This window comes from Idiotropiscis lumnitzeri, chromosome 6 (assembly GCF_059441095.1).
Source record: "Idiotropiscis lumnitzeri isolate Australia: NSW breed Sydney's pygmy pipehorse chromosome 6, RoL_Ilum_1.0, whole genome shotgun sequence".
In the NCBI taxonomy this organism is placed as follows: domain Eukaryota; kingdom Metazoa; phylum Chordata; class Actinopteri; order Syngnathiformes; family Syngnathidae; genus Idiotropiscis; species Idiotropiscis lumnitzeri.
Window position 1 is genome coordinate 5,791,819 of NC_142396.1, and position 205,479 is coordinate 5,997,297.

General features: G+C 41.4%; 9 protein-coding genes across 32 annotated transcripts; 8 read left to right on the plus strand and 1 right to left on the minus strand.

Moving 5' to 3' along the window:
* Window positions 1-7,958: 7,958 nt before the first annotated feature.
* LOC148334810 (snaclec 1-like) lies at window positions 7,959-9,734 on the plus strand. Its single transcript, XM_088298422.1, has 7 exons — window positions 7,959-8,022; window positions 8,136-8,198; window positions 8,313-8,340; window positions 8,464-8,549; window positions 8,689-8,826; window positions 9,281-9,371; window positions 9,449-9,734. Exons 2-7 carry the CDS (start codon window positions 8,136-8,138, stop codon window positions 9,523-9,525), a joined length of 483 nt encoding a protein of 160 aa, XP_088154548.1. The 5' UTR covers window positions 7,959-8,022; the 3' UTR covers window positions 9,526-9,734.
* Window positions 9,735-16,297: 6,563 nt separating this feature from the next.
* On the plus strand, window positions 16,298-22,608 carry LOC148334811 (snaclec 6-like). Its single transcript, XM_088298060.1, has 7 exons — window positions 16,298-16,360; window positions 16,475-16,502; window positions 16,627-16,712; window positions 16,854-16,985; window positions 17,268-17,363; window positions 18,978-19,049; window positions 22,495-22,608. The coding sequence occupies exons 1-7, from the start codon at window positions 16,298-16,300 to the stop codon at window positions 22,606-22,608; spliced, it is 591 nt and encodes a 196-aa protein (XP_088154186.1).
* Window positions 18,934-29,409, plus strand: LOC148334812 (galactose-specific lectin nattectin-like). 9 transcript variants are annotated; one of them, XM_088297523.1, is made up of 11 exons: window positions 18,934-19,194; window positions 21,918-21,980; window positions 22,096-22,123; window positions 22,264-22,329; window positions 22,495-22,604; window positions 27,863-27,925; window positions 28,061-28,088; window positions 28,183-28,268; window positions 28,428-28,559; window positions 28,868-28,979; window positions 29,050-29,409. In XM_088297523.1, the coding sequence occupies exons 6-11, from the start codon at window positions 27,863-27,865 to the stop codon at window positions 29,127-29,129; spliced, it is 501 nt and encodes a 166-aa protein (XP_088153649.1). In that variant the 5' UTR covers window positions 18,934-19,194; window positions 21,918-21,980; window positions 22,096-22,123; window positions 22,264-22,329; window positions 22,495-22,604; the 3' UTR covers window positions 29,130-29,409. The 9 variants fall into 9 exon arrangements, with proteins under 9 accessions (XP_088153649.1, XP_088153647.1, XP_088153646.1 ...); XM_088297521.1 differs by having other exon boundaries at window positions 18,934-21,980; XM_088297520.1 differs by lacking the exon at window positions 21,918-21,980.
* Window positions 29,410-31,752: 2,343 nt separating this feature from the next.
* On the plus strand, window positions 31,753-34,495 carry LOC148334813 (ADP-ribosylation factor 4-like). The gene is made up of 6 exons (XM_088297516.1): window positions 31,753-31,950; window positions 32,486-32,566; window positions 32,650-32,759; window positions 33,173-33,244; window positions 33,381-33,506; window positions 33,591-34,495. The coding sequence occupies exons 1-6, from the start codon at window positions 31,884-31,886 to the stop codon at window positions 33,672-33,674; spliced, it is 540 nt and encodes a 179-aa protein (XP_088153642.1). The 5' UTR covers window positions 31,753-31,883; the 3' UTR covers window positions 33,675-34,495.
* A 650-nt stretch (window positions 34,496-35,145) lies between these two features.
* LOC148334814 (protein tyrosine phosphatase domain-containing protein 1) lies at window positions 35,146-40,147 on the plus strand. Its single transcript, XM_088299266.1, has 13 exons — window positions 35,146-35,295; window positions 35,374-35,568; window positions 35,642-35,722; window positions 35,804-35,922; window positions 36,662-36,799; window positions 36,877-37,148; window positions 37,220-37,513; window positions 37,968-38,171; window positions 38,242-38,358; window positions 38,425-38,526; window positions 38,620-38,700; window positions 39,376-39,486; window positions 39,570-40,147. Exons 2-13 carry the CDS (start codon window positions 35,390-35,392, stop codon window positions 39,690-39,692), a joined length of 1,821 nt encoding a protein of 606 aa, XP_088155392.1. The 5' UTR covers window positions 35,146-35,295; window positions 35,374-35,389; the 3' UTR covers window positions 39,693-40,147.
* A 1,168-nt stretch (window positions 40,148-41,315) lies between these two features.
* On the plus strand, window positions 41,316-45,617 carry cimap1b (ciliary microtubule associated protein 1B). Of its 3 annotated transcripts, none has more exons than XM_088299267.1 (7): window positions 41,316-41,431; window positions 42,579-42,693; window positions 42,771-42,974; window positions 43,051-43,158; window positions 43,965-44,086; window positions 44,320-44,460; window positions 44,861-45,617. In XM_088299267.1, the coding sequence occupies exons 2-7, from the start codon at window positions 42,582-42,584 to the stop codon at window positions 44,975-44,977; spliced, it is 804 nt and encodes a 267-aa protein (XP_088155393.1). In that variant the 5' UTR covers window positions 41,316-41,431; window positions 42,579-42,581; the 3' UTR covers window positions 44,978-45,617. The 3 variants fall into 3 exon arrangements, with proteins under 3 accessions (XP_088155393.1, XP_088155394.1, XP_088155395.1); XM_088299268.1 differs by lacking the exon at window positions 41,316-41,431 and adding an exon at window positions 41,698-41,814; XM_088299269.1 differs by lacking the exon at window positions 41,316-41,431 and adding an exon at window positions 41,987-42,007.
* Window positions 45,618-47,741: 2,124 nt separating this feature from the next.
* LOC148334816 (ciliary microtubule associated protein 1A-like) lies at window positions 47,742-51,470 on the plus strand. Its single transcript, XM_088299270.1, has 7 exons — window positions 47,742-47,912; window positions 48,413-48,491; window positions 49,316-49,519; window positions 49,609-49,716; window positions 50,069-50,190; window positions 50,258-50,398; window positions 50,625-51,470. Exons 2-7 carry the CDS (start codon window positions 48,416-48,418, stop codon window positions 50,739-50,741), a joined length of 768 nt encoding a protein of 255 aa, XP_088155396.1. The 5' UTR covers window positions 47,742-47,912; window positions 48,413-48,415; the 3' UTR covers window positions 50,742-51,470.
* Window positions 51,471-51,800: 330 nt separating this feature from the next.
* Window positions 51,801-58,319, plus strand: rabl2 (RAB, member of RAS oncogene family-like 2). Its single transcript, XM_088299271.1, has 8 exons — window positions 51,801-52,391; window positions 52,469-52,498; window positions 52,885-52,964; window positions 53,534-53,613; window positions 53,766-53,877; window positions 53,963-54,060; window positions 55,102-55,185; window positions 56,175-58,319. The coding sequence occupies exons 1-8, from the start codon at window positions 52,279-52,281 to the stop codon at window positions 56,256-56,258; spliced, it is 681 nt and encodes a 226-aa protein (XP_088155397.1). The 5' UTR covers window positions 51,801-52,278; the 3' UTR covers window positions 56,259-58,319.
* A 5,552-nt stretch (window positions 58,320-63,871) lies between these two features.
* On the minus strand, window positions 63,872-188,937 carry shank3a (SH3 and multiple ankyrin repeat domains 3a). 14 transcript variants are annotated; one of them, XR_015844135.1, is made up of 31 exons: window positions 188,816-188,937; window positions 184,768-184,893; window positions 173,803-174,273; window positions 155,147-155,350; window positions 152,662-152,733; window positions 133,601-133,709; window positions 132,167-132,318; window positions 130,368-130,535; window positions 129,110-129,226; window positions 124,144-124,221; window positions 123,261-123,327; window positions 122,058-122,293; window positions 121,232-121,395; window positions 115,134-115,315; window positions 114,201-114,224; window positions 111,339-111,365; window positions 110,500-110,526; window positions 96,550-96,663; window positions 84,006-84,081; window positions 81,758-81,840; window positions 80,186-80,310; window positions 79,892-80,027; window positions 77,568-77,648; window positions 77,184-77,207; window positions 76,402-76,529; window positions 76,203-76,308; window positions 75,253-75,779; window positions 72,831-74,932; window positions 72,621-72,667; window positions 67,905-67,939; window positions 64,967-65,072 (listed from the first exon to the last, which is right to left on the minus strand). XR_015844135.1 is itself a non-coding variant. In XM_088299263.1 (31 exons), the coding sequence occupies exons 3-29, from the start codon at window positions 174,124-174,126 to the stop codon at window positions 72,637-72,639; spliced, it is 5,484 nt and encodes a 1,827-aa protein (XP_088155389.1). In that variant the 5' UTR covers window positions 174,127-174,273; window positions 184,768-184,893; window positions 188,816-188,937; the 3' UTR covers window positions 65,002-65,072; window positions 67,905-67,939; window position 72,636. The 14 variants fall into 14 exon arrangements, 11 of the variants coding, with proteins under 11 accessions (XP_088155385.1, XP_088155380.1, XP_088155382.1 ...); XR_015844134.1 differs by lacking the exon at window positions 72,621-72,667 and adding an exon at window positions 67,726-67,823 and having other exon boundaries at window positions 64,993-65,072; XM_088299263.1 differs by having other exon boundaries at window positions 65,002-65,072; window positions 72,636-72,667.
* Between the last annotated feature and the right edge of the window lie 16,542 nt (window positions 188,938-205,479).

Genomic DNA, 205,479 nt, shown 5'->3' on the forward strand with positions numbered 1-205,479 from the left:
GCCCCGTGCCAACGGTTCTTTGGATGGGTGTTTATTGCGTGGAAACAGTGTTGCCACGGTTACCTGACTGGTTACTTGATTTTAAAAAGTAACTCAGTCACCTTACTACTTACAAAAACGACATCCAGTTACAACACCACACCGAATTAGAAGTGCATTTTTAAAGGGGATGTTTTAGACCAAAGTTGCTTTTTTATTTAAAACAAAAATGCAACTGAAACAATTTTTTTCATGCACATTACGTATTTGAATTTAAAAAAGTATTTTAACGGATTTCAAGCAACATAATTGGGCTTCTTGTTTCGTATAAATCCGGGGTAGGGAACTCCTGGTCCTGGAGAGCCATATCCTGCCTGTTTTAGACCTCTCCCACCTCTAAACACCTGATTCAAACAATCAGAATCATTTCAGGATTCTACAGAGCTTGTTGATGCGCTGATCGTTTGAATCAGGTGTTTTTCGAGTACGGAGAGATCTAACAGCATTGTGATGTGTTTTTATATACACTATTCAGTACTAAATTCCATTGCACTCTCTTATTTATTTATCTAATTTATATATTTGTCTGTATTATTGTTGTATTGCACTGGAGAGGGGAGCCCTCTAATCTCGTTGCACACTTGAGTGCAATGACAATAAAGGGATTTCTAATTCTAATTCTAATTCTAAAATGAGCTTCATATGGCTCTCCTGGAACCGGGGTTCCCTTCCCCTGGTATATATCAATGAATACAGACAGAGAGAACATCAAAACTTGACTTAACATTCTGTCATAAAATATCAAATATGTTCTTTTACATTTCGAGACCTCCTGCAATCACAATCTGGTGGAACTTTATTGACGTCCAATGTAGGCCCCACTCCGTCAACAATTACATTTTGCCAAATTTGGCAAAACCAATCATACCAGGAAGGGAATCAGAAAAACAAAGACGAGTTCATGTTTCTAATGATGCTCAGGGACTTTTTTTTTAAAATCATAATTGATAACACACCCATCATCACAATGTTCCATTGAGTCAGAAAGAGAAAAGGAAGCAACACAACCTCCTTCAGTAAAGATAATTATGCTTCTTTGTTGGTTTCCAACTTATCTGGTTGAATTATCTTTTCTTGTAACATGTCAGTATCTTGTCAACCTGCATGCATTGTTCACAGTGCTCATTTTCACAGTTTTCAGTCTTCTATTTTGTATTTCAAAGCGCATGCGCACTGCATGTCCAAACAACATCAACATCCTTCCCAGTTTGGTCGCTTATAAAGGACAAGATCGCAAATAATTATCGACAACTCAAGTAGAAAATGTGATTTAAGAACACAAATAGAGACTGGGGACCATAGTATCATTTTAATCATGTCTCTGAGTTTGAGCTCTATTAATCCAGAGTGTTCAAACTGCGATACAAGATAGCTTCATTTGTCTACCGATGAATGCAATAGCAAATGACTCCGTTGTGACATGGGATGGGAAGAAATGTGATATTATGAAATATAGGCCATGACTAAAGATATGGGAGGTTTTTTTGTTCAAAACTTTTAAACAAAAGAACCGTGGTTCTGAAGAGTACAGTACTTCAATTACCTAAACATCGTAATGTTCCCTAAATCACAAATCGTGCACTATCTAATACAAATTTTTCATTTTTTGGTCATGGGAGTGAGTTTGTGATGTCTGGCATCTGGCTTTTGGGAAAGAAACCAGCCACAGTTGGGCGAAAGTTCAGCCAAGTCAATGTTCCTGGACAAATGGGGCTTGGTTTGTAGCTTGATCAGAGGTTCATTGGCTACAATAGTTGTAGCAAAAACATGGCTAGTAGCTGAGCTTGTGTCTTGAAGAGCTAGACTTATCCAATCACAGTTTTTCAATTCACATTTTAGTCCGTTCTTCCATCCTTATAATCTCATGAACCGTCATTAGTCGTGGCGCAAGTCCTGTTCCAATTGAAAGTATATATAAACCAAGAACGCACAAAACACCCAAATGTTGTTCTTGTCTGCTAGCTTAAACCATGGATTCATCGTTCGGTGACTTGTGAGGACTTGGCAGGGAATATATACCAAGATGCATTTTGTGCTACAATCAAAATGGCTAATACGTTAGCGGAGAACAGGACTCAAGTTACTAAGTTGAATCCTAGCCAAGTGATATGACTTTGATATTTCACGGAAATACGTCAAAGCCAGCGGGAAGTTCACAAGTACATCTATTCCAATTATAAAACGTTTTGCGCTCTTAGGAAGTCCGTTCTTAAGAAGACTGTACTATCAGAGTTCACGAGACCATACGCTACGTTCTTGAAAGAAAAAAAATCTAATTGTACTCATCCATTCAGTCAAATTCAGCTTTTGGTAAATTTTTAACATTTTTATGATTAAATTTACCTGAGGAAACTTTAGTTGTCTCTGGCTTCCAGCAAACAGCATCTTAAGCAGTACCACAAACTAGCTTAATTAAATATAGCTCACAGAATCGCCAATATTATATAATCTATAATGTTTGAGACGTTCAACTACAAAACATGCTGAGGTTATGTATCGTAATCACCAGATTCATTTGAGCTGAGATTGAAATGGTGTTTTCCCTCACAAGTTAAGGTTTGTAGAGTGCTTTTCATACATTACTATGCAACTCAAAGTGCTTCACATTGTTGAGTCTCGTTTTGAAAACAAGAACATTCTCTGTGGCCTTGTGGTTCTCCGGCAGGTTGTTCCATAAACTGGGGTCGTAAAACTGAAACGATGCTTTACCGTATGTGCGTGTCCTGACTTTCCTTTTCTAACTAAAAGGACGGAACCAAAGGATCTCGGAGCTCGCAAGGGTTTGTAAGGTAAAATGAGTTTTAAAAAAAGGCCCAAGACTATGAGCAACTGCCTTTTGGACTTTGTCAGGACATGCGCTGCTGAGTTCTGTAACAATTGTAAGATTTAAATTATTTTTCTCGGAAGACCAGAATGCAGCGCATTTAAGTAATCAATCCGATTAGCGATAAAAACATGCATTAGGGTCTCTGTATCGCCAGAGAGAAAAAGCGGTAGACTCTGGCTATAATTTACAAGTGATAAAAAAAATATTTTTGTTAAATTTGTAATGTGATGTCCCCGGTCTGCCAGCATTAGTTCAACCTCAATTTCAATCCTCATGTCAATCAATGTATTTAATGTTTGCTACTAAATACTAGCGATAAAGAATTGGGGCCTTTTTTTTTTTTTTTGCAAGTCATTGTAGCTTGAGTTTCGGTAAAAGATTTGCTATTCTCGGCAAAGTGGTCGGAAGAAGAGTACGCAATGAAAGTAATAACTTTGCTCTCACCGTCTTTGACTGACGTTTTAATGAAATGCCATACCAGGCCATTTTATGAGTTCCTCATTGTTGGGTAATTATAGAGCGTAGGCAAGTGAGCTGTTCTTGTTGTCTTTCTGAATGTCAAAAACAAGAAAACAGATCAGGCTGATTTGAACAGCTACAATGAACATGTTTCATTTCAGATTGTATCTAAATTATTTAGAACTGTGTTAAAGACAGTTACTTTCCAAACTACGTCAGTGCCTTTTTGAGTACTAAAAAATGAGAAAATCTCTTTTCATATATTTTTAAAAACCATATGGTTTTTGTGGACCTACTTGGCTGAAAAAAATATTTCACCGGGGGTACGTCACTGATAAAAGTTGAGAACCACTGCATTCGAGAGTTTACTCTGACTTTTTTCACCAACTCACACAAACCAACAAAGCTTTTCGAAGATTATCGCTGGCGGAGCGACAGCGGTGTACGCCGGAGGAGAATTGGGGCGGCAGGCCGACGTGGGAGTCAGGCTGGGACGGCGGGGATTTCGAACAGCCCTCCTGTCAATTTATCTTCCTAACCTACGTTCTCTGCCAATCAAGATGGATGAGGTTGTTCTCCTCACAAGGACCAAACAATGTGCTGTGCTTCACCGAAATGTTGTTTAACGAATGCATCCTGGACTTTTTTTTTTATAGATTTCACTCAACATAAATGAGCTACTCATACAGACAGAGAGAACATCAAAACTTCACTTAACATTTTGTAATGAAAAGGAAAAGCTCAAGAAATTGGTTCCTTGGATCTGCTGTTGCTGTTCCGAATTTGGCACGATAAAGCATACCAGGAAGGGAATCAGAAAAACAGAGACTAATTAATGTTTGTCATGATACTCGCGGACTTTTTCAGTCATAATTGATAACACACTCATCATCACAATCTACCATTGAGTCGGAGAGAGAAAAGGAAGGAACACAACCTCTTTCAGGGAAGATAATTATGCTTCTTTGTTAGTATGCAACTAATCTGGTTGAATTATCTTTTCTTGTAACATGTCAGTATCAGCATTGTTCACAGTGTGTATTTTCACAGTTATAGTCTTCTATTTGTATGTCCAAACTACATCAACATCCTTCCCAGTTATTGGGCTTCTTGTTTCGTATAAATCCGGGGTAGGGAACTCCTGGTCCTGGAGAGCCATATCCTGCCTGTTTTAGACCTCTCCCACCTCTAAACACCTGATTCAAACAATCAGAATCATTTCAGGATTCTACAGGGCTTGTTGATGCTCTGATCGTTTGAATCAGGTGTTTTTCGAGTACGGAGAGATCTAAAATGAGCTTCATATGGCTCTCCTGGAACCGGAGTTCCCTACCCCTGGTATATATCAATGAATACAGACAGAGAGAAGATCAAAACTTGACTTAACATTCTGTAATAAAATATCAAATGTGTTCTTTTACATTTCGAGACCTCCTGCAATCACAATCTGGTGGAACTTTATTGACGTCCAATGTAGGCCCCACTCCGTCAACAATTACATTTTGCCAAATTTGGCAAAACCAATCATACCAGGAAGGGAATCAGAAAAACAAAGACGAGTTCGTGTTTCTAATGATGCTCAGGGACTTTTTTTTTTAATCATAATTGATAACACACCCATCATCACAATGTTCCATTGAGTCAGAAAGAGAAAAGGAAAGAACACAACCTCTTTCAGTGAAGATAATTATGCTTCTTTGTTAGTATGCAACTAATCTGGTTGAATTATCTTTTCTTGTAACATGTCAGTATCTTGTCAACCTGCATGCATTGTTCACAGTGTGTATTTTCACAGTTATAGTCTTCTATTTGTATGTCCAAACTACATCAACATCCTTCCCAGTTTAGTGCCTTATAAAGGACTAGATCGCAAATAATCATCGACAACTCAAGTAGAAAATGTGATTCAAGAACTCAAATAGAGAGACTGGGGACAATAGTAACATTTTAGACATGACTCTGACTTTGAGCTCTATTAATCCAGTGTTCATACAGCGATACAAGATAGCTTCATTTGTCTACAGATGAATGCAATAGCAAATGACTCCGTTGTGACATGGGATGGGAAGAAATGTGATATTATGAAATATAGGCCATGACTAAAGATATGGGAGATTTTTTGCTCAAAACATTTATACAAAAGAACCGTGGTTTTGAAGAGTGCAGTACTTCATTATCATTATTATTACTATCATAATGATCATGAAGCTACAAATCTAATACATCTATCCATCGGTCCATTATCTGGACCGGTTCTCTTCACAAGGGTCGCGGGTTGGTGCTGGAGCCTATCCCAGCTATCTTCGGATAGTCGGCGGAGTTTGGGTACAAAAGATGCAGCAAAAACATGGCTAGTAGCTAAGCTTGTGTCTTGAAGATCTAGACTAGTCCAATCGCCGTTTTACAATTCATATTCATATCCGTTCTTTCGTCCTTGTGATCTCATGAACCGTCGTCAGTCGCGGCCCAAGTCCTGTTCCAATTGAAATTATGAATAAGCCAAGAATGCACAAAATACCCAAATGTTGTTCTTGTCTGCTAGCTTAAACCAAGGATTCACCGGTCGGTGACTTGTGAGGACTTGGCTGGATATGTGTGTATACATTTTTATTTATTTTTTTAATGCCCATTGATCTAAACTGCGCTGTGAAAACAAAAGTTATGAAATGTTAGATGTATTTTTTCATCTTTATTGAGAAAGAAAAGAAAGACAGAAAGAGACTTACTGTTGTCTGGCCCAAGGTTTGTCACAATTAATACCAGGAAATGTGTCTGAAGATCAGACTTATTTGATAATGCTCGCAGACATTTACCTCATCTTTGATGATACACCCTTCATCAGAATTCTTCCTGTGTCTCTGAGACAAAGGACGGAATGCTCCCTCTTGCAGTGAAGAAAGTGGTGTTGGTTTGGTATGCAACTGGTCCAGTCGAACTATCTCGAAGTTATTAAAGTACTTGTTACCCTGTGTGCCCTATTTTAATTTCTTACATTTTTAACTTAATTTTAGTCTTCTACAGTCGATTTAGTCAACTAAAATCCAAGGTGCAAAGTGTGTAAACACAGCTAGACATTAAACTGATTGGCCAATTAACTGAACTTGCAAAAGGTGATACACCGACTCGGAAAAACTGTTGTATCCCCAAGTCATGTCGAGTTTCATCGTAGTGTTTTTTTTTTTGTTATTTTGAATCTTGGTATAGGGGATTGTTGTTCATTTAGTATTTTTTTTTTTATATTTCAAGGGTCTTGTTTGCCAATTTTGTTTTTGCAACTAGTTTTTTCAGAGCACTCCTAGCTTGCCTCCCTGCTTTCCTGCATTCACTTAACTCCACCACACAAACACCCTACCCTACGCTGATGATAAAATCTCTAATCAACTGTTCTCAACGTGCAAGTACAATTATTTTAAGATACTTTAAGACTTCTGTGGAAGTAATATTCTACAAGTTGAATTTAATTTGTATGGAAGTTATTTTCTGCTCAGATACTTTTACTGAAGTAAAATACTTCATACAAGCCTGGCAGGGTAAAAAAATAAAATGGTGTTTTTTTAGAATCTGACGACTTTGCTCTTTTAGTGGAGTTGTTGTAAGGTGAGTGGAAAATCACCTTTGTTAACGATGTCAGTCAACAATGAGGAACGACTCACAAAGCCTGGCACGGCACTTAATTACAAAGTCTAAGGCAAACAAGGTGGGAGACAAGTACATAGTTTTATTGCATGCAATGCATTGCTAGACAAGGCACCAAACCTTCATCACCATTGGTGACATGAGTTCCTTGAAAAAGATTGGATACAGTGGTACGAAGATTGAAATAAAGTCTAAAGTGTTCCCAAGGTTTCTCGAGGTTGAAGTGGAGGTTAGGACAAGCGAGGTAGCGAGTAAGAGATTCGTGTCCGAAGTGTTGCCAATTTAAAGACGTTTCCGCTCTGCTAGGCTACTTTTCCGACTCTTGTAGCAACTACACCATACATTTCATAGAGTATTTTACTCTGAAAAGACTATTTGGTCCCAGTCAACAAAGTAAAATTTGAAAGTAAAATACTGAGTTCAATTTACTCTGAGAATTTTATGCTGAATATTTTACTCTCATCACTGTATCATTTTATTATATATTTTGGAGTCCCGGTTAGCAAAAGCTAATACAAGTTGGCGGTCGGTGCATAGAATTATGCTAGAGTTTTGAACGTGTGAAAGAATTTAATGGCCATTTATGTTTTAAATGTGTATTTAGTAATCATAACAATACATACAGAGTCTCCACACATAGCAATTTAATAAAAGCAGAAATACGCTTTTTCTCAATACAATAAAAATAAAGTAGACGAAGCTGAGTTGAGCAAGTTGGCTTGGCCCTTGGCAAGTGTTCCAGTTTCTTACGTGTCTTCTTCGCAAAGTTATTTGCCCAACCTTAATTTTGAGTCTTCATCACAGAGGATGCATGTGATAGTGCCAACGAGTTGGCATGCCAGCAGTCAACAGTAATTACTAAACTATTCCTCATTAGTCAAGGAGATAGGTTCCCAGTGACTCACTGCGTTCCAAAACGTGTTTGTCAAAGACATTAGGTGATAAATATGCAAATTGTCTAACTTGTTTTAATGTCTCAGATGACGATTCGATGGCTGGCACCAAACATATATAAGCAATTGTCATTGTCGTTCTCATTATCAAACATCGCAACTGTAAAGGTAAATTGCATCGTCCTTTTCAAACTCCATTTCATGTGATTATTTCAACGCTGACTGCATTCTTGAGTCACAAGGTCAGATGAAATTGAAATACTGATTTCAATGTTATACAGATGGCATTTGCTCTTCACTTGATGCTCTTCCTTTGTGGGATCAGTGGACTGCTGACTGGAGTCGTAAGTCTAAATCTCACCCGTTAACTTAAATATTTGCAACGTGTCTGAAGTTATTGTTGTCTTCAGTTGTTTCAGTGTTTAGTCTTATTTTAACCGCATGCGTTTTTTCTTCAGCGCTCTTTCCCTTCAAAATTTTCTAAAGGTTGGTATTTGTGACTCTGTCACACTTTTCCCAATGAACAATTTAATTGTTCTCTCATTATTGATGCCACATTTGATTGACACGTCTCCTTTTCTTCTGCAAAAAATCTAAATTTTGCTGCAGACATTTTCTGTCCTAAAGACTGGACTCAGTTGGACTGTAACTGCTACATTTACCAAGATGAAATAAGGACCTTTGCAGATGCAGAGGTATGGAAGACAAAAGTCAACTGCTTATATCATCAGTGAACCATTTGTCTTGTAACATTTTGACCCTGAGTCAAAATATCTTGCCTGGCATATCTGATTGAGTGAAATTAATTTCTCGTTTAATCCCCTGTCACATCAGGCCGTCTGCCAGATTCTTGGTGGGAATCTGGTCTCCATCCACAATGACCTGGAAAATGCAGTTGTCCAACAACTGATACTCGCGGCTGGAAATACTGTTGATGATCTGACCTGGATTGGACTCCATGATGCCATTGAGGTGAAACAATGACCATCTGAAATATTTTGGATCGATTCCTGTCACTTGCATTTCAGAAAACGTATTTTTGCGACAGAAAAGGAATGTGTACTCAATCTTATCACCAGTTTAAGCAACATTGGCACAGTGTTGAGGGTCTTCGCCATAACAGGGTTTGGATTTCATGAGGAAAAAAACACATTGGAACATCATCTCGCTTGACTCAGAATATGGCGTGTGTTAAATATCGGGGAACCTTAGACCTTACGTGAACAAAAATTGTACATTTAACACCCCAATCATCTGACCTTGTGCTCCACATCTTGAACTCCAGTTTGACTCAGTTTCATATTGACCCTGTATGATTCTGATTATGTTCAAACACAATCTATATAGAAGTGACAAACAGCAGATCCAAATGCAAGAACTTGTTATCGTCAAGTCTAACTTCGTGAAATGTCACTTTGTCTTCCAGAATGGTGACTTCATATGGACTGATGGCACAGTGGAGGATTTCGAATTATTGCAAGATAATACTAATGACTGCGTAGTGTTGGATGACTCGGGTAAGTGAAATCAGTGGTTGAAGTGGGATAAGAATGTAATGCTGTGATTCATTATTTGAAATATTTGTTTATTCCAGATGGAATGTGGGATACTGAGGATTGTACAAGTGAACAAGAATATGTTTGCATCAAGGAAGCGCACCGTTTCCACTAATCACTGGTCTTACCATCCCACCTTCTGTGACAATGGATTCCCATAATCACGATGACTCAATGAGACAAAATCAGACTTTGGTAGTGTCTTTGTATTTTGGGGTTTACTATCGACGTTCCTTCTCTTCTCTAATCTTCAGTTATTGACAACAAATTTGTAACGGTCAAGAGCATCTCTCTGATAAATGAAGTGATCTGTCTGCATCAAAATATGCGTTTGTCTATTTTATACACACTCCGTTTCAAACTTACTTATGCTCAAAACTTAAATTTTCAAAATCATGAAATAAAAATACAACAACAATCCAAAAGCAAAACACTATAAATAACATGGAAGGCATAGTATGTAGAATTTAGTGCCAGCTTGTGATGAACGAATAGAATGCAACAACCTGACTGCAAAGAGTGTGCGTGAAAATATGTTGTCTTTTTTTTTTATACACCTTCCTTTTCAAACTTATTGAACCTATAGCTTTAAACTTAATAATTACAAATCATTACAACGAACATTTAACAACAATAAGGGATGTATAAATGCATCTAAAATCAATATAGATTTAAACTGCATAAATTTGCATCATAAAAAAAAATAAAAGAATCAAATAACAATGCAATGTTAACCATAGCCGCTCTTCATGTCTCTGTTGTAAACAACCTGCATGCGCACTTTGCCTCCCCGCAACGTCCATGCACATTAGCGGTAATCCGGGTCATCCGGGATGTAAAACGGAAGCATTTTTCAGCAAGTGGGAGAAAAAACATCTACCCGGACTTCACAGAGTTGTTTCACTCTGACGTCATGCAACAATGGCGATCCCCATGAAGACATAGCATGAGAATAAAGTGCTTCAAAAACTTCAGATTGCCCAGAATGCACTGCCGGCGGCCATATTGGTAGGCAACCTTTGCTAACAAAGTGCAATTTGTTACTGTGCAGCAAAGCAGGACGGAGGTTTATTGTAATGCTAATGTGTGCATCACAATTTATTATTACAATAATTTAATTATCCTCCATAACTCCATGTAACAACATGATTTGTACTGAGTGAGTGAAGATACGATTAACACCCTGCATGGTGTGCTAGTTATTAACAGAATTCTTACAAGAGCTGGATGGAGGTCAAAATGTTTTTTGAGGAATAAAAGAAAATCAGTTATCGCCATCACCCATCTATGTTCTCATTCACCTGGAAGACTTTGGAGTAACAAGTGGTACAATAGTGAGTTAACTACGATTCCCTACTTTTATGGAATGTAACAGAAGTATGAGACAACGTTAGGGGAGAGAGCCAACAGCTATGAACACAAATGTTGTATTTCATTCGATTTGTATCCAGACAAAAAAATAAGATGGCAGCTACATTAGCATTTTAGCAGGCGCGCTAAAACCGGAACACAGAAATAACTAATATATAATATAAAATGGAGACGGACGGCAGACACATACACCTTGGTAGAGGGGTAAAAGGACTCAATACCCTCGGCACAACTGCTCTCTAGGGGTAGTATCAAGAACATTACATATCAATATGCTGATAAAATGACACAAATAATAAAATACAATACAATTTTATCTTTATAGCGCATTTCACAACAGATGGAGCTGTAACAAAGTGTTTTCCATTTGGTGTAATATAAATTAGCAGGTAATATGAACAAATTCAAACACATAAACAGAAGAACAGCAGAGCAGTGACAGTCTCATGTTGAGTCGAAAACTAAAGAATATAATCACTGAAGAAAAAAAAAAACAGATGAAACTTCCCTACGTCTGAAAATTGACAAATTAATAATGCTTCCCTTTATTGCATTTAGTAAACACTATTTTTTCATTAATTAACTCATTTATTCATTTAGTACACGCTGCACGCCAACGAGACTCCATCGGGTCATCTGGCTGCAGCAGCTGCTGAGTACTAGCGTCCCCTTGTGTTCTAAATGTGTAGCTGCGGAGCCAAAAAGAAGTCTTCAGATAATCGTTTGCAAATCGCCACACACATTTGTGACTTGTCCACGGCAGGATTGTAGCTAAAGTCACATGTAAGAACGTAGCCAATTGCGAGGCCATGTGTTTCCAGATCGCGCGCTTACTCGTACTGTCTCCGTACGCGCGGAACTCTCTCTCCTCTGTTCCTTCTCTCACACCCATCCTGTCCCTCGAGTCGCGTGATGCATTCAGAAAACTCGGAAACAACACAACTCAGCAAAACACAAATGTCACCACAAGAACACCATATTTGTCACAGCATATTAAATATTGATAATCTCATCAATAATATTCAATATTTTGCACCAAGGTCTCAAAATTATATATTTGAATCAATTTAGCTTTGCAAAGTGACAATGATTTTGTACAAATACAAAATTATACTTGACAGCAAGTAGGTCTTGTCTGGCTTGGACTATTTTTAACAACTTGAAAAAGGACTGCCTCCCTCACAAAACACCTTTCCTGTCCTTGATTTTTTTTTACTATAATAGCTTTTATTATTTTTAATGGTGTAAATTTCATTTTTTGTCATTTTTGTAAATGTCACTGACATGGAAGAAAGAAAGAAAAAAGAAAATCGCAAAGAAAATCGAAATTGCAATTTTTTTCTTCTAAAATCGTTCACCTCGAGTAGTCAGAAGCATCTGAAAATGTAAACATGAAAGAAAAGCAGGTTGGCCCCTCTTGTTGGGGAATTCAGATAGAATACTGAAGGCCTACGTGTGAAATACAATACAATACAACACAATACAACGCAATACAACATTATCTGTACCGCTTGTCCTCACAAGGGTCGCGGGCGGTGCTGGAGCCGATCCCAGCTATCTTCGGGCAGTAGGCGGGGGACACCCTTTACTGGTGATACTTTGTTTCTTATTGTTTTGTACATTAACATTTTGTTGATCCAAGTACTTTGTTTGACTTTTTACCTGAAATTAAATCAAGTGCACCCCGCAATTTGGGTCCTCCTCCAAGCCAAACCGCGACAACAGCCATCTTTCTTAACCGGCAGGGAGTATTTTGTGAGTGGATTGAATTGTTTACAACTGTTGAAGTGTCAAAGAAGATACCATTTAACACCAGACACAACCATCGTCGGTCACGGAGGACGAGTGCTCCTCCACTTTGCCGCAAATTGAAGTCACTCCCTCCTGAATACCTGTGGTGTCCTGTGCTTTTAACATGTTTTGTGGAGTCAATGATTCTCCTTTTGGGGCTTGGGCGGCTTCTTCATTCCACTCTTAGTCACGCCCCTGCAATTTTTGGCGCCGGCCACTGCACACCTTCAGCTCATCAGCACCATCAACAACAGCATAAAAGCTCAGTGCAGCCAGGAGTCAGGTGCAGGAATGACCCGTTCCACCTGTGGGACTTTGGCTCCTAGGTACAAAAAGTGAATTTGCACTGCGTTACCTCTGTCCTTACTTTTAGCGCTAATCACCGTGTTCTCGTGTGCTTCTTCAAGCCTTCTGCCTGTCCACCCAAGCCCCGTGTCACTACACTCGCCGGGCCGGCCGAACTCCGGACCCGCTGCCGTCACTTGTTTCTCCGCAAATAAACCCCTTATTATATCCTGATTGCTCTTGGGTCCTTTTCTCACCCTTATGGTTCCTCCCACTGTTACAATACGAACACAAAGTTTATGGAGGGACTTGTGCAATAATGAAGATGGGAGGTGACAAGGATATGGGCCAGGATAGAAGCGAATGAGGGGGTAAAGAGAGGGGCGGAGTCAACTGATGTTGCGCAGATGAAAGTAAGATGACCGGAGATGTTGTGAGGAACAAGGCTGAGCAGGAGGAAGTGGTGGTTTTCTGATGAGGCTGGGAACTGGAGCCTGTGGAGAGAGAGAGGCGAGAGAGAGGGGGAAAGGGGGTTGTAAAATATTTGCTTGTAGGACTGATTTTCAGGAGTTTATAACCGCTGCAGTATGTCCAGTTAGAACACAATATTGTCCAGATGAGGAATAATCAAACCAGTTTGGTCCATGTAATCTTTAATTTGTTTCGATATGGATGTGTTTGTGTGTGTGGTTTCTGTAGAACAAATAAAAAGAAAACATGAGCGGATACAATGGAAAACCTCATCAACACAATACTAATTTGCCGTAGTCATAACCATAACAAATCAACAAAACAGCACAAGCAACATTAACTGAAATGCCCACAAACAAATCACGTTCCCACAAAAAAGGATATTTTATGTTGGGTCACTTACATGCTAATGCACGCACACCTTGTGGTTGGATGGCTTCGGAGAGAATGACTGTACATCCCTTGTCTGTTACCTTTCGTGGGTCCTAAAATAGGTGGCTAAAAACATGCCCATCTAAAATTCAATTGTATGAACAGGCCAGCCACCAGAGGGTGCTACAACGGCATACTACAAAACAACCTGACCTTTTTAACAGCCGCCCCCAAATCTGAGAAGCAGATTTGTATCCCTTGAAGCCAGTTAATTGTCTTCTTCTGGTGGAAAGGCGGGCAACTTTATGAGGCGAGACATCAGTCTTACGAAAATTTTGTCATTCACGCGAACCTCTGCCGGTCGGATCCTATTGTCTCTTCCCTGTATAGTAGTCTTAACTATTCCGACAAGCCAAAGGGCTCTCGGAGACTGTGGGTCCACCAACATCATCACAGCTCCGACCCTGAGGTCATCCTTGTCCTCTGTCCATTTGTTACGAGTTTGTAAGGCGGGCAGGTGATTTTGTGTGAAGCATTTCCAAAACTGGTCACCGAGAATTTGACTATGTCTCCAACGCTTCCTGCTCAGAAGATCGGATTCGAGGTACACCACCTGTGGCAGAGATGAATCATGCCGCCCCGTCAAGAGTGTATTTGGTGTAATGGGATCGGGATCTGCGATGTCAGATGGGTCATGATGGGTTTGAGTGACCCAAAGTTTTGTACTTTCCGATGCGCACTCAACGGGAAGGTGTTCAAGCGTTTCTGGGTGACTGGTTGCCCACTGCCTGAGTTCAAATCCACCTTCTGCCAGCAAATCTCGTAGTTTGTTGGCTAGTGACTTAGCTTTCTCGACTGATGGTAAACTTTTCAGCCAATTGTCTACGTAGAAACGACGCTCAATTGCCGCACGCACATCTTCATTAGGTTGACTGTTATTTGTCACATGAGTTTGCAAAGCAAACGTAGCACAGCAAGGGCTTGAGCGTTCGCAGTGGCAGGAGGGGTTGGTGGGGGCTGCAGCAGGGGAGCCTGAGCGGGATCAGGCATTTGATCAAACCTATTGAAAAATAGGTTCAACTCATTTGCCCACTGAAGCCCCCCACCTTCCTGGGTCTTACCTGGTTGTCCGTGGCCTGAGATGGTCTTCAGGCCCCTCCAGACATCCCTGGCATTGTTCCGCTGCAGTTGTTCCTCCATCCGCATCCTGTAGGGCTTTTTCCCCTCTCGGATCCTCCTTCTAAGCTGACGTTGCACTCTCTTCAGCTCGTCCTTGTCGCCTGACACAAAAGCCCTCTTTTTCTCCTTTAGGAGAGCTTTAATGTCCGGTGTGATCCAGGGTTTGTTGTTGGAGAAACATCTTACAATCCTGGTGGGAATGGTGTTCTCCATGCAGAAGTTAATATAGTCTGTAATTGTGTCTGTTAGACCATTAATGTCCTCACCGTGAGCTTCGCTGAATACCTCCCACACAGTTGTGTTGAAACAGTTCTTTAAGGCCTCCTCGGCTTCTCCGGACCATCGCTTAACGGTGCGTGTCACAGCTGGCTGCCTGCGGTCCAGAGGTTTGTACACAGGCAGGAGAGCAACCAAGTTGTGGTCAGCTTTGCCCAGCGGGGGGAGGGGCAGTGATGTGTACGCCTCCTTGGTGTTGGCATAGAAAAGGTCCAATATTTTATTGTCTCTGGTGTGGCAGGTTACATATTGTGTGAATGAAGGCAGAGAGGAGGAAAAAGAGAGGAGGAAAAAGACCCAAAAAAAGACCAAAAAATTGACAACACAGATTGTAAAAGTTAGCAACATTCTTATTTCCCGCATTGTGTAGGGACGAGCGCCAAGAGGATTTGACTTGATAACACTACAGACAAATCTACAGTTTGTGTACGTATTGGGTTTATTATAAGTCAACAATACGTACTATGTCGACACACAGCAATTTATTGAAGCAAGACAATCTGCTTTTTCTCAATCCATTAAAAATAATATGGACAAAGCTGAGGTTTGCAAGTTGGCTTTGCCCTCGACACGTTTTCCAGTTACTCACGTGGCCTCGTTAAAAAAGTTTTAATTTAATTTTAAGTCTTCATCACCTTGGATGCATGTTTTTGGAGTGTTGGAGGAAACCAGAGAAAACTCACACAAGCACAGGGACAAGATACAAACAACACCCAATAAAACCTTTGAAATGTGAGGCAGATGTGCCAACTAGTTGGCATGCCGCCATTAAACGGTAATTACTGAACTATTCCTCATTAGTAAAGGAAGACTACTCCCAGTAATTCACTGTGTTCCAAAACTTGTTCCTCAAAGACAAAGCAATGAGAATTCATTGCTAACTAAGTGTGAATTGTGTAACTTGATTTAGTTCATCACATGACAGAACGATCATTTGTTGACTGGCAACAAACATATAAAAGGAATCGTCATTGTCGTCCTCAGCATCAAACATCGGGACTTCAAAGGTAAATGACATAGTCCTTTTCAAACTCTATTTTATGTGATGCTTTCAACGTTGACTGCATTCACTATTTCAGATGAAAATTAAGTCCCGATTTTCTTTTTGTGAGAATTATTAAGTATATTTCAATGTTATACAGATGGCATTTGCTCTTCACTTGCTGCTCTTCCTTTGTGGGATCAGTGGACTGCTGACTGGAGTCGTAAGTCTAAATCTCACCCGTGAACTTAAATATTTGCAAGGTGTCTGAAGTTATTGTTGTCTTCAGTTGTTTCAGTGTTCAGTCTTTTTTTAACCGCATGCGTTTTTTCTTCAGCGCTCTTTCCCTTCAAAAGTTTCTAAAGGTTGGTATTTGTGACTCTGTCACACTTTTCCCAATGAACAATTTAATTGTTCTCTCATTATTGATGCCACATTTGATTGACACGTCTCCTTTTCTTCTGCAAAAAAATCTAAATTTTGCTGCAGACATTTTCTGTCCTAAAGACTGGACTCAGTTGGACTGTAACTGCTACATTTACCAAGATGAAATAAGGACCTTTGCAGATGCAGAGGTATGGAAGACAAAAGTCAACTGCTTATATCATCAGTGAACCATTTGTCTTGTAACATTTTGACCCTGAGTCAAAATATCTTGCCTGGCATATCTGATCGAGTGAAATTAAATTAACTCGTTTACTCCCCTGTCCCATCAGTCCGTCTGTAACATTCTTGGTGGGAATCTGGCCTCCATCCACAATGCCCTGGAAAATGCGATTGTACAACAATTGATTATCGTGGGTAATCCTACTTCTACGCCCTGGATTGGTCTCCATGATACAATTGAGGTGAAACAATGAGCAGCTGAAATATTTTTGATCGATTCCTGTCACTTGCATTTCAGTACGAAAAGGAATGTGTACTCAATCTTGTCACCGGTTTAAAAGATGTTGGCACATACTTGAGGGCCTTCAGTGATTGATTGATTGATTGAACATATAAACAGCACAAGATAAATATCAAACATTGGAAGAAATAAAAACATCAGCAGATGTATATACATACATACACACACGTGATGGTGGTCATCGATTTGAGTCAAGTGTAACTTCGTGAAATGTCACTTCTAGAATGGTGACTTCATTTGGACTGATGGCACAGTTGAGGATTTCCGTAATTTTATTTCATCGACCCCCGTGCCTTTAGACTGTCTAGTGATGGAACCAGTCGGTAAGTGAAATCAGTGGTTGAAGTGTGATAAGAATAAAATGCTGTAAGACTTAAATAATTGTTTATTACAGGTGGAACGTGGGTGCCTTTTCCTTGTGCACTTACGACACATTATGTTTGCATCAAGCAAGCGCACCGTTTCCACTAATCTTACCATCCTACCTTCAGTAACGCCGGATTCCCATCATCACGATGACTTGATGAGATAATATCAAACTTTGGTGGTGTCTTAGTATTTTTGGGTTGACTATCAACGATCCATTTCTTCTCTAATCCTCAACTGTTATTGACAACAAATTTGTAACGTCCAAGAGCATCTCTCTCATAAATGAAGTGGTCTGTCTGCATCAAAATTTGCGTTTTTATATTTTTTACACACTCATTTTCAAATTTACTGAGTATTGCTTCAGACTTAAAACTTAAAAATCATTCAAATGAAAATATAACAATATATTATCGTATATAACCAAAATAATAATTAAAAAATAATCATCTGTGGATCGATGGGCATTTGTGTGTGGTGCAAGGCAGAGCATTTGTGCCTAAAGTCGTGTGAAAATTTCCCGTAGTTGTAGAAGAAAAAAGTCCCGTTTTCCTGGTGTTTGTTGAGATACTTTGTTTCATACTGTTTTATAATTTAGTATTTAGTACTTTATTTGATTTATTTTATTATTATTATTTTATTTTTATTTTTTTCTGGACAAAAACCCACTTTCGTCCTCGCATACTCCGGCCTTTAAAAAAAAAAAAAAAATTCTTGTCATCCAGCCCCAAAATCCCTGGGACGGAATGCCCATCTCAAAGAGGAGTCACAGAAATAAGTTTGAATAAAAGCGTAGCTCGTCAGTCTTGCTGCTTGAGGCAAAACATGTTAAACACAGGGTCTTAAAGTACTTTAAAGATACAAACATGATATGGAATTGTAATTCCTGGATAATTAATGTTACCTGTTTCAAACTATATGATCCAGAAATCTCAAGTGCAAACCAAGTTATGAGACTAAAATATTTTTTCATCAAATACCATTGAATAAAAAAAAAAAAACAGTGACTCACGACTTACAGAGGTAAGGTGACACTTTGCAGCAAGATTAATCCTGATTGTCCAGCATTGATGACTGTTTCGCCATAGCAGCCCAGGACAGATCTGGCCCTCCTCACCAGTTTGTCCAGCCTCTTTTTTGACCCCGACTCTACCCTTGAGAATCAAAACTTGAATCAACTTTTTTCTAAATGCTTTCTTCAAATGCACAAGCACAAATACTTCCAGACGTCTGCTGAAGTAATATTCTACTGCTTGAGTTTAGCTCCTATAGAAGTTATTTTTTTTATATATTCTTATACTATTACTTTTACTGAAGTAAAATTCTTTAGACAAGCCTGGCAGGGTAAAAAAAATGAAAGTACTGTAAGATGATTTATTTTCACTAGGATGTCTATATTTGTATCGATCTATTTTATTTCTTATTTAGGGGAACTATTGTTGTGTTGTATTGGCGGAGGGATATGGAGTGCAAAGAGGAACTAGCGTGAGTGTGCGACGGGAGGGGCGCGTGGGAAGAGCGAGCCGACTGGCGAATAAAAGTCTTATGTGTACCTATTCCCTCTCAGTGTGCTGGTCTTTCACCCACGAACTCCGATTTCGGAATAACACTCATCACCCACAGGGAGTACAGCGTTACAGTACTTTTTTAGAAACGGACTGCCTCATTCTTTTGGTGGAGTTGTTGTAAGGTGAGCGGAAAAGCACCTTAGTTCAAGATGTCAGTGAACAATGAGGAACTACTTCCAAAGCCTGGCATGGTACTTAATTGCAAAGTCAAACAAGGTGAGAGATGAGTACATCGTTTCATCATATACAGACACCAAACCTTCCTCACCATTGGTGACACTAGTTCCTTGGCAAAGATTGAATACAGTGGTAGGAAGATTGAAATAATGTCTAAAGTGTTCCCAAGGTTTCTGGAGGTTGAAGTGGAGGTTAGGACAAGCGAGGTAGCGAGTAAGAGATTCGTGTCTGAAGTGTTGCCAACTCAAAGACGTTTCCGCTCTTTTCTGTCCAAGTCATAAAGTTAAAATAGAGTAAAATTTGGAAGTAAAATATTCAGTTTAATTTACTGTAAGAATTGTATACTGAATGTTTTACTCAAACTTTACTCTGGTGACTGGGACCAAATCTAGTCAAATAAAATGTACTCTACAAAATTTAAGGTATTTTTTCCCCCCTCAAAAAAACACAGATTCTTATTTCCTGCACAATGCAGCGATGAGCTCCAAGTGGATTTGACCTGATAAGGTTAGCAAGTTGGCTTGGCCCTCAGCAAGTGTTTTAGTTTGCCGTTATTTGCCTATCCCTAATTTTAGGACCTCACCTTGGATGCATGTTTTTTGGAGTGTGGGAGGAAACTGGAGTAAGCAGAAAACTTACACAAGCACGAGGAGAAGATACCAACTCCACCCAAGAAAACCTTTGAAATGTGCGGCAGATGTGCCAACTTGTCGGCATGCCGCCAATTAAATGCTAATTACTGAACTATTCCTCATAAGTTAAAGAGGACTGTTCCCAGTAATTCACAGTGTTCCAGAACTTGTTTCTCAAAGACAGAAGAGTAGCAATGAAGGTTACTTGTTTTTTTAATAGCTAATTAAGTGAGAATTGTGTAACCCGAGTCAACCCATTTCAACCCGCCGGTTACAATTGTGATCAACAAGAGTAATTGAATTTATAGGGCTCTAAATAAATTACTGAGTAATCTTTCAAATTATTTTGAGTAAATATTGACAGAATACAGTGTTGGGATGATATGTATGAAGTGGTGCATGTTTGGAATAAATTGTCACATGACCAAAGTTTACCTCCTGATTGCCCTTTGAGAAGAGGATGGCGGCCTCAAATCCTCCTAAAAAAAGGTTCGAAAAGTATGTTTAAACATTCATAGAACAATGATTTTCGGGACACATTATCTTGAGGTTGTTTGGTTATTACATATGAATTTGCAATTGTTCAAATGTGATTGGTGTGTTTGCAAAATGAGCAAACAGGCACGGTCACAATAGTGACCCCTGTAGCATAGTGTACAGTAGCTAGGTGCACACATAGGTCTATGCATACAAATTTCTTGCTGTATCTAAGTAATCTTTTTTTAATCTCCTGGAGAGTCACTTTGAATCAGAATCAGAAATCCCTTTATTGTCATTGTACTCAAGTGTGCAACGAGATAAGAGAGCTCCCCTCTCCAGTGCAATACAACAATAATTCAGATAAATATATAAATTAGATAAATAAGAGAATAGTTAGTGCAATGGAAAATAATACTGAATAGGGTATATAAAAACACATCACATTGCTGTTCTGCAAGGTACGGGTGGTCGTGTGTGTGTGTGAGTTTAGAATGGAGATGGCTCTTGGGAAGAAACTGTTTCTCAGTCTATTGGTCCTTGATTTGATGCACCTGTAGCGCCTGCCAGAGGGCATCAGGTCGAACAGGTGTGAGTTTGGGTGGGTATTGTCTTTGACGATGTTGAGAGCCCTTCTGAGGCACCGGGTGGTGTAGATGTCCGACAGTGAGGGGAGAGGGCAGCCAATAATCCTTTGCGCTGTTTTGACTGTCCTCTGGAGCCTCACTCTGTCCGCCTCAGTGCAGCCGCCGTACCAGGTGGAGACACAGTACGTCAGCAGGCTCTCGATGGACGAGTGGTAGAAGGCCAGCAGCAGCTTCCTGTCCAGGTTGAATTTCCTGAGGACTCTCAGGAAGTGCAGACGCTGGTGGACCTTCTTTACCACTGCTGTGGTGTTGTGTGTCCAAGAAAGGTCATCGGAGAGCTGTACTCCCAGGAACTTGAACGTGTGGACCCTCTCCACACACATGCCTTCGATGCAAAGGGGGGGCGGCACCGTCTTGTTCCTCCTGAAGTCGATGACGATCTCCTTTGTTTTTGCAATGTTGAGTTGCAGTCTGTTGTCCTCGCACCAAGCCGTCAGTCTCTGGACCTCCTATCGTCACCTTCCGAGATCAGACCGACCCCTGTCGTGTCGTCAGCAAACTTGACGATGGTGTTGTTGCCGTGGGCCGGGCTGCAGTGGGTGTAGGTGATGGTCCTGAGAAGGCATGCACCATTGCAGTTATCCCTCAAAGTGAAAAAGATGTAATATTCAGTGATTGTAACAGTGATGGATCTGATTTGGGGGAGGTAGGCCATTTGCCAGCACGGCTGTTGAAAGCAAATTCTGAACTTTTCGGTGCAGATGATGTCAGGGACAATATTGATTACAACCTCCCCGTTTCACAAACCATAAGCACTACTATAGCAACTTTTGAAAACGGAGGGGTGGCACGGTGGACGACTGGTTAGCACGATGGCCTCACAGTGAAAGACAACAGCAGTCGTGGGTTCGATCACAGCACCGGCCTTCCAGTGTGGAGTTTGCATGTTCTCCCAATGCCTGCGTGGGTTTCCTCCGGGTACTCTGGTTTCCTTCCACATTCCAAAAACATGCATGGCAGGTAGATTGAACACTTGAATTCTGAAGTATATTTCAATATTATGCAGATGTCATTTGCTCCTCACTTGGTGCTCTTCCTTTGTGGGATCAGTGGACTGGTGATTGGAGTTGTAAGTTAAAATCTCACCCGCTGACTTTAGCAAATATTTGCAATGTGTCAGATGTTATTGTTGTCTTCAGTTGTTTCAGTGTTCATGATTTTAACCTCATGCTTTTCTTCTTCAGCGGTCTTTCCCTTCAAAAATTTTGACCGGTTGGTAGCTTTGACTCAGTCACACTTTTCCAATGAACCACTAAATTGTTTTCTCGTTATTAACAACACATTTGATTGCCATGTCTCCTTTTCTGCCGAACTTATAAAAAATTTTGCTACAAACATTTTCTGTCCTCAAGACTGGACTCGGTTGAACTGTAACTGTTACATTACAAGATGAAGAAAGGAGCTTTGCAGATGCTGAGGTATGGAAGACAATATTGTCCTCGATTAATCAACTGCTTATACAAACAGTGAACCATTTGTCTGGTGTTCCAACATTTTGACCAGAAGTCAAAATATCTTGCACACTGCCTGGCGTATCTGATTGAGTGAAATTCACTTCTTGTTTTCTCCCCTGTCCCATCAAGGCCGTCTGCAACATTCGTGGTGGGAATCTGGTCTCCATCCACAGTGACCTGGAAATTGCAGTTCTTCAACAACTGAATCTAACGGGTGATCCCACTAATCCGTGCTTCAGGTGAAACAATGACCAGCTAAAATATTTTTGATCGATTCCTGTCACTTGCATTTCAGTACGAAAAGGAATGTGTACTCAATCTTGTCACCAGTTTAAAGATGTTGGCACATATTTGAGGGCTTTCAGTGATTGGTTGATTTATTGAACATATAAACACCACAGGATAAAGAGCAAACATTGGAAGAAAGAAAAACATCAGCAGATGTATATACATACATACAAACACGTGATGGTGGTCATCGATTTGAGTCAAGTGTAACTTCGTGAAATGTCACTTCTAGAATGGTGACTTCACATGGACTGATGGCAAAATTGAGGATTTCCATAACTTTGCAGCTGTAAATCCCAACGTTGGGGACTGTGTCTTGATAGAACAATCGAGTAAGTGAAATCAGTGGTTGAAGTGTGATTATGTAATGCTGTAAAACTGAAATATTTTTTTATTTGAGCTGGAGAGTGGCTCAGTCTTGACTGTGCAACTCCCTCACATTATATTTGCATCAAGCAAGACAAACTTGAGTAAATACAAAACTTTATTGAAACAAGGGAGCACATGAAAGTGAGCAATGAATACATGCAAAGCAACCAAAACAATAACTACATCAGCATCAGGCTGATGCAAATACAGAAGTAACGCAAGTAGATGGGCAGAGAAACTTGGAAGTTAAATGCTGGAAGAAGTGACCAAAAAAAAAATTCATGTAACGAAGCGCAGTGAACAACTAACTAAGATAAGCTGGTGACTATAACAAACAAAAATAAGTCCCAACGACATAAGAAAAGACAAACAAATATAACAAAGGGACGAAATACTAAAATCAGAATTACTTACGGTAGACGAAGTTACATGGGGGACAAGAGAAGCACACGATCGACTGAGGAACCAAGCAATAATCCGGCGACTTGCTTCCACTTCTCCGGCACCTTTATACCCAGCTAATGGAAATGTCAAGCAAGTGTGCACTGGAGGCTCCGCTCATCCACCAGGTCCAGGGACTGAAAAACACAAGTCAATCTCTGAACATGACATTGTTCATATCTGTCCCAAAACAAGGAATAGCTAAAAACCTTACAAATTAAAGCAATGGCCAATTAATTATTCTACAAATGATAACCCCATTCCCAAATACTGGTCTGTCCCCCAAAACTTAATAAACATGTCAAAACGACCGGAATTTTCAAGATCACAGGAAATAAAAAAAAAAGGGAAAATGGCAGAAAGAGTGGTTCATTAGTTGCCCCATTTGGTTCGTCCAATTAGGTGTCACTCGCGTAATCTGTCATGAAATGAAATTTTTTTTCTTTTTTTTTCCAAATTGTGTGACATTGTCTTATCATTTCAGGGCTATGTTAAAAACAATACCATTAGACTTCTTTGTGAAACGTAGCGGCGGTACATGTAAATTGTCAATGGAGGGAAGCATCGTATGAAATGTGGCCCCACATTGATTGGGGGGGCCGTAGATTCCTTCCCACCACCAATCGTTCGGCCAGTGGGACGATTTAACAGCTCTACAAATAAAAAAAAAATAATAATAATAATCTTATCAAGATAATAATAATAATGCATTAAATTGATTTCTACAATGATTCAGAGCACTGGGGGAGCGATGATTTATTTCCCCCCCACCCCCAAAAAAATTACAATGCCAAAATATTCATCATAAAACGCGGATAAACATTCAATGTGTTCCCTTAGAGAGACGGGGGTAAATGTGGAAAGGAATTCCTGGAGAAAATCGGAATTACGCAAAAGTCAGTCATCTGGCCTGGCACCTGGGTGCGGGGTCCAAGCATTTTTCAGAAATGAACTTCATTTATAGAGCACTTTAGTAACAACCTCAGCTGTAAAATGTTATTTACAATGTTCATAATTTATAAGATGTTTTTCGCTACTCACCATGAATAAAAGAGTACAGGTGCGCATTGCCATACCGACACCTGTTGCTGTATTGGACCATCCTCAAAGGATCACGGAGACATTTGTTAGCGAAGGAGGAAGAAAATTCCGGCAAGTCCTGAATAGCATGCACACAACAGTTATGTATCACTTGCTTGACTGGTTCCAACCCACGCAAATCCGTGCCAGTAAATAGCATTATTTAATTTTGACTTTGGCACGCTAATTACAACCCTTCAACAGCACCTCAACAACAGCAAATTGCAATACACTGAAAGTGATTTTTAGGATCCGTCATAAATAACTTGGATTATTTTTGCCATATGTAGCAATATGATTGGGCTGGCTCAGATGATAGAGTTGCCACCCTGAAAGTTGTGCGGGTGTTCTTCAACCCTTGAGTCAGTTTTATTTTATTTTTTTAAATAAAGTAATGGGGGTGGCATGATGGCCTCACAGTTCAGAGGTGCAGGTTTCGATTCTGGCTCCGGCCTTCTTGTGTGGAGTTTCCATGTTCTCCCCATGCCTGCGTGGGTTTTCTCCGGGTACTCCAGTTTCCTCCCACATTGCAAAAACATGCATGAAAGCTTGATTGAACACTAAATTGTCCCTTAGTGTGATTGTGAGTGCAAATAGTTGTTTGGCGCCCCTGCCGCCGCGCCCCGGTACGGTCCGGTTGGGGACCACTGCTTTTGCACCATTTGCAGCCGGTCCGATGGAGGAACTGTATCCTGACAAAATATCATTAATCTTCTCCTGTCGTGTTTTGTAGTCGTCTTAGGGACTTGGTGTCACGGAAATGGTGTACAAACGTGTTTGCATGGTCAGCAGAATCTCCCACTCTTATGAGTGAAAACAAGCCCCCTTTAAAGCACTGCACACTTGAGAGAAAGGTAATCCATACTCAGCAAAGTGGAATGACTACATATTTTTGAATACCACAGCTAGGGGCCTAACGAGTCCCAACACTCTAAATCAGAAGAGGAGTTGCTCCCAGAATGTATTGGGTAAATATTTCAAATACACATACATCATCATCATCCATCCGTCATAACAAAAGTCTCCCATAAGGGCTGCAAGTGACAGGCATCGGCTGTTTTCGTTCTATAGTGCGATGGTGAGAATAGGGGAGGTATTAACCAGGACAGGTAGATGTGAATCGGGATTTCACAGCTGTTCCACAGTGTATTAGCACCCCCTAGTGGGGACGTTTAGAACTACAGTCAGTTGACACTGGACCAGTTACACGTATGCATGTGCGGAGTAAGCTAGATAAAAAAGGATTGCTGTGTCTGTCTGATCGCTGATGTTATTTCAAGCAATAAACATACACTATCTATCTATCTAGAAAAAAATGTAAAAATAGACATAATATTTTGTTTGTTTGAATTTGGGGGTGGGAGGTGGCGTAATCCAAAGTAATTCAAAGTATTCAAGTTGCATTATGTTAATATTATTGTACTTGGACGACGTTTCGAAACACATTTTATAACAGGAAACGGATGACTGTATTGGAATACATTTTTCAAGTTATCTTCCAAACCATAAAAATTAACCCGGGCTGTTGAGCAAATGAAGCTGTACAGCAAGCAAGAATGGGGAATAATTGCATCTACAAAGCTTCAAAAATGTGTTTGTTCAGTTGTCGTCTAAAGTGCAACAAATCAGATCAACACAAATTCTGAAATATTTCAGTGTATGAATATTATTGGAGAAGACAATAAACTAAGTTAAATTAAAAAGATCTGATAAAAACAACCCTGGGAACAGTGCACAGCTGAAAAGCGCTTGCTGAGAACTGACTGGGAAACTGGATTTTTAGCAGCCAAATCAACAGCACATCATTCTCTTTATTGTATCATTATGCTGCTATGAATTCCTGAATGTCATCAACAAACTGCAATTAGTTGGCATTTGTTACTGCTCTTACTTATTGTAGTTAATACTTTCTTTGTGTGGTTTGCTGCAGGCAAAGCGTGAAAGGTGAAGACGCGTAACCAAACACAGTAGCAATTCAAGTCAATGGAGAACCCCATTCCGTTCACTACTGTATCATTATGAATATTTTTCTCTTTATTTCATTCATTTCTAAAAGAAAAAAAACAATATGCATAAAAAAGAGAGGAAAAATAATGAATACACAAAGTTACTTTGATTTGCAGTTATTTTCGCGTGTCATCACCCTCAAATTTTACTTATGTGATGACGCACTTACCCCATACTGTTGACACACCCAAAACCTCCACATAGTAAGACACAAAAGAATGGGACGACGCTAACTTTTGCAATAAGTACAATTATGCTCAAGTGATTGGTATGCGACTGATCCAGTTGAAAAAGCTTCCTTCTGTCGGTACATTGAGTCAACAAAAATCCAAACTGTAAAGATTAAATGAAAAAGAAAATTATGTATATATGCACATATATATATATATATGCACCACACATTTAACTTAATGTCATTTCAATCATGATTTAAGCTACCTAACAGGACATTTATGTAGCAATAATATTCCCACCAAACATTACAATACACCTGCAACCATCAATGTATTGACTGTCAAGTTTACGTTTCAATTATTTGGCCGGAAAGCATTAAAAAAAAAAAATCTCAGCGCTCTGTTTAAAGGGGAAGTCAACCCCCGAAATGTCTATGTTCTATGCTGGCCCACTTGTCGAAACATGAAATTCTGATTCATGCTGCGTTTGCTGAATATGAGCTAATCATCTAAAAGGGCACCACAGATAGTGACTAATCATGGCGCAGCTTCAGAAAACAGATGAACCATGATTGGTCATTACCTGAGTCGTTGATCATCGGCAATGACTTGCCCGTGAAATAACGTGTACTTAACTTAGCATAAATGACAACAGTAAACAGAAACTTTTAGCATCCAAATTTTCACTGCCGAAGTGCTGTCAGTATCACCTTTGCATCTCACACTTGTATTTGCTTCCATTCATTTGAGAAAATGTTTCCCCTTGCTCCATTACCATGATGCTTTGAACTCATTCGCTGCCATTGACGGATATAGAAGCCCAAATAATCCATGAATCTTACCTGAGATGGCAGTGAACAAGTTAAATGGCAATGCTTGTGGAATTTTTGGTCCCGGAAGTCATTGATTCACATGGAAAAATTGTTCTACTTAATTATTGGGTATGTTCTTGCTTTGGGTTATTTTCTTTTTGCGTGTGATGTGACTTTGACACAATCTGCACCTTCAACATTCCAAGACTGTCGACAGAACATATATAAAGCGGCTTGTCGTCATTCTTAGCATCAAAGCTGCAAAGGTAAATTAACACATTTTTTCATCCTCATTTGGAAATATTTCATGTGTTTCTTTCATTGCAGATGACATTTGCACATCGCTCGTTGTTCCTTCTTTTCGGGATCAGTGGAATGCTCACTGGATACGTAAGTCCGAATCTCACCCACTGACTTGAACATACTTTTATGTTTTTTTGGGTGCTTTATATTTTAGTGTATTCATGTTTCAGTTCTGCAGTCATGTTATAATAATGTGTTTTCGTTTTTTTTTTTAATTCACAGTGGTCATATCCTGCAACCTTTTTGAAAGGTTGGTAGCTTAGACCCATTACTTTTATACAAATGCACGATTTTTCACATTTTCATTCAACTTGTCATGTATTCTTCCTGAAAATGTGTTGCAGGCGCGAACTGTCCTAAAGACTGGACTCAGTTGGACTGCAAATGTTACATCTTTCAAGATGACTCAAGGTCCTTTGCAGATTCAGAGGTATGGAAAGAAATACATGTGATGTCGTTCCCAACCAGACCAGTTTACGGCTATTCCAATCTGCTTGCTGAATGAAGACTTAGATTCGTAGTCAAAATATCTTGCCAACTGTCTGGCGTATTTAAATCAGTGAAATCCACTTTACTTTTTTTCCAATAGGCCGTCTGCAACATTCTTGGTGGGAATCTGGTCTCCATCCACAATGACCTGGAAAATGCATTTGTTCTTGAATTGATTCGGGCCGGTGGTGACGACGCTGAAGCATGGATTGGACTTCATGATGCAATTACGGTGAAATATGTTTGATTCAATACTGTCGCTGGTATTTCAGGAAACAAATGTTTGCCGCTTAGAAAATAAATGTGTCCTCCAGTCTCCATCTTTTCCCCAGATTAAAGCAATGAGGTCAAATAAATCACTCGGAGGACTTCAGGTCCATTTTTGTTCTTTAGGGATAAATTGTAAAACCTTGAACAGTCCATTCACCTGACCTTGCCCTACAAATTCCTACCAAATTTTACAGGACATCAAACATCGGTTTGATGAATTGTGACAAACGTTATTTTCATGCGACTGACTCAAATGAGACTTTCTTCCAGGATAACGACTACATTTGGACGGATGGGTCAGACGAGGATTTCACCAACTTTGATGTAGCAAATTCAGAGCCTGTGAGTGCGACCGGTAATTGCGTGGTGATTGATGAGAGCGGTAAGTAAAATCAGAAATCAAAGTTTGCTCAGAACATAATGCTGTTATACTTACAGTTTTTTTCTTTCAGATGGATTATGGGAATCTGCGAGTTGCACAGACCTCGACGTATATGTTTGCATCAAGGATGCGCACTTTACCTTCCACTAATCGCTCATCTGACTGTGCTGTCTTCTGTCACAACAGAGTTTGCTAATCATGATGACTCAGTGACAAAGTATCAAACTTTAGTGGTGTCTATATATTTTGGGGGTTGACTATAAAATTCTCACTTTTTCACAAAATGCTCGATTATTATTGACTGCGCATCTGTAATGTCACAGAGAATCCTCTCGGGTCAATAAAGGAATCTGTCTGCATCAAAACATGCTTGTCTATTTTTCCCTACACACTCCATGAGAAACTTGGTGAGTCTATTGAGTGAAATGAAGATGGAAAAATTTGTGACCGCACCGTATATATATATATATATATATATATATATATTTTTTTTTTTATTTGTTTAAGTTTAAAACCTTTTTTCTTTTAAATTTCTCATGGAAGTAGTACTCTGTTCCGATATAGTTCCTATTTCTGTGATTCTGCTGTTCTTCTGGTATTTATTGCATATGTTTTCATTTGTGTTCTAATTTCCCGCTAATTTATATTACACCATGTGGAAAGCGCTTTGTGACAGCTCAAGCTATTGTGAAATGCGATATATAAATAAAGTTGAATTGTATTGTATCGTGAGCAGGGAGCGCCTGGGTGAGTCTTTCAGTTTGTTCCTCATTAGGGGCATTTTCGGAAATTATTCGTTGTATCCATTACCTCAATTTTGCTGCAACTGTTCTATAAGATGACAAAGCTTTGTGTTTACGTCAACTCCTTATGTACAACACATTGTTGCAGTTGTGGTTCTTTTTGTGGTTTATAAACCATGTTAAGTTCAGAGTTGAGCGTCTCAAAGAAGCGTGCAAGTCTACTTTCACACGGACCGGCGTGTACTGTGAAACTGTCTCGGAGTCTACACTATTGAGAAGTGCATTGTTGATGTGATGTAACCCTAGCCTTAAGTCTTTAACCGACTCAAAAAGAACAGGAACCGTTTCTTACTTTAATACCAGGACTAGCCAATATTGTAAAACTACTTGGATCTCCCACAGCCATCACTGACTTTTTTTTTGTCACACTTAATTTAAATGTGGGTTCATTAGACTATCATAAGATGCTCATAATCATGATATGAACATGAATGAATTCTTATGACAGATGTCATTAAGTGCCATTCGGTAAATGATGCCACCTTTGATTCAAAGTTGACATTAAGATGACAAAGACAACCCGGTGGCTTTACTAGTTGTGCAATTACATGCATGTACAACTTTGTTTACATAGTCACTCCAATTTGACATCTCTTGATCCAAGATTTGCAGCATTGCCAACAAAGGTGCAATTAATTCTTTCATCTAGATTCCTTTGCGGATGATAGGGCACTGGCTTTGAGTTTGCTGTACCAGTGTATTTTTTGTAGTCTAAGTAAATAGTTTGCAAACGTTTTGCCTTGATCATGATGTATTTTAGAAGGAAAACCAAATTTGATTGGATACGCCCTTTGCCAATTATCACCAAAGATTAATCATATCCTCCCCTGCTTTTTTCAAGACCATTTAAAAAGGAGCTGATTCATGTATGTGACACATCGGGGCTCTGCTTTGCGAATGAGGTTTCTTCTGGATGTTGCATTTGCAAACTGGGGTTATGATAAACTTAAAAACTTTTTGCATACCTGGCCAATAAAATAACGACGCCTCGCAAGGTGAAGTATTTGCTCCACACCTTGGTGTCCTATTTCACAATTCTGGGAGGACAACTTGAGTGCAGCTGTCATTTTGCATTCCAACAAACTGTCTTGGGTAACTTTGTCTACTCTATTAATGTAGTTTGTTTTTGTTTTTCTTATTTAGTAGGCTGCGTGTCACATAGAAATTATGTTCTCAACGCTTGACTGGCTGTCGCTGACAAGAGGCGGACTGGGCCCACGAGGGTCGGCCTAAAATACTATGGACTTTTCAAAGCTGTATGAATATGTGTCAAATTACTTGTTTTGAACTGTAATCCATATGAACACTGATTGTAAAAGTATTGGCATTGAAATTGCCTTGACGTTCTTTCTGTAAAAAATGTGTTTTTGTTCTTCACTGTACTTTCTATGGATTTATTTCACGCAAACACTTTAATCTCACGTCGAGAGTATATTACTTTGTGTGACTAAAAGTTAAAAAAATAAAAATAAAAGTACACGTCTCGCTACGGATGCTGTAACAGGACGTCTTCGTCTATCTGCTCCTCTTCTTCTTCTTCTTTTTCTTATTCTTCTTTCGATTATTGGCGGATTGCAAGCAATTTTCAAGTGCATACCGCCATCTACTGTAAAGGAGTGTGTATCACTCATTTCCCCACCTTCACAATCTGTACACTAGTCCAACGTCCCTCAAATAGAATGAAACAGCGCTTCACATAACGTCAGTAATAAGATGAGGAGGGGCTCATGTACAGTGGCAGTGGCAGCGGAGACGCACTTATTTTTTGGTGCAGAGCAGAGTAAAGTCATATTCTATATCCTGCACGTTCGCTCATTGTTACAGCTCCAGTTGTTGTGAAATGCGCAACAAAAATAAAGGTGTTTTGTTTTGTATTGTAGTGTATTGTAAACTCCAGTCCGGCTGGTGGCGGTAATGCACTATTAAGCTAGTTTGCCAGTCACAAAAAACGTTTAGAAGAAGACGATGACGTCACGGGTTCCACGTTGGTCCGGACGTGGCAGTTGTTCCGGAGTCTTGCTTAGTATCCATCCGAACAATTCCGACACTTTTGTCACCTTTGAAAGGCATTCATCAAGGAATCAAATATCACCCAGCAGTCATGGGGCTGACCATCTCTTCAATCTTTGGTCGACTTTTTGGAAAAAGACCAATGAGAATTTTAATGGGTGAGTTTTAAGAAAAAGTGTTTCGTTGAGTTTAGCCGCTCGCTAAACTGGTTTTCAGAGGAGTTCGACTAGCAGTTTACAAATGGTTACGGACACGTATAGGTGACAGGTGGCCGAAATAAAAATATAGACTGTGAGTTTGCTGTACTATAGCAAAGTGTAGAAATGACAGTATAGTTGTTTTTAGGGGTTTGTAAATTGACAGGGTTGTTTTCAAAGGCAGTCTTTGCGGCTGTCTCGAGGAAGTAGAATAATTTGACGCAATCTTGATAAATCATCGTATTATTCAGGTTGTCGCCAACTTAAAAAAATAAATATATATACATATATATATATATATATACATATATTATCTGTCCAACTTAAGCTGTTTTCACTTTTCCCCCAGTCATTCGTCGTTCACTTCCTTCCAGATCGCTTCATTTAAGCTAACCGGCACGTTCTGCTAACTGGGCTTGTTCTATTATGTAACAACTGACATGTTGTCGTCATCCACCTGTCGTAACTTGTCATTTCATAACGTTTTCCCTTATAGTTGGTCTGGATGCTGCTGGAAAAACTACCATCCTGTATAAACTGAAACTTGGCGAAATCGTAACTACCATCCCAACTATAGGTAAACAGACCTCTTTTAATAGGTTTTTATAACTGTTGGTCATTTCGTGCTAAGGTCCGTGGTTATTTTCTCTCCTCGGTCAGGTTTTAATGTTGAGACGGTGGAATACAGGAACATTAGTTTCACCGTGTGGGATGTGGGCGGCCAGGACAAGATCAGACCCCTATGGCGACATTACTTCCAGAACACACAGGTATGAGGGTTTGGAGTATTGAAAGTACCAAAATCAAATAAATAAATACACCATGTGTTTAAATAAAATTGTAAAATAATTGTTTCATCCATCCATTGGCTTGTAAGTCACATTTATTCTTGTTTCTATTCGTCAACAATATGGCATTATGGATTTAGTTATCACATGACCAGCATTTTCATTGCATCTCATCTTCATTTGATTAAAGTCTCGTTGACAAAGATAGTTTGTCCTAATTTTCTGTTGAGGATAGCAACACTAAATGTTACAGACATTTTGAATTTCCATCCAATTTCGATAGCGCTTATCCTCAAGGTTGATGGGTGAGCTGGAATTTACCCTAGCTGGATTGGTCATTGTGTTGCTGCAGAGTTTTTTACAAAGTGGTTATCAATTCTGCTTTTGTCTTGTAGGGCCTCATCTTCGTCGTGGACAGCAATGACAGAGAAAGAGTGACTGAGGCTGCAGATGAGCTCTTTAAGATGGTGGGTGTTATTGGTGCTTAAAAACATACCTGAATGGTAATAATATATACGTGCGGATTGTCTTTCTTTATTTGAGGGTGGGAAAAAAATACATTGACAATATTTGGACACAAGTCTTTGGTGTATGTGCTTCCAGTTGGGCGAGCAGGAGTTGAAAGATGCTGCACTGCTGGTGTTTGCCAACAAACAAGACCTCCCCGATGCCCTGAAAATTAGCGAGCTCACAGAAGGTCTGGGTCTCAACAGGCTGCGAAACAAAGAGGTAAGTCACCTAGGAACGCCAACATTCTTGTAAGAAAAGCGCGACAGGTTGCCCTCTTGTCATTGCCTCGCTTGTTGTTTACAGTGGCACATTCAGGCGACCTGCGCCACCCAGGGCACCGGCTTGTACGAAGGACTCGACTGGCTTTCCGCAGAGCTGTCCAAGTAGACGCGGATCAACCGGGCAGATGAAAGCGAGAACTTTCACACGGACATTCAACGTTTGGTCCTGCAGCTGCGGAACACATGGCTGGTGGCCAGTATGTTTTGTTTTTTGTTTTGGTTTTATTTTTTGTCGTTTTTCGACAGATAAAGTGTGGGTTGGGGCGGGGTTGTTATATACTACTTCCATTCCATTGTATGAACAACCATCTATGAGAGTTTTATGAAACCGATGCAGATTGACCACTTGAGTAATTCCTTTCTGGTAGTGTTAAGTTGGGTTTTGTGAAGAGATATGGACCAGGATTGCAGTGATTTGTCTTTGAAGTGTTCTACCACTGCATTGCCTCCCGCTGAATGGATCCAAAAAAGAAACATTGTGCCTGTCAGACTCTCTTATAATTTCTTGCTTCGTGCTCTTACTCTCCTAAGATGCTCTTGTGACTTTAATTAGACAAAATACTTTTATTTGTACTGTTTTTCTGTGTGTGCAGCTAGGCAAAACAATCAAAAGTTTGCAATAGCATTTGTCAAGACTAACCGAATTGTCAGATCTAACAATTGTTGAACAGCAAAGGAGTCATTATGTTTTTGTTACTAAAATTGTTTCCAGGACATACAGGAGTTTTTGTTTTGCTTGAAATGTTTGCTAGCAAATACTTAATATTTAGTACCGTACTATACGCATGTATACTGTTTGTGCCATCTCGGGGGGTGGGTGGGGGACAAATTGGCGGCGTGTGCACTCCAGCATCAGCTTGGAGACCTTCAAATGTTACTTTAAAGTCTTGTACACATAGGTTCACAATAAAGATTTTTAAAAATGTATATTTTATTTATCTTGTTAAATTATTTTCCAAGAAAATAATTTATCTTCACACTTTGATAAAACCCAAAACACAATGCTAATTTTTGATGGACAGTATGATGAATGGGTTAGGTTGTTTTTGTATAACCAATGCATCTCACTGCGTTTTTTTTAAATACTGTTATCAAAATATTAGAACCACTTGTCATTCACAAAGTAGAACCACAACAATCATTCTGCGTGCCAGTCATGTTCCAGTGCCTTGCGAGGATAAGCATATCAAGTGGAGTATATAAAATATATCTTTTTTTTCTTTTAAAAACTAAAGCGTAGGATGTGCCCCTAACCATAACCTATTGTAAATTTTATGTTAAAAAAAGTGGAAACTATTGTCATTTCATTTCGCAATTGAGTCCCACTTGGTGTTGATTCTTAAAAGGAAAAAAAAAATCCCAAGTTTACATGTTGGTTTGAAACTTGAAATGTGCTCGAAGTTCAGGGTGGACTAATATTTTGAAAGCCACTAAAGCACAATAAACAAAAGAATACATGCAGCTTTTTTTGGCCAATTAGAACATGGATACACGGTGTTTGCATGTGGACATAAGCAGTATTTAATTCGTGTAATGCATTTATGACAGCTAATCTGGTTTAGCAACGTTGCGTCACCTCTGTGTGTCTGTTAGTAAGCCGCCGAGCGGGTCATCATAAAACACATGTATCCTGCTTTACGTTTACTTTTGCACATTTTCGCACGCTGGGTTCGGACTAAATCCGTTAAATGGGAATTATTGTGCCTCCGTCGAACATATTTCTAAAGGTAAGTGTCGGGTGAACCTGCTTAATGGGACCCTAAAACATTTGTGTCGCAGTCTGATGTTGGGTGGGCGGGTGTTAGATCTCCCTGGTGTAGAATGCAGACCCATGTTCCAGTTCCGCGACCCGCTTACTCCCAAGCCCGGGAGACCCTAGTTAAAGCCATCCCGCCCAAGTTGCTGTGTCTGCTGGCCTGTGGGGGAGTGGACTGCCGTTATGAAGGACCGGAGTGTTGGAAAACAAATCAGCAGGTCATCAGAGGCATTTTCTCATCATGGTAGGATGATATGATTGTCTTCTTCATCAGAAACGTGAGCCATTTGGTTATTTACTGTGAACTGAAATCCCAGGGTGACTGATGACATCATCGCCATGGCACGACCATCCCAAAGCTTGATTGACAAGTATAACATCATTGAGCAATTCAAGCGGTATTGTCTTGAGTTTATGTCTGACGTGCACGACAGATGTGGGCGGTGGCATTCTGTTTTCATGTGTGACTTCTTCCCTAGATTAAACATCAGATCCATCATAAACATGCAAATGCCAGGCGAGCACGCTCACTGTGGGCCCCACCTGGACCCTAAAAGCGGCTTCACGTACTCGCCGCAGACGTTCATGGAGAATGACAGTGAGATATTTTATAGCGGGGGTCTCAAACTCGCGGCTCGGGGGTGATTCGCAGCCTGCTACTTGACAAAGTTTACTATTTGTGTGTGTGTGTGCACGTGTGGATGTTTTTTTTTTTTTTTAATCACTTCTTGGCTACTAAGGTAGCTCAGGCTCATGACTGCTTTTAGCATAATGTAATTCTTAGGGGACACCAAGTGAAAGGAAATGATATCCTGTTACAAAGTCATATCTTTTTAAAAACCAGTGGCGAAGAGAGGTTGGCGATGAGAACAGCCAATTTCTAGGAAAACAGGAAACTTTTTTTTTTTCTTCAATGTGCAAAAAAAAAAAAGAGGTTGCAGTGCTCAAGAAATCAGACGCCATTACTCAACTAGGCATGCTGAGGAGTACTATGCAAATTACCATGGAGATAAGAGAGGACCACATGACCAATCTTGTTCACATTCTAACGAACCGCTAATGTTCTGAACTTTTATGATAAAGATTGCGAAGATTAGATTACTTGTACTTTTTGTGATACTTGACACACCCTTAGTATCTCGAGGAGATCCCCCCCAAGCAAATTGAGTTTAAGACCACTGCTGTTTAGCAGAGCTGGGCACTTGACCCTTTTTGCCGGTCAGGCCCCCGCCCTCTGGCTGCGACCTAGCGACCCTTCCGCCTTCGACCCTGCGGGCTTATTTGTAATAATTGTCAGCCCCCGACCGCAATTTTACGTGCATGTGTTCATTTTGCAGTTTACTTTTACAACTTTGGGATGCCAGACTTCTACGTGTCTTCCCTGGTCAACATAATAGATGGGGTAAAGGTGCTGGCCTTCGCAGTGGGGGAAGGCAGGGTTGCTGTGCACTGCCACGCGGGCCTCGGCCGAACAGGTTTGGGTTCCATCAGTCGTATCCCGGCTACCGCGACATCACATAATACACAACTTTTTATCGTGACTGCTCCACAGGTGTCCTGATAGCCTGCTACTTAATCTACACTTTGCGCATCAGTCCCAGTGAGGCCGTCCTTTACGTGCGCATCAAGAGACCGCGCTCCATCCAAACTCGAGCGCAGATCAGCCAGGTGTTCGACTTCGCTCGGCTGCTCGGCACGCAGCTGGTTCAGTACCCAGACCTCAGCCTGCGACACGGATCCCCCGTGACCCTGCAGCACTACCTCAACCGCCAGGCGCTCCTGCTGCACGGCCAAGAGGCTCGCACGCTCAGATACATACCCAAGGTCCGGGCTTGTTCGTCACCTGCGTCGCTATCTGTACAGCGTCGCTGATCCCTCACTTGTCATCTCATAAGGTGGTGTACCTCTTGTGTCTGCATCTCTCCTGCTTGTCAATGGGAGTACCCGCAGCTCCGGAAATAAACGCTGAATTGGAGAAGAGGTCAGCACTGAGGATCCTGACCAGAGTAGTGAGAGAGACCCTGGAGTCCAAACAGTTCCTGCCCTTGTTAAGGGAACAACACAACATTGAACGGGTCAACTCGGGCTCTGTGTCTTCCTGGGATGAGCAGTTGGTATTCATGGAGAGGAAGAGGGACTTGCTTTTGGACAAGCGCAGCTACAGTGACTCTGACCTCTGCAAGATGGCGGTATGAGGCTGAATTTCACATATTCGAAATCCAGAGTTCAAATCACCATCTTGTCAAGAGAGATGTTCAAAGTTAAAATCAAGTGGCTTTGTTTTGGCTTTTTTTTTTTTTAATTTTATTCACCACAGCTGACAAATAGGACAATGTTCAGAAAGTAGAAATAGTTCAGCAAACGGAACTACCGGTAATCAGAGGTGGGCATTCCGTCAGATCGACTGAGCAGTCCGGAACTTTCGAAATAGTACGAACTAAGTGCTTTTTGCGCTGCATTTCCATCCAGCAGAGTAATCGTCAGAAACCAAGTCGAGTTCCGACGAACCTCACAGGACAACCAGACACTCAAAGCGCTCACAATGCATACATTATTTCCGCAATCAATTTCTCATGGGAAGAATGAATCGTAAATCTGAATAAGAAGCCAACTGTTGTCATTCCATTGTGTCTTGTCCAACAGGATCTGGACTTGAGTCCCTGGCATGGATGGGATATGGTAGAGCCTGAGCTGAAACCGCTGAGCTCCAAGACTACCCCACTTTCACCCTACCTGATCACCAAAAACCGCTCCCGTGCACACGATATGCAGCCAAGCAACAACTCTGCTAGGAAGTCAAAGTGTACGGTCAAAAAGGCTCGATCCGAGTACCGCTCCAACATCGAGGTGAAAGGGACTGACTATTTTATTACAAAATATGTGATGAATGCTCTGACTCAGGAATATTCCTCAGTAGTTGTGCAGGAGCCCACATCATGTCCGCCCAACCTCAGTGGCTCGCGCCATTGCTAAGGCAATGATGGACCAAGGTCCGGCGGAAGAAACTATTCTGCAGCGATCGTCTCTTCTACAGGTGCAAATCCCACATAGGCACATTTTCATACAATAGTCCAAAGTCAGACACTCAAACTCCTAACAGGAGGAACTGAACAGCAGTGAATGTGGCTGGGCTCTTTTGGTGACAGAGACGAATGCTCAGGTTCTCGCATGTCTGCTGTGGACCTGGCTTGAGAAGCTCAAAGTCAGTGGTTGGTCTTCATCAAAACACAATCCGGTCAATAGTTGGAATTCTTTCAATCCAAAACTCCAACATATTTGATCCATCTTTACACAGGAACCTGTTCTTGGTGCCGAGGATATAGTCAGGTTAAGTTGTGTTGGATGCAACAAGAAGCCTCTTAGTGTGCTCAAGAAGGTAAGGTACCCAAATATCTTGATTATCCTGTATTTGTGTTCATGCTAAGCCAAGTGTCTTAATCACAGATATGGGCCAACTAGCTACTCAACAACTCATTCGTTTGTCTCTTGAAAAGCTGTATCTTAAAAGAGTCCAGTTCTGAACTATTGCAATTCTTCACACAAAACAGAAATTAATGTGGTATACTAAGGATTCGATCATTTCAACCCGTTGCTTCTCGCAGCATTTAAGGGGGATACGCCAAAAAAGGGGGATAATGAATATTCTAGGGGCCCAGAAGGGCTCCAAATGAAATTATAATCCTGACAAAATAATAAGACACTCAGTAATGAAAGTACAATTAGCCATATATTTAATTTACAATGCAGTGGTGCAACAGTAAGTGTATTTGTTTAGGAAAATTTCCTAATGTCTCCCCCTCTCCATTTACATAAAATGGTTCAGTCCACCTGTTCCAGCTAGCTGAGACTAATATCTTGATGTCCTAATATTAGGAATCAGTGTAACTTCAGGTAGTTCGTAATGTCACACAGATGAAAAATAAAACACACACATCAAATTCGGTTCTGCAATGAAGATAACACCAGGAAATTATCTGTCTGATCCAATTGGATTTTTAAATCCATCAATTTCTGGTGCAAAGAATTGCTAGCATTTGTAATGTCCTTTCAGGCACAGAGGCACACCATCTATTGTCTGTTAAGATGTGTCAACTCAGTGACCAGCCTGTGTCCACACAGAGAAGATGCCGTGCTGCAGCGACTGATACGAGCGCTGACAAAGGTAAGCGAATAAACAGCGTGCACGTGTTGTTCTTCCTGAGTGGGTACAGCACAACATAAATGTTTGCCTTTTTGACTCAACAGCGGCCTCAAGAGGACATGGGGAGCCTTGCAAGTTTAATAAATCTCATGAGGGCCCACTTGCGGGAAACCTTTCACAACAATAGTTATATCCGGAGGGCCTGCAGCTGGGACGCTACACTTTGAATTCAAGCAGTTGGTTTCAATCATTCCGACATGTTTTTTTGTAATTTATTTGAATGGGGCAATGAACTAGTGTGCTTGATAGTGATCACAAAAGTGAATGTTCAATTATTGAAATACTTGCCGACCTTCAGCTGATTAGAATTTATCTGTGGCCTGGAAATGTTTTTCATACAAATATTTACCTTAACTATGATTTAACTACTGCGTTAGCATAGATTAGTTATTTTGACATGTTCCAATTTATGTACAAATTGTGATTTAGACGCCACTGGCGGGACGAAGCTCTGCTGTAAGCCAAGGACTCCGTTAAATTATTTTGTTTTTAAAATTGATTCTTGCAAAATAGCAATGTAGCAGCAAAAGCTTAGACAACCCATGTCAATCAGAAATGTATGAACTCTGTTTTGATGGTTGAATTTCTATGCATGATGAATCAATGTCACATTTTTTTAGCTATGAAAGAAGACTTTTCGCAATTTACATGAAACCATGTCTGTGTTATGAATCATTCACATATTACCTTCTCGTTGACAACTATAACGAGATTATATATACTGTAAATTGTCACCATGACATCACAGGTACACATGTACAGCCGTGTGGCTAGAATTCTTTGCTCATTTGCACATTTGACCAAGGCAAAACATTTGAGAAAACAGGATAATTAGTTGTAAATTAATTTTAGCCTTCTACTCAACCTAAACTGAATGTAGATGTGTGAAGTTACAAGCCGTACAAGATGCTAATATGTGTGCTTAGTTGCTTCCAAGGGGATCCAAAAACCCGCAGTAGTTTACCTTTCAACAGGTAAGTTAATTTAGAAATAGAAGTCCTAAAAAACAAAATCAAACATAGTTAATATGATCTTGAGGAACTGGCTAAATAATAGACTTTTCTGTTGCTCTAATTAATTTTGACTGTGAAATTGGATGGCGTCCTGTTGAACTGATGTTAGCGAGCACAAAATTACGGCACCCCAAGACTACACAGCCAAACAATTTATGCATAATGTACCTGAGAGAAAATGCGGTCCAAAAACCAAATGATGGTGATCTTCTCTGGTCAACTATTTACAACGTCCACTTGATTTATCCTCCTCACCTAGAGGTCCATCCATACATCCATTATCCAAGCGGCTCCTCCTCATAAGGGTCACCGGGGTGCTGGAGGCTATCCCAGCTGTCATGGGTCACATAGCGGGGGTACACCTGAACTGGTCGCCAGCCAATCGCAGGGCACACGTAGACGAACAACCATGTACACTCAATCACACCTAAGGACAATTTAGAGTGTTCAATTAACCTACCATGTATGAGTATGAAATGTGTGAGGAAACCGGAGTACCCGGAGAAAACCATCGCAGGCACGGGGAGAACTTGCAAACTCCATACAAGAAGGCCGGAGCCGGGGTAGATGAGGTGCGAAGTGAGACTTCTAAAAGAGTCGTTTGAGCGATTTAAACCCGTGACGTCACCGACGGATTGTGATCAGCGTCGAACGAGCGCGCGCACTGTTAAACCGACAAAACCGTTTTGTGTAGAAGGACTTGTGTGCTGTGTTTCTCGAACACGCCACTCGAGTACAAATGGGCCGCCCGGTGACACGTCATCACATTCAGGCTGTAATTATGTCATCTCCCAGTCGGGACGCAGGGGCGGCGTCAGAATGCTAAAATGCTGGATAGCACTTTTTGTCCAAGGCGAGAAACTTTGGCAAGAAAATCAACGGTCGTCTGACAGGTCAGTCGTGTGGTAAAAAAATATTTTTCAATAAACAACAACTAATAACTTATCAAAACAGCACGATAATAGAAACATGAATAATGCCATGAATAGCTGCACGCTCAACTCGAGTGAACTGTCGTAATTGTGTGATGCGTTCACTAAACTCGGATTTGCAACAATCGAACGTTGCAAACGCTCTCCCAACATGCTGAATCTTACAACTTCCTTAACTTTCACGTGAGTTTTGAACACAACACGGTCAGCATGTCCAGCCATCTCCCTGGCAACATTGTCATAGTGAAGTGGGCCGGCTCGAAACAATTTGTGTTGTAGTTCAATGAACGCGATGATTTCCGCATCACATGAAGACTAGAGGAGAGGATTAGAATTTGCAAAAGGTAAACTATTTCAACCAACATTTTTAATAAACACCCACACTTTTAGAAATAACCGAATCAATAATGAACCTAAAAATAAACATTTCCTCCTGGGAGACATTTTTGTTATTGAGTAACAGGCGCAACTAGGAGTTGCTTTAGTATAATACTTACAGGTGATTGACATACTGCCAGTGAGCACGGTGATCTTGAGGTGAGCATCTGCGCCTCATAGTTCTGAGATTTTCTTTGATAAAATATTCCCGTATGGCGTTTGCTTGTTCTCCCCATGCTTGCGGGAAGTTTTCTGCCGCTCTGCGGGCACTCCAACTTCCTCTCACGTTCCTAAAACGTACATGATAATCATGTCAAACATTTTTGTGGGCCACCACAGTGCGTACTTCATCTTTTTTCGTTAAATAGAGCTGTTCTTTGCATTTGGGGCGAACAACCATTGACTTTTTGGGTATTGTAAAATAAACGAAAAAAAAAAGTTTCCAAATCCCTTGACATAGTTTCAATAGCAGTATTTATAATTGGGTGTCACTACTTCATGACTACCGATTTCAAATTTAAATTGCGAGTAGAATTATGAAATCCAGGGGCAATTCTCTATTCCTATTGATGTGGCCTGCAAAAGCAAAACAAACATGACATGTGCTATGATGCTTGCTACCAAACTTTCAAATTACTCAATTACTAATTAGAAAAAGTGGACCTCACTTTTTCTGGTTGTTTTCACACATCCCATTGAGTGGAAAACACAATGTGAGTATTTATTACAGATAATGCCTCATGAAGAGCCTTGGGTTGGATCATGGAGGCCCCACAGACCGCGAGGGCCCATTGCTGCCCTCTATAGTAGCCCAGGGCCAAAATATGCCTTGCCTTCACTGACAGGTCAACTCATTTTTTTTTATAATATTTGTGGTATCATAAGATAATAAGAATTCTGCTCCCCCCCTCTCTTCATCCAGGTTCTACATTACATGATCCGACAAAATGCAAAGCTCCTAGTTACAGCTTTCGTGCCCAGTATGACATAAGTACGCAAGAAACCTCACCTGGACCTAAACACCTCATCCCCTCAAACATCACCAAAAATGGCCGTGATGGAACGCCAGCATTTTCGTTCGGCAGTCGCCCCAAGGATCCAGCACGCGCCCAAGTCCCTGCACCCAGTGAGCATAAGTTTTTTTTTTAGCAGCATATCTAAACAACCTTGGGAATGATGACATTTTCTTTTGCTGTTTTTAGACCATTATCACCTTGAAAGTTCAGACAAGGTCACTTATCACTCTTCTCCTTCTTATACGCTATCCGGAAGGTGGAAACAAGTCATGCAGAGCAACCAGACTACCCCTGGTAACTTCTTCTTAACATTTCTGAAGGTTTTTTTTTGGAGTTGAACAAAATAACGTTTACAGTCAGCAGGGTACATGCATTACCATCTGATCTGATTTTTAAAACCAGGATGTGTTCTGTTCCCGCTCTAATAGTGTGTGGTGTAAATACAGCAGACGACACAAATAATGGCATTTCTACAGACATCTGCTTGGCTCTTCCCCCAAACTAGATGTCTGTTGTAGTACTGAGACTGACACGTGAGTGGCAGCATGGTGCAACTGCCGGAAATACAAAGATCTAGTAGTTTTCAATTTCACATATTTAAATGACAAAATAGTTTTGCCTTAGTTCCGTTCAGCAAAATGCCACAGGCTGGCTAAAGGATAGCCTATGTGGTGGTGTTACAATGCTTTAAGCCACGGATATTGGAACACAAAGGTGCAGCAATACACGCAGACGGACAATGTTACAAGACTCAACAGCATGCAAGTATTTATTCTTATAGCGTGCCATTCTTTATTAAATAAACACTATGATTTTTTTTTTGTTTTTTGGGAAGGTGAAACAGATTAATTGTATTTTCATTTATTTCAGCTGGGAAAGAGTTTGGAATCATCATTAATATTTAGCAGGTTTAACATTCATGATTATCGACTTTGACCACTTTCTGAGCAGAGCACGGAGGGAAAAAAAAAAACACACTCCTCACGGAATAATCGCTTTGGATAATCTTTCAGGGATATCAGGCCTTTTATTGACTTTGATTGAAGGGGCCCGATTATTGGTACGTCTGCACCCTTTTAACGTTTTTTTTCCCCCCACAGGTCCAGCGTCCAACAGTCTACCTCCAGTGTTGGGACCTAAAACTGTCAATATTCGAGCAGCACCCGCACACTCGCTCTACGGTCGCAGTAAAAATGGCAACTTCATGGAAGACTCCACAAAGGTAGGAATGTGGTCTAAAATTCTGAAGGCACACCAAAGCGGCACGACTGATCACAAACAATTCACTCAGACTCACACCCGCACACCTGCTGCCTTACCAACTTAATGCAATGGGAAAACTGCAATCCTTGTTGTTCTGATCGGGACTCAATGTTTTGAGGCTCCACGTAGCCATATTCTCAAACATTGCAAATACCTTTTACTTTGTCACATGACTTGAACTTTCACTTTCAGTCTCCAGGCCCTGCAGCCTATCAAGCTGTGGATCCCCAAATTTACCTAAACAAATCCCCTCAGTACAGCATGCCAGGGCGGAAGTTCATGCCTCAAAGCGCTACGAGGACGCCAGCACCTGGAGTCTACTGTCCCGAGAAGGTGGGGGAGGTTTTGCTTCTTAACTCATTCACAACCATTGACGGCTAAAGACGCATGATGCATTTTTTTTTTTACATTGAAAAACCAAAAGCAAAAACTATTTGTTGTAAAGACACTGTTCTTCTTGATATGTTTCCCTAAAAGTAAAATTTCTTGTTTTTGGTCAGAAACTAGTGTTTTTGATTAAACCAGACAGTGTTTGACTAATTAAAGAAGAAAGAAGAGTGTTTACTCTTGACACAGAACACAATATTCCGTGGGTCTCGAAAAAACTTGACAACTTTTACGACCACTCTTGCTGTGATGTAGGAAGGCACCCCACAGATTATTAGTAAACAAGCAATCAAAAAGTCAATTTTGGGGGGAGAAAGCTAAGTGTTCTGATTTTTTTTTTCTCCAGGTCTCCACCACACATTCCAAAGCGCCAGCCTTCACCTTTGGACTGCGTCACTCGCAATACACCATATGCCCCATCATGGATGCGGATAAATACCAACAGTCATTCTCGTTTCTTTGAGCTGGAACCTTCAACACAGTGGCATCAGATGAAGCAAAGCGGTCAAAGTCAGCAGATGAGATTTGTTGATGAGATCTCACAGTTCAGCGTTTGCAAAACTTTGTCTCATGTTTGAATGCGGTTCATAATTGCAGACAGTCAGGAAATGTATTTCCTTTCCATCACATCCTACTGCGGCTCCTCAATTAAGGCTTACTTAATGTCCCTTAGTTGCACCCTGCAGGTGGCACTTGTGACCACATTGGTGTCCGGTAAAATTAACTATGTTGTGTTCCACAATATTTTTTTTAATAAAAAAAAAAATAATGAAAGTAATTAATTTTATTTTCGTTTGTAGTAAATTGCAGTTACGATAAGGTCAAATTTTATTCACTGGCTAAAGTTATTTTTATTGATCTATTCTGGAAATTACACAGGAAAGTTGTGCAATAATTTTCCATTTTTTTATTACTCACAGTACTGGCAGAAGCGATGTTGAAAAAGCACTTTGCAAGGTTTCTTCCAATTTTGCACATCATAATGCAGAATAGCCTAATCAGAATATGAGTGAAAACGGAAAAAAGTCTTTCGTCTTGTCATTTCATGTTCAAATACATCCACTCCACTATTACAAAGTCACTTAAATTCTAAACATGGCTAGGCTCTGAATCATTGTATTTAATTTTATATGTCAGTGGATTTAACCTAAATTATGTCCCTTTTGTATATTGGATTGTACAAATAAAAATGTAAACTATTTTGTATATACCACATAAAGACATTGAAAATCTTTTAGTGAATCATTTGGAGGATGGAAAATAAATGACATGGAAAAAAAACGACATTATTCCAAATGTGTCCACGGAGCTGACGTCATTTTAGGATATTCTGAGAGGCACAGCACCCCGTACTACTTTCCTTTTTTAGTGCATTAATTTGTAGTCATTTTATCGTATTTGCCTGATTTGATAATAATTTACAGCAAAAAATACTAACCGTAATAATCGTGAAACAATCATGTAATTAAATTGTTGGTATTAAAATGAACCCATGCAGCGCATGTTTTATTAGACAGCGGCTCTAAGAGGACATGTATAACAACTAAGTAGTGTATGTCATTTTTTGTGTTATCTGGAAATTATCCATCCATCAATCCATCCATCCATTATCTGTACCGCTTCTCACATGTGATAAGGGTCGCGGGGAGTGCTGGAACCTATCTCAGCTGTCTTCGGGCAGTAGGCGGGGTACACCCTGGACAGGTTGCCAGCCAATCGCAGGGCACACATATACGAACAATCGTCCGCGTTCACTCTCAACGGGTGTTCTGTTGAACCATGCTCGTCTATTTTAGTTATATGTATTTTTTTTCTGTTCATTTTATGAGAAATCACTACGACGTCATTGCTGAAGGAAATGGTCGCCCATCTACGACCCAACAGCGGCCTCAAGAGGACAAAGGAAGCAGTGCAAGTTTAGTGCATTGCTGGAACGAAAGCAGTACAGTATTTACATCTACAAAATGCCAATTTTTGTGTTATCTTAACCACAAGATATTTTTTAATTATTTGTTTCCGGTGACGGTCATGATATAGAATCATTTAGATATTGCATTGGCTCTCCACTTTATTATGAAAGTAGTGTGGACTGATTCAATTTGTCTCCCTTATGGCCTGGTAGATGTTGAATCTTCAAAGTGAAGATTCTCCAAGGCCTAACTGGATAGCAGACATTTCAATGAGTGCTGTACAGATCATTCTTTGGTTCGCAGAGGAAGTTTACCGTTTTTCGAGCAGAGTGGGTGATCCCACCGTCCCCGATCGGGGCTTTTGGGAGAGATCAAAAGAAAAGACTGAAGTGATTTATGTGTATGCAACGCATATGTAATGAGTACATTTGAATATTCGCTGTAAGAAGACAGGCACAAGAGAGTGGGCAGCATTTGGAGAGACTTTTTCGACATCGGCATGTGACCGAAATAAACTTCAAAGTCAGATAGTCAATTCCATCAACAATCCAACCTCACTCAGCTATCAAATGAGCCGTCCATCACTCTTCAAAATAGTGTCGGCCGCCCGAGAGAGTTGAAAATTCTAATTGACTTTTAGCTAGCAACGCAGTGTGTGTGTGTGATAGAAGTAGACTATGATACTAAACAAAAGCAAAGTAATGCTTAATGAGATGGAATTACTGAATAGATTATCCTTAGCAAAATGTTGCTTTTTATTTAGTCTTGCCCCTACTTGTATTATGAGCGTGTTGGGGAAGGTTCTGTATGAAAATTTTATTTCATGAAGCCCTTATTGTGAATGATAGGACAAAAAAAATAACATTGGTTACAGAGTGTTACAAGAATGCAAATTATTTGTGAGATATTTAGCGTCCCTGGCCACCCCATTGAAAAATGTATGGCTACGCCCCTGACTTTGTGACTGTGGATTTTTCAAGTACTTCACTTGAGTATTAATTTTTCTGGCAAGATTTACTTTCGACTGTTACTTGCAAAATTTCCAAATAACAATTTGTATTTTCTATTACTACTATTACCACAAGTCCAATTGAAATCAAAATAGTGGCGGCGATAGAACGCAAAAACACCAAAAGTCATGCATTTAAAAATGAAAATTAGTCAATACTATTGGTTGTTTTTGTTGTCACCACAGCGCTATCTGCTGAATATTTTCTGTTTTCTGAGTAAAACTCGTCCCCGTCCCCAGTGGAGCAGCAGCCTGCCCGTCATGACGTCATCGTTATTCACAGCACGTTTATGGGCTCTGTGTTTTGCGCATACGCCACCCTAATCCAAAATACATCATCACATTTGGCCTCTAATGATGTCGAATGCAAGGGGCGGCGTCAGGGTGCATTACCTGCACGATAGCATTTGGTTTGGTTAGCATGTGGTAGCATTCGGCGTGTTCCAATTTCACCGGAAGTCGAAGAGAGCCCGTTACAGGTTCGTTGCATGCTCAAAAGTGATTCATGTTGTTTATTTGCCACATTAAAAGTTGATTCAAATGACTTCACTCGTTGTTTACAATTGTATTACATCATCCCAGTTATGAGCCAATTAGCTATAAAGTGTTCATTAATACTAATCATTTAAACTACATTATCATAGCTATTAATAATTACCACTCATTTGTATTAAAATTCAGTGAGTTTAACTCCCATTAGAGAGGGAACCAATATTTTTTAATTAAAAATCAAAGTGAATTCAAATTCATTCATAAAATATGTACAGTACATGTTGTAAAGTTTACAAAAAATGATATGATAAACCATAAAATAAGACCCCAAACTATTGCTCACATTAAATCCATCATCCGTCCATCCAATGACATGACAGGATGGTAGAAGATCGCTGTGCTGATTTTAACCTAATTATTAAATGTTTTCACGCTCTTCAGGGAAAAAAGGTTTCCTCTCAATTAATGTCTACTCTTCTTCATTTAGCTCATGCCTGGCGAAAAGCCTAAAGTTGTTGGGGTGGTGGGGCCCAAAAGATCACTGTATGCACTTCCTTCACTCACAGGTAAAACTCAAATAGTGTATTTCCACACATAGTGGCCTATGTCTTTATTCTTTACTCAAACCAATCCGTTGGACCTGTTTTGAAAACATGCAAAGTACAAAATTGATCAAATATGAAAATGGTTTTACAGCACCAAACAGAAACTTGAATAAGATGTGACTTCAACAGGTTGTTTGCGCTTGTTTGTGATTAATAGTTTTGTTAAGCCACGCTCCAAAATGCAGCTTGCCCAGTCTCAGTACCGATCAGACTGAACATGCCTTGTTCTAGCTCCTGCTGAATTTAATTAATTAATTAATAGCCTTGTGAACAAAATTGTCAGGCCAAGTTACTACGCATGGAGCTTGCAAGTTGAGCTAAGATAACCAAGCTTACTAATGTTTGCACTGTATAATCTGTGGATCAATCAGACATTAGTTGGTTGAGCAGGGTAAACCCATCCCAATTTTTAACATTGACTGTTTTCTGAGCAGATTGGGGTGTGGGTGTGGATTGAAATCACACTAAACACCCACCACACCATCAGTTGTTCAGGATAATCTTTCAGGGACGTTTGTTAATCGACCCTTTGCTGACTTTGCTCAGAAGGGGAAAAAAATACTCGGCTGGGTTATCAGTTTGTGGGTACCTTTTTTTTACATAAGCAAAGCTTCACTCTCAAATAAATGTCTCCTTAAAATAAACTCATGCTACTCAATGCAACTGTGTAAAAATATATAAAAAATATTTTAATGTAAAATATAATATATTCATATAAAATAATTTAAGGCAAAATAATTTTGCTATGATTATTGCTCACATCTGTGCCTTCCCCTTTCATCTAGGTGCTAATAACCACGATCCAACAAAAAACAAAGCACCAAGTTACACTTTTGGCAAAACCTGTCACACAAGCAAACAACACATCTCACCTGGACCCGCTCACTTTATCCCCTCCAACATCACCAAAACTGGCCGCGATGGAACGCCGGCATTTTCATTTGGCAGACGTCGAAAGGATCGGGCACGTGAAGAAATTCCTGCACCCAGTGAGCAAAACACATGACTATTGAACTGTGGAGATTGTGTGGCGTGAAGAAGTAGTTGTATCTTTTTCTGTGTGTGTGTGTTTTTTTAGACTGCTACCACATTGTAAATGCAGAAAAGGTCACGTTTCGTTCTTCTCCTGCTTATACGTTGTCTACAAGGTGGAAACAAGCAGTGCCAAGCTACCAGTCTACTCCCGGTAACACATTCTACCGATTGATAGATAATCCTTATCAGTGCCATATATATATATATATATATATATATATATATATATATATATATATATATATACATATAGAATATATTTTTTTAAATAATATAAATATATATTTAAAAAAATAATATGAACATATATATATATATATATATATACATATTAAAAAAAATAAATTATATATATATATATATATATATATATATATATAAATATATATTTATATACATTCATGCATACACACACGACCTAGTACCCTCTATTGAGCATCCACCGCTGATCTTTAATATTGACACTGTGGATGTGATACTTCATATTCTGCCTGTCACTGCAGGTCCAGCATCCAACATGCTGCCTCCAGTTCTGGGATCCAAAACCGTGAACATACCTGCAGTGCCTTCACACACAATCTGTGGTCGCAGCACAGTTGGCAACTTTTTTAATGATTTGGCACAGGTAGACATATATAACACCTCATTTGATTGTAAATACATCCTGGTTTAATCGATACGTCGTCCTGCAGACTCCGGGCCCTGCAGCCTATCAAGCTGTGGACCCTAAAACCTACTTAAGGAGATCTCCGCAGTACAGCATGCCAGCCCGTAACTTCCTACCTACAAGCTTTACAAAGACGCCAGCACCTGGTGTCTACTGCCCTGAGAAGGTTTGGAGGCTTTACTCCTTTACTTTCTCACTGCACGCTTACATTTTGGTGACAGACTCCGCATTTTGCTGTACATGTACTTATGAACTTATGAGTAATAGTTAAATATGGCTGTAATTATATTGGGCTACTATGCCAGTAGGCGGCCAATACCGCGTTTCATTGAATTGATTGATACACTGATATCAATATTGGATTATTTGACGAAAGGCCTTTTTTGTTCTAGGTCACCTCCTCACACGCGAAAGCCCCATCCTTCAGCTTTGGAAGACATCACTCAGAAAACACCCTAATACCCCTTACGGACGTGGATCGTTGTCAACGCTCATTAACGCTGATTTAACTTCGCACTGATTAAAGTGATAAAAGACAGCTGGTGGGAATGAAAACGAGGAAACAAATTGAAAGTCGACGAATGCACCTTCAACTTTAGACTCTAGAGCAGCCTTTACCAAATGCTTTACGCCACCCACGCCGTCTCAACATCCTCGTAAGGATGTCACACCCTCAGAAAAAAAAAATCCACGTGTAGCCATGTAATATAATCAAACAAGATAAATCAATTTTGTCATTGGACCTATTTCCATTAATTTTCTTTAGCGTTTGTCATCATTAGGGTTAGAGTGAGCTGGAGCCATACCTCAATTGATGTTGGGAGTGAGGCCGGGTATATCATGGATTAGTTGCCAGCAGGGCATGTATTGGCCCAAAAAAAAAGTCGCTCTCACACCCATAGTATGGACAATTTTGATTTGTCAGTGAACCCAACATGCATGTTTCTGGAATGTTGGGGAAAGCGCGAATGCCTGCAGATAATGTATGCAAACACGATTGGGAAAATGCAAATTCCACACAGTAGTCCAGATTCCCGTCAAGAGCTCCAGAACTGTGAGGTTGACTACAAGGTCACCATATATGATATATTTTTAAATTCAAATTGTTTATTTTTGTGTTATAAAAATACTTCTATTTTGAGATAGAAAATAACGCACTGCCATTTTAATCTTGTGTTTTGTGAATCTCTGCTCTAGAATATTTTGAAATAAAAAACAAAAACTTTTGTGAGTTTTTAAAAAAACAGACTGAAACAGATGCAAGGAATGTACGAATGTACTTTAACAATAAAATGAAAACTGTAATAACAATGTCTTAAAATTATAAGAATTTGCTGACTGTCAAACTGGTGACAAATGCACTTTAACAACATGCGAATTTCTTAAAACTATATAATTGAAAAGGCTTGGATACTGGATGGCTGGGTGGATTTATTATAAAATTACTTAATTAGAAGATTTATTACTCGAGCCTCAGAAAAAAAATGTTGTCAAGGTTACGTCCCTTGTCAAAAGAATTTCTGACAGGCACTAAAAGGGACACCCAAGTGTGAGACGGAAGAGGTCCTTTGGGCGTCCCCGTTGCATAGAAACACAAATCGTCTACACAGATTTGTATATTAACGAAGGGAAAGATAGCAAACGTTACAATCTCAAAGCGATAAAGACAACTATACAGGATGTAAATTTATACAGCTTTAGCCGATAAATAGTCGCGACATGGTTGTAAAATGTAACTCAATATCAATCGTTACTCAGTGAATTCGGTTTCTCAGCGCAAACCAGTTAGCAACTCAGTGTACTTTTACGAACAGAATCCACTTTTATTTCTACAACATTTCTTCAGATGCAGTCGTCCTTTTGGTTTCGCTAGATCTGAAGACTAACAAATCAAATTTTCTGAGGCGAAACATTAAGTCTCTGCTAACCCGCCGGCGGACGCGGTGATCTCGTTAGCTAGCGAAGCTATTTCGCAATGTCGAAATCGTCTTAAATCGAAGTGGAGGCGAATCAAAACACACACGAGGGGAAGGAGGAGGTGAGGAAATGGCCACCGACGATGATGACAACAACATCCCCGAGCTGGACCAAAAGAAGTACGACGCGGACGAACAAGTGAAGATCATCTGTCTTGGAGACAGTGCCGTCGGAAAATCCAAGTAAGTTGTCAAAAAAAAAAAAAAACCATGTCATTATGAACTTGTTTCTTTGAAACGTTTCTTCTCTTCTTCTTCAGGCTGATGGAGCGGTTTCTCCTGGACGAATAGTATCCTTTGTGGAGATATTACCACGGCATGAACAAAAAACCAACACGTTATATTGCCTTGTGACATCCCCCAGTCAATTCCAGTTGCCTCGATTCATTGCGTTTTTGCAGATTACCATGACCCGGATGACTGAGCAACAATTAAGAAAAAACATCTTAGTAAGCACAAGTATAGATACCAAAGTACATTGTAGTTATAGTACTAGTTGTACAATTAACTCACGGTCTATTGTTTCTGCAGTGTTGTACTCCAGTCTGTACTTGGCTGCAGCAGCCAGCCATCAGTTGAAAGTTTCAGGGCCATATGAGCTACTAAAATGAGGAAAGATGAGCCTCTATTCAATTGGGAAAAGCGGCATTTTAAAATTCCTTAATTCTACCTTCAGTCGCCCACAGCAGTTGTCAACATACGCTTTGACACTCTACAAACACACAGCCACTCTGGCCAACAGGACTGTGGCAGTGGGTATGGATCACACATACACACGCACGCACACAAATACTAATGTTCTAGACGCTAACCAATTTAGGCACCCACTTGACTCAACGGTACTTCATAAAAAATTGGGATGTTGCACCAGTTCGACCAACCTTTAGGGATGGTGGAGGAACTCTATGTGACTGTGAAACCTTCATTTTGATCAAGCATTAAAAAAAAAAAACACAACTATATTATTTATCATAGTTCTTAGGGAAATATGTAATTCTAAAAACTGTTATTGCGACAGGCCTAGATGAGTGCCCTGCGGCCATCAGATAGAGAGTTTAAATAGCTGCAGATTATAAGATAAGGGCAATTGATAACTTCTTGAATGTTAAATTAATGCCTGATTATTTCAAAAGTCATAACCAACAATTATGATGATGAACAGATTGTTAGTTAATCATTTACCAGTCAATATTGCTTAAAAAGACTGGCAGCATTATTGATGAAAGAGAAAAAACAATTTTAGACTCTGAAGCTCTGCTCACACACACTTCCTGTCGCCCTTCTTGGTGTCAGCAGGTTGTAGTTAATGTTGCCCTGATTAACAGATTTCTGGGACACGGCTGGTCAGGAGAGGTTTCAGAGCATGCACCCCTCCTACTACCACAAAGCACACGCTTGCATCATGGTAAGACACATGCATGGTGAGCCTCATTTAACATGTGTTGTTCAAATGTTACTTAAAACACTGCCTGTACACCTTGGCTAGATTTACGCTGCCGGTCAAAGGCCAATTCCAGTACATTTCTAAAATCTCTTTTATCTTGCTTTGCACAAAAGGTTTTTGACATCCAGAGGAAGATCACCTACAAGAATTTGACCAACTGGTACCAGGAGCTGAGAGAGTACAGACCAAAGATCCCCTGTTGTGTGGTGGCCAACAAGATCGACGGTGGGCCTTGGTTGTTTTCCGACTCCATGTAACAAACAATGACCGTGACAGCTCCACGAGCTCACCGGTTGATTCCCATCTGCAGCTGACATGAAGGTGACGCAGCGAAGTTTCAACTTTGCCAAGAAGAACGGACTTCCTTTTTACTTTGTATCTGCAGCTGATGGCACGAACGTCGTTAAGGTATGTGAGCTTATTTTCTTTATTTTTTTTTTTTTACGCCAGTGGTCCTATTTGGTGACACAATTTTTCCAATTGGCCACAGACGTGGGTGGACTAGAGCCTACCCCAGCTGATGGGGAAACCCTGGACCATCTCAGATCACATATATAAACATGTAGTCATGTTAGCATAACTTTTTCATCACGTGCCAAAAATGACATGCTACCGGTTTGATGTCTTTTTTGGAAATGTACAATCAATTCAAGCATAAGAGTCGATCAAATTACCCGAATACCCAATGGGAATGGTCACACTGGCGCCGTCCATGCCTCAAGCAACGCTTTTAAATCCCAGGACATGAAGCGTAAAGCTTTCCATTTCCTTCTCTTTAAATTCCGTTACTAACCAGAGCTAATTAATTGTCCGAGAAGCTCTTATACTCTCTTTTGCGCCTTGTGTCTCTACAGTCTCTGATTGGCTAGCGTAATCGCAGCCGTGACAAGTGAAGAAATAACGATGAAAAATTATTTTAGAGGGCAGAGGAAGATGGGGCCCCAGAGAGGGATTATTCCCTCCAGAAACATTTGAATAATATTCAGGCCATACAGACAGTTTTAACACATATCACAAAAAGTGTTTTTCCCCTCTCTCTACTTTTCTGTATGACCACAAACTCCACCTTTAAAAGACAATATGCAAATTATTCTCAAAAGAGATTTGAACCGCAAAAATGTAAGTCAGACTTGTTAACCACGAGGCCCACGTGATGCCGCAACCACAATTATTTTCCAAAATCGCCTTAGAAAACACACTTAGGTACTTGCCTTACATACTGTACATAATAATATGTTTCAGAGCCATTTATTAAGGTAGTGGGAAAAACAAAGCAAAAATCTGTAGGCAGAGTTTATCAAATATAAAAATGGCCACACTTCACGTTATGTATTATAATTTCCTTTCTGTTGCTTTTCATCCTCAACATGCAAAAAAAAAAAAGGTCGCGGCTGCTCAACTCATCAGGCACAAGTGTTGGCTGCTTTGATTTGTACCGTGTCCCGACAGATGTTTCGAGAGATGATTAAGCGAGCCGTGGAGTACAAGCAAAACCCCAGGGACTTCATGGATGAAGTCATGCAAGAACTGGAGGCAAGTGGATACCTTCTCCCGCCGGTTATTTAGTTCATCTTGAAGCAAAGGCATCTCACGGGATATCACCTCAAACAGTTTTATTCAATAATCTGATTTCGTACACAGGTTTGGAATTAAGACAATTGCGTGGTAGGTTGCCATGACAACTCATTGTGTAGATTGAGTACACACAGCATGACATATTTTATGGTTTTATTTTATTTTACATTTGACTGTTCATGCTGAAATATATTATTCTATAACGATCAAAAATATTTTTGACATGAAAATTTCGATTTGTTCTTTCCCTCCACCTTGTTTTTAATGATTCTGTATAATGTGACTTTCACTTTTTGGATTGAACTACTGAAATTATTTTTTTTCCATGATACTAATAATTTACCAAACCAGGACACCTTTCTGTTGTGTTTTTAGTACTTACATGTCCGCAAAGACCATTTGACAACATTTCCTTTTATTTTCCAGATTTATCTTTGGGAAAAAAAATTTCCAGTACTGTACAGGGGTTGATTCTCTATTTAAGACGGATCCAACACCTCAGGTAGTGTCACTAGGTGGCGCTGTAATCCCATTTACAAAAAGTGACCCTGTCATGTGGGTCCTCTGTTTCGGCTGTTCTGAGGTAACAAATATGACAGCATACTCATAGACAGTTACTGTCACTTAAATATTGTTTTATGGCCTGGAATGTTTGATGGATGATTTATGTCATTAAATATGACTTTACTACTGCGTTAGAGTAATATAGTGATAGAAAACAGCACGTTTATGACTTATGTACAAATTTAGGTTATCTCGCCGCCGTTTCCGCCGAGGACAACATGTGGATTATAAACAAAATTTATTTTTAATGGATTTGGCGAACATCAGAATTTTCAGAATTCCCACTGTCGGTTTGTATTTATTTGAGAAAAAAAACAAGTGACGTAAAGGATTATTTATTTATTCGTATTTCATCATATTGATGATATTTTGTCTTTTTGTAGAAGTTTGAACTTGAGAAGGAAGAAACTCAGTTGGACGCGGAAGTCGGTGATGTCAAGAGGGAGGAGAGCCCAGAGCTGCCCTGACCAAAGTCGTCAAGTATCCGGCCTCCCCAGTTCTGAAGATGATACGTTTAATAATCTCTGCTGCATGACATCTCAAATTTGGACTTGTGCTTTTCGACGTTGGTAGTCTCCTATTGACTGGGGTTATCGTGTTTACGTTGTAACCCAAATTTATTCGCGAGTCGTAATGTGCCGTTGTCAGTCACTAGTCCACACTAATGCAGCAAATATGGCGATTGCAATCTCATGTCGCGTGACCACATATTTGTACACCGCTGCACAAACCAGTTAATCGTGTGCCATTCGTACTCTAGAAACAGCACATGTTGGGACATTAGTAATCCCTTTTTATTTGTACCCTGGTTACCCGTTGGAAGAATTAAGATGCATTTTTTTTACTTGCTTATTTGAAGAATAGATCGAAAGTGTGTTTAAGAGCTCTGAAGCAGTCACTATCATTACTCAGTTTATCATACTATGTTCCTCGGGTCACAAAATATCAGGAATTTTCAGTTGGAGATGTTCCTTGGGAATTGAGGATTTATGGGATTAAGCCACAAATTCATAAAATGAAAGGTTGACTCTGTGGAACTTGAATTTACCTGCAGTGATTTTCTCAGAGGCGTGCTGTACTCTATACGGGCCAACAGCCAATCTCAGGGCACCTATGCATGCACATGAGCATTATCCTGACAAAAAACAAACAGAGCATGTAAGTAGAGTCTCCAACCTCAGAGTTTTTCAAGTTAGAAGCCTGCACATAGATCATTTTATGCTTTGTGGGTGTTTGAGGTATGAGTCGGCTTCAGAAATGTCACAAAAGGAAACAATTAAAGTTCTGTTATGAAACACAATTGACTTTTCCAAAATATACCATCTGTCCGGGATATTTTGCGCAGAAACTTCTCGATGTATATGTTCTGACTTATGTAAAGCTTAGATCATAATCATAGACAGTTAACTGAAAGATAAAATAGGCAAGAAACAATTCTTCTGCACACCTTGTCTCGACGAGGGGAACAGGCTGAAGCCACACAGCAAACCATTTAGCTTCCCTCCCCAAAACACTTTTAAAAGTGACCTGCAGGCCGAGACAATAAAAACAACAAAATGAAGGTGTCCATAAATCATGTAACCTCGTGAGGTTGCTGTGTTTGAATATGATACCTTTCCACTTCGTAACCAACAATGCTCAGTTAATTGCCATGCAAGATAGAGACTAGCATGAATTGAAATTCATTCAATGTGTGATTGGAGCTCAAAAATCTCAAGTCAACTTTTCCATATGAAAAAAATTTAACATAATTTTTAAACGTTTTTTTTTAAATGCGCCCAAACGGTAATGGTGTTATTTAAAAACATCAACAATATAATTTTCTGTCCACATAACCCGCAAACATGGAAAACGTCAGTATTAAACACAGCTGTACCTAATTTACTGCCATTCCTTGTTCTTTTGGCGGTTGGCAAACCATCTTAATGGCCCGTTGCTGCCACCAAGTGATATTGTCCTGCCATTGCAAGGAAACCGACGTGAATTGATGGTGGTCGGATGTTGTTTAGAGTGCTGCCTCCATTTAGCGGTGGGGGTTTGAAGCACACTCGTGTTTCATAATTTTGCTCGTAACTCAAGACAACTGACCAAGGGACGACTCCTCCAAAAATGTATAAATTAGCGCACTCTTATCTCAAAGCACCACCATAGCTGGGAACACTATTTTCCAAATCCCCCAATTTAAATTCCCATGGATATTTTCCATCCCTTAGTAAAGCGTAGATAAGTATGTGGACCACTTCCTCATTGATGTTTTTTTTGTGTTGTTTTGTCCCGTGCAAGGAGGCCTGAGTTGCTGCATTAGTTTCAGGTTGCACAGCTTGTTTGGCAGCAGCAGCAGCCTTTAGATGAAAACCCAATGTAGTGTGTAATAAAAAAAAAAAAAAGCGGTGATGTCTTGAGCAGCAGTTTACACGAGTCATCAACATTGTCATTTTCATACTGGAAGACAAAAAGAATGTAACCCTTTTTATTTCAACAGTGTCAATAAGCTGTGAAAGTCTTGTCAATTGTGAATAAATGTACCGAGGCACTGACTTCGCAGTTCATGTTTTAATTATAAATGTATTACATAATATAACAAAAGTAGCTCTTGCGGCGCCGTTATCCCCTGCAGCGTCTTAGAACCGTTGCGGCCTCCCTTGACCGTGCCTTCGCTTGTCTTATTGTCGCACGGGGGATGATGTTGTTGTGTTGTCAAACAGTGCCATGCGACAATGAGACGTTGTCGGGGATAACGTCCGCCATTGGAAAAACTTCACAGTGCAAACAAGGAAAGGAAGAAGAAAAGAAAAAAACTCAACAGTAAAAATAAAATGAAAACCCTTCCGTGATAAGATCAGTGGGTGACCCGACCTCCGACGGGCTTTTTTAAAAAGGTCACAGCGCACCTTCTCTATGTCGATTGTGCTTTGTTGATTAGAAAAGAAGACGATAACCCTCTCACTTCGACGGATTAGCCCCAAATGATGTGTTACAAGTGTGTTCTCAAAACAATTCCACGTTCATAAACTGCAAATAATACTTCTTTGTCTATAAAGTCAAAATGGAAAAAAAGCAAGGGTCAAAAAAGGTAGATAAAACACAGGCCCGGACTTATGTATATACACACACACAGACATTATAAAGCCTGCTTCTGTACTTATTGTGACAGACAACAGTCTAGTCATGAGCACGTATCCTGTGTGGTGGGCAAGAAGTGAGCGAGCTATCAAATGTCAAATGCAGTTCTCAAGATTTTCAGGAGATGGCACCATATTATTGAGTCGGAACAGCTCCAAAAAATTGCTGCAACTAAGACTGTCCTAAAGACAAATATACACTTGAAAGTTACTCTTTATTATTATTTTTCTTTTTGGCACATTTTTCATTTTTGTGTTCGTGCCATATCGGATCAACTCAAAGCGGAGGTGTCATAAAGGGCACACGGGGGAAGTGGAACCGGTGAACAAAGCGGTGAAAGTTATCAGCTAACGGGTGATTTATGTTCATGATGCAGAACTGATTCTGACAATGATTGTTCTCGATACACACACGCACACTATTTGGACAAAAGTTTTGGAATATTTGGGGATTTGCTTGTGTTCCAGAACTCAAAGCAAGGTTGAGAACTGAATGTTCAATTGAGTTTTTTTGTTTTTAAACATCTTTGGGATGTACTACAGTTTTGATTTTGGTTGCCTAGACAACCTTGTTACCGGGGAGGACGCCTGTTTGCCGTGTTGAAATTTGCTCCTTTTATAGGGTTCATCTGCTTTTTCTTCACCGTTCTGGATAGGCTATGTTTGTTCCCGGCCCGTTTGCACGTGTTGGAATTTTGGCAACGTTTTCGGACCTAATACGGCACGGGTGTCAAACTCAAGGCCCGGGGGGGCCAGATCCAGCCCGCAAAAGCAAAATCATCTCATACTACCCAAAAAACGTTTACTGTGAAATAAATAAAAATGACATTTAGATTGTATTTTTTTTCTTACTATTTCTACCGTAACTTGAACAAGAATTTAACATTCTTCTTGTTGACTTCTTCGTTGTGCATTTGTAGTAATAAAATGAGACGATTAAACATTTATTTGGATTCACCGTCATAACGGCCCAATGAGGGAAGCCGTAGCTAAAAAGTGGCCAGCGGCAAAAATGACTTTGACACTTTCGGTCCGTGACGGGCTGTGGGAGTCGAGTGCTGCTGTGTCATGGCTCGTCAAAGGTAAAACCCACAATTGGACCAGTGCTCCACCACGGATGTCAGTACTCGAATTTCAGACCTGTCACGTTTCTCACATTCTGTCAAGCCATTCTACGGATGAAACGTAACCGCGGGCAACTTTGGAGCATGTGTGTGGCCTCAGCATATACGAATGAAGCTCCCCTTCCAGAGTCAGCGTCAGCGCAGGTGTTGTACTGCAACAGCCTATAAGGTTTCTCATCCACTCCATGACTGCTGTGGCCATTTTTTTGGACAGGTTAAAAAAAAATCCTGTTAGGCATCCACGGCAATCACAGACGGTCACATTTGCCCATTTGTACAACTTCCGTTACCATGACGACAATGTGCCGCGCTACATTTTCTCTGCAGAGTAAGTAAAATAACAAATATGTCAGTCGTGGCATTCTTAAGCGAGAACTGCGAAAAGCACCTTTTTTTTTTTAAACTAATACATTTGATAAACTCACACTTAAGCCTTTTAAGGATCCACGTGTGTTTGTCCCAGTACTTTTGTCCATATAGTGCACTCATTTGTCTTTTTGATCAAATCTCTCCCAATAATTAAGCCATATTGTGTGAATCTCTGATGGTAATACAGTAAGGCTCTAGTGGACTCGTTGTAAAGATGGATGTAAACCAGCAAACAAACATTTACACTCGCACACACACACACACACACACACACACAAAGGGCATGGAGGTCGGGGGGGGGGGGGGAGTCCAGATGCACGCATGCGCTTGGACGATGGGTGGCTTCTATGTTAGCACCTTGTCGACTTTTATGTTTTGTGCAAATTATCCCTAAAGTTCATCGTTGAAAAGATCATAGAAAGAATAAAATCTGCTCACCTTTTCCACAGGTGGTTAACTATGCATATACAGTATGCCAAACATTCATATATATTTATATATATAGATCTATATATATATTTTTTTTATCTTCCAAAAATTCATATGAAATCTATCCTATATACATTGCTTCTGATTTAAAATAACATGTTTTTTTTCAGTTTCAATATATTTCTTTCACAATGTTTAGAATGGACTTTTTTCCCATTATATTATGTATCACACATTACAAAAATCTAGCCACAGTGTCAAGAGATAAAATAACAAGAAGTTCAAACTGAGTATGAGTGAGGTCACAGTGAGCGCTAGCTACTCTTAAAACCCACCAACGCTTTTTAAACGGAAAAAAATGCTTTTTGAGTGGGCACAAACAAAAAACAACAACAAAAAAAAAAAAACAGGCTCACTGTTCCTCGGCGAGATTGTAACCTTGTCTCTGTGGACAACCTGGCTCTCATCGCTCTTCACAGTTTACCACGGTGTTCTGCTTACAAAGTGAATAGCAGCGATACAGACAGACGAGTTGCGATGCTTCAAGCCCGCCAGGTTGTTGATGAAGACCTCGCAAAGACGACCCCAGCCCCCCCGCAGCTCCTTGCGTTTGGCTCATTGAGTTTAAATTGGGAAAATGTGCCTGGTGTGAGGCGCAGCATTGATCTCAGGGATGGAAATGTCACCGGAGCGTGTCAAGAACGCTGTCTAGAGTCACTGGTAGAAAAATTATTTGGGCGCAGGGCGGATTGCCAACATCGCAGCCTCACATTATATTTGGTATCCGATGCAAATCAGTCGAGTTCTTTGAGGAATATAATACTGTACCCAAGGTTGTGCAAAACACAATTGTCAAGAAATGTTCTGATATGAAGTCGTACAAGTCCGGTAATAATGTCGCTGAGTTGTATCAGCTATCGGAGAGGTTTTCATGCTTGGTTATTGAAAAATTATTATTTAACTGGCAGTCTAATTTTTGGCTCGGATGTGCAACATCTAAGAGGCTTCTTGCATTGGTCTAATGTCGTGGACTCGTCATCATCACAGTTCTTGCTTTGCCTTTGAAAAAATGGTCCATATCATTTAGAACAGGCGTGGGCAAACTGCAGCCCGGGGGCCACATGCGGACCGTTAAACTTAAAAAATTAAATGAATAAACCTTGTAAAGGTTTTATTTTCTAAATACTGTAGTTTTTAAAAGACAAATTGTTGTAATATTTTTAAAATTAAATTAAGCATTTTAATTTTTCTCCAATGAGGTGAGGTTACCAAAACACTCCATCCCTCTACTCCTGGTCCGCACCCTCTGTCAAATTTTAGAACCCATTGTGGCCCGCTAATCAAAAAGTTTGCCCACCCCTGATTTTGAAGATAGCTCAAACCTGTTGGGTTATCCAGTAGACTCCGACAAACACAATTGAGCCTCTTAAAATGGGGGGGTACTCTGCTTAAAATGGCTGCCACGGCTCAATTGTAAACAATGCAATTTTCTCAAGCCTCTTCAACGCCATCGCTTCAATCATGTTTCATTTCAAATCAATTATAGACCACGTTTGTAATCACGATCCCATTGTGACCCAAGCTAATTATTTCACCTAGTGCTCCAAAGTTCCATCGCGGAGAGGTAGAAGAGCCTCTTGGATTGATTTGTTATCTCGTTTGGCAGGGCTGATGCAGCTGGGATGGGTTGGGGGATTCTCTGCCTCACATTTTGGGATGCCCTTTAATATGAAGGAAGACCGGAAGAAAGCAATAATAATAATAATAAGACAAAAAGACATGATGCGACTCGTCATGCTACAGTTTTGAGGAAAAATGTGAACGTAAGGAGATGGCTCCACCAAAAAAAAAAAAAAAAATCATGTCCATGTTTATATTCCATTTTTTCCTTTTCAAATATATAAGTGTATAATTAGGAGAAAAGAATAAACTATTGGTGGAAAACATTTCTCTTGGTTTTCTATAGTAAAAAGCAAAAACAGGTGCAGATTCATTTTCCCCTTTCCACAAATGTCTTTTGAAAGCTATAATTAGATATACTCATATTGTTATATAATACGTATTTATATATGCGGTGGATATTAAAGTCAACACGGGCCTGATCAAATGCCAGTTTTTTTCAGATAGGAAACAATTGGGTGAAAATATATCCTTTCAAAACTTTTTCGACCATTAATGTGACTTCTATCCTGTACAACGCAGTTGGGAGGGTGTAAAAAAATTAATAAAATAAATAAAAAACCTCTGTGACTGTGATAATGTGGTTGCACAAGTGTGCACACCCTCTAGAACTGCAGATTTGCTTGGTTGAGAATTAATCAACACGTTTCAACTCATGTTAAATGGGAATCAGCACATATTTTTAAGTGCCTTGGATTAACCCCAAATAAAGTTCAGCTGTTCGAGTAGGCTTTCCTGATATAATGGTGGAAAAAGTTACTAATTATTTTTCTTGCTCCATTTTTTCCACATCATATAAACTTGCATTTGAACATGGGTGTGTACACTTTTTATATCCACTGAATATATATAAATATACAATATTCCCTTTGGAAAACCAAAATAATTGATTGAGAAAAAAGCCACAAGTGTTGGTTAAACATTCTCCAAAAGGAATGGATAGCACAGTCTAGGTATAGCAAGGCTTCTCCTGTGTTCTGTGGAGCTGCACCTATTGGGGCTTTCTTTAAAAACAACAGCAGATATAGAACAGACACGTTGTGGTCGTCCATCGTGTTCACCGCCGTTATCGTCGATTTCTGTAGAAATATTGTCGAAAGGCAACTGAGCTTTTTTTTTCTTGATTGGAGCGAGAACTCGTTCCTCCTTTACTCAAAAACTGCAAAAAGGCTTGGCCCGGTGGATGGTGGGGTTAGAGGTAGAGAGGGGAGGAGGGCAATCCGTGTATCATTCCATCTATCCGTTTCAAACTGGCATCCCAAGAGAAAGCCCAAAGAGGAATAAGTGATGCAGTATTTTTTTGTCGTTTTTTAACCTGACACAAAAAACAAAAAAGTGAATTTTCATAATTAAGGAAGTTGGGTAAAATTGACCCAATAGAAGATCGGCCCCCTGTTGAACAAATTTGGTATTTTTTTACCCAACTATTTAAATCTTAAATGTTGCAGGATTTATTTTTTTGGGGGTTCCATATGCAGATAATTTTGCTCAAATAAACTTATGCATTCCCATTTCAATTTACTTGTTGAAGGAACGTGTTGACGGTCTGGAATGATTGTTGTGGGGGGGGGGCTAACAAGCTAATGTATTTTAACTAATGTGCATTAACTCATTCACTATCAGCCGAGTAAAAAAAATGGATCTTTGACGTATTTATCCGTCAATGGCAGTGAGTGAGTTAACAAGCTTGTCATGAAAAACGTACTGATCAAATTCTAAAATGTTAATTTATTTTTCCCTTTATTATGTTCGATTAAAAAACAAAATCAGTCACTTTTTTCAGTTTGGGATTTTCGATTGCCAGTTGAAAGCGGAAAGGGTGAACGGCTCACGGCTTAACGTCGCGTAGTGGAGCCCAACGTGGAGGCGTCATCTGGAGGACAAAAGTGCTGGCTCCTCCTCTTCAGAGCACGACGCCAAACATCGGCGCAGCCCGAGTAAAAGAGGAGCTGTTGCTTTTCCATCCACTCGGCCGTGGTTGTGGGTGTGGTTTCAGGGCGGGGGTCAGCTCTCCAGCAGCTGCTTGAGTGCCCGCTCGATGTTCATGCGGTGGCCCACCCGAGTCACGCCCAGCTCGGCGAAGTCATCCTTGGTCAACGCCGGCAGGTGGGAGCCCTCGATCTCGTGCTCCTGGAAGCCGGCGCGGTGTTCGCCCAGGTTGATGCTCTCCAGCCAGTCGCCCACATCGTACTTGTTCCACAGGTGCAGGGGCTTCTGGTGGAAAGGTCTGAGCGCCAACAGCGGCGAGCCCAGACCGGGCGAGTGCGAGGGCGAGGGGGATGGTGAGCGAGAGCGGGAGCGGGCGCTGGAGCTTCGCATCACGAAGCGGACCTCCTTGGGCTCCTGCGGTAGGCTGAGGCTGGACGATTTGAGGATGGTCGGCGGGGGCGTGGTCGGCGAGTAGCCCGAGTAGCGTCCGAGTGGGTCGCCCCGGTCGGGGGATCCCGGGCTGGGGGTGCGTCGCATGACAGGGTAGCGGCTGCCGGGGCGGATGGTGTACGTGGTGCCGTAGCTTCTCTGAGAAATGGTGTGGAGTTCACCTAGGCTGCTGAAAAGTCTGAAGGAGACGAGCGGAAGCAGACATAAAAGCAGAGGGGCATGAGGGCAGGTCGCAATGGAAACAGGCTTCATTTTTTTCTTTGTTTTCACCAAGCGGCATAATTTGCTTCATTTTTTTTTTTCCTCCCCAAAAATATCTGACTCTATCCTGTCGTTGTTCAAAACTCCTTCAACGGACTACATTGGTAAATTTCGCTTGTGCAGGGTGCAAACGTTTGTGCTCGAGGACCACCTTAGATTTTTAAAAATAAACAAGTATAATGAAATCTAAAAAAAATTGCGCGTGAAAAATACAGTTCATTTGCGAATCACTACTTGCAAATTTCCCTGTCCTCCGTTATCAGAAATAAGAAATCAGAGCAAATCGGACCACTTGGTGCAAACTTGATCTCGGCGTCAGAAGTTGAGGTTAGTGCAAAGGCAGAGGGGGACCGAAGATCACAGCAATCCTACAAAGTGATCGACTTCAGTTTGGAGCTTTAGCCTGACTAAAAAAAAATCCCATCTGATTTAACAAAAGTGCTTGAACTGCACTTGGTTCAAAGCTTGTTTTTAAAGAGGATTCATTCCCAAAGACACGAAATATGATTCATGCTGCATTCCAGGACTGTTTTAAAGTCGAGGAAATCCCACTTGGAGTTCACTGGGTCAAAATGTATCACTTTACAGTAAAAGAAACAGATTTGAACACATTACTATAGTGGAGAACTTGTGGAATGCAATATTTAGTACACAAAGTTCTCAGTTTACGACGATCCTAATAAAGGATTCAACGTCAAGAACGCTGCGGAAGAATACACATTTTTTTGGACTACAGCGCGCACCAGATTATAATGTAATATATCTGATCAAATTTTGTAATCAGGATGAAAATCCTGACTCATGCCTTCCCTTGGCGCGCCTCGCATAATTCATAATAATTTACAACAAGGAACAACGGCTTTGAAACAAAACAAAAAAATTTACATTTGCGCTTTCTTTTACTTGAGTGACTTTATATCATAAAAATTATTAAGACGTTACAAAAAGGAGAAACACAGAAGCACAAACATACGGTCAGAAAAGTTGTTGACCCGTGCCCTGCTTGCATTCCTTTATGTTGACTTCAATACCATAGCTACCAGCTAGCTTGCCTTTGCGACAGCCTACAAGTAGGGCAAGGTGCTTGAATGAATACTACTAAGAAACGTGTTTGAAGTAAAATCATAATAAAATAAAATACGAAATATAGGCCAAACACTCCCCAACATTTTTTTACTGTTCATACAAGTCCAGAATTGTGGAAAACCGGTAACCAGTGTTGGGAGTAGGGGGGGTAACTGGTACTTGTTGCTAATGCTAACAGCTAGCTGTTAGTCAGTAGTAGCCACTAACGCCGGAGACTTGTGTCGTGTCATACAATGACGGCGTAATTAACTAGTAGTTTGTTAGCGTCCTAAATCAGCGACGTGTGTTGACGGTGGCAACTGCGTAACGTCAATAGCCGAGCGGTCCAAAAAGGAAGTCAAGGTAGCAGTTGCGCCACCAGAAGGGCCGACATCAAAGTAAAAGTCTACTAAGACGATTGCATCGGCAACGTTAACATTGACTCCATTTATTTTGAAGTTAGCAATTGCGGAAGCTTATCTGGAAAAGAGGTAGAAAAAAATATTTTATCATTAATTTGAGGACTGGTTTCACCTTAAATAGGCAAAATGTTCCCACACATGCGATTTACGTGACCCAAGTGTGGTTCCAACTTATTCTGGTGCTATTATAGTGATTGCGGACTAATCATCTTGCTTTAATTTGATCGCACATTTTTTTCCCCACCAGCCATTCTGCGGATCGTGTCCGGCCCAAAACGTGGTGCTTGATCCGTACGGATCACGCGTCAGATGATCCGTTGCACCACTGACAACGAGTCCATCATAGATGGCTGTTACCAGTCACTTTTCAAAATAAGATATTATTTTGTCTCAATTAATAAAGAAGCCAGAAATACCGTGGTAAAGTGGTACCCGTTTGCGGCCCGGTGGTTAGGGGACCACTGTGTTATTGGATAACTAAAATTATTCAAATGACACACAAATAAAAGAACGGTTTGTGCTCGTAAGACCACATTTCCCATGCTTCTTAGGAGATAAAAGCTAAAAATGGTAAGGCGGCGGATTGTAGTTGAATAATGAGCATGGTCGTGTGAATGCTTTTTGTCTCGCTTGCTGCAGGCGGGGAGGAGCAGAGAGGAGATGTGGTGTACGTGTGCTGATGTTTTTCTTGCATGCATGCTGTTTGCGTAGCTTCACTCACCAATGGAAATCATGCATCGCTTCTTTGGAACGTACACAAAAGTTGGCTACGATTAATTGGGGGATACATCTTTTTCGACAGTATGTGTGAGACGTGCACTACAAGGCAGTGATTCCCAACCACTATGCCATTTGTTTTTATTATCAGCTGTGACGTCGGACCTTTCATTTATTTGCTACATATAATCTGTCTTTGTTCACCTATCCGTACCAACGATGTGTAATGACAAACAGGACAACTAAATGCTCTCGTGTTTATCCACCTGTTGGCGTTCACACAATAGAATAATAGTTTTGTTTTCAACAAAACTGGCCCAGATTTCACACTAAGACACCAGCAGATCATTATTTCAGTGTATATACTTTTCGGGACATTTTCCCCGGTGGCGTCCTGTGACAGTTGCCATATAAAATATAATCATGGCTCAATCAGGCTGGGAAACACTGCTACAAGGGATGCACTGTAATCAAGAAAAAAAAAAGGAAAAGATCAGACTACAAAGGGGGCCGACGGACATGAGATGAGCTCCATGCGCACTTACACAGTGGTCCTGCCCTCCTGGGCGCACAGTCAGTTCTAGACCAATCAGATCAGAGCAGCAGGGGCGGAACATGCAAGGCGAGCAAAGAGAGAGCAATGGGAGAGAATGTTAGCATCGCTCGCATGGGACGCGGCCCGCTAGGCAGACGCGGCCATGGCCTCGAACCCCTTGTCCGCTGTCTTTGACATGCTACGCGTGTGAATGTGTATGTGTGCGTGTGTGCGCGCGTGTTTGTGACAGGGGGTGTGGCCAAGTAACACAATGGTGCATTCGTGTACTACGTCTGTGTTCTTTAATGCGGCCCACCGAGCGTTTACATTAATAAGAGTCCTGTTGTATTTATTACATTCATTGAGATGTTTCTACTCATGCCATTGAATAACTGGTGAGATTACATGAATGATCAATAATAAAATTAACGCTTACAGTGAATTACTCGCTACTTATTTAACACAGGTTCAATCATTTTTCATTATTTTTTTTTATTTGTGCACCTTATTACGGAATTGGTTTATTGATTGCTTCTACTAGTAAAACCTATTCGTAAAAAAACTTTACATTTAGAGAAATTTTAGTCATCTAGTAGCTAAATTGCTTTCAATAAGTACATTTAAATAATTAAATGCTAATTTTAATTTTATTAATTTAATATTTATCTTTAAAAAATACTTACTTTAGATGTATTTAGTGTTTTTTAACTATATAATTTAAAAATATTTAGTCATCAAAACACGCTATTGTATAAATTCACATAAATGTTTAATTGATTTCTTGAAAAAAATATATGGTAAAATACATTTGTAAAAAAACACTTTTTACGTATACAGTACATTTAGCAATTTAAATAACTGATTGGTTCATTCAAACTAAATTCATTCTAAATAATCAAACACAAAAATGATAAATATTATGTCACACATTACATACATACATATTTAAATTCATCATTAGGCCCATCTTTTGGTTTTCCAAATCTATTATTTTATTATTGAAACAACCTATTGTTATTTTTGGAATTCAAGTATACAATTAAATAACTGATTATTGTTACAATACAAGAAAAAACATCAGTAATACTTGTAAAACATGCATTTAGCTTTTTATCTTAATAAGTCATTGGTTGATGAATTAATTATATAACATACAAACTGAGTGAAATCTTATTTCATTTTTAACTTATGCTGTACATTTAAAAGAAAAAAATCACATAAACTTCATTTTCCAATGAGCTGGCCCATCTGTCGATTAAAAAATATGTAACGGTGTCCTTGAGCACAAACGTTTGTCAAAAGTACGGTTGTATACAGTAAGTATGCACGTATGTGTACAACTGGTAAACTTGTATGTAGCATGTTGCGGAAACATGACAATGACAGCAGAGTAGGTTTGAGCACCAGTTGGTCTGACTCATGGGCCACATGAGAGAGAAATGAGCACACGGTTCACAATCTCAAACAATTGCACAAAGAAAAACACAGATACACACACGGGGGGAAAAGGGACACGCGTCCCTTGAATTTTATGGATGCTTTTGCTGTTGCTCTTCTTGCATTCAAACTGAAATGGATAAAAGAAAATAAGGGATAGTCCCGAGACTTTTGTCCATGTATAATACTTGTACACTTAATAATTTCGATCAGGGCAACAAGCATGTGCGTCTTGGCTTGAGTGCGGTTTTAGAGCGCGTCACCGTGGACAGTCAGGGACAGACGAACTGACTTGAAACATGACAAGCACCCAAAAGCATGGAGAACAAGGTGGAGGCGTGGCACGGTACGGTACGGGACATGGAAAAGGGCAGACATGTGGTGAGTGAGGACTGAAGAGGAAGTAATGGTGTGCATGACAAGCTGATCTTCTCCACTGCTGCTTCCAGTCACAACAGCTCAATATTTGCTACACGACTCACAAAAAATTGAAAAAAGCTAAAATGCACAATGGGCTTTTTTTTTCTCATTTCTTTTTAATCAGTGATGGAAGTAAACATTTCTAAATGATTTGATTGTGCTCGGACGAAAGGTGAATTTTTTTTTTTGCTTGCTCCACAGCAGTGCCACAATAATACACCACTCCCAAAAAGCTTCATTACTTTGCTTTCTGTGAAATTTTAGGTTCAACCTAAGGTCCGACACCTACCGAGTGACTCGGCTGAATGCAACTGAACTTAAGGGTAGCGCCGTATGCGGGTTGTGCGGCTAGTTTTGATGAGTGGCCGACGGTCTGCAACTATATTGTTGTAGCTCTAAGTTTGAATCTGTGACAACGGCCAATTGAAAATTTCATTAAAAAAAAAAAAGTGTTTTCCGGGTACGCCGCCAATAATGATGTCATAATGAGTGCATCCTTGCTTAAATGAGATCATGATGAGGTGACATCTGAACAACTTTGAGATGACCCCAGCAACATTTTAAAGGACTTTCGCCCTTGATATTATATGTTGGAGGTGAAATCTTATCAACACCAATTTTAGTCCTGAGCTATTTAAATAGAGGCTCTACTGTACGCCATTTTGACAAGATCAAAATTGGATCTTGTATGCCAGGGGTGTCAAACTCCAGTCCTCGAGGGCCGGTGTCCTGCATGTTTTCCATCTCTCCCAGGTGCAACCCACCTGATTCAAATGAGCAGGATACTTATCAGGCTTCTTCAGAGCTTGCTGATGAGCTGATCATTTGAATCAGGTGGGTTGCAGCCGGGAGAGATTGAAAGCATGCAGGAAAGCGGCCCTCCAGGACTGGATCTTGACACCCCTGTTGTATGCTATGTAAAGGCCACAAGAAGGCTTTTCACTCGAGACACGACACACCATTAATTCCGTCGCGTTCAAATACATCTTAAGATACATCTTTGGAGGTTATTACTGATAATAGTGTCAGATGCGAGGCAGTGATAAGGCAGCATCTGCTCTTATCTTGCGTTTATCAGTGACGAGCCCGCAGCGCTGGAGATGTATCACTCGATGTATTTTATTTTATTTTTTAAACCACGACTTTGGGTGGAGCTTGGGGAAAGGGGGAGGAGAGAAAGGACGGGATCCTGGAGGTCACACTCTTACAGACTGTGTGCGTGTGTGTCTGTGCTGTGTGGTGAGAAGCCCTCAAGTGTGCACACTCACACCTCAAGGCCAATTTCCTTGTTTGCATCATCTGATAATGCAAGCTCATACAATGCTCAACTTGCGTGTGCTGTCACACACGTCTGTCACTATAGAAACAAGAGTGCCATTGTTGCGATATTTCTCTGCACAATTGCGGGACTAAAGTGAATTAACTGGTCAAAAGCGTGAGGGATCCAACGTGAGTCTTGGTTAATAGACATTCTCAAGTGATGCAAACAAGGTAAGCAAAATACCTTATTTCCTCATATAGGAGACAGGGGGGTTTAATTACTCGGCTGCTCTGTATTTTTACAAACGTTCAGTCATACTTAATAAACCCATAAACCTTACACAACAAATGAATTATCCTTGTTTTGTTAGTCCAATCCCCAAATGCACAACTTCCTGAAAGTTTGAGATTTCGGGTGAAATTTAAGGATGAACAACTTCCTGAAAGTTTGGGATTTCGGGTGAAATTTAAGGATGAACAATCTTAATTTAACCTTCAGTAAGCTTTTGAACGTCCAACAAGAAGCCGAATGGAAACACTCACAACAGGTGTAAATTCCTACAAATGTGATTTTTTACGCCTTTCTGTGACTCTTCCAGTCTCTCTTTATCCCTTTTGCAGTCTCTCTTTTTGATATTCTCTGACATGCTGAGCTCAGTGGCAACTTCCTATTTAAAGCCATCTGTTAATCATCTGTTATTCCTTTTTATATGTTCTGAAATGTATAGTTTTTGTTTCATTTTATTATTTCTTAAAGAGGACCTCAACTCCAAAATTGTTTTTATGACACTATGTTTTATGCAGACCCACTAGCCAAAACATTGCATTATTAAAATTGCATTTGCGGAATATGAGTTAAGCAGCAAAATCCACCTATTTTTAGCAAGCTCGGTCGGCAGCCATTTTGTCACTGCAGTTGACTGAAAATACATCTCAACTAATAATAATAATAATAATAATAATAATAATGATTCACACTCCACAAATGTAATATTAATCAGAATGCCATGGTTAGACTAGTGAAGGTGCATTTTTTTTTTTTTGCATTTTTTTTTCCAAATATTTTTTTGGGGCGTTGGCTTCCCCTTTATTATCATTGTTATAACAGCACTATAACATTAATCAGCTGGACATGTGCATTAAAAATTTAGAGAGGATCAAGTTCTGCACGGTTAGGGCACATTTTAAGCTCATCATGAAATGTCACCCGAAAGACCAACGTTTAAGTAAGTGATATATATGAACAGGTTACACAGATTTTGACCAGGACTGACTTTTTAAACTCTGTCATGAACTTCAGCTTTACAGATGCCATGTGTGTATCTGTGAGCAGTGAAGATGTCTGCCACCAAACTATGTGGTATTGATGCCATGTAAACAATAGAGGACCATTGTAACTGCCCCCCCCCAAAAAAAGGTTTGTGGACGACACAACTGGTGATCGATTGAGGCACGTCATCTGTTACAGTGGAGGCCACTATGTGAGGAAATAGAGTATTTAACAAAAGAAAACAAATCAAACTAAATGTGTATAGGGGAATAGTCTTCAGCAGGATTAGTTGACAAGCTGGTTAGGAAACAGAGTTTTTAAAAAACAAAAAAGGTTTACCCTAGTGTCTACAACCTTAGGGTTTACTCTCTCCAGTGTCCTCACATCTGCAGAAATAAAAAGCACTTTGTTGTTCTCTCAGGCATAGCGTGATTCCCCCCAACACTCAAAACAAAAAACTCTTCGGAGCTTTCCAAACATTGTGTTTCACTCTGAAGCAATGATGCTTCACGTTTTACGATGGAACCAAGAGTTTATCTGTACTCTTACCTGGCACCTGCTACAGGAGACTTCCTCCCGGGGTCGAGTGACGCTCCCAGTGGTTCCTCCCCCAATGACCGCGTGTCTTTATTTAGCTGCTGTAGTCGTGAACTGAGCTCCCCCATCACGGAAGGTTTCGCCCCCTCGTCGGCACCCAGCCCTAGTCCCAGCCCGCCGAGGTTGCCCAAACTTCCAATACCGAGTCCCACTCCTGGCCCGCGGGGCTCCACCGGGTCCCCCCATAGCTTGGACCGCCGCTGGAAGAGGTAGCGCGGCTTGGTGGGCGCTAGTCCGGTCACGGAAGCCGAGCCGCCGGGGGGCAGCCCGGCTCCTCCGGCCAGCGCCGCAGCTAGCGCCGCAGCCTGTTGCTGGGATAGCAGCTCACTGTCAGAACTCTGCTTCAGCAGAGGGTCCCTGAAGGTGACGGGGCCTTTACTGCCTCCTAAGTGGGACTTGAGTCGGGGCTTCGGAGGCACTGGTGGCTTGTCGAGCACAAAAGTCTGCCCGTCGGCATAGGAAGTGTGTGTGGTGTGTGTGTCGGCTGGTTCGCCGCTTTCTGAGGACAGTGTGGACATGCTGGAAACCGTGGAGACAGTGCTGGTGGTCTCGAGGTGGTGGTCTCTCTCCCGCTCGCTGGAGCTGCGCGTGTCGGCCTCCTCCACGCCCGAATCGGCTGCAGAGCCGGACTCGCCCACTGGTGGGGGCTCCAGGGGGTCCGAGGGTTTCCCTGAGACAGCTGCTGCACTGAGAGGAGCACTGGGTTGAGGTGGGAGCTGTGGTGGAGGCTGAGGTTGGGTTGGGGTTAGAGTTGGGGTAATTGGTGTTGAGGGCGTTTGCGGATTGGGTGTTGGTGGGGTGGTGGGTGAAGGGACACAAGGTTTGGTTGGGGAGAGTGAAATACCCTGAGCCTGTGCCAGCAGCCCGTTAGCGAACTCATCAGGCGGCGGGACAAATCCGATCTTACGCAGCTCCTCACGTGTTTCCTCATCACTGGAAGACAGCATGGCGGGGGGCAGCGTCACCGTGTATGGATCCGTGTCGTCCTCCGAGCTTCCCTGAACCAGAGCCTTCGCTATAGCTGGACTGGCAGCGCGCTGACTCTGAAGCTGGGGCAAAGAGACTGTGGGACTGGGGGACTTTGCCCGTGGACTTAGAGACTTGCTCGGCTCTTTGGATGTCGGGACAGTTGTCTGTTCTAGCTCTGGACTCCCGCCGCCAGCCTGGCCATTACTGGTCGCATGGACCATGATCAGTCCTGCCGTTTTCTGCTGCGACGTGTCCATAATACTGATTAGCATGCTTTTCTTATCTTCAAGCGTCTTTTCCTCCTTCCTCTCCTCCATTCTGGCCTCCATTTCCTGATGGAACGATACACTTGATGGTGACCACGGTGGTTTGGTGGGTTGAGGGACTAACACTGAAGCTGGAGTGGACCCAAGGCCAGACCCCACTCCCTTGGAGCTTTGAGATGCAAAAGGAGGAGATGTGGGTGACCTTTCTCCACGAGGAGACTCTTTGGTCTGAGTGTCAATGAATATCATGCCCTGGCCCACCCGCTCCTGTTTAGTCCGTGGCTCTGGGCTGCTAGTTGGCGATTGGCTCTGGGAGGTAAGCGCCCTCTCCCTTGCGGCCAGCGCAAGAGCCAGAGGGGAGTTGGGGTCCAGGGGTTTTCCGGTCAGCGGATGGATAAAGGTGGTCCCGCTCAGTGAGGGGCTCAAGGCCAAGGCAGGAGGTGGCAGCTGGCCAAGCTCTCTGGAGAGTATCCGTTCATCGATGGAGTGAGACTGCGTCAGAGAGGGGACCTCCGTTCCGGCGGAGGATGCCCCCTCCATTGTTCCGACAGAAAGGAAGACAGTGGATCTTCGCCGCTCCTCCAGGCGACGCTCACGGTCTTTCACTGCCCCGGCAATGGCGGCGGCAAAAGGGCCCTTACCCTGAAACATGGCCTCGCCCTGGGCCCGCAAACGCTCACGCTCGGCCATCAGCTGCTGCTGGTAGTAGTCTGCACGGCTGGTGCGCGTGTGGCCGTGCGGCGGTCGTCCTGAGGGTGAGCTCTCTCGGGAGTGGGCAGCCGCTAAAACCAAATTAGCTTTTTCTTGTGCATCCTCCACCTGGAACAACAGATATGTAAATTTTTTTTACTGGCAGGTGTCAGTTTACAGTACAATACAGCTCTTTTTCTACAGCTGCAACCGCACCTGCAACATGCCGTTAACGACCACTAACACAGTAGTTAAGTCATAATTACAGTGGATTTTGCATGAGAAACACACAAAAAAGTATCTGTCAAGATACCACTGCACAGAGACAGACGACCAGTCATATTCACATCATCTCTGAGTGGCAACTGAAGCCACACCGCCTGAGTGGAAGTCAATGAAAATAAGTGAGAGGTTCTTTGACACCGGTTCAACGAACATATACCACTTACCTGTAATTGCTTCACCAGGGGGCTCTTCTTCCTCTGAGGCTTGGTAGGTGTGTACAGTCCAATGCTGAATTGACCCACATTAGCGTAGGGGTTGTCAATAATCCGCCCTTTCCGTTTTATTCGCTCGGGCGGAGTGGCAGCAGAAGGACGGGGGATTTCTGTGGGTTCCACGGGTAAATGGGAAGAGTCCTGCAGGATGATCATGGAGCGGGCTTTCTTCTGTCTCTCCATCTGGGCGGCCTGCCGATGAGCCGCCTCGTAGGGCAGGTCCAGGGAGGAGGGCTTAAAGCTGGAGCGTCCCCCGGGTTCGTGTCCCTGACTCTGAGTTCGAGACGGGGGCGGTGGCGGGCAGAAAGCCGGGGGAGGTCCCGTGTCCAGGTAATAGGGAGGCGGCGGAGGTGCTGTTTGTGGAGGAGGCGGGATGGGATGAGGCTGCGGGTGGTCTCGGAGGCTGTCTGTCATGGAGGAACTGCGAGGGAAACGGTGCTCACCTTCCAGGGCGGATAGCTGATCCTCCTCAGTGGCACCTGCAGGGCACGGCGCATTTAAGGATGAGGATTACAGTAAACGGAAGACAGACCTTTTGTTAAAACAGCCCAGCAGGTCCATGGATACTTCACACACTTTAATCCTGCTATGTGAGAAACCGACACCTCGCACAGTAAACATCTTATCCTTAACACATTTCTTTAAAAGGCTTTTTAAATCTTTGTTTGACTTATTCAACACTTCATTAAACATGAATTAAGTGAGGGAATCACACAGCGAAATCATATCGTGATACTTGGAGGATTAAAACAAACAAAAAAAATGATCCCTTCTCTCTGCACTGAACAATCTGTCCCACAAATGAGCTGCGAACTGCCGTTTATCACAACAAATGAAACAAAAGAGAGCATAATTTTATTGATTCACAGTATTTTGTGAATTTTGATAGGAGATTGTTTTACCAAATGACTTGGTCCTGGACATCCCCTTAGGTAGTGCCATATGACCTCTCTCCATGGCTGGATGAAAACCTCCATGTAGCGTCATCCCTTGTCGCTCAAACAGTGACTGCAGCCAGACCCCCACCCCCACACAAAACATTGAAATGTGACACGTTATGTGTTTCGAGTGAGTTGCTGATCTTTGAATTGGTGCACTCACACTGATCTCTGCTGGTGTTATTCTCCTGCTGGTGGGTCGCTGTTTGACGGTGGCTGCTCTGTAATCTGCCTCCGGGGGCTGAGAACGCAACATGGACTCCTGGGAGGCCAACATCTCGTCGAGTCTCTCTGTTGAGAAGGCAAATGAGCCTAAGTAAGTAAGTAAGAAAGCAATGAGAGTGAGACACGTAAGGTGGCAACTGCCACATCATTTTTTTTAAACTGCTAAACACAATGGAGAAGACAATGATGACATGACGAGTGGCATTTAATTTTGTAATGCAAAGATTTGCCTGGTGTGGTACATGGGCTCCCTCTTGTGGCACATGAAAGAATTGCAGAATTAAATGTTCAAACGGTGCATAATGTTACCGTGGCACAATTGCTTTTTAAATCCCGTATATTTGTTCAATACAGTTCAGTTGTATTTAACTTTTTAAGTATAACCCATTGACATTTAATTTGATCGAACTGTTAACGAACAATTTTGATTCATCTTTATCTTTATGTTGAAAAGTGACCCACAAGCTAGCAAAATGAGTCGAAAAACAGACTATGTACAAAGGACGCTGCGTACAACATGCGGTGAGCACCCTCGCACCCAAGTCCTGGTCCATAAAAGTTACAGACTTGTCTGAACTGGTCCGCGGCGGAAAAAAAGTTTGGGACCACTGACTTATGGTATAAAAATGTATGATTATTATTATGAGGTAAATATGTTTCCTTGCCCCCGAAACGGACAGCGCAGTGATAAAACATCTGAGTCTCTTGCCTCAGACTCACCTCCTCTTCTCCTCCGAGCAGAAGCTTTGTAGACAATGAAAGGGTCAGCAGAGGAGAGAAAAAGCACAAGAACAAGCCAGGAGAAGTAACTATTGGCAAAGTTAGTGAAAAAAAGGAGGAGGATTGGAAAGCTGTCTGAGCTTTTATACGATATCAAGTTCACTCGTTGACTTCACAAGACAATTCAATAGCAGAACAACGAGGACGCTCGAGTGAAAATACACAGTTTTGCGAGGATTTCTTTTTTCGCAACTGCCCTCGACAAAAAGCATCCAAGTGCATGGACATCAAGTTGCATAAAAAGCATATTGGAAAAAAACTCGAACAGCTTTCTGTAGAGAATCACAGCATGGAAAGGACACGTCCAAAAATACCAGCACTCACCCAATTCTTCCAGCTCGGCCGTCATGGATTTGGAGCGCAGCGTGAGCGTGGTGCTGGGAGCTCTTTTGGGAGGCGGCGGTGCTGTGGAGAAAAGGCACGGCGTTGAGGAGGACCACGATGGCCTTGAAGACCGTGATGGAAACTCTTTGGCTTTGTGGCTAAGTGTCCTCCGGGCTTCCCAAAGACGGCCGGCCCACGCCGCCGTCACCTTCGTTTGGATCGGATCCGATTTGGACCAAGTGCTACGCTGGGGACCGGACTTCTTCATAGCTAGGCTCGATTAGTCGGGACTTGTTCTTTCTGCGTTCCTCCCGCACATGACATTGCATCAAGGGAAAATGTGGTCCTTGGATGCTTTGTGAAACGTATCAGCACAGCAGCTCGGAAATACAACCTGGTCCTCACTCTCTTGGAGCCTGATTGACTGTCTTTTGCGCTTTCAATAGCTCTGCCGATTTTCACCATGGAACATGTCAAAACAAAGTTTCAAGCGATCGGAAGAGTGAGTGGAAAAGCCAAATGAACATAAAACGGTGTTACAGAAAATAAATCAATTGATTTCGGGGAAGCCTCACAAAAGCCGCGTGTTGTTTGATTTAAAACTTGGAGCGGCACACCCCAAAAAAATTGCGACCGCCAATTGCTGCACTGTGCTGAATTTTAATCATAGGTGATATGGCATGACTCCTTCTTGTGACTTGCTCCAAATCAGCCCTGACATCACCCAGAAGCTCCAAAATTGCACGGGTGAACAGACAATTTTTGTTTCTGGCATTTCGCCCAAAAAAAGTCCGCGAGTAGATCGAATCTGTTCTGCCTGTCACCTCTCATTTTGCTAAACCTTCACTTGCCTCAGGAACGCAACAATGGTTACACACGTTGTGCCTGCCTTGCAGACAACGCAATTAAAGACACTGCAACTTCAGATTGTGCGTGCTAAATCGATCGACTGTATTTGCATCAACCTCCCGCGGAACACACAAAAAAAAATAACTGTGCAGCAATTTTGGCTGTTTGGCAGACGCAATCCTGGGTGTAGATCAGCTGTCACATCTCTTGGTGTGAGCAATTAAGTTTGCTCCTCTTTTTACACGGGCAACTGTTTTATGAATCAGGCCCTTGGAAGACAAAGCGACATCTGCGTTAACAGATGGAGAAGGGGGACAATGGTTTAACAGCGAAGGACAACGATATGCACCAGACATCACACCTCCAAGCTTGCGGGAGTTTCGTAATCCTTCTCCAAACACTCAATGTTGCAATCTCGTTGACTTTAAAAATGTCTATTCAAGCATCTCAGGTGGGAAAAATACATTCCCTCGACGCAGGAAGTTTTTTTTACCAGGAGACCCGAGAGAAAAACACAGTCAAAAAGTCAGTGGAGTCTTTCGCAAAAAGAAATTCATCAAATCCAACTTTCCGTCTTCTGGCGCGTAAGTCCACAGTCAACAGTCCTGGTCTTCGTCGATTCTGAATGTGTGCGAGTCGTGCCGCAGCATTAGTGGAGACGGAGGAGGTTTGCAAAAAAAAAAAAAAAAAGAGAGAGGAACAAGTCTGAGAGGTAGAGAGAGTCTGTTGCTATAATGCAATGCTTAATTCCAAACATGCAGTGTAGTCGCCATGACAACAGTGGCGAGGAGCACCAAAGATGCAGAGGTGCACGGAGACTTTGTGTTTTCAATGTGCATTTCATTACTGTACAAAAAGAGTGTGCGGTAAAGTCGCAAATGCATCTGAGGAGCGGACGGGAACGTCGGAATTGGCGGCAACGAAGGAATTAGTGCCTTGCTCAAAAGATCTACGGCATTCAGATTAGCATCCATTTTCTAGAGCCTATCACAGCTGAGTTTGGGTGAAAGCTGGGGTATACCCTAGATTGGTCGCCGGGTATACGCAGATACATATATATACTTCTTTCGGTGATATGACTTTCTCACTCAAAAACTAGTTTGAATTTCTTTTTGTCCGTTGACTTTAGGATTAAAGGGGAAGTCAACTCCAATTTTTTTCTTGACAATAATTTCTTCAATGCGACCCCACTAGTCTCTTGTGGAATATGAATTAAGGAGCAAAATCCACCGTTTTCATCGCAGTTGCTCAGGGATCACGTAACGACCAATCACGACTCAGCTTGCAAACGTCACATGACCAAACTCAGAATAGAGGTGTCCCGTAATTGGGAGACCTATTGACCGCGAGGTACATGTTCCTCCCACATGCTGTCCGATGGTGGAAATGCAGACGCAACCTCACAGGGAGATTCTCCCGCAAATTTTAATGTCAAGTGATTTTGTGTTTCCTCTTCCACATTTCGTGGTGTTTACCTTTCTTGCGGACAACTTCCTCCGACTCCGGCTTACGCACGACGGACACCACCTTCATCAGCAGCCGGTTGCCTCCTTGCCGGATCAACGACACCACCTGCTTGTGGCCGACCTTCACCACGTTCACACCGTTTACCTAATGGGTACCACACAAATCTTTGGAGTTATTCATTTGACTTTGAGTGGGCGAGCAAAAATGTGAATTACAAGCAAGCTTTATCCTTAAGGTCCTCAGTAAGTGCGCGCTGGGAGGAAGCATGGAACAAATTCAACTAGTAGTTTGTGTGCGATTACCTCAATGAGAAAGTCTCCCGTCCGCAGTCCGGCTCTCCAGGCCACACCCTCCACGTCCACAGACTCCAGATACTGCAGAGCGGGGAACGCTGGCGTCGGCGTGAACTCTTCGATGGGCGTCTCGGCTAAGCAAACAGATAAGAGTATTTAGTCGTCGAACTGAGGTTTCGGCGTAGGTCTCAGCTTTATATTGACGTCAACCCTTGCAGTACACCAATCATGACATGATTATTACTCATGAAATGATTACTACAGATACGAATAGGTAGACGTGACACGCCCCCTCTGAGATGTGTGCCAATTACGCGACTTGAATGAACTGCACAGCGCATGGGAAAATCGTGCAGAGTCCCGGCCTCATGATAGCTCGTAATTAATTTTTGAACACGTCCTGATGTTCATTTTATGAAAATGAAACTTTTAATTGACAAAAGAGGAGGAGGTTTGACCTACTCAACCATTATGGCCATGCATCACAAAATCTGCTGTTCCTGTCAAACTTCAGACGACATTTTGCATTGTCGGGTCACAGTTTAGATTCTTCAATGAACCTCACGTGCTTGTTTTCGTGAGAGAAAGCTGTCGTAACCCATCCACACACGGGGAAAACATGTAAAGTTCATACAGGATGGTGATTCAAACCCACAACTGCACCATGCTGCCCTGTTTCTTTCTTGTGATCCTGAATATTTGGTGAGAAAAACAACTGCATACAATGTCATGTTTGAAAACCCACGCACACACAAACTCCATTAAATCATGGCGCGATTCCAACAAACTCGCCGACATGTGACTTTTTCTGACGCACACTAAGTGAACTGTACTGCTGCTGCGGTGTGTGTGTGTGTGTGTGCGCGCGCGTGCGTTTCATTGAACAGTCACAGACAGCTCCACTGGCAGTGAGTGATCGGTAAGTAAAAGTAGACTCCCGACAAGGTGCCTTAGCAGGGGTTGCCATGGTAACCACGCCCCATCCCCTAAGGCAAGGTGGGGGTAAGGGGGGGGGAGGGTGAGGTGAGTGGGGCAGGGCGTCGGGGGAATAGGGCACGTGTGTAATAAAAGTAAAACGAAAGAAATGAGTGCATTGGCCATACCGGCGGAATAGATGGAGCGGTTGCCAAGCAATTTTAAAGAGTGAGGGAGGAGGAAAGAAAAGATGAGAACGAGTGAGAGGAGAGGTGTCGACGAAATGTGAGGGCCATGTGTGAGCAGCAGATGGGACAGCGATTTGGCAGTAGACACACACACACACACACACACACACACACACACAGTGAATCTGAGTACACAAAACGTGTTGAGCAAAGCTGCTACTCACTCATACGATAGACTCAAGTGCAGCACATTGGTATAGTGGTTCTTATGTTTGTCTCACAGTGGAAAAGTTCTGGGTTCAAGATTCTCCTGTGTGTATTTTGCAAGTTTTCTCCCACGGGGAGAGCTGGAACCTGGATTTGAACCCCCAGCCTTAGATCTGTGAGGCTGTGGGAACCACAGATCCATAGAACGGTGCCATTCGCCGTCCACTAACAAAGTCTAAAATAAATCCAAAACGGTCATAATAACGCTCACCTTTTGCGCCACGCAGGACAAAACCAAAGCCCTCGTTTTCTTTCTTCTGTAAGACGGCATTCTTCTCCTCTATGATGTAATCACTGGGGAGAGAATAGATGAGAAAAGAAAGTATGACTCTGGAACTTCACGCACACACGCGCACACCACGCTGGCAAAAGGAAGTTGTGACTGAAGTGCGGCTCAGAAGCATCTTAAAAGCGAATCAATCCTCCGCCACTCAAGTGACAGACACGCGAGAGGCTCAGACGTGATATTAATGACGGAGGAAATTCATCACGGTCTCATTTCAGTTGTTGACATTTGGAGGAATGCAGACTGAAAGTGTCCAAACTTCTAAAGTCAAAATTGTTTTTATAAAGTTACGAGTCTAAGCACAGCATTCTGATTAATATTTCATTCGTGGATTACCAATTAAAATGATTCATCCACGGAGGGTGACATTTTATGCAGCAGCGCCCCCTGCTATTGACTGAAACTCACATCAAAGTGGCGATAGCCACACATTGCGAAAGTCATGTGATCAAACCGGATGCTATTAACTGGAAGACCCCATTTTGGGGGGGGACAAAGTAGGGCAATGAAACTATGACTTCAGGTATTTTTTTTTTTAATGGAGGGTGTGGAAGTAAAAACTCATCAGAAAAATAAAACGCATGAAAAGCCAACTTTGGCACGGTTGTGCTTTGTTATTTCTGTCACTCAACATCAAATACACGTCAATGCAAACCGAACACGCTTGGCTCGGATTGGTTGCGGCTGCTCTAAACATCAAAGCAAATGTTAGTGGCGGTGGGACATGAGTCATTAGCCATCGCACTCGCTCTCCCGTTAGCTTAGCAACACATCACTTAGCACTCAAGACTTACCGAGAGAAGACAGAGCTCGCGCTGGTGCAAGCGGCTGATCGGAAACAAACCTTTCTGCAAGATGGAGGCCAAAGGCGTTCTGTATTAAGTCGTAGAAAAACTATTCCACGACTTTTATTGTATTTCATTTGTTGGGAATAAATTGTGAATTTACAAAAAAAAAAGGTTGGGCTTTGACATGAAACTTGTGAAACGTTGTCCTGCCAGCAAAACAGACGACACGCAAGGGTTGAATTGAGGCAACTGGATTCTTGTTGATTACGAAGAGTGTTTCACCTCAAATCCAAAAGGCATCTTCGGTTTCCAATTTAAAGTGAGGCGTCTTAATACGTGTGTTTTTCTTATTGTGCAAAGCGAAAGGTAAAAGCCATGATTTCTCCTGGCGACAGTGCTTCTTCGTGGATTTACACTTCTTAGGCGGCGGCCACACGGGCATATTGGATGCGTATGGTTGTTATGTCAACGCCCACTGTTAAGTGTATCGCGAATGCTGTCGGTAAATTCTATAAAACCTGGAGCTCCGGCGACACAAATGACATTTAGAAACTCGAAAAGCAGGGAAGAAATGAATGAGAAGCTGACATTTCATGGAAAGGCTGACAAAGTGCGTGGAAACAATGCCCGCCGTGTGGAAAAAGTCCCATTAAAACTGCCACTTCAACATAGAAAACGGGACATATTGTATTTGCCTCCAAACTAAAAGCAAATGAATACAAAAGTTGATTTTTGTATTATTGTCAGCGAGTGAGATGACAGCTTGGACAAATTCATACAGAGTTATGCTCACAAGCATTTGGACAATGACAGAATTTGAATGATTTTTCCCTTTAAATGCCACCACAGATTTGAAAACAACTTCATCGTTAATTTCAGGTGATTCACACAAAATGGCTGCCATTTTTCAGTGGTATATGCCACATTTTGTTGGAACATCTTGCATTATATCAATTTTCTATTGCACTTGTCCTCATTTGGCTTCCTCCTACGTACCAAAAAACACACAAGAGATAAATTGAACATTCTAAATTGAAATATGCCCTCGCTGCTGATAATTCCAGGGTAAAGTCGTCTGGGATAGCTCACCCAGGTCTCTCATCAAGACAACTAAGAGATAAAAACGGATTATTACTACCTTGTGATGATCTAATAATAACACTTTTTTTTTTCCATTCATGTTTTTTGTATAAATTTCTTTTTCTTTTTTTTTTAATGTGAGTGTGGTGGAGCACTAAAAGGAAAAAAAAAAAAAAAGACTTTCGTGAGTGCAGTGGCAGCTTTTTGCCTTTAGGTGGCAGCCAATTCCACAACAGAATTTGCCGTCCAGCAGCACACTCCAAGGAGGCAAACTCTCTCTTCCGGGAGTTTTGGGCATGACGTACCTGTATGAAGTGAAGTTGTCATAGGATCCCACAGTGTAGTGTCTGAACAGTCTTTTAGTGCGGTCCTCTCGAGTCTCTGCAAAACAAAACAACAAAAAGGATATTCTTCGACATGAATGGACACAGTGGTAAAAGCCTGTTGAGTCACAACATTACCCCAGAATGCGGTTCAGCAAGCATCAATGGGTAAACTTCAGGTGTGTGTTTTGCTTTTTCTTCAGCGTGAATATGATGCAGTGATGACGTCCAAATGATGGAAGAGACCCAACAAAAAAATGTGACAAGATATTTAACTTACGCGCAATACATTTTATCTAGATTATTAAGTACATTATTTTAATAACAGTATGTTTAAGGACTGTGAATAATGTAACAGTGGCTTACAACAATATTAAAACATTTTTTTTACATTCCATACTTCATTCAATACAGTGCGTTTGTTTTCTACTACGCTTATGAATTTTACCATTGGTATTAATGGTCATGAAGTCTTTTTTTTTTAAGTGGTTCTTGGTGTAAAAAAGTCAGAGAACCATTGTACCATCATAATGAACCAGGAGAGTGGAGCGCTGACAGAGAATAAGAGGCAGTGAACGGACGTTAAACGGCAGGTGCCATTTGATCCATGTCATCCTGTCGATCTCATTCTGTGTGTGATTGAGTGACAGTGACAGACTGTCAGCTTAACTTTATGTTATAAATACTTCATGCTCACAGTATGCAAGGGTGGGTATACAAGAGTATGTACAGTATGCACTTTTGAAATGAATGTGTATTTTTGCTGGCACTGTGAATAACGGCAAATAATTTATGAACCAAGAAAGTAGATTGTAACGCAGCATGGGACAGGTACCAAAGAAAGGAAGGCTGGCAAGTCGTTCTATAGCAAAGGAAAAAAAAAAACAATTAGGGACTGATGGAGAAGGAGGACATGTAGGAAGGCAAAGAGGAGAAACAATGAAAATTTACTGGTTTTATCTGCTACTCATATAACTTGGTGAGGCCTGAAAGGAAATTGAATGACAATGAAAGAAGGATGGAAGGAAGGAATGAAGGAAAGAAGGAAAGTAGGAGGGCAGGAAACAAGCTAAATGGATGGAAACAAGGAAGGTAAGAATGAAGGAAGGAAGGAACAAAGGAATGAAGGATGCAAGGACGAAGTGAAGGAAGGAAGAGAAGAATGAACGAAGGAAAGTAGGAAAGAAAGAAGCTAAAATGAAGGAAAGAAGGAATGTAGGAAGGAAGGAAATATGATAAAAGCAAGAATGAAACAAGGAAGGAAGGAATAAATAAAGGAACAAAGAAAGAAGGAATGGAAGGACAGATTAAAGGATGGAAGGACAGATTGAAGGAAGGAAGGAAAGAATGAAGGAAAGTAGGAGGGAAAGATGCCAAAAGAAAGGAAGAAAGGACAGAAGGAAGGAAGAGAGAAATAATTAAAGAAAGAAAGACAAAAATAAACAAAGAAATAAAGTAAGAAAGAAAGAAAGACAAAAATAAAGGAAGAAATAAAGGAATGAAAATAATGTCAAAGGTTCAAGAAAAGGAAGTCATGCAAAAAAGTCATTTGAAACAACAGAAGGAAGGATGTAAGGACACGTGAATGAAGCCACAGCCAGAACAGAAGGAAGGCCAAAAAGTTGAGCAATAAGCTTTGAAAATATCACAAACAGTAATTTGCGCGATTGTCGGTGTTGCTTTTCTCTCGGCAAAGATGAAAACACGCCCACGAAGCCTGTTTAGCACAAGAGTCACGGCGAGCTGCTCAGGGATGGTTTTGCGAGCGTTATAGCGGCGGGCGACACTTATGACGGATCCTGTCCTGGACACACCAACATCTTTGCTGTCCTTGTCTGAAGGGCACGCGTGGCACGCATGCACACAGCCAGTCTCTGAACCCTGCTAAAAAGGGAATTAACCTACGCTGTCTTGCCACTGATAGATAAGAGCTGCCGACAAACATGCACACACACGCCCCCCCCCACACACACACTTATCGAGCAAGCCTCATTGATTTGTAAATCTTTCCTCCTACACCCTGACTCATCTGATTTTCCCTGCACATGCCGGGAATGTTAACCTCCTAAACTAGGTGAATTGAGGCCTCAAGCGGGGGGGAAAAAAAAACATACTGATAGTCAGGCCCAATTTGAGAATTCTGCCTCCGTTCTGACCAAAGTCAGGAAAAAAAACGGTTTATTGGATTTCTTTGAATGATTCCACTGTGCGGTTGTTCTGTGGTGATGGTTGTGTTGAAACAGATTTTTTCATAATCAGAGTGTTAAGAGTTAAAAATCGGTGCGGCACACAACTCCCTCAAAATAGCCATCAGTGATCTGAGACGCTCATACTCACGGCGGTTACGGGCGAGCCTATCCCAGCTGTCTTTGGGCAGTAGGCGGGGTCCACCCTGGACTGGTCGCCAGCCAATCGCAGGGCACCCAAAGAGAAACAACCACGCGCACTCACAATCACACTAAGGGACAATTTTAAGGTGTTCAATTAACCTACCACGTATGTCTTTGGAATGTGGGAGGAAACCGGAGTACCCGGAGAAAACCCACGCAGGCACGGTGAGAACATGCAAACTCCGCACAGGAAGGCCGGCGCCGGAATCGAACCCACGACTTTTGTACTGTGAGTCCACTGAGCCTCCCTCAAAAACAATTTGCTCGTCTATCCCTTGCTGCTCTAATCGAAGAAGATTCTTTTTTTTTTTTTTTTTACGTCCTGCCTTGTTCACGATAAATTTAGCATGCTGGCAATAGGAGAGGGTGAAGGAAGGGACAGCAAGTGGAGGAAATGTCAGCGCAAATCCTCAAAAGTGCACGTCAGTTTCAGTCACTTTTCAGCGTAAAAGAGGGGAAATGTTGTCAAGCAGTGAGAGACATCTCGTTGGGGGAGAAGAGAGGCTTTCTCTCAAACAATCCTGACAGCTAAATGACAAAATAGCTTGTTGGTTCAGGTCGGGTCCTTCCTGGAAAAAGGAGATGTCACAATCGTAGACAAAGTGACTCGGACGAACTCGACGTGAACCACACAGATAAGGACTGGCCGTCATAAAAACTTTGACCTTTTCATAATGTTTATAATGAGGTGACGGGCATGCACGGATGAGGAAAATGGATTACCAACTGCCCAAAAATTATAATCAATCGAGCAAAAGCTGTGGTTGAGGAGGATGAATCAAAGAGAGGATCTGTCCAAAGTGGTTTTGATCAACACCCACCCAATCTGATCCGTTCACAAGCAGGCAAACGTTTTGTGTCAGTGGTAAATATGCAAATTAGCTCCATCGCTACGTCACAATTTGACAACATTTAAACGGATCGCTTAAGTACTGATTCAAGTGTTTTACTTACCAGTAATTAAAAGTTCCGAAAAAAATAGAAAGTCTGAGAGCCTGTTGCTAGTGTCTCATGGTTCTCTGCTTTATAACAGTGGTGCCCAACCACCGGGGCCGGGCCAGGTACAGGTCCGCGGGCCACTTTGGATCGGGACACATATATGCAAGAAAAAAATACTTGCAATTCTTCGTTTATTTATTTATGCTTATATTAAACCCAAAAGCTTGCAAAATGAGTCAATAACGGACCACGTACAAAGACCGCTCTGCAAAATATGCGGCGAGCGGCCCACATGTTGGCCGTCCGCAACAGTTATGGGCTTGTATGAACCGGTCTGCAGCGTGAAAAACGCCTTGTAAGACCCCGAGATCTATTTACAATTTTTTTGTCACTGTGTTGTCATCCACAAAGGCTGAAAGAAAGTATTTAGCCTTTTGGGACAATGTAAGGAGAAGAAAGTACAGATATTTATTTGCAAATAAAGGGATAAAATAAGAATAGTGATAATTCATCGTTCCAAAGAATACTCAAGTACAAATACCTGAAAAATCTACTAACAGCGCAGTCACAAAATACTTGTTGGTTTCTCCCCACCACTGGACTTACCCCAATAAAAATCACGCCATAACATCCCGGCTTGCTCCGCCTTTACTACCGTCACCACCCCCTCGATTCTGCTACACACCAAAGGCACCTCGGACACCATGACGGGACAGCAGTCCATTTTGTGTTCCGTCCACAGTTTCGACGCAGGGGTCGGTCCCCTGATAGGATCCCTCCGAGACGCCGGCCTTCCACGCTCGCCTTATCCGCATTTTTCCTTCCCGAACAGCCGAAAGTGTGTCAGACGCTTTCAGCCTCCAGCAAACAACTGCTTCCCATCGCCACTCTCTCTCTCCTGCTCGCTCTCCCTGCTCACTCAGATTTCGTCGGGTTTGCGCGAAGAGCCTTTGGAGAGCTCCTCGTTACCGCCTGAGTGTCGTCATGGACCGAAAATACTCGTCAAAGTGGAGGAAGCCTTGAATAATTCAGTGTAAACGCACTCGCAACAAGAGGCGAGTTGTGTCGAAGCTCGCCAAACGCGAAAATGCTTGCTGACAAACGCACGGTGAGCTCGTCAATTATAAATGCTTCTTAACGCAACAATAATGTCAAGCTATCTTAACCCTTATGTAAGGTTCAAGCCACATTTGACCCATTTTGGAAATTGGAGAGCAACTAAAATAACCTAATAGTCATTCTTTCACCTGGAAATTGAAACGGCTTTTCCCAAAGTGACCCAAACTGGACAAAAATTGAAATATTTAAAACTACAGCGGCACAATGACTTATGATTGACTTTCTTGAAAAACGAGCCGTTCCTCGGCTGATTTTTTAGCAGTTGCATGCGCTAGATGGCACCAGTCAAATTAAAGTTGGAGTTTGCAGTCATATACCCGACGGAATACCAGGCAAGGTCCTCAGAGCATGTGCCCACCAACTGTCACATGTTTTCTGCAGGATCTTCAACCGCTCCCTGGCTCAGGCAGTCATCCCCTCCTGCTTGAAAACTTCCACCATTATTCCTGTCCCCAAAAAGTCACCAGCCGTCCACCTGAATGACTACCGTCCTGTTGCTCTCACACCAGTCATTATGAAGTGCTTCGAGAGGCTGGTTCTCCAGCACATCAGGGACTGCCTTCCTCCCACTCTGGACCCCTACCAGTTTGCATACCGGGCTAACAGATCCACTGAGGACGCCATCGACACTGCTCTGCATGTTGTGCTGGGCCACCTGGAACGACAGCAGAGCTATGCAAGGATGCTCTTTGTGGACTACAGCTCGGCATTCAACACGATCATCCCAAACATCCTCGTCGCCAAACTGGACACTCTCGGCCTCCCTGCCCTCACACGCATCTGGATTAAGGACTTTCTGACCAACAGACCCCAGACTGTGTTGCTCGGCCCCTACACGTCCTCCACCCTCATGCTGAGCACCGGTTCCCCCCAAGGATGCGTGCTGAGCCCTCTCCTGTACGCCCTCTACACCTACGACTGCAGCCCGGCCCACGGCAACAACACCATCGTCAAGTTTGCTGACGACACGACAGTGGTCGGTCTGATCTCGGAAGGTGACGAGACAGCCTACAGAGAGGAGGTAAAGAGACTGACAACTTGGTGCAAGGACAACAGACTGCACCTTAACTCTGCTAAAACAAAGGAGATTGTCGTCGACTTCAGGAGGAACAAGACGCTGCCGCCCCCCCTCTGCATCGAAGGCGTGTGTGTGGAGAGGGTCCGCACGTTCAAGTTCCTGGGAGTACAGATCTCCGATGACCTTTCTTGGAGTCACAACACCACAGCAGTGGTAAAGAAGGTCCGCCAACGTCTGCACTTCCTGAGAGTCCTCAGGAAATTCAACCTGGACAGGAAGCTGCTGCTGGCCTTCTACCACTCGTCCATCGAGAGCCTGCTGACGTACTGTGTCTCCACCTGGTACAGCGGCTGCACTGAGGCGGACAGAGTGAGGCTCCAGAGGACAGTCAAAACAGCGCAAAGGATTATTGGCTGCCCTCTCCCCCCACTGTCGGACATCTACACCGCCCGGTGCCTCAGAAGGGCTCTCAACATCGTCAATGACAATACCCACCCAAACTCACACCTGTTCGACCTGTTGCCCTCTGGCAGGCGCTACAGATGCATCAAATCAAGGACCAATAGACTGAGAAACAGTTTCTTTCCGAGAGCCATCTCCATACTGAACTCTCACACACACACGAGACTACCCTAACCTCGCAAAACAGCATTGTGATGTGTTTCTATATGCCCTATTCAGTACTGAATTCCATTGCACTGTCTTCTTTATTTATCTAATTTATATATTTGTCTGTATTATTGTTGTATTGCACTGGAGAGGGGAGCCCTCTAATCTCGTTGCACACTTGAGTACAATGACAATAAAAGGGATTTCTATTTCTATTCTATTTCTATAAAAACAAAATAATTTTTTGTCATACATGTTAAAACTGTTTGTATGAACTGACAGAAGAATATTATTAAAATGTTTTTTTTGGGGGGGGGGGGAATCAACCTTCTCATTCCTCTAACGTAATATTTTACAATTATTTCTTAACTCATCATAGAGTGAATAAAACTAACCAATCAGAGACTGTAGAGACAAAAGACAAGACCGAGGGACGCATCAGTCATTTTCTGACTTTTGGTGGGCGGTCGGTCAACACCAGGGAGCAACAAAAGTTCAAAGGAAGGAACTGGAAAGCTCTCCACTTCATGTCATGGGATATAAAAGGTGCGACGTGAGGCTACAGATGGCTGCATATGGATCGCAACACCGGCGCCGACGTAACGTAAGTTGTTTGCCTCTCATATGTTTTAATAGATTGCACATTTCAAAAAAAATAAATAACATGAAACCGGTAACATTTCGTTTTTGGCAATACCCCATCATAAACAATGTGATTTTCAGAACAGAGCAAGGATCGAGTGTTTGCCAAATTGACAGACAGAAAAAAACTTGGAAGCGGTCTACTCCACTCTTGTGGCTGCAAAGTTGACGTCAACCTTCAGGTACAGAAAGTATGAAGTACGAAATAAGGACAGCAATGAAGGGAATCAACAGTGAACCGTGCCCTGGCGCTCGCACGCTGAAGCATAGCAAGCGGGCACGTGCATTTACGTGCATGTGACCTGCTGTCCTCCAATCAGGCTCCCTTGTCAAGTGCGATACGTCTTCTCCTCCAGTGGAGCCGCTTGGCTGTGATTCATTCCTGCCATCATGCCGCCGCCGTCTATTACCATTTGATGTGGCTCGCTCCTCTGCAGAGTGAGAGATGCCTCGCATTGCACCTGACTGACTTCTGATGAAAAGCATTTTGCAACCAACACACGCGCAAGGACACGGGCACTTGACGCACACTCACTCAGACATTTGAGTTCACGCGTACACATTCGCATACAGAAATACTCTCAGGCACGTACACACATGCCCGCACACCCCCGCACACACACACACACCGGTTTGGTAAAGGGGGCTTGCCAAACGAGCAGGGCCCCCAGTCTGATTTTGCCGACTCAGCTCAACTTTATTACCAGACATGTCTTACAAACTGCGCTTTACAGTCTGCGCCTGGCGCACCTTCCAAATATTGAGATGGATTGGTCGGCCATACCAAAGTGTCTGCTGGCTCCAAACACCACACATCAGTGTGCATGTTTCACCATTTCAGAGCCACCAGTTGAACGCCCCCGAATGTGGTACAATGCAAAATTAACATAAAATAGCATGCGGAATTTGACTGGCCTTCATTCGAATTCCAGACCAACGACCAATCAAAACAAATCTTTTATCATGTGAGTTTTTGCAACCAAAATCAACGTCTCCAGCTATATGCGATTATTTATTGAGGTTACCTGCCTTTTTCTTAGCCTCATAGGGTGTCCGCAGTATGCTTGGCGTTATATTGTGTTTAACAATAATACTTAACTATAATTATAATATCAGATGTACGTGTGACAGAAAAAGCGAATTGTGGAGAGTCTCTGTCAAAAGGAATTCAATGAATGGAACAGGCACAGCTCATATCTCAGTACTCTTTTTCTTCGTCAGCTGTGCCGGTACAGCACAAGGATGGACAGGACAGTATGTGGAGTCTCGAAATGTTGCAGACTATTTATTTTTTTTGCAATTGTCCAATTGAGACGCTTACGGCCGTGTCACTCACTCTGCAACGGGCCTTACCGTACGTCTTTTAAGCGGACAACTAACGGATATTTGGTGTCGCTGCAAGAAGCAGCTGAGAAGGGACAAGTCGCGATAAGAAAGGTGACAAGCATACTGAGCACACCGACACACAAAAAAGGCCACTCTGTCGGATGTGTTAACATGACATTTTAAGTGTGAAGGGCGAAAACTGGAGCCGTCCGATAACATGACAAGAAGGAAAAAAAAGGGATGGCGAGGTGAGGGCACAAAGGCCACATACCCTTTTAGTGTTCATTTAACTTATTAAAGATTACAGGCCTTTTTTTGAATTGTTTAATAGCGCTCACATTTAAATGCAGAACCTCACATACATTCCACATAACTCATTCAATGCCATCCCAGTTAAAACGGATCTTTGAGGGGAAACGCTACTGGACTTGTCTGGATTCTGTCATATGAGAGCTCATATACAAAAACAAATTCAGCTAATTAAAAAAATGGCTTCTTGGTTTGTCACCAAGCGTTCGTTTCAAGCCGTCACACACAGCAACAAAAATCACATTGTGCGTGCGTGCAATGTAGTGATTACGGCGCAGTGAAATGACATTCTCCTCAGGCTCTTTGTCACTTGTCAGCACAACACAGCAACAGAATGACGAGGTTCGCTAGGTTGACGATGCAAACATTTAATGACCGTTATATTCTGTTGTGTTTTTTTTTTTCTTGTTTTGTGCGAAAAGCACCACCCAATGCTGAGTAGAAAAACTCACGGATTTCCCCCCCATCTATGGTGGACATAAAAAGTCTACACACCCCTGGTGAAATACCAATAAAATGGGAGTTGACGCACTCCTGCTACCATTTAAATCTAATCTCGTTGCACTCTTGAGTACAATGACAATAAATGGATTTCTAATCTAATCTAAAGTGATTTAAATTAACCTCAAATAGATTTCATGCATATCGAGGGCCCCTACATCCAACTTTGCGTGGGGCGGCTTGGTGTACCTAATGTTGTGGCCGGTGAGTGTTTTCACCAGGTGTTCCCTCACGAGTGCATTGCATCATCTTCGCCATCCTCGCTCGCTCTCTCTCTCTCTCTCCACACTGCCGCAGCCACGCGAATGTTTAAGCATTCCGAGGGTGTGCAGACACATTTCCAAACTTCTTAATGGCCGCGCTAAAAATAGCCCCGGCTGGGCACGACTGAGCTGATTCATGCAGCTGGGAGTCATTCAAGTGCACGCCGGTGAATGAGAAGCGCGTGCCTCTTAAAGTCAAACCAGCGGTGCGAACGTCCGTATTGCTTCTTCCACTATGGAGAAAAATCTGCCTTTAAATGACTGCAGGTGTAATTAAAAAATAGATTTTGCATATAAGTGACAGTAAAAAAATCTTTTTTACTATCACTTGTATTTTTTTCCACAGAGACATTTTTTTAAATAACATCTGCAATTGTACAGAAGTAGAGAGCGTGAGTGCCTTTGTCACCTCTGGCAGACAGCAGGATGAGTGGCAGCGTTTGCAGTGGGGTAAAATCCCAAGCAATTGCAGCCATGAGATTAACTCGAGCGCTATTGGTGAAAATGAGCGGCCCACGGTCATTGGGTTACGTCATTAGAAAGGCAAAGACAGGCTCGATCATTATCCCCTCCATTAGCACGTGTAAACAGCCTCATACATGTGTGTTTGGGTGTGTGTGTGTGTAAACGAGAGACAGAGAGATGGCTACAGCCATTTAAAGTCAACCCCAAACATTTTCCTCACAATAAGAACGGTATTCTGATTAATATTGCGTGATATAAATTAAGCGGCAAAATCCACTGGGTTGCTGTCCATTTTAGTGGGCGGGCATTTTGCCGCTTGCTGTCGACTGAAAATGACATCCCAGTTGCTCAGGTAATGACCAATCATGGCTAAGCTTCAGAAAAAAAGGTGTATGTATGTTGGACAAAATAAGGCTAAATTTGTGACGTGCTACCAAAATTTTGCGATTCGCATTGATTGTTTGTGCTCACTCCCACAACGGCGCCAACGCTGAATTCTAACGGATTCTAATTCTAATTCTAGGACAATAGCAAAAGAAAAAATACTCCACCTTATGGGCACAGTTAAGAGTGCATTTTGGGCTAGATTTGCGCTGGGCATGAAAATAGGGCCCTAAATTTACAGCAATAACCAAGTTCCAGTCAATCTGTAATTACATAACACACAATTACACACAAACACAAAATATACTGAAATATATTGCAAATTACAACAGAAAATGTACATATGACCCAGTACCGCTCATCCAATCAGATGTTTAACGCTACAGACGATGCCTCAAAGGTTCCCGAACCTTTCAAACGCTTTTTTTCCCCCCAAGAGGACCTTCTTTTGGCACCGATCAATTCCCCAAAACTAAAATAAAACAATAGCTCCCGTTGCCCAAACATAATAATCCATATTTTCGGGGCTCAATAAAGTATTAACCTAGCCACAAGGGTCCTCCAAAAGTTCCAGAAACACGCCATGTGACTGAAAACAATCTCAGCCCTGCATGGCATCTAATGACTTCAATCAATAGCATTTGCTTTGCCACCTCATGTTCCCCATCAGCTCTTTCACGCCTTCTTTCGTCCTTTCTTTCCCCCTCAACATTGCGGCCATCATTTTTCACCTACTCCAAGATAAACGGCCGCCGACTCACCAGCAGCAGCCACCTTGCACTCAAGCAATCATTTCCTTTTCTTTTTTGGACTTCCCAGGGTCCATTTTGAGACCTGAGTGATGGAGCCCTCAGAGGGATGACTGATAAGAAGGCACGGAGGGAAAAGAAAAAAGGGGGAAGAATGCATCTTCGACTCAATTATAGGTGGCGCCGTCTTGCCTGCTTCACTAGGCTGAGACGTATTGGCCGAACTATCAATGACGCCTCAATGCTTAGCTGCAGGTAAACAAAAGCCGTGTGTGTGTTTGTGTGTGCGTGGCTACGTTGACTCAAAGTTGATGAGTCTGGGGGAAAAGATTAATTCATCCACGCCTCAGTGTTCCTCACCAATTAGCCTGTTATTCGGTAAAAAGATTACCCCGCCGTTTCGTTTCAATCATTTTGTACTGCAAGCCACACTAATAGCACAATGCGATATAATAAGATTATGTAAGTATGTAATTATACAGTCAGTTCCAATTGATCGCGTGGAAATCTGCGACATACACTCTCTGTCAAGAAATGGGAGACGGTCCATAAAATCACTCAGTGGGGGAAACAAAACGAAGATTCTCCAAGTAAGAAGTAAAGTGTGCTTGTTTCAATCCGTCACCCTAAGTTGAAGTTTATTGAAAATCTGACAATGAAAACAAATGTGAATTAAATGTTGTCCATTCAAACGAAAACGGTGAAAGAGTACCATGTAATCTAATGAAGAACGTTTGCTAGCGAACGTATGATGAAACGCCATAGATGGGCTAACAAAAATGAGCATAGATGTTACTTCTACATCTTTGGAATGTCTCTGTGAAGTGCTTCAAAGAAAAAATTATTATGAAGCATTTGTGGTACCCACCCCCCCCACCACCACAAGTTTACCCATTCAAATTAGATGAATTTATTCATTTTATTACATGAATACATTGAAAATGATTTTTGTGCCTCGGTCACAAGATCCCAATCGCGAAGTCAAATACATGTGTGACACGTCCATGCTGATGATCGAGTGGCATGTAATACAAGCGCAGCTTTCTACCTCCCTCCGTGAAAAGTGACACTCGGCCGCATTCACTTTGCTGTCCTGTGCACTTGTCTCCATCATACGTCTTGCTGCTTTCTGCATTCATTTTTTTTTTGTTTCCCCCCCCCGCCTGCCTCGTATCCTTTCCCGAACAACAATGCATTTAAATCGTGTATTTAGGGATTCCGCCGTTTTCTCATCGCTCTACGCCCAACAGCAGGGGAAACTGCAATCCTCCCTCCCCGAAAAAAAGAAAAAACACTTTTGCTGAGGAAATGGATCCTCAGACTCTACTACAAGACTAGAGGTGGCAAAAATACCTCAATGTATGTATATATATTTATATATATATATATATATATATATATATATATATATATATATATATATTTATATCGGTAGCTTTTGTTTGCTCATACCGTTCACAAGTGCACTTTCAATTAGTTTTGTTTATCCCATTATTTTTTTTTAACATGAGCAATGAAGCGCAAGTTAGTCTATTGTGTAAAGAAAATTACTATAGAAAAATAAATACTGATTCGATTCCTGTACTTTGGTTACCATAAAAAATAAATAAATAAAATAAAACAACAAACACAAAACAAAGCATTGACATCAAGCCATCTTTGTATTTTTGGCCATCACAACCGCCAGCCTCATAAAATAATTTTTTATTCCCCCATTAATATGCTTATGTATATTTTAAATTCACTATGTATATATGTGTAATTCTGTACCTTTAATCTATTGACAATTGATTATTTGTATGATTGTCTTACCGAGCCGAGGGTCAAATTGCCTCATCTGAACTTCTTCCACGCAGTCGGCAGGAAACCAGCCCGTCCTCCCTTTGACGCTGCCTTCCCAGAAGCCTCCTTCGCCGATGCTCAGCACTGCAAGGCGAGAAAGACATGGTAAATGAGCACACGTGCGCTCATAAAACAAGCGCGGCCGCCGCCGCCGATGGGAGGCGGCCGAGCACTCCTCGTAGAAAAGCGATGAAGGACAGGAAAGGACAAAAGACACATTACAACTCAATCGGGAGTCATGCATTCAAGAGTTCGCTTTGAATACGTTTGCTGTGACGGGAAACTTAATACAATAATAATAGTAGTAGTAATAATAATAATGTTGTATTTGTGGTAATTTCCTATTTAATATTGCAACTTTTTTTAGCTTTTTGGATATACTATTATGACTTGTCACCACTTTATTTTTGTAATTTTACAACTTCATCTTGTAAAATTATACTTATTTGCAATAAAAAGCCATTTTGTTTTAAAAATACAGCTTCATTTTCATAATATTACAACTTCATTGTGGATTAATGGAGTTTTCTTGTAATAATACAACTATATTTGTACAATAAATAACTTTTCACCACAGACTGACTTGATTTTTGAAAATAGCTTTTTTCATGTAAGACAGTCAATCCCTCTCGTTATCTCGTTTTGAGATGATGTGAATATGAAAGAAGAAAAAGAAACTATACTATATTTCAGCACAGCCTGTTTTTTGTTGAAAATGATTGAATGTGAAATTGTCTTCCATCCTGCTTTTTGTGCCGACGGTCATTTTATAACGCACATCTTTGGGCTTGATTATTGATGCAAATTGCAAGATGATAAGTGTGTTAGTTTCAAGACCTTAAAACTAAAAACATGCTCATCCAGTATTGAAATTAACTATTTATCTATTGTGGCTTTCCTTTATTGTTGGGGTCGCCTGAATCGTAACCCCTACGAAGGAAATCTAACTGCATTCTGACTTCACTTCAGTACAATTGTTTAATCATTTCAGTGTGACCCTAATACTCCTGCGTGGTATCTCATTAAATTGTGCAGGTATACGTGAAGAAGAATCCTGTGTAGAAACACCGGCGTAATGAGGCAAGGCGGCAAAAAGACAAATCTGGTTCCGAATCGCGAATGAATTTTTTCCGAGGAGTTTGCTGACCCACTCCTAATGATTAAACAGCAGTCTGAGGTACGGGAGGGCTCGGCGACTAATGGAACCATCAGCACTGAAGTGTAAGATGTGTGAGACGGAGGGGAAAAAAAATAAAAGATGTTGAAAAACCAGAAACAGGCGGTGCAAAGAAAGTCAAAAGAAGGAGAAAAAGAGAAGTTGCGCTGTGGTAATTAGAGATAAATGGAGAGCTGATATCGATCGTCCCCGCAGGACCAGGCCGGCGCGCTCGTTTCTACAGCACTCATCCATTATCCTGGCGAGCTAATACACACACGCATATGCATGAACACACACACGCCCACACACACACAACAGCTGGAAGTGAAGCTTTGCCTGAGTGAGCCCTCCTTCCAGCCGGTTGCTAGGATACGGCAGTATGATGTTGCAACCGGCCGCGAGACAGCTTGCTAAATGATGCAGTGTATTTCCGCCGGCGTGGTGATGCAACACGAAGCCGGTGCACAAAGCGCGCAATTAGTGACGTCATAAGGTGGGTTTGAAGTATCTGCTGTGGGAGGAAGATGATGGCGGTGGTGAGAAAGTCTCAAGCATCAATGGATATGTTCAGACTGCAGGTCTGAATGGGTCATTCGGATTTTTGACTGAAATATGTTTTTTTTTTTTTTTTTTTTGTATGATCGTTCATATTAGTTGTTAATTGCGACCTTAGCCTGTCTGGTATGTGAACCAAACTTAACAAAGAAGAAACAAGAATAAGAATAAACAACGAAAGATGATGTCACATGTCGAATATAAAGTCAATACTGTTACTCAAAACAACTTTGCAGATTTACAGATGACTAGCAATCTCTTCCTCTGATACATATTCAATATGAAAGTGACCCAGGTCGAGTAGAAAAAAAATTGGATTTGAGATGTTCAGACTTATAAAAAAAAATAAATAAATCACATATGATTTGGGTTACATTTGGGAAAAAAGAGAGGCTAATATTTATTTTGGTTGTGTGGGGGGGGTTATTGTCCAAATATTTTTTTATCATAAACTTATTTTTTGGGGGGTTTATGATCACATTCTCAATAAAAATAAACAATAATAATAATAATAATAATAAATAAAGAATAATTTTATTAAATTTTTTTCTCTTTATTCTCACAATATTCTGACTTTTTTTGTCACATATTAAAACTTTTCTTTTTTTTTTTACCTAATTTTTACCCTTTTATCTAACTATTAAACTTTCATGTAATATTTTTTATCTTTTTATTCTCATAAAGTAACTCTCCCCCCACTTATTGAGATCATTATTCTGTACTCAACATTTTTTCTTTTTCTTTATATAATAAAGGCTCTATCGCAATTTTTCACTTTTGCGACACGCTTTGGAACATATCCTCTTCTAAGGGACAAATTGTACCGTCGCACTTTCAGGTTAAAATGCATACTTGCTGTGTAAAGTGAAAAAATATTCCCCACTTAAAACGTGCCTGGCGAGCTATTCTCGATTCGATGAATGGGGAATGGTGGCGAAACGCAGCATGTTGCCTATCGATCACCAGGTGGGAAAAAAAAAAGAAAAAAAAAAGATGCCACTCAGCACAATCTGTGATCTCATCTGAGCACGAGTTCAGCGTTCCAGTCTCCTGGGAAAACCCCTTTCTCCTGCCCTTTTGAATGCTTTAATCTCGAGCGAGTACACACTGGTGTTATTTCTCCACACTTGTGAACAAACCGGTTCACAGACGCCATTTCCCGTTGACAGCGGTGACAGCGAAGGTAAAAGCGAAGATTGATCCTCACCAATGGCCTCTTAGCCTCTTTATGGGCCCGCCGTCGATTGATTCCTGGTGCGTGCTGTTGATGTTCTGACATTGTTTTGTAAAAACGCAGATTTGTAAGCACACAAATGCATCCTGGTAAGCTTTGGGGTGTCAAAAGTACAGCAAGGGGCCATTTTGGATCCAAATGAGAAGTAGGTAGCAAGGCGCTGAATTTTACCTGTTACATTTTCTGACTTGATTTTTTTTTACTTGATATTTGCAGTATTTTTGTGAACAAGGCAAAAACACAGTATTCTGGTTGATATTGTGGCCGTCGAATAAGAATTAAGCAGATCAGTCCTCACATTTTCATCAATCTCAGGCCGGTGCCAGTTTGTCCTGTACCGCCATCTGTTGTCCAATGAAATTGACGTCAAAGTGCCTACAGGCTCACACCGTCAACGCGAGTTTCAGTCGACTATGGATTGAAACTCACGTTGTGAATGTCATGTGACCGAACGGGTCAGGTGGGCCGTGACATTCGCAATGCGAGCCCGAGGCCACTTTGACGTCAATTTCAGTGGACAGCAGACGGCGGTACAGGACAAACTCGGAGCGGCCTGAGGTTGATGAAAAGATAAATGGATTAATCGACAGAATTCTTATTCCACAAACACAACAGCAATCAAAATACCACGTTTAGACTAGAGGGGGAACAAACATCCATCCATTATCTGTTCTGCTTCTCCTCACGAGGGTCGCGGGGGTTCTGGAGCCTATCTCAGCTGTCTTCGGGCAGTAGGCGGGGTACACCCAGAACCGGTTGCCAGCCAAGCGCAGAGTGGGGGAACATAGAACATAACATTTTTGCCTTGAGTTCCAGCAGAGATGGCCTTCCTGGCCCGGACCACTCGCCACAGCATGCTACAGAGTGTAAATAAAAGCTCGCCACGGACACCAATCAACACCTCAGCAGAAACCGAGTTGGCTCTGAGGTGCACATGGAGAGGTCAAGCGCGTCATGGCCTGCCTCGCTAACTCATCATTACCTCTACAAGTGAACTGGGTGCAGTGTACACACACACACACGTGCGCGTACACGCACACATTTGTACACGCAGATTGCATTGTGTTGATATTCTTGCAATGTGCTTAGTGGTGTGGCATGACTGACATTTTTTTGGGCTTCAATGGACATTGTGCTGCTCTGTCTGGTACGCATACCACAACGCAGATGCTATTATATTATTATTACAGACGGTCTATGGCACAGGTGTCAAACTCAAGGCCCGGGGGCCAGATCTGGTCCTTGACCTCATTTTATGTGGCCCGCAAAGGGTAAATCATGTGCGTCAACTTCCTGTTTCCAGCACATTTTTGTCACTTTTAACAACATATATGTTGATATTTTCATTCATGTGTTACCAATCCTCCCCTTTTAAAATAAATTGAAAAATTGTTGAACAAACATTCCATTTATATGGGTTCATAGTCAGTAATAACGGCCCACTGAGGGAAACCATAACTACAATGTGGCCCTTCCACAAAAATGAGTTTGTCACCCCCGGTCTACAGAAAATAGCATTTTTTGTTAGCATTAAGCTAAACAGACCGAAAGGCAAAGCAGCTTGAGGAGACGCAGTGTCACAATTTCCACTGACATGTACACACGCACTCACTATGTGTTTTCAAAGTTATACACATTGACAATAAAGTGCGTGGCGTCTCGCAGTACAGTTAATAGCAAAAAAAAAAAAAGAAATAAAGTGTGAATAGAAATAGCAGCTGAGGCACAAAAGAGAAAATCCCCCCCGAGAATGAAACAAAGGAGACGAAATGTGACAGAAGCTTCAATGGCGGCGTGACAAAGAGAGATGCTGGATGCGATTAACACAGACGCAAACTGACAAAGAGCGAAAGAAAAAAAAGATGCGTATCTCCTTCGGGTATGCTGAAAAGATTGGTGGAGGTATTCCTCTGTGTGCGCTGAGTTGTTACTTTGAGTTTTGCCCTTGCTTAAGTCAGTCACGACCCTTTGCAGGTTCAGAAATAGCACTTGCGTGAGGTTGCGCAGCTATTTATATATCACACGCCCTTTCACGCTGCAAGCATCAATGGATCGCCCGGCGTGTGGACGTGGACGTGCGAGCGTGAGTGATTCTAGTTAGTTTTAAACGAGCTGAGCTCATTTCAATTTTGCCTATCGCATCAGGCTGAGTCACTCATTTAGTCCCAGCAGTCTCAGCGTCTTTGTTCCTCTAAATGCACGTCCACTCTCACACACACGCACACTGCGAGAGTAATTGCCTCGCATGAACGAGGGGAAGCATTTCCCCACATCACAATAGGCAAAAGTCAAACCCTTTACATTTGCGCTTGTCACCGAGTACAAAGACGTGCAAATGAAAGCCTCCGTGGGGGAACGGAACAGACCTCGACTGGCTTTATGTAACATCTTAGAAGGGGTCACGAGGGGAAAATCTGGTGATGATGCAGCATATTATGACAGGAATGGTGCTGTTTTGACTCCATTATTGTTTTTGTAACTCACATTTATTGGATTAACTCATTCACTACCAATGACGGCGAAACACGTCAAAGATTTTTTTTTTTTACTAAAAAAAGATTAGTTTAGTATATCGGAATTTGGAATATCATTTGGAGTAAACATCACCTGCAAAAATGACAAGAATCCGGGTGCAGGAATTCCTCTGTGGGTACTTTTTCCTGACGAGGCTGCACGGCACTCTCCTGGCGGCCTCGTTGAAGAATTCCTAACAATAGAGTTTTGAAATTCGCCTGTATTGTAGTAGCGGTACTTCCTTACTTGGTGCAAGTCAGGAGAGGAGAAGAAGAAAAAATGTGTTCTCATCTGTCACTTCCTGGTTTTCCACCAATCACACATCATTGTTAAGAATCATGATTGTTTGCTCTTTATTATGCTGTGTCAAAGCCAACTTAGCGCAGTGTTTTGGTTCTAAATGTAGAGAGGTGGTTTTGCTGCAGTTAACTACAAGAGAGTGGATCTATACTAGAGGGAAGCAGGGTTGCTGGCCAAACAAAAATCCTGCATTTCCATAATTGTAATATGTACAAAATCATTATAAAAATTGCTTTACATTTATTTGTCCACTGGGAGGGATTGTTTGAAACCAGAGATCATGCTCACACCACAAAGTAGGCGCAGAGATTCCAACTCAGGATTTCTTGACTACGAGGCTGACGTGCGAACCGCTATTCAACTGTCACTTCATTTTTTAAATGGTTTGAAATGAGAACAACTGGGAAGTCAACTTTGAAGGTATAAAGATGTATCGCTTCAACATACTTCCTTGACACCAATGATTGTTTATACAGGTCTTTGGCGGTATCTTGTGGCGCTTCGTGGCATTGAAAGGCTTGTTTTTCAGCAAATAGCTGTGAATAGGTTCTACAGAGAATTGGGAGAATTTCTGGATTGTAAATAGAACATAAAATATATGCCAATATATTATATACACTCTCTCTCTCTCTCTCTCTATATATATATATATATATAACTAAATCAATATACATACAGATATATATATATATATATACATATATATAATAAATAATTTTTATGAATACATATTTGCAAATTCAACACAATATCCTGTAACAACAACAACCGGAAGTGATCTCACGTTTGTTGGTCACTGCTGTGCGCGAACAAGACTTGCTGAGTCAGGCTGTTCTCAATTAGCGGTACGCGACTGATCCCATGTCGCCACGCCGATGTGAAACAAAGTGTGCGAGAGACTTGAGCGAGGAGAGCGAAATCCAATAAGCAGAATGGAGCTGTTATTAGATTTGCTTGCCTGCTCTCTTTATTAAACTTCACTTCCAGTCAGTGTTCCACACACACACGTATAGAGAAGAGCAGAGTCACGTGTTAATGGGACCGAATCAGACGCAAGAAGAGTCAGAGAACGTCAATCAGTAATTAGTCATAAATGAGTGAATGCGTCTTAATGTCCTCCTGAGAGAACTCGGTGCTGGAGAGTTCTTTTGCTGAGAGGACAGAGGACAGGCTATTTTACGGGTTTTCTTGCTATTTTTCGGCCTTCTAAGTCAGAGTACTGAACAAGATTTTGACTTTTGGAGGGGATATTCCATTTTCTAAAAAACAAACCATAAACATTAGAGCTTGCGGCCCCCAAAAATCTCCATTCCCTTATCTTCGCAGCGAGTGCGCCACTTCACTCACATCATTCGGAAACTCAAATGTGCTGTTTGGTTATTCAGAGCAAAAAAAAAAAAAGTAGCATCGTAGCCTAGTGCATTAGGCATTAAAAAGAAATAAAAATTAAAATCGTAAAAACTTAAATTAGTAGTGTTGTTTTTTTTGGGGGGGGGGGCAATTTAGTACTGATGTCATTTGTACATGCAAAGCTTTAAATGGATAAAATGAGTTGTCACTAATTATTCTTACAGTGATATTTTCAAACAATTCTCTTAAATTAGGCCATGGCAAGGTAATATTTTGTGTCTCAAATCTGTTTTCGTCAGAATAATGCACCCTGGTTCACGCTGCTCCATGTTGCTGCTGTCCTATTTTTGTCTTTTTATTGTCTTATTGCCGCAGAGAGGAAAAAAAATAATATTTTGACAAAGTAAGCGTCAAATGTTGGTAAGTAAAAAAAAAAAAAAATCATCGGATGAATAAATACTCCAGTAAAAACATTGATTTAAATACATTAGCGATGCATTTGCATTTTGTTACTTCTCACCACGGGGTGAGGATGAGAAGGGTGGAGCAGCCTCATCTGCGCGCATGTGAGAGGAGGAGGAGGAGGAGGTGGAGCAGACGGGGAAATAAATCAAAGCCAGGCAGTGGCAGCGACAAAAAGCTTTCTGTGAGTGACGACCCGAGTCAGAGGAGGAAGACAAAAATGAGGAAAAGCAGAGCAGGGCGGGAGTGTGAGATGGGGAGGAAAACGCAAAGGATGACTCAGAGGGATTCCTCAGCTCGTCCCCGCCTCCCGAACAGGCGGCTGACTTACTTTTTAGAACATCTCCCCTTGCTTTAGGCGCAAATAAGAACAAGGCCGCCGAGGCCTGCTGTCACATTACAGTCGTGGGAAGAGACTGTGCTGCAATTTTGCACAGATGTTGGACGTTGGTCATCTGACTTGACTCAAGTCAGACTCAAGTCACCCATTTGAGGACTTGGGATTTTCTTGGATAAAACGGATCATAGACAGGACGTGACTGACCTTGATTTCATGAGGCTCAAATTTCATTTGTTAATCTGCCTTTTAAAGGGAGTGTGTTCCATTTTTGAAAGAAAAGTACTCTTCTTTTTTGGGATTGCAGGCAAACCTGGCAACCCAACAATATGTTATGATGTGGTGTACAGAAGCTAAATGAATCAAGTTCAGAAGAAGCTCGAAAGATGATTACATTTGGATTCAAGGATTGTGTTTTTGATCAAATTGGGACACACGATACATTACATCATTATATAGTTCAAATAGTAGAGTTCACAATCACCTCAATGTACGTAAAACCTGAAATGACTGATAACAGCAAATCTTGAGGCACTTACTTGCTAATGCACGCACTTGTGAATCAGGTCAATTTGTGTATGAGCTCAAATGTGCTACGTTCCCCTTCATCTGGCGATTAGCATGGGGTGTGAAACGTACGTGGCCAAATCACGCCAAATTAAAGTTAAACTGTAGTAAAAAACACACCAACAGAGGGTGCTGGACCGACAAATGGAAAAAAAAAGGGCTTTTAAACAGATTTACTGCTATTAATATAGTGTCATGACAACGGCGATATTGTGGCAATTTTAAAATCACAATATTACGATATTGCCAATATCGTTACTATATATATATATATACTATATATTTGTCTGTATTATTGTTGTATTGCACTGGAGAGGGGAGCTCTCTAATCTCGTTGCACACTTGAGTACAATGACAATAAAGGGATTTCTAATTCTATATCGTTACCGGGGTTGAACCGACAAGTTAACCACTCAATGCCAATGATGGCAAGGGCTTTAAGTCGAGTAATCGGCAATCATGTGCTTTGACATTGACAACATTGACGCCTCACAGAAAGCAACAGTCGGCAAATAAGCAGCGGTGCCTCAAGTAAGGGGAAAAATGCGACCAGGAGCACAGCCACTAGCAACATATGCAAGTATAAGCTCAAAGCCAATCTGAAAAAGGCATCTGCGAATGCACCAAATGCCCTCTTGGAATGGAGAAAACACAGGAAATAGAGTGAGCGATGCTTGAAAATAAAGAGAGCAAAATGGGGGGAAAATTCAACATCAAGCTAAAAATTGGAACTAGTTTTATTTGTCATGTTTGAAAAGTTGATGACTGACAAGTTTTTGTTCTTAGACGTTGCAAGTATTACTTCTAATCATGTTTTTCTGGCTCAAAATAAACACGCTAATAATTACATCCATTTCGTGATGTTTCCAAGCTGATTTTTCGACGACCAGAAAATGGTTGTATTGCAGTTGGCATAAATGTTCAGCCACTCTCAAAACCCTTCAGGGAAAGGTCACGCAAGTCGCAGTTGACCATCTCGCCGTCCAATCGTAGTGTCGACGGGGCGCAAAGTTTCGCCCACACACTCGAGTGCTCCCTGCAGATCTCACCACCTGTCTTCCTATTCTGCCCTCATGCTCACTTTGCCGCGTTTGTGTAGCAGTTTGTTTAGCCCAGCACTGAATAGTCATTGGAATTAAAAAACGGCAGCTTCCGGAACATACCTTTTTTTTTTTTGTCTTTTATTTACAAATATGCAGCAACCAACCCGCCCACCCCCCCGGGGGGTGCTGACAAAACAGCCAAAATAGCATTTGCAGAGGTAATCAGTTGATGAATAAACATGAAGAGGAAGAGCATAATGCATAACCATTAGCAAATACAGACGGAGCCAAGGATGCTCCGTTGACAGCATGACTGGGCTGCATTGACCAGATGGTTCTGAGCAACAACCTTTTTTTTTTTTACTGTACTAAAAAATATGCTTGGGAAGTCATAGAATTTAGATTGATTTTTGACTTCCAGAAGCTATTTTTTTTTCTAAATCAAATTGTGAAGACTTTTAGCTGGAAATTAAATTGAAACTGGTCCTGCAGCGGATTTGCATGTTTAAAGAAACCCCATTAAAGAGCTTTTTAAGACCACTTTGATCAAATTTAAGACGTCTCTTACAATATTGAAATGTTTTCAAGAAAAATAAGCTTGATGCCTCAGTATGCACATCAGTCACACAGTTGGGAGGTTCTGGGTTCGAATCTCTGAGTTTTCATCATCTCCATGTGCTTGGTTGTTTTTTTTTCCACAGGTACTCGATCACAATCCAAAAGCATGCATGTTAAGGCCTCTACACACCAATCCGCTGTCGGCCGTCGGAAAGTTGGTAACGCCTTCTGTTTGTGGCACGTAATGTCGTAAAGTCGGAGCTGTTGTTGGGCATTCTGGGGGGCGTGGTCATCTGATTCGACACGTAGAATTAGGTCAGGATTTCAGGACAAATGATCTCTATTATTGACAGTATTTCTTGCTGCCAAAAATCAAAATCGGCATTAGCCTTAAAAAAATAACTAAATAAATAAATAAAAAAATGTAGTCAAGTCCTAATAAATGACTGATTCCATGATGTCGGCATATTCCGACTTCCTTAAGAGTGACATCGCCACCATACGATCGCAACTCGATCATAAACAGAGGACGGCTGGTTTCTAATTTCACAATTCACATTATCATCCGAGCTAATTTACCAGGAGAAAATTGAGCCACCTCTCGAAGAATCAAACAAACCAAGGCAAAAGAGAAAACAAATGAATTGGTCTGCCCAGAGCGCCTATGTGCTCGTTGCTTGGTAACGCCATACATGCACATGCATTTGTGTCTAAACAACAACAACTTGCATGCTCCAAATAATATCATGTATTATTCATTTGCACAGTCCACTAGCTCTTATCATTGTCCAGAAAGCAAGAAAGCTCGCTGTACTGTATGTGCAATCATACATGATGACAACAAGCACAAAAAAAAAGCTTTTAGCTCTTCCCGGGGCCGTGTTGCCACATTTGCCAGTGCGGCTACAGATGCGATGTTTATTCCCAGTCATCCAAGCGGCGGTAACGGCAGCGTGAAGGCAGAATCAAACATCTGTGTTGCCGGTCATAGCGGCGGCCATGACGGCGTTACTATTCGGCACATAGCGGGAGTGCAAAGCAAGCCCATTAATCATGTTTGTGAATGTCTAATCGCTACGTTACTTGCGCTGCTTTTCATTTTCACGGCTGTCTGCAAGATTTATAATGGCGTCGGATGGAGAGGTGCATGTGATATGTGCATGTGTGTGCACGTGCGTGTGGTTGTGTGAGACGTGGCGAGCACGCTGGTGAAGGAATGCTCTTCAATATGTCACCTTGCTGAGGAGGAGTAAGCCTCCGGTGTGCAATTACGTTAGCATGTTAAAAAAAATGTGGGGGGACAGTTGGGGCAGGTACCAACGCAAATCTTTAAATGATTTATGTACATGAGGACAACTGGAAGAAATTTGAAAAAAAAAAAAAGATTGCCCCTTCCGATCAAAGTCAGCAAAGGTCCGATTGCGGGAGGTCTCGAAAGATGATTGGGAGTGACTACCCAGTGGTGTGGAGTTTGGGAACAATCCTTCCCAATTTATTCAGAAAATTGTCAGGAGGAATAATCGTAAAAGTTTTAAATGGTTCAATATGCACTAAAATGGGGAACACACATTCCGGCAATCAGGCCAAATTTGAGCCAAGTCGCAAATGTCACTAAAAGATCATCCTGAGCTTGATTATCCTGTGGCGTGATTGAGTTTTCTTCCCAACAATCGTAAACGTTTAAACTTGATCAAACTTGATGATCGCAACACATAAAAATTCGATGATTGTGACATGAGGCTATTTGGGCGAAACAGTCACGTGATGTTGTGATTTTCGTTAATCTATTTATTTCGTCATTTTTACAAACAATAAATCGCTCTGCTCCTCAGTTGTGTAAAAGTTCTTCTTTTGTGAGAAGAAAAAGAAAGCTTTGTGTTTTTCAAAGAGAAAAATTGATTTGTTTAGTCTGACTTGTATAAAAGTGGGTCACAACTTAATGGCCATGGTATGCGGGCTCCAAGGCGAGGCCGTTTGAGAACTCCGACTGTGCACTGCTTACAGATTGTTGGATGCGTAAAATTGTTCCTTTGCAAAATACTTCGGGGGTGGGGTGGTGGGGGGGGCGTGTTGCTCTTGGCAGCATTCATCTCTATGCCAAGTGTGCACCTCTCAGGCGCGGGAAAGTAGATGATATTCTGGGGCCTGGCTAGAGCTGTGTTTTCTTTTTTTGTTTTTAAATCCTATTGAGTTCAAATGTGAGAAAATCAGCATCTCCTAGTTCTGTACTTCTAGTTCTGAACCTTACGTTGAGTAGCTCGCCCTTGACAGTCGATTAGCACCTTCCACCACTGCCAAAGTGATCTAGAGCTTTCTCGAACCATCTTGAGAAGTTTGCGACCTGTCTTTCTCGAGTGGCGTCTCGCTCGCCTGTCGGGCATCGACTGGAATTGTCCGCCAAACTTCTGTTAGCTAGTCCTCTACTTGTTGATATATTTAGGCAAATAACAAAGGTTGCTTAGACAAGTGCTGAGACAATTCATGCAGCTTTAAAGCAGTTGAGTTTGCAAAAAGTGGATAACAAATAAGTGGACATTCACTCAAAAAAATCACATCAAAGCGCACATCACAAAACATAACTCATCCGCGTCGAGAGCCGTGATTTGAGCGATGCTAATATTAACGTAACATAAAAATTGCCCTCGTTGTTCCGCTGACTAAAAAAAACCCCGACTGCAAAACTGAACTGGGTTGCTGTGATTGTGCCGGCTCTGTGTGATGACTGCGGTTACCATGGCGACGGTGAGTCGCCGTTCCGACGAGATGACCATTCTGACCACGAGATTAGATCAATAAAGACAGAGAATGGAAAGGCATACAGGGGGGCAAATCGGGGGAACGAGATTATCGTGTGTGTGTACGAGAGGCGGAGGCACTTTCGCGTCCATAAAGCGAGGATGCGCAAACACACCAAAACACACAGTCCCACGGCGCATGCTGGTGTTGCGCTCCAGTGGTGGTCAGCGAATGCACAAAAGCAAGCCGAGCTCATTACCGTGAGACGGTGTGCTTGAGGAGAACGGCACGCGGACGACCCCTGCTAAACGGAAGGCGTGCGTGAACCAAGGCTAACTACGCGTATTGATCTCACTCACTGGGGCTTTTCCAAGTCACTCAGCTGTCTTGATGGAGGAGAGAAGCGGTGAGCTGTTAAAGACAACTCTGTACACACGATGGACACTTTTAAAGGAGACGACTGAATGCACAACAGGTGACTCGGCCATAAATGAGGAAAAAAAAATATGGAGCTTCATTTTCTTTCCGGCTCAAATGAGGTTTTCATTTATTTATTTCGACACTATTCAAAGCTATTAAGCGCATAGTGTAGCCTAAGGCGCACACATCATTAACAGGGGCAGCACAATTGACCTGTTTTAAAGCACATTGTCATCCCCAGTTCATTTCAACAACGCACGTTTACCTTCACCGTCATCACCGAAAATGGGATTATTCTCCTCCTCCTCATTAAACACAGTGTCAGCTTTATGGTATGAGTAAATGGAACGAATGGGTGTTTTTAATACAGGTGCAGCTCAATTAATTAGAATATGAAGAAAAACCTTTTTTTCCCCCCCAGAAGTTTCATTCAAAATGCGAATATTCATCAATTCATCAGTAAACGGCTGGGCTCATACGGTTTCACTTTTTGAATTGGGCTCAACTTTTCAACCACATTCTAATTTATTGAGATCAATTTGTATGCTGTTCAGTGAAAAGCTAAAAAAAAAAGTTGATTAAAATAAACTTTTCAATGGGTTTTTCATTTATTTTAATAATATACGGTGGTATTTTGCTACGGCACAGTAATAACCTGAAAGAAAAAAAAGAATGCGGTATTTACCATCCGAGTCCAGATAGTCATCTCTCACTATGGAACATGAGAAACAAAAAAGAAAGATTACTTTGTGCAAGGTTCAAACTATAAATATCGTCGTTGTCCAATGAAACGCAGCCGTCTTCAAAATGAGCGTGCTTCGAATAAAGTGCAACTCAATGCAATCGTTTTTGAAATGGTGTTTTCGAATAAAAGAAGAAAAAAGTGAAACAAATGTGACTTGTCTGCGATTGGCCATAGAAAACAGTAGAATAAATAAATCCTGGAGGCAGCACTTTAACATCAAGACACCAAATTACATTTGTGCAGATCTGTGCATGTGGCGCATGCAGACAAATCGACAAATACCAAATAGTACTGAAAAATCTGCAGAGATACATGCATTTCATTTGACAGCAACATTATGGAAAGCTTGGCATAAAAAAGCCATGACGAAACTTTCTACAACATACTGTTGGGAACTACACTACTGCTACGACTTTTTTTTAAAATCAAACATAGTGGAACCTCAAAAGTTGGATGTCCCCACGGTGGTATGAATGTCAATGTTACACATAAAGTCATTAAAAATTAGCCCTATTTTAAAACTGAGTTAAGGTGTCCCTCATAAAAGAAATCACAAAAAGGTCTCAAGGTTCCATACCTAAAATAATTAGCTGGAATTTTTTTGAAGTACACATCCAAGACAGACACCATGAAAAAAAAAAGGTGTTGCGATGGCCGATTCATTGCTGCTTGCTGCATGGACGTCCGATTAGTGTTCAACTTTAGAGGCTCCACTCTATTGCTAGCTCTTATTTTACAACTGTCATATTTCAGTGTAGCGTTGGGATCTATCACTTTACCGTCCAAATCCAAATCGGCGCCCTTCACTGTAAATAAACAAAAACAAAGAGGAGTGGATTTTATCCAAATGTGAAGCTCCTCATACTAATTCTCCAAACCTCTACAATTGGGAGCAAAAAGTCACATCCAACATCAGCATTTCTACAAATTCTACACAATAATTACAATGATACTTTGATTATGCCAAATACTGAAACTCAATCATTCTAATTAGCATTACTCATTCTGATCTCATCAAACGGAAGCTCCTCCGGCAAAGCTAGTGATTAACAAAGGTGTTAATAAGACCAACTGATGAGTGTGTGCGTGGGCGTGTGTGTGTGTGCGTGTGTGCGTGAGTGTTGTGGGCTGGGAGGTTGTTAACACACTAATTACCGCTCAATGAATCACTGTCACGTTTGTAATGCAAAGCAGTATGACAGCGTCAGGGACAAGCAGACCGTTGTTTTGATATTTCATACACACCTGCCGGACAATTCATTAGGTACAACCGCACGCTCCAATGATCTCCATTACAAGTGCGGTACGGCAAATTTGGGCTTTGTACCGCCCCTGAAACTCGATGCCGTCTTCTTTCTTTGCTTTTTTAACCCGCTTGACTTCCTTTGGTCCTCCGTCGCAAATGAGGACTATTATTATTAACGAGTCCATCCATTTATGAATGCGGATGAGACGAAATGCATTATGTATCAAAGGCAGGGTCGTCCGTCTTGAAAATAGTTTCTCTCACGCCTCAAGGCGGACTGGTCATTTTGCGCTTGAGACACATGGGAGTCAATAAATAAGATATAAGGGAATCTTTTTTTTCTGTGTTTAACTCATAGGCTGTCATTGACGGATAAATCCGTCAAAAATATATTTTTTTTATCTCGGCTGGTAATGAATGAGTTAAAATGAACATTTGGTTTCCACCGGCATTAATGGAGACATTTTATTGTTTTTTTTAAATTCCAGGTGTCCTAATAACATGCCATCATTCTCTTGTATTCTTTTGAGCAAATTCACCACTGCTAACCTGACCCAACTCAATTGGGGGCCGATATCGAGTGTGGCTTCCATTTCCTTGACAACTAGGGGCGGAGCTAAGGAATGCCACAGGGTGAACGTCTTGCTCTAAGTGTGACAGAAAAAAGTGGACTCAGCATGAATTGCATTTTAACCCATGGAGGCAGCACTTCATCACCTAAAACTCGTCCACTCGTGCATGTGGTGACACAAATTATTCCATACTGCTAATTTAACCTTAACTTCCAACTGCCATTTAAATGTTTACGTTCCCAACATGACGTGGGCGAGGCAAATGGTAGCAGTGTGACAGCCGGTGTTGCATAACAGAACCAGATGGTTTAGCCGCGACGGCCCACCGCGGTCCTGGCAGCCACGCAAATGCGTTTCCTGCGTGGAACGACACGGAAGAACGAAGTTGACATTAGTGACGGGATGAATGATTGGTCTGTCCTGACGAGACAAGCGACAGACGGCTAATCCATGGATTTTCTTTACCGGTTGACCTCATTTTGGTTTGCAGGTGAGTCAGAGTTTATCCCAGGTGACTATGTGCTACACCTTGGAGTTGCCAGCTAATCACATACAGACAAAAAAATTAATATCTTAAATTTTATATCTTTGTTGATTCTTGTTCTATAGATGAGAATGTTCACATTTAAATAAATCATATAAGGCAAGTGGCCATTTTGTTTTTGGTGGGGCTTGCAGAGATTTTATTTGTTTCTCCACAGATTAGAATTCCATTTCATTTTAATGGAAGAGGTTATTTAGTATTTAAGTTTTGAATTTTCAGGTAATTAATCATGAGGATTTTATGTTCAATTATTTCAAAAAGAGATGGTTTGGGGGATATAGAGTCTCAGTCTTGCAGCAAATAATTGAACTGACATGAATTTGATGACATTTCCAGTGCTTATGCTACCAAGTAAATGTCATATTGTTTTCACAACTATGGGAATTGTCAAAAATATCATTAAAATGCATCGTTTTATGTGAAACGGTTTTGGGGGGGGGCCCCCTGGTAATATTTCTTTTCATGGGGCCCAAACTCTGGTTATATACAATACCAAATACTTTCAACGTACGCTTGCCGGCATATGTGAAGCGAGTATGAGTGATCTCAACCTGAGTGCAGCTACTACTCACTCTTTCTGAAGTCTTTTCATTAAGCTAATGTGGGTATGAACCACCGGGATGGATGCAAAGCGGGGCGTGGGGGGGGGGGGTTGTGGCCTCTCGAGTGGGGGGGGCTGGCTATATCGGTGGGCAGGTGACGGTGGGAAAAGGAGAAGGTCGCATGCTCAAGTGGGAGAGCACTACCAGAGAGGAGAAAGTTGACAGGACCTGTTTGAATCTGCATGCACTCTCCTCGCACGAGGGATGGGCATTGGAAGAAAATTCTGAGATGAAATTTCGCACTCGCTCAGTACTTATAGTCACCGATGTCAATTAAAAGCAAACAAAAGTATGCCGCGGATGATCCTCGCTGAAGAATCTCAAAATATCCAAGTGAACGTCTGGTAGCGTAAAACAGCAATACAAAATATTACAGTATATACAACCAATTCAAATACGCAGCTTCCCTAACTTCATTCAAAAATTTTTTTTTCAACAGCAGCTCATTCAGCTTGCTAAATCGTCAAAATTCATCCCACACTCTGCCCATTGCTGCCAAGTAGTGAAATCCTGCTGTGGATACCAAAACCGTTGCTTGCTTGCTAAAGTGCGATGCCCATCCCGACAACTTGTCAAAACCAATGGCAGTGATTCAAACAGGGCGGCGGGCGTACTACACGGAGGGGTGACACAAGGAGGACCGTGGCAAGGGTTGAAAAGAGCAGTATGGCGTTTACCTTCTACGTCATTACAGTCAAAGTCTTGAAGTGAGGCATGGATGGAGACAAAAAGCACACACGCACACAAACAGATGAAAAGCTGAGCCACTGAAGCAGAAACAAAATAAATGCAACATTTATAGTACGAGTAGAGCTCAACATGAGGCAGAAATATACATAGCACTGCAATGTGTTGTTCAGAAGGACAATTGACATGATTTTTTTTATTTTGCAGTCTGATGATTTCTAAATGAGTGACGGGACCGTACCATTTGGATCCTGAGAAAGGCGACATTTCACATTCACGTGAACGTTCCAGGATGATGGGATCGTACGCCAACAAATGTGTGTAAATTTAACACGAAATGTACATTTATGTGCACATATATCGACAAATAAAACCAAACGAGTCACGATATTAAAAAGAAAAATTGCTCATAGATTTTTTTTCTTTTGCCCTTGAATAAAAAGTAGTACGGCACTACTCTCTTATATCTGATGCTAACAGTTTAACTCATTCACTGCCAGCCCAGGTAAAATGAAAGTACGTCAATATCCGTCAATGGTAGTGAATGAGTTAAATACAACGGCCACAAAAAAAAAACTAAGAACGAAACAATTTGCTTTGAGGAACTTACTTTGCTGTTTTGCTGTTTGCGTGATTCCCAAACAGGATGCAGTGACAGATCATCAGGTGTGCCTCTGTCCAAAATTCATTTAATTACAGCAAATATTGTATTTTTGCTTTGATTTTGATTGAATATGTCCCCCGGCAGGAACGCTGGTTTGAAAAAGTGGAGGAAAAAGTTCAAATGTGTTTATCTATCCATGCCAGCGACGTATACTGACAGTTAACCTTTTCCATCATTTTTGTTTGTATTTTTCCTCATGTAAAATAAGTTCCTTATGTCAAGATAGCTTTGTGATACAATGCTATTGAGGTCATCTTACCTTTGACCCTTTCTCCTCGATTGAGTTGAATCTCCCCCTCCCCCTGCGGCGTGTAGGGCTTGACGACGATGAAGGTGCGACCCGGGACGGCGCTGTAGAGTTTCCGCTTGGGCCCGCGGGCGCCCATCAGCGCCGGCGGCGTGTGATGAGGCGGGCTGGGGTCCCGCTGCACCGAGCCGGGGCTGTAAACAAACACATAGGTCACCGTGGTGATCCCGGGCAGCTGGTAGCCGAAGCCCGTGGTCACGGACATGATGGTCCGCGGGGCCGCCGGCGGGTGACGGCCCCTGGTCTTCGCGGCGGACAGGGAGCGATTCATAAAAGGTTTGCGTTCAAACGCTAGCTGTCAGTGTTCCGCGGGAGCGCATCCAGTGGCATCTGAAGCAAAAAGCAAGATAGTCAGGTGCCTTCCTGCACGACAGGAATCCCCTCTGAGTCATCCCAAGTTGGCAGAAGCCCCCTCCGGAGAGCAGGGACGCGTATCCCGCATGTCTCCCCCGCTGGCGGGTGGGACTACGGATCCCGGACACCTACGGCGGATCCCTCCTGTCGAGGGGGGAGCGTGGATTCCTGCTCCCCGTCTCCTCAGGAGCCCCTCCGCCTTCCGTCCTTCCTTCCACCACTCCTCTCTCACACACATGCGCTCACACGCACTCGGCCAAATCCTGCCGCTACTACTGCCGCTGCTGCTGTTGTTGTGTTGCTCCCCTCCCCTTTGACAGCTCGCACGAGCCCCTCCATGAGCATGCTAGCCTTACGCACGCAAAACCCCAACAACATATTGCACTGGTGGTCCGAGTGCACGTTGATCTCACGTGTGTGCGTGTGTGTGTCAATATTGGCGTGAGCGACTGGGTAAGGGAGGGCGGCGGGGGAGAGGGGGGGGGGGGCTAGGTGAGAAGCTCGAGCCCATTCGGTTGAACTGTTGCTCCGCCCCTCCTTCTCCGGCGCCAGCATCTCTTCACACGCACAAAAAGAATGAAAGCTAGCGAATTACAGCGGTGGCAGAGCTCCACCTATAGTTTTCATTCATCCCTCCTCCGTCGCTACAAGCCTCGCCACGTGTTGGCGGCATCCTTGTCATCCCGCTCCTCCTCCTGCTCTCGCCTCTCCTCTCGAGCTCAAAACACATTTGAAACCGCATTTAAGCTTCTGTCAGCTAATGGAATCAAAATATATCCGAAAACAACAACAAGCAGGGCTCAAATTGAGGCAGACGGTGGTACAACTGTGACGTGCCAGCACCTGCGGCTAAGTTTAAGGATTTACAGGTATTTTTTTTATTGTTCTTTAAAGTGTTTTACCTTCTTCAAACCTGCCAGCTTGCCTTGAAAAATATTTATTTTATGAGACTTATCCCCAAAAAACAAAATTATGAGGTGTAATGTTCAATATAAGACACTTTTCGCCTCCCTGCAAAATCGGACACATTTAGTGACAAACAAAACAATGTACACTTGTGGGAAATCGACAAAATTGTTGGACTCATTGGCAGCAGGGAAAGGGGTCAGGGACCGACAATTTTTATGAATAAGACTGGAGGCTCGAGGCCAGAAGGCTACTCAGATCACGGCCGGAGGGCAGGGGACTGAATAAAAATAAATAAAATAAATAAAAGAGTCAAGTGCCCAATTCTGGAGTTTCTAATCATTCTGATTTCTGATCAATTGTGAGGAAACAACATTTTGCAAAATTGCAGAGGCTCCTGCTAACTTCCAGATAATCTATCTGAGGGCACTCAATATGACAGAATAATAACATCATATCTAATAATAAACGGGAGAATGCACGTAGCAATTCGCTGCACATTTGCCACAAACTGTGCTATAAATGTTATTGTTTGAGCGAGAAATAATGAAGTCACAAAGTTTCCTGAAATTCCATTTCTATTTAGTGGCCCATTAAACACAGACAATCACATTAGTAATATCATAAGTAAAAACAATATTTGCCGTGCGACTTCAATAAAATAGCAGCATAAAATAGTAGACTAAAAAACACGTTTTTTTATCGCATGTTACTGCAAAGTGCTACACGAATTGATTGGTCTAACATACAGGTGTCAAACTCAAAGCCCGGGGTCCAGATCTGGCCCCCCACATCACAGTTTCTTGTGAAAATATCAAAACTACAAATTGTCTTGATTTTTACTAACTATTGAGATATTGTGAACATTTATTTTTAAATGGATTTTAAATTTTAAAATAATTATTTATTTCAAAATAAATCACAAGATAGTTGAACAAAGATTTATTTCATTTTTTACTGGATTCTGTTGAGTAATGTGATAATATGAGGGGTTCATACATTTTTATGGTTTCACAGTTATAATGTCACCCTGGTTTACCACATTAATCTGACAGTTGTTTACTTTTTGGTAAAGGGACGGTTTCTATTCACCATTGAGATCTCCGTTCTGGATATTTCCATCTCCTGGTGATCAGATCAGCTGATCAGAACAAGATCATGCTAAAGCCAACTGTGACTAGCCCATCTGGCGCAATCTTAGCACATGAATCAATTCCATAACCAGCATCTCGGGCAAGAATGTTTTTGTGATGCTATTATGTAAATTAGGATCGTGAACTGCTCCACATTAAGAATGTGGGACACTTGTGTGTTGTTACACTTTGTTTTTGTAAAGTATTGATCATTGTGATGTGAGAGTAGTGGTGGAAATTGGTGGAGCATTAAGTCAGGTAAATCACACAAATGATCGGGAGTGGGTGGGTGTCATCACAGTACCCATTTCATGCTGCATTAAAAACGACTGATCGGAGCAGAAGTTGGCTGTGACCACACCCACAGCGGCACAGCCGTCCTTCTCGCACAACTGCCTGCCTGCACTTACCTGCAAAATAACCAGCCTCCACATTTTTTGGGGGAAAATGTTGCTTCACATATAGCCCGTAATTAACTCATTGAGTGCCATTGACGGCTAAATACGTCAAAGATCCATTTTTTTACTCGGCTGGTAGTGAATGAGTTAATAAGGGTATTTAATTTGAATTATTTTCTCCAAGAAAAATGTTTTGCACGCCAAAATGTCAAAAGTCTACCGAAAATTCTCATGGGGAATTTGCGCGCTAACAATTTGTATGCAAAACGGATCTGATCCGGATCAATAGAGTATATTACGCTGATTTATTTCGAGCACGTCCGTCTCCCTTTTGTCAGTGTTTTGGCCCCTTCAAATTGTATCATTCACGATCTAGCTTTCATTTACCTGATTGCTCTCTTCCGTCTCAACTGTACTCTTCAACACACAAACCTTTCTCTCTCCATCCCCTTCTACAGCACGAGCAACAACAGCTTGCTGACGGCTTTCCAATTACTGGGGGGGGGGCTGATGGTAGCGGGGGACCATTGGGGACGACGGCTGCATGTTAATGTTTGAACCCCAGCGTGGAACAACACCAGGCTGAGAGACGAGCAGAGGCGAGAGGCGGGAGACACGACGATGCACAAAGTGACAAGGCAGCCATTAGAAGTGAACGTGTGCTTCTTTTCATCTATCTACTGTCCGTGTGATGTCCGACTTTGTGACATGTATCGCGTTTTAACATGTCAACAAGACAGTGGCACACTTAGTACAAATACTCGGTAACTCAACTTAACGACATGCAAGATGTGGGGGGTTGCGGGGTTGATTTTTTTATTTTGATTTCCAATTCATGCAACGCTCCAGTAAAAGTAATTAAATCAGTTCTTTGGCCACAGTTTTTTTTTTCAACACAATATTCTGCACTACTGTTTACAGCAAGTACAAAGTGCGACTATTTTTGCCGCTCATATCGTGTTTGTACACAGTTGTGAAAATGTTTCTTGTTAATCGTGGTAATTTGCCGGTAATTTAGGTTTAGGTCGACTTTCTGCAATCAAATTGTTACTACCACGCGCATCTCCAAGACACTCTTGGACTTTGCCGGCCCACCCGGCTTGTCGGGGAGCAGCGCCAACTTGGCAAACATGCACAGTGTGCCTTATGCTTTTACGAAAATAAGGATACTCTGTCATCTGATGCGCTGTCTCCGGAAATAGGGATTTAAAAAAAAAAAAAAACTTTTACATGAAATGGCAATAAAGACCTTTAAAAAATATTTGGCCTCAATTTTGGAGAATTGTTCAAAATCTGCTGTATGTTTTTAAGTATGCTGCTCCCAATTTAGTGTTCGTGACTCAAATTTCTGCACGCCAAAAGACAAAAAGAAAAAGCCAAAGTATTCATACCTGGAATAACTTGCAAATTGTGTGATTCCCAAGTACAGTCTAGGTCAGGTGTGGGCAAACTACGGCCCGGGGGCCACATGCGGCCCATTAAACGTTTTAATCTGTCCCGCCGAACTCGAAAAAAATTAAATGAATAAACCATGTTAATATTTTATTTTCTAAATTCTCTGTTTTTTCAAAGATATTTGTCCAATTTCATTTCAAATCAAATGTATTTTTTTTCTCAGATGAGGTGAGGTGACCAAAACATTCCATCCATCTGCTTCTGGTCCGGCCCCTCTGTCAGATTTTAGAACCCATTGTGGCCTGCCAATCCAAGAGTTTGCCCACCCTTGGTCTAGGTTCAGCAGCTGCGGGCATGACCGAAACGTCTCATCTGCCATTTCCGCCTTGGAAGCAAATCAGAATTGACTTAACGATTACATATAAATGACTCCGATCACACGTGGTAGATAACTGCGACCCAAAGTTGTATTGGAAAATGCCACGAGGTGACATTCACGCGGATGTTTTTCAGAGTTCACAACAGTTTTGTCGTAGGCGACTGCTTTCGAAGGTGGCAACGTACTCCCACTCTGTACTCAAGTAGAAGTGCGTTTTGTTCGACAACTAAAAGGGCAGAGGTGCCGTGAGTCTTCAAGCCGTTTATTGGCAATCTCAGTAGAAGGTTGCTGTCGAATGAAACATAAAGCAAAGAAAATTATGTTGCGCACTGAAACAAGTCACCGATTTATTCACTTTTCTGTCCTACAGTATGCTTTCGGACCCCTTTTTTAAAAAATATTTGCTATTTATTTAAGCTGCTCTGGCTTGTCTCTCTCTGTGTCTCCCTCAGTCCATTAAAAGGGGAAAAAAGAGACGAATCAGCAATGTGCTTTGCATCCTGATAATCGTCTGTCGTTTTGCATGCAAATAAAGCAATGAGTGAGCGCATGCTGGCAATTTAGGAAGGACGAATATAGCACAGCTCAGGTTTGAGCAAGACAAACGGGACGTTAAGATCTTTTAGCATTTATTTATCTTTTATTTATTATAAAATTGAATTATCGACCTCCACCACAGAGAAATTGTGTTATTACCTTCATCGTAATTAGTTTATTGGCATCTTTGCATGTCTAGAAAAGCTCTACCCATTTATTCATAGTGGCGGCACCTATTTCTTTTTATCCCCGCTCCCTCCACCCCAAACCACTTCCTTTTCACTCTGCCCACTAGCAGCCTTCTTTTTTTAACAAGCCTCGCGGGCCACTTTTTGTATATGCCGAGGGATGTTGAAAAAGGGATGGTGGACCACAAATGGCCCCAGGGCTCTAGTTTGGACACCCTTGACCTAGATGCTCACCGAATCGTTCCTCACAAGATAATTTGAAGTGCAATTTATTTTTATTTCCAAATTGTACGACTTAAGGGATGTCCTGTTATGTTGCGGGTCAAAAGGACCCATTTTAAAAATACAGAAAATGAAAAATGCATATTTTTCAGAAGGAAACAACGTAAATCTAGTGGACTTTTCCATTGCAAATTTAAAATATAACATGCGGTCAATTCAGGATGTACCCTGCATCTTGCTGAGAGTCATCTGAAATAGGCTCCAGCAAAAGGAACAAGGTCTTAAATCAGCATATGCAGGAGGCCAATTAGGCCACGATGCGGCTCACATGAGAAGCCCGACCAAATCCGGCCTTCCTTTTCTACTCACTCCCAACAAGCATTTACAACACAGCAGAGGCAGTCCATGCATTGCAAGAATTTGACCGACAAAGACGAGAAACGCCTGCAAGGCGTCGTCAAAGGGTGATTAGTTTGTCATATCCACACCCACACCCAAATAAAGCGCTCTCCGTAAAGTCGACGCACGCATTACAGACCTAAGTCTTCCCCGATGCCCGTGGGGGTAGCCGTGGCTGTGGGAACGTCTGGGTACCGGCCTGTCGTCATCGTGCGAGTGATGCAGAGAAGGCGAGCGGGAATGAGAAGACCTCGAGCTGCCCGTGCTCTGGAGGCTGCTGTCGGGGAAGTCACCATGACGACTCTGGAAAGGACAGCAAAGGAGTGCATATTCAGTTTGGATGCTTACTTCATGCTCAAGCTTCATAATCATCTATCGGTCCGTCCGTGCGTCCATCCATCTATCTTTAGATTTGAAGACAAACAGAAGCATCTTAAAAATGAACTCTAAAGTTCACCGGGAGCCAGTGAAGAGAAACCACAATTGGGGTTGTGGGCTCTCTCTTCCGAGATCCAGTTAGAAGGCGAGCAGCAGCATTTTGGAGCATTTGGAGACGCTTGAGGGTTGACTGGCTGACTCCAAAATAAATTACATGACAGTAATCTAGCCTAGATGTAACGAAGGCATGGCTGATTGTTTCTAAGGGATGAAGAAAGGGTTTCACTTTAGCGAGCTGCCTAAAATGAAAGAAGCTGCTAATGAGTTGCTGGACTAAGAATGAAGCAGTTTAACCCAACCTTTGCCATTTAGCATGAGGCCAACATCTGCTGTCGAGTGAAATTGACGTCTAAGGGACATGGGGCCATCGTGGCGAACGTCATACCTCACCTGTTTTCTGGGTTTGGTTACAAGAGCACATTGGCGTCAATTTATCTGGATTCACTTTTTCCATCGTACTTCTCTTAACACTGCTCCTTTTTGTGTGATTTAAAAAAAACCCACATCTGGTAGCACAACTGTCTCACCTCCCCAAGGCTGCCACCCTGGTGCTGGCCGAAAGCAGGCAGGCTCCGCAGCGACGGCACAGGGGAGTGACCCTGCTGGCGGCCGCGGGACTCTCGAGGCATCTGCCGGAGGGCGTGGACGCTGTCGTTGCCGTTGAGGTTGTTGTCGCTTGCCGAGCGCAGCAGCGAGCGGGGGGACGGCGTGGGGCCCGTCACCCGCCGGCGGTTTGTGTAGGAGGGCGTCTCCCGGAAAGGCACTGACGACACAGACGGAACAAAACCCAACGTGAGGCGTTTTATTCGTTTCAAAGCAATACGAATTGTGTGTGGGACTTATGGGAAAAAATTGTCGCAAACTAGGGGATATTGTATAAAATGCGACATGATAAGACCTATTCGGGTTCTGATAGGACAAAATAGGGTATAAGAGGGGACACTGTGGGACCGAATAGGACATATCGGGACATGATGTGCGCTTATAGGACAAAACAGGATTTTATGTGATAGTATAGGACAAAATAATATATGATAAGACCTTAATGGCCATGAACGATATTGCGGGTCAGGATGAGACACAATAGAGGAAATTATGGTACACTATTGGGCAAAATGGGACATGATGGGACAAAATGGGACCAATTACAGGACAAAGTGGGCCATGATGGTCGTACAAGACGTTGGGGATATTAAGAAAAAAAAAAAGACATAAGGAAGATTATTTATTGAACGACAATCCATTGTTCAGTGCCACAAAGTTCTGCTTTAAGGTTTTACTATTAATGTTGTTGGTGCCTTAATTAAATTAATTAAATTTCCGTGTTGTTATGTTGAAAAAAAAATGCGACTGTGTTTTAGAGATTCCACGGCGACTGATACTAACTGACTGAAATTGATGCTATTAAAAAGATGCAGAAGGTGATCTCAATATCAGTGGTGTTGAAGTGTTGTACAGTAACCACCGTACTGTCGACGTATATGTACACTAGATGGCAGAGTTTTCCTGCATGGAGCAGCTCAGCTCAGTAGGGCTTGGATGGGGGATCCAATAACCCCCCGCCCCCACCCCTTTGAAAACTTCTCTGCATCTCTTTAATCTCACGTTCTTCATCTTCCCTGCTTTTCACTTTGTGTCCCTTTATATCTCCCCGCCCTGACATTGCTCTATCAGAAGCCCTCGCAACCTTAAAACCTGGAGGAAGGATTGGCAAAATACGAGTCACTCACCAACATCTGATGCTTTGTGGACCTTTATGATTTCAGCCAGATCAAAGTTCCCTGCTATAATAGCCACCTGGAGGGTGACGAGAGACGTATCATGGAGCGAACAGAAGAGAACAGTCATTGCGGTGCTCAGATGTGATTATTTAACAGCGTGCGCACAGACGAGTTATAAGTCATTATTATTGATCAAAGTCAGCATAGGTCTCTAAATGCTAAACCTGAGAGATTATGCTGTGATGTGGGCTGTGAATGATTTTTCTCTCAGGAAACATCTGACAATGTTAAACTTACGATAAAAAGTCAGGCCACCGACTCATAATGATAGCCAAATTCAATTTACCCCATTTGGCTATGGTTTTTGATCATGAGCGATAATCCTGTGGTCTGCGGTGTGTTATGAGTGCTTTTTCCACCTTAATCTTCTTCGAGCAATCGTAAACAATACAAGTGATTATTTCAAAATTTGGCCCAAATGTACTTTGCCGGACGTCGCTTAATCATAACTATTGAACAAGTTTAACATTCCCGGGGCGAAAAAAATCACTCTTAGTATAGTGCTCATGATCATCAAGGCTAATCATTGAGAAACCACAGAGAATTGGACATTTGTTCATTTTGAGGGGATTAACAATGATCAAATGTGGCCCAATTTTTGACTTTTAGCAACCCTTCACCACAAGATAATCGTTGAAGGATAAGACAGACGAGAAGTATGTATGCACCCCACTTGAGGTTGCTTTATCGTAAATGTCGAACAAGTTTAACATTTAAGATTGCCGTGTATTTTCTAAGCATACTGGAAGGGAATCGCCAAGCCACAGAAAAAGTCTCAGCATAGTCGTTTTGAGACATCTGATACCACCCCATTTAAGCAGAAGTGTCATACCTGAAAGGCAGTCTGGCTGTTATAGTTCTTGATCTCCTTGTTGGCCCCGCGAAACAGGAGAACACGAGCACAGCTGTCCTGAATGACAATACAGACATTTATGTGACATAAGCAGCCGCAATCATGCACGCAGGTGGACGGGCGCCATTTCAAGCAACTTTTAATTGGTCCGCCTATTAGACAGGTGTGGTGGAGGTCACATGACTGTCTGCATGTGCCGACTTTTAAATGTCACCTTGTACAAATAGCACTGGCTGGAAAGGGAGAAAAACACTCGAGAAGAAAAAGGATCAATATACGAGCTGTCGCGGAAACATAAAGTGAGCGTAAAAAGAAGAAAAAGCCTGAGGGGATGTTCGGGGCAACATCATCCTGGCTCGACTTGGCATTTGGTGGAAAAACCATTTTTTATTCGTTTGTTAAAAGAACATAATTTTTCACAAAGACACTAACCCCTGACAAGCAACGAAGACAACGTTAAGTACACCAGCACAATCAAATGCTTTGCGAAATCCTTTTGTCCTTTAAAGATGGAATATTACATTTATTTTCACCTTTAAAAACAGTTTCGAGGTGTCTTAACATGAATGATGGCAAGAAAAACAAAGATCAATAATTAATGTGCAATTGGTATCCTAAGATGTAGGGCTAGCTAACGTTACCGTGGAAAAAAAAAAAAAGAGGAAAAAAAATTGTTTTATAGGGAGACTTGTATTTTTCCTTATGGTGGCAGCACTTCATCACCAAGCCGCTGAATTACTTTTCAATTAGAGTAGAGCAGCGAACGGGCCACTGGCCCCCTGGTCGTACTTAGAGTGGCCCCTTGATTAAAATAAATAAAATAAATAAGTAAATAAATAAAAAAAATAATAAAATAAAATAAAATATTTTGAATTTTTCTTTCTTTCTTTTTTTAAATGCGCAAATCTGTGAATCTGCAGGTGTCGAATTGTGAGACTGTAGTTTTAAGTTGCAATATCACCATTCACCAAAAGATGGCAGACATGGCTTGGTTGTGCTTAAATGGGTCATTTACTTCCCGATACTACAATGTGAATAGGCGTAATCATTTTTTTTTTGCAGCTTTAGAATGATATGCACCACAAACATTGTACCTCAATTATATAAAAATTATGAATTAGTTGATTCTGGTGAAAAATGCACAAAATGACTTGTACTTATAATTGATTTACTGTTCGGCACTTGTGTGCCATCCTTTAATGATATTTTTTTTATGCAAGACAGCCCTTTACACTGGAAAAAAAATACAGTTTTTATACATTTGTTGAAAAATAAATAAAAAAATGAAATATATCAAGAGCATGTATTTTGTACATATGCCTGAATTTTATCCATACAGAAAAATAGTATTTTTGTCATACAATAGGTTAGTAAATGTGTGGTCCCATGTGGCCCGCCCAGAAGCAATGATGAAAAAATTTGCCCCCTGCTACATTTAAGTTGCCTTTTCAAATACCGTTACCAAGCCGAGTTGATATTTACGTATGTTTAAGCGTGAGGAAGCCCGGGTTGTCTTTCTTTTCCAACTCACTGCCATGTACTTAGTATAACTGAACACAGAGCCCTAAGGCGAGGCAAAATCCACTAGTAGATTGATGGACACATCTACAGGCCCACACGTGCGGGGGCTGGCTGTTTAGCTTCGGGGGTTGGGGGGAACGAGGGTGTTTGGAAGTGGTCGATATGTAATTTAACCCTGAGCACAGAATGGACAGGCTTTAGTCCGCTAGCATGCACCGCAGCTCAAAACTCCCAGAGTCAAGTTTTCGCTTACAATATATTCCTTAATTCAGAAATTACTGAATAAATATGAAATAATTTGAAAAATCCACCTCCACCATTATTTGATGGGCTGAAATATAATAAAAAGGACACAAATAATATAAAGGAAAAATGTATGTAGATATAAATAACAATTTCAGTAAAAAAAGTAAAAGAAAAAGTAAAAGTAAAATTAAAAAGAAACACAAATACAACGCAAATTCCTGAAATGAATGCAACAAAAAATAAACAATGAAAAATAATGAAGAAATAAAAATACATAAACTAAATAACAACATGAAGTAAAACTTGAACATGAAAACTATAAAAGCAAAATAAGAATATGTATAAACAGACAAAAAAAATAAAGAGAAACATAGAATAAGCAAATATCCATAGTTTAATAGTTTTTTTTATATATCAAATAAAAATATCCATAGAATAAATACAAATAAACAAAAAAAAAACAAGAAAATAGATTAAATAAAAATATGAAATAAAACTAAACTAAATGTGCTGCAAATTTGAATAGATTATCCTTCTCTGAGCCAAATCCCAAATTTACATAAAAATAATTGAATTAAACGTCATATCTTCTGGAAAAAAAATGGGCTCTCGTCCTAATTCTGGATAGTCCACCATATTTTCTCCAAACCAGTTTTAAAAATCCATTACAGCACACAAGAAACATAAATATTAGATGACCCCAGTTAAAAGAAGGAGACATGCAAATATTATAGGACGGCAACCAGTTTTACGAGCCTTCTTAAAGGTTGAAAGAAGAGTGCCTGTAGCGGACTAAGAGCTACTCTGAAGCTAACTGATCCATATCCTTGTGAGATTTATCCAAAAACATCCTCCAGCGTGTGTGTGCTCTGTGTGGCTAAATTTCAGCCCTCCACATTGATTATGAAAACAAGGTTCAGCAAAAGGTGACGTATGATAACTCGTACAGTAGTAGCACGCGCAGTCCTCATATTACGTAACGATACATTTACAAAGCATCGTATGAAGCTAGCCGCAACCACTCGCACACTTTTGCCTCATGTTTACAAAGACGCGCAGCACACGGTGAACATTGAGACACCGAGAAGCCAATTAGCACGCGCACCATCAGTCTTCCTGCAGCAAATCACTCGGAACAGAATTTCATGACCACTTCAGCGTAGCTTTACTCTTCAGTCATTTAATGAACATGTTCAGTCATGTTTAAAGAAGAAGACAGATGCTTCCCGTCGCCGCCGTCTTTTTATATTGGATGATTCAGGAGACACTTCATTATGCGACTTTTTTCTGGCGATTTCGAGTCCTTGTGTTTGTTTGTATTTTGCGAAACGTGACGGTGGGTGAAGAATGACTGGTTAAGAAGAGCGATCGTATTCATTTTATGGGGAATCGATAAGGTGACTAGTCGTCAATTAAAGCCACTGTGACATGAAAATAAATGTTTAAATTTTACACATCGCGACCTGGGAAAATGGATTATATTTTATTTTTTTGTGCCTACTGAACATATACTAAATTTGTATTAAATGCAAAAATATATAGATCTGTAAAATGATCAATGACCTCATCAATCACAGCTGAATCTTTTGAAAATCAAAAACTCTTCAGACGTTAAACCCCCCACCTAAACACATGAGAGTGTGCTTGACTTCTCTTTTTTTTTTTTGTCTTTCTGTGGAGTTCAGAGACGCCCCCCCGAGCAGACTGTCTCTCCTTCCAGATGACAACTTAAACATCATTGAGTTTACGTGAGCAGACAGTATTACCTTGTGATCGCCGCTAACCAAAAAGTCCTCCTTTTCCCACAGATGTCGAGCATCTCTCACTTTCACCGTTTGGATTCCTCCCGTGTGCCCCGCTTATGGAGGTATTGATCTCCGACGGTGGCTTAGATCGCGCCTGCCCATTTGGCTACACGATTGCAGACGACCGCGGAGATAAGCGTGTCTCGAGTTTTTCGGGACCCCCCCACCCCCCACCGCCACCCCTCGACCAACCCCCCATTGCTAAAGTCTGCCTGTTTCACAGATCAATCTGCTCATCGCCACAGGGAAAAAAACAGGGAATTCTCTCTAATGGAGGACACACAAAGAGTCCAAACTCCCTTTTTTACTCAAGTCAAGAAATTGTAGGCCCGAATACAAATGGATCTAGCGAACATCAATTCTATCTTTATAGAATGAAAAGAAGAACAGAAGTAGGCCATTTTGAGCAAAATGAACACGGGTCAAAGTGACCCGCAACACAAGCGAAGCGAGTGATCGAAGTATCGTAACCACATCACTACACAGCATTCGCTCACATGTCGGCGAGAAAACATCAATGCATTTTGTCAGTTCACTGCTCCATGAGCGAGCCATTACGTACAGGCGCATTACCTTCCTGGGCACATATTATTTTTGCTTTTGTGTGATTTGGATCTCCCTGTAAGTCTCCAAATGGGAAACACAACAGAAAGATTGTTACACGCTTCAACCGGTGGTATGATAAATTCCAACAGTAGGATTATAATGCTGATGTATTGGTCGTGTATCATAGAAGACTTTGCAATATTGTTGTCAATGCTGCATCGTGACAGACTGAGAAATATTACTGAGTGATATCAATGTTTGCAGTGGCGGGCCGAGCATTCACACCTGGGCCTTCAGTGAAGTCGTACTTAGTCCGACTTGAATCAATCCCCCTCATATTGCCGTCATTTATGACTCCACGGCTGTACAAATAATATACAAAAAGACGCTTCCACAGACGACCTAGCTTCTCTTGAAAATGGCCTCACAAGTGTATCTGCAATTAAATCCACACTTTTCCCTCCTTCGGCCATTGTGGTTTATTTTGATTTGATTTTCGAACGGTCGCCAGTTCCGACTTTCGGGTGCGTTGATTCCGCATAGCGCTGCCCCCTCACAAGCCGCGTTCATCGCCTTCAGCGTAAGGCCAGCGAGAAGGCTCAATGTCACAAACGATCGCAACTGTCTGTCAAAACTGAGAGCTCATCGACTTTGACAGAAGAGATGCCCACACGATAGAAAGAAGAGTGCGAGCTACTGGTATTGTGAAACATGGCTGGCAACACGAGTTAGCTGATTGGAAAAAAAACATACAACACATAAAATACAACACTAGGATATAATATGAGATCAATGTGGAGAATATGTTTTTTTCTTGGTTGTGGTACCTGGTTGTAGAGTGCGCACACATGCAGGGCTGTGTTCCCGGAAGCGTTTTGGGCGCTCATGTCCGCTCCGTAGAACAGAAGATGTTCCAGGTGCTGCACGTGGCCATAGCGGCATGACTGCAAGTAGAGGAATTAATGAAAGTCTGCTTTACAAAGTAGCTGAACAAGATAACCAAATTGGGCATGATTTAATAAGATCCCAAATAGTGGGCGCTAATTACTCCAGCAGATTTCAGCAGAATTGGCAACAGGTGTAAAAGTCTTTTGCGCTTCAGATAACTTGATGGTTTTCACCATTAAAATTTTGAGAGAGCACTGCAAGAATAAAATGAAATTTGAAGTGTCAGTGGAAGAGGCAAAAAAACTGAATGCTGAGCTACAGAAAAGAAACCTATTGCTTCAAGAATTTTGAGTAAGACAGCAAGCTTATAAAAGCCATGTTTTGTTTGATTGATTCTCTCTCCCCCGAATTACTTTTTTTTTTTCTGACTTTTTATACGAGTGGAGAAGATCCACTCTCCCTGTCTTCTCGAATCTTGCTTGTACTAGTGATAGACAGATTATCGGCCAGGCCGATTATTATTATTTGGCATTTTGCAGGTTAGCAGCATCTGCCTTTTTTTTTTTTTTACTTTTAAGGCCGATAAATTAAAAGCTGGTTTATTTTGGCTCGCTGCAGCACAATTTTCTCTCTCTCTCGGCTGTGCTGGTGGCCCTGCGTGCAGAAGCAGATTGGCCCGCCCACAGCACCATCGGATTGGTTCCTTGTGCAGTGGGTAGCAACCAATCAGCAGTAAGCTGCCTGTTTGCTTTTTCACCTCGAGTCACACGCACTACGGGAGGCAACAGGAAACAGACTTTGCCGAAATTTCAATAAATATCAATAGAGTACAACTCACGACAAATAGAAAACTATTTACCGAAGTAAACTTTAAAGAGATGTTTGTTTTCATTGAACTATAAGCAGCTGAGGTTGGGAGCTTTGTGGATTTTTATTAGACTTTTAAAACTAAGTTTTCTATTTTCTAAAAAAGCGTTAACATATTGTAAAGTTATTTTAGAAACATGTGCTTAAAGGCTAAACTAAAGCAATGAATTTCGGCTCACTGCGCGTGGTGAATTGATATATTTGCGTGCCCGTGGTTGGAAGATCATCTTCCACATCTGTGAATGTGAGTAATCAGGTTTGCACCCATTCCCGTCACAAAACAAGCCCATGCGGTCAAGAATTTGCAAACAGCGCCGGCACGTTTGTCACCTGGTGTATCTCCTGCCAGCCGTTCTCGTCCACGCAGCCGACCTGCGCATGGTCGTGCAGCAGCAGCTCGCAGCAGTAAGGGTCTCCCCCCACCATCGAGCTGTGGTAGAGGGGAGTTAGCCCCCGACTGTCCTTGTAGTCAGGAGATGCGCCCAAGTCTAACAGCGTCTAAAAAGTATGGGGGGAAAAAATGTGGACACACGCTTGTAATGAGAAGAAAAATGTAAAGTGACCGACAACTTTACGGTGCATTTAAAATAGTGATATTTGATTCTGGGGTATCAATACTACGTCATATCAGATAATGACAAAATAAATCTCAATATCGGTATTTCACGCTACTGTATCGATAATGTAACAATAATAATAATTTAAAAATGCTGAAATGAACCTATAAAAACATTTTAATGATAGAATTCATGTGAAAGCAGGTTGGGGATATTTTGAAGGGCCACGTTTTGCTTTTCCACTCCAGAATGCTATTCATGTTTCTTTCATGTGATTGTTAAATTCCTTTCAAAGACGTTCATCCATTATCGCACCACAATGGAAACCGCAGTGAAAAAGCTTGTCCACATCCTCTGCCCAAAACAACAAAAAAGAGAGTAAATAACCTATTGTAGTAGTAAAAAAAAAAAAAAAAATGTTTTGCAATTCAATGACGAGTCATGCAAGTGATCTGAGTCAGCGTAGACGGACGCCGTACGAGAGCCGTCAGTAAATGTCACATCATTCAGAGATGACGCGCGAAGCTTCATACGGAGGAAAATTGCTCAAGCACACTCCAGCGGAGGAGATTGCCCGCTCGCAAAACCCTGTTCTGCCAAATTGGCGCAGCGAGCCTATTGTTGGGGAGAAATGAATGAAAGCGATGAGTCACCCTTTCTGCTGCCATTAAAGTGAGAGTTCATGGCGAGGGATACGTTCCAGACCAACTCGCCAGTCGCTACAGAGGCATCCTAGAATATACTTTTTGAAATGGAAAGCTTGACCATTTACACAGTAAAACCGATCCAGACTTATTAAAACAAGATCTGTCATTCTAATATTTTATTTCGCTTTGCAGTAATCGGCAATACTGTGGCAAATAGTCAACCAGGGCCGGGTCTAGGCAGGGGCAAGAGGGGAATCAGCCCCCCCCCCCCCAAATAAATGTTGTGCCCCCCACCAACTAAACCACCCAAAATATATTATATTCCACATATTTTTTATTCTCTCAAGCCTCGCTCCTCCTTTACTGTGTTAATGACTCGCTTGCCCCCTCAAATATAGAATGTATCAAGATGTTTATTGTGTCACGTTTCCCGACTCTGCTCCATCGTCTTGTTTTCACTCGGCTCACCGTATCGGCCTGCAGCCGGTTCACTGTGAGGGATAGCTGTCTGCAGTGAGGGTCGAGGCCGGAACCGTATCGAGATAGGCGGGGGACTGACCGGCAAAAATGGGTCAAGTACCCAGATTTGCGTATACCGAGCAATACGATTTGTGGCTGCCTCCTCATACTTGCCCCGTTTAAATGTTCAACTTTAGAACCCTCTAAGCAACGGCTATTGAAACACAACCGGTGGAGCAATACATGTAGACAGTGAGTGACGTCGGCGAAGCTGCATGAGAAAATCTAGAAATGAGCTGTGGCTGACAGCTGCTCCTACATGAGTGCGTTCATTGAGTTTATATTTTACTGTTCCCCCGGCATTAAGGAAATGGCTAAAAAAAAAAACTGATTTCTACAACAATACCCTCCTCCCAAAAGTCTTTGCGAGGAAACACTGTATTGTGTGTGCATGCTTGTCACTCACAATGAGCGCCGTGTGGTTCTTGCTGCGCACCGCCTTGTGCAGTGAGGTGATGCCGTCTTTTGTTCTGAAGTCCAGATGAGCGCCGCCGCTCTTCAGCACCTTGATGAGTTCCGCACATCCTTCCAGCTGCACCGCCAGCGTTAGGGGGCATTCTAAATCACGCAGGCACAAGGACGCACATAAAAATAACATCTTTGTCACTTTGTTCCTCAGAGGACAACTACTAAAAAAATGGCCTATTTCTTGGCCCTTCTAGAAAGTACTTTATGGCAGTTAGACTAAAAGCCGGTAGTTCTCAAACTTACAAGTACAGTGGTGCCTTAAGATAAAAATTTAGTTTAGAATGCTTGTACTGTAAATTAGGGTTTGGAGTTCAGGGGTGCAAAGAAAACATTTTTGCCACATTTTTTTATATTGCCCCGCCTCCAGATATGCACGCTTTGGCCACCTGAGGGCAGGACATTATAAACATATGGAAATAAATGGAGCTGGTCAAAACTCTCCAGTAAGCTGCAGTAAATACTCTCTTCATCACTGTTGATAAAGACTACGTGCCTGTGAGTATTGTTCTATTCCAGTACCTGTCTACATGTGCTGCTCCACTACTTGTGTTCAAAGATGTTTTGCTTGAAGGGTTATAATACCGATGCTCTTTGTTTGGCCATCTATGGAATTTCCCATGATGTGTTGGCATTAAACATCTTATACATTTTTAAAAACAAACAGTTCTTAAGAGATTAAATGCAAATGTGTTGGTATAAAAGTAAAATACAACAGAACTGTACTATGGTCGTCATGGAAACGAGGAGCCAAAATAATGCAAAACTGCCCTGTGAGGCATCTTAACAGCTGCGAGATTAACTACGTCCTGTGGGCCCCTTCCCGCTTGAGAGACTTACAGGTCACCAAGCATGCAAATTTTCAGGCATGGACAAACATTTGGAATTAAAATGAGGAGATTAGGAAAGAGATCAAGCTATCTTTATTCAAGGCATCTTTTGCTAAATTGAATGATTGACATCTCTGACCACAACACCCGGACACGGTTCCCGGCCTTCTAAATACTTGTTACACAATAAATGTAACTATAAAAATGCAAAAGAATAAATACTAAGATGCAGGCTGTGAGCGTAACGCCATGTACAAGCCCGGCAGCGGACGATTACCACGGGAAATTGGCTAATAACTATGCTAAAGTTTTCATTTTTATCCTAAAATCTATAAACTACAATCGGGGGAGGGGGGGGATTTTAGCCAAAATTACAATCCTGGTGGATTAATGCATTTTTAATGTTATATTTAATATTTTTCCAGCTGCTTTTTTCCATACTTCTGATTTCAAATGAAAACTTTGGCCTTGACCAATTTGGTATCCTCAAGAAAAAGGACACAAAATGAAGAGCGGTAGTGTCACATTCCTTCCGACTTCCTCACCTCCTGTGTCGGGATCGTGGAAATTGGGGTCCAAGCCTTTTTCCAGAAATCGGGAGACCTTTTCAATGCTCCTCTGCTGCACATACTCCATGAACTTCTTCAGGTTGGCCTAATGGAGGGAGACAAGGGAGCGAGGAGGGAAGAAGGGTTGTGGGTTGTGGGGGGGGGGGGGGGGCAGAAGGAAGAGACAGCTGTGATTGGCCCACGGCAGACTCGTGTGGCTGACGCCGTTTAATAATGCAGCGGCGAGATGAAAGCTTAATTCGCTGCGCTCCTCTTTGCCGGCGCGTGAAGGTTTTATGTCTCTTCTGTCATCATATCAAACAAATGGAGCGTGCGGCCGTAGATAAGCTTGCGACAAAGACAACGCGAGGGAAAAGGGCCTGGCGAGTTAACGTGGGAATAAAGTTTTATTTATGCATCCAATGTTGAAAAAATGGGCAGCATAGTCTGCTAGTTGTTAGCATGTCTACTTCAGGAAGACAAAATTGGCCATCGTGTTAATGTGAATTTTTTTCTCCATAAAGATTGGTTTTCATGATTGAGCTGTATAAAAAGCCACACTAAATCCAAATGAGACGGAAAACAAAGCAATGTTTCCCATAAGAAATGATCTAAAGCCAATTAATTTGTTACACACACCAAAAACATTAACAAAATAAATAAATTTTATGGAGAAGGGCAACCAGTCCGGAGTCTCCCCCGCCTCAGGCCTCAAAGTCAGCTGTGACAGACTTCAATTAATTGTTGTGAGGACAAGCACGAGAGAAAATGGATGGATGGATGGATGTTGGAAAAGGCAGCTCATCAACAAATACAAGCAAATCCACTTTGGTTTGACATTCATCATAGACGCAAACGCACAAACGATTCGTTCCAAATGACATTAACGTAGAAGGAAACAAAATCTTTCATTATCAAGATCAGGATGAACTGTATCATCCCATGAAGGAAATTTGTCTTGCAAATTTCCCGAAATAGCTGCAGATGCAGTCGATGTGACAATTTGAAGGAGCCAACCTGCTCCATTCAACCACACTTACCCACTTCCTCTGGGTCAAACAACATTCCTTTTCTTTTGGATGAAAAATGATATAGTTTATGAATATGAGTAATAACATCGTCGTAACATTAGCGTAAACATTTACGACTTTGAAAACCTAACATGCATGTTGTTGGAATGTGGCAGGACGATAAATTTCACGGGTGAAAAGCCAACAAAGTCCAGTTTCAGTAGAGATTCAAACCCAGATCTCCTGACTGTGAGGCAGACACGCTAACCAATGGTGAAGCCTCGAACCGCGATGCCACTGTGTTGCTGTTACTGAACAAATATTTATTTTACAATTAACTGAACTTTCACAACTCATGTATTCTCGCTGGAGGCTTGCAGTTGCAGCCATTACATAACTTTGCCGGAACACACACACACACGCACATGCGCTGCGCTTCACACACACACACACGCAACACACACTCACACAATGAGCGAGAATCGATAAAGCGCTCACCTTGTGCAGCATCATATATTTCACGCACTTCCTCTCCTTAATTCCACTTCACGCAAGCTGCTTTTTTCTTCACGCTGAGTCCCGCCTGCCTGCCTCTACACGCCGGTACCCCCCCTCATCCTCATCCTCCCCACCACACACACCCCTCTGCCCCCCCCTCACTGACACGCCGCCACGAGCCGCTGCCGCCGCTGAATGCTACTCTCACCATCTCCGGGCGAGTGAGAGAAATACGCTCTCGTGCCCCCCCTTCCCTCTTCCTCCCCCCTGCTGCTATCTTCAGATGTTGGCAGATGCAGTTGTTATGGCGATGGGATACAAAGACAGCTTGCGAGTGGAGAGAGTGCAACTGTGGCGGTCTTTGTGAACGCAGTGCAGCGGGGGTTCACGGGTTTTACAACAGTTTTGACCTATGACGTTTTGCCGGTTGCGGACAGCGTGCAACCAACTGGTGTCGCCCTTTCAGTGTGCAAGCGAACTGCAAGCTCACTTGGAGAAGCTTTACGGTGTCACACAGCGGGAAGACAAAATGTAAGCAATTCATGGCAAGTTACTCGAATGGATGTTTCGATGTAGTCCTCAATTGTGGCGAGATGTCATGAAACTGTTTTTCACCATTTCAGTTCTCATGACTATTTGAATTGTTGGGGAATCTGAGTGCAAACGCGACATGCAGTTAGCAAGCTAGCAAGCCCAATTCAGCATCACTTTGAGAGAGACCGCTTGCATTAGAGTGCCTCGTCGTGGGCCCGTGAGTGTGCGCATGTCACAGAGAGAAGGCGGAGGAGCGAGTGAAATCTTTGGGGAGGGAACTCTGACATGACCGCCAGCGTGACGACAGGAGCTTTGAGCTAGCGTGATTGCTTTAAAGTCGCTGTCGCAGTGTGGAAATATTCCTGCCTCAGGAGGCTTTAAGCACATTTCTTATCATGACTCAAACATGTTACGCATAGGCATAAAAATGCTGGAAAAAGCAGCATCCGTAACAGTGTTTGATTGACAGTTAAGCGGAGCTTGGATTTAGCACATGCAGCAGGCATGCCTTGACAATTTGAGAGCAGAGAGAAAGGCTTGACTTTTGACGATTTTCAAGCCTCATCGCTATTTAGTTCTTTTGACTTTCATTTTATTTTCGCTTTACATGATCTTTAACTGATTCAAACCCGAGGAGTGGCATGGAATGAGATCCAAAGAGAGATGCAGAGCCGACAGACAACTTGATGACATGATGTCTGCAGCTTATGGCTAAAAGAAGGGAGGGATGCCAAGTCAGCGTTTTTTTTTTTTTTTTAAATGCCACATTACGAGGAGCAATCTGTGTGGCATATGCATCCTAGAAGCAGCCAAAACAAAGCATTAGCAAACACCGGCGGTGGGTTACGAGTTACAGCTGCACCTGCACATCACTTACAAACAGAGCAAGTGAGCAAAGCAAAAAGAGAGACGCATTATTATAAAGACATCATCACTCTCGATGCGATCCACGAGAATGTGACTAATGCATCACTGTACTTTCATTCAGTATTAGTAAATGATAACTACATAAATCCCCAGTAAGAAAGGATTGATGAATGTACTATTTTGATTTCATTAAATGTGAAATTACTTTTTGGTTGCGGTGAATGGCATTTGTTTGTCAAAAAATGTTATGGAGTAAGAATGTAACGATATCGGCGATATCGTGATATTAAAATCGCCACGATATCGTTGTCGTCATGACACGATATTAAGAGCAGCAAGTTGTTTTCCATTTGTGCTCACGTGAACAAAACTGCTCTAACCGATTGAAGGTCCCTAAAAGAAAAATATTACTTTTCGCCCGCTTCAGCCGAACACAGCATTGTGAACTACATCGACCATGACACTTTGCTACACAGGAAGTTGAAGGCAGTAAAAACGAAGCGTGGCATCAATCGGGCGCTGTAATGCGACGGCGGCCTGGGAGTCAAGTGAGCGCCGAGAACGGGAGCAAGAAATGGACGAGTGCCAGAGCAGCAGCTGTATTAAACAAACAAAAAAAATGATTTAAAAAAAATAAAAAAATAAAGCTTATTATTGCTTACTGTTGCTTCAGGGGGTGGGAAACATCGAACATGCAATACCGTGTATGGCATTATTGCACTGGAGAACAAATCAATGTTTTATTAGCAGCCTTTGACCGTTTTGCTGTGTACTCACTTCAATGAGCCCCTGGTGGGGAAATAACTTGCTAATAGTCACAAACGCGGCCGAATCTCTAATTCCGCCTCTAAAGTGGCAAATAATTGAGATTCACAAGCGCTGTCATGCCTGAAAATGGATTTACTGGGAATCTGGCTTTTTTTTTTTTGTCATTTGGAGTAAAGAATGTTACAAAATAAGATTATTGCGCTTTTGATTATTTTTACATTTTACTATTGAAAGTTTTTTTTTTTACACTTGTTTGACAATTGATAAAATGTTACTTAAAAATGCGGTGGTGGTGTGTTCCCGAAATTGGTGCTACTCAATCGCCGCTGGTTGACGCGTTGAGCATGCTCACTCAACCGCGCGCGCTGATTCGCTTTTTGGCTTTGACATGATCGTGTTTCTGTCTTCACCCAGCCTGGCTTCCAAGTTTCTGGGTGGAGAAACACTCAGTGGGTGGAATTGTGTACATCCGTATTGTGTCAGCTTGGAAAGGTTTGGTGACAGACACATTTTGGGCAAATTGGCAGCTGACACATTTCCTTGGTTGGGTTGGCACATACTCCAAGATCCGACGATCTGCACACACATTCTTTAAGTCCATCTTACATAACATTGCCCCTGTAAAATGTAGCCTCCTGCTTCCCAAAACTACTCTTCACTTTTACCTTTTGAGCAGAGCTGGCTTTGATAGTTTATTTTGGTCGCTGCGACACAATTTTGCACAGATGGCTGCGAATGGCCACATATCTCGTGAAAAATATCTTATGAAGGCAAATTGCAAACCCTGAAGTCTGTTCTCTTCCACATACTTTTTTTTATATGGTGGATGTTTCCTAACACAATGAAGCAACATAAAACATACACAGATTAAAAAAAAATGTAAAAGATGGATTTCCACTGCATGGTTTAAGTGACCCATTTGAGATTTTTTTTTCTGGGGTGGGTGAATTGGCATGGCTGGAATATGCAAAAACAGAAGGCATGGAATAGGATTATCTTCAGATATGGATAAAAATCGGATACATGCCAATTTGAGAGCGGCGTGAAATTTCCGGAGTGTGTTTTTTGTTTGAGAAATATTGGTCAACATCCTTTTACCTTTTGTGAATCAGAGATGCAAGTCAACTTCGGATTCTGACTCTGCCCTCATTTTTTCTCAAGCTCATCAGTTTTTCGTTATATAATAATAATAATAATAATAACAATAATAATAATAATAATAAACATAATAATAATAATAATTATATATTCAGTAATAGGCCATGTATACTGCCAATTACGGCCTTGTTTTTAATGTATTGATTCAATGCATTTTAAGAGTTTTTAAAGATCTGTAGCAACCCTGTCCTCAGTAGGTTGTCTTTATATTTGTCGTTTTTTGCAGAGAATAAAGAATATATGTCTATGAGTATTATTGTATCAACTGTCTACATGTGTTGCTCCACTGTTTGTGCCCAAGTATCCGGCCCGTTGCAGAAAGATGTTTTGACTTAACCCACTTGTGTCCCTTTGCCTTGTCGAAATGCAAATGATAAAAAAAAAAATAAACAAATAAATACAATTCTCCCTTATGTTGAAATAGGCCAAACGTTGAGCGCTCACTAAAATTGAAAGAGTGCTCATTAAAGGGCTTTACGATGGTTGTTGGGACCCAACGGCCAATGGGGGTAATCTGCTCCCCTCAGAGGCATTTACTTTTTTTGTTTATTTTTTTTTCTACTCAATTCCGAGTTGAATACGGGCCAGTGCATTCATGCTTCGCATATGTGTGATGCACATACGCTAAGTGTGTCAAACACTCGCGCTGGCCTATATTGACACTCATAACCAGGACGGCCGCTTCGCCTCTGGTGCCTCGCAGCTGGCCGGCACGGGTGAGTAATCATTGGCGACGATGCTCGTGTAGACGTTTTCACCGTGATGGCACATGTGCGGTACATCGGGGTGGCAAAAACTCTGACGGCACCAATTTGGGTTATATGTAGCAACACAGCGCCAAACACAACAAGTTCTTTAGCATCATTTTCCAGTTTCTGCCACCCGGAAGTAACCTTCCGCCTGTTGACAAACAATCCAAAAACGTCGTTACGGACACTGTTGCGAGGCGCGCATCCAAAATATGAGCGCAGGAGAACGGACATGCTGCTTCAAGATGCACCAAGACAGACTAAATATTTGGGGAAGAAAATCTCAGGATTTGAGTGTGAGCCCACAAATACACAAAGGCCTGCTGTCAAGCCAGCAAGAAGGATCGAGGCTACGATTACGCAACAACCATCTGACCAAAGTTTTTGGGGAAAAATATGCCCCAAAGTTTTGTGAGGGCCCCCACACAATGAGGGAAACCAAGATAATTGCATATTGCTCTTTCACTGCGTCCTGGACTCCAGTTGACCAACACAATCCAAACCAAATATCTGTCATTGTACCAAGCCACGCCCACAGTGGCGCAGCCCACCCACTAGCAAATCCACTAGCCTGCACTCGTCTATGCAATTACCAACACCGGACTAACACCAATCTGGCGCCACATTGCTTTACAGGATTAACAAAAATAGATCCCATACAAGTCATAAACACAAACACAAAATGAGTACACTTGCAAGGAGCAGCTGTAGTCCAACACTCACAGTCAGATGGTCCTGATGTCACTTCCAGACTTTATTTTTCTCCCTCAATATTCCACCTTCTTTTTGTCATGTGCCTGCACTCGCAGCTGGCAACGAGGCGCTCTACAGCGGCCACGTCAGCTTCATGACCCTGTCCGGGCAAAAATTTGGAGAAAAAAAACCAATCACACCTCCAACACAAGCAAGGGGAGAACATCCCGGCGATAGGATTGCACCACATCAAAATGACATGCTGACAATTCCATTATAACTGCTCAAGGAGACAGTCAGTGACGCCGCCCAATAAGGATGCGATTAATTACAGTTAAGTGTGTGATTAGAACTCTCATTACACGCACACACACTTATTCAACTTGTAGCTGGTTCATGGTGCTCGCACTCTTGCTCTCTCTCTTTTTCTCTCTGTTGTATGTTGCTGGCCTGAGATGGTTTTTATAATCTCCGCTAGCCATATCTAACGGGATTATATTGTAATGCTCCCTGCAGCAGTAAAGACCAATACACTCTATGGCATCTTACGGACTTCATCCCGATGAATAGGATTTACTTCGGGAGGGAAAATCTTTAACCTTTTACACATTATGGCGCCAAAACAAATCTTTTTTTTTGTAATGTGAAAGACTAAAAGCTTTAAGTACCGCTTCATACAAAAGTACTTGAAGCTACAGTGTGACATTTGGGGTCCTCATTCTCACACACACACACACACACAGATTCATAATTCATTGCACTTAAGATGAACACACTAGATGTATCATTCATGAGTGCAGAAAGAAAACATTCCCCAATGTAAAAAAAAAAGAGGGAAAAAAAGTGGTGTTCCTATGGCAACAGCATCCACAGCGTCATTAAGCATGAATGTTACATTTCAATGCAATAATGCATGTGTCTGGTGAAGACTTGGACTCAATATACTGAACAAAAATATAAATGAAAAACTTTTGTTTATGCTCCCATTTATCTCTCTCTGTCACTCTCTCTGACACACACACACACACCTTCATATTCATTATATGCTTTGCTTTTTTTTTTTTTTTTCTTTTGAGTTAACAAGCTTCAGATTCTCTCCCGCTTGAGCGGAGTGAAGGAATAATGGAGCAACGAAGGCCTTGTGAAGCGCTCACATGTTGCTGTTACAATTTCAGAAGTGCAGTATATTGAACGGGACACACTCACACACACACACACAAAATGAGAAAACTGACAAGGAACTAAGCAATAAGACTCACTCCTGCTGTCACTCTCTAGGCCACACCCCTTAAAGGCACACATCCTCTCCTCAAGAGGAAATGTTGTCTGGCTCACAACAACAAGAAGCAGAGTGCATGTGGACGCATGACTTTGCCAGCACTGACGACTCAATAAAAAAAAAAAGAAACAAAAAAAAACCGCCAACGAAGCCAGCTGAAGGAATGTTTAAGTGGTTTTGAAACAGTAACGTTCTAAAACGGCGGTACGTATACCTTGAAACCAGTAGCCGACTTATGCCTATTATTCAGCAACTAAAATATAAGAAAGCATAATGCAGTCAAAGCAAAAAAAAAAAAAAAAAGCAGCATAATAAGGTGAGCGTCACAGTGCACAATTACATAAGTAAGCTTGGCGTCCAACCTCAGTGGCTTTGCTCCTTGCGGCTCTCTCCAAACGCAGCATCACAATGCCTCCTGGGTAATCCTTTTCAAAAAGGTGCTGGAGCAATATGCTATGTATTATGTATATGTACAGTAGAGATAGGAATATTATTTTTGCCGCTATTCCTGGCAAGCCAGTAGGTAGTCCAGTGTTAGCTGGCTTGATTAAAGGCCACAACAAAGCACGGAGCCTCTTAGCCACACGGCGCCACACACTCACACAAACACACCCAGCTTACTGTATTGTATGTGTGCCCCCGCCCCCCACCCCCAAAAACACACATTCTGCTCCACTCTCTCAACTAATTCCACCCACCCCGAGTGGCCACAATGGTCGGACAGCTTTGTTGTGTCCTTTCAATCGGGCCGGTTTCGGATGCAGGCTCATTCGGCCAAAGACACGTCAACAAATTAAATATGTACGAGTTGAATATAAAGTGTGCAGCATTGCGCTGAATGATGTTTATTATTGGAGTATCCATCATCATACTGAAGGGTGGAGCTGATCTGTTGGTCCTCTTTTTGTAGTGCAGTTGGACCACAGTCACAATAAAACAATTTCTTCATATTTCACGAGTTACACGTTGGAATTATAATCATGAACAGTTTAAATGTAGATATTTTAATCAGATTTGCAACATGTCCACTTTCAATTTTGTGTAGTGCTTGTCCTCAGTTGGGAAGTGATATCTTTTAATTTGTCACCTATATGATATATTAGAGCAACTTAACAAAAGTAATAATTCCAACTAGTGACATGGTATATTTTGTGATGAATATTTTTTAAATAATATAAATATTTATTATAATTCTTCTATTATTACATTATTAAACGGCCTAAATTCTGTAGCGATAAAATACAACTACTACTACCACTCCCACCACCACGACGACGACTATTACCACGACTAATATAATAATAATGATAATTACTAGTGATTTTATGCTTACAAATGTGTGACTATTGCAATTTGTATGTATGTATTTATAATATATGTATTCTATATGAATAGTAGGGTTTTATTTAAGTAAGTAACATGGTTATTATAGGTGTTGAAGGATTGTTGTAAATGTGATAATACAAAATGTTAAAACTAAGAGAGCAAGTTATGGTGGTTAGTTGTCTAGCTAGCTAGCTAACTAAAAAATGTAGTTAGTTAGCTAGCTAGCTAGCTTACTAGCAAACTAACTAAGTAACTAACTAACTACGACTATAACTCCTCCTCCTCCGACTAGTACTACTACAAATAATAATAATAATAATAATAATATAAAATTCTAACTACTGTCCTACTATTAAATATAACAACAGTTGTTTGAATGCATTAGAATGCAGGCGACGGGGATGAGGAGAATGCGTGTTGTCATCACAATCAAGAGAAAGGAGAACGCTGAATCAGGATCGGTCAGGTGCTTTCACAAATAGACGTTTGCACACACGGGCACGGATATACACACACCCACACGCGCACCCCCACCCCTACACACACACACCTACACACACACACTTGGTCCATACAACAAATCACATGTGGCAATAAAGTCCAAAAAAAGTTATAAATGTAAGTATGTATGGTAAATGTAGGGTAAAGTTAAATGATTTATTCATTTATATACCGTGCAACAAGATATTTTTTTTTTGGAGTGCCTTAGATACACACATGAGTGAAGTTTTTTCTTTTCTTTTTTTTATGATAATCACTGCAATGACTAAGAGATTGAATGACGGCGTTTTGGATTTCAGATCAGAACAGTTTTTGAGTTAAAGATTAAGATTAGGCGATGAACTTGTCATGTCAATTGTGACGGACCGAAATGACCACACGTTGGAAGTCGGACAGGTTTATGCATCTCACACTCCAACAGAGCATGCATAGGTGAGGTATAAACAGGGTGTGCGTCAAGTGTTAAAAGAAAGCGAGATGATGTAATTTATGGAATGAAGAGCAAACGGCATACAAAAGAAGCACAAATACTCAATACGAGAGGTTGCGTGATTAATCGGGCGATACTTTCATGGGGTGAACGCAGTCCATTTTTTGCTGCACCAGCAATGAAGGACGAGAACAACATTAGGTGCAGTGCAGCAGAGGCAACACAATGGCTGGAAAATCTATGATCCACTATATTTGGACCGGGGCTACAAAGGGGGCTGCGGGCGACGCGCGGAGAACACAAGAGGACAGACGACAAAAACTACCGGCTGAAAGAGGAGCGATGTGTGTCGTCTATTTATTCAGACTGATGATTATTAGAACTCCATTGTGCTTTGTGTGCGCCTGTGGCATCTCGTTCCACGGCCATCTATTCAAACCTCCTGACCCAGAATGATCAAGTCTCATGTGAGTGGGCCGATGCGCCCAGAGCTTTATGACGTGAATTATGTGAGACCAAGTTAGGCAACAAGGCGAAGGACTTTCAAGGCCAAACATCAAGTCCTATAGCGGCTCGGATGAGGGATGATGTATCCGTGGATTGATGCATGCATGGCTGAATCTTCAGCACAGAGGTCCTCGGTATATGGCGGTGCCGACGGATAGAGGTTATGAAACTCCGGGTCGAAGAATACAAGCAGGCACACTTGGTCGACAGCATATTGACCTTTTTTTTTTTTTACGTGCTTATATATTGATGGCAGAGTGATGTCGTTTTTATGCTAATTTATACTACACTGCAATTACAGTATATATTATATTCATATTATAATGTTGTAATTATTATCTGTGGGGGGCTGGCAACCAAATCAGGGCGTACCTGGCCTAGTCCGCGAAGATATATGGGATAGGCTCTAGCACGTCCGCGACTCTCGTGAGGATAAGTGGTTTGGATAATGGAAGGATGCATATTTGTTGTATAAAAATTTCAAAAAGAAATAATGAAGAAACATTGAAAAGAAATCTAGGAATAGGTGTATGTGGGGTTCCAGTGTATTCTTTATCCTCTGTGAAGAACAAATAATATTACTTAGTGAGGTGTAAATTGTGACCGTCTCTACTATACTGCCCCCTGGTGTGCGGGGTGCACACCAGAAAGAGCCGCACAATGTCCTTTGAATTGAAGCCGAATGTGGCAATCCTGTGTAATACTTTTAAAAGAATATTTAAATGAGTTTACATATGTCTCTAAATCATATGGGTGGCACAGGACTAATTTCTATTTATTTATTTTTTTTACTCGATAATGCTGATTTTCACCTATCGCAGGTGAGTCAGCATCACATCCCCCGTGATAAATGGTCACTCCCTCCAATGGTAATCCGTCGTATCACATCAAAAGCTAGCTTTCAAACGACATTTTGATAGGCCCTGGACGGCGGCCGCTAGTCACCGGTACATTGGTATCACACTTTACAAAAAACAAACAAAAAAAAAAAGGATTTACTTTTCAGATGTGGCTGGGGTGTATCATAAAGCGCGCAAAGCCTTATTTTCCAGAGCATAGTGAACAAACAATCAATTACCTCTTTGTACTCACTCACACTCACACGCACGTACACAACTTCCCCAAACTGAAGTGACATGTTTAAACAGGATTTAAGCTTTTGTGGTGCCTTGATAGATTCCGAGTCAATTGTATTCGTAAATACTGCAAATAACACGAGGCGAAATGAACCGAATTGGACCATTTCTTCTTCCAATTTGGGCATGGGTCCTTGAGGCTCATGATAGACATCCCAAAATTTACAGCCAATCGGTGAAACTGGTGTCAAAGGCTGATTTTCTATATGTTCCCGGGGGATGAGTCCTACGGACGGAGTTTGGGGGCTTGCAAAAATTGGTGAGTTTTATGTCAAAAAGGTAATGAATTCATTAATTCAGGGGATGGAACTAATTACATTATTGTAATAATTACATATATAATTACATTTAATAATATGGTTCTTAGACAGGCATTATAATTCATGTCAATGGGCAAAATTGATTTGTTCATACACTACTAGTCAATGTTTCGACACATTGTATTGAAATAGAAATTGATCCCAAAGAATCAAACAATTTTTACCACAGTTTTTGTTTCAATTCAGGGGACATTGTGCAGCTACAGCTAACAATACAGAAACAAGGATAGGGAAGACAAAAGAAGCATCACAAGTATTAAAATATTTGAATGTGAGTATTTTTATCATAGAGTGTCTGGATACATGTGTTGCTCCACCTTATGTGCTCAAATATATCTTATGTAAAGCAGCAGGTCTCCAACTTTTGATAACAAGTACCACTCCCAATTAAAAGACCTTGTTCTCCACCTCCACGTTGACCGACACTAAAATATGAATAGGCTGAGGTTTTCATTAAAAACAAGCTGGAGAGGAACAATATTTAATTTTACTGTAAGCCATTGTCGTCTTATGAAGGGTGAACTTTAAGACTGTGGTTAGATATAGGAAAATAAAACGACTTCATAAGTATTCAATTGAACTTTACTGCTCGTAAAAGGTTAGCACGTCCGCCTCGCAGTTCATGTAGGGGAGGTTGATGGAACCCTCTAAATTGTCCCGAGGTGTGATTGTGAGTGTGGATGGTTGTTTGTCTTTGTGTGCCCTGTGATTGGCTGGCAACCAGTCCAGGGTGTACGCAGACAGTGAGGAGAAGCGGCGTGGATAATGGATGGATGCTCCAAAAAGTCTTCAAGTTAAAGTGACATTTCTTTTCCAAAAATCCCAAAATAAAAGTCTTAAAGTTTAAATTCAATACACTAAAAAGTTCAATACAACTGTCAATTTTTTGCATACAACTTGAGGCGTCCCGCATAGCAAAAATGGTACTCAAACCACACTTCGAGAAACACATGAACGGTTAAAGTTCTTCATTTGCCCATCTATGGCATTTTGCAATGTCAGGTAGTTGGTATATCAAAGCAGTCCTGTTGGGCAGTGAACGGGAGTGAGGAGAGCAACTCAGCTCCCTCTCTGACACAAACATGACATCAACGTCAGGAATTTCACACACTCAAGCCAACAGTTGTGACAATGTTTGGACCTCCCAAGGGACCGTCCTATGCCAATGTGCCTGCGCACAAACAACCGCCGCCTATCCGCACTTGTTATTAACACACGAGACAAATCTACAGTGATCCGTGGCTGTGGTTTGGGAAGTGAACCGGCAGAGGTGCATTAGCATTCTGGCAGGCTTTCAGACAAGACTGCACCAACTCCTTGCACAGCCAACATGCAGCAGAGCATAACAACAGAAGGAAAGCCAAGACGAAGGAGGGAGGGAGCGAGCGAGAGAGCAGCTTGACAGGTAGCAGGGACGCTTGGAGAGTTTCTGCAAATAGCCACTGACGGAAAGTGTATGAAAAGTCAGCATGCAGAGTGGAGATTAAAAATAAAGACAATTGGGCTACCTTACTGTTGACTTTGGCCTTCCTGGCTTCTTTGGTTCCCCTTTCCCTTTTCTCGCTCGCTCGTTTTCGGCCCAGAGCGGAACCCATTTCACACGCCGACACGCAACCCCGTAGGTCATCTGCGCTCCCCGAGCCCAAACGCCGTCCACATGTCCGCCGCGTCCTCCCGATCCTGCCACGGACCTGTTCCCCTCTCGCTCCCCGCACTCTCACTGAGCTTGTCAAAGTAGCACATGGACATTCACATGGTCTCACTCACACACAAAAACACACACACACAAACACCACGGCACGGACGCATGCGCTTCACGGGCGGGGAGTTGGTGAGGGGGAAGTGTGCAGGATGCTGGGGAGATGTGAGAGAGAGAGGGAGGCAAAGATGAGAGCGGGACGAGAGGGAGGGGATGCATGAGATACCGTGGTACCGCCAACCCAAAATTCCAGAGGTGACCGTCAGCCAACTTCCGTTTGCTCGAGTTTATAAAACTATTCACACGCTGAGATTCATCAAATTTGGAATCAAAGCTGAGAGCAGCCATGAAGTGGTCCCCACCCCCCCTTTTTTTCATGACAAATTCTCCAAGTGATCATCAAACTTGAGATGGCACAGGAAAAGAATTTAGAGTTCTCCATCTGTCAAGGACGGTGAGCCCCAACAACTGCGTGGGAAATTATTCAAATTACACCTAAAAAGGTCAACAATTATTTATCCATTCCAAATAATGTCTCATTGGTCATCCATCTGCCCATCTTTCCGAAAAGAAATGACTGAAAATGCCAACCCCCAGCCCATACTCGTATGCCCCACACATACTAGAATTGACCATTATTCAAATGAATATTTTTGGGGTGGGTACAGAACAAAAGAAATGTTTGAATAATATTTTTTTCGATAATGCCAATTTTGTAATCGTTGAGTATAATAATCGTAATCGTAATTGAATTTTGACTAATTGCTAAGCCCTATCTGACACATGTATTCTGATTACCATATTTTCCGGACTATAAGACGCACATGGGTATGAGCTGCAGCAACCATTTTAAAAAAAAAAAAAAAAAAAAAAAAACACACACACACACACGATATACAAGCCGCGCAATAAGCCGCAGTGTTCTATGTTGAAAAAAAATAATTGTTTACTGCATGTACAGATTTTGTACGGTGAAGGCCCATAAAGGTACAGTAACAGAATTTTAAAACAGGTCCTTTTAACATGGCAACAACTTTGCTAATTAGAACAGGACCGACCCAAGAGAGAGAAAAAAAAAATCAAGATTTATTTCGCGTATCTTCTGAACAATAGAGCGCCCCTACTGGTGAAAGAAAAATCCACAGAAAAGCTGCACCCCTGTATTGGCCGCGTGGTTCAAAATCTAGGAAAAAAGTAGCGGCTTATAGTCCGGAAAATACGGTAATTGCACACGCATGTATTCTTACGACACACTAACAACAGTTGTGTTGTGTGTTATGCGCGGGATCCCACACCAATGTGTGAATTGTGCGCCCTATGTAAATGTAATGCTTTGTTTTCATATTTCGCCTCCATTATATTGCGTAGACGACGCACAGCAATCCCTGTGTTATATTGCAAGCAATGTAGGAATCGCCATTCAGAGACACAATGAGCTGCTTACAACATTCAGATGAGTGGGAGGAACGGTGTGAGTGAAATACGAGAATATTGAATTAGAATATTGCCTTTTGAGCACGCACCAGAACTCGACAGTGTTTATTTACGCTGTGATTCCGTTAATTATTGCAAGCAGTGGAAATAATATTAGCTCGGTGCGTAGATGGGCCGGGCTGAGGCGGTGTCATGACCACGTTGCCAAATAGTGCGTTACTAAAGGGCTCTCCACATTATACTGTATGTGCCGCCCACTTACACCATGCTGAGGGCTTTTATGCAAGCTTAGCATATCAACAGAATGTGCATGTGTGCTGTGCAAATATTCCACGCAATTGTCCTGCTGGCTAATCAGGACAGCAGGAAGGGTGAGGAGAGTGAAAAGAAAAATCCTATTAATTATGACCTCATTTTGAACTTTGGCCCGCAGCGAATTAACTCCATGATGGCAAAGTAGGCTAAATTCTCGGACGGTGAATGCCCACACGCTGGTTGCTTTCTCGGCCGCGCTGACCGCCAATTGATTCTGATACTGTATATCACTACTCAATATAACAGCAGTGGGCAAACTACGGCCCGGGGGCCACATGCGGCCCGTTAAACGTTTTAATCCAGCCCGCCGAACTTGAAAAAAATGAAATGAAGAAACCTTGTTAATGTTTTATTTTCTAAATACTGTGGGTTTTCAAAGACATATAGATTGTTGTAATGCTTTTGTTCACTTTTATTTAAAATTAAATGTATTTTTTTTCTCCGACCAGGTGGTTACCAAACTTGGTCCGGCCCCTCTGTCAAATTTTAAAACCCATTGTGGCCCGCCAATCAAAAAGTTTGACCAATGGAATGATCTGATGCTGGAAACCTTTGCCACTTTCGCTCTAGAAACTTTTGTGTGCGAGCTTAATCTTATGGTGATTTTGTTCGACATCATATCTTATAATGGCTGCCGGGCTGAAACTGTACGGTATGTCCAAATATGCCTAATTTAACATTTTTTCACAAATCGATACTATTGGTCTGTCTCAAGGTCATCTGATAATTTTACACGTTATTAACAAATTTAAAGTGTTAAAAAAAAAAGCTTGAGAACAAATCTAATAACACTCTTGGACACTTGAAGTGATCGCTTATAATTCCATCATGTCATCATTAGAGGAAAGCCTTGCATTTATATGTGGCCTCACGACTGAACATTTTTTTAGACAACAACAAATGAAAATTGTCAGGTTAGGTAAGCCTGTTTTGTTAAAAACGGATCTCCTTAACGCTTCCGTGCAGAAGGATCTGGTCAGCCACGAAGGTAAATGCAAGCAGATTCATTCCTGCTTCTTGGTCAGCTCATCATTTCATTTATCGCATTTATCACTCATGGCTCGAAAGCCTTTGAAAAGTTTCACCAGCTGATGTAACAACAGCTGTTTGCTTTTGTAAAGTATTTAAGGTTGTTGTTAGGGGGTCAGTGCAAGACTTTGGTGTGCACAGCTGGTAGAAATCAGAGACGGGCATCAGGCTCAAAATTCAGCTTGATCATTGGCATGCGTGTACGACGTGCAAGGGAATACCAATAAGCTGCAACAAGAGCGACATTAAACACTTAAGACTCATTCCTTTTGCGTCGAAAGCAATTGTCACGCTCTCTTTGACAACGGAGCTGACATTCACACATCGAATTATCTCAATTATCTCATTGATTGGGATTGAAATAAAGGCAAGTGAAAGTTCACATTTTTGTTTGAAGGAGGCTTCGAATCAGAGCGATTTATCCCAATGAGCAATTTTTACATCATGATCTGTAAATATATAGGTACACGCACACACACACACACACACACAAAAGGGGCAGTGAGTGGAGTGGGAGGAAGATGGTCCATTGCACCGCTGAAGCGCCACATCTTTCTGGTCTGTTTATTCACAAGTCCACGCAGGACAGATCTCTCCAGAAACCTCACACGGTCACACTTCACGTGTTGTCACTTCCAAGCTGCCAATGTCAGCTTTGAATGCGCACATTTTCCACGCAGCCCATTTGTCGTGTAGTGTCTGGAAAAACACATTTCGTCCAGTGATGGATGCAAAAATACGCCCGTCACTGAACCCAACTTTCGAGGAAAGCATTTAAATAATATACTTAGCGATACATCCCACTCGCTGCCACACGAATGGAATGGGCCTGAGGCGCTGATCTTTTCCATTAGGGAATAACTGTGGAGAAGTGCTACTTTTCCTGCTGTTTTTTTCAAAGTAAGTTTGTGCTGCTGAATTGTATTACCGCTGCAATTATAGAAAAAGTAGCAGAAGGCACAAAAAAAATCTATACGGTATGTATCAATAATTCAAGAGAGTGAATTTTATGTGAAACGTGTGGATGCCTCACAACTTGTGTCATCGCTAATTACACAGTGTCAAAATGTTAAAAGAGCCAGATTGTGTTTTGTTTTTTTTTTGCCCCTCCACAATTGAAAACAGTTTCGGGGTGTTTTGAACTAATTTGCCGCAAAGCAGAGTTCCCCATAGTGCATGCTGTCATCATCAAGACGCACAGAATAGTGTGCTCTGTCGCTGAACCTACCGAAAAGAAAATGTGGACTGACTTCTTTAAATAAAGAAAAATTCATTTGCATTCATTCGCAGTGGAGCGTGGGTAACTCTGACCAAAAACACTGGTTTCTGACCAAAAAATAAAATTTATTTATTTTTTTGGTGGTCGTGGGGGTGAAATTCGGAATATTCTTTGCTATTGTAGGATCTTATCACTGAAAGAAAATATTTACAAATAATTTCCAAAACGATGTCAAGTCTAGACATCTTTTAAATCACGAGGCCAGAAGGCCTTACATATTATTTGTTATTCTTTAATTTATACTCACAAAACAACAATCAATGCACTTGTGGTTTATTAATTTTATAATATAATAGATTTTTGGATTATTGAACTCCTCTTGTCCTTTTTTTTTTAAATCAAAGGTTATGAAGTTAAAATACTTGAACTATTATAAAATAATGCAAATAATTTTCAGAGCAAAATCACAATTGTTACCTTGCTTTTTACGAGCTATTTTGCTGAAAAACCAAAGGTACCCTAGAACTCAACCTTGTATGAAGTTCAATATCCGTCCACTAGTTGTCCCCATTGAGCAGACATTACTGACCATCTGTCCTGCCTTGACTTCTGCTCCTTTCCTCTTGCTAGTAAAATAAAAAATAATCTGACTAAAATGTTCTCGCATGCTGTGTCTGTTCATAATCATTCAAACGATTCTCTGAGAGGGGGGTCCGTCTGCCTGATGTCAAGCGAATGGAGAACACTGCTTAAGTACAAATGAATGAATTCAGGGGCACGCTGAGATTTGACTTGAGTCCTCGTTTTTTCTTTTTTTACAGAAAAAAACCCCCTCAGATACACAATGAAGTGTTTTAGGCTGGATTTCTACCACAATTTTCAATCGACACAATGCCAATACTGCTTACTATAAGTAGAAAAAAAAACTAGTATAAAGCAGATTGCACAATACAATATAATGGATTTAAAAAGTCTACACACCCCTGTTCATAAACCTTTTTTACTGCTAATTTAGCTAATTACTTGAACAACTCAATTTTTTTTTTTTAAAGAAAAATTGAGATAATGGAGTTGCACAAGTGTGCACACCCCAATCGTAAATTGGGAAATGGCTGTCTTGAGAATAGACCAATCACATTGTTAAAGGGGAGTCCGTGCACACTTGCCACCATCTAAAGTGTGTCTGACACGAACCCCAAATAAAGTTCTGATGTTTTAGTAGGCTTTTCCTGACATCAGACACCATGAAAGCTAACACTGAAAGTTAATCGGAACCTCCGTCTGCTCCAAGGGTTGAATTCCAGATGAAGAAAAACAACAACAAAGCACGATGCCACCATCATCAGGTTTCACTGCGCCAGACGTAACGTCTGGAAATCTCTCATGTGACAGCAGTCCATCATTTGAAATAAGCAAGCACACAAAAGCCAAAGAAAAAGTGAAAGTGGCGTATTTGTTTGATGACAAAGTCGGCAGTTTCTAACTCTGCTCTGTGCCTGCAGCATTTCTTCACAACACAACACAAGCAGGACGCGATGGCTCCAACATCGGCAAACACGGACACATTCACATCAGCGGGCTCGTACCTTTGTGTGGAGCTTCGACAGCTGTTTCTCATCCAGGTAGGACTGAGTGTAGACACGTCTTTTGTAGCGGAACTGAAACACAAACAGAGGCGACTCAATATCGTGCTAAATCAACAACGATCTTGGGAAGTGGCAAAATATTGGATGTTCATAGTCGGGTGATTTGAGGATTGTTTGCAGAGAGGTTTGACAATGACACGTGTAGGCTGGATTCACGCTGCGCGGTTTTGTTTGCTTTCAAGTGGCACTATTAGGAAATGCGTCATGGAAGAAATGGAAATGAATGACTTCAGATCAAAAGCCTTTTAAATGTGGATATAAATCAGATACGTATTGGATATTTGCCAATATGACCGTAAAGTCACAGATTGAGTACCTCTCAACAATGCTAGCTTGATGTCAATGAAATACACTGATTGATGACGTATGCACCAGTGGTTCTCAAATGGGGGTACTTCAAGGAACTCCAGGGGGTACGCGAGATTTTAAATCAAACAAACCATCATATAATTATTGAATTAATTAAATGTTTCAGGACAATATAAATTCATAAAACAAATTTCATATTCAATAGGTGATCAAATTTCATTATTTAAAAAAAACAGATTCTCCCCATACTATAATGGTTCGACCCAACTTGTCACATGCCATTTCTTGTTACCACTCAAAGACGCAAGACATGGTCGGAGCGTAAGCCTTTTGAAAAAACTCAGGTACAAGTGCAAAAGAAGGCCAAACCCAGTCGGCAAAATTCCGGTTGTATGTTGAAGATAATATTTTACTTACTTACTAATATTTCACAGGGGGCATATCACTGAAAAAAAGCTTGAGAACAACTTGTATACACAATCGCTGCCCAAGCAACACAAAAAAAACAAAACGTCTATAAATCCAAACGCATCTAACTACTGATGGCACATGGGCTCCCTCAAGTGGCATGCAAAAGAATTGCTGAATTAAATACGAAACGTATACGTAAAATATAATCAATGGCAAACAAATCAAGACATAATACACATTGTTAAAAAGCCAAAGTAAAACGTGCATGGGCAGTACTGGGTGATAATGGTGGCCATAAAAAACATCAACACTGAATGAACATCGAACATGAATGAATCGAACATTTTCATTTAGGGGTGTTGCCAGCGCTTTAGAAATAAATGGCTGTCAGCTGAGTTATTTCAAGGGGACAGTAAATTGACACTCTTATACAAGCTCGACACTATGTGTCATTTCTTTGGCGTTAACCCATTGAAACGGGTAATCACATATTTACGTGAAGGTTGGACTCACTTTTGTGAGATACTTTAGGCATCAAATGGGGATTGTGCACTTGCACGTGCAGTGCAAGGCCAACCCCCACGTCGATTTACACCAGGCAACACCTGCAAAATGCTCCATGGAACGAAATACTGTCGAACTCGTTTCATCCTGTCAGTCAGCCTGCCGCCTCGGGGCGAGTAAGTGCGGGTCAATCAATGACACACACAGCACGGCAACATTGTAACCCTCGTAAAAGACACAAAGAAAGCTGTTGGGCCTGAATGGATGCTTTTTTTTGCACGCATAACAGTGAAAGGAAAACTGAAGTGCAGATAAATAAATACAAGTCACAGTATTGGATGACTTGGCAATGTCAATTCACCACATTTTGCTAAACGATGGTTTCAGCCAGTCATCTGTCAATCACAGAGTGTCAGTTTGCACATGTATATTTATATTTTATGTATGTATGTATATAAATAATAATAATAATCTCCAGAGTTAACGCTTTAATTTTGAAAGCCCTAGTTAGAATATTATATTTTAAGATCAGCCAGAGGAACAATTGTAACTATTAGCCACTGTGTAAGGGAAGCCAAGTAAGTTCAGGTACGCGCATAATGCTGTTTATTTATTTATTTTATTTTTTTTTCATTTAAATTAATCTCGATATCACATCCACGACTTGAGAGAAGAACTTTTAAAATTGTCACTAAAAATACCAAAAAGGATTGAAAAACATAAAATCAAGTCTGTATTTTTTTATTGACATTTTAATTAAATTAAAATGTCAATAAAAAAATGTAATTAAATTAATCAATTAATTAAATTAACTGATTAATTTAATTAAAAAGAACATTACAAATGTTTTTAATTTATTTTTAATTTTACATGATTAATGAGTTACGTACTTAATTTTTTTTGGGACTTTCCAAAAATGCAATTCTGCACCATTACCTAACAATGACGAAAAGTCCTGTTTTTCTCCTTTCTTCTTTTGCTTTTTTCTTCTTCTCTCTCCTCTCATTTTTTTCTTTCTATTTCATTTCTTTTTCTTGCCCAATAAATCAATACAGTCTCGTGTTAATTGGCCCATATCTTGGCTCGCCATCTCTCCTAACAATCCGGCGTTACTCTCATCGCATACATTTCCAAGATGACACTTGTCCATTCACTCAGGCTGCTTGTAACGTGTCATCCATAAACATGATTCGTGGCATACCTCCAGATAAGGTACGGGGGCGATGGATGGGAAAGGGTATTCCCTCAGCTGTCTCTCCTCATCCAGAAACTTTCCAGCCTTGCCATTGTACGCCGGCTGGAACAGGCCATAGTTGAGCACGTCTTTCAGGCTCTGGTTGAGTGTGCACAGTATCCGCTGCTTGGAGCGCCAGATGGGAGCGTCCACGTTGAATTTCATGCATTTCTGCAGGAACCACAGGACAGGGTCAGTCACACGTGTCTGTTTTTCTCAAGGTAACGCATGGTGAACTTTAAAGGAAACAAACAAACTCTTCACTGAACAAAGGAGGCCTGGAAAAGGAAGGAATGACAAACGCAGTTTCAAAGCTAAGTGGCAGACTTTCTGTCGTTTTACGGCATGGGTACCAGAGAGTTTTTGGTGGGTCTACTCATGATCGAAAAGCCTACCAACTTTCTAGTTTCTAAGTGAAACGGGCATTGAGGGCTGAATTTTTAAAGACTTCTCGCTGCACTAAATCAGAGTTTCAGGTTTTATGGGAAGTCATCAAACATTTCACTTACTCCTCCCACATGCAATGTCAAAAACTAAAAATCTTCATAGCATAGTGTCGTCAATCTGTCCAGTGTACATGGTTCAAATTTATTAGCAACTCTCTTTAAAAGAGCTTTGGAAATTGTATAAGAGACACTAACAGGCATTTTCAGACTAAAATGTCAGACTGTTTTCCGATGTGAGACGTTTTTGCGGGTCTACCATGATAGCTGTCATGTTGCTAAGTGAAACGGCCTTTGGGGGTTGAATTTGGAAAGAGTTACAGGAGGCACTAACAATTAGAGTTCCCGTTTTATGGCAAGTCATCAAACTTTAACAGCCTTGCTCCACCTACACGCGATGACAAAAGCTAAAGATGGTCATAAGTTAGTGTCATGCATAAGTTTCGGGACATCGTTCGAATTTAGCAGCAATCAGAGAAAATATTTTAGAAGAGTTTGTCTTTATCTTATATTAAATACCCAGAAAGAGAAAACTAGAATGGCAGACGTGTTTGTTTTCTAGCAATCAAAGTTTTTTGTGGTTCTTCACATGATTGATGTGTCTCCGACTTTTCAAGTCGCTAAACAAAACAGGCCTCAAGTGCTGAATTTTCAAAATCCGCCGAGGGGCGCAGCGGAGTCAGTTTGCAAATCATAGCACAGTCGTTTCCCCAAGCTCACGTTGCACAGTAAGATGCAAGAGCAGACCTGTTTATGATTTTGTGACTAGAAGGTGCTCAATTACACCGGGAGAAAAAAAGTGCCGTCTCCACATGGACGGCCTGGCCCAACGTGGCGATGTTTGACGAGCAATGCTGACTCACTCTCTTGCTTTCCTCCTCCTGTCACCGCGTTGTTTACATCCTCAGCCCGCCGCGCACCGTGCCCCGCGTATTAATCAGTGTCAGACGAGTTCACACGCCGGCGGAAAGTCACCCGGTTGTGACGTTGCCCTCTTCTTCAGTCCTCCTTGCCGCTCTTCGACACTTTCTTTCTTTTTGTTTTTTAATTTTATTTTTTTTTTGTCTATCAAAGACCTGCTTGTCGCGTCAATTAGGGGCACCATTGAAAGATGATTGGACCAAACAGGCGGTGATAAACTTGAGGTTAAGGAATGGCAAATACTTGATGGAAACTACTACTTCTACTGATCCTTTAATTCAGGGATTCTCAACCATTGTGAGCTGAGAGCTCATCAGCAGTGTCGCGGGAAATTATCTAGTATCCGTTAATATTTTTTATTTTCGACAAACAAGAATAATCCTTATCTCTCTTTGGCAGTGACTGGTGAGTGGTTCCTATGTTGGACTGAGGGGAGGAGCTTCGTTTAATCAGGCCATAGTTCTGTCTAATAGGCAATTGTGTTTTGCTGCCATCTTGTGGCATTTATTGGCAATTACAAACAATTGTGTAAGAGATCATCAATTACTTGCCTGGCAATGCTCAATTTTTGTTAAATTCAGTCGGTGGTCATACAAAAATTGATTTCAATATAACTCAGGTTCGTCACTGGTGTCCAAAATCACCACGGGTGTAATTTCCGTAGGAAATACAGAATAAGGGCGGCACGGTTGCGCCACAGGTTAAGATTTATGCCTCAGGGTACAAAGATGCATGGTTCGATTTTGGCTCATTCGTGTGTAATTTATAATGGGATGGAATCACTTTTACGATGACGGTCAGTTGTTCTTGACTTTTGAAGATCCATTATTACATTACTACACCTAATCCGAAGTAAATAAAAACTGTAAATACACAACCTTTTCATGTTTATAAACAAGAGGCGCCAGTTTATTGGCAGAACGTGACTACCGCTGACCTGAACTGAAAACCATCCAAAACACCTCGTGAGTTTGGGTTGCACTGACCACAAAATTAAGGCTTTTTTTTTTCCTTCCTCCCCAAAAAATAAAAAAATCTAATTTAATGCAATACAACCTGTGGCAAAGGAGGCTAAATCGAGTGGCTGTCATAAATAGTTTTACAGAGTAGCTTGCAAGTCTGCCTAAAGGCCGAGTAGCCACTTCTAAAGGGACAGATTGGGGATGTGGCAAGCATTTTTCCCGCAACTCTGGATAAAATTTGCGGTGGGTTGTCTTTAAGTAATTAAGCAAAACATCATTCGATCGCAGCGAAGGAGCTCGACTCACAATCAGATCATCTGCAAATCATTCAGAACCAGAATGTGTTTGATACCGAATGGATCATTGCGTTACCATCAGATTAGCAATAACGCTAATGACCATAATCATAGTGACTGAGCAACGTCCAGTGATGGCTATTTAATGATTCTAATCACTATTTGCAGTCCAATTACCGCTGACTCTCCGGTCCAGAATCCACAAAGCCATAAATGAGAATGATTTTATTGCTTTTTAGCTAGCCTGCGAGCTGACGTCAACTCTGCATCACACGATCCATTTCAGCGTCAAAAGAGCACATCTGTGCCATTCATCCAAACAACAGGAAATTCAATTAATTAGCCAGAGCCTCATTGAGGAAACTATGACAACTCTAGCACGTCCGTTATGGAAACAGTTCACCACCATGCGATTCATTTGGAACTTTGATGACGTTTTACGATAAGACTTTAACTATATTTATCATTTTTACGTGTATCGACGCTCTCTCCTTGATTGCCTTTATTCCTTTCTTGATAGCTCAACTCGATTCTTGGTAATCGTCCAATGTTGTCTTGGTTCAATACAATGGGCCTTTGACCCTTTTTTTGCCGGTCAGTCCCCCGCCCTCTGGCCGCGATCTCTGGACCGTTCCATCCTCGACCCTCCAGCCTTATTCTTAAAAATTGTCGGCGAGCGACTCCATTCCCGCCCCTGACAATTCTTGACGAGATCTGAAGATTCCAATTTGGTCTTCCGATTGTTCAAACATTTCAGGTGAAGATCATGAGCCTCATGTCATTTTTGTATCGTCTGGCTGCTTTGAAAATCTGAAATCTGCGTTGATCCAAGACAAATTTTTGGCAAACATTAAGGCGCAAAATGCCTTCTATTTTCCAGTGAATGGCATTTTCAACAAATAGCAAGAAAATCAGTGCAAAGCACACTTAACGCAAAAAGTAACAACATTGATGGTGACGTAGCAACGGCCTGACAACACGAAAAAAAACTTGAAAAGTTCACCTTTCAAACGAAGCGGGTTTTATCAGTTTCTGAGATATTGCATGTGGATTCTCAAAACTCGATTCAGGGTCATGATTTTGTGGCTGTCCGGTCGTCAATCGCTTGGTGTGCAGCAACGAGTCATGCGACTATACTTTTTCACAATTGTCCAGTAAATGCACATTCATCCGCATCGCTCGAAAATAAATGTAAATTATGTTCGACCATACAACTTGCTTTGAAACAATTTTTCAGCTTACAATTCAATTCACATGCCATACAGTACATATTCACGCTCCGTATTCTGCCACTGGGAAGTAAGTGTGATATCATGATGAAAATACTTACGGGTGATAACCGAGGTACACTCGCTTCACAAGTTACTAATATTTAACAGGGAGTTATTGTGAACACAGCATTACTCTCTGCACACTTTCTTCGCTTCCAAAAAGGAACAAACTGTGGCCTTGAGGACATAGCATGAGACGCATACTAATAAACGGAACGAGCACGCTTCGGGTTATCATTCTCCAGGATCTACAGTTGACGGGGTTACTTAAGTGGGACATACGCATCACAGGCCCGCATCTGGAGCGCTAAGTGCTAAGGGTTGTACCTAATCAAAACGAATACACAATGACATGTAATCATGTCACGGCGTATTTTGAACCTGCTAATTAAGACGCATTGTTGTGTGCTTATGCAATCAAGGCTGATATATGGAGGAGGAGGAGGACGCCGCCGCTGTATCTGCAAAGGCACGGAAGGAGGTAGCGCAACGGGCAGAAGACAGGACATTGTCGCACCAAGTAAAGAAAGAAGATAAGAGGGTTGAGATGATGGAGGGTAATGACTCGAACACACTGCCATGACTCAATTTTGGCCATATGACATACGCGTTAATTCACTCTTGGGAATGTGTGACTGCAAGGAGTGGAAACAACAGTCCTGAAGGGGACATTCCAGGTCACACCTTTTGCTGTTTTTACCTACGGCTATGAAATGGCAAGCGGACACACTGACTGCATTTCTTTTCGGGCTGCAGTCCAAAGGGAAGACAAAGCGACTGCTTGTTTGCTGCAAAGCACAGCATATTAGATGAGCGGAAAAGTTAAGCACTACAAGGTGACTGAAAAGTAACTCCTGATTTTAAAATATTTATAATTACCAATGCTGGTTCATATTAATGTCGAAATCACTGTTATAATAGCCCTCATTATTCTATATCTCTTTTAATATGTACCGTATTTTCACGGCCAAAAGACGCACCATATCAAAGGGCACAGCGTCAGTTGTGGGCGCTATTCCTGTATATAAAACAAACACTGGGCGCACTGCACTATGAGGCGCATGCTAGCTCACGCATGCTAGCCTCTCTCATTTAGAGAACAGAGGTTGGAGGTTTTCGAAAGTAGTCCAAATGGAAGTTGGACCAGCATCGCAAATCCGACAGAGAAGAGCGACACATTCAAGAGCCGTCCTGATGTTCTTCTCCTTTGATCACATCTCACCAAGCATGAACTTTGCTGTAACGGGCATAATGTCATGGGGACACATCTGGCGACAGACAAATTAATACAGCACAGCATGCCTTCCATTTGAGATCATCACCATCATTTGCACAATCATCTTGCAGAAGAACGATAATGCAGCCAGACCCCTTCTGGCACTCACTGAACAGTTCACTGAGAAATCGCATCGCTTTAATGAACACGGACAAACACGCTTGACTTAAATTAAAAGGCGCGCAGTTGCCCTGCCACTCTGGTTGAATTCACCAAAGGGTTAACATCTGAGCCATGGCGACGCACTCCTGAGACAAGGTGGTGGAAACTGCATTGATTCAATTAACTTGGATTAATGGCCTAGCTCCAAGAATCAGACACCTTGAAAAACACCACTTGAACATATACTTTACAACAAAAATGCTGAGGGGGGACTTTCACCCCACCTCAGCCATCACGGACAGCCTACAGGGTGAAGGATGAATCAGGTGTGTTTGACACTTAACGGCAAAGTTTAATTTCTTTTTAAGGTGGCATTTTGTTAGCCAAGCGGAGAGCTCAGACTGAGCAAAATTAGAATGAAGCACTTTATAAAAGTAATGCCAGGTACTCGTACAAGTAAGGCAAAAACATGATGTAACTGTACTTAAAAAAATTGTACCTGTACACTTATTAAGATGAAATATATATATATATATATGTATATATATATATATATATATATATATATATATATATATATATATATATATATAAAGATATGTTTTTTTCATAGACTGCTGCAGTTGGAAAGGGACGTTTGCGCCGTTGTGGGAGTGAACACGGACGTCTTGCTTACTGACCAACGGAAGAGGCTCCTCTCGTTCCTTTTTACAGACAGTGCAGTTGAAGCACACATTCTTTGACATTGAGAAAGCAGAATTGAACAATTGACAGAAGATCAAAGCACACAAAGAACTTCAAGCAAACCTCCATGGCTGGATGATGTTAAGATGGCCATGCGATCAAAGATCAACCACTGTAAATTGCACACTTGGAGACCCCGATCCTTCTTGTCCTTGTGTGAGAGAAGCTCACGTAACGATAATATTAATAATGCATTGAATGGATTGATTTTTGCAATGATTCAGAGGGTTCTATCTATGCTATGGAATACCATGACATCCAGCACACATGTCCGCAGAGCTCATAATCTGACTGCCTGCACCTTGATCAAATCCACCAAAATTAATATCATATTAGCACCACTTGCTAGAAAAAACATGAGAAACACAGTTCTATAATAATGGTGAACCAGGCAGACCACCCGCTGTACAACGGCGCTAACGCTACTGCTCCGAGATGTTCTCGTCCCACAACTTGAAGGCTCGGGTCACAGTAGTGACACGGTCACATGGGCATGTTAACGCGCTAAATATCGTGACAGACAAGTGTGTCGCAATGCTAAATGCACATCAACTGGAGACGTTCTTTGTAAGCGAGTGTTGCAAATAATTAGGCAGCAGCTTAGTTCCAGGTCCCGACGGTTTACCATAAGTCAATCTGACGTGGCCAACCTACTCTGACTGCATGTTAGCAATCGGCTCACACTTTATTACCCGACTAAGACCAGTAGAAATAAAGCCTTCGGTGCATTTTATGTTCGTCCTGAAGTTTTACCCCAAAGCCCAATATCCCTTTAACTTTTTTTGTGAGCAACGCATCATACCATTTTATGTCACAGCGTGATTAATCAAAGCTCCCAAGTACACTTTGTGTATACGTGTGACTGAATTTAATTGAGATGGAGGAGCAGCAAGCTCAATTCAAACGTCATTTCTGCATGAGGTGAACCACTAATATGTTGTGCAGAAGAACGAACAGACCATGCCGGAACATCTGCCAAAAAAAAAAAATATGACTATTACTTTTAGTGTGAGAAAAACAGAACGACACTTTTGTCTTTCCCTTAGAAAATATGACTTTATTCTATTTGTTCTATCAAACCATTAGACCTTTTTTTGTTGCATGTCTACTGTTGAGTATGTAACTGGAGCTCAACGTTTACACCCTGGACTGGTCACCAGTCAATCACAGGACACATAAAGAGACAACAACCATTCACACTCACATTCACATCATCAAATCCATGAAATGGTTTGGAAACAGTTTAAAATCTTGAAAAATGGGCACATTTTTGTAGCTTTTTTTTTTTTTAGGGTTATGTTCTCATAAATGTAAACTCCCCCCAAGGAAAAAAAATGAAATAATCTTGAGAAAAAATGTAATTATAATTACATTGCTCTGACTGATTACATAAAAAAACCACTATATATATATATATATATATATATATATATATATATATATATATATATATATATAAAGATAGATATTTTTGGAATATTAATATTAATATAATGTTTTCTCCTTCTCACTACTATAGGCCAAATCAACAATAAGCGAGGTTTGGGGAAAAAAAAAAAAGTATCGCTTTCTAAAATACTGCTGGTGCTAAAAGCCAATCTACTCAGTACAGAAGCCAAAGTAGACGAGTGTAGCTCTTGACAATTGTAGTGCAGCAAATTGGCAGTTGCCATTGGTGGCAAGGTAGAGAGCGGCGTAATACTGTATCGGCTATAAAGCTCACGGAGAGAGCTTAACACCATACATGCAATTTCATCTTACATTTCTCATGAGATGACTCCATCTCTCAGTGGAGACCACATCATCATCCAGGAAAAGAAATCATTCATTATCTTCTAGTGTCCTCTCCTTTTTCTGCTTGTGGATATAATATTGCAGCGGAGAGTGATGCTCACCATGCACACATAAGGTGAATCTTTACCAGATGTACAAAAGCTAGGTGTATTTGGACCAGTATGAACATTTCGATCAACTCCAAAGCCTCTCTGGGGAAATAGTTATTTAACAGGAGATGGAGGAAAACAAGAAACAGAAGAGGGAAGTATGAAAAGGTTGTGCGCGTGAAGGAGTCGGCGAGCGGATCGATCAAATAATCACAAGTGTGTGTGGTGAAAGCGGCTTGACACACACATTGAATTTTTAAAAGTCAGAGACCCCAAGCTTAACGAGGAAAAAATTGGCAAGTGTGTTCTTACTAAGGCCTGATTTACTGAGATCACAAATAGTGGACGATAAATTACTTGTTTACGCTAGCATGCTGATGATGAGTGTGTTGCAAATAATAATAAGATTGCTATCTTTTACTAAGATCCCGAATCGTGGATGCTAAATTACATGTTTACTACCAAACGGTGAATACGGTTGGCAACAGGTGTAAAAGTGTTCGACAGCACGGTATTTAAAAGAGGGTTTGTCACCGCAAGAAAACATTGGGAGAGCACCACAAGCGCCAAATCAAGTGTGAAGTGATGGAACTGGAAGTGTCAGTGGAAGAGCCAAACAAACATATTATGGAGTTACAGAAAATATAATAGATCAGACAGATAATTGGATGTACGTGCCCATCCTTTATAACAGGTGTGGGCAAACTATGGCCCGGGGGCCACATGCGGCCCGTTAAACGTTTTAATCCGGCTGGCCGAACTTGAAAGAAATTACATGAATAAACCTTGTTAATGTTTTATTTTCTAAATACTCTTGTTTTTCAAATACATATATATTGTTGTTCACTTTCATTTAAAATTAAATGGTTTTTTTTTCTCCGATGAAGTGAGGTTACCAAAACACTCCATCCATCCGCTCCTCGTCCGGCCCCTCTGTCAAATTTTAGAACCCATTGTGGCCCGCCAATCCAAAAGTTTGCCCACCCCTGCTTTAAAAGATTGGGCATCATTCACTAGGAAATGTTTAGGAAAGTTCGTACTATGTGCACAAGTTAAGCGTGAACACAAAATCATCCTTGGATTCAAGCTTACGCACCGGCCCATTTACTTTGTACCGTTGTGCGCCTGTTGATGTATCAAAATTAATTTCAAATGCCAGCATGTGCCCATGGGGCCTTCATTTGCATCCGTTTAAAGTTTAAAGTTGCAAGGGATTATAAAAAAAGAAAAAAAGACGCATTCATAGAAAAAATTAATTATTATCCGATCAATGCACGAAAACTTCAAATAGCTAGTAATGAATAAATACAGCGCAGCAAAGAGATATCCGTAGCCAAAACATTTAATGAAATTAGTGTTGTATCTAGTGGCAAGAAATAGGAATTCTGTCGGTGTTACGTCACAGGCAAGCCTCCGTGTGTGTCCCTCTGATCTTTTTGACGGTTGTTTGTCAACTGTGAATGTCAGGAAATGATGTTTTGAAGCACGTATGGTACTAAACTTTAAAGCCTTGGATTAACCAGGAAATGCGAGCGGTGCAATGACTTTTCCAGGTGCTCGATCATTCTCGCGCATCCTGCTCATTGAGTGACAACTGCCGACACACAGACAGCGGCAGATTCATTCAAACAGTAAATAAGCACAAACACACACTGGAACCGCAAGACAGTTTGGCAAACACGGTTGGCACACACCTGAAAACTGATCTGGGAGAGGCCAGCACCAATTGTCACGTTGCGCTACAATGACTGAAGGAATGGAAGGAGTTTTGTAAGAGGCAATATGGCATGACACCTTCTTGTGACTGGCTTCAATCACCGCTTAGATTACTCTCGAGCTCAGATAATGGATGGATGGTTGAAAACTCGCCATTTTGTCTCTGGAGGTACAAAAATTCCATCCAACGCCAGCGATATATCCACATGCATGGACATTTTTTATTATGACGGACGCAATCCTATCGTATTGTAATATTGCAATTTTTTGTGTCAATCAGAATTAAAAAAATATATATATAAAAATCACAAAACCCATGGCTCAGCCCAAATCATTGTTGAGAACACACTTAAGGATCTGCAATCTTATCGAATGAATGGCTTTAACAATCACGAAAAAGAAAGAAAAGATAAAGAAAAAAAATCCTTCTAAACACTGCCCACACTACAAGATAATCACTCAGGATAATCCTATAGAGACATCAGATAAACGGGCCTTTGCTGACTTTAATCGGAAGGCAGAAAAAAAATGCCCACGTTAGGCCTGATTATCTTTGATTATGAACATTGTGGGAGACCTTAATTATCCGCAAAGCATTTGCCCGAAATGGATCACGTTTGTGGCATTTTTGTAGTTGGCTAGAGGCAAAAATCCCATTTCAAAAACGTGACTCTTCTCTTTCTGCTTCGCCACTCTTTGGGGGGGCCCCCAAGAACAGATGCTCGGGGAGAGGAGGGATGCAGGACGAGTGAGATAAGGACACTAGGAAAGGGATGTTACGCTACAGTCAACTTTTCCCTGAGAGGGGAGGAACATGCGAGGTTCTGACAGTGTGAAGAAAACGCGCAGACGTGTCACATGAAGTACGGGGTAACACACGCTAAACGCTTCAAATGGGAGTGACCGCACATGTGGCAATAACGCCATCGCCTCAGTTTCGTCCGCCAAACCAAAAGTTATTGATTTGCACGTGATAAAACTATAATAGAGGCGAATGAAAATATTCAGAACTATAAGCTTAATTACTTAATTTTTGCCGATTATTTGAATACATACAATTGAATGCTGGGAAACATTTGTTTGAATACCAATATTACCTTCTAACGAATACATAACATGGACTTTGTTTTAGACGGGACTCATTTTGCTTTAAAATGGTTCCCTGGTCTCAAATTGGTTGAAATACATGAAGAAAAGGAATTATGGAACATTTCAAATCCATCTGTCACACTTGGGTCCAAATCCCTCGATTTTGGAGAGGCAGTTATGTCTCATGCAAATGCTGAGTCTGGATTTTGTTACCGTGACAACCAGATAATATATAGTGACTTTTCTGACTATGATTTAAAAAAAAAAATGCACACCAAATCTTTTCCCATTAGTGTTCATGGAGACTTGTGGATACTTTGAGACTCCCTCCGGAGAAAGAAATGTTCACCCCTCTGGGTCCGGTCCAGACTTCAAGAAAATAGTACTTGTACAAAGCCAACACTGGCTAAATTAATCATATCCGATGAAAGTTCATTTGAACCAAGAACATGAGTTACGGCTAATATTATTTTGAACATTTTAAGTAATGAAACTATCAGAAAAATTTGAAAAAACAATCATAAAGTGGTGAGGGATTCACACTTTCCAAGCAATCTTCATACCTCACATCAAAGGATAATCTTTTCCGATCCTTACAAGAGACTTCCGATAAATCAAGCCTTTGGTGATTGGTTAAAATGAGAGAATCTGATTCACATAAAACTGTTGATCTCTATGAAAGCAAAGTCAGGGAATTTAAATTGGATTGACTAAATTGAACTTCACTTGGAATTTGCTTTGCATTTTATCCCAAACATTTTTGTGCAACTCTTAAATCTAAGACCTCTTCCGCTGCATAATCAATCAGACCTGCGCTCAGGATTATGATTTGCCCACTGCAGCACAAAATCTCAACAACGCTGCCAAGAATTAAAAAGAAATGAATAAAATGAATGTTGAGCTCCCAATAGGACAATGTATAGTGCTGTAGTGCAGTGATGCAGTCACACAAGAACCACCATCTGCTGAAAGACGCAAAACGCTCAGCGGCGATGCCCACTGGAGAACATGTTTCCAGGCAGAATGGCCCCCCAAAAATTCAATCATTGTAGCAGCAGAGGCGCATGAACAATTACTGGAGCCTCTAAAATAGGAGACACAAGACTATATAGCAACGATCTTCAAGTCAAAATTCGGAGTTGGCCAGTTTTTTGCAGGGTTTTTGTGTAACTAATCTGCCAAACAAAATCATAACGGGATATTAACTTTTACTTTTCAGAACATATATTTGTGGTTTGGCAAATAGGATGTTTTGCTTCCATGAAAAAAAAATCTTTCTGACATTTTAGAACAACAATGCAGGAAGCGAATTGGCAGTTAAAAATTTATCACAACCCGAATTTTTGAATTTGAGTCCAAAGCGGTCACTTCCAAAAAAAACAATGCTAACCGCTGTGTGGCTTCCGGTGTCATTTACCCTTTCCCTCTGCGTTCAAATCAGCTTTCAATTCAACAGCTAGGCAGTCAGTCAATAAAACCCGGCTCGGCAGTGTATCAACGTCTTTGTTTACTCGCTGTTAGCCTCTCACGCCGTCCTAGCAAGAAGATGCAATAGAAAAATACCCAGGTTAGCTTACGGCGAGCTAGCTGTTAGTGCGACACAAGCGTATGGATTTCAAAAAGTCTAAAAAAAAAAAACAGTGAGTGATCGGTCATGTCGCTCCGCTGACCTCTGTTAGCTTATTTTTGCGCGTTCTCCTAAAGCTGCGGCCGCACATTTGCGCTGGCTTCCAGAGAAATAAAAGCACAGTGGTCCATCCATTAAGTTTTAACCACTTCAATGGGACACCGAGAAAAGCGAGCCACACTGAACGCAACAAAACATTTTATCAAAGGGCAACAATGGAGGACAACTCGAGTCTCCTGTATCGACTTCTAAGCATGTGGCAATGCATATGAAGCAAAATGGTACCATACTATAATACTAATGTCTATTCCTGTCTTTACTCACTGGACATTCCTAAATATTGCAATTACTCCACAATGATTTCATCATCCAGCACCAATGCAATGCCCAGCTATGCAAATACTGGAAATGGTATCTCCTAGTACCTGCTTTCATGTGACTATAAAAGAGGTATTAAACCGGCTTTGCTTGGTTCATTCTTCAAGCAGTAGCAATTGAAGAATTTCGACAGAAAAGCTGTGAATTCACCTCGGCGCGGACAGTGCGCACTAACTAACTAGCAAAGTGGGCGAATGATGAAAGAGAGCATGCTAAGGAGGCAAAACGAGGCGCAAATGGAGAATACAGATGCATGCAGTTCGAAAGTACCGGGGTGGACTGTTTATGTCAGTGTCATACTAGCCTCTGTTGAGAGATGAATAGCAGCCATTAGCAGAATTCAGAAGCTGTCTCTTTTTGGCCCAATCATAGAAATTGAGTTTTTGGTGGAGTTGGAGATGATGAATGAGAAAACACAGCCATTAAAAAAAAAAAAACGACAACCACCTTTGCAAATAATTTGCCCGAAGATCTGACTGAATGCGATGCTATTAATGGCTAATACGAGCGAAACACAGATTTTGAAAATTTTAATGGATCAGAGATAGAGGCCCCTCAGTTCGAGTATTCACGTTTTTCCTGGATTAGTTCATATTCAGTGTGACGGACAGACACCCTACAAGAATTTCCAGTCAACATAAAATTTCATTGTACTGTATTCAAACTAGGGCGGTACAGAGGAGCAGGGTTTGATTCCGGCTTCAGCCTTCCTGTGTGGAGTTAGCATGTTTTCCCTGTGCCTGAAGTGGCTTTTCTCCGGGTACTCCGGTTTTCTCCCACATTCCAAAAACATGCATGGTAGGTTAATTGAACACTCTAAATTGGCCCTAGGTGTCATTGGTTGTTTGTCTGTGTGTGCCCTGTGATTGGCTGGCAACCAGTTCAGGGTGTACCCCGCCTACTTCCCGAAGACTGCCGGGATACGCTCCAGCACCCCCCGCGACCCTCGTGAGGAAAAGCGGATCAGATAACAGATGGATGGATTGAAACTACTCATAACCGTTTTAAATGCATCAGATCATTTGATCATTCATTTGAATATAATGGAATGGAAAAAAAATATAATGGAGTATATATGCAATATTCAAAGATATTAGATTCCCAAAAAGATTTGCTAGTGACAATTAAAAGTCAAAGTCTCAGCTTGATGTAGCCTCCATTAATTTCTGATTTCATGGGTTGACTGAATAAGATCATGAAGTCCAACCCAATTATGATAGACTCTCCAATAATGGACAAGTAATGAGAGTCCCTTGACATTTCATTAGTATTAAGAATATGACAATGGCCCTGACGGCAGGAGCAGATATTTGACTGTGCACAAAACAGCGAGAGCGAGTGCCGTCCTACAGGAATGGCGAGGAGTTAAGTGCTTCCTGCTTTGATACCAGCATTTAATGTGATAGAGCGGTCACCGAAGAACCCCGTGTGAGGATTAAGCCATTTTGGACTTGAAGCTTAACCCTGCAGGAGGTTGCCTCGCTTCCTCTTTCAGCTGCTGAAAAGACAAAAGTAGTTGTCTTGGCGTGTTGCTCATTCTGATCCGTGCTCCAAACACAGCAGGAGACACCTAAGCCGACTTCGGGACGACTTTCCAGCTGTAATCTGTCACTTATGACTGCTTAAAGAAAGACGCGAGTTATGCTGCGCGCTTTATTAGTTCTGACAGCAGGTCTTGAACGACAACATCCCATAATAATTCCCAAGAAAGCTTTGGGATATTTCCAAATTTCCCAGCTTTACTTTACAGGAAACTTAACAGCAACAAAAGACACTCCCCTAAAGGCCCGTCTTTTAGTCAAGAATTCAAATTGAATTCTCAGCAGCCCATATTTAACATTTGTATTCTGTGAAACTATACGTTTAATCTCACGCCTCCTCTGGAGGGCGCCGCGCACTCCACTAAGTGAAGGCGTAAGCAGCTAATAGACCTTGAACTGACATAAAACGCGATCACTTTGCATTATGTGGGAGAAAAAGTGATCAAAATCTTGAAGCCAAGCTCGTCAGTACCCAGCATCGGCGCGTGTGCACGCGTGTGTGCGAGTGTGTGGGTGTGCGAGCGTGTGTGTGTGTGAGCCACCACAAGAGAAAAATCGTTTTTGGTTCACAGACGGCGATTCCGCAGCACCTTTGGGGAATTCTCTGCTTCCTTTTCAACGACTACTGCTGCTTCTTTCATTTCCTCAGCACGAATCGTCACAAATGTCGCCCACCGCGGATGGATAATCAACAATAATAAACGCACGGGACCACCGAATAAAAACAACAGGCAGCAGAGCAAAGACCCCTTGTAAAAAAGGGTCCATCTGCATTTTGCGCCACCATTAGTGGATAAAGGTCTCCTGAGGAAATGTGAGAGAAGGTGAGTCGAGGACAGATGACAAGGCCCCATTAGAACGGACGAAAAAAAAAAAGGTGTGTGTATTTGCTTGTGTATGTGTTGTTACACAAGAAAATGTCAGCAGGTATTTGTCCAGCAGTTTGCTCTTGTGCGTAATAGCTAAAGAAGGACTTCAAGTGTGCACATAAAGAAGTTAATGTGTTTGCGTGATATATTTAATCCTTGGAGCAATCTTGGTTTGATGTTATGTCATGTAAAAAAAAAGCTTTTCAGAGCACTTTCATCAAGAACCTTTTGACGACCTAACATTAAAGGAAGAGAAATGGCTGGAATCATTAAAAAAAAAAAAAAAAAGTTCAACAGTGTCACGGTTTAATGAATACAACATGTGGCCAATTTATGTCAAGTTGAAGTTTTTTTTTTAGAATGGACTAGTTTCTAAAATGGCGGAAGAATGCGTCTTTATTGTTTTTAGTTTAATTATTTGGTCTTTTTTTCATACAAATATTGTATATTCTGTTTGACATTCGTGAATTCTCCCATGATGACATTTTTTTTCGCAAACGTTCATCCGTTATTCGCGAGATAAAAGTAGAACTTTGGCGCCATCTTGTGCAGCTTTGATGGAATTGTGGTCATTTCAGTTTATTAATTATTTTTTTTGGTCTGAGTTTGAGATGTCCTGTTTTGTCGGCACCTCGTGTGTGAATGCCAAAAAGTGAGTTCATTGATTTATACTAATGGTCTCCAACCATCGGTCCACGGGCCACTGGGTAACAGTGGGCCGCACAAATGAAAGGAAAAAAAACAAACTTCCGGTGTATTTATTATTCAAAGCTGATATTTTATTTTGAAAAACAACCGGCTTTTCTCTGTTACATCGAACTCTTGACATGTCAAGATGCTAATTGTGTCGGTTGCCTTACGCCAATATTAAACCCACAACCTAGCAAAATGAATAAAAAAACAGACCACGTACGTCATACAAAGACCGCTCTGCACAATATGCCGTTCCTCGCAACTATTTAACAGTTTTATATTTACGGCCTAGAAGTGTTTTTAATGAAAACATTTACTTTATGATGGGAAGTTAACGTCTTACCTACGAATTATAAGGAACGTGGAGCTATTTTAAAGTGAGGACACCCCTCTACTAGCAACAGTGTAAAGCACAACAAGCAATGATTTGTAACGCCATATTTTATTTTATTTTTTTTTTTACAAGCAAGTGATGTCCTTCAAAACAGGTAGTTCAGCTTCAGAGCACTCATTGCAGACTTTTCTTTTAAAGAGGGCAGGTCAGGATATCCGACAACCTTGGATTATGTTTTATGTCATTACGTTTTGAGCAGACGGCAAGAATGCAGGTCAAATCAGAGAGCATTTTCATTATAGTAAATTATAATTTTTTTTTTTGGGTTGGATTAAAGATGCAGGCAGCATTTGAAGGGACCTTTGCACCTGCTTGTTCATCGTGAATCCTTGAACATAGTGACCACAGTTCATAAAGCATGAAGTGTGACACTGGCCAGATGTCTTGTGTCACGGCTTGTGACTGGGGCTTATTTTGTCGAATTGCCGAACAGAAGTTTGTCAAAGTAGGATCCCTGAAATATAATGATTTGTTCAAATTAACACGACTTGCTGTCCAATTTTGATCTTTGATCCTTTTTTTTTTGTGCAAGCTATTATGATAGACAAGACCATTAAATGAATTAAAAATATATGCTTATGAGCACTTGATATTATCTGTCTACATGTCTTGCATCACCATTTGTGTTCAAACATCCATTGCTTTTTTAACACTCCGACTATCGATGCTAATCGTTAGCCCGCCAATAGTATTTTCCATTACATGGTAGCATTAAGCTAGTGGGGCCCTTCCATTCTTAGGGCAAATTTGTTTGATTGATTTTAAATAAACAATGTGTAATTCTCTTTCTTTTATGTTTAGTTGCATTTTTTTAGATGAGTTGTTCACTATTTTCCAAAGCAGCTTACTCTGAAGTAAGTTCAGTTGAGTTCACTGCCCCTACACAAAGTTCATAATCGTAAGTTTGTGCTTGCAAGTCAATGCAAAAAAATCATCCGAATGACGGCTTGGCTGATATGTGAGACTGATGTCCACTTTTAAAGACATCTAAAAATAAAATGTAGAATAGAAATGGAAAGCGAGAACATGTGAGACTTTTACATTAGAAAACAATTTGCTTAGCGGTGCATTTTGAGATGAAAAAGAGGCCATGCATGCATTTAGTGGATTCCAAGGAAGCAATCAATGCCATCGACTAATGGATTCTACTATTTTATAAAGAAAAATGTTAAGTTTATCGTTTTGGTCATAAGTACCTTTACACAGCCGCCTACCTTGAGGATTTACAATGCTTCTCATGTCTCCTCACTGTAATGAACATCTCCTCCTCCCTCAAATATCCCCAGCTCTCCTTCCACCCTCTACTTCCTCACGTCTCAAATTTCATCCGTTTTGATATTTGGCAGCTATTAAAAGTACCCTAAATGTCATCCTTTCACCCTGAACTTGGATGACTTTTCCTAAATGAGCCATAAACACATCCATCCATCTTCTTTACTGCTAACAAACAAATGACAATGTTTAAAAATGTCATTCTTTTTGTTTTTCTGGGTCAAATTTGACCACTAAAATTGATCTTGGATTTTACTAGTGTGTGCTAAAAGAAGGACATGGTAGTAATGGTGAGAATATTGAAACCATAAAACTGCGCAATGCAATAAATGCAATTTTCTTTTTTTTTTTTTTTTTTTTTTTACAGGACGGGGGAAACAAAAAATGTTTAAAAATGAGCTTGAAGCAGCAGCGGGAACTGTTTGTGTTTCCACCACTTCTGCACAGGTTCCCGTAAAAACATGCACCTGTTAGCCATGGGATAATCTTGAAAGTGTCCAAGTCATGTTTTTAAGGAATAGTTGGGATGGTGTTCACAAATATGTTGGCAACAGTCCGAGAACTGTCTGTGTTCCCACCACATTTGCATAGGCTGCCGCAGAAACAAGCACCTGTTGGTCTTTGAAGCGTCACGGGGAAATCCCAAAACAGTGAAAGTAACAAGCCGCATATGAATCCATCATACATGCTGAACATAAAGGTAGAGATGTCATACAGAGGTCAGAGGGTGCCTCGGCACAGGCGTGACATGAGCAACAGCACAAACGGTTACCGGCAACATTTTCTCTGAGACCGATTAAGGGTTGAATAGATCTGCACTTCCTCGTTTGATTCAGTCAATTATCATGAAGATACTCTCAGTCCTGATCAAAATTGATTCCCAACAATCTGTACGACGCATGCATAGGAATTGAAGAGTGGCCAATTGTCAAAGTCAGCTCCAGCCCAGTTAATGAAGAGCTCGATTTATTAGCGGGGATTTTGGCGGGCGGCAGGATTGATAAACCCAGTGAGGACAATAAACACACGGAGAAGAGAGTGATGAACAAGGAAGGTTTAGAAAGAAAGTAAGCAAACATCATTGGATGACTGAAGCAAAAAGTAATCATGGATAGGGGAGAGGCCAGTCACCAGACTGTCTCTTACCGTCTGTTGCAGGTCTGGGATTCCGATGCGGATCACGACCGTGTTGCCCGTGGGCTCCTCCATGGGTGCAGTGGCGCCGGGTAGGAACGGCGGCGAGACGGGAACGGGAACACCGCTGCCGCTGTCACCGTTACTGGCGCCGACAATGTCCTCTTCCAGGGAGCTGCCGCCGCTGTCGGTGCTGGCTCCCTGGCTGCCGTTTGCGGTGTGTGCGTAAGAGGAGTGTGCGCGCGGATGTGTGTGCGCGCACTGCTGCTGCTGCTGCTGGTCCTGCCGTGGAGGGCTGGGTGGCTCATGTTTGCCGGCTGCCGGACGCAGAGGCATGCTCTGTGTTAGGGACTTGGACTATCTCTCTCTCTCTCTCTCGCACGCTTTCTCGTTCTCTCTCACATTCACACACAGATACACACACACCCTTGTGAGTGACACGCACACGGAACACACACACCTCTTGGAGCATGCATCTCTCGCCTGGGAAACACACACAAAAAAAAAGAGGAAGGGAGAGGGGGTGAAGAGGGGAGGCAACAGAAGGGAGACGGAGGGGAAAGAACACAAGCGGCTTAGAAGTGCACAAGCATTGAGGAGGAGTCCAAACCAACACATACAAAGAATCTGAGAGGACAAAAAAAAGGTGGGGAAGCTTTTTCGGTTTCCTCTGAAGGCCATTCTAAAGATTGAACACGTCTGTTTTATACAATGAGCACATGTTTGGCCATTTTTGTCACAATACAGTCACCCCTCCATTTATAGGTTCCAGACTAGCCTACAATAGTTGAAAATAAGTGATATGTAAAGACCATTAAAAAAAAAAAAAAAAAAAAGAAAATAGTGCGCTTTAGCTCTCTCACTCATTTGAGTACATTTAAACTTATCAGAAAACACTTTTTAAAGTAGCCTTTATCCTTAGTAGTGTTAGTAACAATATAAGGGGCATGTTTTCAAAAAGGACCCCAGGTGTAAGTTTTTTTTTGTATTTTTTTTTTTTGGTTTTTTGGGGGAGTGGGGGCGTTTCCTGTCCTGTTCCCCACGTTACATTAATAGTCACCAAAAAAGAGAATGCACATTTGGTGAAATTAAATAAAATATCACATTTTAATATAGCGCATCTTGCAAATGATTATTGTAATGATTCATTAATTTGTCAGTAATTTTTTTTTCAATTCATTGATGAATCAATAAATTTTAAAAAAATCAATCCAAATGTCCATCTTTTTACTTTACAAAAACAGGAAATTATTTCAAATTGACAGTGTACATGATTCAGTCACTGATTTGGTCTACAACCATGTCAGAGAATGGAGAAAAATGTTGATGCATGCATGTTTGTTTAGTTTGCCGCACTCCGCTGCAGTGTTCAAGAAAGGTCTCTAGTTGGTTCCAGGCTGTGGGTGAGTTTTTTTTTTTGGTGCTCGGCATTGATCGATAGATGTCGATACGTATATATATTATGTATCAGGAGTTCCTCTGGAATTGCCGCTGTTCTGCATATGGCCATAGGTTTCCCTCCCTTGGTATTGGGACGCGAGTGGGTGTATGGGTTGTTTGTTCAGATCAACACTGGGCAGGATGCGATCGTCATGCTCGGCTTTATCGAGCTGCTAAAACACATATATGCAAAGTGAAAGCAATTATAAAAATAACACTTTTGTGGGACGTTTGCATCGTTATTACCTCCGCCAAGGACATTGTGATTTTAAATGGCATTCATTTGCAAAAGTTAGCAAATTTCCATAGGCATTAGACAAAGAAAATGGAAAGTATTTGAATGGCAGCAGTTTTATCAGAACTAGACATGACTTCCTGAAATAAAATCATGCTGTTTCATGAGACAAAAGCCTGGAGTGATTTTTTAATTATTAAGATCCCAATGGGAACACTCACGAGAAGAGATCAGGACATGAACTCTGCGTTGTGTAAAATGAATACTTTAAGGCTTTGAATATTACGTGAAACATCGCTCGTTGAACGAGTGAGATTCTGATGGGAGGAAAATGGGCCATAAAACATTTTTGGCAGGTTCTTGAATTATTAAGTGTGATCTTAAGTCAGTGCTGTGCTCCAAAAGTATTCACCGACACTGTCGCTGCTCACGCTGACCCTGCAGCCTCAGGATGAGAACGTTCCGATTGGTTGGAATTTTAAACATGAGCGTCAACAGCGGTGCGATGCAACTGCTGCTACAAAGAATAATGCACTTGGACATAAGGCGAGAACACGAGTGCGCAGAAAAGATGGCAAAAATATGTCAACTCTAAATTAAAAACGACATTGTCGACATAATTGACCCAGTGGAATAGTCTGATATTAAATATTAAACAGTTGCACAACATGGCTTGCCGGTGTGTTTTGCCGAGTATAAACCTGACCATTTCAGAGAAACAGGTTGGAGCTGACAAAACGGAAAATCGCTTGAGCAGTGTTGCAATCACAGTTTCTGTGTATTTTCACATCACATCTCATGCCAAAACAGATTCCAAGAGTCAAGTCAAGAGTTTGTCAGAATTCAAACATTGTTCAACAATTTGCCAGAGTCCAGAATCTCCACATTTACAAGCCCTTATATTTTAAAATACATTTGCAGGATGTATGGAGACATAAGAACAGGCAGCTTTTTAATTTCTTCAATAGGCATTTTGTTTTTTTATGATTTACGTTTACAAAACTAACAAAGTCCTTCATTTTCACCTTTGGCAATTCATTTCACACACAAGGTTGAACAGCCATTTGGGAGTTGTAGTCCTCTCAATGTTTGTCGCACAGAAGCGACAAAATCAAGCAGCAGCCAATGAAAAAAAAGAAGAGTCAGCAAATGACGTCGCTCCCAGGAGATAAGTTTGTCTGTGGTGTTAGCTTGAATGGCTCACCGGCTCTTGACATTCAACTCAGCCCGAAACGCGAGGTAGGAAAAAGTGCTTTTTTTTTGGGCTTCATGTATGAAAAAAAACATACAGTATAGAAAAAAATGGTACACTGTACACTAGCTCTTAAAACTTCTTCACGATAATTCAACCCACAAATCGAAAAAAGGCATCCTGGCATTTCTATAGTTCGGATGCATGCAATTTAGAAGCAGTATGCGCGGCACTTATTGTGATTCAAAATCTGTGGACTGTAAAAGCCATAAACTGCACTTAGTATTATCAAAATGTTAAGAAATATTTTTGTTGAATTTTCACTGCACAACACAAACCATGGTGTTTTTTTTTTTTTATCTTGAACACGTGTAAAACACTTGAAAAACCTAACCTAAAACTAAGTGTTTTTGAAAAAACTAAAACTAATAAAAACTAACAAATCCGCCCTGAAAACTAATTAAAACGAACTAAATTAGAAAAACTAAACTCAAAACGAAATAAACTATAATTATCAAGTGTGAAAGGACAAAACCAAAAATGTTTTGAGTGAGCTTCCTTTCTGAGAAAATGTATCCCTAATTTAAAACCCCCACCGTCACACCAAGTTTCTTCATTAATGACTCGGAAACCCTGCAAACCGACATATAAACACGCTATTACCGTACCAGTAACTATCTGAAACTCTCCAAGTTGTTGGGGACTCAACGGTAGAATGCAATTTCACCGGCTGCCAGGATTCACTTTCAGTGGTCGTCATGGCAACGCAACGCCGTACTTGTCTTGGCACATCCCACAGTAGGGTGAGGTGGGGTGAGCCATGGTTTATCTGCATGAGACAGAACACGACAGCTCCTAAAACTGGCTGCTTTCAACGGGGCTCCTTGGAGAGGGTGATGCATCTAAAATTTGTGATCCTTGCGTATTTTCATCAAGACACAAAATTGTTCATTTGTCTCTTTTTAGTAGTTGAAAAAAACGAAATGAAAAGTTGACGTTTGCTTTGTCACTGTCGTTCCAGAACTTGTCTCTTAACTTCATATTCCATTGCACCCCTTATTTTACAAAATGACTAAGACAAACAAGCATTCACAGCAATTGAACAATTTAGAATCTTAAATAATCTTAATTAAACTAACCTGCAGGTTTTGGCACAGTGGAGGAAGCTGAAGCATCCGTGCAAACTCCACACAAAGAAGAGCCACGGCTGAGATTCCAACCACACGCATATGCTGTGCTCAAAACAAAGTCAAGTGTTCGAAATGTGAAACTATTTGGAATGTTTTTCTAGGTCCGCTGATGCTGATTAACTTGCGTTAAAGTTCAACCCACCTGATAACGAGGCTCAAGTGCAAAATGAATCGATGGACTGCTGACATCGGGGACAGTGACCTATGAATGGCCGTTGTCTATTTTGGTACAATGTTCAACAATAAGAAAGTGACCCGTTCGGATTTACTTGGAAATGAATATGATGAATATATCATTTTTGTCTCCTTTACAAAGAAAAACACTATTCCCCCCGTAGAAGATGAACACCTATTTCCATCGCAATGCCGAGAGATGTGACTGTATCACCAATGTTGTGCTCTGAGCTGAATGTAGAAGAAGAACAGAGCATGACAGATAGCCCGAATGCATTAGCATATCACTCCAGCACTGAAGGCGCGTGTCTGCCACAAGGCCAGAATGATTTACTTACCAACCAAGCTTTGTATTTGAAATCATTTGTATTCACAATTCTTTTCGGTCTTAATCGAGATTATTTACGTGTGCTGCAAATATGAGGTCTTCGGGAACAGCCTTTGGTAAATATTGAATTTAATAAACTAATTTAATCGTGATCGAAATAAAACTAAAAGGCATTCTTATTCCATTAGTTAATGCTCTCTGTAATGTATCAATTGTGGATGCAGATCTGATTCACTCCACTTGGGAAATTAAGCGAGTGAAGAGTGGAATCACAAGGAGGTTATCTCCCATGCCTCACCTCCCGTTAGCTCGCGTTTTCAGCGCACCTTCGTCTCACCCCGTCTTTTGCACTACGACACAGCTAAAACAAAGTGAATAATTTAGAGGCATACAAAGCGGCGCGAGCGTGGATCCAGTTGAATGTATGCCAAAGAGCCGGAGTCAAAACCTCACGTTCAGGTGGAGGGGAAAAGGCTTCTCGTGGAGGGAAGGGTGAGGCCCCGATGGGGAAGCAACCACGGAGCTTGAAAAGCGCGAGTAAATGTGATAACCCACAACAGTGTGCTTCATGCTCCTCCACACCTTGTAAAGCAAATGTCACGGCCATTCACCATCGCCGATCCTTCGGGAACATATTTTTCTCTTTCACACTCTCTCCCACACAGACAGCCCTTTTCTTTTTTTTTTTTTTTGCGACATCCCTTTCCATTGAGTGTGAATTTGGTAATTGATTAATTGACAAGCGGAGAGGGATTACACATCAAGGGACAATGTGGTTGTTGCGCGGCTTCTTTTGTTTGGGGTAAATTGGTGGTTTATGGTTCCACGGATGAACTCAGAGTGAAATATTGGGGAACAGATCTGACTTGATGAATGACACAGTCAATTTGGGTAGAATATGATGAATATTAATAATTATACTTATGTTAGGTTGTGCGCAGGAGTGTAACTTAATAAAGCGATGCGCAAACTATGAATGTCACCGTTAAACGGTATGCCCAACCCATCAAGATTTTAAATGTCATCACTTAACAGTAAAGCTCCAATTTAATACTTCCTAAAAGTCCCTTTCAAATTTAAATATGTCTTGTAAATTTGCCAAACTGTAAAATGCAGACTCAAAAGACGATGTGGATGCGTTCACTGAAAGCAGGAAACCACTCGCTGCTGAAAAATCAATGCCAGTTCGTCAAGCAACTTTCTTTTGGTTAAAGTGACACCTCACTGATGTTAACTTTGGCACTTATATAAGAGGTTTGCACGTAAAAATGACATCAGGACAAAAGTATTAAAGTGCAGAACAAAATGAGCTTCTTACCGGCGATGCCTGGCTGTTGCCACTCATGCACGTTCGCATCCACCACCGCCGCTTGCAGGAAGTCATGAGTGCATTGAATGAAATGAGTCATCGTAATCGGTTTAAATCGTCTTCTATTTATGAATGAATTTCGGTAAATGTCGGAGAATCAGTTAAGTCCAGAAAAAAAAAAGCCAGCTCAATCAGGATTTTAAATAATTTGTCGGTACCGGCAGAGCCCTTAATGGAGAATAATGGACGGCAACATTTTGGACTTTTTTGGCAAGCTTCTCTGACCAACGTCATGCTTGTCATTAACAATTTATGCTTTATTTTCGCATCCCGTAAACGTTAATTGAACTGCACCGTTAATCCTTCAGAAGCTCACTGAGCCGTAATCCCACCCGATCTTTAAATATAAGTTTTACTGAGTGTGTTTTCATATCAATTGCGCAACGATTAGCCACATAACGCCCCCATAGACTGCTCCTCAGCTTTGCCCTTCCGCAATCCCGGTGCCACATGCACACGCCGCATATGGAAAATTAGCCACGCGCTAAAAGCTTTTGAAATCAATACTCTACACTAACTGAAGCGCCGTGCCGAAGCCACATTTTCTATTCGATTCGCATGCTCTGACACAGCATGTAGCGCTCTCTCACACACACACGCACACACACAATTAACATGTGTGAAGCTACCAGGATAAATGGCACACCAAAAGAAAGAGTCAAACGCATACACCCGAGTGGAAGAAATACATTTGTGGTTCATGAATAAATTGTAAATAAATTCCTACGAGGTGTGGATGTACAGTATGATCTATTGATCTACAGCTCGGCAGCTGGTTCTTTGATGCAGCATGACTATTAATAATCAATGGGTCTCTTAGGAGAGAAGTTAATAAACCTGCCAGCCAATTAAAGCGAGCAACACACACACACCGAATATCAGGTGGAATTTGAGCATTTTTTTTTTTTTTTTTTTCTTCCGATCAAAGTTAGCAAAGGTCTTATTCTTGGATGTTGCTGAAAGATTCTTCTGAGCAGTTGTCCTGAGGTATAGAGTGAGCTATGAGGGATTTTTCCACCCTGATCAGCATGGCAGGCGCATGTTTTTGTTCCGGGGCAAATCTAGTTTAGCATTTGACAGGTGCTGCGGCGCCATTGACAGACATTTGAAGCGACCTGGTCCGATCTCCACACAGCCAGCGGACAGCTTTATATCATCCGCAAGTGGAAATCTTGCAGTTTCTTTCTAATGTACTTTGCATGTGACGTTCTGCTACTAATACTTCTAATACTGAATTTTTATACTCCACAGTGTCCATTTTGCCGCAGCAGCCCTCATCTCGCCTTCAGCAATACCTCTCTTAATTGTTCTTTGTTAGCACGTCTCGCTCAGACTCCATAAGTGCTCGTCCTCATCTATCAGATAATAGAAGATGATTCAACAAGAGTGCCCACACATTTTTCTGACAAATCCCCCTAAGGGCTCTCAGAGCCACAGAAGTGATGGGAAATTAATTAGATGAAAAGATAAATCATCAGAAAATCTCTGATCAAATTATGGCTGAAGATGAGGCTGATCAATCACAATGAGAACAAGGACACACCAGACACCGGTGGACGCCAAACTGGTAACAGAGGAGAATTTCTCATGTCTATTTCCATTCATTACATCTGCCTCCAAGTTTTGGCGCTAAGATCTCCAAACCTCCCCCGTGTGTAAATATTTTACACTGTTTGCTCCGTTGCTGCCTTAGAACAGCACACAGACTTCCGTCTTTATGTTAGCATCCGTGCAAAATTGAAGAGAATAATTACTGTAGTTTCCAGCGGGGGATTGCCGCACTAATGAGAGGAATGGTAACAATAACAGGACTTTTGTCCCTAATTAGCAAGGCAAACGGAGCGGAAGAAGGTACGCTACTCATTATCGCATCAAGATCAGCTCCTTTGATCCGTCTTAAATGGTGACATTAGCTTCTGCTAAATCATCTACTCCAGACATTTTAGGATTATTGATTGATTTGTGCAAAGAGAACACAATGCAGAATATGATACCGTTTCATCAATGCAGCACGTCCATTCGGGACCTCAGCCTTTGCGGGGATTTACCGGACTTAATGCTCCTCTAAATACCGCCACTTTCACGTCGCAACCACAGAAACAATCAATATGAATAAGAAAATGCGATACAAAAGGATGCAATGTATTTAAAAATTATTTTAAAGTCAGATTTGGAATATATCCTCCGTAGTGAATGGAGGTTCACTGTACAACATATTATAGCGCTTAACTTTCCATCTAAATTAAGTGAGAAGACATTTCCAGATGAGGCTTCACTCGACAAACTCTCCTTGGACTGATATCAATTGCAGACTGCACTTGACTGTCGGGAAATGTGCTCAAGTGCCATTCGGGCTACGTTTGTTGTGCCTGAAAGGCCGCTAATTAGAGACCGTCACCGCAAGTGTGTGCCGGTTTAGCTAGTTGGGAAGGAAAAAAAAAAAAAGCAACAGCTGGTAACACCTGAGAAGCCCGGGATGTTTTCAGAGTTTCTATTTTGGAACGCCAGCAGGATAATTGTTGCCGCCGTTTGCAGCAGCGTGCTTGTGGAGAGCCCAGATGTGGGCTGATGTAAACTGGAGGCACTCACTACACCATCCACCCTCAAAGACGTCATTGCTTGTATTTTTAAAAATATCCATATTCATATCAATTTTGTGACGAGGTGACTTGTGAGCATGTCTTGATGTTGGGTGTCCAAACTACGGTTCGGGGGCATCTCACCCGAAATCACCTGCCGCTCACCCACAAGGACGAGGGCTGGGATTCAATGCAAATTTCCCAAATTGATTGAAAAAACTGCTAAATTTCAACCCTGGCACCCAAAAAGAATCCACCAAGTTCTTCCCGTGTTATTTTTCATCTTATCTCTCTTTGATCTGCTCACATCCCCTTCCTCTAAGTCGATTCGTCGCCGCGCGGTCGATGCTATTAACTAAATCATTGTCTTGTCAGTCATTTTACATACAGCCTCTTTTACACATAACAAATCATTTTGGTTGTTGCTGTTTATGATTTTGACTATCAGAAAACAATTTGATTAATTTAATTTTTGCATTCAAAACCCCAAATGTTCCATATGTCGTCTTATACTGTATATTACGTATTTTATTAACAAGTGGGTGTCCCAATACTTTTGACTATCCAATCTATCCTGTGAGCAAATCCTTTTTTAAAACACTGCTGGTGCAACGATAAGATAAGCATGGTTACACAGGCTACAACATTCACACATTCGTCAATAAATACAGATTTCACGCGCGCTCCCTCACTCGGTCTCACTCACTCACCTACGCACACGCAGACACACAACAGAGTTGATGGATTGCCTATTACGCCACTCTGGTCATACAGCCCAAAGCAGTGGATGTTTTATGATGTTTGGGAAAATATTCGCCCCTTAAAAATAACTTTATTATCAAATGTGCCTCGGAGAGACAACGGTGACGCGGACTAAGAGGCCGCGCCACAAGACGAAACGAGGGCGCAACCGAGATGGGGCTGGAGTGCGGTACGCTGTCACTTTTCATGGGCTCTGACATTATGAAGGAAATGCCATTTGCGCCAATGGAGCAGAAATATAGTTACACGGGGACACAAAGCCGTTATAAATGTACTTTTCGATTAAGCGTTTGCCGCTGCTTCCGTGTCTTATTGTCGTCCTTCCATTATTGTCACTTCTCTGCAAATGTAGCCACCTCAGTTGAAAGATAACAAGGCGTCCAATGACAATGCTTGTGTTAACGCAGGGGAGCAGTGATGAACGGGGGCCTTTGCACCCACTTTTCGATGGAGAATTCTCGAAATGATCATCAAACGCTGACAAATTGGGCAGCCTACATTAGATGTTATTGGCAAAGAGCTTTGCAATTTAGCATTGGTGATGCACAAATTGGGACTCGTTTGGGCAAATTCTGCCGTAGGAGTCGTCGGTTTAAAAAAAAAAAAAAAATGCTGGCTTTCTGTCTACTCTCAAGCATGGTTCCTTGAGACTTTTTTGTGTATTCTACTCAGGGTTATTATAGTTTTTGAGGTTGGTTTTTAGTTTTAATTCGCTTTCAGGGCAGCTTTGTGCATTTTTATTAGATTTAGTTTTTTCAAAAACACAGTTTTAGTTTAGTTTTAGTATTAGTTTATTTTTTTATTTGTTTTACTTCTGTGCAGCATTTTTTTAAGGATCTGTTTATGTACCTTTATGAGCATTCACAGTAAAAAAATCGCTCTGGACATGGAGTAAACAACAAATTTTTTTTAACATAGAAAACTGTGGCTTATAGCCTGGTGTAGCTTGTATGTTTTTTTTTTTGTTTTTTGTTTTTTTTTTCAAAAAGAGTTGCTGCAGCTTATACACAGGTGCGCTTATAGTCCGGTAAAATTATGGTAGTATCACAATTGGTAAGTGGGCGCCCTCTAGTGGGACACAGAAGAATCACTGCCTCAGTACAGCTAAACTTTGCATTTAATCTTTAAGTACCACATTTATTTAATTTTAGGGTGCAATTAATTTTTCGTGGATCATTATCTGACCATAGTCTAATGTTATAGCGGATTACAATAACTTTAAAAATTCTACCACCACTATACTAAATATTTTTGGAGGTCTTACTTGGTGTTGAACATTTCAGAATCACCGTTTTAATACATTGGTGATGCTAATAATCACATATTCATTACAGCGCACCTGTGTATGTGAAAGTCGGATCGACAAAGAAAGCATGAATATATTGTCACCACTTCTTCACAGCTACAATAATGACACAAAACTCCAAGGTCCAGATGGATTTATAAGGTGCCTTTGAATATTTGTATGCAGGCCCAAGTGAATGTCTGAATATGTACATGCACGGCATTTGAAATTGCCCTCCTCCAGCCTATGAGCCAGCGGAGGAAAATCTGATTCCTCTCTCAAGAGAAATGAATGCTACAAAGGGTCTATGGGAAAAAGTGGACGAGCAGATAAAAGTGACTGTGTAATGAGAGCGAGAAAGCAAAGCGCAACCTATTCCTATCGGCAGACAGCTTGCAAAGAGGCCTGAATAAAAGCACTGACCTCGCAATGGAGTCGAAGCAGCCACTGAGCCAGATGTTTACTGCATAAATGCGTTAGCATCTTCGGGGTGATGTAATGAGGCCAACACACTCTTAACAATAGACGGAAACATTGCACTGGCATGCCCTAAAAACAAGGATAGTAGATTAGCATGAAAGTCAAATCGCATATATAGCGGCGTTGACAAAGAGCCTTTGGATCATGGTGATGGAGGACTTTGTCGATTCAGCCTGAACTCATTTCGCACTTTTCAGATATTTGAATCCAATGAAATGAGCTCATCATTCTTGAACAGTTGCTCCGGTGCTAAATTAGCTGGCGCGTTGCCCTACGACACCAAAGTGTCGCTCTGCGGCGGATAATAGAGCCTGTCTGCTTTTCCAGTTCCAATCCAAAGCATTGTCATTTTCTTGACCAGCGGCCAGAGTCATTATGCACGAGCTTCCATCATCTGCATACCTCTCTCGCCACTACCTCCCATCTGCTTACGCAACACATTTAAAGTAATGGCCATTGCATCTTCCATACTTTCATTTTCTATAGCGCTTGTCCTTATTGAGGTCACGGGCGAACGGGAGCTTAGCTCAGCGGATGATAGACATGAGGATGGCTACAGCCTGGACGATTTATTACGATTGACAATTTTTATACAATTTACAGTCTTCATGAATATAAAATGCATAATTTTGAATATGTGAGGAAGAGCGTTTCATAACCAGAGCCTTTCAATTCAAACAGCCTGCTACCACCATCATATCTTTCACGAGAGAAGTCAAAACTTGCTCAACTAAAACTTGCGAGTACATTCCCTAAAGCCAAAGAACGGATCCAGAAAAAGAGGAGACACCCACTCACTCAAGCTGTACTTCCTCATGTATTTTTTTGGGCATCTACGCCCTTATGAGGCCATCAGTGATGACAAGCCAACTAAAAATAGTCGTAGTAAGTAATAGTAGTATTAGTAAGCATGTAGTTAACTTCTCTTGACACATGCAATAATAAGCCCAGTGAGACACACTTGATGATGGGAAGCATGGACGACTACTACATCATGTATGTTTGCCTACAAAATGATTATAACTACAATTTCACATGAAATGATGGGGAAAAAAAAAAAAAAACGGTGCAATTGTGCGAGGCTGTCTGGGACATCTGCTTGTGATCTTTTGGGCGAGCCCTGGAATTCCCACAAAATGGCTGCTTCAAACCAAAATGGCAGACTTCTGTTCACGTTGAGATTTTTACGAGCGTCCTGTTATGACAGACATATGCACTTAATTGGTGCCTAAGATATTTTTTTTTTACTTTCCAGAGAGCGCTACTGAGTAATCGTGATGGGCATCACTAAAATACATTCAGAAGATTTTCACCGCAATTCACACAAGTGCCAAAATCTGTATTTTATTTTTTTCAGGCATGTTGAGGCAACGATTCATTTATTTGGAATAATAAAAAACACAATTATTTCAATAGTGTCTTCGCACCGTCGGGCCTTAGGCACATTTTTTTTTAAACAATTTGTAGACAAAACACACGAATGAACTCAATAAAGCAGAGTCATTTACAGCCAGACACAAATCGGTTGCCCTTTGAAAACAAAATATCAGGAAATGAATGCAAGTCAAGCTGAACCAATAAACTCAGTGGTTCCCATAGGTGTCTTGGACAGTCATTAGTAATAACTCAGCCAAGGCTTCTCACTTTCTCCCACAGTAAAGTCAACACTCTCAGACAACAATTACCCGTCCCTTTCTCCCACAGCTACTTTAGTCATGTCCATGTTAAAATAGGATAGATTTTTGCACATTTACCCATCTGAACGTATTAATGGAATTCATTTGGTTGTGAGGTTTGTTTTTAGAACTTGGTAATGGGTTATCAAGCAGAGAACAAGTGGAAACAGACAACACCGCCTTAAAAAAAAATCCATCATCAATTTTATGAAAACTGGACATGTTTAGTCCAATATAATGGAGACAAGCAGTATTTTTTAGAACATTTTTTATTACTCCTATGGGCAATTTCTATTCTGTTGTAGATCTTGAACTCACCCCCCCCCCCCAAAATAAAATATGGCAAACTTCTGTCTTCAAGTTGCAGCTCTGAGTGCTCACATTCCAATATCCCCTTTTTTTTTTTTTAATTTGCTAACAGAAATATTAACGGTAATTATGTCTGAGTTCACACACATCCAAAATGCAAGAAACATGTCTCATAAGTAAGAAGTTGGACTGGTTGCCAGCCAATCACAGGTTAAATTAACAATATATATTTATTTTTAAATGTTACATATAATATAACTGGCTTGGACTGACTATTCTTCTCATTCATTTAAATGAGGCTAATCTCAGCATTGCTACAGTGAGCACCCTTGATGACTGGTTGATGTCCCTCCAATGTAGTGTATTAATAACTATATTTAACGGTTTGCTGAATCATAAGAAGACCCACATCCGATCCCGACCTGATTGGTATTCCATATCTTTAACGTCAAAGTGCGCTTACATTGAACACGTCCGCATGTCATATAGTCCTCGGTATCATTGACCCATCGCAACTAATTTGCATGGTTTTATCTATCTGATGAAGAGCTAAGTGGCGCTTCCTCAGGTGAAGTGCCCCATCACACACATTGAACATTTGCTCAGTGAAGGCCCCCCCCCCCCGACCGCCTGCACCTGTCATGCCTTAACTGGCGAATGGCGTCTTTATACGGGATTTTAAGCCCGACACTAAATGCACGTTTTGCCTTTCAGTGACGCCGTAAAACATAGCAGTTCCTGTTCATTCATGCGTGGATGGAGAGGAGCGCAGCTGGCAATCAAGTTCACTTGAGGAGTTTATGTGGGTTTCATAATCAATGATGTCAGGAAGCTCGCTTGCTTACTAGGCTTGAGTGTGGGGATCACAACGAGAGGCTTGTATTATTGTATTTATTTGTTTGGAATGTTCTGTTTGGAAATTGCGAGCATGAGGCCAAAGCAGAAAGTAATTTCCTGTGATTTGTTTCAAAAAGGTACAAACTGAAAATGACACAAATAAATTCCAGTTTACAACCATTACGTGAAATCAAACAAAAATGAGAAATAAAAAGATTCCGTGATGCAATTCTGGATATCATTCTTCCATACCCAACTTTAACTTAATTATAACTTTCGCGTTGAAGGTGAAATGTTTTGAATACCTAAACTTGGAGGGCCAGTCGGAGACGGGGACGGCTCTGGAGATGATTAAGTTTGGTTTCAAGGACTAAGTTTGCGAGAATTGCAACTGGCAAGGTATTACAACCCGAAGAAAAGTGACGCCATCAAACGTCATTGCTCACAACAAAACCGATAACAAGCAAGCGAGTTATGTCAAATGCAAGTTGGTCAAACATTAACTAGACTGGAAATACGATGATGACAATAATTGGATTTTGAACGTTAACGTCAGTTAGTTTGATTTTGTTCAAAAATTCTTTGCATACGTTGCAAATATTGTACGATATTAGCTGGACATCTTCTCACACATCATCTCAGAACGAAACACCCTGCTCAAGGTTACCAAAGGGCCTTGCAAACCAACACTGTTTTGAGAAATGTTTCGAAGAAAAATGTCTGTTAAGATATCTCCGTTTCCATGGTATTCAAGAATCAAAAAAAGCTATTAGAACAGCCTTTGAATTAAATATACTTCATATTTAGTGAATTGGAATTAATTCTGAAATATCGCTCAAGTAAATATCTGTTACAAGCTTCACAAAAAATTGTTGAAAAATTTGATTAATCGCAATAAATCAGGGATTATTAATTAATTTTAAAAAAATTAATCAATTGACAGCACTACAATAAGACTTTTTTAATCGCAAGTTATGACTTGACCCACTTTAACTGATTATAGCCACAGTAACTTGGGAATTACTTATGATTATGACTTGCACATACTGTATCGTTTCTAGCCACAAAGACAACAAGACTTAAATCTCGTATGCCCTCTTACAGGCCTCGTCTACCGTCTCACTTGAGACGGTGACACGCATGTCTACATCGTCAATCGCGACACGTACCGTGCAACGGTGCTTCGGTCTGAATGGATGAGCAGGTCGTCAATGAGCAGAATAGGCTAAAGTGTCCATCGGTCGTGTCAGAGTGCAACTTGTGAGAAGGTAACGCCTCTCCTACTGCCAGAGGTAAAGACGTAATAGGATCACGGGCCGACCAGATGGCCTCATTGCTGACACACGCCACAAGACTATAAATAGACATGCTAATAATGTTATTAGCTGACTGGATCACATCGAGGCTTTGATTGATGGTATTGTCGAGACATCAACACAAAGTCGTTAGTGAAGTATGAGATAAACACTGACATGCATGACCTTTTGAACCTCAGCATGGGTGTGGCCAACAACACCTGGCAAATTGCCCCCCATTTGACCGGCCTTGTATTAGCGCTACTCAGTGGTAGTCCTAGCTTGAATGGTGCCCAACTTCTGCTATCTTTTGTGACAGAAGCTGATGAAAAATATTTTAGGAGTGTTTGCGACGTTATATGAATTATAATTTTCATATCAGACATTTATGGATTGAGCATGTCATTTTAAGTTTTTGTTTTATGTTACTCAGAAGGTCTATACACTATCACCGACTACTACTAATTTGATCTAATGTCAATCCATTTGAATCCAAAAAGTACAAAACATCACAACTTGCAATCGTCAAACAATAACGTGTATTTTGAATTACTGGCTTGGCAAAGCCAAACCATACAGCCGCAGCGGCCATGACACTATCACTTTCTACCAACTATGAGCTAACCTGAATTGCACAATCTTGGCCACCCGGAGGTTAGTTACGTATATGGTACCTGGAATTCCCAGTTGGTCCTCCATCCAAGAACCAACCAGGTCTGATGCAGGTTTGCATCTGAGATCTTACCTGCGCGGTAACAGAGCAGCAAATATGCTATTAAATCTATCACAGCTTTGAGGGAGATCACCACCACGCAGCTAATCTAGCTATCCATCTTTTTTGAGGTAACGTTGACTGATGATCGTCAGTGGCGCGACATCCTTACAGGAGGCTGCAGTTGATTTTCCCGGGGAAGCTTCCGCAGCCTGGCCCCGCTCGCGTCCATCATATTGGCACTGACAGATGTCAAGAAGCATCCCGCGTCCATACAAATGAGCAAAACACACACTCACACACTTTCTAGCATGTACCTACATTGCGTTATCAAAAAAATTCAGTAAGAGTTTCCATCTAGTGTCTCAGGGTTGGGACACACGAGTAAAATGAAGAGGGAGTTACTGTTGAGCGGGCCGCTTGATCTTCCATGCTGCCTCACGCTTTGGTCTGTGTGCGCGTATGTCAAATATGAATTGCCTCCATAGGAATACGATAACAAGGGCTGCATACACAGAATGGCAAATGTGAGCGGGAGCGTAGTGGGGAAGCAAGCGAGCACAAAAGGCACTCAATGCCATTATGGATACAGTGAAGCCTTGCGAATTGCAAAGATTGGTGAAGGCTCCACCCACCAAAACTATGCATCATTACGTATATAAATAGCTGAATCTACCGAAAAACCAGTTTTCTTAAACGCCTCATAGGAAGTGAAGAAAACTGTTTAGATGCGTAGGAGAATTTGTGGCCCAAAGGAAGTAGGAAGACTGCGCGGCAATTACGAGAGTGTTGCATGTACAATTTTCCCGAAGCAGATTTTCCAATGTTCACATTTCCACTTCTTTTGAATTCGTTTTTTGATGGTTTGTCAACAAATTCCAGTCCAAACAATAATAGTGAAATGTGAATTTTGCACAATCTCTTACTATCAATCATCCACATAGACGAAAGTGTAACTTTTAATTTTGACTTTCTGGATTTGTCATCAAAACTCGAGCGACGGTTTACATCAGAACATCCCACCAGCGTACACTGTTATCCTGACAACGTGAAGCAATTTGACTGTGTTCTCCTTTCACAATGACACAAAGACTTGTCGTTCTGATGCCAGTGACACGTTCGGAGGATTTTGAGAAAGAAAAGGCTTTTGACGGGGAACCATGACGCGTTGCGATTTGCACAAACTGCTTTGAGAAATGCACTTGCTGTTTTGCAAATTTCAATTCTGATCTGAGAAACGTGCCAAGGCACCAGAGGAAACTGAAATGGAGTCTTACCAGTGCTTTTCCCACAGGCTACTTGAGGTAATGATACAAAAAAATATTAACAATAGAGCCAAATCCATTTTAAAAATCACGTGGATGGTACAGTGGCTCGTCATGAAAGTCACAAAAAAAAGAACCAGCTAAGATTTTAGTGATGCCAACACATGTTGACCATATAATTAAAATTTAAATGTATTTGTTTAAAACACATTGCAATAAAAATGGATTCATGGCATTTTAGTCCATTTCAAATGAGAAATTTGATTCCGGTTAGAAAGTAAATTACACCATCAGTAGAGCTCTCAAGTGCAGAAGATATAAATATTTTTAACTCATAGAGGTGTTTAAAGTCACATTTTGGGAAATTCTGGGTCACTTTAGTAGTAAAGAGACATCCATCTGTCAGTTTACAAGGGCAAATAAAATCCAGCAAAGAGTCGGACGAGCCTCGAGAGACTCGCTCTCACGGCTGCTGGCGTCCGAAAGCGAACGGCTTAGGACGTAAAACCTCGATACGGCGTAAAGATGCGAGAAATTGTCATACACGTGTCAGTGTACCGGCACAGAGGGAGAAGTAATGATGTGGAATGTATTATTGGTATCCTAATTAGCTGTGGTGCCTTGTGACAGGATGTGGCAATATGTTCAGGAGCCCTCTGACATCTGGCTATCATTTTGACACTGTTATAATAGCGTCTGCTTTAATTACATTGATTGTTTGTAAAGCTCATTATGATATCATTACATATGGAGTTAGTCACAGCTGTCACAATGTTACTTCGACATAGAAATTGACAGTTTTTGTAGAAAACACCAACAATGTATCGAGGTTAGAGCCAAAATGTGTAAAAATGCCTCAGGCTCTCATTCTAAACAGATTTACAGCAGGAGTACAGTCCTCCCCTTTTATAACAAGATTCATCGTTTGCACACAAGCTAAATAGCAGATTGGAACGCGATTGTATTATTTTTTTTTTTTAAATGGGAGAGCAGAGAAATTAAACGCATGTGAGGAGTGTCGCATGTATTGTATTGCTGCTCTATGCTAATTTCGGTTAGCTTGTCATTAGCATTTTAACGCATATGTAAGCATTACCATAGTAGATTGTGTTAATTGAAATGAAATGGGTTGGTGGATCATTTTGGTCTTTAAATATGCAACGTGTGATTCTCTTTTGTTTAATGAGTCAGTTTTACAGTACACTTGAACTGGGAGTGACAAATAGTTTGAAGCCAGAACTGTGCACAAGATTTTTTTTTAATTCCTCAAAGTGGTGTTATGTAATAAGCTCCCATTTATATTATATATATAAAAATAAGGCTGGAGGGTCGAGGCCGGAAAGGTACAGAGATCGTGGCCGGAGGGCGGGGGACTGGCTGACAGAAAAGGGTCAGGTGCCCAGCACTGCAAATTTAAGATCTTAAACCCTTTCTGCTATTTCCAATTTGCAAAGTCAAAAAGTACATAGAGCTGAAATGTATATATTTTGGATTCAAACTCGAACATTATGCAATGTTTTCATAACATGTTTGTTGCTTGCTTCCTTTGAGTATTATTGTCATTTATCAAGACAATTTGGTCAGGATAATAGTGGTGTGAAATTGATACACGCTTTTATCTCTAGTTGCATCTTTTTTGTGCTTTATATGAAATATGACGTTGGGTGCTGAATAATCGGATTTTCAGTTAGTATAACGCTAATGTACAAGCCTGCAAAAAAACAACTATCTTTTAGTGCACTGGACTGTAGCAAGATGAGCGCTGGAGGGGAAAATGAGTGCCAAGTGTTTCCAGGAGAGTAAAGGGGGAAAAAAAAAGCCGGAAGATCCTACTTTACTTTCAAGGCCTGTCTTTATGAAAAATTAACTCTGACACTTCGGAAATCGAAAATCATGGCTCTTGCTAAAGCGTGTACACTGGCGCTGGTGTGCGAGTGTGTGTTTATGGGTATGAATACATTTCTTTTTCGTGTCCATGACATACATACACAAACCAGAAATGAGCGCCACTCGGGCAGGATAATGAGCAAGGGTGACCTTGAGTGGGGCCGTGAGGGACCTGGGTTAGGGTTACTTGGGCTTGATACATTCTCTGTCTTTTCTTCTTGTTAATTATCTCTTACAATTGACATTATTGCTGCGCGTGTGGCATGTGGCCACACAATACAATAATACACTGAAGGCACACAACTCGAAAAATTAAACATTGTTTGAGTTAATAATTTAATTAAATGTGTCTGTTTCACACTAAACCGCCCACACGGAGAAAGGCTTTACGAACATTTTAGTTATATTTACAATGTTTAGTAATTGCCTTTCACAAGAGCAGTAGCAACGAATGAGCGTCACATCTTGAGAGTTGACACGACTTTAGCTTCGCTAAATGTCCAAAATATAACCAGTCGAGGTTCGTGTGCGCATTCATTTTATTACAGATGTCATTTTTACATGCAAATACTAGTGTTGAGTTGTTCATCACGCCGACATTAAAAATATGGCATTTTCTTTGATTGGTGAGAATCTAATGTGCAACAGCTAATCATACCGCAAGGTTTGAAGCATCTATGTGTGTTTGCAGTGTTGTTTTCATGTTATTTGCTATGCTAAAAAGAAGACCTGTTTTTTTTTCTTTTCCGTTCTTCCCTGTGGTCGGTGCATCTTTTTATATTCCTCTTGTTCCTATTGAGCCCACAAAAAAAAAAAATGATCAATGTCCTTACTCACTCGCTACAACTGCAGTCGCTCTCCATCCGCATACAGGCAGTGGTTGCTCGATAACAATTATCCCACTTCATTTATATGCAATGACGGAATCATTCTGGCACGATTTTTTTCAGTTCAGTGCAGATGTCCTTGCATTAGAGTGATAGTATAATTAAAAGGTTTAGTGGAAGGGCGACTCATTAAGATTACTTAAGTACATATAATGTACACACCCTTGTACAATTAACATATTTTAATAAAAACACTAAGATACTAAGACAAATAACACAAAAAAAATAAATACAAATCTTTTTGAGCTGCGAAGTAATAATAAACAACAGTGATAATGTGGTTACAGCCATTAAACAATTCAACTAGAGGTGGCTTAAACATTTTGCACATTAATGTGAAGAAGGGAAATCAGTTTGAAAGACTTAATTCAGAGAACACAGCAGAAGGCAGTGTTCTCTTAAGACACCAAACAACAACAACAACAACAACAACAACAAGAAGAACAAGGGCTGGAAAAAGGAAGTCCAAGGACAGAACACAGCACACACACAAACAGCAGCAGACGCATGTGGCTAAAACGAAATAGCCAGGAAGCAATTTGTATCCGGTTAGCCCTTAGCTTAAATAAGAGTCCAAACAGGACTGCGAGTGCGGGCCTTTCAAAAGGGGCTTTTCCAAAGCATGCTGGGAAACAGTCCAGCAGATGTCTTGGGAGACGGCGACAGAGGGGACGGACTGAATGGGAGGGGGACCGTCTGCCAAGGCGACACAGAGGACGACATCAATCCTCATCTGTTTGCGTTAGTGCTCCCTTCGGCCTGAATGCACGTGAGCGTCGCTTTGCCACATCACACAGCCGCTGATGAGGCAAGCGCTGCCAAGATGGCAGTCACACATAAGTCTCGATGAAAGCACTCTCAGGGCTCAGCAGATAACCATCCAGACCCAGTTAACCCCTTGGTGAAGATTGGACACACTGAGCATTTCAATCAGTTTGATTCAGAGTGAACCTCTTCATCGTTTCCAACCCGCTATAAAACTTCACCAGGATGATGATGCGTAATTCCAGGTGTCAAAAGGTCATGCAATCTCCGACAGCACCCACTGGCAGCTGCTCAATAGTCAATCACTTGTATGTCGTCTGATTAGTGAACCCTTTCTCGTAAGGGACACAACAATCTTTACAGATTGATTTTCGTTTGACAAGTTTGACATGCGCTACTTCATTGCAAGCTGCTTTTATTAAAGAAAAAAAGAACATCAAGAATAACACTACACTTTCTTTTTTTCCCCCCCACTTTCATTCTTTAAGCCTCCCAAAACTTAGCTTGTTAAGAGAGGGTGGTCGTGTTTCCTGCCACGTAAGGCTTTTGTTACCATGACGACCATGGGTGAAGCGAAGCGGTTGAATGACACAAATGGTTTCCACTTGCAGAAGCAAAACCCAAAGTGTGTGTGTGTGTGTCGGGGGGCACTGGTAATGACAATGAAAGCATTTTCACTCATGGAAGCAGCCCATCATTTTAGACACTTGATACGATAGTCAATTTAGCAGCTCTGTGGCGGTCACATCAGCAAACACAAATACACACCCTACCCTCAACCTGCCGACAACTTCACAGAGCAATCAAGGATCAGCAGCCAACATGGTGATATGACACTAAGTTGCGCAGCCAACGGAACTGCTTACATGACAACAGATACTTAAAGGGCGAGTATGCGAAACGTTTGTAAAATGTAAAAGTCACATTTTCATACATCCCCCTACGAGGCACATGATGCATCTGACTGTGGCTCAAGCATTGTTTTTATTTTTCATCAATGATGTCCAACGGAGAAAAGACGAACATCCCCAGAAAAAGAACAGGATATTTGGACAGAGAGGCAAACGTAATGCAATCACATCCCCTTGGCTTTGGACAAACCCCAATGTCCTCCTCTGTTAATCCATCATCAACTGTTCGAACAGCTCTGCTGCCAGGCTGGAATGTGTGTGCAGTGCTGAGTTGAACACACAAGCTGATAAATGACACTCGGAGAGAGAGCACACACAAATGGCCTATTCTCCATCTAAAGCTGTGAATCATTGATTGACCTGCGCTTTTGGGAGAATGTCAATGTTCAAACGACCATGATGTCAGCGCACTTCATATTTATTTAGTGGCAGCTTTGAAGGCACTGAGTAAGGTCCGTCACACACCGAGCGATGGAGCCGAATTAGATGGAAGTGAACAATCACTGAGCAAATTACATGTGGCGGCTCACCCTCGCACACCTGGCGAATGACCACAGCACACCTGTCAAATCGCTGCAACGGGAAAAACAGTGACCCCTGCTGTTCGTAGCGGTAAACAACGTTTTGAGGCACCAACCGTTTTGAAGACTCCCGCCAAATGTCGTCTTGTTGTGTTTTTTTTTTTTTTTTTTTACTGCCAAAACCGTAAAACCAAAAACTAGACATTCTATCACATCCTAGCGGTGCGGCATGCGCTTTTCATCTGTCTGCTTCGAGAGCATCAATGTCGCGCCTTGGTCAAATTTCAAAGTTGGGCTTTGAAAAAATCCAGCACGACTGAGCATGACCCGAGTGAGGATATGCGCTGCAAAAAATGGATGGATGGATGGACAGATTTTGAAAAGGCTGACTCTACAGCCAAGAGTGGGCACGTTCAATGCATCATTTTCAGATGAGTGGTTCAGGTGTGCCCCCTGGAGAGGCCTTGAGTAAGTTCAACTTTATTATAAAAAGACCGACAAATAATTGAGCTCCCGAAAACACTCTCAGAATGTATTGTGTTTGTGTATTTTGGTGAGTTATTAAAGAAAACAGACAAGACATGACAGAAACTGCACGTAAGATGCTGATTTCTTCATTCTCTTTAAAGTCAGCCATGGAAAAGCTAAAAATTTGAAGCAGAGATGACCGCATACATTTTGAGGCCGGTTGATCACAGTTAATTTGATAATATTAGCGATGTATTTTAGATGATTTGGAATGGACAAATAGTCTTCGAGGGAGGCATAGTCTTCCTTTCTGGTGGGAATTGGAATTGATCAAATTAAAAATGGAAGACAATATCATTTTCCTGAAAAAAATAAAAACATACATTGAAGTTGTTCTTGAATTTTTCAATTTTTTTTTCAGACCTGATTGCTTTCATTCAGCATTCTCTGGAGTGAGAAAAACTTATGCTCGGCCACAAGCTTTAAAATTCATCGGCAGCTGATTAAGGAAAAAGAGGCGCAGAGAAAGAAGAGGAAACAATTTGTTTAAAAACTGAATCTGTAAAGCTGCACAAACCAGTCGGGAACATTTTGGCCAAATAGCTGGCTGAGCAACATTGTTCGAGTTCAAAGAGCAACAGGTTAGCAAATGTGACACAAGGAGTCGAACTAACATGAATTATTTTGCGACAAGCCCCATTGCTTGTATTTGAATCCACTAACAACACAGCTGCATTACCCGAGTCATTATACATTTAATTAAGACACATGCTTCTGAACAACAATGCATTATTTACGAAGCAAACACGGGTGCATAAAAATGTAATCAGGACATCCCTGCCACAACCACATTTAAACGTCACGAAATATACAAACTTATTAACACACTGTAAGTAAATATACAGTAAAAAAAAAAAACTATAAAATGAACACTATTTTATTTTGTATTTAGACCAACTTGAAGTTCAAGCATCCAACTTCTTGTTTTCAGCAAGACTTTGAAACATCAATATTGCTATCATTTCAACATACTCATTAGTTTAATAGAATTAATTAGATTTGAAAAAAAAATGCGTAATTTTCCAACTAATTACATCTATCACAAAATATCCAATTAAATATTCTGGTTCCTTTGTGTCTCATGTACACTGCAGCGTTTCCAATAGCAACCGCTTTTGGTCGTTGAAACAGCTGGTGGTGTTAATAAATTGGACGACTTTGTTTTTTGTGTGTGTGTGTTTACTGTGCAGCAGCAGAATAGATAAGTGGAACTGTGGGGCTCGGGGTTCAGCCATGCAGAACACAGGAACAGCAATCTAACAGAGTTGAAAAACAAACCACCGTGACTCCAAACTGGAACACTTGCTATCAAACACAGTGAGCTCCCGTCTCTGGTCCGCCATTAAAGATTTCATGCGAGCATGTAGAAAAAGCGCAATAATCAGGGCAATGTGCAATCTTGGGGTTAATAAAAAAAAAATCATTGACTAATTAGTCCCCAACCCGCTAACTGGTTTATCAAACTGTTCACGTACGAGAGTCATTTCGCTTTCTTTAAAATATACAGCAAAAATGGTATGAATTTTATCCGGAAAGAAACTGTGGTCCACTTTTCGAGGTTCCACTCCACAACAACCTCCACCTTCGCCACCCCGCTAGCCGCTCTATTTGCTGTTATTCCCTACAGATGAAAAGGCCATTATCCTTTGCACTGAACCTATAATCTCTGCTTAAAGGGCAACATGGAAATGACAACAGTGCTCCCCGAGCCAATAAAGAAGAGCAGGAACCCCTCAAGAGTCCTACCTGAAGAGAATTTTAACTGAAGATAATTTCAAATAATTATGCTTTTTTTTTTTTTTTGTTCGGAGACAAAAGGTGTTCACGGCTCACGGGAGGAAGTGAAGCGAATGGAGGAGAACTTTGACTAAAAAGCAAAAATAGATAGTTGTCGGAAGCCTTTTCGGTTTAGTTAAACGTGTTCTGAAGGGATCACTAAGGGGTAGATTAGGAAAAGACAACCACACCGATGATGATGAGGACGAAAATGAGTGTAAAACACTTTGATTGCACTTGTGATTAGTTCGGCTCCAGCTGATTGATCGTTCAAGTAATCACAATGACAGATGGAATGTTTATAAAAAGGATATGTTTTTTAAATACAGTATTCTTTTCGTGGCAAAGGTTTCCGACTCAGCGGTTGGTCGGTTGGTAGGCAGGACAGGAAATATTTTCGTTACGTTTTTTTTTCTCTCTCTCAAAATGATCTCGTTATGAAACGACTTTTTTTTAGTGTCCTGAAGAATGTAAAACACCTGATTCAAAAGCTCAGAATCACTATGAGGCTCCTGCAGATCTTGTTGATGAGCTGTTCATTTGAATCCGTACTGTTGCAGCGGGGAAACATATATCAGCTGTGCTCAAAGATAGAATCATGTCTGTTTACAGTTTTCACTCTCGCATTACTTTATTCAGCTGCAAATAGGGCTGGGTTTAAAAAAAAATGATATATCAATTTGAATCGATTTTCCTTTTCATATCCCGATATGGATTCATAAAACTATATATCGATACTTTTAATAACGCATTTTTGACCAATAAATTTACATGACCACGCATCATGCAAGAACTTAAATGACGAGAATGAATCAAGCATGAATCGTGAATCGAAAATCGAATCGGGCCCTAGTGTATGGAATCGAATCCATTTTGGAAATTTGAATCGACACCCAACCGCAGAGATTAATACAATCAAAAGACTCAAAAGAAATCGGCGCATTTTCAAATTTTCATCCCTCAAAACTCTGCTCGTGTTAGCGCTTTTCTGTTTTACCGCATCTGTGAGTTGCACTTTGAAGCCGTACACAGTCACAACTGGAAATGGGTGAATATGCAACTGGCATGCACGCAAAATGAATTACAAAATGCAAGAGTAATAAGTAATTAGATTGCTACATGGTGTCAGCGAACGCCACAATACACACCCATCATCGTTCGTCTCAAGCCTCGTCTTCTGTATGTGGAAAAAAAAAATGCATCTTAATTCCTTGTGCTCTCATGCTGACATCAATGTTCTTATTCTTTTTTTCAATATGTATTGAAAAGTTCAGAAGGCAACAAAGAGGACGAATTTAACATGATCAAATCCACAATGTGGAGAAAAAAAAAAAGTGCACTCATCTCATGCGAGGGTGCTTTTCTGGCCAACTGAACATTTTGTTCAGATCTTTCAACCAGCAGAGTTAAATGCTGCGCATCCTCATTAGCCTCATTCGGCTCAACCCTTGTTTTGTTAATTGACAAAAAAAACAAACGCTTGCTTATGAAAGAGAAGCTGCAAATTACCTACTGTTCTCAGTCTGCTGCATATGATTTTTTTTAAGCATTTGTAAAGTACAAGGACAGTTTCGAAAGGAATTGGCTGTGTTGTGATGTCACAATCAGCAAAACAACGAAGAAAAGCGGACAGCGTAAGAATTAGCAGGTTCTCGTTCAGCCTATGGGAAAGAGTATCAGCGTTGATTTAGTCTCACGGGAAAATGAGAAGAGAGAGACTACCAGTAACCTTGGAGATGAAAATGAAAGCTTTTTTTTTTTCATATCAATTTGAGCTATTTATTTTTTTCAAATGACGCGGATGCTTTGTTTGCTTTACAACAATCGCACAGAAAACACAATGAAAACGCAGCTGGCAAAATGTGAATTTGAGGGGCATCTCCATGGAAATAAAGCCAATGTTTGCACGAGAGTCATACGTTCCGATTCACAACCATGCTCATATACTCGCACATCTCGTGTGTCTATCTGCGTTTCCTCGGAGGGATTTTGTTTGACTCGTTGCGATGGTGACAAATGCTTAAGAAGAAAGCAGTGGACAGAATGGGATTTTTTATTTTTTTTTTCCCGGGGTGGAAAATTTTTAATCCCCTCCCCCCTTGGTGCCAGATGACACCGTGGTACACATTACAATGCCCAGCAGATCCGAGCAGGTGCCAGAACATCCCAGATGATGCGAAGATTGATGGCGACCGCCAAGGAACTTCACAGGAGGATAAGAGCGAGTAAGACTTCAACAGGGAATGTGTACGGGTAACCAGACGGAGATCAATGAGTCCCATTTGTCCATTAAAACCCGTTACGACACTGTTGACAAACACGCTTGTTAAGTTGCTCACTGGCTCATTTGTCCGGGAACTGTTCTTAAATGTGCTGTTCAATTTGTTGATACATGACCAAGACAAAATAAAGTTCATACTTAGTTGTCTCCCTGCTTGCTTGGTATCGTTGCTATGCTTATATTTCTTTTCCATTATGTTTTTGAAAGAAACTCAAATTAGGACTTTGGGACTGGGTGAGCCCCAGGGATCCAGAAGGTGGTGTAGGTCCCCAATATTTCTTCCGCCGTGTACCGGTTCATAAAAGTCAACATACGTTTCAATCTAAGGCCAGAAACTAAAAAAATAATGTCAGATACCTGAGAACAGCTGTGGGGTATTATCCCGTTAAAGGAAAGAAAAGGGGTAAGACCATGCATGTAGGAAACGTACGGTTAAATATTCAACCCGTATCCTTAGTTTAAAAAAAATTACCATTTACTGGTAGTGGTCGCCTACTACCCAAAGACAGCTGGCTCTGGAACCCCCGTGACCCTCGTGAGGGGAAGAGGATCAGATTATGGATGGATGGATGGTTGGGGGGTTTAGATCAGGGTATGTCACTAATATTAGTAATCAGTGGGGTTGTGAAGCTTTTTGAGACTCTTTTGAAATTAAGGGCAATACAAATTAACTTGACTTGATCATTAAAAATATTGCTTATAGCAGCATCGTTTGTAAATTCTACATTACAAGTGCATGCTAACAGTTTGTCTTTGATGTACAACCATGTTAAATCGCACGCATCCATCACATACAGCCGAGCTGAATCCTCACGCACGGCTGATTAAAAAAAAAAAAAAGAGGCAGAAGCTCTTCCAGCAGTCTGTGCATCAAAAGCTACAATTACCTTCCACATTTCACACAGCACCCTCATGTAAATTAATGTTGTGCCGTTTCATATCCTTTCAACCAGGGTCTGTCATCAACTGGGGCGAAGCACTGATGAGCTTAATAGTGCTTTTGATTAACCTGACTCCTCTCTTGTAATGAACGGGAAGAGGTTAGAACACCGGACCACATTTTTTAAAGCGATTTTACGCCATCTTACACTCGCGCAGAACACTTGCTTCAGCACAACACGTCAACACAGAGGGACACAAAACCTCAAGGTCCACGCTCTTTCCCCACCGCCCCTCTTCTCTCGCCTCTCATTTGCTGCAGAGGTTTCACTCGTCGCTATGGTAACTTCAGTTTCCTGCCAAGACCACTTCCACTGCACCAGATTTGACACTCGTTCTTTCTTCATTTCCTCCTTTTCCCACTCGTGCCCAACAGCGCCATTTCCTGTTGTCACCTGTGCCTCCCTCAAAGTCAGGAGGGAGTTGAAAATTACTTCACTCATGTCAATTAAAAATCATCAAACTCAACTGGGGCCGACCTTATGTGAAAAAGGGGGAACATGCGCTCACTACGAACGTGTAGATCAGGAGTCTTCAAACCTGTTCCTTGAGGACAGGTCTCCTGCCTGTTTTCCATCTGTCCCCGCTGCAACACACCTGCTTCGAATGTTCAGGATGGTTATCGAGCTTCTGCCGACCTTGATGAATATGTGATCATTTGAGTCAGGTGTGTTGCAGCAGGGAGAGATTGAAAACAGGCAGGGCACCCCGCCCTCGAGGAACAGGATTGAGGACCCCTGGTGTAGATTATCTGGCTGTCATGCCAAAAACCCTCGCCATTTGGTGTTGTGGTCAATGTATGTTGTCAATCCGTTTCAGTATACATATTTGACCTGGTCAATCGGAATCAAATCCAAGTTGAAGGTACTCCACGACACTCGATGTAAGAAGTGGAACTGTCAGACAAGACCTGCATACACTTTGGATGATGGACCACTCCTCTTAGGAGAACCACTATTAGGATGAGTAATTGCTCATTAAGGAACTATGACTCAGGGCGAGGCAATAGAAGGATGATTCAATATTTGAGGTCATTAATAGATTTTATGCAGATCTGGATTACGGAATTCATCTTTACTGATGCTCTGTGAGTTGATGAGAACATTTCTCTATTCTTGAATTTTTAAAAACTGATTATATGCGTAACTAAAATTTTCATGCAGCAGAAAAACGACGTCTGTGTGACTCAAGCATGTTGATTTTCTAATAAAGTGGTGACAGGGTCATGGAATCGAGACAACTCGACTCTTATTGGTTGTTGAAGACGTATCACCTTGACAACCAAAAGGCTTGTTCGGCACAGATTATGTACCTATTTAATATTTCCAGTGGGGTTTTTCCTCTGGCGATGTTTTCAACAAACAAAAAGTTATCGCAATTATTTTTCAAATAAAATATCTCTTGTCCGGCAGCACGTTGGACAACTGGTTAACATGATGGCCTCACAGTGCAGAGGTACAGGATTCGATTCCGGCTCCGGCCTTTCTATATGCATGTTCTCCCCGTGCCTGCGTGGGTTTTCTCCGGGTATTCCGGATTCCTCCCACATTCGAAAAAATATGCGTGGTAGGTTAATTGAACACTCCAAATTTTCCTTAGGTGTGATTGTGAGTGTGAATGGTTGTTGGTCTACGTGTGCCCTGCGATTGGCTGACAACCAGTCCAGGGTGTACTCTGCCGACTGCCCGAAAAGCACGCCGAGACCCTTGTGAGGAAAAGCGGCATAGATAATGGATGGCTGAATATCCCTAGTCCTTTCTAAGAACTTTGCAAAGTCAAAACAAAGAGGTTTCACTTCTGTTTGACCTCGCTGTCAAGAAGGCCGGCATTTAGCAACTAACACCACTGGGAATATTCATTGGGCAGAAACTCAGCGACCGGCATACTTAATAAAAGACACGTATTGTGTGACCTACAGTGAACGGACACTCCAAGTTTCCCCAGAGCATCTGTTTTGCGAGGAAAGCACAATGTAAAGTCAAAGTAAAACTTGTGTATGCAGGCTTTCTAAAGCCTCTCACTGACGGCAGCCATCATAATTGCGTGCGGTAGCAGTAGCCTGAGAGAATCCTGGCCAGAATCTTGATGTGTAACCTTTACCCAATGGGGAAGCATTTGGGTAATGAGGTCTGGGAAACCACACAAATGCAATCGTTTTTTTTCGGTTTCAATTGAGTGGGAGACCCCTCTCAATTTCACAAAAAGACTAGCAGATAAAGTGCTATTGCACGGCAAACTAATCAGTCCTGCTCCGAGCGGACAATTTGGTCACAAAGAAAGTGTGACTGGAGGATTGGTAGTCAAATTGCAATTGTTAGAGTTCTGAATTGTGGATTTGAATATTTATGAAGTTGTCATTGTTGAGCGCAGAACACATTGACTGCATCCGATAAAGAACAGTTGAATGTATGGCGCATATCGTGCAGAGAGGGCTTCGTATGTGGTCTGTTTTTTTTTTTTTTACTCATTTTGCTAGCTTGCGGGTTTAATATTAGCGTAATGCGGCCAAGACAGTTAGCATCTTGACATGTGTCAAGAGTCCATCATAGATGGATGTAAAGGAGAGAAGTAAGACACTTTTCAAAATAAAATATTTTTCAGCCTAGAAAAATAAATGAACCGGAGGTACTGCAAGTTTTTTTTTGTTGTTTTTTTTTTAAATCTGTGGGGTCCAAAGTAGCCTGGGGACCACTGGCTCGCTAATGCCAACACAGCAGGGTACCAAGTGGAAAAAGTGATCATAACCATGGGTGGGAGAAATAATCGATTCTAGGATGCATCACAACGCGGATATGATGATCCGGAATCTATAAATGCATTTTAATTTAGTCTGTCAAAACTGTGAGAACCGTCACTGAGTGAGAACAGAGCCCACGCTGCCCCTACACAAGTCAGGTGAGTGCACCACCGTTTTTCTTTTAAATGTACAGTAGTGTCTTGACTTAGAAGTTTCAATTCATTCCATGACCAAATTTACTCACGTCTCAATTTTTGCGAGACACGCAAGATGCTGGGTGTCTGCTGAGGTTTTCTCCGCCATCATATCAAGGCGGCCTATGCAAACCTAATTTGTACCTCAAATTGTGGGTTTCAACACAGCAAAAGCAAAAAAATATATATGAAAAACACTGAAGAACGGCTTATAAAGTCAAAGTGCCACTTGTCCGCACAATACCCTCTGCTAAACAGCCAAGCTTCTCTGTAATCGTCAGCGTCTACATGGCAACACAGACACAAAGCATTTCCCTGACTCACTCTTGGAAAAAAACAATCTAACCGAAGGGCCAGAAAAGAAGTAATGAGATTCTCTATTTTCTCACTTTATATTGCCCAACGGCTGAATCGTGATCAGTGTTGAGTTTGCTACCACAACACGGACTCGACGGGCGGAACCGCGAAAGATGACGCCACATTGTTTGCTCGGCACAAGACTCGCCATTTGGCTCGAGCTCCACGGCAATCACACACATCGTGTGCGTCATGGACAGACTGCAGTCATCCGATCCATACTGTCATTTTCTCCAATTTGTAAAAGCGCAAGGTGGCACAGCAATATGTTTGTCGGCGTGGGTGTGTGATGGCGTGCTTTTATGCATGACGGCTGCATTTTGCCTCTTTCCATTAGCACCTGGCTGTCTGTACTACACCGTCACTCTCTGTGTGACGGCTGTGTCCCAGAACGGATTGTGTGGATGGACTTTAAGGCTTTGTGCATTAGTGGTTGGTTGTTCGTTTGTTTTTTTAACCTTAAAATGGCAGCTTTTATATCATTTTTCATGTGACAATGACAGTTCATAGCTTGGTTTTTAAGGTCCTGGTTTGGTTCACATCGGGACCAGTCAGTTATCAAATCTAAGTGTGTTTAAAATAAAACATAAAAACGTGCAAACCAAGAGCACTAAATGCAAAAGTAACAAAAAAAAAATTCTCAAATTAAATATATAGCCGCCTTTGTCTCTTCTTTTCAGTATCAGTAGGATTTTTTGGGGAAGTGAATGATGCAGACGAGTCCAACTGGAACCTTTTGAACAGGTCTCACTAACAACATGCTAGTAGAAAGGGCAAA

Excerpts from the sequence above, each read along its gene's own strand:
- LOC148334810 (XM_088298422.1), top strand. The coding sequence starts at position 8,136 with ATGGCATTTGCTCTTCACTTGATGCTCTTCCTTTGTGGGATCAGTGGA. Across the intron at positions 8,199-8,312 it reads GTGGACTGCTGACTGGAGTC|CGCTCTTTCCCTTCAAAATT; the intron begins GTAAGTCTAAAT and ends TTTTTTCTTCAG. Across the intron at positions 8,341-8,463 it reads CCCTTCAAAATTTTCTAAAG|ACATTTTCTGTCCTAAAGAC; the intron begins GTTGGTATTTGT and ends ATTTTGCTGCAG.
- LOC148334811 (XM_088298060.1), top strand. The coding sequence starts at position 16,298 with ATGGCATTTGCTCTTCACTTGCTGCTCTTCCTTTGTGGGATCAGTGGA. Across the intron at positions 16,503-16,626 it reads CCCTTCAAAAGTTTCTAAAG|ACATTTTCTGTCCTAAAGAC; the intron begins GTTGGTATTTGT and ends ATTTTGCTGCAG. Across the intron at positions 17,364-18,977 it reads ACTGTCTAGTGATGGAACCA|TGTGCTGGTCTTTCACCCAC; the intron begins GTCGGTAAGTGA and ends ATTCCCTCTCAG.
- LOC148334812 (XM_088297518.1), top strand. The coding sequence starts at position 27,863 with ATGACATTTGCACATCGCTCGTTGTTCCTTCTTTTCGGGATCAGTGGA. Across the intron at positions 28,269-28,427 it reads GGTCCTTTGCAGATTCAGAG|GCCGTCTGCAACATTCTTGG; the intron begins GTATGGAAAGAA and ends TTTTTCCAATAG. Across the intron at positions 28,980-29,049 it reads CGTGGTGATTGATGAGAGCG|ATGGATTATGGGAATCTGCG; the intron begins GTAAGTAAAATC and ends TTTTTCTTTCAG.
- LOC148334813 (XM_088297516.1), top strand. The coding sequence starts at position 31,884 with ATGGGGCTGACCATCTCTTCAATCTTTGGTCGACTTTTTGGAAAAAGA. Across the intron at positions 33,245-33,380 it reads CAGATGAGCTCTTTAAGATG|TTGGGCGAGCAGGAGTTGAA; the intron begins GTGGGTGTTATT and ends ATGTGCTTCCAG. Across the intron at positions 33,507-33,590 it reads ACAGGCTGCGAAACAAAGAG|TGGCACATTCAGGCGACCTG; the intron begins GTAAGTCACCTA and ends TGTTGTTTACAG.
- LOC148334814 (XM_088299266.1), top strand. The coding sequence starts at position 35,390 with ATGCAGACCCATGTTCCAGTTCCGCGACCCGCTTACTCCCAAGCCCGG. Across the intron at positions 38,172-38,241 it reads AGTACCGCTCCAACATCGAG|TTGTGCAGGAGCCCACATCA; the intron begins GTGAAAGGGACT and ends ATTCCTCAGTAG. Across the intron at positions 38,527-38,619 it reads CCTGGCTTGAGAAGCTCAAA|GAACCTGTTCTTGGTGCCGA; the intron begins GTCAGTGGTTGG and ends ATCTTTACACAG.
- cimap1b (XM_088299267.1), top strand. The coding sequence starts at position 42,582 with ATGCCTCATGAAGAGCCTTGGGTTGGATCATGGAGGCCCCACAGACCG. Across the intron at positions 44,087-44,319 it reads TCATGGAAGACTCCACAAAG|TCTCCAGGCCCTGCAGCCTA; the intron begins GTAGGAATGTGG and ends TTTCACTTTCAG. Across the intron at positions 44,461-44,860 it reads GAGTCTACTGTCCCGAGAAG|GTCTCCACCACACATTCCAA; the intron begins GTGGGGGAGGTT and ends TTTTTTCTCCAG.
- LOC148334816 (XM_088299270.1), top strand. The coding sequence starts at position 48,416 with ATGCCTGGCGAAAAGCCTAAAGTTGTTGGGGTGGTGGGGCCCAAAAGA. Across the intron at positions 49,717-50,068 it reads AAGCTACCAGTCTACTCCCG|GTCCAGCATCCAACATGCTG; the intron begins GTAACACATTCT and ends CTGTCACTGCAG. Across the intron at positions 50,399-50,624 it reads GTGTCTACTGCCCTGAGAAG|GTCACCTCCTCACACGCGAA; the intron begins GTTTGGAGGCTT and ends TTTTTGTTCTAG.
- rabl2 (XM_088299271.1), top strand. The coding sequence starts at position 52,279 with ATGGCCACCGACGATGATGACAACAACATCCCCGAGCTGGACCAAAAG. Across the intron at positions 52,392-52,468 it reads AGTGCCGTCGGAAAATCCAA|GCTGATGGAGCGGTTTCTCC; the intron begins GTAAGTTGTCAA and ends CTTCTTCTTCAG. Across the intron at positions 55,186-56,174 it reads AAGTCATGCAAGAACTGGAG|AAGTTTGAACTTGAGAAGGA; the intron begins GCAAGTGGATAC and ends GTCTTTTTGTAG.
- shank3a (XM_088299254.1), bottom strand. The coding sequence starts at position 174,126 with ATGCCTCTGCGTCCGGCAGCCGGCAAACATGAGCCACCCAGCCCTCCA. Across the intron at positions 115,316-121,231 it reads GGGCATCGGGGAAGACTTAG|CCCCGGCTCGGTGCAGCGGG; the intron begins GTCTGTAATGCG and ends GTTTGTTTACAG. Across the intron at positions 75,780-76,202 it reads GTCCAGGACCAAGTCATTTG|GTGCCACTGAGGAGGATCAG; the intron begins GTAAAACAATCT and ends CGTGCCCTGCAG.